The sequence below is a fragment of the Podarcis vaucheri genome, assembly GCF_965113315.1.
Source record: "Podarcis vaucheri genome assembly, chromosome: 16".
NCBI lineage: Eukaryota > Metazoa > Chordata > Lepidosauria > Squamata > Lacertidae > Podarcis > Podarcis vaucheri.
In genome coordinates, this window is record NC_138754.1 from 4,426,529 (window position 1) to 4,647,337 (window position 220,809).

The 220,809-nt window shown below is 49.5% G+C and overlaps 6 protein-coding genes, 1 long non-coding RNA gene and 1 pseudogene across 21 annotated transcripts in view; 4 read left to right on the forward strand and 4 right to left on the reverse strand.

Moving 5' to 3' along the window:
• Positions 1-34,664, forward strand: part of PIP5K1A (phosphatidylinositol-4-phosphate 5-kinase type 1 alpha) — a 47,327-nt gene extending 12,663 nt beyond the window's left edge. For 2 of the 9 annotated variants that reach the window (XM_082202201.1, XM_082202196.1), the window contains exons 2-18: positions 4,429-4,466; positions 6,302-6,388; positions 14,581-14,711; positions 16,759-16,876; positions 17,326-17,478; positions 17,740-18,039; positions 18,841-19,046; positions 20,382-20,465; positions 22,041-22,089; positions 22,772-22,856; positions 24,191-24,328; positions 25,111-25,240; positions 27,092-27,120; positions 27,755-27,821; positions 28,953-29,004; positions 30,746-30,830; positions 31,833-34,664. In XM_082202201.1, coding sequence (XP_082058327.1) covers positions 4,429-4,466; positions 6,302-6,388; positions 14,581-14,711; positions 16,759-16,876; positions 17,326-17,478; positions 17,740-18,039; positions 18,841-19,046; positions 20,382-20,465; positions 22,041-22,089; positions 22,772-22,856; positions 24,191-24,328; positions 25,111-25,240; positions 27,092-27,120; positions 27,755-27,821; positions 28,953-29,004; positions 30,746-30,784 — 1,706 coding nt within the window. In that variant the 3' untranslated portion in view covers positions 30,785-30,830; positions 31,833-34,664. Of the gene's footprint in view, positions 1-4,428; positions 4,467-6,301; positions 6,389-6,500; positions 7,000-14,580; positions 14,712-16,758; positions 16,877-17,325; positions 17,479-17,739; positions 18,040-18,840; positions 19,047-20,381; positions 20,466-22,040; positions 22,090-22,771; positions 22,857-24,190; positions 24,329-25,110; positions 25,241-27,091; positions 27,161-27,754; positions 27,822-28,952; positions 29,005-30,745; positions 30,831-31,832 lie in introns of those variants that run through there. The other 7 variants (XR_014214253.1, XR_014214254.1, XM_082202197.1 and 4 more) reach the window with 7 other exon arrangements.
• LOC309520784 lies at positions 14,581-16,749 on the reverse strand. The gene is made up of 2 exons (XR_014214417.1): positions 15,270-16,749; positions 14,581-14,813 (listed from the first exon to the last, which is right to left on the reverse strand). It is a non-coding gene; the product is annotated as an uncharacterized lncRNA (long non-coding RNA).
• A 4,015-nt stretch (positions 34,665-38,679) lies between the features above and the next one.
• Positions 38,680-47,209, forward strand: PSMD4 (proteasome 26S subunit ubiquitin receptor, non-ATPase 4). Its single transcript, XM_082202416.1, has 10 exons — positions 38,680-38,847; positions 40,470-40,610; positions 41,632-41,746; positions 42,639-42,725; positions 42,865-42,933; positions 43,029-43,244; positions 44,016-44,124; positions 44,820-44,951; positions 45,947-46,014; positions 46,773-47,209. Exons 1-10 carry the CDS (start codon positions 38,822-38,824, stop codon positions 46,938-46,940), a joined length of 1,131 nt encoding a protein of 376 aa, XP_082058542.1. The 5' UTR covers positions 38,680-38,821; the 3' UTR covers positions 46,941-47,209.
• Positions 47,210-47,339: 130 nt separating this feature from the next.
• LOC309520595 (uncharacterized protein) lies at positions 47,340-57,262 on the reverse strand. 2 transcript variants are annotated; one of them, XM_082202564.1, is made up of 7 exons: positions 56,932-57,262; positions 56,651-56,838; positions 56,064-56,213; positions 54,814-54,936; positions 53,981-54,091; positions 51,516-51,633; positions 47,340-49,979 (listed from the first exon to the last, which is right to left on the reverse strand). In XM_082202564.1, exons 2-7 carry the CDS (start codon positions 56,714-56,716, stop codon positions 49,945-49,947), a joined length of 603 nt encoding a protein of 200 aa, XP_082058690.1. In that variant the 5' UTR covers positions 56,717-56,838; positions 56,932-57,262; the 3' UTR covers positions 47,340-49,944. The 2 variants fall into 2 exon arrangements, with proteins under 2 accessions (XP_082058690.1, XP_082058689.1); XM_082202563.1 differs by having other exon boundaries at positions 56,651-57,262.
• Positions 57,263-61,554: 4,292 nt separating this feature from the next.
• On the forward strand, positions 61,555-104,365 carry ZNF687 (zinc finger protein 687). Of its 2 annotated transcripts, none has more exons than XM_082202054.1 (9): positions 61,555-62,202; positions 87,499-89,699; positions 90,777-90,955; positions 92,855-93,031; positions 95,365-95,527; positions 97,970-98,287; positions 99,100-99,212; positions 100,009-100,150; positions 101,747-104,365. In XM_082202054.1, exons 1-9 carry the CDS (start codon positions 61,974-61,976, stop codon positions 102,212-102,214), a joined length of 3,990 nt encoding a protein of 1,329 aa, XP_082058180.1. In that variant the 5' UTR covers positions 61,555-61,973; the 3' UTR covers positions 102,215-104,365. The 2 variants fall into 2 exon arrangements, with proteins under 2 accessions (XP_082058180.1, XP_082058181.1); XM_082202055.1 differs by lacking the exon at positions 61,555-62,202 and adding an exon at positions 71,955-72,615.
• A 4,485-nt stretch (positions 104,366-108,850) lies between these two features.
• On the reverse strand, positions 108,851-162,017 carry LOC309520391 (unconventional myosin-Ie-like). 2 transcript variants are annotated; one of them, XM_082202089.1, is made up of 28 exons: positions 161,706-162,017; positions 146,554-146,691; positions 144,522-144,611; positions 142,166-142,260; positions 141,468-141,555; positions 140,064-140,153; positions 138,505-138,636; positions 137,314-137,448; positions 133,539-133,671; positions 132,536-132,732; positions 130,362-130,442; positions 129,044-129,130; positions 127,796-127,882; positions 126,748-126,915; positions 125,840-125,925; positions 125,415-125,496; positions 124,975-125,081; positions 122,735-122,833; positions 122,295-122,439; positions 121,053-121,167; positions 120,130-120,299; positions 119,019-119,164; positions 116,572-116,718; positions 114,075-114,232; positions 113,017-113,097; positions 111,634-111,826; positions 110,322-110,503; positions 108,851-109,443 (listed from the first exon to the last, which is right to left on the reverse strand). In XM_082202089.1, the coding sequence occupies exons 1-28, from the start codon at positions 161,706-161,708 to the stop codon at positions 109,367-109,369; spliced, it is 3,312 nt and encodes a 1,103-aa protein (XP_082058215.1). In that variant the 5' UTR covers positions 161,709-162,017; the 3' UTR covers positions 108,851-109,366. The 2 variants fall into 2 exon arrangements, with proteins under 2 accessions (XP_082058215.1, XP_082058216.1); XM_082202090.1 differs by lacking the exon at positions 161,706-162,017 and adding an exon at positions 150,848-150,997.
• Positions 162,018-165,330: 3,313 nt separating this feature from the next.
• Positions 165,331-216,942, reverse strand: PI4KB (phosphatidylinositol 4-kinase beta). Of its 3 annotated transcripts, XM_082202132.1 has the most exons (14): positions 216,709-216,942; positions 214,156-214,278; positions 201,107-202,089; positions 188,530-188,574; positions 181,054-181,281; positions 180,037-180,264; positions 178,459-178,568; positions 178,179-178,283; positions 177,830-177,953; positions 175,969-176,234; positions 173,996-174,128; positions 171,994-172,114; positions 170,802-170,876; positions 165,331-169,263 (listed from the first exon to the last, which is right to left on the reverse strand). In XM_082202132.1, exons 3-14 carry the CDS (start codon positions 202,058-202,060, stop codon positions 169,082-169,084), a joined length of 2,571 nt encoding a protein of 856 aa, XP_082058258.1. In that variant the 5' UTR covers positions 202,061-202,089; positions 214,156-214,278; positions 216,709-216,942; the 3' UTR covers positions 165,331-169,081. The 3 variants fall into 3 exon arrangements, with proteins under 3 accessions (XP_082058258.1, XP_082058256.1, XP_082058257.1); XM_082202130.1 differs by lacking the exon at positions 170,802-170,876 and having other exon boundaries at positions 216,709-216,932; XM_082202131.1 differs by lacking the exons at positions 170,802-170,876; positions 188,530-188,574 and having other exon boundaries at positions 216,709-216,930.
• Positions 196,203-196,734, forward strand: LOC309520641 (small ribosomal subunit protein uS19 pseudogene; annotated as a pseudogene). The gene has a single exon. The product of its transcript is annotated as a small ribosomal subunit protein uS19 pseudogene (transcript).
• Positions 216,943-220,809: the final 3,867 nt, after the last annotated feature.

Sequence of the window (220,809 nt, forward strand, 5' to 3'; positions counted from 1 at the left end):
ACCCGCATCCCTTTATCATAGTAGGTTAGCTTCTACTTAAACTATTTCAGTTAATATTTGTGTGCTTCAGGCCTTGCCTACATATGGTGGGTGAGGCCAGAAGCCTGTTCTCCTCCTCCCCCCCCCCCAGCCCCCAGTAAAAATGACATTTTTCAAACCTTGGGCAGAAGGCTCCATAAAGACCCTTCTCCGAACCCCAACAATCCTTCGTTACTGCAAGAGTGCCATAGGTAAAAGTGTTGGTTGATTGGGCTGCCCTTCCATTCTGCTTTGTGAATACTAGTCACGCAAGTGAGATGTGCTGACTGTTGCTTGCCCAAATAGAAAATAATTGGGGTTTTTTAAAAAGCCTTTTTCACCCCACTCCCTTTTGTATACATTCCTGGGCCTCTTATTGTTATTTTCCATGGTTTATGTTCTCCTGAAATGAACTGAGTAGCCTCCTGCAGAGTAGCTGGGTTTTTAAGAAACATTTGGGCAACCAAGTCTTTTTCTTAGGCTGCCTCCTTCATGAGTAATCACTCTCTCCTCATAAATCCTTCTTTACTGGACCTGTTTATTGTATGATTCTTGTTAAGTAAAGAGGATATTACTGCACTGTATGAGAATGGAGTAGTCCAAGTTGACAACATGACTAATAGTTTGTGATGTAAATAAATTTTAGTCCTTCCTACTCTTATGTTTCTGTGAGTCTAAGGCTTTGTAAAAATTGCTGTTGCCATTTCCCTTGTCCACTAGGGGGTGCTTTTTTATTTTTTGCTTGAAAGTTCCTTAATATTTTTTCAACTCCCTGTACACCCTAAACTAATGTCATCCAGCAGTTTCGGATTACGACTCCCACTAGCCCATCTGTGTTCACAGGCCACTGAAAGACCAGGAGCCTGGGGGAGGTGAAAGGGGAGCTTTTGCCCTCTGTGCCCTTCTTGAGGTCTTTTTTGAAGCCTTATGACATGGGATACAGGACTAGATGGGTCTTCAGTCTCATCCAGCAGAGCTCTCCTTATGCTCTCCATGTCTCCTAGAGCCGAAAGAACTGTGCATATTCCAGAAGCAGGCAGCTATTTGGAGTTTGATTCTCAGGGATGAACAGCGAGCTCCGAGAGGTCACCTGGGGAAGTTTCCCCTGCGCATCCTTGAAGCCAAGAGAACCCACTTGGCTCATTCAAGCTGCCGGGCTGCTTCCAGGCAGCAGGGAGCAAGCTGGACTCTTAGGAGCGCCCTTCTCCTGAACCCTCGACAGATTGTCTCCTTGCTGTTCATGCCAGCCTCCCGCTTGCCGAAATCCCGTCACACATCTCTGCATGACGGAGCATGCTTGGCAACCCAGCAGGCTGATGATTCACCCTTTTTCTTGGGAGCACAGGATGTGCGGGGAGGGAAGAGTGTTCAAGAGTGTGATTGAACCTCTGAGCGCATATACCGGAACCTGTCTCAGGCCGCCTTCCAAGGAGAGAGTGCTGGCAGCAAGCTGAATGCAGCTGCGTTCATTGACTGCCCATGACCACGGTGGGCGGGCCCAACCAGTATAATTGGCGGCTACTGAGTGGTAGGGTAAAAGTTATGCAGGTCTTATGGGTGGTGGCTGTGAGAATGCAGGGCAAGGCCTGGCAAAGTCACGTTGAGTTGAGTTAGGAGCTGTGAGGCAGGTGTGTGAGAAGTGCAGCGTATTTTCCACCCTAAAACCCATTGGCTGTCTGCACAGAGAAAAGCTATGTTCTGTGACTTGTATAATTTATGCAAACTAAGGTTGCGCATGAGAGATATACATATATTTATCTCCTACGTTGCAGCATTCAAAAAGAAAAAAATAATAATTCTAAACATGGGCTATAGAAAGCCTAGTCAGCCACCTATATTGCTGATTTTCAGCCGGGCAGTGTTCCTGCATGTGTTGAAGCATATCTTTGTAACTATGAGGTCTAGGAACGTGCTTTAAAAAGCCCAACAGTTTCTTAGGAACTGAAGTCTGTGCTTATATGCCACAGGCTTTCTGCATTCGTGTGGGATTTCAGTGCATGCTACACAGCTGCCTCATTCCACATGTGTATTGTGAAAACACTGGGAAAGGTGGGCGGAAACTATGATTTCGAGCCTGACCCCTGAGAAAGCCCTTTCTCCACTTTCCTACCCCCAAAATCCATCTTGAGGAAGAAAGGGGTCCTACTCCTAGGGAAGTCAACATCTTACAGCATTGGGTACCCTGGCATTTTATATTATTTATTTGCATGTGTTGGAAAGCTATTAACCTACTCCTGTGGGCAACAAATGATCATTTTAGTCATCAAAGGACCTACGATGCAAATCAGAGAATATAATAAATACAGTATCAAGTCAGGTAGAAATTCGGGCTGATCTGCCTGAGACTGCCTGTTTAATATTTGATGGTACCTGCGCTCTCTCTCCCCCCCGCCCCCGCCCCCGGCCACCGCTGGTGTGTTCCACCCAGGACTACCTTAGGCCAGGGGTGGCTAACTGGCAGCCATGATACCTGTCCTCTGGTAGGGCTGCCATCAATGTTGTTTTCATGTTGCAAAAAACAGAGACTCTGGAATGCTGCATTCTCTTCTGGATAGTGTCATACATCTTTCTGTGCCTGAGGACGTGCGCTCCACAATTGCAAAGCCCTTATGAAGCAGACTGCTCTCTCCTCCTCCTCACCTCACCCATTCCCTAAAGCAGGGGTGGCTAACCAGCTGTCCTCCAGATTTCGTTGTAGTACAGCTCCCAGCACCGTCCCTCCCTGTTGGTCGGCTGAGAAAGATCTGAAATATTTCCTTGAAGCGTGAATTTGTTTTATTCTGAATTGATTTTTTCATGTGTTGTTTGTTTGTTAAATTTATATACCGCCCTTCCTCAAAAGATGTCAGGGCAGTTCACGGAATACAAGATCAAACCCAAGTAGATAATTAAACCAAAACACCAAAACCATAATCCCACCCCCTTCCCAAAGTCACATTTAAAAGGCTGTAGAATCTGAATCACCCCAAGCCCCTGGCTGAAGAGGGACGTTTTTGCCGGGGGCCTAAAAATAAATAAACAAGGTGCTAGGCGAACCTCCCTGGGGAGGGCAGTCCTCAGACAGGGAGCCACTACGAAAAAGGCCCGTTCTCGTTTTGCCGCTCTCCAGTCCTCACGAAGAGGCACACGAAGAATGGCCTCGGGTGAGCAGCGCAGGGTCTGGGATGGTTTATATGTGAAGCACTTCGAGATTTGTTCTTTAAAATATAAATTAATATAGAAATCACCATCATCATAATAGTAATATAAATAAAATAATTTATTATTATTATTTCCGGGATGGGAATGGTGCCTAGACAGTCCATTGTGGCGACCGCAACCCATGTTTAAGGTGCCATTAGGTGATTAGCTTATATATCTGAGTTTCTGTCACTGAGCTTGCCGAGCCTGGGCCAGATGGATTCGCAGTGAGCTGGGTTGTGTGTTCTGTGTGTGGAAAAGCACTTAAGCTGTTGGCATCTGGCTGAGTCATATCTCTGTTGTGCGTGTCCCTCAGTTTACACAAGATTTGAGGAATTTGAAGAATCCGGTTGAGCCTGAGTCCGGTATTGATGCTCCTTGATGCTTCGGGCAACAGAGTTAGACCGGGGTGACATTGTGATAAGCCAGTTGTTGACCTCACAACTACGTATTGGCTAAATATATTCTTTAGCTGTGATTCCTGCATTGCAGGGAGTTGAACTAGATGGCCCTTTGGGGTCCCTTCCAATGCTACAGTTCTGTACGTTTATAGTTACAGTGCTGTTCTCCCTGGGCATTTCTATTTCCATATTTCATTCCTATCCTGCCTGCTCTCCATAGAGGCCAGGGTGCCATTTTCTTTCTCATCCCCCCCAAAAAGACCCCATTGTTGCAATATCCCTGTGATGGAAGAGGGAAATAACTGAGGGAGCCAGTGTGGTGTAATTGTTAGTGTCGGACTAGGACCAGGGACACCAGGGATTGAATCCCCAGCTCACTCATTCTCGGGTCTAATCTACATCACAGGGTTGTTGTGGAGACGGATGAGGAGGGGGAGAAGCAGGTAAACCACCAAAGATGCATGGAGAAAAAGTTGAGATATACACGGAATAAGCAAGCTAGCTGACAGATTTGTGGCGCGTTAGGCCATCAATGGCTACTAGCTGTGATGGATGTATGCTATCTCTGGGATCCTCAGCAGCGTGCCCCTGAGTTCCAGTTTCTGGAAATGGCCAGCAGGGAGAGGTGCTGCTGAGCTTAGATCCTGTTTGTGGGCTTCTCATAGAGCAGAACAGGGTGCTGGGCTAGATGCCCCCCCCCCCCGGTGGCCTGATCCAGTTGCAGTGCTCTCCACCTGGCAAGGTTTATGGCTTGGCAAGGTTTTCCTTGAGCAGCTAGGAAAATTGTTTCATAGCAGAGCTCCTCACGTCTTCCTTTTCTTTCTTCCAGGGACACCCGGGACAGCAACACTTAAAAAAACGCTCGAGGTAAGTTGCGATTTGGGGGTGGGGTGGGGGAGGACAACGCAAGAAGCAAAACAACTGCATTCAAAGGATTGCAGGTGTGGGTTCGGAAAGCTCCGCGTTCTTAGAATCAGTTTGCTAACCATCAGTTTTCTATATGGGTGCCGTGTGCAGGAGAGGAATGTTCAGTGCACAGAATATCTTGCCCCAAATAAGCAGGCATTTTAGGCCAAGGATTCCGAATATTAACTTGATTTGATGTATTCGTGTATCACTATATAAATACAGAGTGGGAGCCCAGTCTTTGCCCTTAGGGATATATTTGCGTGCATTTTCCTGGGGAAAGACACAGTTGTCCGAGTTCCAGGTGGGTAGCTGTCTTGGTCTGCCGTAGTCGAAACAAAATAAAAAAATTCCTTCCAGTAGCACCTTAGAGACCAACTAAGTTTTTTATTGGTATGAGCTTTCGTGTGCATGCAACCCATCCGTGCTCTCTTCCTGACAGGTTGGGGCTCCCTCCTGCTTTATAACAGCTCTCCAGAGCAGAAAAACATCAGATGCTGAGTGCACACCTTTCACATCAGACTTGTCTCCCCTCTGTGTCTCCTTGCTCTTGCAGCTAAACACAGCCCTGCCTATGACCTCCACTCTTTCAGCTCCACCCCCCACAGCTGTCCAAAGGCCCCCTGCTCCCTCAGTTTATTCATCATGCTGCCCCATTACCCCTAGAAATGCCTCCCAGAACACTTGGGTGCTGCTGTGTATTCCCCCCCCTTAAACCTCACATTTTCTTGAAATTCTTGCACAGTCCCTAGTCTCCATGTCCTCCTGCAACTCAAGTACTAAATAGGTATAATTGTGTTTTTGCTATCTCACTCCATTTATCCCTCCCCCATGTGGAATTTTTAGATTCTACCTGCTCCTGTTCTGAAAAGAAAAGAAAAAGCACATTCCTCTCTTGTTTACCCCACCTTAATTTTCCTCCCTTTCCCCTTCTGTATCTGTTGTTGCTGTTGTTATTACAGTCCTGCACTCCCTCCCAAAGTAGAGAGTGGTGAACACATCAGTAATATAGTTTAAAATATCATAAAGTTTTTTTTAAAAAAAAATTTATAAAAACAGTGATCTCAGGGTTGTCGGCAACAATATCTCTTCAAGCATCAAATGTTAAAAACATTAACATGAATGATTTTCAATTCCTCCTAAAAGTCAGTAATGAGGGAGACAGGGACACTTCATCAGGGCAGGCATTCGAAAGCGGAGAACCACCGCTGAGAAGCCCAGTCATGGGTCAGTGCCAGCCAGGCAGTCCCCAGTGGCTGTACCACCATTAATAAATTGGAAGGGGAATAAGAGGGAAAAGGACTCCTGCCAGGGTACAATCAGTGTCTGGATTGTAAGCCAGCTGGGGCAGGGATCTGTCCTCTCTTTCTGTTCTAAAGCCCCATTGCTTTATAAAGTGTATGGATGCCTCTAGAACAGATGCTAGAACTGGCCCCTCCCCAAATCATGGAATTGTAGAGTTGGAAGGGACCACAAGGGTCATCTAGTCCAACCCCCTGCAAGGCAGGACTCTCTTGCCCAATGTGGGACTCGTACCCACAACCCTGAGATTAAGAGTCCCATGCTCCTCCAACTGAGCTATCCCACGTGTGCCAAGTCCCTTCTCTCTTTCCCTCTGCTTATGCCATGGGTTGGCAACTAGCAACCCTATGGGCCAAATCAAGCCCCCTGAAGCTTTATCATCCGTTGTCAGCCAGGGGTGGTGAGTCTTGAAACATACAGGATGGTACTTAAAATCTCACTGAAGCCTGTATTTCCCCTCCCCCTTCTCTTTTCTTCTTTGCTTCCGATTCCAGTTGCCAGGCGCCTCTGGGCACTCCTCACAGACAATCAAGAAAGGCCACAGGGGTGTGGACTCCACCGGCGAAACCACGTACAAGAAGGTAAGTGCTCTTTTCCACCTCTCTGTGTCTCCGTCTCCCTCTCTCTTCCCTGGAGTGTCTGTTTGTGTGTGCATGTCCCTCCCTCCCCCTCCGCCCCTCCTCCCTCAGCAGATTCCGCCCAGCAGCCTCCAGCACCTGAGTCACCCGGCTGAGCATAAAAGGCTGGAGCAAGCCAGGTAAACGTCAAAACTTTGCAAGCAGCGCTTGGTGGTCACATGTCGGGAGATCCCAGGGGCTCAAAGGCCGAACCGTCCCACTGCGGCGTCACTGTCCCAGCACAGAGATTTCTCTTAAGCCTTTGCAAAGAAGGTCCCTGACTTTCCCTCCCAGCCCCCCCCCCCCCCATTTCAGGAGTTTCTCAATTCCCCCTTGCTGTCGGGAGACAGCACTGGCCAGCCAGCCTGGGATTTCTCGCTCCTTTTTGAACCAAACTATGGTGGACGCGTATCTCTCTTGCCGGCATGCGGGCTGAACGTGGGACTCTTCGGGACCCAACGTAGTTTGACGTTGAACAGCTATGCTCCAGCTCGCTCTGACCCAGAGCCAATTCCCTGCGCCTGGATGAAATGGAGGTTGACACGATCAGTCCGTTCCGACGCCTGTCTTTTTCTGTAAGTTGCGGCCTTCTGGGTGGGGATTGCCAATCTCTTCTGGAATTCAAAACATGTGCAAAAGACTCTGGCGACAGGGAAGGGAGGAACTCGCGAATTGTAGTAGAGAGGAGATACTCCTGGCATTTGGGAAGAGTCATCGCTAGTGCTCCCAACATGGATGAGCTGGAGAGGCCGTTCTTAATTCCCTCATAATTTCAGAGTACTTCCTCCTGACATTTACTCGGAGGCTCTTGACTTCTGGCACTGAAGATCAGGCTGCAAATATTTATGTTCCTTTTTTCATTTGTGTGCTCTGGAATCTCACCAGGGCAGCTGTGCTCAAGAGAGAGATCCACTTCCTGTTTCCTTTTGATCTGTTGTTTTGCGCGTTTACCGGCACCCTCCTTCCCCCAAGGCGGTGGGGGTTGGCTTCTTCTTGTGTGGCGTTTGCTCTTCTAGCTCTCCAGTGGCACGCAAATATTGCAACCCCACACGCCTGTTTGTAAATCAAGGTAGGCGCTGAAACTTGTAGCCAAGAGCGGACGGCCTTTGGTGTGGATTTTCCCCCCTTCCGTCCTGCCACGTATGACCCATCTCCCTAGCTCAGCCTCCTAGTATCAGTCTGTTTATTGGACAGGCATGGGCAATCAGAGTTCTGTGACACAGGCTGTGCCTGCTGCTCAGTTCTGCTTTGCAAAGTGCTTGATAGTACAGGGCGGTTTTATGCTCAGAGTCTTCCAGCACCTCACAACCTCGCTAGTTCTGTTTCTTAGCCCAAAGGTACCTAGCGTGGTGCTGTCTGGATGCTGTGGTTTCAGACCGCAGCTGCCATCATCCCTGACCATTGATCACGCTGGCTCAGGGTAGCTGGGAGTCCCAACCACATTTGGAGGGCCCCATGCTGGCTACCCACGTCCAAGCCTTTACATATATTGGCTCAGGGAGCCTTGATGACAACCCTCTAGAGTGGGTCCCGTTTGCTTTCCCTGTGTTTCAGATTTAGAGAGGCTGAAGTGGAGAGAGTAGGGTTTAACTGAGGGTGTCCATGGCTGTGGAAAGGGCTGTAGCTCAGTGGGTGGAGCAAAGCAGATGCATGCAGAAGGTCCTAGCTTGGCATCTCCAGGCAGGGCTGGGAAAGACCCCCTGCCTGAAACCAGAGTTGCTGCTAGTCAGGGCTGACATTACTGAGCAAGATGGACAAGGGACTTGATATAAGGCAGATTCCTACTACAGTGGTACCTCGGGTTAAGTACTTAATTCGTTCCGGAGGTCCGCTCTTAACCTGAAACTGTTCTTGACCTGAAGCACCACTTTAGCTAATGGGGCCTCCTGCTGCCGCCGTGCCGCTGCTGTGCGATTTCTGTTCTCATCCTGAAGCAAAGTTCTTAACCCGAGGTACTATTTCTGGGTTAGCAGAGTCTGTAACCTGAAACGTATGTAACCCAAGGTACCGCTGTAAAACTACTGTAGTCCTTTGTTCAGAACCATGAGGACTAGGATCTTCTTTTTAGGTGGAGCATCTGCAGAAGGTCCCAGGGTCAGTCCCCGGTGGCATTTGCAGGCAGGGCTGGGGAAGACTCCATTTCCTGCAACCCTGGAGAGCTGCTTCCTATCAGCAGAGACAGTACTGAGCTAAATGGACCAAGGGCCCTACCCGGTATAAGGCAGCTTCTTATGTTCCTATTTAACCTCTTTATTTTTATGTATATCTCACCATCTACGTGCATGGAACTTTTCCACACTGTACAGATAAACAGTCCATAATCCAGTGGTATGTCATTATTCCAGCTGCATGTGCTTGCATTTGGCTAAAGTGGATTGTGGGGGTTAAGAGGTTGCAGCAGAGGCTTTGCAGAAATGGTGGGCTTTGAGGAGGGGACTGAAGGTAGCGTCGCACAGGTACTTCTAAAGGCAGTTTCATACACTTTTGAACTAGCTGGGAGAGGACTTCTGACTCTGCACAGTTAGGCACAATCTCAGCTTGACACCCTTCCTCTGATCCATAAGAAACGCAAGCAGTTCCCTCTCTGGCGTTAGAGTTAGAAACTGGGTGGTGGTGGCTGTTTTAAAAAGCCTTCAGGTTCTCGAGACTTGGGTTTCTGCAGCACACAGTGCTAGATTCTATTCTGGTGTGGTTCAGTAGCAAAGGCTACTGAGCTTCTTGTTATCTTTTCTCCTCTCCCACCGTGCCCGCCTCCCCCCCAAAAAATCCTCCAGCAAGGAACAGGACTGGTAAGCAGTCCTAACCTTACAATTATCCCTGTGTTGATGAGTCTCCAAGGTGGAGCTGCCTCCACCTTGGATCTTTATCTCAGCAGATTAAAGAGTGAAGCTGAAGCTTTTTTGTCTGACATTGGAGACGAACGATGGCTGTCGAAGGCAGGTCACGGGGTTTCCTTTCATCCTGGGGTTGGGACAGGCGGAAAAACCCCAGCACCAATTTGGCTGCGATCTTCGAAATCTGATCTTGGCTCTTAGGGAGTTTGCATGGGGATGGGAAGGCGGAAAGGAACAAGGAGCAGGGGATTTCCCCCCGAGCAGCTTGTACTGTTGCTAGGAGCCCTGCAAGGAAACTCACACTCTCAAGAACCGTTTGGCACCAGCCTTGCCAATGGGCCCACTTTCCTGGTCTCCTGTGGCAAGCAGGAATCTCCCCTAAGCACCCAGCCTGGAAAACCTCCCCCTCGTTTTCATTTTCTTTTAAGGTGACAAATGTCTAACCTGGGTAAAGTAGGCGTTTGAAAAGGTCTCCAGCCAAGGCAAGAAGTTTTGCCTCCTTCCAACCCCACCTAAACCAGCACCACTTTTTCCTTGAGTGTTGTCTTGTAGCGCTGCCTGATGATATCATGGGCCAGTACTTTGTTTGGGGGGCAAATTGAGCTGCCCTGATGGGCCCCACTCTCTGCGTAGCTGCTCTGTCTGGGGAAGTGAAACCCCCACCAGAGCAGGATGAACCTATTTTCCCAGACCCAGGAACCACCCCCAGTTTCTCTGTCTTGTCAAGATTCAGTTTTGGTTTTTCAGCCTTCCTTCAGCTGCTGCAGAGTCCAAAAATGCATGTCTGCAGGCACAATCAGATATTATGTTCTGCCTCCACTGTCAGGTTGCAGGAGGCCTCTAAATGGCAGCTGCTGGGAATTGCAAGTGGGGGGAACACAAGTTTTTTTTTGCTGCTCTGGGGGAATCTGCTTGGCCCCTGTGAGATCAGGAGGCTGAGCTAGACAAGCCTTCACCCTGATCCACTAGGGCTCTTCTGAGCCCTACGCAAGGCATAGCGAAACGGGGATTCACTCCCACATGTATGGCTGCCAAGTTGGATGGCTTCAGAAGGTGTTTAGAAGGTTCTGAGTGGCTACGAGCTGCCATGGCTATGTTCTGCTTCTGCTCAGAGGCAGCAATGTGCCTCTGAATGCCTGTTGCTGGGAACCACAAGAGGAGAGAGTTGCTGTTGCGCTCGGGAACAGCTTACTGACTTTCCATCGGGGCATCTGGTTGGCCACTTCAAGAACCGGCTGCTGCACCGGGTGGGCTCGCTTTGGCCCGATTCAACTTCTTGGGTTCTTACGCATTCGTGAAGGATAGCAAACTCTTGCCATCACCCCCAATAGCTAAGTGGAACCTCCGTGTACAAAGGAAGTTTACCAAGACTGGATGCTAAGGGCAAAAGGAAGGTGATTTTTCTCCTTTGCGGCTGGGCTGCTTGTGCGTTTCCCAGAGGCGCACAGCCTGGCTGGTGTTAGAAATTGCCGAACGAGACAGAACTTGAATCCAGTGAGGCCGTTGTCGGGGTGCGTCCTTCCATCACATTCTCAGACAGGCCCGATAGAAAACAATGAATAATATTGGGCACCGCGCAGTAGGCTTGCCTGGGCGCACCCATTCCCCCAGACAAGCATGCGTTTTGAATAGAGCTGGTGCTTCGTTTTTCTCCTCGGTCCTGCAACATACACAGATTTATCTTGTTTCTCCCTTTTGAGAATTCCTCAGCATTCAAAACTGGCTGTTGATTTGTGGTGTTCCACCATTTGCCTCTCCTGTCCCCATCAGCGTTCTGCATGCCTCTAACTTAAGTCAGGCATGGGGAGGAACCTTTGGCTCCCGGATGTTGCTGAACTACAACTCCCATCGTGATCCCCCACCACTGACCCTACTCACTGGGACTGATGGGAGCTGCAGTTAAGCAACACACTGACTTAAGGGTTGTTCTTGGTTACAGTCCATAGTCAGTGAGGGGCAAGTTTATCTATGAGCCTTGATTCAGACAAACTTCACCCCAAGGAAGATAATCTGAAGTCTGCTTAGTCTCTCCCATATTCTGTCTTAAATCTCTCATCAACGACAAGCTTTGGGACTTTCGTATCTGAAGAAGTGTGCATGCACACGAAAGCTCATACCAAGAAGTAACTTAGTTGGTCTTTAAGGTGCTACTGGAAGGAATTTTTTTATTTTGACTATGGCAGACCAACACGGCTACCCATCTGTAAGCTTTGGGACTGTTCAGCATTTTCTTTCTATCCCGTCTCCTGCCTTTTGCTTAACGTTATGCCTGAAGAAGAATTTTGACAGCTCGAAAGCTTGCTCACAATTGTTAGTCTGTCCAAATAAAGAGGTGTCACCTTATTGTTCCTTTGGCAGCTGCCTATATCTTTCGTAGCAAATTGGTAGCCCTGGCCAAGAGCTGTCGATTACCTTCTCAAGGGCCTTTTCTTCCACTCCCTGCCCCCTCTTCATCTTGCCTCCTTGTTGATATGTTTTTATGTGTGTAAGCCTAATGCCAGGACACCACCACCTTCTCCTTCTCTTGTTAAATATTTGCGAGCCACAGCTGGAGGCGATAATTGTCCAAAAAGCCAGATAAAAGTATAGTACGTAAGCACTTCTTGCAGACGGAGACGCTTGGAGCCATTTGGAAGATAAGCGGTGATCTGATCTGGGCCTGGCAGTAGCAGATATATATTTACCTGGATTTTGTCTTAAATGCAGCAGCTTTTATGTTTTTTGTGGGGGGGACGGGACGGGGACGGTTTGCGTCATGAGGTTCCAGCAGAGTTCCCAAGGCAGATTTATTTTATTTTATATCTAAAGGATGTGTATATTGCTTTTTCTTTTAAGGAAAGCCAAAACGCAGCCATAAAATCTCAATTAAAATACCAGAATGAGCACCTTGAACTTGGCTTAGTAGCTAACTGGCAGCCAGCGCAGTTCTTTTCAGCGTCAGTGTTCTGCATGCATTCTAAGAAGCTCCGCCGAGCAAAAGCCCGTTGCCATGTTCTGCACCGGCTGGGCTTTTTTCATTATTTTGCAGACTAAACTGCCTATTTTAAAATGCAACAGAAAGTCTTGTGGAACCTTTCTCGAAAGGCTGATGGATTTATCGCAGCGGAAGCTTCTGCAGGCTGTCGTTGAACTATGAAATTCACTCCCCCAGGAGGAAGTGATCGCTTACAGCAGATGCTTCAAAAGAGGATTAGACAAATTCATGGAGGAGGAGAGGGTTATTGAGGGCTGCTAGCTGGGATGGCTATGCTCTTGAAAGAGCTACATTGGCTCCCAGTACATTTCCAAGCACAATTCAAAGTGTTGGTGCTGACCTTTAAAGCCCTAAACGGCCTCGGCCCAGTATACCTGAAGGAGCGTCTCCACCCCCATCGTTCTGCCCGGACACTGAGTTCCATCTCTGAGGGCCTTCTGGCGGTTCCCTCCCTGCAAGAAGCCAAGTTACAGGGAACCAGGCAGAGGGCCTTCTTGGTGGTGGCACCTGTCCTGTGGAACGTCCTCCCATCAGATGTCAAAGAGAAAAACAACTACCAGACTTTTAGAAGACATCTGAAGGCAGCCCTCTTTAGGGAAGCTTTTAATGTTTGACAGACTATAGTATTATAATATTTTGTTGGAAGTTGCCCGGAGTGGCTGGGGAAGCCCAGCCAGACAGGCGGGGTATAAATAAATTATTATTATTATTATTATTATTATTATTATTATTATTATTATTATTATTATTATTTATTATTATTAATTATTCACAGTTGGAGGCAGCAATGCTTCTGAATACTACTTTCTGGAAAACACAGCAGGGGAGAGGGCTTTTGTGCTCAAATGCTCCTCATGGGTTTCCCACAGGTCTGGTTGACCAGCCATTGGCCTGATCCAGCAGGCTTTTATGTTTGTACCTTATCAGCCATAGGTGTTTTCTTCAGTTGGTAGGTAGCTTAAACATCAGTGTAGATGGGGAAGGAGAGATGGCCAATTGGTGGGTCACTTGGCCCTGAAATGTAAGCAGCACAGCTTGTGATGATTCACTAAGTGCACCTTCACAATACTTGGTAAGGGCAGGATAGCTCCAACGCAGCCTTTCCCAAGCTAGAGCCCTCCAGATGTTTTGGACTGTAGCTGGCGCAGCCACATCTTGTGGTCAACTCTAGTTCAGCAGTGTTGTGTGAAGTTCTCATAGGAATAAGACCGCTGAATCAGGCCAGCATCCTGTTCTCGCGGTGGCCAATCCGATTCCTTTAGGAAACCTTCAAGCAAGACCTGATCCCAAGAGCAACTCTCTCTCCTGCAGTTTCCAGCAGTGGATATTCAGAAGCATTAGTGCCTCTGACCATGGAGGCCGAGCAGAGCTATCCTGGCTAGTAGCCCTGGGTAGTCATGTCCTCCCTAAATTTGTCCATTCTTCTTTTAAAAGCATCCCAAGTTGGTGGCCATCCCTGCTTCCTGTGGGAGCGACTTCCACAGTTGAACTATCGTTTTTCAAAATCGTTTTTATTTGATTTTACAAGTACTGTACTTAACCTGAGGTACCACTGTACCAAATACATTTCCATATAAAGAGATTTCTCTGAATCTCGAGACTTCCTCCCCATCCCCTCCATGGGTCCTGTTGTCAACATTTTCAACTGCATGTTATTTCATAATCTATATTTTATATCTACCCATATTGTCCATAGTGTTTGTTACATTACTAGTGAGATTAAAATCCGACTGATGTTTTCATCTGCGTGCAGTGCTCTCCTAAATAAATTATAAACTTTTCCCATTCTTGAAGTTTTTGTCCTCTTGGTCCCTGAGCTTTTTCAGTCAGTTTTGCCATTTCTGCGTAGTCTTAACAGCTTGGCTTGCCATTTCTCTGTGGTAGGGACTCTTTCTTCTTTCCATCTCTGGGCTAGTGGTATCTCTGCTGCTGTTGTCACATACATAAAGAGTATTTTCTGTTCCTTTCGGATATCGGTACCTATAATTCCTAATAAAAAGGCTTCTAGGTTTTTGACAAAAGTTATTTTAAACATTTATTTTCACTTCATTATATATCATTTCCCAGAAATCCTTTATTGCCTTACATGACCACAACATATGATAAAAGGTACCTTCTTTTTAACTATCAGCAGCCACAATTATCCCTTTCCCATTCTCCTACAGAGGAGTTTTCAACCTTAAAAAAAAAAATGCTTTAATCAGCAGGGTTAGGGTAAAATTCGGAGTTTCCAAAAGCGTGGTGGAATGCTGACGTTCTTCGCTTGTGTCCAAAAGAACGTGCTTGGGGATGTCCTGCGGAATCCTACATAGGAGACACTAATGCCAGTTCTCTGTTTCCCCCTCCAGACAACTTCGTCGGCCCTCAAAGGTGCCATCCAGCTTGGGATCACCCACACGGTGGGGAGCCTGAGCACCAAGCCAGAGCGAGATGTCCTCATGCAGGACTTCTACGTAGTGGAGAGCATCTTCTTCCCGGGGTAAGTGTTTTTACATTTTCCAGTTGTCCCCATCTTGAGTGCAGGCAGCAGGCGGGGCATGGCAGAAGGGAGTCCAGCGACACTTTTTAAAAATGGCAAAACCTGCAGGATATGAAGATAATATGGCATTAGTAACCTAGCGGAAAGGAGTTTTGAAAGCAACTGAATTATTTGAACTAAGATGAAATTTGAATAATATTATGTCAAGCTAAAATATCTAAATATTTGATAATAAAGGGTAAAAGTGGAGACATAATAGCTGAAATGTATAAACTTAAACAAGTTTTGAGAGAAAGTGAAGCATTGCGGAACATGATTTTGTAACCAGGAACACAGGAAAGGGAGATGTGAGGGAGTCATGAAAGAGGGATATGGAAATAATATTTAAGAAATGGAATTATTTTCTTTTTTATGTCTTTTTATGTCTTTTTTGCTTGCTTTATTGTATGATTTGTATGTTTCTTTCTTTTTTTGTCTCTCTTTGGTTTGTTTGTTGTATTGTTAAATTGCTTAAAATCCTTAATAAATATTTTAAAAAATAAAATAAAATGGCAAAACCAATAGAAATAAAACAGGCACCAAGCTGTGAGCCCTGGAAGAGTCTGTGCTTCACACGCAGAAACTCTCAGCTTCAACCTCTGGCGTTTCCATCTCGGGGAGCAGGTTCCAGGACACATGTTGCTTGGCTCGAGACCCAGGAAACAGAGGATGCTACCTAACACCGAGTCAGACCACTGGCCGGACTAGCTTAGTATTGTCCACACTGACTGGTAGCAGCTCTCCTGAGTAGCTGGCAGGTGACATCCCCAGCCGTACCTGGAGATGCCGGGGACTGAACTTGGGGAGCCACCGGTGATCTTACCACTGACTTTCCTCTAAAAATAAAGTAAGATTCTATTCCTCATGGTTTGGGATAAAGGAATGTTTTAAACAGGAAGCTGGTTGAGTCAGGCCATTGATCCATCTAACTCAGTGTAGTCTACACCGACTGGCAGCCCACACTCCAGGGTTTCCCAAGGGGGTTCCCCCCCCCACTCTACCTGCAGATGCCAAGGGGATTGAACCTGGGACCTTGTGCATCCAAAGCAGGTACTCTACCGCTCAGCCACAGCCCTTTCCATAAAATTCCCCTTCCCTGAAAGTTGCTGTTAGTCAGAGTAGGCAGCATTGGACATGGTGGGCCAGTGGTCTGTCCCAGTATAAGATCCCAGCTGACAAAGTAGTTCAGAATTTCAGAGGCTGTGGACAAAACATTAAGGCACAGGGGCCTTGAGCCTCCAAGGGAACTTGCAGCTATCCAGATGTTTTGGGCTTCCACCTCTCATTCGTTTATTTACAGCGTTTGAATCTCACCCCATTTCATAGCATTTTCTGGGCTGCTTACAATAAATGCCTTTTAACAAATCCATTGGAACGCAATATAAGAAACAAACCATTTTAAAAGGGGGGATTCAAAAACACAACAGAATAGAGCTACTTTCACTCCCAATGTTATAAACAGAGTTAAAGAAAAGGGGTCCCAGGCCCAGTGTGACCTATAGTCAAAGATGATGGGCATTGGAGTCCAGGAGTGTCGGGGGGGTGCAAGTTTCCCACCCCACTGGAAGAAGAAGAGCCCCATTTTTGGGGGGGTCACCACTGTTTATACTTTGTGGCACATAGACACAGAGGCTAAGGGACACCGTTTCTCCAGAGCTCAGCAGTCTTCAGCAAAACTCTTGCAAGGAACCCTGATGGCCTCCCTGGAAAGCTTACTAGCGGTCCCACATGAATGACATTCCCTGAGGCACATTCTTGGGGGCATCTTTAGCTCACACAGGGGTGAAGGCATGGCTCAGCGGGCCAGTGTGGGCCAACGATGCTCCTTAGGGCCTTCCCAGAACCCTCTGCGCTGTGTACCAGTTTCATAGCAGAGCCACAGATACAGACGCACTGATATGGAAAGTAACCATGCAGGTAGAAGGTTTGAGAACTAGCCGCTTTTAGCAGATGGCGATGACTCAGAAAGAGCGCGGTGCTCATTTGCCTCTGTCCTCTCAATCTCCAGTGAAGGCAGCAACCTCACCCCGGCCCATCACTACAACGATTTCCGCTTCAAAACCTATGCTCCTGTCGCCTTCCGCTATTTCCGTGAACTGTTTGGGATCCGGCCGGATGACTACCTGGTGAGTGGAGGCAGGTGCCTGACAGTTTTTTAAAAAAGAATTCCCCATCTTCTCTCTGGACAGAGATGAGTTGTGATGGGGTGGAGTGGGTAGATTTCAGTCTGACTGCTGTACTTAAAATGGGAAGAACAGAGGTTCCTCTGGTGGAGTGATCCAGATCAGTCTCTGTACACTTTGAGTGGCATTGAGCAGGAACAAGCAACTCCCTGAGCATTGGGAGCTGGCTTGGAGAAAGAGCGCCGCTGGGATGTCTTTCGGTTGCTTTTCGTTATTGTGGGGCTGTAACTCAGCCTTGCATGTAAAAACTCTCAGGTTTTAACCCCTACCATCTCCAGGTGGAGCTGGGGGTGCCCTTTGTCCGAAACTCTGGCATTGTGTCCAGAGAGGCAGGGCTAGAAGCCTGTGAGAATGTCCTCCTCCATTTCTTCTGTTGCCTCCTCTCCCCGCAGTGCTCCCTTTGCAGTGAGCCCCTCATCGAGCTCTCCAACTCTGGAGCCAGCGGCTCCATCTTCTACGTCTCCAGCGACGACGAGTTCATCATCAAAACAGTTCAGCACAAAGAGGCAGAGTTCTTGCAGAAGCTGCTGCCGGGTTACTACATGGTGAGTCAGCCAAGAGGGAGAGCCGGTCAGCTTGGGGTGCGACAGAACAATCCGATGTTGTCTCCCTGGTTTTTTGTTTTTAAAGCCGCATACGGTGAATGAGAGGTTTTATTAAATATAATGGTGCTTAAGCTACTCTTCATTCTGGGAGGGGTGACTTTTTGGCCCTACCCAGCTCCGAACTTGTTATTATCTTTATTTCCCTTTGACTTTGCAATGAGAACTTTGGTTTTTTCCCCCTCCCTGACCCCACCATTGCAGAACCTGAACCAGAACCCCCGGACCCTCCTCCCCAAGTTCTACGGCCTCTACTGTGTGCAGGCTGGCGGCAAGAACATCCGGATTGTGGTGATGAACAACCTGCTGCCCCGCTCGGTGCGCATGCACCAGAAGTACGACCTGAAAGGCTCCACCTACAAGCGCCGGGCTTCCCAGAAGGAGCGGGAGAAGGTCTTCCCCACCTACAAGGACCTGGATTTCATGCAGGACATTGCCGACGGCCTCTTCCTGGACGCTGACATGTACAGCGCCTTGTGCAAGACCCTGCAGAGAGACTGCTTGGTATGTGGGAAGAGGAAAGTTGATTCCACCCAAGGCTCAGGGGTCACCAGGCAGCTTCTGCTCACACTGAGTTGCGGCAGCTGGGGCCTCTGAGCAGGTGTGGAGCTTGCAAATGTAAATACAGTGGTACCTCAGGTTAAGTACTTAATTCGTTCCGGAGGTCCGTACTTAACCTGAAACTGTTCTTAACCTGAAGCACCACTTTAGCTAATGGGGCCTCCTGCTGCCGCTGCGCCGCCGGAGCACGATTTCTGTTCTCATCCTGAAGCAAAGTTCTTAACCTGAAGCACTATTTCTGGGTTAGCGGAGTCTGTAACCTGAAGCGTATGTAACCTTGAGGTACCACTGTAGAGTACAGTGGAACCTCAGTTTTCAAGTGTCTTGGGAGCCGAATGATTCAGAACCTGAATGCCGGAAACCCGGAAGTAATTGCTTCCGTTTTTGAACATGCCTTGGAAGTCGAACGGCTTCTGCTGCATGTTTTCCCATTTTTTTCAATGGGTCTTGCTGACCGCCCATTGATCCTCGGTTTTCAAATGTTTCAGAAGTCAAACGGTCTTCTGAAACAGATTATGTTCAAAAACTGAGGTTCCACTGTACTAAAAAAATGGCTAGGAACAAACAAAATATCACAGACTCCCCTTTGCTAGCTCAGGGGAAGGAAATTTGATGCTTGCTAAATCAAGCTGGATTCTAGCTCCCATGGGGTGGGCCACAAGTTCCGCATACCTCAATCTAGTTAGATCCTGGTTTTTAGAACATACCGGCGGCACTGTTACCTGTGTGCTTTTGATACTTCAGGTTTTGCAGAGCTTCAAAATCATGGACTACAGCTTGCTCGTGGCAGTCCACAACCTTGACCTGGCTCAGCGGGAGCGCGCCCTGGCGGATGGGGCGGCCGTGGCGGACACGCGGCGGCCAGCCCCCCAGAAGGCCCTGTACTCCACAGCGATGGAGGCCATCCAGGGGGAAGCCCGGCGAGGCGGCACCATTGAAACAGATGACCAGTAAGTCTCTGGCCGCTTTGGAACGGGGTTGCCCAGCCAGCCAGGCGAGAAGCAAGACCTGAGTCCCTTTGAGAAGAGGCTGGTTTTGTTGCCGGCACTGAATTATGCAGATGAAGGACACCTGCGTATTTATCTCTGTGCAACATTTCATGCTGATGGGGAAAAGTGGGCTGTAGCTGTCCTAGAGAGCAGGTTGGAGCTCTAAATTTCATGGGGGCTTGTGGGGTCCAGCTCCGAGGGCCTTCTGGCAGTTCCCTCACTACGAGAAGCCAAGTTACAGGGAAGCAGGCAGAGGGCCTTCTCGGTAGTGGCGCCTTCCCTGTGGAACACCCTCCCACCAGATCTCAAAGAGAACAACAACTACCAGGCTTTTAGAAGACATCTGAAGGCAGCCCTGTTTAGGGAAGCTTTGAATGTTTAATAGGTTATTGTATTTTAATATTCTTTTGGAAGCCGCCCAGAGTGGCTGGGGAAGCCCAGCCAGATGGGCGGGGTATAAATAATAAATTATTATTATTATTATTATTATTATTATTATTATTATTATTATTATTATTATTATTATTATGGGGGTTGGCAGCACCTCAACAACTATCCTTTGAAATGGGGGCCCCAGAGTTCACCTGCCAGAGTCTTCACTTTTCCTCCTGCATCTGTTATCTCCAAGGAAGCTGCCCTATGCCAGATCAGTTACGTTTCAGAAGTAGGTCTCTGAAGCGAAATTGCTCTGCATTCATAAGAGGTGCATGCAATCCTCATAAGATTTAGATGCTTGGACTGATAATTCTAACCTATAGGAGCCATGGCCGGGGGGGGGGGGGGGACAGGCAGATGCTCAGGGGAGAGGTGCTAACCTCTGTCCTCTGTGTTGTCTTGTGAAGTCCAGGCCCTGGATCCCGTGAGCTGCTCCTTCCCCTCGGAGGCTCCTTAGATCAGCCGTTAAACCAGCCCAACTCAGTGCATTTCCAGCTGCTTTGGGGGTTTCCGGGAGTCGTTCATCTCAAATGACTGGAGGGAGCAGCAGGTTTGGGGAAGACCGTGTGACAGCTGAGCAGCGGTTACCTCGGCCTCAACCCTCACAAAGCCTTTTGTTCAAGAGCTTTCCAAATGCCTCTCCCCAAAACTGTTGACCTGGCTGTTCTCACGCTGCGAGCCAGTCCTTTCCCCGCTTTGTGTGTGGGCATTTGGCCAATGGGCTAAGCCAGGCCTGACTGTTGCCAATGGGCTCTACGTGGGGCTGAACCACAGGGGTGGGAGCAGTGGGTGGAAATGCCTTTTGGCTGGGCGGGGGCACCTTCTGACACTGGACTCTTTTTTTCTTTTTCTCTTGCCCAGAATGGGAGGGATCCCGGCCCGGAACGCCAAGGGAGAGAGGCTGCTTCTCTACGTGGGGATCATCGACGTGCTGCAATCTTACAGGTGAGGAGTCTCCAACTTTGTATCGTGATGGCTTCCACAGTTGCAGGCTTCTGAATACCAGTTGCTGGAAACCCCAGGAAGTGATTGTTGTGCTGGAATACTCCTTGCGGGTTTCCCACAGGCATCTGGTCAGCCAGTGTGAGAACAGGATGCTGGACTTAGATGGGCCATTGGCCTGATCCAGCAGGTCTCTTCTTATGTTCCTACCGCTTCGTCCAGCCATTGCCAACCTGGGACCCTCCAAAGGTTGCTGGACTACAATTCCCATCATCCCTGACAAGCACAGATGGCAAAAGCTAGAGGCCAGATGCAGCCCTCTGGACTTCTCTGCCCAGCCCTTAGGACTCGCCCAGCAAAGGAACTCTTCCCCTTGAGAACTGTGGTCGTGCCTCTGGCTTGGCTGGATGGGGAGAGGTGCCTTTGTGTGTGTGTAAAGGTTTCTGGCATCTGCATAGCTGGAATGTACAAAGACCGGCCCATTGCCCCTCCTGCTGTGACCTCTGGCCCCGTCCACCACCTGGCGTGTGTGCCCTCACTCCCAAACTCTTGCCACGCAAAAGAAAACAGCCCTTGGGTTGACAAATAGTTCCCCACCTCTGATGTGGCTAACCTCTGGCTCTCCAGCTGTGGCTAGACTCCCAATTCCCATCTAGAAGTTAGAGGACCCCTCTGAAAGGGACAGGACTTGGCCTTCCCTAAGGCCTGGGCTTTTCTGCTTTGGGATTTTATCTCAAGTCCAAGGAAAACTGCTGCCTTGCATTCCCCTAGATACAAAACTTACTGTGGCTGTGAGGAGATGCAGAGGCAATCAGTTCAGCAGGCCAAAGCATAACAGTTAAAGCCGCCAGAGGGGAACCCAAAGAGGTGCGGGGCTGCCTTCGCCGCCTAGGAAATGGCGACGGGCAAGCGATGAATCTCCTGCTCGCTGGAAGTAATTAAGACTGACGAAGCAGGCTGAGCGGGCAAGCCCTCGCAAATTAGGCTGCAGATCGGGTTGAGTTGTTGTGCCGAGGGAAGTGTACAGGAAGTGATAACATGGGCTGGGAGTCAGGCGAGAGGAAAGGGAGCAGGCGGTGGCTTGCTCTGGCCAGGAATTTACTCATTGTATTGCACAGTTAGCAAAGTGTTTCTGTGGCGTCAAGGCAACAAACCACTCGGTGGTGAGTTGCAGCCAGTTAAACTTCAGAGTTGAGGGATGTGTGCATGTGTTTGCAGGAAAAAAACCACAAAAGTAGAAATCTGCCTGCTCTGTGTTTGAGATTCGAGGCTAACCAGACATGTTTAGAATCAGCCATTTTATTTATTAAGAATTGGGGGAATAGCAAAACCAGGGGATCCAGGAGCAGACAAGATAATCCTCCTGGCGAGGCCTAGAGCGTCCCTCTGGAAGGAAGTTGAATTTGGGAGGCTTGGATTACAGGCAAGATGGATGGCAGGCCAGTGGACAAAACATGGGGTTAGGAAGAGTGGAAGGTTGCTTTGTCTCCTCCTCTTCTCCCCTCCCTCCAAGAAATGCACTGATTTTAAAATCTGCGAGGCTAACTTGTCCCCACCTTTCAAATTCTTCCTTACTAGGTTCATTAAGAAGTTGGAGCACTCGTGGAAAGCCCTTGTTCATGATGGGGTGAGCAGCCAAAACCCACTGCTTCTTCTTGTTGTTCTGTCTTGTCTGGGAAGTGCTGGGTGGTGACGATTGTTGGCTTTTCCTCTGAAGAGGGAGGAAAGGGAGGGTGTAAAGGAGAGAGAGAGAACCCTATTCCCTTCCCCCCGCTTTTGTATGTCATTTTGGGCTCTCATTTCTTTGGGGGGGAATGGGGGGAGACCAGAGCCTGCAGATGCAAGGATCCAGTCATTTTGTGGCGTTTTTTATTTGTTAGCTGCCTTGAGGTTCTTCCTAGAGCTTAGATGGTGTAATAGTTTGTTGTTGTTTTCAGTAAATAGAATGAAGCTTTTGGGGTGAACGCTCCTTAATGCTTTTGGAGTGGTTTCTCTAGAGTAGCCCACCTGACACCAAACATCTTTTTGGGCACCAGTTTTTGATTTCTTTTCTGGCGTACAATGGGCCATTTTGATAAGAATTATCAGTTTCTGGTCAATTTTTTTCTGGCCATGTATTGCATAGATGTCAGCTTTTGAGGTGGCTTTCTTGTAGTACGTGGGCAAATTGTTGCTGGTTTTATTCCGATTTAAATTTTGTTGCCTTGGTTGTTGTTTTTTTGTTTTCTTTAAAGTCCCTCACACCTGCTTTCATCCTTGTTTACTTGATGTGACTCTTTGCCGTTTGGCTCTTAATTGCTGTTTTGCAGGACACAGTTTCAGTTCACCGGCCCAGTTTTTACGCGGAAAGGTTCCAGCGGTTCATGTGTAATGTTGTCTTCAAGAAAATCCCTTGTAAGTTACTTAGGTTCACTGGTCATAAACGTACCCTGTTCTGGGTGGGTAGAGCTCTAGCAGGCTTTTCTGGGGCCCCTCTGAAAATAATATGACAATTCTGCTGCAATCCTTGGAAGGATTCCCAGCAGACCCAAAATAAACCCTGCCATACATGATGGTACATGATCTAAGCAGTTCTTAGCCCAGGCCATGGGACTTTTGCCTCTCCAGATGTTTGCAGGACTCCTATCATCATTCCTATCATTATTATTATTATTATTATTATTATTATTATTATTATTATTATATTTACTTTCTGCCCTTCCTCCCAAAGGAGCCCAGGGAGACAAACATCCAAAAGTTAGAGCAGTACAAATTAAAAAGAATTGCAGAGTTAAGACAATAAGAAACCCTTGGAGCTTCTAAAAAACCTTGACAAGCAATAGCCATTCTGCCTGATGGGAGTCCAACAGCACCCAGAAGGCCGCAGGTGGTTGAGAAGCCATTGAAACCTCTCGGTTTGGCTTTTTGGTTGGGATGTTTAGGGAGAGGGGCTGAAGCTCAGTCACAGTGCCAGGCTTTGCCTGTCGATGGCCCCTGGGTTGACTGTCCAGCCTATCTGGTTAAAGCTGCCGGGCTTGAGGAGACCTCCAGAAGCTGCTGCCTGTTTGAGCGTGTGACCCTGGTGACGATGAACCAGTGGCCTGACTTTGGAACAAGGCAGCTCCCGCAGCCCCGGCTTCAGAGCCAGTGAGCTGATGGATCAGGCCCCCCGTGTCTTGAAGTGAAGGTTCAGGCCCCAACACCTTATCTGTTTCATTTATTTGTTGCATTCTATGCCACCTTTTTTTCTCCGAAGGAGCTCAAAGTGGCACTCGTGGTTCTCCCCTTCCTCGCTTAGTCTCCACAACAGCCCTTTGAGAGGATTGAGAGGCAGTGACTGGCTCCAAGGTCACATGCAGGCAGCTTCCCGGCCTGAGTGGGGATTTGTACCGGGGTCTCCCCCGTATCCTAGTTCAGCACTCTGCCCACTACAAAAACAGGTCTTGCTCAGCAAACCCCCAAAGAAAGCATCCCTGCAAGACCTTGGGAAACCGCTAAACCACAGTATGTTGGGCATTTCAGTTCCATTTCCGCCCCCCCACCCCCCGGTGGTCCTAACTTGGTTATTGTTGAGTCGCAGCTACTTCAAAAGCTTTCTATTTCAAGTGATTTGAGTCTCCTTCCACCCCCACCCCCCCATATATTTTGTGTGTGTTAGGCCTTGCGCCTTGCTTTAATAGGCAAGACAAAGGCTGCCAATAAGGCTGCATCTGGTATACACGTCTGTGGTTTCTCTTTCCCTTTCCAAGTTAAATCTTCCCCTTCGAAAAAGAGCCGGTCTGGTGCAGGACCTCCCCGGCGGCCAGGCCAGGGTGGCGCCCCTTCCCAGGTGCAAGGGCTGTGCGAGGCAAAAGCGCAGTTCACGATGGAGGCGGAAGTCGAGCAAGGTTGGTGGCTCCCCAGAGGTTGGGGGGGGAATGGGGAGGAGGAGGAGGCATGTCAAGACCAAGGCCTTCCTGCCTGTCCCAGCCTGACAAGCCGTGGCGACACCCAGAGTTGTCTTCATCAGTTGCTCGGCTGCAGCATTCCATGCTTCAAGCGGGGAGGTTTCATGCTCCCTGCATAAAAACCCTCCGCAGAGACAGGGGAAAGACTTCTTGGGGGACTAGACTCTTCTGTTCAAATGCTTTCATGCCCCTTCCGTGCGTAATGGTTCGGCCCATTGGTGGGTTTAGCCAGGGGTGGGGCCTCTGTTTGTCTTTCTGAGCATGATGCTGTTCAAACTAGTCTGGGATGGAGTGGGGTAGGGCAGAGACCCAGAGGAAGTGGGGAGAGCGTTTTGTTCCAGGTTCAGTCCCCAATGGCGTCTCCAGGCCGGGCTGAGAGAGAGAGAGAGCCAATGAGCTCTGGAGAGCAGCTGCTGCCAATCAGTGCAGACACCACTGAGCAAGCAGGCCCAAAGCTCTGACTTGGTACAAAGCAGCGTCCTATGGTACTAGCTGAAGCGAAGCAGGGATCTGTTGAGGAAGCCTCTCCCATCTACAGCACGGAACAATGCCAAGGGTTCCCCCGGCTGGGAGTGGGTGAGCAGGCAAGGGGAGAAATCCTGGCAGGTTCCAGGCTAAGACATGAAAGGAAGGACGGGGAGGATGAAGATGCCAAATTACAAATTAAAATTACTCAAATTACAGCTTTAGAGCTTGACCACCCCTTTCCCCCTCTTCCTCAGGTTCCCAGCTGGGCCGCCCTGACCTTCTCCCCCACACTCCCCTTGCAGAGGAAATAAACAGCGACTCAGCTGCCACAACCTTATCCACCTCCTCCTTGGGGAGCAGGAGCCACGATTCACCAGCCAACAGGTAAGGCCGGGCCCGGCTGTTGGCCTCTTGTTGACTCGCAGGTTTTCCATGCGTGTTTATGTGTAGAAGCCAGTCTGCCATAAGACTGTTCATAGTGAGGCTGGGCTTATTTTATTACAAAATTAACTGTCACATCCTGCGATCTAGGGCTGAGGATCTGCAGGCAGTGGTCATGGCAGCCCAGATTTGCAGCTGGCTTTCCCTGAGGGGAAGTGGGTGCCTTGGGGAAGTGACTGAGGTGTGCTGCACCGATCCTTTGGTCCCTCCCCTCTCCTGTAATAGAGCAAATGTATTTGGCTATGGTTTGCATTCTTCTCCCCCCTTCTTTTTGCCTTCGAAGCTGGCAGCTGGTGGGCCAGCTAGCATCCCTCAAGGAGTGGGCTTGGGGTCTGCCTGCTCTCGCTGACCTTTAGTCTACTATAAGTCGAAGTTCAACAGGGAGATGAGGGAGACAGACACCAGGCTGCAGCCGAGGTTCAGAGGCAGGAAGCTATGGAATTTCAGGGGTGTGTAGGGGGCTCTAATAACTGGCTGAGTTCCCCAGTTTCCCCACTCTGGGTGGCTCCCAATTGAGTGTTAAAAACATCCTGTTTGTGAGCTTTTCAGGGAAGGCATCTGCTTGGGACAGGAAACCAGAGCAGACAGACTTTTGCTCTCATTCAGTTGGTCTGTTCTTAGAGCTCCCCAAGGGCTTTTCGGGGGGTGTTACTAGAAGCTGTAGGATCAGGACTTCACTTCTGCCTCGCAACCTCTGCTTGCTTAGGAAGAAAAATCCAAGCAGGCTGCAAGCCACATTAGATGCCCCAGTCTCCAGGCAGAACACCAATGTAGATTGGCTGTTTTGTCACAAAGATCTTTGGCAATATCTTCATTATCCCAAGATTTGCCTTTGCGGGGCAAGAGGGTTTTGGCATGTGACTTCAAAACTGCTCCTGTGTTTAGCCCAGCCCACCCTGCTAAGCTTGGTCTTCAGCTGCACGACCTGCGGTATTGCCATTTACGACTAGCTTTTAAAACAACCCTGTTTTAATTGCAACAGGCTCTTTGCCAAAAGCAGTTTTGCTCGGGGGCCTTGTGACCTGAGTCAGCCCCTGCATTTGGGAATCTCCCCTTTTAAAATATAAATTTGCATGGCATGAAGAGACAGAGATGAGGGAAATCACAGCTTCAGGTGGGGAGCTGTCAGGTTTTGTGAGGGCGCTTAATTGAAGTCACTCATCAGTTGTGGTTAAAAAGTCTGTCTTGTCTTGCTTCTCCCCGCTTTTGCACCTTACTGGATGAAATGCAATTGCGCTTTCTTGACACAAATATACCACATTAGCTTGATTTCTCTCTCTTTTCATGTAATGTTCCTTCCCTTCCCTGTTGCTTTATCACCAATCCCCAACCCAGCCTCACCCCCATTTCCACCCCCTCTTTAAATTCCCTCTCCTGTATGTAATAAGATGAGAAGAGGAGATTTAAGGAAATAAAAAAGGGGTGGTTCTGGGTTGGGGGTTAGTTAGCAGCTCCACCTGCTGGTGGTTTTTTTTTTAAGGGTGGGGGGGGGAATCCCTCCTGGACTAATGATTAAAATTTTATTTGCATCTCTTGCTGAATCAGCAGCTTGGAAATTGGATTGTGAATTGCAGGGGTGGGATTCTTCTCCAGGATAAAGGAGAAAAAAAGAGGAAGAATATATATGAACTTTTGTTTTCTTGGTTCAGCCGTGCCAGCTGTTTTTTGTTTTTGTTCCTTTTCAAAAAAGTACTGTGCAGAGCAGCTCAGATTCTTAGATCCACTGAGTTCATTGCCACTGAGAGTCAGGCATTCTCTCCATCTCTTTCTCTCTCTTTTTATGTCTCTGTTTAGGTCTATAGGAGTGGAAGTTCACAAATCAGGTACCTCAAAGGATCCGACTCCGGAGACCTCCTTCCCTAGGTGAGGGGTGGGGGGCCAAGACCTGAACCCTGGTTTAGCAGCTGTCTCTTTTTGACCTTTGAACTTGAGGAGGGGCTTTTCTGCTGTCCTGATTGGATGGTGTTTGGATTATTCTTAACATTGTGCTGAAATGCCTCTTTGCTGTGACTGTACATGGCAGGGGCAGAGCAGGAATCCATGCCTTGTCTGCTCCCTGCCCTCCCCATCACCCGTAACCATCCTGCAAAGGTTCCTGTTGATTGCAGCCCAGCCTACCCACACCTGGGATGGAGAACACCCCACAACGTGGACCGAAAAGATTCCCAGAGGCATCTGGCTAACTATTATGGGAAAGAAGGATACTGGATTTGAGATCGGCCATTGGCCTGATCCAGCGAAGCTGCTATTCCCGCCTCCCTGCCCACTCAGTCAGCCATACAGACTTCTAGCCCTCCTTTAGCTGCCCCAGAAAGCAGACTCTAAAGGCCGGGACTGGCTGTTGTTCAGATGGTTTCCCTGGGTTTCTCACAGCTTGGTGTTCAGCTGTGTTTTCAGTCTCGCCCACGTAGAATGATGCACTTTATCTTCCCCCTTCCCCTTTTAATCTTTGCCTAGGTTACAGGCAGAGCTATGCAGACATGTGTTCTAGCAAGACCAGGTTCAGCCTCAGCAGTAGCCGTAGGTGAGATGAGACAGAACGCAGACCAGCCGGTGGGGCATTTGTGTTCTATTTATTCACAAGTTCGGAAACTGTTCCAAAAGGAAAAGAAAATTGCTTATAGATAAAGGGAGGTGGAGACTGCCTTGCTTTGTCTGTCTTTACGCAAACCAGGAAGCCCTTAGGGAGGTGCATCTGAATCCGGTTTCTGGCACCCCCTTCTCTGTAGGGCTCGGAACAGATTGTGGGATTAAAGAAATAAATAAGACGTGATAAGCTCCTGTCAGCCAACTTCTTTTATTTTGGTGGATTTCCGCCCTGCCCTTCAAATAGACCCCCAGGACACCTTAAGAAAACAACAGCCACAATCAAAACATACAAATGACACGTTTTGAGAGAGGCGTGTGAAGACTGCACAGAAATGAAAAGGCAGGATCAAAAACAAGGCAGCTTATCCTGTCCTCAAAACAGCATCAAGGGGAGCCTCCCTGGGGATTGTGTTCGGGAGTTTGGGTGCCGCAGCTTCAAAGGCAGGGAAACCGCGTTGGCTGTGAGCAGTTCGCCTGGCCGCCTCCCTGCCTCGCACTGGCCCCTCAGGGTTCTTCCAGAACACATTCTTCCTTCGCCTCTTTCTCACCCACTTTTAGACGACCCCCATTATTGCCCCATTTTTGAGGAGCTTCTCCCAGCCCCTGTGAAGATTGGGTGTGGGGAGAGAGAGCAATTGGAGCTAGGGATTTGTGCCACCTTGTGAAAAGGCCAGTTCGTGTTTTGCAAATGCGTGGGTTGAAAGACCCGGGAGTAGGCTTAAAAAGCCGGCAAAACAATTGTGTTTTAAAGCAGTCGTCTTCCTTAAGAAGCCTTCATTTCACTTTGTCCCTTTCTACACAAATACCCCCCCTATTCTGCCATCTGCCTTTTCGGCTGTCGCAGCACATAGCGTGTTTTCTCAGCTGAAACAGGCTATAGAAATGCAGCACATTTTAGAGAGGCTGCCATCACTTGCCATTTTATTTTTATTTTTAAAAGAGAGGTTTCCTTCACCCGGAATATCTTGGGGGAAGGGAAGGAGTTGGGGGGGGTCACTGGTGTGTGTTTAATAGAGTACAGGCGTCTCAGGAATGATGAAAGGTCTGTCTCTTGATCTCCACATAGGTCACAGGAAAACAGCTTATCTTCAGAGGTAGCTAGTTCAACGTTCTCCCAAGTAGGTGAAAAACTCACCCTGTCAGACAAGGAAGCCATCAATGTGTGGTGTCCCAATAATACCCAGGAATGGGAAGAACTTCTGGCCCTCCAGATGTTTCCAGACTACAACTCCCATCATCATCATCATCATCCCTGAATGTTGGCCGTGCTGGTTGATGGGAGTTGGGAGTTCCAGCAATCTCTGCAGGGCCACAGATGATGGTCATCCCCAACCCTTAAGGCACACCCCCCCCCCAGCGTGGAATTGCATGTTGGGCTTATTGCAAGTTGGAAACTGCCATGGGTTTGGTTTCCCCCCCCCCTCTTCCGCGGGGTGTTGAGCTACATTAAGCAAGGTCTAATTCCCACTCAGCCAGTAATTCTGCACTCAAGACTTTTGCACAGTTTTAATTCTCCTGCATGTAGAAAGCTAGTTCATCAGGGAGAAGGGGAGGCTTCCTGCTTGCAGCCATTCTTATTTTTTTATAGAAGAGCCACAGATTCCATCAAACTGCCACCTGCAGCTGGAAGCGACTGCAGCCAAGACACAGACTTTCTCCCTCTAGTGAGATCAGCTTCTGTCTGCAGCTGAACTCTCTCTTGGTTCAGGTTGGGGCAAAGAGTTGGTCTGGAGAAGCTAACTGGATTCAAAAGAAGCGAGATCAGAGAAAGAGCAACAGGAACCTGGGAAGGGCTAAGCAAGCAGCTATACAGAAATAAGACCCCACCTTTCATCCCCGTGTGCTTCAAGAGTTACTCTTGTTGCCAGCAATAACATTTTTGACCTCTCAAACGCCCCCTCCCCACCACCCTCCATGGAAATCATGAATGGGAAGGTCAAACTTTCTCAAGCTTTGGTTTTTACCAGTTGGTTTGGCTGAGATTTTTTTCCTGCGTGTTGTGGATTAAACTACCGTATTTTTCGCCCTATAGGACTCACTTTTTCCCCTCCAAAAATGAAGGGGAAATGTGTGTGCGTCCTATGGGGCAAATGCAGGCTTTTGCTGAAGCCTGGAGAGTGAAAGGGGTCGGTGCGCACCAACCCCTCTTGCTCTCCAGGCTTCAGGAAGCTACCCGCAAGCCTGGGGAGCCCGCGGGAGTTCCCGCCGGGCTCCCCAGCCTTGCGGATAGCAGCCTGCATCCCAATGCCTGGGGCGTGCTGAGCAGCCTGTTCTGGGGTCGGGGGGAGCTCGGGCTTCCCCTGCCCCAGCCCCGCGCCTGGGGGGGGGGGAAATAATTTTTTTCCCTTTATTCCCCCCCAAAAAAAAACCACTAGGTGCGCCCTATGGGCCAGTGCGCCCTATAGAGCGAAAAATATGGTAATCAGCAAGGAGCTGATATTTCCCCTTCCTGCAGTGAAGACAAAGGAAAGACTCATCAGCCCTGAGACCCCTCTGGGAACCAACGGGAAGCTCCTTGCATCTTGATGGTCTCCTCCTCTGTGACTCTCACATGCTGCTAAAGAGCTTCCCTTGGGGGCAATTCTGTGAGAACAGGAAGCTGGACAAGATGAACCCCCCTTTGGCCTGATACAGCTGTGGGGTTCTTTGGGGGGAGAGGCCCTTACTACCGACCAGCTGGCCACTTATGGGGAGGAAAGGGGTTCCTTTGTAGCAAACACCTGCCCACGAAAGCTGGCACCATAAACGAACACCAGTCCTGTTTTTGAGCAGCCTTTGCAGTGTAACCTGGGGAGGCCACACGTCATAATCGAAGCGCCCCCTTTTAAAGCCTCTTATTTCCCCCCTCTCTCCCCTCAGCATTTCTCCAGGACCCTCCGCACCAGGACGTCCCTCTGAGCTGACGGAGCAATTTGAAGACTTGCCAGAGACGGAGATCAGCTTTGTAAGTTGTCTTTTTTGTACAGGAAGGACGGGTCGCCAGCTTGGTGGCCTCATGGCAACTGCATTGGACTCTTGGAACTCGCTGTTAGACCTAGCAAAGCACTGGCAAACCTCAGGCGGCCGCTTGTCGACTTCGCCTATGCTTATTTGTTTAATAAATTTTACACACCACTTCATTGTAAAAAGAAGAATCCCAAAGCAGTTTGCAAAGAGAATAAAACAATAGAATTGCAGTCGTACCTCAGCTCCCGAACACCTTGGGAGATGAACGTTCCGGCTCCCGAACAAGCGAAAACCGGAAGTGAGTATTCTGGTTTTTGAACGTTCTTTTGGAAGCCGAACATCTGACGAGGCTTCTGCGGCTTCTGATTGGCTACAGGAGCTTCCTGCAGCCAATCAGAAGCCGCGCTTTGGAAGCCAAACGTTTCGGAATTTGAATGGACTTCCGGAACGGATTCTGTCCGACTTCAGAGGTACGACCATATCCATAAAAACAACTATTAAAATGTTCAAAAGATAAACATCAGCTAAAAAAACATTAAAACACACATCCGCATTCTGCATCTATGTCTAGGAAGGCTTGTCTAAACAAAAATGTAGTCTAAACCAAAAGGAGTACAGAGAAGTTGCTGGTGTCAATAGGCAGGAAGTTCCAGAGTTACGCTGCTGCTTGCAACTGACCTGTTAAGGCAGCTCCCACTTCCAGGGTAACAGGAGAGAAGTTCCTGTTTTAGCCACAGTAGTTAAATAAAACCCCACAAGATCAGAACCGAACTGGATTCAGGGTTTGCACTCTCTGATCCCGCTCATCCAGAACTGGTGCTACTTTCCACTTTTAAAAAAATCCTCATTTCTTCCCAAGGATATTTCAGTTTGCCTCCTTCCAAAAATGGCATATCCTTTTCTCCTGCAGTGCATCACTCCACCACAGAAATCTCCTCCTAAGCTGCAGGCACGACCTTCCTGAAACCTGCCTAACTCCCTTTTCTTTCTTTTTTTGCAGTGAAATATCATGGGGTGGATTCCTTCTTTAGACGTGAGCGGAAGACTTTTCCTCCATGCTCTCTGCGTTGTCTGTGGAGCACTGAACCTCCAGCCCTTCCCAGGCCTGCTGATACCTAGAACTTTTAACTGATCTGTACAGACAAAACGGGGCGCTCAGCCCCTCACACACACACCTGCGGCAAAGTAGTGTTATCCGCCAACTTTCCTGAAGCCTGCCGGGTCTCTCATGGGGGACCCCGAGTTTCCTCTGGCGCAGGCGGAAGAGCGTTCCCTGAGCCACAGGCATTTTCCAGGCTGTGTCTCAAGAAGGGACAGGTACCCTTCTAGGTGGTCCCAAATGCCTGGGCAGAGAACGTCTCGATGCTGCGAGGGGCTTCTCTCTGTGCTCCCGATCCTCCCCGGGAGCAGAAGGTCGGGGGGAATCAGGGTGTCTGTTGGTCTTGGAACGCTTTGCAAAAGGATGAACGTTAACGTTTTATTTTTAACTTGTATTTAAAACTCCCCCCCCACCCTTTCAAACTGCCGTATTGGGGTGTTGGTTCTTTAGGTTGTTGTTTTTTTAACGTATGTCGTTTTTAGGTCAAGAAACTTCTGACACACCAAGAACAGCCTTTTCTCCAAGGGAGAAACTATCCTCTTGGTGGGGGCGAAGGGGGTGTGTGTCACATATCCAAGAACATCTTGCTCATTTTTAAATCTTGATTTTTATTTTAGCGCAAGCGACAGCACCTCGCCCCCCTTTAAACTATACTGTAAGCACGTCTGCTCAGAAGCAAGGACGGTTTTTAAGCCTTCAGCATTTTACTAGCGGACCAAACTTAATCCCCCCTGGCCTTTGTGAGGGAGGAAGACACCTCCCTTTCTCAGTATTAAGTCCTTTAAGGGACTCCAGACTTATAAACCTCCTTTTTAAAAAAAAAGAAAAAGAAAAATTTGAAATGCCCTGGTTTCTGGTTTGTTTCTTTTAAATTATACATATATATATATATACACACATATATATCTGTGCTCAGATCTTAGCACCGAGGCTTTCCAGCTCATTTTGCTTTATAAAAACAGCCAACTTCCTCTTTTGTACGTAGTGAAAGTTTCCTACAACGTTCCTAGTTGCGATGCCCTTTGACTCTGAAGAAAGCAACTAGGTCTTTAAACTAGGGAGGGAGCGAGAGCGGGGAAGAAGGTAGCATAAAACCTTAGTGAAATAATCACTAAACTCTCCAAACAGGAGCCCGTTCGGCAGTTTGGAACTTGCGTCATGCCAATAACTTTTGGGTTGGTTTTTTTTATATATATAAAAAAGTAATATTCTACATTTACGGTCAAGGTGAAATCATGACAGCCCTTTCCTCCCTAGAGAATTCCACCAAGAGAATTTATATTTCTCCTAAATGTATTTTTTTATATCCCCCTTGCTGTCAGTAATCACAGTAAGAAGCTTAGAGGCTTATGAAGACAGGCCGGTTTTATTCTGTTTAAAATGTTAATATATAGTGGAAGTTCCCTCAGTTCCACTGGAACCTAAACTTGAAGCAAAACGCTTTCTTTTTTCTGTAAGGAACAGGGAGCGCCCCACAGGTTCACATACCCCCCCCCCTTTTCAGTGCCTGCTGTGGGTGTGGCCAAATTTTGACTACCCATGGTTCGCTTTTCACAGGTGGGCTGCACCTTAGGGACAACCAGGGTTAGCCATTATACTCTGCCCAGGCTTGACAAGTGTACCTTGTTTAACCCTGAATAGGGGAGGAAGGACGAACGGAGCGCTCCTGATCTCTTAAATACGGAGAAGAGATCAGGAAATATGACGACATGTCGGGAATAATTGGTTGATTCTATTTTTTAAACAAAAAAAAGTAGGGGGGACAGGGACAAATCCTATTTTGCATTCATAATGCAGAAAAGTAGTTAAATTCCTGCAGTTTTTCTAGCCATACAGAACTCCAGGTGACAACACAGCTCTGTGTTTGGAGGAATTACTTCCTTGCCTTACCCTGCCCTCTCCACAATTCTCTTTAAGAGTTCTATTTTAAGTAAATGTCTATATTAGACACCCTTTGACTCTTCGGAAACATCCCCAGAATCGTCTATTTTTGTCCCGCGAGGAGGAAAAGAACACAAGCTTTTTTTGTTGTTTGGTTTTTTTTCCATGATGTTAATATTTATGAAGTTGTATTTAAGTGTATTCTTCCACCCCCACCAAACACCCCCCCCCCAATTTCCATGGGGGGAAAATCAGCTCTTTGAGCTGAAGGCGAGAGGAGTGGGGTTCTTTCTATAGTGTTACGATTTAATGACTTTGCTTTGACTGGGTTTTAAGGAAGCAGCAAGCACAAGTTCTGGCGTTTTCTAAAAAATTGGGGGGCGGGAAGAGACAACCCTCGCCTTGGACCCGTTTTAAAAAGCTCCAAGTCAACCTCAAGAAGTGAGTGGGACTGTTTTCTCATTCAGCGCCGGGACTGACTGCCATTACCTCCCGTCACCGGAGGCGGGACAACTGAGGACTAGCCGCTCAGCGCAGCCACATCCATGACTTGTTTCTGGCTCAGAGAGAGAGAGAGAGAATGAATGAACACACGGTTGGGTTCTGGACGTGCCCAAACATCCTTGTAGCCGCTCATCTCGATGTGCCGTGCCGTGGATTTTTGTCACTTCGCCCCTCGTGACTCTGAGGCATATCATTGCCTGTTCAAATGGATGTTGAAACCCCCTTCCCTTCTCTCTCAAAAAACAACACCACCCCACGCCTGTTTTATCAGCTTCATCTGTCGGACACGATGGGGCGTAACATGCCGTGTGCTACTCGGTCCAATAAAGCCGTCTTTATTTCTTTTAAGAGCTTCCGCCTGTGCAACCGCATTTGTGCATTGCTGTGATTTGGATTTCTTTTACATTACGCTTGCCTGCTCCCTGAGGTCGTCTCCTTACTCACGCGTAGGGTGTCCCCGCTGCTGAAAGGCACTGATGGAGCTCTTATCCCACCCGGGATTGGATCTCTTCCCTTGCTCCAGGGGGCAGAGACCCAGGAGGTTTTCTTGCAGGATAAACCTGGTCTCAGCAGAAACACAGGTGGCCTTGGAGCCTGAAAGCCAACCTACCTTGCAAAGGTTCTTGTAAAGTGTAAAAGGAGGGGAGGATTGGAGACCTGTGCCTGCTGCTCTGAACTCCATGGAGGGAGAAGGAAGAGTGGAATAGGAATTTAGTCCTTTACATTCCCTCCATGTCACTATCCGAATTTTTCCCAAGCCACACCGTTCTTGGGTCCTGCTTTGAACCCCTAAGTAGCCTGCATGCTTCGTGAACTCTGTTTATGTCTCTTGCTTGTGGGTAGAGGATAGATTGGGGCGTGGTTCAAAACTAGGTAAAGGTAAAGGGACCCCTGACCATTAGGTCCAGTCGTGGCCGACTCTGGGGTTGCGGTGCTCATCTTGCTTTATTGGCCAAGGGAGCCGGCGTACAGCTTCCGGGTCATGTGGCCAGCAGGACTAAGCCGCTTCTGGTGAACCAGAGCAGCGCACGGAAACACCGTTTACCTTCCCTATTTATCTACTTGCACTTTGACGTGCTTTCGAACTGCTAGGTTGGCAGGAGCAGGGACCGAGCAACAGGAGCTCACCCCGTCATGGGGATTCGAACCACCAACCTTCTGATCGGCAACTCCTAGGCTCTGTGGTTTAACCCACAGTGCCACCCATGTCCCTCCACAAATAATAATAATAATTTATTTATACCCCGCCCATCTGGCTGGGCTTCCCCAGCCACTCTGGGCGGCTTCCAACAAAATATTAAAATACAATAGTCCGTCAAAACATTAAAAGCTTCCCTAAACAGGGCTGCTTTCAGATGTCTTCTAAAAGTCTGGTTGTTGTTTTCCCCTTTGACATCCGGTGGGAGGGCGTTCTACAGGGCGGGTGCCACCACCGAGAAGGCCCTCTGCCCAGTTCCCTCTAACTTGGCTTCTCGCAGGGAGGGAACTCCCAGAAGGCCCTCAGAGCTGGACCTCAATGTCCGGGCAGAACAGAGACCCTCTTCCACCCCCAATTCCCCTCAATTCAAATGCACCCCACCCCTTCCTAAACAGTCCCCCCCCGATTCCCCCCCTCATAAATTTCTCCCCCAAGCCACTAAGGGGATACCTTCCCGCCGGAGCGGTATCTATTTATCTACTTGCACTTTGACGTGCTTTCGAAGTCCTAGGTGGGCAGGAGCAGGGACCGAGCAACAGGAGCTCACCCCATCGCGGGGATTCGAACCGCCGACCTTCTGATCAGCAAGTCCTAGGTTCTGTGGTTTAGACCACAGCACCACCCGCGTCCCGGTTCAAAACTAGCCTATAAAATTTGCATTAGTGGCTCTGCCCACTTTTGCCTCTGGCCCTCAGGAGGTTAGTTAGAAGGCAATGCGGCCCTCGAGCTGAAAGCATCCCCCACCCCTGCTCTAAGACTACATCAGACGGTTGCTGGGTCCCAATGCCCCCTGAGGCAGTTTTCTCCAACTCAAGTCCATCAGCTGATGTCCCTCATGATGTCATTTGATGGGCAGGAGGGCGCCGTTAAATCCCGCCTTGACTCTGGGATGTACCCATACTTCCACTTTGGCTAAGTCATGGTGATGTCAGGTGATTGACAGGTCGGTGGCCCTGCCGCCCCAGCCACCAGATCTGGCCCATAAGGAAGATGGATCTGAACCATAGAGCCAAAAAGATGTTCCAACCTTGGCCATAAGGGTAGCAGAGGCATTTTTTCTCAACCAAAAAATTGTACTGTTGAAATGAAGGCAGCAAGGCTGTGGGATCGTTTTGGTTTCAACACTGGCAGCTACATAAGACAAGATTCCAGGAACTGGACCTGGGATTTTCTGCTGCTCAACCCCTGATCATTGATACCTACCGTACATTTGCACAGAACAGATACACAAACACATAAATAAATGTTTACATACCCAGGGATTTATACAAGCACAATACACAAATATGCATATATGTACCCACCATGGGGTCACGAAGAGTCGGACACGACTAAACGACTAAACAACAACAACAACCCACCCCAATGTTACAAAATTTGGGAATATTTTTTCAGAGCCTGCGCATAGAAGGAAAAAATGATATTTTGTGTTTTGATGCTGTAAATCTCCCTGTGATCGGTGGAAGGGCAGTGTACAAATTATTTTCTTGCGTTTATGTATCCCACCTTTTTTATCCAAGTTGCTCAGAATGGCCCACACAGTTCCTTCCCCTCCTCATTTAATCCTTGCAACAACCCTGCGAATTAGGTTAGCCTGGGAGGCGGTGGACACTGCCCCCCCCCCGGTCACCCCGAGTGAGCGCTTAAGAGTGGGAGGATTTGAACCCGGGTCTCCCCGGGGTCCTAGCCTGATGCTCTAACCTAGGGATGGATCTATTATGAAACGAATTGAACTTTGGGGGCCCTAATCTCACAGGGGCTCCAGAAGTAAGTTTAGTCCACGTTGCTTACAATTTTTGAGGCTGGTAGACCCAGTTTCAGTCGCATGATGCATAACTAATTTTTTGTGGTATATGTTTCAATCCCAAAGACTAAGTCAGTAGCACAGATGTTGTAACGGTGGAGTGCTGTAGTAAATTGGCTGCTCTGCTGTGGCTAATGGATTTACCCCCCCCCCCTTTTTTTTAACAGAGGTTAAGACCCTTGATGATGATATTATTATTATTATTATTATTATTATTATTATTATTATTATTATTATTATTATTATTTTATTTTATTTATACTGCTCCCATCTGACTGGGTTTCCCCAGCCACCAGAGGAATTAAAAATAAGTACTTAAGTGTTCAGCCTGTGGGAAGTGAAGTTACAGGGAACCAGGCAGAACAGGGCCTTCTTGGTTGTGGCACCCGCCCTGTGGAACACCCTTCAGATGTCACGGAAATAAATAACATTTTAGAAGACAGCTCTGAAGGCAGCCCTGTATAGGGAAGCTTTTAATGCTTCATGTTTTTATTATGTTTATAGATCATGATGATGATGATGATAAAATTATATCTACCCCGCCATCCCCAGCCAAGACCGGGCTCAGGGCGGCTAACACCAGGTATAAAAACGATTGAAATACAACTTAAAAAGAAGATTAAAATGCAGTCTCATTTCAGTAGAAACTCAGTAGATTCAGTAGATATGTTCAAAATAAAAAAATTCCTTCCAGTAGCACCTTAAAGACCAACTAAGTTAGTTCTTGGTATAAGCTTTCGTATGCATGCACACTTCTTCAGATACACTGTGCATGCACACGAAAGCTTATACCAAGAACTAACTTAGTTGGTCTTTAAGGTGCTACTGGAAGGAATTTTTTAAAAATTTTTAATTTTTTTATTTTGACTATGGCAGACCAACACGGCTACCTATCTGTCAGTAGATATGTTGTTGTTTGCCCAGAGTGACTGGGGCAATCCAGCCAAATGGGAGGGGTATTATTATTAACAACAATTTGGATACCAAAAATGTAAACAACAATTTGGATACCAAAAATGTAAACTCGTGAGCAACCCCATTGATGAAGGTAACACTGGTTACCCAGACCTCCTTGCTGGTTGCAAAGAGGCCTCCATGACAGATCAAGCTCCAGCCCACCCCCTGCAAACGTAGATCCACCACTGCTCTAAGCACTAGGCCGCCCTGTTTTATTTTCATTCATTTAAACAGGCAGGCAGAGGTGCAACTGCGCGTGCGCCTCTTCCTCCTCCCGAGGACCAAGCGGGGCGGGGGCGGAGCCACGGGCCGCCTGCCTCGCTCTCCCCCCCCCGGCAGGACTACATTTCCCGTCGGCCTCCGCGCGAGGACCTGCCAAGGAGGGCGCCTCTGATTGGCCCTCCCCACGGGCCGCCAATAGGAAGCGAGGTGAGAGAGGCCGACAGAGTGAGGCAGAGAAAGAGGGGAAGGGAGAGGCCTCCGAGGCTGCCGCTTGTCTTTCTCCTTCTCCTTCTCTTACTGGGCCCGGACTGGGAAGGGGCCGCGATGGTGCTGGAAAGCACGATGGTCTGGTGAGGAAGAGGAGGGCGCGGGGGGGGCAGGGGGGCTGGCGGGGGGGGAGGGGCAGAGGCCGGTTTCCCTGAGTCACGGTGGGGCCTGAGGTAAATTTTTGTGGGGGGGGAGGGGGAGAGAGAGGCAGTTGGGGGTGACGTGAGGCGGGGGGGACACCCTATGTGGGGCGAGAATTATAGGGGGGATTTTGGGGGGGGAGGGAAGGGGGGCATGAAATGGGAGGGAGAATCGAGGGGGGGTCTCCTTGAGGGGCTTTGGGGGAGGGGGTCTGGTAAGGGGGGGAGGGGTGCGTTTGAGGTCGGGGGGGGAGGCCAAAGGGGAGAATGGGTGTGTTTTTTTGGGGGGGTAGCATCTCCTTCATGGCTTGGGGGGAGTTCTGGGATTCCATGGGGAGAAGAGAATGGAAAGGGGGGGACTCAGGAGGGGGGTGGGAGGTGCATTTGAAGGGGGAGGATTGGGGTGAGTTGGAGGGTGGAAAATGAGGGGTGTCTCCTGGGAAGGGGGGTGCATTTGACATGGAGGGCAGCATCCCCTTAGTGGCTTGGGGGAGAAATTTATGAGGGTGGGGAATCGGGGGGGGGCTGTTTAGGAAGGGGTGGGGGTGCATTTGAATTGAGGGGAATTGGGGGTGGAAGAGGGTCTCTGTTCTGCCTGGACACTGAGGTCCAGCTCTGAGGGCCTTCTGGCAGTTCCCTCCCTGCGAGAAGCCAAGTTACAGGGAACCGGGCAGAGGGCCTTCTCGGTGGTGGCACCCGCCCTGTAGAACGCCCTCCCACCAGATGTCAAAGGGGAAAACAACGACCAGACTTTTAGAAGACATCTGAAGGCAGCCCTGTTTAGGGAAGCTTTTAATGTTTTGACAGACTATTGTATTTTAATATTTTGTTGGAAGCCGCCCAGAGTGGCTGGGGAAGCCCAGCCAGATGGGGGGGGTATAAATAATAAATTGTTTTTATTATTATTAATTATCTGTGGAGGGACACAGGTGGTGCTGTAGGTTAAACCACAGAGCCTAGGACTTGCCGATCAGAAGGTTGGTGGTTCAAATCCCCGCGACAGGGTGAGCTCCCGTTGCTCGGTCCCTGCTCCTGCCAACCTAGCAGTTCGAAAGCACGTCAGAGTGCGAGTAGATAAATAGGTACCCCTCCGGCGGGAAGGTGAACGGCGTTTCCGTGCGTTGCTCTGATTCTCCAGAAGCGGCTTAGTCCTGCTGGCCACATGACCCGGAAACTGTACGCTGGCTCCCTCGGCCAGTAAAGCGAGATGAGTGCCACAACCCCAGAGTCGGTTACGACTGGACCTAATGGTCAGGGGGTCCCTTTACCTTATTATCTGTGGGGGGAGAGTTGAATGGAAGGCACTAAGTTGGGGAAACATCCCCTTGATGGGAGTCTCTGGGAGTGAAGTAGGATTGAGTGGAGCCTGAAGAAGAGTGTTGAACAAGGGGACAGTCTATGTGAGTCATGCCCCTTAATTTCATGCCCAATACAACTCTTTCTGCTTTTGTTTCGTGTTTGTTGTCCTAACGTTTCGTGCAATTTTTGATAGAAAAGATCTAGTGATACTTTATTTTAAAATTTTCAATTTGTTGCTCATTCTGATCTCCCCTTGCCCGGTGCAGCGTCGACAACAGCGAGTACATGAGGAACGGGGACTTCTTACCGACCCGTCTCCAAGCCCAGCAAGATGCAGTCAACATCGTCTGCCATTCAAAGACCCGCAGTAACCCCGAGAACAACGTGGGCCTCATCACCTTAGCCAAGTAGGTTTCGCTTAATTTACCCCGTTGAACATCGGAAGAGAGGAGGAGATCAGCGGCTTCCCATTGGGTCATCTGGTTGACCAATGGGAGAACAGGATGCTGAAGTATTTATTTATCTAATATGCCCCCTCCCTTCCTTCTGAAGGAGCCTAGGGCACCAAACGTAGTCACAATGAAACTTTTTCTTTTTTTAAGCTTTCTAAATTCAGTTACGGTTGAAAATATTCTCGTATCCTGTGATGTCAGAGTTGCTAGGGACAATGCCTTTCAGCCACCAAATGCCTGGGTGAACAGGAATGTTTTCAGATTCCTCTTGAAAGTCAGTGATGAGGGGCATTTCACACTATGGTCACCATGGCATTTCACAAATGGCAACCCACCACCAAATAGGCCCTGTCACCATAGGTCAGTGCCAACCAGGCAGCCCCCAATGGCAACAGCACCAAGGAGGCCTCCCCTTCTGCCTTTAGGGTCTTAGTTGGTTAACAGTGAATCATTGGCCTAAACAGCTTATGTTGTTTAGTCGTGTGCGCCTCTTCGTGACCCCCTGGACCAGAGCACGCCAGGCACTCCTGTCTTCCACTGCCTCCCACAGTTTGGTCAAGCTCATGCTGGTCGCTTCGAGAACACTGTCCCACCATCTCGTCCTCTGTCATCCCCTTCTCCTTGTGCCCTCCATCTTTCCCAACATCAGGGTCTTTTCCAGGGAGTCTTCTCTTCTCGTGAGGTGGCCAAAGTCTTGGAGCCTCAGCTTCAGGATCTGTCCTTCCAGTGAGCACTCAGGGCTGATTTCCTGAAGAATGGAGAGGTTGGATCTTCTTACAGTCCATGGGACTCTCCAGAGTCTCCTCCAGCACCAGAATTCAAAAAACAGCTATAGAGCTCTTCTAATGTTCTTTTGTTTAGCATGTTAGGCCAGATCATGATCTGTTATAGGTCATTGTACCCCCACTTTTATGCCTCTCTCCTTTTCTGACACCCTAATCCTCAACCTGCCCATGTGTGTATTTCTCTGTTTCAGTAACTGTGAGGTGTTGACCACCCTGACCCCCGACACAGGCCGCATCCTGTCTAAGCTGCACTCGGTCCAGCCCAAAGGGAAGATCACCTTCTGTACAGGGATCCGAGTTGCTCATGTAAGTTGCAACTTCTCTCCTTTTTCCCTTATGGCAGCCGTCAATTGAGATATTAAACTAAAGATGAACATCCTTTCAGGGGCAGTGGAGAGGCAAGGAATCTGAAACAGCCCCGTGCTAAGTTGGGCAAGTGAGGAGGGGTCTGTCCTGATAGCGGGGTCAGTGCTTGCAGGAGAACAGAGGGCAAGGAGCCCTCAGGCTGCTCCATTTGGCCTGTGGAGCTGTGTTGACCAAGCCTCACTCGCCTGCCTTACACCTGAAGTCATACACAACAGGGAAAGACACATTGACAGCGAAGTTGCCTTACATTGAGTCAGACCATTGATCCATTAGATAGATAGATAGATAGATAGATAGATAGATAGATAGATAGATAATTTATTATGGTCGGAGACCAGCTTATAAAACACACTTGGGGGTACAATCCCAGAAAGAAAACAAACAGTTAAAACAATGTACAACAATAAATTTGAAATTTATAAATGTGATAAGCATATAGACACTTAAAACTTTAAGATATGCTCAGTATCGACTACACCGATTGGCAGTGACTCTCCGAGGTTTCAGGCAGGGAATCCTTCCTGGAGATCCCTCGGATTAAACCTGGGGATTTCTGTATGCAAAGCTCTGATCAAGGAGCTGCAGCCCTTCCCTTAAAAACAAAGCAAGATTCCAGTCCTCATGGTTCTGAACATACGGATGATTTAAATCGGAAGTTGCCTTCTAATGAGTCAGATCATAGGCCTATGCAGATAGATATTGTCTATCCGCTGACTGGCAATGGTCTGGGAGAAGGGAAATAATGGGTTCGTTCAAACCCAGGGATGGGGGGAGACAGGCTGGGCAGAGGGGCCTCCCCTCTCTCCATGTAACACGGCTGCTTCTGTTCCAGCTGGCTTTGAAACATCGCCAGGGCAAGAACCACAAGATGCGGATCATTGCCTTTGTGGGGAGCCCTGTAGAGGATAATGAGAAAGACGTGAGTGTGTACCTGGAACTGTGGGGGGTGGGGGGAGGAACTCTCCCATTTTCAAAGCACCTGGTTTTCCGGGAAGCCTCTCCCGTTCCTGGTGCTCCCACCTTGCTCTGCGCCTCTAACGGATCTCCTCTCCTCGCAGCTCGTGAAACTGGCCAAGCGGCTGAAGAAGGAGAAAGTGAACGTGGACATCATCAACTTTGGAGAAGAGGTGAGAGGCGCTCTCTGAGCCCGTGGCTCGTTGTTGTTGCATCAAGTTGCCTGCGACTCCCGGGTCGGTTCCTGACCTCTCCTTCCTGCCCGCAGGAAGCCAACACCGACAAGCTGACGGCCTTCATCAACACCTTGAACGGCAAAGACGGGACGGGCTCTCACCTGGTGACGGTGCCCCCCGGCCCAAGCCTGGCTGATGCTCTCATCAGCTCCCCGATCCTCGCTGGAGAGGGAGGAGCAATGCTGGGCCTGGGGGCAAGTGACTTTGAGTTTGGCGTGGACCCCAGCGCCGACCCAGAACTGGCTCTGGTAAGTGCCACAAATAATAATAATAACTTATTATTTATACCCCACCCATCTGGCTGGGTTTCCCCAGCCATTCTGGGGGGCTTCCAACAAAATATTAAAATAGAGTAGTCTATTAAACATTAAAAGCTTCCCTAGACAGGGCTGCCTTCAGATGTCTTCTGAAAGTCTGGTAGTAGTTTTTCTCTTTGACATCTGGTGGGAGGGCGTTCCACAGGGCGGGCACCACCACCGAGAAGGCCCTCTGCCCGGTTCCCTGTAACTTGGCTTCTCACAGCGAGGGAACTGCCAGAAGGCCCTCGGAGCTGGACCTCAGTGTCCAGGCGGAATGATGGGAACATGTCTCTATTACTTATTTCCATAAAATTTATACGTCACCTGATTGTAAAGTACTTTGGGATGGTTTTTCTTCAATGAAATTATCAGGAAAAACAGGGTTGGGTTAACCAACTCTTTAAAACATTCAGAAAATACCTAACAGCAATAAGCAAGAAACAGATTAAAACACACACCAACATTATACCTGTCTGTACATCAGCTTGTCTAAACACATTTCTCCACCCACCTACCCCATAAGAAGTTTGGGAACTGTAGCTTGCCCCTTGCAGAGCTGCAGTTCCCAGCACCCTTTAGAAACTGCGGTTCTCAGGATGCTTTTTGGGGGCGTGCTTTGATGTGGGTGTTAGCTGTTCTGTGCTATGTTTGGGATACACTCCTTGATTTAGCAGCCCCTGTGTCTCATTTGACCACCTGGGTTTTTGTTTTCCCTCCCAGGCGCTCCGGGTGTCCATGGAGGAGCAACGGCAGAGGCAGGAAGAGGAAGCTCGCAGGGCTGCGGCAGCATCTGCCGCAGAAGCCGGGATCCCAACCTCCGGTGCGGATGGTAAGAAAAGGGGTTTGAGCCAGGGGAATCGGGAGGCGAAGTGACCTGACTCTCCTTTCCTCCCAGTCAAGTCAAATAACTCTGAACCACCTCGGAGGCCGTGTGCAGAAAGACAGGCTGTAAATGGCCAGCTTTGGGGAACCCCTGGCCCATATTCAGGCTACGGTCCCTTATGGGGCTGATGTTTAGATATGTGGAGTGGCTAGGCTGAGTTTCTACATTGTTAAGAAGGGGGAAGCCAGAGTGTGGATTTTTCAGTCAGCTTAGAATCAAGTCCCTTCCAGGTTCATCCGTGTGCTAGAGGGTTGGAAAAGAATCCGGGTTTTTCATTTAGGCAAGATGGAGGCTGTGCAGACCAGGGCAACCAAGCATAGCTGTCAACTTTCCCCTTTTTTTAAGGGAAATTCCCTTATTCCAAATAGGATTCGTTGCAAGAAAAGGGAAAAGCTATGCAACCACGATGATCAGGAGTCTGGGTAGCAAGCCTGATGAGGAATGGTTGAGGGAGTTGGGCATGTGTAGCCTGGAAAAGAGGAAACAGAGGAGATGGGGTAGTCAATATTTGAAGGGCTGTCACATTGAAGAGGGAGCAAGCTTGTTTTCTCCTGCTCCAGAGGGTAAGATCTCTTGCAATACGATCTGGCACCGAATCGCCTTACCTCAAACGTGGGTCCTTGTGTTTCCTTGTGCTCTAGATTCAGACGACGCCCTGCTCAAGATGACCATAGGCCAACAGGAATTTGGCCGAGCTGGCCTGCCCGACCTCAGCACCATGACCGAAGAAGAACAGATTGCCTACGCCATGCAGATGTCTCTCCAAGGAGCCGGTGAGTTGCAAGCGAGAAGACCCAACGTAGCCCCCGCCTTCGGATCAGGAACACCACCTTTGCTAGTGAGGCAGGGCAACTGCTGAGAAGGCCTCTGGGAGCGGCTTGAGCACTTGCCCTTTGTATAGTCAGGATTATTCTCTCCCACCTCCGAAACACTAGAACAGTATCTCTCAGTTGTGCCCAGAAGAGAAGTATCGGCCGCAGAGGACCGTGCCCGTTCCAACTCGGCATGAATTAAGTCTTCCAGCCTCATCTCCTTTTACGGTTGTGCTCAAACAGTAGCTCATGCAGGAACATGGGAGGCAGGTAGCAGCAGCATCCCAGGAGGAGGGGAACAATTTCTCTTGCAGACAGTAAAAAATAAAGGTAAAAATTCAGGTAAAAATAATAATAATTTATTATTTATACCCCGCCCATCTGGCTGGGCTTCCCCAGCCACTCTGGGCGGCTTCCAGCAAAATATTAAAATACAGTAATCCATCAAATATTAAAAGCTTCCCTAAAAATGTGGCTTGGTTACAAAGTTTGGGGGAACAGCTTGAAGTGTTGAGAGGGGAATGGAGTGTGGCCAGTGTTCAGACACGATAGGATCATTAGGACGGCCAGAAGTTCCCCACCCTGAAATAATAGAGATAAAAATTGTGTGTTTTTGGGGTGGACTGCAAGGAGACTGTATCTCTTGCCTCCTTTTAAGCCAGGCGTGTCCAAAGTCCAGCCCCCGTGGCAGTTTATTTCCTGGGGTAAAATCCAAAAAAAAGTTCAACAGCTTCAATCTTAAAAAAAGCTCAACAAGTTCAATCCGAAAAAAGGTCAAAAACATGTTCAGTTCATCAAATCTGGCCCTCTTTGAAAAAAGTTTGGACACCCCTGCTTTAGGCGGAAGCTCTGTGATTGGCTCTTCTTTAATCTGGTTGGCGTTTGAAACCCACCTGTGGGCTTTGGTTGTAGCAGAGAAGAGGTAGCTAAGCTGTGCGTGTTTTCTCTCCTCTTAGAGTTTGGACAAGGTGAGTCGGCCGAGGTGGATATCAGCACTGATATGGACACGTCAGAACCGACAAAGGTCAGTGGCTGCAGATCCTCCCTCTGCCCCCTCTATCCACTTGCTCAGAGCAGCCTCTCCCAAACCTGCGCCCTCTAGATCTGAACTACAACTCCCACCCCCCACCCCAGCCAGCACTGAGTTGTCGTCTAGAAGGGCCCCCTCGTTGGTGGAGGTTGGGGCTCTGCTGCCAACAGAGTTGTTCACCATCTTTTATGCTATAAGCTATATCCAAAGTACCACTAAATCTCTTGCAAGGGCCATTGCAACCCACCTTGAGACCTACCGGTGGAGGGCAGGTCAGAAAGGTGGCAGTGCCTCTAATGCTTATTTTTATCTGTTTCTCCCCCCCCCAATTCTTTTATTAATTTTTCCACAATTATAACAAAATACAACAGAGAGAAAAGGAAAAAACCACACAAGAGAAAACACATTACTAAAAAACAAAAACAAAAAAGAAATCTTAAACACCTATCCCTTGAAAACCCAATCTCTCTTACATTGCTAATTGACTTCCTGAGATCCCTCCCTTCTGAATTTCATTGTATCTGCATGTAACAGCATGTATCATTCTTAATCTAAAATTATTTCCAGCAATTAACTATCTTATTCTCTTTTCTTACTGCTCTGAATCCAACTTGCAATTAAATCCTGTTTTAATCCTAGGCCTCTTTGGTGCTTTCAAGTGGCTTCTAATTATTTATATTACAATATTCATGCAAATAATCCTTAAATTCCTTCCAATCTGATTTTTATCTGTTTCACATGGACGTTTCCAGGAAGAGGACGACTACGATGTGATGCAAGACCCCGAGTTCCTGCAGAGCGTCCTGGAGAACCTGCCGGGAGTCGACCCTAACAACGAGGCCATTCGCAACGCCATGGGCTCCCTGGCCTCGCAGGCCTCCAAGGAGAACAAAGACAAGAAAGAGGAGGAGAAGAAATGATGTGGGGAGGGGGGGGCAGGCCACGGGCCCTCAGTGGCGCCCCAACTCTCCTCGGCCCCGTTACGCAGTCAAGAGCATCGCCGGCTCTGCATGCTCCAGCTCACCTAGCCTTCTAGCCATCAGTGTCCGTAATCTTCCCTCCGGGCTAGTTGGGGAGAGGCGGGGAGAGTCACCAGGTTATTATGGGTCAGGGTGGGTGGCGGTGGGTGGGTAGAACTTCTCTTCTTTTTTGGGTTGCGGTTTAGGGGGTAATAAAAACCTTAAATTTTCTTTGCGGCGTTGTGTTTTTCCACCGCCCGCTTCCATTAAGCTGTGGTTTGTGCATGTCAGAACGCAAGCGGCCGATCTCCTAACCTCCCTTTCCTTTCCGACAAAACGGCGCCGTCCCCCTCCCTGCGTGCAGGCACCTTCGTTTCCCTGCCGCGAAATCAACGCGAAGAAGTTGAGAGACGCATTTGCGATCACACTACGGCCACCAGAAAACTTCCAGCTGCCAGCAGGACAGAGAACGCAAGGTTCTGGTTTCAACAGACGCAAGGCTTTAGTGCCCATGACGAAAAGGGGAAACTAGGAAACAGGTGGGCTTATTATGGGTTGGAACACCCTTTACCCAAAGCTGCGGCCCTCCAGGTGTTCGAAGGACTTCCTTTTGCGCATCCTGAATCGTCTGCCTTTTGACTCAGTTTGACAGCTAGCACTGTGAGAGAGAAAAGCTTCTCTTCACTTTTGCCACACTTTGAACCTCTGTTGCTGCCCTTTCTTTAAAAGGCCGCAAACTTTCCTAATGGGGTGGGTCACTCCACTCCCCTAGATCATTCCAGTGGCCCCTTTCTGGACCTTTAAGATCTCTACAGTATCGTTTTTGAGGCGAGGTGATTCGAACCACACGCAGTAACCCAAGTGTATTCTGTGTGATAGATTTATCTAAAGATGTGATCGAGTTGCGGAGTTTTTCCAGGGGCTTGCAGTTTTTGTGTGCATTTATTTGCACCCCTCTCTTCAGCCAAAGAGACTTCCAGACTGTCTTACGTACATGGAGAATAAGTCAGTCCCTACCTGAAGGCTCACAATTCTAAACCATTCAACTACGAACCTCGTTACAAAAAAACGGCCATCAGTTTGTATGGATTTGGATTACATGACTTGATGGGAGCTGAGGCCTCTTAGTCCTTATGGCTGAATGTCTACCATAGCCATGAATGGATTCATAAATTCCTTCCCAACAAATACTTCCCAGCAGCCAGTATCAAAATTATATCATGCGGTCTGAAAAATTGAATTTTGCCGTCTGGTGCTGAGTCACACTCCAAGGAAAATCCCTCTCCCCCCCTTTTTTAAAAATCGTGTTGAGCCCCAAATGTTAGCTGCTTTCATTCCTATTTAACTGGAATCTTATTTTAAGGGGTTGGGCAGCTTCCTTTGACCCCACAGGTACCAGCCGCCAATGCAAGGATGCCACAATCTAGCTGAGCAGGGGCAAAGCCAAGGGTTCAAGGTCCTGCGAAGCCAGAAGGCAAGCTGAACCTACTATCAGCTTCCCTCTCATAGAAAGCTGACTTATTCTGTTGCACAGGGCTCTGGCAGGAATCGTGGTTCGCAGCTGAGTGGTTAGTTAAACAAGCCAGCCTCATAACCCATGTCTGAAGTTGCCTTGTTTTGAAACTGAGCAGAGCGTAAGTCCACATTCCTGGTTTGTGCAGTGAGAGAAACTTTTAGCAGAGTGCAAAAAATTCGGTCGAAACTTCCTAGAGCACTCCAAAAACTAACCAGGATAAGTCAGTGCTCCAGGAAACTTAAGTACCCCAGAAACTTAGCCTCAGGAGACATTTGCATAAACTTTTTAGATATACATGTCCTGGGATCTTTACTGTAAGCCAGGAACCCTGGTTTGTGAGAGAGGGAAATGTACATTTAATGCTCAGATCCAGAGGGAAGGAGTGAAGGCAATTGATTCAAATGACAAGAAGTGAGATTCTGGCTAAACGTCGGGGAGAAATTTCTAACAGCAAGAGCTGCTGGCAACAGTGGAACCGACTCATAAGCTGATGGATGCTCCTCCCTTCATTGCTGAACGATGGACCAAATGACCTCCAACTCTTCAATTCTCTATTTCTATGAAATCAGAGCTTTGAGACTAGTTGTGATGAAGCGGTATATAAATAGCCTAAATGGATTTTAAAAAGTAAGCTTGTTTTAATTTTGCTGGAGGCTAGGGAAGTTTTCTGCAGCTGGGCAAGTGCAGAAAACTACTTCAGCATTTTCCTAGCCGATGGGTACTGCTGTTCCTGCAAACCCTCCTTAGCTGATGAGCCCAGATGTTCTGGTGAGGCAGCTGGAAGGACCGAAAGCAGCCAACTTGGGGATCCTCGGCTGTCAAGCGGCAAATTAGCAGCGATGCAGAGTACAAGAGGTTTATGCAAATATGCAAATTTCCGGGCAGAGGGCCACAAATTGGCAAGTGCAGGAAGATATTTAATATTTGCAATAAAGCTATCCAGCAAAGGGGCCGCCTGGCTGGGCGATGGGAACAAAAGGGTAGATTTCTGTGTGATGCAATGACCCTTTCTCCCACCAGAGGGCACATGCCACACTCAATAAGGGAGGCTGAGCTATCTTGTGTTGCATTTTGCTCAGATTCTCAGGAAATTTAATATCGCGGTCTGTGCCAGTGCAGAATTGTGTCTGCGTTGTCCCAACGCTGCTCCCAGAGTTCGCCTTTTCAAAACACTCTAGCACGAAACGGACACACAAACACCCTTTCAGGTTTTTTATCATTCTTGTTATTGCTAATGATTTGGTTATGACAAGGAGTTGCAGGGAGGGGGGAAATCACATACAAACTTGAGCTGCAGTGAAACAGGGTCTCGGCCCCCTCCCCACATACTTTCCTATATGGGGGAAATCAATAGTGACAGGTTCAGCCGAGGTCCTTTGTCTTGGGGTTTTGCAGGGAGGAGGCAAGAGGAGATGTTGATTGCTGGTCTGCACAACTTCCCGGCTTGTTTTAAGCAAGTCTGCTCATGGTGTGCCTTGGAGACGCTGCAAAGAAATGGGGTAAATAAAATATTTTTAAAGAAGAGGTGGGCTCAACAAGTCCTGTCTATCAGGAAATGCATCCCCTGTTGTGTTTGTGTGCGATGCGAGCTGGACCATAAAGAAGGCTGATCGCCGAAGAATGGGTGCTTTTGAATTCTGGTGCTGGAGGAGACTCTTGAGAGTCCCATGAAGAAGATCCAACCTCTCCATTCTGAAGGAAATCAGCCCTGAGTGCTCACTGGAAGGACAGATCCTGAAGCTGCGACTCCAAGACTTTGGCCACCTCATGAGAAGAGAAGACTCCCTGGAAAAGACCCTGATGTTGGGGGAAATGGAGGGCACAAGGAGAAGGGGACGACAGAGGACGAGATGGTGGGACAGTGTTCTCGAAGCTACCAGCATGAGTTTGACCAAACTGCAGGAGGCAGTGGAAGACAGGAGTGCCTGGTGTGCTCTGGTCCAGGGGGTCACGAAGAGGCGGACATGACTAAACGACTAAACAACAACAACAATTCCCTGTTCTGCCAAAGGGTTCTTGCGATGTAAGCTCTCCCTTTTCCAACCAAAGGGCGCCTTTAATGCCAAAAGGCTTCTTTGTGTGCAATCCTGCGTCTACTTTAATCATTTTTTAATAAAAAAAATATTGATCCAAATTCTTTTGGGTTTGTATGTGCAAACCGGCACCCCAAAGCAGGGATTAGCCCTTCTTGGACTAGAGGAATTTTTGGCAGCGTCCAAAATTTGGCATTTTACAAACTCTACATCGGTTGGATTTGTACTGAGAGAGAGATCTGGGTGTATCTACCAGCTTTTCTCAACCTGTGGGTCCCCAGATGATGTTGAACTACAACTCCCATCACCCCTTGCTAGCAAGGCCAGAGCTCAGGGATGATGGGAGTTGTAGTCCAACAACATCTGGGGACCCACAGGTGGAGAACCGCTGTGTGGGGGAACCTTCGTCCTTCCAGCTGTTGCCGAACTACAACTCCCATCAGCCTTAGCAAGCATTGGCCCCATGGCCAGGGTTGCTGCTGCTGCTGGAACTTATAGTTCAAATCTTGTTTCCCCCTCCTGAATCAGATATCCAAACCTCTCTCTGTCTTCCCCCCACCCCTCTGACAGAGGTACGGTCTGTACAGTCCACTCCAGCGGCAGTTTCCACCCTAGGTAAAGGTAAAGGGACCCCTGACCATTAGGTCCAGTCGTGACCAACTCTGGGGTTGCGGCGCTCATCTCACTTATTGGCCGAGGGAGCCGGCGTACAGCTTCCGGGTCATGTGGCCAGCAGGACTAAGCCGCTTCTGGCGAACTAGAGCAGCGCACAGAAACGCCGTTTACCTTCCCGCCGGAGTGGTACCTATTGATCTACTTGCACTTTGGCATGCTTTCAAACTGCTAGGTTGGCAGGAGCAGGGACCGAGCAATGGAAGCTCACCCAATCACAGGGATTCGAACCGCCGACCTTCAGATCGGCAAGTCCTAGGCTCTGTGGTTTAACCCACAGCGCCACCCGCGTCCCACCCTTTCCACCCTACTTACGTGCAAAACTGTTGACCAGGTAGGTGGGTTTGTTGCTACACAGCAGGGTGGTGAGGCTGCCCAGCGATGCGGTCCCCACGATCTGCACCTCCGAGGTGATCCCCAGCGTGGCATTTTTCTGCAACAGGGCAAGAAACAGCCGGCAAAAGCAGGTTTGACAACTGCTACATAATGTGTTTTCGCTTCATGCTCTCAATATAACTCAAGTTACATACAATTGCATTTTAGGGTTCCATCTTGTCGAATTTCTAATGTGTTTCCTAATACATTCTGCTGTTTTCTTACACTTCAATCCCAGCTGTGGTCTTCACATACGGGAAGTACGGTAACTTTTTATAAAAACTTGAAATGGTTTTCAGTCTTTAAAAAGGTAAAGGGACCCCTGACCATTAGGTCCAGTGGCGAACGACTCTGGGGTTGCGGTGTTCATCTCGCTTTATTGGCCGAGGGAGCCGGCGTACAGCTTCCGGGTCATGTGGCCAGCAGGACTAAGCCGCTTCTGCCGAACCAGAGCAGCGCATGGAAACGCCGTTTACCTTCCCGCCGGAGCGGTACCTATTTATCTACTTGCACTTTGACGTGCTTTCGAACTGCTAGGTTGGCAGGAGCAGGGACTGAGCAGCGGGAGCTCACCCCGTCATTGTGGGGATTCGAACTGCCGACCTTCTGATCGGCAAGTCCTAGGCTCTGTGGTTTAACCCACAGCGCCACCTGCGTCCCATCAGTCTTCTTTAAAACATTCTACATTTGTATCTTTTATCAGTGCCGTCAATTTTGCCATCTCTGCGTATTCCAAGATTTTCACCAACCATTCTTCCTCTGGGTGTGTGTTCTCTCCTCCTTCCATTTCTGTACACACAGAATCCTTGCTGCTGCTGTATTCACACACACTCTCAGTCCTTTAGCACCAATCTCTGGTACTCCTTGCTTATTGACTTTAGTGTTTTTTGACCGTTTTGGTTTAGCTGCTCCAACCTAGCTACGTAACTTGGTTAGGTATACAGTGGTGCCTCGCAAGACGAAAAGAATCCATTCTGTGATTCTCTTCGTCTAGCGGTTTTTTCGTCTTGCGAAGCAAGCCCATTGAAGGATTAGCGCTATTAGCGGCTTTTAGCGGCTTATCTGCTGATCGGATCAGCTGATAAGCTGCTTAGCGGCTTAGAAAGGGGGGGGAGGGGAAAAACCAGCAGGAACTCGCAAGACATTGTCGTCTTGCAAAGCAAGCCCATAGGAGATTCGTTTTGTGAAGCACCTCCAAAACGGAAAACTCTTTCGTCTAACGAGTTTTCCGTCTTGCGAGGCATTCGTCTTGCGGGGCACCACTGTACTTGTCCTTAAACTTGCTGCAAACTTCCTTCTGACTTCACAGCCACAACCAGCCCTCTGAGCGCCTGTGGGTGTTATATTTGCAACTCAAGATGATACTTCACGCATCTGAAGAAGGAGACCCCAGTCCACAAGTCTTGAAGCTGGAAGCAAGACTCTTCGGACCCCCAACCCCAACCCAAAATACACCTTGAATGATGAGTTGCCCCCTTTTTCTGACTCTCTTAGTTGGCAGCTATATTAGTTAAACTGCAGCCTGTTGTCGGATGAAACGGCTCTAAGCCTGCAACCCCAGCGAGGCCTATTTACCTGAGAGTAAAAACCTTTGAATAAGTGGGGCTTACTTCAGAGCAAACATGCAGAGGGTTTGTGCTGTTAAATCGCTTTTAACCATATGAATTTCAGTCGGCTGGTATCATTTGTTGGTTTATATACAATACCAGTTGTATACTGGTATTCGTTCAAGGGGGGGGGGGGGAAATCAGAGCAGTTTCCAGCAGTAACACATAAAACCGTACAGTTAAAACCGTATACATAAAACCAGAGATCAGCTATTACTGAATTATTATTAAACAAGTTTGGATATGGATAAAAATGTATAAAGTAAAAAATGCATTTATGTATAAAATAATAAACCACTACTGATCATGTTTGCATTAATTATGTCTAAAAGAACAGTTCAAAGGCAGGGGGGCAACCCATGATTGTTTTGTTTTGAGATGCTGCATTTAATTATATGTCAGCGTTTCTTTCAGAACCATGAGGACCGGAATCTTAGAATTACTTTTAAGGAAAGGGCCGCAGCTCAGCGGCAGAGCCGATGCCTCGAAAACAGACGGTCCCGGGTTCAGTTTCCCAAGATGGACCTTTGCTATAAGGCAGCCAGTGGCGTAGCATGGGGGGTGCAGGGGGGGCCGGCCGCACCATCTGGGGGTTAGGGGGCGCAAATTACTTGCCTTGCCCCGGGTGCTGACAACCCACGCTACGCCACTGAAGGCAGTTCCCTCTGTTCCTGTTCAAATCAGCCCTGTCCTCAAAACATTGAGGACTAGGATCTTGCTTTGCTTTCAAGGCAAGGGCCGTAACTCCAAGCCACACTCCCCATGTGCCTAAAACCCCCCACACCTGCCGATCCTCACCAAGACAGCTTGGAAGTACGCCTCCAGTTCCTGGCAGGAGGGTAGCGGTTCGGACACCTCCATCTTTCGGGCCACACACCCTTCTGGCTGGCCGTGGTACACCATCAAGTGCTGTGGGGGGGAGAGAGGGAGCATCTTGTAGAGGAGGCCCCCAAACCCCGAATCCCACACTCCCTCCTGTCCCCAGGTCTGATTTTACGGCACTCAGGTAGTTCAGCTGGCTATCTCCGATCCATTTTGCAAAGGTTATTCGTATTCTCCGCTCTCTCTTTTTAATTGTGTTACATTAACGTAGGCTATATATTTCAAATAAATAAAAGAGACACTCCCATGCTCTTAAGAGAACCTCAGTGTGGTTTAATTAACTCTAATGCACTTTGGATAACTTTAAACTAGAGAGACCTTGTAAAGTCGCTTGCCCAGACAATACTTTCTCTCTCTCTCTCTCTCTCTCTCTCTCTCTCTCTCTCTCTCTCTCACACACACACACACACACACACACACACACTTAGGGGAATGGCAGTAGCTCAGTGAAAGAGCTGGCATCTCTGCTTGCCATGCAAAAGCTTCCCGGTCCAATCGCCAGTATCTCCAGGAAAACCTCCCGACCTGAAGCCCCGGACAGCTGCTGTCAGTCGCTGTAGATAGATCCACCACTGGTCTGAATCAAAGCAGCTTCCTATGTTCTTAAATCCACCTTAGTGCGGTTCAGTGACCACTAAGGCACTACTGGACAACTTAAGGAGACCCCATTGGGAGGGAAAAACAGCAACACTGTCCCCATCGCCTCTTGTGACACGAATTCTGGCCCTACTGCCGATTCTGTGACTCACGTTTCTCAAGTCGCAGGTGATCCCTGGAGCCACGCCTTGTTCGCCCAGTTCGCTGAGTGCCAGCAAGAGAGACGCTTCGTTTTGGACGTTGACTTGGGGAGGGAGGAAGCTGAAGGCGTCTCTCTGCCGAGAAAGGAAGCGGGGGGAAAGATTGAAATGCGGCAGCTGGATCTGGCCGCCCAAGACTTCTGCAGTGGCGGAAAGCAGAACGTGCTGGATTCAAAGCACCAGGACTTCCACCAGGCAGAAGGCAGGTGCTGTCTCCATCATCGCCTGTCCTCCGTAATAATCTCTCAAAGGACCTGTTGATGGCATTCTACCACTGCACTGTTGAGAGTGTATTAACTTATGGTCTGTGTGTGTGGTTTGGGAGCTGCACGGTCAGGGAAAAAACAATGCTGTCCAGGGTTGTAAAGACTGCGGTGAGAATAATTGGGTGCACTCTTCCCACCTTGGATCAAATCTATGCTTCCAGGTACCATAAGAAAGCTGCAGAGATAGTGCAGGATAGTGCGCACCCCAGAAATGATCTCTTTCAGCTTCTGCCTTCTGGAAGAAGGTACAGGGTTATAAAGACTAGGACTAGCCGCCTGAGAAACAGTTTTTATCCAAAGGCAATTTTGGTTTTAAATGCAGTGTAAGGTAGTCTACAGTGGTACCTCTGGTTACGAACTTAATTACTGTATTTTTTGCTCTATAAGACTCACTCCCCCCCCCCTAAAAAGTAAGAGGAAATGTGTGTGCGTCTTATGGAGCGAATGCAGGCTGCACAGCTATCCCAGAAGCCAGAACAGCAAGAGGGATTGCTGCTTTCACTGCGCAGCGATCCCTCTTGCTGTTCTGGCTTCTGAGATTCAGGATATGTTTTCCTCCTCCAAAAACTAGGTGTGTCTTGTGGTCTGGTGCGCCTTATAGAGTGAAAAATACGGTAGTTCTGGAGGTCTGTTCTTAACCTGAAACTGTTCTTAACCTGAAGCACCACTTTAGCTAATGGGGTCTCCTGCTGCCGCCGTGCTGCCGCTGTGCAATTTCTGTTCTTAACCCAAGGTACTATTTCTGGGTGAGCGGAGTCTGTAACCTGAAGCGTCTGTAACCTGAGGTACCACTGTATTGTATTTAATTGTGGGGTATTTTTAGGGGGTTAACCAGGCTGGGACAGCAGGCTTCTTGGTTTTTGAATGTCTGATGTACATTTTTTCAATTTGGTTGTTCTGTATGGGACAATGACAATAAAGATCATCGTATTGTACCTGGACGCAGTCCGCCCGCCCGAGGTAGGTGGCCAGCAGGACCCCCACGATGCTGATGCTGAGGGCTGAGACAGCGCCCACCATCAGAATCACCAGTTTGCGGTTCGAGGCGACGGGAGGCTCTGCCAACTCAAGGCTGGAGTGGAGAGTCTGAACAAAAATTGGGGAAGGGGGTGAGGAGAGAGAGAGAGAGAGAGGGGGGGGGTGATTGCATCTAGCAGCACCTGAAATCCCTTTTCTAAAATCTCAGCCTGTTTCCGCATTTGCACTCTGCACATGCTTAAGGGTGCTCTCATCGCGCTGGAGAACCGAGCCCCAAAGATAACAAAAAATTGGCAGGTCGATAACCGTAGGCATTCCCACACTGGGCGTATCAACCCCCACCCCCTAGCAGGGCAGCAGGCAGAAATCCCACCGGCGCAGCTTCTCTCCCCGCCACTGCGCACGGCAACCACACAAGGCTGGAAAGAGCTTTCCTTGATGGGTTCCTGCCTGTTGAGCAGCGGTTAAAGGAACGGGAGACCCAATGGGGGTTTAAAAAATGAGGTGGCCTTCCCCCCCCCCCACTTCTAAAGTGAACTACTTACGTAGGGTGGACTCTTGAGGTGCAGCCCCGCCGGCCACGATTCGGGGTTCTTGTCCTCGCTCACCATTTTCTCTTCCCCGACGGCAGGGCTGAACGGATCCAGACTTTGGCTTCTTCGTAGGCGTGTGAGATGCCAGCGGGAAGCTCTTATAAAGTCTCGGCTGCCTGGCACACAAACAATAGCCCCTTCTGTGCACATCCCAGCTCCAAGCTCTCGTGGGGGCACTGAATAATTTTTTGCCGCCTCTCCCCGCCTTCTGCCCCCAAATACCTGCTGCCCACCAAGGTGCAAAGGCCTTTTCCATAGGGCTAGTTCTGTTTCTGCTTGTAGGCTGAGAGCGGGAGGAGAACCCCTGAAATCAATGGATCTAAGTTAGTCACAGAATTCTAGAGCTAGAGGGGAACCCCGAGAGACATCTAGACCAACCCCTGCAACTTCCCTTAATTTCAATGGGTGCGTTCTGAGTAGGACAAGCATTTGACATGAACCTTCATCGTATTTTACGTCCGGGATACCCAATCCCCTAGTGAGAAAGTGGGTGCACTCTGCTCATGCCCTGATAGACACGCTTCTTTTTTCATTCCTTGCTTGGACTCTAGTGTAAAGAGTCCCCTGACCATTAGGTCCAGTCGTGACCGACTCTGGGGTTGCGGCGCTCATCTCTCTTTATTGGCCGAGGGAGCCGGCGTACAGCTTCCGGGTCATGTGGCCAGCATGACTAAGCAGCTTCTGCCGAACCACAGCAGCGCATGGAAACGCCGTTTACCTTCCTGCTGGAGCAGTACCTATTTATCTACTTGCTTTCGAACTGCTAGGTTGGCAGGAGCAGGGACCAAGCAACGGGAGCTCACCCCGTCATGGGGATTCGAGCCACCGACCTTCTGATCGGCAAGCCCTAGGGTCTGTGGTTTAACCCACAGCGCCACCCGCATCCCTACAAGTGTAGAGTGCAATACTGCAAACAGACCTTTAACCGTGAGGACGAGAATCTTAAGCCTATTTTGAAGGGGACGGCTGTATACCTCTGCGGCAGATCACTTGCTTTGCATGCAGAACATCCCTGGTTTGATCTCTGACGTCTCAAGTTGGGGCTTGGACAACCCCCTTGCCCCAAACCCTGGAAAGCTGCTGCCAGCCAGTGAGGACAATACTGAACTAGATGGACCCCAATGGTCCGACTCAGCGTAAGGCAGTCTGTCTATATGTTTCCTCTGTTTGAGTACACACATACACACACCCCTCCATCCCTCATCCAGGCAAGCAAGAGGCATTGCAGGGGGTTGGGCTGGGTGACCTCTTGGGGGCCCCTTCCAACGCTACAATTCTTTGCTTCTTACTTCAAGAGCACAGATTGTTGTGCTGTTTTTTAAAAAGAAATTATCTTCAATAAAGTGGCAGGTGGAATTGCAGCTACTGCAGCTTCCTCCCCAGCGTGGCTGCAGTGTAACAGGCCGATATTCATCTGGTGAAGCCTCTCCCCCCCCCCAATCCTTACATTCAGCAGGATCTGACCTCCTGCTAAATTTCCCTTTGTCTCTCCCCCCCTGCTGTCGGTCAAAAGCACGCAATAAAAGATGGCAACCTTGTGTTTTGCGGATATTCTGATCTACACTTTAAAGGATAGTCAACCCTTTATTCCAGGAGCCCTCTGAGGGGCGGCAGAAGTGGGGGTGACCGAGGAAAGGAGACTTCGTTCCTCCAGCCAAAAGCTTTCTGGCTTGCGGCCGACTCTCTCAGGTTCCACCACCTGACATGCCGGGAAGAAAAGGCCCTTTTGAAAGAGAGGCCGAGGCTCCCCCCGATAACCTCGCTGTTGAAAACGGAGCGGACCGAGGCACAGACGAGGCCCTGTTTTCGGGAGAAACCGCCGCATCACTCGATCGGCTCGGAAAACATCCAAGCGAAAGGCCTTGGCTCTCGGGGAGGGCGGCGGGGTGGAAAGAGACTGATTTCGGAGGCACATAAAAGCAAGATTGTTTACAAGCTGGTGCACCCCAGTCGCAGGGACAGGGCAGCGATGGAGAAGTGGACGGCGGGAGATGAAAATCACTTGGCTCCCCTTGGCAAGGTGGGAGGACAAAGGACAATGACTCCCAGGCTCGGAGGAAAGGCGATGGGGAGGCCTTGAGGACGCTGCATGCTTTAACTTGTTGGTCGCTGTCTTGAGCCGAATCGAGGTACACGGACCACTAGTGGTCTGATTCAGAAGCTTCCTATATCAGAACTGAAATAAAAAAATTAAGGTCTTTTATATATAATAAATGTTCACAAATGTACCAACCAAGCACATACACAGATATGTGGACCACAAGTCTGGAGCAGCACAGGAAGACCGCCCTGAAACCATTTTGACTCCCAAACTGACCAAATGTTTTCTCTGCAAGGAGGGAGGGGGTGAGGGAACCTTCCCATTGTCTCAGGAAGTGGGAAATCGCCATCTCAAAGAAATGGCCAGACTACCAAGAAAGGCAATCAGATAAGGCATGATCAGATAACCTGACAGGAAAAACAACATTCAAATTTCTGTTGTAGACCACCTTTTCTGTGATGTATGTATGATGTTTGGGGTGTGTGTCTTGGGTTACACCCCTTCGGTGATGTATGTATGATGTATGGAGGGGTGGTCTTGAGCTCCAGGGCAGGGAATTTAAAATGTCTATATAAGGGCAGGCACACCTTCGTTCTGGGTCCTTTCTCCTGCGTCTGAGGCGAGCACCCTGTTGCAACAGATCAATAAAGATCAGGCTTACTAGCTGCTTTGCTTCTCAATATTCTCTGGTTGGCCTCTGTTATTTTCTCCTAGCGATGGAGAACCTACAAAGGACTCTATTAGGGTTCTTAGTGTCCCCCATAAGGGAATAAGGGCAGATTTTGTTTACCACAGAACCATGAGGACTAGAATTTTGCTGAGTATTGTAGCTCTGTCAACTACCATTTCCAGGGTTTTTTGGGGGGGTGCTTTAAATGTACAGAGCATACCCAGTCAGAGGCTCTGTCATATTCCTCTTTGGAAAGTTCCCTAGGCAAGGACCCTGTAGTTGTTGCTGTTTAGTTGTTTAGTCGTGTCCGCCTCTTCGTGACCCCCTGGACCAGAGCACGCCAGGCACTCCTGTCTTCCACTGCCTCCCGCAGTTTGGTCAAACTCATGCTGGTAGCTTCGAGAACACTGTCCCACCATCTCGTCCTCTGTCGTCCCCTTCTCCTTGCGCCCTCCATCTTTCCCAACATCAGGGTCTTTTCCAGGGAGTCTTCTCTTCTCATGAGGTGGCCAAAGTCTTGGGGCCTCAGCTTCAGGATCTGTCCTTCAAGTGAGCACTCAGGGCTGATTTCCTTCAGAATGGAGAGGTTTCATCTTCTTGCAGTCCATGGGACTCTCCAGAGTCTCCTCCAGCACCAGAATTCAAAAGCATCCATTCTTCGGCAATCAGCCTTCTTTATGGTCCAGCTCTCACTTCCATACATTACTACTGTATAGCTTTCACTATACAGACCTTTGTTGGCAAGGTGATGTCTCTGCTTTTTTTCATGGATCACTGCCTTGCCGTGGCGAAGGGGCTTGAATAACTCAGAGAAGCTATGAGCTATGCCGTGCAGGGCCACCTATGATGGACAGGTCATAGTGGAGTTTTGACCAAACGTGATCCACCTGTAGCAGGAACCGGCAAGCCACTCCAGTATCCCTGCCAAGAAAACTCCATGGACAAAGACAACAGGCAAGGACCTTAGGCGCTTCCATTGTTGCTGCGCTACAACTCCCACCGGGGGCTGGCAATGCTGACCCCTGGGAGTTATAACTCAGCAACACATTCCAGGCTGCAGGTGTCCCTACCAAACTTGTTAAAGGTAAAGGTAAAGGGACCCCTGACCATTAGGTCCAGTCATGGCCAACTCAGGGGTTGCGGCGCTCATCTCGCTTTATTGGCCGAGGGAGCTGGCATACAGCTTCTGGGTCATATGGCCAGCAGGACTAAGCCGCTTCTGGCGAACCAGAGCAGCGCACGGAAACGGCGTTTACCTTCCCGCCGGAGCGGTACCTATTTATCTACTTGCACTTTGACGTGCTTTCGAACTGCTAGGTTGGCAGGAGCTGGGACCGAGCAACAGGAGCTCATTCCATCGCGGGGATTCGAACCGCCGACCATCTGATCGGCAAGTCCTAGGCTCTGTGGTTTAACCCACAGCGCCACCCGAAACATTATTAAAAACAATTAAAAAATTAAGTTGTAATACCATCAATTAATATTAATGTCCTCAATGGAGCTTGCAGTTGTGAAGCTGCAAGACCAAAGCTGGAAGGTTTGATCCAGATGTTAAAAAAATCAAAAAAAATTTGTTAGGTCCTGTGTTCAAATTGTCCATTATTACCCAGAATCCCTTGCGCCACTCCCCCAGAATGCTTTGCTCACAGACCTTTGGGCCACTTTCCCCTCCCCCCTCCCAGACTCCTTTGCGCGACTCCATTTAAAGGCCACTATCCCAGAATCCCTTGCGGCACGGTTGCTTTCCCTTCGTTCTCCCGCCCGCGAGGAGTGTTTGGACGGACGTTTGCTTTGGCCAATCGCCACTCAGATCTTCGGCGTTCCTTCACGCGTGCGGCTCTTAGAGGGCTCAGTTATTATTTTGAATGGCAAGAATACGGCCCGCCTTCCATGAAGTAGCCTACCAATCGGAAAATGAGGTGAGAGGCCTCAGGCGGGGGCAACTCATTTGAAAGCCTAAGCGCTGGTGGTTGGTTAGTTCGTTTTAAGAGGCACGAAGAACAGCCAATTAGAATGGTGGAGCGTGAGGCGCTAGTTCCCTCCCCCTGCAAGCCCCGCCCATCTCCCCTGCTGAATACTAATAGGAGGTTCTTGTCTGAGACGCGCCGCCTCAGCAAATGGGCACCTGCTGCCGTTTCTGTATTCCCCCAGGTGTCCAGCGAATGAAATTAAAGCCCAGCCTTCCTGAGGGCTCGCAGCCAATAGAAAGGCTTGTTTGGCGCCCAGCTGAGTGGCAAGCTGCCCTAGCCAATAGTTAGTTGGATATCTCAGAGAATGATAGATGCCTTAGCCAATAGACGCTCGCCGGCGGGAGGCTCCCCCAGCTGGCTACATCTCTGCTCCTGGCTCGGCTTGGCAAAGCCCCAAGTAGAGAGCGGATGAGGAGGGCGCGAGCCACTTGAGCGGCAGGCCGCGCAGCCAGTAGGGCTGCCCAGCGAGCGGAACGCCTCCGACGAGGAACGAGTTCGGCGAAGGCGGAACGTCGCCTTTGACTGATAGCCTCCTTCACCCAATGGCGGGCGGGGAGACCGGGAGCCTTCCTTGAGCGACGTCCCGTTCGCCCAATGGAGCGCCAGGCAGCCGGGAGGTCATCCTCAGAGCGGCAAGCGGCCTCGCCAATGAGGGGACCCGGGGCCGGGCCGGAGCGGAGAAGCAGGAAGCGGCCGAGGAGGCGGAGGCCGCCCCGCAGTCGGGAGAGGGGCCTGGCGGGGAGCCTGAGGAGCCGCTGGGCGAGCTGCCCCTCTCCGAGGCGGACGCGACGCCGGGCCGCTCCAGGGAGCCGGAGCCGAGCAGGTAGGCCCGAAAGGCCTTCCCCTTTAAGGGGGTGGGGCCTCGACAGGCTCCGCCCACCAGGCCTCGATTAAAGGGGTGGGGCGCGGAGGGAGGTTTATGGGGGGGCACCTCAAAATGGGGGGGGCTCCTGCATTGATGGGGTCGTGGGGGAGGAGGGGGGTATCTCAGCATAAATGCATGGGGGGTCCTCAAAATCTGGGACTGGGGGGCAAGGGGTCCCCCCCCACCAAGGTTGCTTCTCTGGGGGTTGCAAGTGGGGGGGGGGAGATACAGGACAGTCTGGTGGTTTTCATCCTTCAGTGGATAGTACCTTAAATAAACTGGGGAGGTTCTGGTATTTTTTGGGGGGGCATTACAGTCCTGCTTTGAGGGGGTAGGAAATTGGGTGTGTGGAGGGGGGTTCCTCCCTCCTCCAAAATATAGAGGAAAAGAGCAACACCCCCCAATATGGGATGGAATTTTTTTGGGGGGGGCTGAAGACTTAAAATGTGGGAAGGTGTGACCCCCCCCCCGACAAAGCCCTTTGGGAAGGACAGAAGGCAGAATAACATGGTGGTTCGCCTCCTTCAGTGCATCTCGACGTAAATAGATCCTGGGGGGGGGATAGGAGACCTCAAAATGGAGTGGGGCTGGTCCACTTCAGTCCTGTTTTGGAAGAGGAGGAAGTGGGGAGGAGGGTGGTGTTTTCTTCTGTTTGCTACTCACGGAAACAAACTTGGGGTGGAAAGGTGCTCACGATGGGTGGAAGGGTCCATTTCAGTTTTGCTTTGAGAGGTCAAGCGGATTTTGGGGAGGGGAGGAGGAAGATGGGTGCTATTCCCCCACCCCAATTCCAAAAATCCATGTATTTCAACAGAAACCTGGAACTGCAAGGAGTGGGGAGGGTCTCAGATTGGAGAAGATGGGGTCATCTGAGTTCTGCTTTGAGAGGAAAGGAAGATGGGGTGCTCTCTCCTGAAAAACCTGGGGGGTGGGAGAGATCTCTAAATGGGATGGTGGGGCTGTGAATGAAAATATTATTGAGAGCAGCGTGGGGAGATTGGTGCTCCCCTTCATCAGGGGGAGAAGGGAGTCCATCTCAATCCTCCTTTAAGAAGGCAGGGACAATATGAGGTTTTGGAGAGGGATGCTGCTTCTCCCCCCCCCTTTAAAAATGCATATAGAGCAGGCATGTCCAAAGTTCATTTTGGGGGCCTAATCTGGCCCACCAGTCAGTTTAATCTGGCCCCTGTGACAGTTTATTTCCTGGGGTAAAATCTCAACAACTTCAACACTAAAAAAAGCTCAACAACTTTGGTCGGCCCTCACAGCCCTTCACTTCATCAAATCTGGCCCTCTTTGAAAAAAGTTTGGACACCACTGATATAGAGTATCTCAACATAAAATTAAAATGGGGTTTGCGGGGGGCAAAATAGGGAGAAGGATGCAGCTCAGTCCTGATCTGAAGGTGTAGTAAAGGAATATGGAGGGGGGACCTGGAATTTCTCTCCCCCTGTATATATTAAAGAAATTGAGGGGGGGCGCATAGGTTAGTGATAGACCACACGCTTTGCATGCAGAATAAATAAAACAGTTTAGGGGAGCAGAGTAGACTTGAGAGAGCAGTGCCAGATTTTAACTCCTTTAAATAAGTTAAACTGTTTTATTCCTTTTCTTCAACCCTGTCCCCCACAGCAAAAGTAGAAAAAAACAACCCTGGGAGAGTAAAAGGGGGTGGAGAGCAACTTCCAGATCCCTTTTCTTCTCTGCCACCCCCCCCCAAAAAAAAAATCCGAGGAAAATTTTAATATATATATAAAGCATATAGTTTATTGAGAGGAGTGAACAACTTCATTCTCTCAAGATTGGGGGTTGGGTGAAAGTCAAACATTTCCTCCCAAGATACACAACAGTTGTGATGGGGTGTTTTTTGTTTTTTTGAGGGGGTGAGAGTTCCTTCTCCCAGGATTTCGTGGAGGAAGAAGAGAAGAAATCTCAAGAGGTTTGCCATCACCCCTTATTTAATTGTGTATCTCACCACCAGCCAATTGATACCTAAAACCTGAAAAATAAATCAGTTCGTCGTGTAAATAAATATCGGTTGTTGTTGTTTGCCTGTTTGCAGACAGTTTGTGTTTACAGGCTGTTGAGTAGGCAGAACCCTCCCCCTCCCTCCAAACTGAAAATAAATCCGGGAGGAAATACAGGAAAATCTTCCCTAAATTGTGGTTTTGCGCTATGTCAGGGTCTGGGGGACCCGTGGCGCTCCAGGTGTTGTCAGTTTCCTCCAAATCCCAACAGCTAGTAGTCTGGCTATTTCAGCAACATCTGGTGGACTGGATATCTTCTCAAACTTCCCACTAGGTCTCTGAAATTGATGCCAATTTGGCCATCCATGTTTTTTGAGTTGCGTTGGACACCATTAATTCTGTGTCCCAAATTCCCAGCGGGTTCGCGTATGCTTTAAATGGGTGCCGGTAATTTCTGCGAACCGGCATTCCTGATCGGAGCATGGGTGCTGACATTCAGGAATTGAAATGCAAACGCAAGAGCAATGGAAATGGCAGGGTGGAGGGGGCTGGGAACCAAGAACCCAAAAGACAGCATGTCAGGAAGAAAGCAAGGCTCCTCCTTGAGATGCTAACTTTCTGCTTTCAGGGAATTTTTGCTATGTGACTTTCCATCAGCATCTTGAAATTGTACAGTCAAGGACAGGCGTTGTCAGGTGGTTCTCCTTGTTTCGAATCCTGGCCTTGTTTGTTTTGTTGGCCCTGAGAGCAGATGCTATCCAGATAACGTGGATTTTTAAGGCTTCACAGGTTCCCTTGTCTGTCTGCCCACTATGCTAATGTTGAGACCCTTGAAACGCAACACCAAGCCTGCCAATTTTTTATTTTATTTTCTGTATTCTCTCTTTAAAAATGCTCTTTTCCTGGCCTTCCTTTCCTTCCCCACTTGGGTGTCTCCGTGGAAGTTAGCAGATGGTCGAGGCTTAAGTCTCTTAAAGACAACTGGAATTTAATCGCGTGCCAGACTTCAGCTGAAGGCCACAGCAGACGGGTTTTTAATCTGAAATATTAAAACGGTTCAGGTTGGGGGTGCAGGGGCAAAGGAGGGAATGGAAAAGGTGGGTTCTAGATTGAACCACCAGGATACAGATTTTGAGCCCTGGGCAGCAGAGTGCAAGACTGGGTTGTGTTGATTTGGGAGCTGTCTGATCTCAGCTGCCTCTTCCATCTCCCTTTGAGGTGTGGGGTTTGGTGGTTGGAAATAGGGGGTGGGGGTCTGCTTGCCCCAACAGCATCATATTAGGACCTCCTGATCCCTTTGATCAATCTCTGAGGGGAGTCACTGTTTGTGGTCCCTGTTACTTGGGTGCCTCCGAGGAGCTGTGCATTCGGAGCAGTGATTTTGTGGAGCTCCCTTTAGACAGGCCCTCCTCTACCTGGTGAACCTCTGGCACTAACATAAGACTTTTAAAAATGGTGGCTTTTTAACCGAACTCTGGTTCTTATAGTTTTAACTTGTTTTGGCTTCATTGCCTCCTGGAGACGACTGTATTCAAGCGGGATATAAATTGTCGAAATGAATAATAAACAGTTGTCTAAATCAGGGTCCGTCTACCTTGTCTGACTACAACTCCCATCATGTCTTTGCCGCATAGTCAGGGATGATGGGAATGGTAGTCCCAACAACATCTGGGGACCACGGTTGAAGATCACTGATGGTAATCTCCAAGTGTGCCCTTCTGCACACCTTGGCTGCCTTCTGTACCGGGGGGGGGGGACTGCTTTTGTGCCCCTCCACTGGATGTTGTTGGGACTCCCAAATCCCATTAGCCCCATCAACCAGTATCTCCAGGGTGAAGGAAGTCCTGCCTGGAGATGCCACTGGGATTGAACTCATATTCTACATGCAAGGTGGTTGCTCTCCCACAAGGCTTCTCCTGAAGATGAAGTAAGATTCTAGTCCTCAGGGTTGTGAATGAATGGCTGGCTTTCAATTGTACTGTAGGAAGTTGCCTTACTGCAGAAGCAGACCTTTAGTCCTTCTAGCTCATGCTGCCTACACTGGCTGGCAGTGCCTCTCTAGGGTTTCTGGTATGGATCTTGCCCAACAATGCCAGGGCTTGAACGTGGGACATTTTACCTGAGCTGAGGCCTTCATCTCAGGAGCTCGGCCTCAAATGCCCAGGAGCAGTAATGGGCACCCCAGGTTGTCTCCTGTGTTGCAGTGATCTTTAAAACAGCCTCCTCCCCTCCGAATACTCCTCTCCACTCCCAAAATGCCAAGGGAGAGACTAAGAAGACAGGATGAACTCCTAACAGGTTTTGTAGCTCTTTCCAGCCGATCCCCGTGCGCTGCAAAGCTCTTGCAGAATGGCTTTCCCCGCCTCTGACTCTGCCCCTTTTTGCAGCCAGGGCTGAAGTTGGCACAGCGGCCTCCGTCCCAGGCCTTGTTTGTTGTTTTTTGTCCATTCCCCAAGCCTCGCCTGGCGTGTTGCGTCTTGCTTCGCGAGCTGAGGAGATGAAAAAAGCTGGGCTTGTCCGTCCATCGCTGCCTCCCAGGCCGGGCGATCGGTGTTGGTTGTGTGTTTAAATCCTTTTACAAAAGAGAGAGAGAAATCTATTTCCATCGTTGGCATGTTTACCCTTCCCTCTGGAGTAAGCTTGGTGGTAGTGTACCTGCTTGGGTTTCAGAAGGACTCAGGCTCAATCCCCAAAGGGCTGGAAGTGACTCCCTGTTTGAAATCCTGGGGACCCACTGCCAGTCCGTGTAGACTATACTGGGCTAGGTCTGACTCAGTAAAAGACACCTTCATGTGTCCCTGTTTAAACCAGTCCTTTGTTCAGAATCACGAGGGCTGGAAGCTTGCAGTAGCACAGGGATGGAGCATTAACCTTTGCTTGCAGAAGTTTCAGTCCCTGAAGGCATTTCCAAGGAGCGCTGGGGAGAGACTTCCTGCCTGAAACCCTCAGGAGCTGCTGCCGGTCAGTGTAGACACCACTGAGCTAGGTGGGCCAACAGTCTGACGTGGTCTAAGGCCTGTGTGGTTTTATTGCACACATGTAACCTGAGTTAAACCACAGAGCCTAGGACTTGCTGATCAGAAGGTCGGCGGTTCGAATCACCGCGACGGGGTGAGCTCCTGTTGCTCGGTCCCTGCTCCTGCCAACCTAGCAGTTTGAAAGCACCTCAAAGTGCAAGTAGATAAATAGGTACTGCTCCGGCGGGAAGGTAAACGGCGTTTCCGTTCGCCGCTCTGGTTCACCAGAAGCGGCTTAGTCCTGCTGGCCACATGACCCGGAAGCTGTACGCCGGCTCCCTTGGCCAATAAAGCGAGATGAGTGCCGCAACCCCAGAGTCGGCCACGACTGGACCTAATGGTCAGGGGTCCCTTTACCTTTACCTAACCTGAGTGCCAACAACTGCAGCAACAGTAACGACAAAAGGGCATTAGGTCCCTGCCCATAAGGAGCTTACAGTCAGAATGAGCAAGGTGGGGATGGATTTTTATCGGCCTCATATAGAGGGTGAAGGAGGGAGGAAATTGGAGTCTCTGGGGTACCACGGGGTCTGCCTTTCTCCTGGGCCTTGGGCCAGCTGCTACATACCCTCCATGCTCAGCGCCAGAGCCCCACTGCGCACATGCGCCCCACGGGAGTTGGGGCCCATGCTGTGCAGCTGTTCCTAGCAGGTGGGGTGGGAAGCAACAGGCAGTGGAGGGCAGGCCACACAAAGCCTTCTCTTTCCCCAACAAACTCAAAAGGCCGAAAGGAAGCCTTGTTAGAAGTTGCCTTCTGGATATAAATTGCATTCTCTGCATTAGAGTAAGCCAACCCCCCTTTCATTCAGGAGAAGAATGGAAGCTAATTTGCGATGACAATGCTTCCTTTTGGGTGGGTAGTTGTCCCGCATTTAACCCAACAATGCCTTGCATTTAAACCTAAAATCTTTAAGAGGAGGTCCGGCTATCGGAGGCTATGGCTTGGAAGAATACCCCTTTCCTTTCACAGCCCCTGATTTTTTAGATGCTGATTTTCCTTGATAGGTCTTTAGACACCCTGCTGGAATCTCAAATGCCTGTTCCTAGTGGGTTCTTTTCTGCATTAACCCCCCCCCCCAGGTAGCTTCTGAAAAGGGAGGTGGCTAGGTTTGTTTCTCTGAGTGATTTCCCTCTCTCTCTCTCTCTCTCACACACACACACACACACACACACACACACACACACACACAACAACCACATGTGTGCACACACTCTTAACATTACTTTGATTTCCTTGGTTTATTGTTGTTGGAACAGTAACCTGTGTCAGTTGCTTGCTATTACAGTAGTACCTCGGGTTAAGTACTTAATTCGTTCCGGAGGTCCGTTCTTAACCTGAAACTGTTCTTAACCTGAAGCACCACTTTAGCTAATGGGGCTACAGCCAGAACACGATTTCTGTTCTCATCCTGAAGCAAAGTTCTTAACCCGAGGTACTATTTTTGGGTTAGAGGAGCCTGTAACCTGAAGCGTCTGTAACCTGAAGCGTATGTAACCCGAGGTACCACTGTAATCTGAACTTGTTCTGATTTTGCAGTGTGCTCAGAACATCCAAAAAGTGCATGTATTTGTGTGTGCATGGAAAGGTCACTGTGAATGAATGCAGCCTTTCCTCAACCTGTTAGCCCCCAGATGTTGTTGGAACTACAACTCCCATCACCCCTAGCTAGCAAGACCAGGGCTCAGGGATGATGGGAGTTGTAGTCCAACAACATCGGGGACTCACAGGTTGAGAACCGCTGGATTACAGAATTGCTCAGCCTTCCAAGGCAACTGGAAGAATTAGCTAGCCCTGGCGCCGTCCAGATGTCTTGGAGTACAACTCCCACCAGCCTCCTGCTGTCTGGGGCTGATGGGAGTTTTCGCCCCTAACATGGAGGCCCAGTGTGTGGCGTAGTGGTTAGAGACTAGGGAACAGGGAGAGAACCGGGTTCGAATCCCCACTCAGCCACAAACGCACTGTGAGTAGCCGTGGACCAGTCATTAACTCTCAGCCCAACCTACTTCACAGGGTAGTTGTGGCGATCACTTGTGAGCGAGTCAGATTGTCTTCCATGAACACAGTTTTAGCAGTGTGTCCATAAGTGACTGTGGAAGCTAATTCTGGATCCACACATGCTTCCACAGTGAGGACATAGGTTTCCGGGCGGGAGTTGATCACAGTGTGGATTTGCCAAATGTGCCTTTTTTCTCAGCTCGTTTCACCCTTATGTCCTGAGTTTGTGTTTCTTCAAAGTCCATGACACCCAGAATCGATCACAGCTGTGTGATCTTGTACTAATTGCAGGATAAACATATTTTTTAAAAATAGATTAAGTTCTGCAGTGGGAATCAGCCCCCCTCCGGCTGTTTAATGATGAGTTAGCCTAGCTTTTTAATTTGCTGAATGATAACAGTGAGGTTTGAAGAGACATTAGTCTACCAGTGCCTGGACTAGAGGTGCCTTCTGGAGATATTGAAGGAACTATAAAGGGGTTTTGAAACTGGGATAAAAGCCACCAGCCCTTGTTAAAAGAGAAGATGTCTGCTTTCATTCCCTTTTGCAGTAATGCACCAGATAGTTTGGAACAGGTGCTCTGAGCTCAGGCTTCCAAGGTAGGTTAAAAATAATGAGAATAAAAGGTTTCTTTGGCTATGTTAGAAGCAAGAGGAACAAGCAAGCGGTAGGTCCTCTGCATGGAAAAGACAGAAAAATGCTACTGGGTTGCAGAGAGAAGGCAGAACTGCCCAATGCCTTCTTTGCCTCTGTCTTCACCTGAAAAGAAAGCAATGCCCAATCTGGTTAAAATAAAATAAACAATGCAAAGAAGAAGCAGCAGCAGCCCAAACTCATTTCTTTGTTTTTTTGATAGTTTCAAGCTTGGTGGATCAGGGGGATGCTGTGGACGTAGTATATCTTTATTTCAGTAAGGCTTTTTATGAAGTCTGCCATAATATAGCTAGAAAAATGTGGGCTGGATGAGGTAACTGTTAGGTGGATTTCTGGCTGGCTGAACAAACCCAAAGAGTGCTCACAAATGGTTCCCCATCATCCTGGAAAAAAATGATGAGTGGGGTGCCACAGTGTTCTGTCCTGGGCCTGTTGGTGTTCAATGATGTCTTTATAAATGACTTGGGCAAAGGAATTGAGTGGATGTTCATCTAGTTTGCAGGTGACTCCAAACTGGGACGGGTAGCTTATGTTGCAGAAGACAGAATCTGGATTCAAAATTACTTTCATAGATTGGAGAAGTAGGCTAAAACTAGCAAAATGAATTTCAATACAGTGGACGCTTGGGTTGCGAACGTGATCCGTGCGGGAGGCACGTTTGCAACCCGCAGCACCGCATCTGCGCAAGCACGGGTTGCGATTTGGCGCTTCTGCACATGCACAACTGCCGAAACCCAGAAGTTACCCGTTCCGATACTTCCGGGTTTCAGCGCGTCTGTAACCCGAAGAAACGCAACCTGAAGCGTCTGTAACCCGAGGTATGACTGTAGTGACAAATGTTAGGTCCTGCACTTAGACAGAAATAACAGCTGCACAAATATAAGATGGGGGACAACTAGCTTGCCAGTAGTACAAATACAAAAGTTACCTTTGTGTGTGCACAGACTCGCATGCCACCATCCAGGAATTGTCAGAATCTAAAGATCCGGTCCAGCTATGAATATTATTTTCACAACAACCCTGTAGATAGGTTAAGCTGAAGGAGAGTGGCCTGAATTTATTGGCCGTTGCCTGAGGCAGATTACTAATTTACTCTTTAAGGTTTTTTTTGGGGGGGGGGTCTTGTAGTCAGACTTTGTGTACAAGTGTCCTAGTTTTGTACAACTGTGTTCAAAACTATTAATATTACACCAGCCTTGAAAGGCAGGGCAGCCCTGATTCTTTTTTCCCACCCCCCATTCCTCACAAGGGGGCTCACTGAATTATTTTGGGGGGGTGAGGTGATGTAATCTTTATATATATATATATACATTTTTATTGGTTTTTTAACATATCAGTTCCAACAGTCAAATAACATAACTTTCATCTTATACAATGTTTTAGACTTCCGTCAACACCTCCGATGATTTTCCGTTCTTTATCACTTATTTTGCATATCTTAATTTCTCTATTACTCTTAATTATCGTTAACTAATAGTTCTTCTCATAGTCTTTCTTGCAATATTTAGAATACAGAACTTCTTACAAACCTACTAGCATAATCTGTTGATCGCAATTACTTTTCAAATAATTCATATATTTACTCCAGTCTTCTAAGAATCTCTGGTCCTGCAGGTTTCGAATCCGATGTAATCTATGTCTATGCGAATGCTAGGCTGGAATGCGCGTATTTCACCTTTCCCAAAGGAAGTTTTCACCGGGCTGCCTCATTTTCCTCCGCTGTGTTTGGCCAACCTTTCCTAAACCTGCCTTTATTTTGGTTCAGAGGGTCTGCAGCTGACTGCCACTGGCTCAGCTCCCCCAAACACACCTCTCCTGACTGTTGCTGCTGTGTGCCCCTCCACACAGCCCCAGAGGCAAAACCGGGTGTGGCAGTGGCCCCTGGCCTAAAACTCTTCGTTTTCTTGGAGGCCCAGTCCTGGTGGGCAAAACCACCAAATGCAGCTGAATAACTCTTGCTGCAAATCACAAGAGAGGAGCTTTGCACTCCGGTCCTTGCAGGCTCCCTTCTGCAGCAGATGCCGGCCTAGATGGGCGCCCTCTGGCCCGATCCAACAAGGCTATTTGTGTAGAACCTCCAGGTCCAAGGGCAGTCTATCTTAGGTTCCTCGGGTCATTTGGCCGCTGTGAAAACAGGGCGCTGTGCTAGAAAGGGCCCCCTTTGGCCGGACCCTGCAGCCAGGCTCTTCTGTTAACGCTAGTTGCTGACCAGGGTCTTGAGGGCGGCGGCTGTGATTGCTGCCCCCCGCTTCCTCAGTGAATTGTGCAGACCTGCAAGGCTTTTTCCTCCCTCCCTCTGCAAAGGTAGCTAAATCTATGCCAAATTTCTCGGCTTCCGGCCTGGCCTCATGGCGCAAGCCCTACCTGCTAAGTTGCAGAGCGCGGCTGGCAGAGGAGGAGGAGAATGTGCCGCGGCAAAGGTAGGCCTGGCGCCTGCTCCCTCGCTCAGCTCCCATGGGAATTTGGTGCTTGTTTTGCTCGATCTCGCCCCCCCCCGCCGGCATCCCTCCCATCGCAGCTGTCCCTGTCGAGCCCTGACCTCATGAGCTCACGCTGGGAAGCCGAACCCAGCGGCCTGCCCCCTTGCGCTGAGAAGCAGCCGCAGGCTCCCTTGCCCGTCGGTCGCCAGAAACCGGAGACCCACGTCCGCCCCCTTTCCCCCCCCCTCTCCGTTCCTGCTTGATTCCTTTTCTCCCTCGGCTCCTCCGCCCCACTGCTCCAGGAAAACCTCCGTAAGGTTAGTGCCGCCTTTTTAACAGGTTCCTCCTGCTCTGCCACTTGACCAGAGAGGAACCACCAAACACGCCCTTTCCCTCTTCCCCCTCCCCACCGCCAATTCCCAGGTGCTCCTTGGGAGCTTCGCAGGGTGGGGAACGCCAAGCAGATCTTCCCATTACTCTCCCCCACCAGCCTCCTGTGGGGCGGAGGAGTATCTGCCCCACATACTCCTTAGGGCCCTTCTTGCTTCCCCCCCTATTGCAGCGAGAAGTTTTCCGTGCTTAACGTTGCCTGGCCCGGTGTTGTGTCCGTGTGCTTCTGAAACCTGTGTGCATTGGAAACTAGACCTAAATAGAGACCTGCTTGCAGCCGGCATCCTGTTTGAAACAGCGACTGCAGTGCATTCAAAGCACACAGAAATCACATTCCCCGCCCTCCACCCCACTCTGCCCACCCCCCAGTTCCGGGAGCAGAAGTTAATCCCTTGCAGATCTACAGTTCCCGGCACCCTTCGCAAACTACAGTTCCCAGGCTTCTTTGGGCGAAGCCATGTGCTTCAAGTGACCTGCAAATGTGTGGTGGATGCACAGCCAGGGCCCACTCCCCTACACTTTAAAAGCCCATAGGTGTGGCTTCAGGCAGGCAGGCCGTCCTCTGCTTCTTTCTAGAATCTGGTTTTTTGAGGTACAGTCATTCCTTGGGTTACAGACGCTTCAGGTTGTGTGATTTCAGGTTGCGCAGCATGCTGAACCCAGAAGTACTGAAATGGATTACTTCCAGGTTTTGGCGCATGCGCAGAAGCGCCAACCTGCGCATGTGCAGACGGGGTGCTGTGGGCTGCGAACTTGTTTCCCGCACTGATCGCAACCCGAGCGTCCACTGTACACTGTTACTAAACATGGGGGCTATACTGCCTGCTGATAGGCCTGCTCACGCCCCCAAATTCAGAGTTAATTCTTCTTTTTTTAAAAGGTGCCATTTTGAAAAGGAGCACTGTCCGGCGCTTAAGGTGTGTTCAGTGCTTTTGGGAAGGTAAGACTTGATAACCCACAAGCTAGATGCCTAGAGATGGATATTTAGGGGGCAATGATAAGGTCCAGGCCTCTCCCCAGGACTATAACATCGGAGAACTAGGGTGGCAGAGAACAAATGTTCGCCCAAGTTTAAATTTCTCTTTTTAGACCCACACCTTGTACTGACATGCTCACTTTTCACAATGGGTTTGCGAAGAACCATTGGCTCTTTACCTGGCGTCCTCAACGTGGCATAGTCTAGGGACTTGTACCATGTTACTTTATTTAATTTATTAATTCATTTTCTATACCGCCCTTCATCCTAGGATCACAGGGCGGTTTACAGTAGAAAAACACAAAAATACAGAACACAGTAACAAACAAAACAATACACCCCCTCCCTAGTTAAAAAGGCCATAGATTTTTTAAAAATTAAATTTCTATAACATACTGTCAGAGCTGCCACCAGGTCCCAGCTCACACAGGACCACGCTAGCCAACGTTCACTTTATAAGAGTCTTTATTGAGTTACAAGTTTCATGTCCGAACTGCAGCGTGCAGCTCTACACCTTCCATTCTAGGTCGCCGAAGTCTCGTCTGACTCTCCGCCCCCTGTGCACCAGCTTAATACCCTAGCCTTGCTCCACCTCCTACGCCTCTCCCTGCGTCTCTGGGTCCCACTGCTCCTCCTAGTCTCCTCCCTCCTAGACTCCTCCGACGCTGAAGACCCCCCACTTCCTTCCTCCTCCTTTCGGCGGGCTTTGGGACCCGGCTCCCTCTCCGGGCTGCTTGCTGCGCCAGCTTCCTCTGCATTTGAACTTGGCGCGCGCGCCCAACTCCCTGCCTTCCTCTTAACCGTTGCCTCGCTCTCTGAGGAGGGCGTGACCACCCCTGACTCGTGCCCTCCCTCCTGCTGACAGCCTCCGGAACCCGATGCCTGGCTACCTTCCTCCCTGCTGCTCTCAGTCTTGAGCGTGGGTCCCGACTTCCAGCTGCTGCTGCTCTCAGTTATGAGCGTGGGTCCCGACTTCCAGCTGCTGCTCTCTGAATCTCCTCTGTTCCCTTCCTCCTGGGGTGTCCCCCCGGATCCCCCCCTTGCTCTGCTCACTGGGGCTCCCTTTTGGGAGTCCTCTGACTCACTGCTTAGGCTTGGAGATCTCGGGTCGTCATCATCACTCATTCTCCCTTCGGATTCCTCCCCCTCGCTCTCTGTTTCCTTCCTTCTCTGCGTCTCTGCTCCTGAACCCCTGACATCCATCCCCCCCTCGAAGCCCCCCCTTCCCCCCTCCCCGCTTTCAGGTGTGGGTGCTGGGTGCTCCATCATCATGGGAGGGAATGCCGGATACAGTTCGCTCCCCGTGGTTGGCCGCCAACTGAAGACCTCCGATTCTTCCTCCTCGCGGTCGTCGACGTTGACCTGTTCCGCTTCCATCTCTGTACCGCCGTGCTCGAACCCAAGGTCCTCCCCGAACACGTCCGTGTCAGTCTCTGCGTCGGTCGCTCGACCTGGCATCTCCAGCCACTTCCGGCGCCATTGCTCCTCTGGTCGATCGTCCCACCAATACGAGGTGTCTGACGCCGAACCCGCCGGTGATCCTTCTGGGGAACGGGTGCTCAGTGCGGGTTCCCCGTCCGAGTCGAATCCATGGAACGTGCTGGAAGAAAGTGTGGGCGTGAACAGCCAGTCGTCGAAGAAGCTCGCTGGCATGGGTCTGTGTGGGAAAAGGGCATGAAACTCGTCCTTGAGCAGGGGTTCCTCCAAAGCGTAGTCTGGCACCCAGCTATTGGCGCTGGCCCGGGTGCCCTCTCTGGCTAGGAGGTATTCGACTCCCTCTTCCCCCCATCTGGAGTCCAAAATCTCCGTGACCTCGTTGATGGGGTCCTGCTGCGCCACCCCCCGCGTCTCCGTCCGCTCCCGGAACGGACTCGGTGCCGTCCCGGGCTCCTGGAATCTGTGAGGTGCCTTGTAGGGAGTGAGCACCGACCTGTGGAACACCGGATGCATTCTGGAACCCTCCGGCAGCGCCAGCCGGAAAGCTACCGGGTTGATCTGTGCTTCGACTTGGTACGGACCAATTTGCTTGTGCCCCAACTTCTTCTTGGCTAGTGACCTGGTCGGCACTGCGTGGGCTGCCAACCAGACCCAGTCTCCTACGTGGATCTCTTCGCCAACCCGCCTGTGCTTGTCAGCTTGCACCTTGTAGGCGTGCTTAGCTAGCTCCAGCTGCCGTCTGAGTTGATCGTGGACCGCCTGCAACTCTGACGCGAACGCGTCCGCCGTCTGTGGTTCTCCTTCCCCCACTCTCTCCAGTCCCGGGAAGGTTCTGGGATTCCTCCCATTGTTGGCGAAGAACGGCGTCACCCCTGTGGACACGTGCTTCGTGTTGTTGTAAGCGAACTCGGCGAGCGGCAGGTAATCCACCCACGTCGCAGGCTGTTGATTGGCATAGCATCTCAGGTACTGCTGCATGATGGCATTGACCCTCTCTGCTTGCCCGTTGGTCTGCGGGTGTCTTGCCGATGCCAGATTGACCTTGACATGTAGAAAACCCATCAGCTTCTGCCAGAAATTCGAGATGAACTGGCGTCCGCGGTCGGACAGTATAGACCGCGGCAGACCATGCACTTTGAACACGTGATCTATGAACAGTTTGGCGGTTTGTTCCGCCGTGGCCACCTTCGCACACGGAATGAAATGTGCCATCTTGGTGAACAAGTCCACCACCACTAGTACAGCTGTCTTGCCCCTCGAGCTGGGTAAATCCGTGACAAAGTCTAGGGCCACCCTCTCCCACGGTTCAAACGGCGTTTGCAGCGGTTCTAACAGTCCCGCCGGCGGTCTGTGTACCGGCTTGGCCCTCTGGCAGGTGTCGCACCTCGCGACGTAGTCCGCGACCTCCCCTCTCAGCCTGGGCCACCAGAAGTCTCTCGCGACTAATTCCACCGTTTTTTCTGTGCCAAAGTGACCGGCCGTGGGTGCGTCGTGCAACTGTTGCAGTACCTTGGCTCGAAGTTCGTCTCCAGGCACATAGACGGCCCCTTTATGTAGGAGCAAGCCGTCCCGCACCTGGAACTCGTCTGTGTTAGCCGTGCCTCTGTGCACTTCTGCCATCTTCTCTTGCGCGAATGAGTCGTCCCGCAACGCACGCCGCACCGCATCCAGGTCTACCGTAGCTGAGGCACACGCCCACGCCGTCGGTGCGAAGATGTGCATGGCCGCCGCTGGCGTCACCTCTTCTAGGTATTGCGGTTTCCGGGACAGTGCATCCGCCATGATGTTGGTGTCTCCTGGGACGTACTCTATTCGGAAATCGAAGTCCGCAAAGAACTCTGCCCAACGTATCTGCCTCTGGTTCAGGAACTGCGCCGTGCGCCAGTGCTCCAGATTTTTGTGGTCCGTGCAAACCTGCACTGTATGCTTGGCGCCGATCAGGAAATGCCTCCACGCCTTGAACGCTGCATGAATGGCCAGCAACTCCCTGTCCCAGATGGTGTAGTTCTGCTCCGACTTGCTGAGCTTCCTGGAGTAGAACGCTCCCGGTCTCCAGACCCCCTGCGGGTCTCGCTGCAGCAGGACGGCTCCCACGGCTCTGTCTGACGCATCTGTCTCTACCCTCAACGGTTTACTGGGGTCGATATGCAGCAGTTGCTTTTCCGACGCGAAGAGACGCTTGAGCGCTTGAAAGGACTGCTCCGCCTGCTCCGTCCAGATGAATTTCTTTTTCTTGGAGCTGAGCGTGTCCGTAATGGCCGCCGTCTGCATCGCGAACCCCTTGATAAATTTGCGATAGAAGTTGGCAAAGCCGACAAACCGCTGTACCTCCTTCCGGTTTCGCGGGCTCTTCCAATCCAACACCGCGCGAACCTTGGTGCTGTCCATGGCTAGTCCCTTGTCCGACAACTTGTATCCCAGGAAATCCACCTCCATCGTGTCGAACTGGCACTTCTCTAGCTTGGCGTACAGTCTATGTTGTTGCAACCTCCTCAGCACCTCCCTCACGTCTTGGTCGTGAGCTTGCTGCGATTCAGAGAATATCAGGATGTCATCCAGGAAGCAGACGCACTTCTTGTAGAGGAGCCCCGCCAATACGTGATGCATGAAAGCTTGAAAACAGTGAGAGCCATTTTGTAATCCAAAGGGCATAACTCTGTACTCGTAGGTGCCCAGGGGCGTGAACATGGCCGTTTTCCACTCATCGCCCTCCCGTATGCGGATGAGATTGTACGCCCCTCGTAGGTCCAACTTGGTGAACACGCGTCCCTTGCGCACCGTCGCGAGGAGGTCGTCAATCCTGGGCATGGGGTAATCAGACGGCTTGGTCATCTGGTTCAAGAGGCGGTAGTCCACAACGAGTCTTTTTTGGGGCGTGTCTTTCTTTTTCACGAAGAAAACGGGACTGCCCCCCACTGCCTTGGACTCTCTGATGAAGCCACGCTCCAGATTATGATCAATGAACTGTTTGAGTTCCTGCATTTCGTCCTCAGACATGGAGTATAGCCTCCCCTTAGGCAGCGTCGCCCCTGGCAGGAGGTCAATCTTGCAGTCATATGGCCGGTGAGGGGGTAGCTTGTCCGCCTCCTTCTCGCAGAAGACCTCCAAAAAGTCCGCGTATTTGTGGGGAACTGTGTGCAGCGTCCCCAACTGTAGTTGCGATTCTTCCTCTTCCCCCTCCCTTCTGGGTATAATGCAGTGTTCAGCGCAATAAGAAGAACCGAAGATCAGCTGTCTCTGGTACCACGCCAGTGTCGGACTGTGCCTGTCCAGCCAGCTCATGCCCAAGACGATGGGAGTGTCCGACAACTGAGTGACATTAAAGCTGATGACTTCTCTGTGGTTACCTAATCGCATCACCATTGGCGGCGTTTGCTGCACCACTTGCCCCCCTAGTAACTCTCTCCCATCCACCGTGACGACTTGCAGGGGCAGAGTGGCAGGCAGTAGCTGTATAGCGTGTCGCTTCACAAAATCCTGCGCCATAAAATCTGCATTACTCCCAGAGTCCACAGTGATCGGGACGTCTATTGTGAGTCCATTGGGCAGCTGGAGCGATGCGGTCAGTTGCACGACCGGTTTGGGCGGGAGGGGGTCTGTGGGTTGCAAGATCTCTGGGGACTGCTTCACTGATACGTCTGGCTGGGCCCCAGTACTTCCGTCTCCAGCCAGACATCGTCGTTTCCCTGCAGAGGTTCTTTGTGCTGTGTAGCTGTCTCCACTTTAGCAGCGGCTGCAGTGTGCTTCAGGCTCCTCTGGGGACACTCTTTCGCCAAGTGTTGCGGACTTTCGCAGATGTAGCACTTCCGGGTCCCTCTAGGAGTCTTAGATTTGCCTGCTCCTGGTGCTAGGGCTCTGGTTGCTGACTGAGCCCTGGCACCTCCCACCTCCATAGGTTCTGCTCCCCCTCCTGGCGGAGGCGTGGATTGCGCACGCTCTGCTTCTCTGGGAACGAAGGAAAAACTTCTCGCTGCTTCGCGCCCACTACGCCCCTCCTCCCTGGCCCATGGGCGTTCTTCTAGCCGCACTCCCGCAGATAGCGCCCTCTGGACCACCTCCTGCGTGCTCTTGGGTCTCTCCCCTCTCGCAATTTCGTCCTTAACTGGGTTGCTGAGACCCTCCCAGAAGAGATCTCTTACTGGAGGCGAATCTCGGTCCCATTCTAAAGCGCTGACGAGTGCGAAAAAGCGTGCGTGGTACTGTCGTACCGTGGCCCTGCCTTGTTTAAGTCCATGTATCTCCCGTCGCGCAAGATCCACATCTATGCTAGAATAAAAGCATGCATCCATCGCTTTGATGAAGGCATCCGCACTTTGAAGCGCTGGATCCTTATCCCTCCACAAATTGCGCAGCCAAGCTTTAGCATCTCCATGCAAATGGGATAGGATAAACCCCACCTTCTCTTCCTCATCTCTAAAGTCCTTTGCCAGCAGTTGCAGTGCACACAGTACATCTGCTCGAAAATTGGGGTACTGTTGCAGGTTCCCATCAAAATGCTGCACAAGACCGCCTGATCTCCTTGCCAACCCAACTCCCTCCGGCTTGGGTCCCGTTTGTACCTGCTTGGCAAACGCTTCAAACCTGGCTTGGAGATCTCTGTAGGCGAGCGCTGCTTCCTCCTCCCTCTTTCGGGATGCTAATATCTCTGTGTTTAATTGTGTCACTGCCTCTTGCAGATTTGCGATTTGCTGTTCAGCCGTCATGCCTGCCGATTTTGTGAGCTTGAGTCCAGGCACCCCTCTTCACCCCTCGCTGCGCCTTCTCCCGCTGCGGTGTTTCAGGCGCCTGGAACTTCTTTGTAGGGGAGACGAGACTTACTGTCAGAGCTGCCACCAGGTCCCAGCTCACACAGGACCACGCTAGCCAACGTTCACTTTATAAGAGTCTTTATTGAGTTACAAGTTTCATGTCCGAACTGCAGCGTGCAGCTCTACACCTTCCATTCTAGGTCGCCGAAGTCTCGTCTGACTCTCCGCCCCCTGTGCACCAGCTTAATACCCTAGCCTTGCTCCACCTCCTACGCCTCTCCCTGCGTCTCTGGGTCCCACTGCTCCTCCTAGTCTCCTCCCTCCTAGACTCCTCCGACGCTGAAGACCCCCCACTTCCTTCCTCCTCCTTTCGGCGGGCTTTGGGACCCGGCTCCCTCTCCGGGCTGCTTGCTGCGCCAGCTTCCTCTGCATTTGAACTTGGCGCGCGCGCCCAACTCCCTGCCTTCCTCTTAACCGTTGCCTCGCTCTCTGAGGAGGGCGTGACCACCCCTGACTCGTGCCCTCCCTCCTGCTGACAGCCTCCGGAACCCGATGCCTGGCTACCTTCCTCCCTGCTGCTCTCAGTCTTGAGCGTGGGTCCCGACTTCCAGCTGCTGCTGCTCTCAGTTATGAGCGTGGGTCCCGACTTCCAGCTGCTGCTCTCTGAATCTCCTCTGTTCCCTTCCTCCTGGGGTGTCCCCCCGGATCCCCCCCTTGCTCTGCTCACTGGGGCTCCCTTTTGGGAGTCCTCTGACTCACTGCTTAGGCTTGGAGATCTCGGGTCGTCATCATCACTCATTCTCCCTTCGGATTCCTCCCCCTCGCTCTCTGTTTCCTTCCTTCTCTGCGTCTCTGCTCCTGAACCCCTGACACATACTTTTCTGACGTTGCAGGATGCATCGCCTTTAGCTGTACTGAGTTGTGTGTTGTTGGTGGGGACACAATTTTATGTTTTCTTTTGCGAGTGCTGGCTGGCAGTTCCAGGTTGGGGTATGTCAGAAAGGGATCTTGGAGGGGGAGATTTGTGATGTGCTGCTCTTTATAACTCATCTCCCTCTCACTTCTCTCAAGGACCCCACCAAATCATATCTGTGACGCTGGATATTCAAAGGCTGCCTTTAGCCCTGCATCATAGAATTGTTGGGTTGGGAGGGAATCCCAGGGGTCATCTATTCCAACCCCCTGCGACACAGAGGGCGTCGTTATCATCAAGCAGTCTTCGTGTTTGTGTGAATCTTGAACCTTTTTGCATTTTATTTTATTTTATGACAGCATCAGGGCCAGCTAGGGTTGCCTCCTTTTATTCCCCCCTTCCTGGCAGAATTCCTGAGCCTTTCAAACAGCTATGAAAAAGAAATTCACCATGAGCGGCTTTTCCCAATGCAGAAGAGTTGCAAAGAGGGGTGAGCTTCACCTGTTGGATTGTCTCCCTGGCGATGTTCACATTCAGTGAGTGTGCCTGCGTACCAAGGAGTTGACCGGCACACTTGTACAGTTATTTCCGTGTAATGCTCTGTGAGTCAAAATAATTTTTTTTAAAAAATTGTCCAGTAGGACCGTAGAGACCAACTAAGTTTATTCTGGGTACAGTCATATCTCCTGTTACTTCATGATACGTTTTTTCAGGTTGTGTCCTGTGGCGACCCAGAAGTACCAGAAAGGGTTACCGTATTTTTTGTCCCATGGGACGCTCCGTCCCATAGGACGCACCTAGTTTTTTGGGGGGGAAATAAAGGAATTTTTTCCCCCTTTATTTCCCCCCCCCCCAAAGCAGGTCGGGGAAACCGAAACAGGTCGAGGAACAGCGGGATGGCGGCGCTGCGCCTCCCTGCTGTCCCCCGAGCTTGTGGGGCTGGCCGATGTCTGTCCAGTGCGAGGGGTGCCCTGCTTCAGGGCGCCCCGCGCGCCGGGCGGCAGGCTGCTATCCGCAGCGTGGGGAGACCTGCCGGGACCTCCCGCAGGGCTGCCTAGGCTGTGGATGTGTTCCCGAAGCGCCGGGAGCTCTGCTTTCAGCGCGCCCGGTGCTCCGGGAAGCAGGCTACTATCCGCAGCCTAGACAGCCCTGTGGGACCTCCCGCAGGGCTGCCTAGGCTGCGGATGTCTTCCTGAAGCCTGGAGAGTGAGAGGGGTCGGTGCGCACCGACCCCTCTCGCTCTCCAAGCTTCAGCAAAAGCCTGCATTCACCCCATAGGACGCACCTAGATTTCCCCTTCATTTTTGGAGGGGGAAAAGTGCGTCCTATAGGGCGAAAAATACGGTACTTCCGGGTTTTGCCACATGAGCAGATGTGCAAAATGATGTCACATGCATGCGCAGAAGTGACAAATTGTGACCCGCACGTGCGCAGACACGGATTGCGTTCCTTTCAGGTTGCGAACGGGGCTCCGGAACGGATCCCATTCGCAACCAGACGTACCACTGCATAAGCTTTCGTGCGCATGTGTAGCTGTGCACGCAGTAAGCGCATGCAAAGACTTGCGCCTGTGTTCTGTGTCATGTGTGAAGAAACCCGTGTCACGGTGTGGGAAGGGAGACTACCCTCATGCTCAATAAAACAGGTTGCCTGGAAGCGCCCCCAAATCACCCCAGGCCTGTTCCTCAGGCAGCAAAACATTTTGTTTAAAAGGGCTTGCTTTAAAACAGTTTAGTCAGGCTGAAATAGCGGAGGGTGGCCGGGGAGCGGGAGGGCGGCCATCTTTTTTCCCTTCAGCCTTCTTCCCCTTGACACTTTTAGCAGCAGCCTGACTTGCTGCAACGTCACCAGGCGAAGAAGCCTTTCCTCCTCCATTTCTGCCCAGGGGAAGCTCCCCCTGCAAGCCAACACGAGGGGAGAGGCTTCCTACTCCGGGGCCTGGTCTGGGCCTTGTCCTAGGCCTCCCGTTCCCTTTCATCGTGAGCCACGCTCCCCTGGCCTGGGACAACAGGAGACGCGGCCGCCCGCCTCTTGTGAAAGCCTTTCCCTCCCCTTCCTTCTCCCCCTCAGAAGCTGATCCCTTCGTGTCACGTAGTTATTGGCAAAGCAGCCGTTTCAGTTGGCCTCCATGACAGACGGGTCTGGGGGGCCCGGGAGGCCATTTCCCCAGTTCATGCCCAGGGAAAGCTTCGTCTGACAGAAAAATTGAGCCTATATCTTCTCTCCCTTCAGAAGTAAAATATACGTGCAGGAAAATCTCTCTTGTCAGTCAGGAAAAGAAAAGGAAAAGCTGTCTCCCCACCGCCACCTTTTCTCTCTCTTCAAAATATCTGTTTCTTGAAATGACCCCTCAAATTGGAGAAAACCAGAAACTAACTAAAATATTTTTTTTAAAAGGGCTTCAGCAAAAATGCCACATCTCTGGCCTCCTGGCTTGAGAAAGATTTCCTCAGTGTCTCGGCCGCTGAAGCACAGAACAGAAGAGTTTTTTTAAAAAAATAAAAAATATATTTATTGGCTTGTTTATTCGCCGAAGCAATATTTCGGTCCCCACCAAAGCGTGAAGCAAAATAGGCTTTTGTGATGCATTCCTTGGTTGGCTTGCTTTTTGTTGCCGAGGTTGCTATCAGGTTGAGCGAGCCCGTCTCCATCTTGAATTCCTGGCTTTTTTCTCTGAGGTTTCTGTCTATGGTTTCTGTCAGCAACCGTATCTTGCTTCAATAGCACATCTTCCGGCGTGGGGGTGCCAAGGACTTGGGAGACGGGGATTCAAATCCCCATTTGGCCATGGCCAAGTTGCCATCTCTACCTAGAATCATAGAATCCTAGAGTTGGAAGAGACCCCAAGGGCCATTGAGTCCAACCCCCTGCCAAGCAGGAAACACCATCAGAGCACTCCTGACATATGGTTGTCAAGCCTCTGCTTAAAGACCTCCAAAGGAGGAGACTCCACCACACTCCTGGGCAGCAAATTCCACTGTCAAACAGCTCTTACTGTCAGGAAGTTCTTCCTAATGTTTAGGTGGAATCTTCTTTCTTGTAGTTTGGATCCATTGCTCCGTGTCCGCTTCTCCGGAGCAGCAGAAAACAACCTTTCTCCCTCCTCTATGTGACATCCTTTTATATATTGGAACATGGCTGTCATATCACCCCTTAACCTCCTCTTCTCCAGGCTAAACATGCCCAGCTCCCTTAGCCGTTCCTCATAAGGCATCGTTTCCAGGCCTTTGACCATTTTGGTTGCCCTCCTCTGGACACGTTCCAGTTTGTCAGTGTCCTTCTTGAACTGTGGTGCCCAGAACTGGACACAGTACTCCAGGTGAGGTCTGACCAGAGCAGAATACAGGGGCACTATTACTTCCCTTGATCTAGATGCTATACTCCTATTGATGCATCCCAGAATTGCATTGGCTTTTTTAGCTGTCGCGTCACACTGTTGGCTCATGTCAAGTTTGTGGTCAACCAAGACTCCTAGATCCTTTTCACATGTACTGCTCTCAACCTCCCAAGAAGTGAGCAGCTGTGTGCACCACCTTTGGAGGAAAGGTGGGATAGAAATGTACAGTGGTACCTCGGGTTACATACGCTTCAGGTTACGTATGCTTCAGGTTACACACTCCGCTAACCTAGAAATAGTGCTTTAGGTTAAGAACTTTGCTTCAGGATAAGAACAGAAATCGGGCTCCGGCGGCGTGGCAGCAGCAGGAAGCCCCATTAGCTGGTGCTTCAGGTTAAGAACAGTTTCAGGTTAAGTACCAGCCCCTCAGGGCCTGCCCCATTCATTCCCTTTGAAAGCAAAATACTCTCCCTCTTGAAAGCCGAACAATTGTCACTTCACCAGAGTTAATGGTTTACCGTGGGCGCTGAGATCACTGCCTATTCTTCGCTCTTCTCTAGCCGGTGGGATCAGCAGCAAGTTTTAACCGGCCATCATGCCATGTTTTGCCCCAAATAAGCCACATTTGGTAAGCCATAATAAGCAAACCGTCGCTTCGCACCGCAGTTTCGCATGAAGCAAACCATGACACACATTACGCGTGAGTTCTGCCTCTGAAACTTGCCCGCTTGCCATTTTTAAAAATGTGTGCGTCTTTCCACACGCCGAAAGGGTCATGTCCAAGCCCGCAGCTTTTTCCTTTTAATTAGCTTTAGTTTCTTCAATGCCACGCTCAAGGATGTCCCTGCAGAAGGGTGACTTTTGCCAAACTGATAACAGCCACACGAGACAGGACAGGCGTCACTGTGATTTGGCTCAACGGAACATGCGCAGATAATAAGAAAGCTTATTTCGTGTTTCTTTGCATAGGAAGTTTGAAAGCTGGGCGTACCTGAAGCTCAGTGCTTTTTGCTCATCTGCCTATTGTACTTTTTGTAATTAATATATCCTGCATAGTTCTTGAAAGAGGCAGCTCAGAGCCATTTATGTGGTTCTTCCGGCAGTGTCCCATCCAGGCCTAGACGGATGCATACTCAGCTATTTCTTATTATATCTACTACTATCACTATTTATTAAATTTATCAGTTGTTTTATGCAAAGAAAAATTATCAAAATGACTTGACCAAGACAAAATGCAACCCATAAAAGAATTTGAAAACCAGAAAATTTAAAATCAATGGGCAAAATACATAAAATGCTCAAACAGTGGCATATTATTGACAAGTTCTACCCAACTACAAGTTCTACTATAGGAGACAATTTAATTACAGCTTAGAGAAGGAGGTGAATTTTGGAGTAACTAGAACATTCACTGGGTTGTCTCAAAACTTCTTAATTGGTTTTTAAAAAACAGCTCCTCAACCAAAAAAGCTTACTATAGTAGTTTACAAATCACTAAAAAACAACAACCCCAAAACCCCACAGAACAATGTGAGGACGGTCCCTCCCTCAGGCTCACATTCTGAAAAAAGTCACAGCACAAAAGGAAAAGTGGATTGGGAGGGAGGAGGAAATAAGCTCAGGCGCAAGTTTAGTTTAGTTACAAGTCGTTATAGTGACCCAACTGGAATGGAAAAAGTTCAAGGGGAAGCGGTGCCAAATGTTGCTGTGCCAATGAAGTGACTCAGTGTCCCCATCTAGCTAGCATTGTGTGTTCCCCAGGACCATACTTGCCTGGGAACTGGCACTTCACATGTTTGGGAGAGTTACAAGGTGGTGAGGAATGCTTAAATTGTCCCATTTTGTGTGTGGGGAGCCTTGTCATAGGTAGAGACATAAAGACCTTGCCGGCAGGGTGGGGTACATATTTGAATGGAGGATTTCCCCCCAAGCCTTTTTCCTTTTGGAGAAATGGAAATTCTTTCGGCTTATGGAATATTTTATTTTAGAACTGTGTTTTCCAAACATGGGTCTCCAGCTGTTTTTGGACTACAGCTCCCATCATCCTTAGCTAGCAGGACCAGTGGTCAGGGATTATAGGAATTGTAGGCCATAATATTGAAATGGCTGCATAGGTGAAGTTGTGGGATGTAGACCTAAAGTTTGCAGCGTATTATACGCTGAAAGAAAACTACATGAAAATGATGTACGGATGGTATTTAACTCCTAGTAGATTGGCAAAAACGGATAAATCAAAATCAAACACATGCGGAAATGTAAAGAAAAAGAATTTACTTCCTACCATATGTGGTGTTCCTGTAAGAAAGGAAAAGCTTTATGGGGAATTATTTATAAGGAGTTGGAGAAAATGTTTTAAGATTTAACAAACCAACCAACCGGAAGCTTTTCTTCTAGGGGTTCTAGATACTGAGATCCCAAAAGACAAAAAAAAATTGTTTATGTATGCTACTACAGCTAGAATGGTTTTTGCCCAGAGATAGAAAGAAGATATAATAGCAACCAAGGAAGAATGGCTAATTAAATTAATGGATTATGCTGAAATGGCAAGATCAATAGGTGTAATTAGAAACCAAGAAGAAGATGATTTTAAAGATTGGAGGAAATTTATGGAATATTTGAAGAACACATGCATGCAAAGAAGCTCATACACAGGGTTAATGTAAAACAAGCAGTTAAATATTTTATTAAGAGGAACTAAATATTAACTTAAAGATGGAGTGATGTGGAAAATGCAGTATGAAAATTTAAAGTAAAAAGAAACCACAAAAGGGGGGGGGAGTCAATTATATGTGTATTAGAAATATATGTGATTTGTGTTTTTGTAATTTGTATGTCTGTAAATCTTTGAAAAACCAAAAAATAATTTTATTTTATTTTTAAGGAATTGTAGTTCAAAAACAGCTGGAGACCCAAGTTTGGGAAATAGTGTTTTAGACAATACTACTGAGCTAGATAGGGGATGCGGGTGGCGCTGTGGGTTAAACCACAGAGCTAGGACTTGCCGATCAGAAGGTCGGCGGTTTGAATCCCTGTGACGGGGTGAGCTCCCGTTGCTTGGTCCCTGCTCCTACCAACCTAGCAGTTTGAAAGCACGTCAAAGTACAAGTAGATAAATAGGTACCACTCTGGCGGGAAGGTAAACGGCGTTTCCATGTGCTGCTCTGGTTCGCCAGAAGCGGCTTAGTCATGCTGGCCACATGACCCGAAAGCTGTACGCCGGCTCCCTTGGCCAGTAAAGCGAGATGAGCGCCGCAACCCCAGAGTCATCCATGACTGGACCTAATGGTCAGGGGTCCCTTTACCTTTTACTGAGCTAGGTGGACCCAAGTCTCTGAACATGAGAGCTACCTGTCTTTCTACGAAAGAGCAACTGTTTTCCTTTCCCTCCTTGCTTTCCAGAGCTTTCTGAATCCTTCGCCATGGGGGACATGAAAACCCCAGATTTTGACGACCTCCTGGCGGCTTTTGACATTCCCGACATTGACACCAACGAGGCCATCCACGAGGAGGCGGAGGCACACATCAAGCCCATCCCGGTGGAGGCGGTGGTCCCCGAACACGTCCTCCCTCACGCCGACATCACCACGGTCAGCGTCATAGTGAAGAACACCGTCTGCCCCGAGCAGCTGGAGGCCGTGGACGGACGCGTCAAAGACAGCCACGTCGTCGGGCCGCGCCTGCTGCAGAACGGCTTCTCTGCCCCCGAGGCGCTCCATTCCTCCCCCACGGGCCCCACAGAAGGGGTGGCCACCGCCAACGGAGAGTGTTGGACCCCCAAAGAAAAGGGGGCCAAAAGCCTGGACCTCTTTTCCCATTTCAGCCCCGACCCTCCTGAGGACAGTGAGGCTAACCTCATTGACCAGCCGCGAGAATGCAAGCCCAAGGAGAAGGGGCCCCTCTCCCCGCCCCACGTGCTTCCTTCGGTCCCCCCACTGGCCTGCCACGAGCTGTCGGCAGGGGAGGCCGCAGGGCCCCTCCCTCCAACATTCCCACAGTCCTTTGAAGGATGCCCAGCCGGCGGGGGTGTGGGCCTCCCTCCGACCCCTGCTGCTCCCCCGGTGCCCCCAGCCATCAAGCAGGAATCCGATTGCGAGACGCCCTGCCAGGGGGCCAGTCCACTGGGCCGCCCAAAGCCCGGTTCTGTTTGCTACCCTACAGACGGTTCCCCCATAGCACCCTCGCCGCGCTCAGACGCAAACCTCTGCGTCGGCTCCCACGGCACCCCAGAGGTCAAGCGCTCTCCCTCCAGCCCCGGGGACTCACTCTTCAAAAGCTCTCCTCCGGAGACAGAAGCAAGCCCCGGGCCCTCCACCTCCCCAAAACATTCCAGCGTCGGGACCCTGAAAGAGGAGCCCATCGAGAAGCCTGTGCAGTGCCCGCCAGATGCGTCCAGCGAGGACGAGGACGAGAGTGCTGGCTCCCCCTCGTCCAATTCTTCGCGGCCCCTGAAAGTGAGGATCAAGACCATCAAGACTCCGACCGGAAGCATCACCAGGACGGTCACCAGGGTCTCCTCCGACACGGAGCCGGGAACCGCCAAGCCGCCTTCGGACCACGACTCGCAAGAGGCCGCTCCCGCCGAGGACCCCGCGCCCCCCGCCTCTGCGGAAAAGGAAGAAGGGGCCGCAGGGCCTCCCAGCCCCAAAGCGGTGGCCGCCAGCCCCGCGAAGGTTGTGGAGGGGCCCAAAGTGGTCAGCGTGCAGCTGGGGGACGGGACCAAGATCAAAGGGACGGTGCTGCCCGTCTCCACCATCCAGAACGCCAGCAGCGCCATGCTGATGGCTGCCAGCGTGGCCCAGCAGAAGGCAGTGGTGCTGCCCAGCAAGGCCATGGCCAAAAACATTGTCAGCTTGGTGCCGCAAGCCCTCCCCAAGGCTGGCGTCGTGGCGGCGGCGGCGGCCCAGGCGGGCGGACCCAGCCAGAAGGTCAACGGCACCACGGTGGTGGTGATGCAGCAGTCGCAGAAGTCCTCGCCCACCGTGGCCGGCACGGTCATCTCCCGCAGCCAGTCCAGCCTGGTGGAGGCCTTCAACAAGATCCTGAACAGCAAGAACCTTCTGCCCATGTACAAGCCCAACCTGGCGCCCCCGGCGGACTCCAGCCTGACCCTCCCGCCCCTCGGGTACCGGTGCCTGGAGTGCGGAGACGCCTTCGCCCTGGAGAAGAGCCTGGCGCGGCACTATGACCGGCGCAGCATGCGCATCGAGGTGACCTGCAACCACTGCACCAAGCGGCTGGTCTTCTTCAACAAGTGCAGCCTGCTCCTCCACGCCCGCGAGCACAAAGACAAGGGCCTGGTCATGCAGTGCTCCCACCTGGTCATGCGGCCCATCGCGCTGGACCAGATGATCGGGCAGCCCGACATCACCCCGCTGGTCTCTCTGGCCTCCCTGAACGCCAGCAAGGCCGCCGCGGCCGCCGTCGCCCAGGAAGGCGCAGCCAGCGGGGCGGCCACGCACGACCCCCCCGTCCTCCCCTTGAACGGCAGCGCCGAGCAGGCCACCACCAACTCCTGCCAGTGCCTGGAGTGCAAGGAGCCATGCAAGGACAAAGCCGGCCTCGCAGCCCACTTCCAGCAAGCCACAGCCTCCGCCTCCACGGTGAGGGCGCTCGGAACGCCGTCAGGGTGGTATTCTGTTACTATTATTGGCATTTCATAGAATGATAGAGTTGGGGCGACCCGTCTAGTCCAGCCCCTTGCAATGTAGGAATCTCAGCTAAAGCATCCATGACGATGGCCACCCACCCTCAGCTTAAAAACCTGAAAGGAGAAGGAGACTTTCAAGGGAGACCTTTTCACTGTCCAACAGCTGTCACTGTCAGAAAGTTCTTCCTAATTTTGAGTCAGAATCTCCTTGCTTGCAACTTGAAGCCATTGGTTTGAGTCCTGCCCCCTAGAGCAGGAGAAAACAAGCTTGCTCCCTCTTTCGTGTAATAGCCCTTGTAGTAGTAGTAGTAGTAGTAATAATAATAATAATAATAACAATAATTTATTATTTGTACCCTGCCCATCTGGCTGGGTTTCCCCAGCCACTCTGGGTGGTTTCCAACAGAATATTAAAATACAATAACCTATTAAACATTAAAAGCTTCCCTAAATAGGGCTGCCTTCAGATGTCTTCTAAAAGTTTGGTAGTTGTTTTTCTCTTTGACATCTGGTGGGAGGGCGTTCTACAGGGTGGGCGCCACCACCGAGAAGGCCCTCTGCCTGGTTCCCTGTAACTTGGCTTCTCGCAGGGAGGGAACCACCAGGAGGCCCTCGGAGCTGGACCTCAGTGTCCGGGCAGAACGATGGGGGTGGATCCACTTTTTCCTCCAAGGAGCTCAAGATGGCATATGTGGGTTCTCTCCCCCCCCCATCTTGTCCTCACAGCAACTCTGGGAGGTAGGTCAGGTTGAGAGTCTTCCTCCCCACTTCAGCTGAGTATTGTCTTCACTTACTGGAAGCGGCTCTGCAGGGTTTTGGGCAGAGGGCAATCCTAGACCTACCTGGAGGCAACAAGGATTGAACAGGTGATTTGGCACCGGGCGGCCATTCTTTCATTAGCAAAGCCCTGATTCCAGGGCACAGTTTCTGCAGTTCCTTGGCAGTGGCAGAGTTAGCACTCGTTACACCTTCCCTCCCTCCCCCTTGCCTGCCAATGTAAATTAATCGTTCTTTTTGCTCCTTCCCAAAGGTGTGCAACGCCTGCCCCATGATCATGCCCAACCGGTGCAGCTTCGGCGCCCACCAGCGCATGCACAAGAACCGCCCGCCTCACGTCTGCCCCGAGTGCGGGGGGAACTTCCTCCTGGCCAACTTCGAGGCCCACCTGAAGGAAGCCTGTCTCCATTTCTCCCGGAGGATAGGCTACAGGTAGGGGTGTCTTGAGTGTGAGTGGAAACCCGAAAGGCAGACCTCCCTCCCCTTTTTTTTAGCTCTGTCGCCCAACATGGATAAAGTTAATTCCTGTTTTAATGATTTGGCCGCTGAAGCAGGAATCTGAACTCAGGACCCCTTTTCCCACTCACCCCTGATTTCAGAGCAGGGCATCCATGGAGTGGAGGTCAAAACGGTGATGTGAGAATTAAGCAAGCTTTGCTGTAGCTCCCGCTTCTTATTTTTGATCATTGTATGTTCCATGTCTGGGTGGCGTTGGAGCCTAAGATGCTGGCTCGATATTTTGGCTTTTTCCTCCACCCCCTTACTTATTTATCCATGCCTTTCTTCCATCATGGAACCTGGTGGCATTGTACATATGGTTCCCAAGAGGCCACCAGTTGTTATTATTATTACAGTGGTACCTTAGTTTATAAACAGTCCTGTTTAAGAACTATTTGGTTTATGAACTCCGCAAAACCGGAAGTAGTGTTCTGGTTTGTTTGGATTTGGATTTGATATCCCGCTTTATCACTACCCGAAGGAGTCTCAAAGCGGCTAACATTCTCCTTTCCCTTCCTCCCCCACAACAAACACTCTGTGGGGTGAGTGGGGCTGAGAGACTTCAGAGAAGTGTGACTGGCCCAAGGTCACCCAGCAGCTGCAGGTGGACGAGCGGAGACGCGAACCCGGTTCCCCAGATTACGAATCTACCGCTCTTAACCACTACACCACACTGGCTCTCTCACACTGGTTTGTGAACTTTGCCTCAGTTTATGAACAGAATCTGAACGGTGGAAGGGCACCGGCAGTGGGAGGCCTCATTAGGGAAAGCCCACCTCAGTTTAAGAACGGATTCGGTTTAAGAACTGACTTCTGGATTCTGTTTAAGAACGGACTTCCGGAACGGATTAAGTTCGTAAACCGAGGTACCACTGTATTATCATTCATTTCCATTCACTTACCAGGCCTAGGCCTCCTCTGCCTTCAGATCATCTCCACTCAGTGCCGCCTGGCCCTTCTGTCTTTTTGTCATGGGGGAAGCAGGAAGGCTGGGCCATCTATTTTGCTCAGGACCTGGCCTTTCTCCAACATCCAGGTAGAACTCAGGAAGTGGGGCTCAGCTGCCATCACACCATATTTTCCAGTTTATGGCCTTGGAAGTGGTTGTTTTCTTAAGAACTTTTTCCTGCCGCAGGAGAAGGTTGCGAGAACCTTTGATACTGTTTGGAGGGCTTTTCCAGCCAGTCCTTAACTTGGGATGCCAACTTTTACTGTCCAGTGGAATGGCCCTGCTTTCCCCCTCCAAAGCTTCCTCTGGTCATTTCCACCAAGTAAGGAAGGCAAGTAGCTCCCAAGGAGAGGTCCTTTTCAGTCAGCCTCCCCAGAGAGGCTCACGTGCCACCTTCTGTGTGGTCTCATCAGCAAAAGTGAATACTTTTTCCTTCACTCTCTCTCTGTGTGTGTCTGTGTCTTGAAACCAGGCTGCCCCCTCTTATTGCTAGGAAGATTTTCCTTTGGGGTCTTTCCAATGCAGAGCAGACCCATTGTTGTTAATGAAGGTTGTTATTGCTATTTTATTTATAGACTACAAATTTGGTACCCAAAGCTGTTCAAAACATAGTAACAGCCCAAAAGTAGTAATACGTTAACCGTAATGTTTAATCAAAATGGATATAATTTGGCATGCATAAATAACAATGTCTTAGATTTATTAATTTCAGTGGGTCTTCTCAGAGCATCGGCTGCAACCTTTTATGCCTTTATTGTTGATTTTAATGATCACGTTTTGCAGTTTTAATCATTGTTTTGTTTCGGCAAGCTGCCCAGGGAATGTTTTTAGTGATGGGCAGCTAGGTGTATTGATCAGTAAGACTTCCCGGTTCTCGTCCTCAGGTGCCCGAGCTGCTCGGTCGTCTTTGGCGGAGTGAACTCCATCAAGTCCCACATCCAGACGTCTCACTGCGAGGTTTTCCACAAGTGCCCCATCTGCCCCATGGCGTTCAAGTCAGCCCCCAGCGCTCATGCCCATATTTACACCCAGCACCCAGGCTTCAGCAACCAGCAGTCCAAGTGAGATGGCGTGTGTGTGTGTGTGTGTGTGTGTGTGTGTGTTTGTCTGGGTTGTGTCCACTGCTAGCGCTACTCAGAGGAGACCCACTGAAATTAATGGGCACGACTCTACTGTGAGTGGGACATAGTTGGCCACAACCCTCTGTGTCTGTCAGAAAAATGACTAGAGCAGAAGGAGGGCTTGATCATGGGGAGGGAGCCTTTGGGCCTCCAGATAATGGACTTTTAACCCCCATCATCTTCACAAGAAGATGTAAGAAGACCACTGCTGGATCAGGCCATAAAGGGGACCATCTAGTCCCGCACCCTGTTCTCAGCATCACCAACCAGATGCCCTAATAGGAAGCCCAGAAGCAGGACCCAAGCACAGCAGCAGTTGGCGTTCAGAAGCATTAATTTAATTTAATTTAATTTATTAAATTTGTTAGTCGTGTTATCTTGCCCAAGGCAACCCAAAGTGACTTACAGTGGTGCCCCGCAAGACGAGTGCCTCGCAAGACGGAAAACCCGCTAGACGAAAGAGTTTTCCGTTTTGGAGGTGCTTCGCAAAACAAATTTCCTATGGGCTTGCTTCGCAAGAGGACAATGTCTTGCGAGTTCCTGCTGGTTTTTTCCCCTTTCCCCCCTTTTTCTAAGCCGCTTATCAGCTGATCCGATCAGCAGATAAGCCGCTAATAGCGCTAATCCGCTAATCCGTCAATGGGCTTGCTTCGCAAGACGAAAAAACCGCTAGACGAAGAGAATCACAGAACGGATTCTTTTCGTCTTGCGAGGCACCACTGTATAACCAAACAACCATGGAGGCAGGGCAGAGCCATCACGTCTATTTCATTATTATTATTATTATTATTATTATTATTATGGTTGTTTTTAATTAAATTTATACACCTCCTTTCATCTGAAGATCTCAGGGCAGTTCTCAACGTAAAAATGCAGGATGAAAGCACAAAGTAAATAGTTTAAACCAAAAACGAAACTCTCCCAGAGGGGAAGCAGGGCTTCTTCTTGGCCTTCTGAGCCGCAGGAACAAGCGTTCCCCAGCCCCTCTGACCTGTTTGGGACCAGGAGCCAGACCCTTCTTCATCCGGTGACACAGGCAAAGACTCTTAACCTGCAGGAGGGGTACACAGACCCAGAGATAGTGCAGCCAGATGTGTTGGTGGGGACAGTGGCGCCCTGGGCCAAACATGTGGCCTTGCCATTTTGTGTGCAAGCCCTGAGCCTCCTTCCCTCCTAGAGACGCCCAGGCCCCTTTTGAGCAAAAGAGCATATTGAAGCACAGGTGGTCCTAACAATTTGGCTGCGCCGGATGCTACTCCTATAAAAAGGCTTGTCGGTTTCAGTTTCTCCATTGCTGGAAGGACTTCAGAGCTCTGGGTTTCCTCAGAGCAAAGCCTGAACCCGGCCTTGCATCTAGCCAGAACCTCACCTTGTCCTACACCCCAATTCAGGACGGAGAAAAGGAAGCGCTGCTTCATTTCAGCGCATAATTAAAACGACGGAACTCCCTCCCACAGAATTAGACAAATTCACTGAGAAGAGGCTACCCGTTTGCCTCCCCAGTTTGGGGCAGCGATGCTTCTGAATCCTGGTTGCTGGAAGCTGCCGGAGGAAAGAGGGCTCTGCTGCTTGAATCCTGCCTGGGGGTTTCCCAAAAGAGGCGTCTGCTCAGCCGCTGTGAGCCCAGGATGCAGGACTAGGTGATGGGTCATTGGCCTGACCCAGCAGGTGCCTCCTGCGTCCTTATTTTGTCTTGCACCCCGGCTGATTCCTGCTGTGCCGCAGAGCAGCAATAAGTATCCAAACAAGCCCCTGTGTTGCAAAGAGAAAGTCAACAACGTCTTGGCAACACGACGACCATATACATACGTAATAGACAATCTTTGTAGAATTCCTTCAAATCATAAAAAGTTCAGAATGAAATCTTTAGTCTCAAAGTCTCTGAAAATCTTTAAATGAAGCGAGGTACCAGACTTTGTACAGTGGAAGACAAGCTGCGAAGCTTTGTGTATTCAACAGTGATGTCCAGCACTGAACAGAAATTCTGGATATTGACTACTGTTTCGAAGAATTCTTCATCAGCGTTCTGGGTGGATATAGAATGCTTCATAAAAGTTTGGTACCTCGCTTTAAAGTTTGGTACCTCGCTTCATTTAAAGTTTTTCAGAGACTTTGAGACTAAAGATTTCAGTTTGAACTTTTTATGATCTGAAGGAATTCTACAAAGATTTTCTATTACGTATGTATATGGTCGTCGTGTTGCCTAGACATTGGTGCCGCAGAGCAGGTCAGTTCCTTCCTGAGAGCCCTCCTGTCCCTTTCATCCTCTCCAGGATGATCTTCAAGTGTGCCATGTGCGACACGGTCTTTACCCACAAGCCCTTGCTCTCCTCCCACTTCGACCAGCACCTGCTCAACCAGAGGGTCAGCGTCTTCAAGTGCCCCGACTGCCCTCTTCTTTTCGCCCAGAAGCGTACGATGCTGGAGCACCTGAAGGTGAGTGGCCTTGTGGGGCAGAAGGGGGAAGAGTTGGCGGGGGGGGGGAGGACACAGGGGAAATCGGTAATTTCTCACTTCCTTTCCCCCCGCACCTAGTCTAGTTCCACCTTTGATGTTTTCAGTTGAGGGAGCTGTTGCCTCTTTCACTTACTTTGGGAATGGGTAGCATGAGCCATCAATCCAACAGGGAGAAGGAAATGATTCCATCCCTCTAGGACAGGGGTCGGCAAACTAAGGTCCACGGGCTGGATCAGGCCCAATTGCCTTCAGGATCTGGCCCACAGACTGTCAGTGGATCGGCGTGGGGACTCTGGTCGTTCGGGCTGCCCCTTCCCCCCCCCCCGTGCCATTCCATCCCCCCCCACACACACACACACCGCGGCAGCGCCTTTTCCCTCCCTCCTCCTGGCTTCTCTCTGTCCTGCCTAGAGGAGGAAGGGGGCTGGGCTGAGCTGGCTGAGTGCCATTTTAAGCAGCCCCTCTCTGGAGCCAGCCCTTCCGCACTGCTCATCGTCCCTCTGCCACTGCCGCCCTGGTGTTCCTGTGGGCCAGAGAGCGGAGCGGATGAGTTCGCTCTGCCTACTCACGAGAAGCAGCAGTGGTGGTGGCAGCCCTAGGAAAGGTAAGCACAGCGGCTGGAGGTGGAGAGGAGGAGAACTTGCCCCCCTCACCTCTTCTTCCAGCCCCCCCCCCTCCGCACCACAAGGTCTGAGCAACAGTGGACCAGCCCAATTTTTTTTTTGCCGACCTCTGCTCTGGGGAATAGCACTCTAGGCAGGAACTGCATGTGTGTTGCAGTATACCACAGCAACAGCACAGAAAAGGAGTATGATACTGTTTTCAGGTTCCTGAGAAACATAGCTTTCATTCCTTCTAATCCTCACGGCCGCTGGCTGCAAGATCCTGGCTCCCAAGCACTGCAGCTTTCATTAAAAAGAGAGAGAGGGAAATTGCTGGTCCTCTTGTTTACAAAGATAAGGTTGGAAGAGTGAGCAAGAGCTGCTCAGATCTCAGAAGAGAGACTTAACTTTGGGGAAGGGGTGCAGCTGGCAGGGCGTCTGCCTTGCATGCAAAGAGCCCCTGCCCTCGCCTGCTGCCCAGCCATGAAGTGAAGCTGGGAAATGGTGCTGACCAGCCCAGCCACCTTCTCTTAAGACCGTAAGAAGAACCTGCTAAATCAGGCCAGTGGCTTGTCTAGTCCAGCAACCCGTCCTCACAGTAGCCAACTAGATGCCTGCGGGGAGCACACAAACAGGATTCAAGAGCGCCCTCCCCTCTCCTGTAGTTTACAGCAAGTGGGATTTCCATCTCTAACCATGGGGGCAGAGAACAGTCAGCATGATTAGTAACCATTGATACCCTTCTCCTCCATGAATTTGCCTAATCCTCTTTCAAAGCCATCCATGTTGTATAGACTGCCGAGAGAATAATTGGGTGCACTCTTTCCACCTTGGATCAAATCTGTGCTTCCAGGTGCCATAAGAAAGCTGCAGAGATAGCGCAGGATAGTACGCAACCCGGAAATGATCTATTTCAGCTTCTGCCTTCTGGTACAGGGTTATAAAGACTAGGACTAGCCGCCTGAGAAACACTTTCTATCCAAATGCGATTTTGGTTTTAAATGCATTGTAAGGAGTCTGCATGGGAGTATATTGTATTTAAAAATGGAGTATCAGAGTTTTAGTGGCTAACCAGGTTGGGATAGCAGGCTTGTTGGGTTTCGAATGTCTTATGTAGATTTTTCAATTTCGTTGTTCTGTATGGGACAAGGACAATAAAGAGTATTGTATCGTATCGTTAGTGGCCATCACGGCCTGCTGACTTTAACTACAGTGGTGCCTCGCAAGACGAAAAGAATCCGTTCTGTGATTCTCTTCGTCTAGCGGTTTTTTCGTCTTGCGAAGCAAGCCCATTGACGGATTAGCGCTATTAGCGACTTTTAGCGGCTTATCGGATCAGCTGATAAGCGGCTTAGCGGCTTAGAAAAAGGGGGGGAAGGAAAAAAACACCCGCAGGAACTCACAAGACATTTTCGTCTTGCGAAGCAAGCCCATAGGAGATTCGTTTTGCGAAGCACCTCCAAAACGGAAAACCCTTTCGTCTAGCGAGTTTTCCGTCTTGCGAGGCATTCGTCTTGCGGGGCACCACTGTATGTGCTCTGTGAAGAATTATTTTATTTTGACTATCCTGAATCTTCCAACATTCAGCTTCACTGGACGTTCCTGAGGTCTAGTATTAGGAGAGAGGGAGGAAAGACTTTCTCTATGCCGTACATCATTTTATAAATCTTTTTCCTTTCGCCCCTTAACTCGCCTTGACTCCAAACTGAAAAGTCCTCAGAAGCCGCCACCGTTCTTCATAGGGGATCCGCTCCATCCCCTCGGTGGTTTTTGTTGGCCTTATCTGAACCTTTTGCCTCTCCTTCCCTCCCGGCGCCAGAGCACCCACCAGCCCCAGAAACCCAAAGAGGACCCCGCCAAGAAGCCAGTCGCTGCCCCGCTCACCCCCAAGCAGGAGCCGGCCGAAGAGGAGCCCCCGCCGCCCGTCTCCAAGCTCTCGGAGTCGTCGTCGTCCTCTTCAGAAGACGAGGAGCCGCCCAGCTCCCCGGAGCTGCGGAAGAGCAAGCGGGGCCGCTTCCAGCGCAAGTCGGAGGGCGGAGGGCGCTCTCGGAGCAACGGCTGCACCTGCGGGATCTGCCACTCCTGGTTCCCGGAGAGGGACGAGTATGTCCTGCACATGAAGAAGATTCATGGGAAGGTGAGGAGGAGCGGCAGGCGGCAGTGGGATGATAGCAAGGGTAGGGAGATCGTCACCAGCATCTCTGGTTTTAAAAGGCACAGGGAGAAGGACCTTGAGTGGCACCTTCGAGGCAGAAGGGACAGAATTGCATGGCCGAGGAAACACATTCGTTCCTATAATGTCATGCCCCTCTGTGTGCCCTGCTAAGAACAGAGGAACAGGTCTCTGCCCCGAGGAGGCTTACAATCTAAAACTCAAAAGACACAGGAGGAAAATGAAGGGGCTTGGGGATAGAAATTTATTATTACGGTCACAAACCAGTTCCAACTCACTCACAATATCAGGAAAATCGTAAAACACAACAGGAATACATTGAATTGCAGTTGGATATAACAGAGACAATTCAGATATAGCGGCAGTTAAAAATATATATTAAATCTTGATCACTAAAATATAACCTAAAATTGTCATTTAAAACCTTAATCATTTTGGTAGTACAGCCTGTTCCCTAAGTTTTATGGCAGTCGCACAGAATTTGGCCAGGGGCTGGGGGATACCTCAAAAGGATCACAACTCTCCTCTTTCCCTTTACATTGTACTGAATCAGGTACGAGGCAGGTCTCTGCCCCTCCAAGAGCTTACAGGGAGTGGGATGGAAGCAGAGGGGAGAATTGCAGCAAAAAAGATTGCCCTTGCGGATGCTGGGTTTAGAGAACTTGAGGGGTTGGGCTTTGGGGCAGAGGTGCTGGTGGTGACGTTTGCACTTATTTTGACCTGAGTTTCTTTCTGTGGCTTCTCTTCCCTGTGGTCCCCTGCCTCCCACCCCACAGTGCGTAAAGAAGTTCCCCTGCCACCTGTGCGAGAGATCCTTCTGCTCCTACCCCAGCCTCCGGAGACACGTCCGTGTGAACCACGAGGGCATCAAACGTGTCTACCCCTGCCGGTATGGAAGGAGCCCATTCTCCTGGCCTCTGGGCTGGTTGGCGAGTCAGGCAGCAAATAGTGTGTGTGTGTGTGTGTGTGTGTGTGTGTGTGTGTGTGTGTCCATGCACTCCATCTTTCCTGTGGGTGTGTTGCGCCCTCTGCTGTAAAATCAGGCAGCATGTGTTTATGTTTGCTTCTGTGGATTTGATTCAGCTGCCCTGGTGGTAAGGTTTTAGGTGATTTCAAGGTAATTTTTGTCAAGGGTTGACAGAACAGGGAAGGGATAGAGTGGAGACTGCTGGAGATATCCCCACCACGTCCTGAAGACAATAAACTTGTTTTGGAAGCAATTCAAGGCTTCTCAGCACCCCAAGGTGAATCCCATAACTTGTGCAGAATTGTGAAATGCCCTCAGCTATGTTTGTCACAGAAGTCATGACGAAAAGTATAGAACACACAGTGGGCAGCAGTGGGGTGAGAGATGATGCTGAGAGTGCCAGGCCCTGCCCCAATGAACTTACAGATCTAGATCTTGTAAGGGGAACAGAAGCTCCTCATCTGCACTCTGAGCTTTGCACTTCTCTTCCCAGCCTACTTCTGAAGCGCTTTGTAATGCAGCCACCGCTGTCCAGAACAGCCTTCTGTCTGTTATTTTTATTTTTATTTATTGAATTTATATAGCACCCTATGCCCGAGGGGCTCAGGGTGCTTCACAGAATAAAATCAAGATATAAACCCACCTCCCTTCCCTTTCCAGGCTGGGACACCGCCTCTACTGGCTTCTCACTGCTCCCCCTTTCCTCCTCCTACCCCAGGTACTGCACGGAAGGCAAGCGGACCTTCAGCAGCCGCCTCATCCTTGAGAAACACATTGAGGTGCGTCATGGCATCAAGGTGACCGATGAGACCCGCAGCCAGGAGGTGCTGATCACCCGCATGGGTGCCAGGAACTCGCAGGTACAGGGGGTGGCAAATGTCAGACTCGATGCAAAACCACTTCCCATGTTGCTATTTCCCTGCATGAGGACTAGAATCTTGCTTTTCTTTTGAGGGAGGGTGGATTCTTCCGTGACTGAGCCCTTGCCTGGCATGCAGGGGACACTCCCTGTCTGAAAATCTGGAGAGCCACTGCCGCTCACTGCAGGCAGTGCTGAGCTACACGGACCATGGGCTGCCATTCTGACAACAGAGTTAACTCTTAATTTACAAACTCTATGATCCCTGCTGTTGCACCTGGTCAGGATTGTACTGCCCAGTAGGGTTCAGTTCCTCTCTGCGTCCAGAATCTTTGTCACACACCTCCCCAGGTCTACCCCACCACCCCTTTGCTCAGCCCTGAGGGCTAGAACCATGCCACTGCCTCTTGGTTTTTATCCGCTGAGAAGCAAAGAGGATCATGATTGCTTGCATGGCTAGCAGGATCAGCCCTACAGCATGCTAGACACCAAGCCTTTACACACACACATACACACCGTATTTTTCGCTCCATAAGATACACCTGACCATAAGACGCACCTAGTTTTTAGAGGAGGAAAACAAGAAGAAGAAAAATTCTGAACGAAACAGTGGATGTATGATTTTTGTGGTTCATGCTGTGGCCACAGACATGTGATCTGATGGTGAATTTGGGATGACCCAATGCAAAAATCCTGAGGATCCATGTGGATCCGTGCTTTGTAACCACATTTTTGCACCATTGCAACCCCAGGAAACAGTGGGTGTGTGATTTTTTTTTTGGTGCAGGCTGTAGCCATGGACATGCTATGTGATCTGATGGTGAATTTGGGGTGACCCAATGTAAAAATCCTGAGGATCCATGGGGTTTTACCTCCCCCCTCCTAGGCAGCCTCCGCTAGTGTCCCTTATCTCTCTTCCAATCCCACCGATCAGCTGCTTCCTTTCAACATCCCCTTCCCTCTTGTTTGCATTAGTGTCTTTTCCTTAGCTGGAGCAGTTTTTTGCTCCTCCTTTTCTTCTAATTTCTTTCCTCATTGCTTTAGTCTTCCTGTTTCCTCCCTTTGCAAGTTTGCTGTCTTTACCTCCCCCTCCCAGGCAGCCTCCTTTACCTCTAGCGTCCCTTATCTCCCCCCCCCCATCGGCAAACGATCAGGGGCTTTGTTTCAACACTCACTTCCCACTTTAAAAAAAAAAAAAAAAGCTTTTTGACCCTGGGCAATTCGGCTCCAGGGACCACACATTCACTCCATAAGACGCAGAGACATTTCCCCTTACTTTTTAGGAAGAAAAAAGTGTGTCTTATGGAGCGGTATACAGTAATACCTCGGGTTAAGTACTTAATTCGTCCCGGAGGTCTGTTCTTAACCTGAAACTGTTCTTAACCTGAAGCACCACTTTAGCTAATGGGGCCTCCTGCTGCTGCTGCGCCGTCAGAGCCCGATTTCTGTTCTTATCCTGAAGCAAAGTTCTTAACCTGAAGCACTATTTCTGGGTTAGCGGATTCTGTAACCTGAAGCGTATGTAACCTGAAGCATATGTAACCCGAGGTACCACTGTATATATAAAAATAAAGACTTCCACTCCCCTCCCCCACAGGCGTCTGGCCGGAAGCGGAAGCTCTCCGACGAAGGGGACTCGTGCAGCGAGGAGCCGGACAGCACCACCCCGCCTTCGAAGACCCCCAGGGGTGACCGGAAGTTCCACTGCCGCAAGTGCGGCTACGTGGCGTGTTCGGCGGCCGACTTCCAGGAGCACATCCCCCAGCACAGGACAGGGGAGAGCGCCCACCAGTGTCGCGAGTGCGGGCTCTGCTTCACCTCTCAGGTCTCCCTCAACCGCCACCGCTTCATCACCCACAAGAAGAAGCGGGGGTCGGGCGATGCGGGGGGCTCCAGCCCCCGGGGGGGCGACGCCGAGGAAGGCTCCCCGCCAGCCGAAGAGGGGAAGCTCTCCTGCACCGTCTGCGGCAAGGGCTTCGACACCCAGCTCAACCTCAAGACTCACTTCCGCACCCACGGAATGGCCTTCATCAAAGCCCGGCAGAACGTGGGGCCAGAGAACTAGTTTGGGGGGGGGAGCAGGAGCGTCTGCACGGGAGGCTCTGCCTTGCCCCTCTGCCACCCAGGGAGAGCGGTCGGAGGTTGATCAGCGCCCCGAGGTCTGAGTGGGAGCAGTGGTGCACCCCCCCCAATGCCTCACTTCTTAATAAGCTGTGATTGTGAAGGAGGGGGCGGCAAGGAGCCTTATTTATAAGCAGCTGTCACTGCTGTTGGCTTGGAACCTCGTTGTGGGGTGTCTTGTTACTGTTTTTTTAAACTCCTTCAGTTTGGGGTTATACCATGGGGCAGAAGGCAAGGAAGAAGCATTACACCTGGTGGCGCTGAGGAATAGGACCCTGAGCCCCAGTGGATTAAAGCTGCTGTAAGCAGGGGTGCCCGCCTTGCCCTTCCTGGCAAGAACTTCCTGTCAGCTTTGCTTGCTGATCACTGGAAAAGGCAGGCGAAGCCTCGCGATGCTCCTCTTCTTCCTTTCCTCTTCCTCCTCCCTGCACAGGGGCACTAACCCATCCCAGTACATGACCCCTTTGCGTTGCCCCCTCAGTTCTGCCACCGCCACCCTCCCTCCCCTCTGATTTTGCCCCCTCCCACTCTTTCCACCACCCTCTTTTTCTCCCCTCCAGGATTTCCAAAAGCTTCCTGGGTTTTAGTTCTTCTCTTCCCGAAAAGAGGGATTCGTTTCAGCTTCACCTTTCCTGTTTTGTCGTCATTTCTTTTTTTAAAATCATGTTCGCCGCTGCAGGACGGGAAGTCGCAATTAGCTACAGGTTAGTGCCTCTGTCCTCCCCCTTGCCTTTCTCAGTCGGAATCATGGGTCAATTCTTCCGCCTCTCTGAAGCACGGTGTTCCCCTCCGCCCTCCTTCACTGCTGATCGTAATACTGACTCCTTTTTTTGTATTCTAGCGCTACCCTTTCCAAGCCATTCCAAGGGGCAGTTTTAGAAAGCAAACCAAACACACATAACCCCCAGCGTTATTGGTGTTTGGCTCACAGTGTGTGTTGTGTGGATGAGAATCCAGACCAGGAATGGGGGTTATCTGGGGTTCCAGTCTCGCAATCCTGAGCACTGGGCATGTTGGCTGCTGGGAGTTGGGAGGCCAGCAGGGTTTGGGGAGAGCAGAGGTCTCTCCATCGCTGTTACAATGGGCACTCAGTCAGCAGCCATTGCCCCTTGGATCCCAAACCTGCCTGCCAAACTATGTGCCACCTCTTCCAGCTTTTCCCAAGGGGTTGAATGGAGAATGAAAACGGGGGTTAGGAGGCAGATGAGGCTCTGTGTCTTTGTGTGTCAGCTGAAGGGTGGTGGTGGTGGTGGGGACCTCCAGAAGGTTCAAAACAGGTGTGTGTGTGTATCCACTGCAATAACTTCCTAATATTTGGTCGCCAGGAAAATCCATTGCTGGGGAGGTGTTGACTGGAGGCAGAGGGGGATGGCTAATATTCCACCCTTAACAGAAAACGAAAAGGCAGCTGTAGTGACCAGATACATGTCTGATTGGCAACCCAGGTGGAAGGATACGGACACGGCTGTAACTTGTTCAGCTACAGCTGGGGGATTCAAATGCTTGCACACTTCTCCCCCCGCCCCTCGCATAAAATCCTGGTGCCCCATTTCTGCCCTTACTTGCAAAAGGGTTAGGAAGGCTTCGCTTGACCCCGTCCTCAATCCTGTGCTCTTCCACCGCTCACGTCCAATTTCAGTGGGGCTCTCCCAGGAGAGAATTTTACGATGGACAGTCCAGTCAACCTCTTGATTAAGGTCAATGACCCGTGTTTAAAACAAACAAATCAAACCTTTCTGCAAATGTATAGCACACCTCCCCATCCTCTCTGTCGACACTTAATGGCATGCCAGCCTCCTCTGGCGGTTGGATCGGCTGCGTTAATCATGTATTGACAAACTTCACTGCCAAAGGGGGTGTTTGTCTATATCATGCTGATTTAGCAATTAATCATGATCTTGAGTCTCTGCCCTCACCCTCCACCTCAAAAACCCCACTGCCTCCAGAACGAACTTGAAGTCCCTTCTGTAGATGATCATTCCGAGGTTTTGTGACCAAGAAAACAACATACAATGCCGCCTCTTTATTCTAACGAACGTCGAGCCTCCAGCTTCATATTTCAATAAAGGTTTGAAAAGCGGCAGTTCTGTGCTTTTTTAAAAAAAACCTCCCATAATCAGTTCATGTGTAAAGGTTTGTGGGGGGTACTTTTGTGCTTTGTCTAAAAGGAAACCATGGAAGGGAGTCTCGTAGATCTCTTTTTAAAAAAAAAAATAATGTGCACAAGTGATTATTTTAGTAACTTGGATTTTCTTTATTTGTCTTTGACTCGTCACTAATTCTTATTAACCCAGCGTGTGTCCTTTAAACAAATCTGTTAACATACACTTTTTTTTTAACTAAAAAGAAAAACAAAAAAGGTAATGAGTGTTGTAATGTCCTGTTTCTGAAAATATTAGTTTGCACATCCGTTAAATTCGTTTTGGAGAAATAGAAAAGATGGAGGCCCTTTTCAGTTGTCAAATGGTTAGAGCAGGGAGAAGTTGACTGTGGCCCGTCCAGGTCACTGTTTCGCAAACTTAAAATAACCGCACTCCCCTCCTGAGAGTTTAGTTTTCCTGGCTTGCCCCTTCTCGGGTGAAGATAATTTGGGTGTAGTTTTAATAATAATGTTTTTAACCTTTGAATTGTTTTTTTTTTTTTGCAGCTTTAAAAAAAAAGCCTGTGCTAAAGTAAAAGAAAAAAAATCCCTGTACCCTTTGAAACCCTTTCACATACCCCTGTTGGGGTGCAGGTACCACACTTGGGGAAATACGGCTATAAAACAACCTTTGCCAACCTTGCACCCTCCAGATGGCTGGGGGCTGATGGGACTTGTAGTTCCCAGCATCTGCCTGCCTTAGGCCTCTGTCGCCTTTTGGCCATAGGGCTATTCAGACAGTAAGCTGCATAGCTAAATACAGTGGTGCCTCGCAAGACGAAATTAATCCGTTCCGCGAGTCTCTTCGTCTAGCGGTTTTTTCGTCTTGCGAGGCAACCCTATTAGCGTCTTAGCGGATTAGCGCTATTAGTGGTTTAGCGGCTATTAAAGGCTTAGCGGATTAGCGGCTAAAAGGCTTAGAAAAAGGGGGGGAGCGGGGAAAAATCGGAACACTTGCAAGACGTTTTCGTCTTGCAAAGCAAGCCCATAGGGAAAATCGTCTTGCGAAGCAGCTCAAAAACGGAAAACCCTTTCGTCTAGCGGGTTTTCCGTCTTGCGAGGCGTTCGTCTTGCGGGGCACCATTGTATCTGGAGGGTCACCGGCTTCCCATCCCTGAGCCAGAGAAGAAGAAGAAGGGTAGGGTGGCTGAAAGTTACGTTTCCGATCTTTAGACTGTTTTAACTTTTTTAATCCCAACTGTAACACATCACAGGCAAGAGCGTAGGCCAGAGAAATGGATGCTTTTTATTACTGTGTTCACACTTGCTTGAGAAGGAACGATGGCTCTTCATAGAACTGGGCTCCATCTGGTTCTTCCCATATCCTCCTCCTCCTCCTTTGGCAGTGGAGTTGTAGATTCTGTGGGCAGGATGAGCAGAGCACTCTGCTGCTGTGACCTACGGATCTGAGTTCGAATGCTCCCCTCGCCCTCTCTGCCACCACCTGCTTTTAATGCCTTTTTCTCCCTTAGCACTAGAACTGGTTTTGGCAACCTTCCGCAATGGGTCTCAACCCCCCTCCTGAATCTGCATGTAAGTCAGTCCTCCTGCACCCATATGGGATCCTACTTCCTTGTAAACATGCCAAGCAAGAGGGGCTGAGTGGTTAGCGAAGTGAGTAAGAGGGTGGGGGTTGTCTCTGGGGCAGCAGCTGCACGCTCAAAGCCCCAGATGTTCAGTGGTACTTTGCACAATCCTGCTGGGTGCAGATTTGAGAGGTGGGATTTCCACCCTAGAAGGGACATGGGATTCTGTTCTGTCTTATTGGTCTCCTCCTCAAGTCCAGCTTGGGAAATGCAGTGAAGATCCAACATAAGACAATAAATTCACATTTTCCCCCCTACAGAACTTCTGTAACATCAGCTATGTGATTGCAGTCCTCATAATGTCTTTTAAAAAATAATCATATCCACTCTGCCATTATGTGGGGATGTTTTTTGGAAACGAGCTGTTTCACCAGAGCAGAATTGAGGGGGGTGATGATGATGAGGAAGATCAGTACTGTTTAGCTCCTTCCCATGAATCTTGTATGACGAACTCATCTTCCTAACTATTCACCAGAAGCCCCTGATGGTTCTCCCTGTCCCACTCCTCCTCCTCCTAAGTAAAACGTGTTCATTTATTTTAGGCAACTTCTTGTCTCTGTTAAACACCTACTTAACTCATCTTGCCCCCCCTTTTTAATTTAAAGAAAAAAGATTTTTTTTAAAAAAATAGCTGAAAGTGTAAATGATGTTTCATAGAACTTTCTTACCGTTTTAGGGGCTACGGAAGAGAATCGATTGCTTTGTAATTATTGAAGATTGACTTCCAAACCTAACCCCCCCCCCTTTCTTTTCTTACCTTGCACGCACTTCAGTGCCTTTAGGTATATCTTGTGGGCTTTTTAAAAAACAAAAAACAAAAAAGACTCTGAATTCTGTATATTTGTTTTCTAGCAGGTGAAAAACTATGGAGGGTCATGGGAGGTTCGGGGGGGTCACGACTGTGAACTGAATATTATGCTACATTAAAAAAAAAATTTGGTCACTGAAAAAGTCTCTCAGGTTAACTCCTTTCACTGTACTGATAATGCAATTAAAAACTTCTAGTGGTTTAACCCCTCTCCAGGCCTGGACTTAATTGAAATTAATCCCTGGTGCTTTGATTTTACCTTTGCTCCTTTCCTTCCACAGAGGGAGTGGGGGCAAGAAAGAAATACCCTGTCATTGCTTTCCATGAGGCTGTGGTGCCAGCTACAGTTTTGCAAAAGAGCTTTCGTTAAAGTCCCCGCGTCTCAGCAAAAATTTGCAAGCAATAAAATTTGCAAATCTGGAAGTGGCGGTTCAGAGGCAATACACTCCTTTGCCATCCCAGGGCGGCTGCAAACGGGCCAGGACTGAAAAACGATACCTCCTCACCACCTGCTTCCCTCTGTGAACCAACTCAGCTCATCTTTTGTGGCTTCGGCTGAGTAATAAACCCCGTCCTGACGTCGAAGGAAGTCTCAAAAAGGAAACGTGTAATTTGGAGCTAAACCTGGCTCACAGAGAACGTCCGTGTGGCAGCCAAGCGGGCTTTGCGGAGGGCTTTCAACATGCGGCACCATTAGTGGGCCTGTCGCCTCTGAGTGTGTCCTCCTGTCTGGGGTAGGAAGTGTTTTATTATTTAAGGCTCACTCAAACTAATGGCTTTATTTTCCAACAAGGGAAAAACAGAGCCAAGAGACGTCTTAGTGGGCAACTTATCTCAAGAGGGACCCCCTTACTCCCTCCAATCCATGATTTTGTCCTGTCTGCGATTACTGTATATTTTGCTCTATAAGTTGCACCTGACCATAAGACACCTAGTTTTCAGAGGAGGGAAACACGAAAAGAAATATTCTGAACGAAACAGTGGATGTATGATTTTTGTGGTTCATGCTGTGACCACAGACATGTGGTTTGACGGTGAGTTTGGGGTAGCCCAATGCAAAAATCCTGAGAATTCATGTGGATCCGTGCTTTGTAACCACGTTTTTGCGCCATTGCAGCCCCACGCAACAGTGGATGCGTGATTTTTTTTTGGTGCAGGCTGCAGCCATGGACATGGTATGTGATCTGATGGTGAATTTGGGGTGACCCAGTGATGGTCCCAGTGAAGGTATTTGCTCCCAGTATGCACCCCCTCTCTTTTTCCACTTAAGGAGTCCTTCTGGATCACATCAAACCTCCATCAAGTGCACTTCCCTGTTTGCTACAGTGGCTAGAGAAACCCCCGTCATGTGCCCATCAGGAGGGCAACTGCAGACACACATACACACACTCCAGGATCCTCCACACACAGCCTCTGAAAACAGAAGTCCCAGGTAGATCCCCTCATGCATTAGCTGCCTAGCTTTTATGGATCATACGTAAGCTGCCCCGGGAGCCATTTTGGCCAAAGAGAGCAAACATTAATGTAGATAAACGAATAAATGTAACTCATAGACTTCCTTTCTCTACAACTTTGAGCACTGCAATTTGCAACCACAAAGCCATTCCAGACCTTGCAACTCCCAATTCTAAGATCCTTCGAAGGTAGCCAGATGGGAACAAAAACATGACGGCATTCCTGCACTTTTAGAACAGGTAATTCGAGCCTGTGCAGTCCCTGCTTCACGCCACACCTGATGAAAATGCCTTCCTCGGCTGTTAAAAGGTGCAGGAGCCCTTTGGCAACGTGTCTTTCCAAGAAGCTTTCGCAATTTATCCTCCAAAGCTTCTTGGAATTTGTAATCCCAGATTACCTGCTCTGGTTCCCAAAGTAGAAGCAATGAAATGCCCCCCCCCCCCATTCCACACACTCCCCCCCCCCCCGGCCCCGTTTGGGAAATGTGTGGGGACTGCACTGCAGGGGGGCAGGGCAGGGCCTTTGCTGAGAAATTAGGCAGGGTTCAGCGACCCACATTTTCATCAAATAAAACCCATTTACAGAAAAGGGTTCCTGATGCACATAATTTATTTCGCACGCAGGTTCTGTGGTCCCGCTCCTGCTTAAATGCCAGTGCTTGCTTGGCCTCAGCAGGATTCTGCAGGGAGCTCCTGTGACTCCCGTACAGTCATGGTGCATATGCAGAATGCAAACCGCTCACCCTGCGACAACAGGCTTTCTTGCTTGGAAGCTTAAAAACAAAAACCTGCCCGTTTTCACGGACAAAACGCCTTCCACTGGAGGGGTAAAAAAGGAGGCCTGTGCTTTCCCATCCTGTTCTTGATTTCAAAGTTCAGCCATGCTGGCACTGTCATGGCTTTCAAAGGCAGCCATTTATATATATATATATAAAATAAACACCCCCCCCCTTGTCCTTGTGCAATGGAACAGAGAAAGGCAGGCGTCTCCCAAGCCACGAAGCAGCTCTTTTTGCTGGCCAAAGTTCCTTCTCTAGCCTGCAAAGTCCACAGCAGCTGGTGGAGGGGGGCAGTCTAGGAAGAGAACGCTGAGAGTCGTCTGCCCGCCTCAGATTTTCTCCACGTAGTTCCCCGGGAACAAACCTTCTTTGCCACGGATGCGGCCCTGCCACCAGCCGGAATGGTCTGCAAACAGGCGGAATAAGAGTCAGGAGCTCAGATATCGGGAGAGCTCTGCTGGATCACACCAGAAGTCAGTCCCATACAGCTCCCGAATTTCCCAGAAGGAGCCAGCAGATCAGAGGACACCAGAAACAGAACATTCGCACTCCCACCTGTCACTTGCTGCACCTGGTGCTCAGCTAGACTGCCCCTGCACATCGAGGCTCCACCTGCCTCCGAGAGCTTACGACGGAGATTACGAACATGGGGAGCTCCAGGTGTTTTGGGGCCATAGCTCCCATCACCTCCACTTAACACAGGGGCAGGGATGATAAAAACTGTAGTCAGTCATTATCTACAATTGATAGATCCACCCAGGCACCAGGTATTCATTACTGCGGAAACCACATTTTGTGGACCTTCTATTTGAGATTAAACCACCCCCGCTGTCTTGAAAAGCCGTCTTTTAAAAATTTTCAGCAGGCATTTAAAACCATTTCTGATTTTCTCTGTTTATTGTACAACACCTGTAATTCCTTAGAAATGTAGAGCTGGAAGGGACGCAAAGGTTCATCTATTCCAACTCCCGGCAATTAAGTGGCATGCAAATTGTTGAAATAAACGAATAAGCCAGGGCTGGCTAATGTGGTGCCCTGCAGATGTCTAAGAAAAATGGGTAGACCTTATTTAAAAATTACAGGAGTGGTTTCGCTAGAGCAGGCCATAATGGGTCCGTCTCATCTGCCATCTCATTTCTGGATGTGACTCTGAGCTAGACTGCCCCTGAACCTGGAGGCACCAGTAGCTATCATGGACAACAGCCACTGAACTCAAGGTTGGGCCGGGAAACGGGGTCCATTCAACACACGCACCTCGCCAAGAAAAGACCCCCAAAAGCTCACCTTCCTTGATTATTTCAATGAACTCGTTGGCGTTGAAGCTGAGCTCATCTGTGTCTTGGGCGTCGTAGGCGTACAGGGCCCTGCACCGCGGGAGGCAAGGCTGAGGTTTCGGTTTGGGCTTGGGCTTGGCCCGGCCTCCTCCTGGGATGGGCTTGGCTTCCTTGGACAGGCGCCTCTGGAGGCTGGAGAAAAGAGAGGTCAGCATTGGGACTGGAGCAAACGTCAGCTCTCCTCCTTTCCCACCTAATTCTGCTGGAATGATCCACCACATCCCAACGTCGGCCAGAAAGGAAGGCCCTCTCCAAAGCTCTTGGGGTGTGGCGAGAGCCTTTGGCCCTCCAGACGGGTCTGCATGACAACTCCTGAGAAATTAAGAGCCTTCCAGATCAGGCCACCATCTTGTCCTCACAGTGGCCAAATGCCCTTTGGAACTTAGGAATCTCGATAGACTGCCTTTGGACCTGGAAGTTCCAGAAGGACCTAAGAGCAGCCTGGCAATCTGGATCAGGCCCCATCTAGTCCAACCCCCTTCAGATCCATCAGCAAGCATGGCCAACGGTGAGTGACCATTATGGGACAGCTGCAGGTTTCCTGGCCTAAACGAGAGTCCTTAAAACAACGAAATGTGCAAGTTAAAAGTTAAAGGGACCCCTGACCATCAGGTCCAGTCGTGGCCGACTCTCGAGTTGTGGCGCTCATCTCACTTTACTGGCTGAGGGAGCCAGCGTACAGCTTCCGGGTCATGGGGCCAGCAGGACTAAGCCGCTTCTGGTGAACCAGAGCAGCGCACGGAAACGCTGTTTACCTTCCCGCCAGAGCAGTACCTTGCACTTTGACGTGCTTTCAAACTGCTAGGTGGGCAGGAGCAGGGACCGAGTAACGGGCGCTCACCCCGTCGTGGGGATTCAAACCACCGACCTTCTGATCAGCAAGTCCTAGGCTCTGTGGTTTAACCCACAGCGCCACCCGTGTCCCCACAAGCTGGCTCCTTTCCTGGGCCAGAGAGTAAGGAAACACACAGAAAAGACCTGAGATACACGCCAAAGTGGCAAACTGCTGATCTTGCCAAAGACCTGAGTTGTAAGGCAATATGTTTTTCTGGTTTTGGGGTGGTGGTGTTTTTTTGCAGCCTACTGGTCACCTTAAAACTGTCAATCAAATGGTTTGGGCAAAGCTCAAAGGAGTCGGAGGCAATGAGCATGAAAATCAGAGAAGGAAGGCAAGATTTAGTGCGAGAGAAAGAGAGAAGCAAAGTCTCAGTCTAGCATCAGGAAAGTGCGATGTCCAACGACCGTCTCCTCAGCTCGCTCACCCTGCCACGCCTTGGTCCGGGACGTTCATGAAGTCCAGGTTCAGTTGAGTCGGCAGGGCTTTCGCTCTGGGGCTGGCCCCCTGGCGGGGCAAACTGGGCTGCTCCATGCTGACCTGCCTGGTCATCGAAAGGCGCTGCTGGAAGGGGGGCCTGGTTCCCACATTGCCACCCCCGCGGTTGCCCCACTTTGACCCTGCCGGGGGGGGGGATAAATAACAGAGAGTCAACGCCCGACCCTTTGCGAGGGGAACGTGGGTCGCCGTTTGGCTGGTTGGTTATTTCATAAAATCCCCGCACCGCTTGATTGTAAACAAGCATCAAAGTGGTTCGCAAAACAATAAAATCAATAATGATGTACAACGATGCTTTAAAACATGCAGAAAGTTACAGCTACTGAAAACAGATCAAAGTTCTCAGCGGCTTGGGTAGATTCTTCATCACAGTTCCTGAGCACATTAATTATTATTATTACAGTGGTACCTCGAGTTAAGTACTTAATTCGTTCCGGAGTTCCGTTCTTAACCTGAAACTGTTCTTAACCTGAAGCACCACTTTAGCTAATGGGGCCTCCTGCTGCTGCTGCACCGCCGGAACACGATTTCTGTTCTCATCCTGAAGCAAAGTTCTTAACCCGAGGTACTATTTCTGGGTTAGCGGAGTCTGTAACCTGAAGTGTTTGTAATCTGAAGTCTATGTAACCCGAGGTACCACTGTATTGTATTATCTAGCTGGGTTGCTCCTTTTTAACCACCCCCCCACCCCAAATATTTTGGGTGTTAGAAGTTGAGTTTGTTCCCCGTCTTCCCGAATTCTTGAGTATCTGCTGTGGAATATCCTCAGAGCAAACAGCCAAACCATCCCCTGTAACACAGCCTTCCCCAAACAGGACCAATGGTCAGAGACGAGGATGCAAGCCGTCGTTTAATCCAATCTGGAGGGAGCGGCAGGTTGACCCGGGCTGTCCTAACTTGACCTGCAATAAAGGTGTCTTCTCCTGAGGTTGTCAGGAAGAGACAAACCCTTCTGGGATCCAGGCAGCTCTCCGAACCTGGGCTTTTTAAAATCTGGAGATGTCTGAATTCGAACCCAGGACACCCAGCACGCCAAGGCTGGGAAGACGCCACAAGTGGGACTCTGGGAGAATCCCCCTCCCCACCTGGCCTGATCCCTGGAAGAGGAGACAATACAGGGCAGGATGAACCTTGTACAAGGATAGAGAATGGGATCTTAAAAGGACATCCAGCCTGACCCCCTATCGCCGGTAGCTTCGCATGTTCTTGGATGCCCAAGGGGGGCAGAATGGGATTCCTCCAATCCTGCCTCTACGCCCCCCCATCTTAGACAAGACACACACACCCCCCCCGCAAGAAAAACATTTTTTACCTGTTGTGTTCGTTGCATTCCAGCCAGGTGAGGTTCCCCTGCCCAGGCTCCGACTTTTCCTGGTGTCTTTCCGGGTAGGTCCTGAAATCAGGGGGGTCCCACCGTCAGCTCTCTGAGGGGAGGTGGCCCCGATCCCCTGGGAACCCACCCAGCACGGGGCAGCAGCCCTTAAAGGTGCCCTCAGCGCCGTCCGACTCAAAAGCTCGCCGGAGGTCAGGTTTGATGAGTCCCTAAGCTACTGAAGGTAATGGGGCCCTTTATATGTCCTTTGTCAACAACCAATTGTCATTGTTTTCTGTGTTGAATTTATGCTATATGGTAATTTATGGACCTAAAAGGTCCATGCAGAACACAAAACACTGTTGCTGTATGTAGGTTTTATTTATCTTATTTTTATTTATCTTATATTGGAAATGTATACCCAGTTTTCCCTTTAATTTTTTGGGTGGGCCCCCAAGAGGTTGGGGCCTTAAGCTATAGCTTGTTTAGCTTACACGTAAATCTGGCACTGTAGGAAGGCAATCCGCACCCCCAAAGACCTTGAGCCAGCAGTCATTACATCCCGATATCATCAATGCAAAATGGGAGATACAGGGTTGAAATAACAAATTTGAAATACCAGTTCCAAAGGTTTCTGGTGGGTCACTTGATAAGAGTGTCTTTTGCAAAGGCACGCTGCTATAAATTGTGTGTGGGGAGGGGTGGACGGGAATGCAGGCTTCCAGAATGTATTTTGGGGTTCTCGGGGGAAATTTAAGGACACAAATAAAATAATCAAAGAACTGTCTTGTTGACTTGGATCCGTTAAGTAATATCTTGATCAGGGTCTATGGATATCCTCCCCTCCACAGGTCCTCTACTCTAGGGCAGTGTTCCCCAACCTTGGGCCTCCAGCTGTTTTTGGACTACAACCCCCATCATCCCTCGCTAGCAAGACCAGTGGTCAGGGATGATGGGAACTGTAGTCCAAAAACAGCTGGAGGCCCCAGGTTGGGGAACACTGCCCTAGGGAACAATAACCGTCACCCCCCCCCTCTGCAAAATGTCCCCAGACTCACGGGCGTTGCGGGGCAAGCCAGGCCCGATGCTGACCACCAGCACTTTGCCGTTGTTGCGCAGGAGAGTCAAGTCCCCCTGGCAGATCTGGAACTGGATCTGGCGGGATCCGGCGGCCCCCCAGGGGCCCCACCCGTCTTTCTTTACCTTGAACTCCAGCCTGGAGCAGCGGAGAGAAAAATAGAGAGAGGGAAATGAGAAAACGATATATATTAAAAGATAGCAGTCACGGGGTGACCTCCGAGCACCCACTATATTTCTTCCTAACCTATCTCACAGGGTTGCCGTGAGGATAACTTGGGGGTGGTTTTGCATGAACTGCACGCGTCACCCTGAATTCCTTCGGAAAAGGGTGGGATTAAAAATGTAAAATAAATAAAACCTGAGTTTGCTTCTTTATTACAATATATCATATTTTTCCATGTACCTCGGGTTAAGTACTTAATTCGTTCCGGAGGTCCGTTCTTAACCTGAGACTGTTCTTAACCTGAGGCACCACTTTAGCTAATGGGGCCTCCTGCTGCTGCCACGCCACCAGAGCACGATTTCTGTTCTCATCCTGAAGCAAAGTTCTTAACCCGAGGTAATTGTGGGTTAGCGGAGTTTGTAACCTGAAGCATCTGTAACCTGAGGTACCACTGTATAAGACACTCCCATGTATAAGACACCCCCTATTTTGGGGGACTCCAAATTAAGAAGACACCCCTCAGCGCTACCCGTGTATAAGACGAGCCCCAATTTTAAACCTATTTTTTTGGTAAAAAAACCCCTAGTCTTAAACATGGAAAATATAGTGTGTGTGTGTATACATATACATATACATATACATATACACATACACATATTGCATTTATTTTTAAAAAAAACCAAAATCCTTGAAGCGGTTTACAATATACCATCAAATGCTACAATTTCAATAATACAAATACAGTGGTACCTCAGGTTACAGACGCTTCAGGTTATAGACTCCGCTAACCCAGAAATATTACCTCGGGTTAAGAACTTTGCTTCAGGATGAGAACAGAAATCATGCAGCGGCAGTGCAATGGCAGCAGGAGGTCCCATTAGCTAAAGTGGTGCTTCAGGTTAAGAACAGTTTCCGGTTAAGAACAGACTTCCAGAACAAATTAAGTACTTAACCCGAGGTACCACTGTATTGAATAAAACTTTAACGGAACTGACTTACAGTCTGTTGTTCCTTAATCATTTTATATGAAAGTCTGACTGCAATGGAATTTACTTCTCAGGGTAAAGTTGTGATCAGGATCACCATAGACCACAGGCTAAGAATACAACCAGTCATGGTTGCAACAATAGCCCAGATTCCATTTGCAGGGCTTATTTCACACAATCCCTCTCCTGGATCAAGTGGAATATTTGTATTTTAATCCAACCCTCCTTCCTTCCAAAGAGTTAAAGGTAACCCCCCCCTTTCCGCATCACCCAGAAAAGCAGTTGCGGGTGTTCAGTGGTGGGTTGTCATATTTCCACAGAAGCCTCCACATCCAGGCGCAGTCTATCTTAGAGCCCCATAAGCTAAAACCCACAGGAGAGGGCTCTCTCTCACCTCCGTGCCTTCATTCCCGGAGGCTCCCCACTGGAAGCAGGGACTCGGGCGATGTGGCCCCACCTTGTACGAACCCACAGGGTTTGGGTGTAATCTTTGACACCTCCCTTTCCATGGAGGCGCAGATTGCAGCTATAACAAAGGCGCCATTTTTCCATCTCCGCCAAGCTAAGTAGTTGGCTCCTTACCTCTCTCGCCCTGATCTGGCCACTGTGATCCACACGCTGGTCACCTCCAGACTGGATTATTGTAACTCGCTCTACGTGGGGCTGCCCTTGAGACTGACCCAGAAACTCCAGCGGGTGCAGAATGCTGCAGCGAGACTCCTTACGGGGTCCCTGCCATGGGATCACATTCACCCGGTGCTATACCAGCTGCACTGGCTCCCGGTGAAGTACAGGATCAGGTTTAAGGTGCTGATTTAACCTTCAAAGCCCTATACGGCCTAGGACCCTCGTACCTACGGGACCGCCTCTTCTGGTTATGTCCCACGGAGGACCTTATGGTCTCCAAACAAAAACATCTTGGAGGTCCCGGGCCACAGGGAGCTTAGGCTGGCCTCAACCAGAGCCAGGGCTTTTTCGGCTGTGGCCCCGACTTGGTGGAACGCTCTGTCCCAAGAGACTAGGGCCCTGCGGGACTTGACATCTTTCCGCAGGGCCTGCAAGATGGAGCTGTTCCACCAGGCCTTGGGCCATGGCACAGTCTGTAATCCTCACAGAACTCTAGCCCAATGGTTGCCATTAATTTGATTTTGAATGATTTTAGAATGAATTGATTTTAGAATGCTATGTTACTTTTATTTATTGTTAGCCGCTCTGAGCCCGGCTTCGGCTGCGGAGGGCAGCATATAAAATTATTATTATTATTATTATTATTATTATTATTATTATTATTATTAATACTCTCAAGGGAGCAGCGCGGCTACTCACTGGTTGCTGAACTTGACTGGCAGCTGCTTCTGGGTCCTCTCCTCGTAGCGTTTGTAGAGGAGGCTCAACAGTTCCGTCTTGAAGACCGACTCCAGGACGCTGTCGTATTGGGGCTCGTGGATGATGATGAAGTCGTCCTGCAAGGTGCTTGGGTGAGAGAAGATGGGAGACAGAAAGAGAGTAAGGACTTTGAAAAGCCAAAGGAGAGCCTTGCCTGCTGCCGCTGGGTCAGCTCCAGACACCCATTTAGTGCAGCATCCTGTTCTGACAGTGTCCCAAACACCTCTCTGAACCTAGGAATCGAGGTAGACTGCCACTGGACTGGAGGTTCCATCATAACATCAGAAGAGCAATTCTGCCCTCCCAGGGGTCAAACTCAGCAGCGCTCTCCCTACTTGCGATTCCCACCAACTGATGGGAAATTGCCTCCAATCCTGGAACTGTATTCTTCTTCTTTCAGTTTCTTACCCGCCTTTCACCATAATGTCCCACGGCGGGTGACACAAATTTTTAAATACTAACATTAAGAAACGGTGGGAAGCAAAATTTACAAATTGCTCCTTGTTGAAAGAAAATGATATGAAAGTGATATATAGATGGTATATAACACCTGTACAACTAGGAAGAATGTACAAAACCAGTTCAAATATGTCTTGGAAACGTAAAGAAAAAGAAGGGACCTTTTATCATATGTGGTGGGACTGTAGTAAAATTAAATTTTCTTGGGAAATGATATATAATGAGTTGAAGAAAATGTTCCAATTAACATTTGTCAAAAAACCTGAAGCATTTTTGTTAGGGATTGTAGGAAAAGACCTGCCAAGGAAATTGAAAAACCTATTTATGTACGCGACAACGGCGGTAAGAGTCTTAATAGCACAAGGATGGAAGAACAAGGAAATCCCAGCCAAAGAACTGTGGCAAGAGAAACTGATGGACTACGCAGAATTGGCAAAACTGACACACAAACTACCATATTTTTTGCACCATAACACTCACTTTTTTCCTCCTAGAACGTAAGGGGAAATGTCTGTGCGTGCTATGGAGGAAATGCCTACGGGTGGCATGCCTACGGATTTCCCTCCTCTAAAAACTATGTGCGTGTTATGGTCGGGTTCGTGTTATAGAGTGAAAAATACGGTACATGACAAGGATAACTGTGATTTTAAAGATTAATGGGAACCCTTTACAAAGTATTTAAAGAAACAACAAAATGAACTGGACTCCTTCGCAGGTTTTGAATATACATTCACAAACTACTTGTTGATAGCATCTAGATAGATAAATTAAGGATCTGTACAGTTTTGTAACATGCAGATAACATATGTTGATAAACCAGAGACAGGAGCTGAGGGAAGTCAAGGGGGGGAGGGGAGGGGAGGGGGCTATATTTTGGGGAGGAAGGAGGGGAAAAATAGGGGGGCGGGAATTTAAGGATATGTTTTTTGATAAGACATTATGTTGAAATTACTAATAAAAATATTTTTTAAAAAAATAAACGGTGGGAAACAAATTAGCTTCAAGAATATTATAAACGTCAAGGGCGCATTCAGGCCAGAATCACCACGTTTCAAGCACGACGGAGCCACTATAAACCGTCATGGCTTCTCGCCAAAGGATTCTGGGAGCTGTCATTTGTCAAGGGCGCCTCATGGAGCTACAATTCCCGGAGTCCCCCAGGAAGAGGGATTGGTTGTTGAACCACTCTGGGAATTGTAGCTCTGTGAGGAGAATAGTCTCCTAACAACTCTCTCTTTTTTAATATACATTTTTATTATTTTTTTAACATATCATTTCCAACAGTCATTTAACATAACTTCTTATCTTAACAATACTTTAGACTTCTGTCAACAACCTCTGAAAATTTTCCATTCTTTATCGCTTGTTCTGCATTTCTTAATTTCTCTATTACTTTAAATTATCATTAACTAATAATTCTCCCTATAGTCTCTCCTAAGAATTCTCATCACCTTTAAACTGCATCTTTAAACTACAGGAGCCTTTGGGGGAAGCCACAGCTGTTGGCGGGGGCATCACAGCTCTTTAGATATGTGGTGTGAATGTGGCCAGAAACATAATCAACGTGCCCACGTGTCCATTCATTCCAGTGGGTCTACTCTGAGTAAGGCTAGCATCAGCTGGAACCCTTGGGGCGCAAAACAAGTGACCTGGGAGGATTTTGAGGGCCCGGCAGAAAGCTTGGAGGGCCATCCCTGTTCAGTATGGAAGGTGGAGCTCCCATACTCAGTGGCGTAGCGTGGGGGGTGCAGGGGGGGGCCGGCCGCACCGGGCGCAACACCTGGGGGTTAGGGTTAGGGGGCGCAAATCCACGGGTTAGGGGGAGCAAATTACTTGCCTTGCCCCGGGTGCTGACAACCCACGCTACGCCACTGCCCATACTCCAGCCTCCCCAAAACTCCCTCCAGCCCGTTGTCATTGTCACTCACCTCAGGGACACCGACTGGACCCGCTCTACCTCGATCTGCCTCTTCAAGACCTCCCTGATGGTTCCTTTATCTGGGCCCTGCTTCACCTTCTCGCGGCCGATCAGGTAGAGGAACTTGGGGGTCAGGATCAGGTCCCGCTTCACTGTCTGCAGGGAAATTACGAAAAGGGGGTCGTAAGAACATCCAGCCCGGTTCTCACATCAGCCGAACGTCCCAAAGAGTTTTGGAACTCAGATAGACTGCCACTGGGCCTGGAGGTTCTGTAAGAAATTAAGAAGGGCTGGCTGGATCCGACCAGTGGCCCACCTCGTCCACCCCTCCTGTTCTCGCAAGCTTCCTGCATTCCTTTGTGTAAGAACCTCTTGCGGATGTAAGGATAAAGGGTAAACACATATTCATAAACAGATGCAAACATCATAACTCTAGCAGAAGATCCCAAACTTCTTTGTAGGGTGTGAATGAGTGCTGGTCCTGTATACCTGAAGGAGCGTCTCCACCCCCATCGTTCTGCCCGGACACTGAGGTCCAGCTCCGAGGGCCTTCTGGCGGTTCCCTCATTGCGAGAAGTGAGATTACAGTGAACCAGACAGAGGGCCTTCTCGGTAGTGGCACCCGCCCTGTGGAACGCCCTCCCATCAGATGTCAAAGAGATAAATAATTACCTGACATTCAGAAGACATCTGAAGGCAGCCCTGTTCAGGGAAGTTTTTAATATGTAACGCTGTACTGTTTTTAACACTGATTGGGAGCCGCCCAGAGTGGCTGGGGAAACTCAGCCAGATGGGCGGGGTATAAATAATAAATTATTATTATTATTATTATTATTATTATTATTATTATTATGTGGGTTCAGGCACATGCTTGCAACAATATTCAACAGCATTTACTGCCTCCGATGGGGAGGCAGAGCCCAGGCAACAGGGCAAGACTCAGAGAGAAAGACGAGGCTATAATAATAATAATAATAATAATAATAATAATAATTTTTTATTTATATCCCACCCTCCCCAGCTGAAGCCGGGCTCAGAGTGGCTAACAAGAGTAAAATGTTGCAGAAAATGTATGCAGAAAGATGGCCACACAGAAGGACTCTCGCAGTGTCCCGGCTCACCTTGAAGCGCCGGTCATACTTGACAACCGTGTCAGCAAAATCCACGCGCTCTCGCCGGCCCACGAAGCGGCGCAGCTCAGGGTGGGTCTCCAAGCCGATGTAGTCGCCCACGAAATTGCGGTTGATGCTGTTCCGGCGACGCTCTTTCTTGTTCAGAACGATGTTGGACGCTTTGCAAGACAGAAGCGAGAAAGAAGCTAGGCCCAGCTGCGGCCAGGCACTCTGTGCGGGCTCAGAGACTGTTTTCCAGCAGTCACACAACCCAGCGGCTAAGCCCTGCTGTTATGTACTAAGCTTGGATCCTAGAACAATAGGCAAGTAGGATCCTAGAATGCAACAACTGATTGGCCTGCAGGAAAAGACCAATCAGGCTCCAGGAGGGAAGCAGAATCAGCCAATCAGACAGGACTCGTTGTGCAAATAATGTATATAAAAGCCCGAGGTTTGGGGGGCAATTAAATCACTGTTTCACAAGCTGCAATAAAGAGCATGAAATCGGTACAAGACTCTGAGTACCAGCGTTCAAACTGCGGAGAGAAATTGCTACGAACCCTTGTGCCACCCCACCTGATTTTGGACAAATATGTGCCCCCCTAGAATCATGGAACTGTAGAGTGGGAAGGGACCACTTGAGTCATCTAGTCCAACCCCCTGGAATGCAGGAGTCTTTTGCCCAACACGGGGCTTGAACCCAGGACCCTTAGATCAACGAATCTCATGCTCTACTAACGGAGCTAAAATAATGGTTAAGGGTGCTGTCACAAAAGCCTTCTCTGCCCCCTCCTCCGTAATTCAAGTGCTGGTGCCACTGGCCATACGGCTCCTCCTTTGGGATGTTTGTGGAGCAATGAGGGGTTTCCCACCCCCCAAAATGCTCCACAAACTCAGCAGGGTCAACCTGGGGGAAGGAGAAAACAGCTCACCTTCCTCCCTCATCTGAATGTACTTCCGGACGGCCACGTGTTTCCGCCACGCCTGTTGGATGACGCGGGCGTAGCCGTCGTAACGGCGCTCGCGCATCTCCTCCAGGAGGAAAAGCTGGAGAAAGAGAGAGGGCAGGAGAAGGAGGGAAGGAAGGAAGGAAGGAGAGAGGGAGATCAATCGGGGCGGCATTGCCAGGGACAGGAAGGAGTCAGCAGACTCCAGAAGGAGCTGCCATTTTCTTGCCTCCCGTAGGGATCCTTCACAGAATTGCAGAGTTGGAAAAATGAAAATGTAAATGAAATAAGCTCCAATCTGGAACAGGCAGGGACCAATTTAACTTTTTAGACTTAAGGGCGTGAGAATGTTTGGAAGCTGGAACTTATGACCCATCTCAGCTTCCCACTGGGGTGTTTGGTCTGCCACTGGGAGAACAGGGGGCTGGAGCAGGTGGCCTTTGGCCTTATCAAGCGACAAGGCTGCTCTTATATTAAGGCTGAAAGATGAGGGAGGGAGGGAGGGAGGGAGGAAGGAAGGAAGGAAAGGGAGGGAGGGAGAAAGGAAAGGGAGGGAGGGAGAAAGGAAAGAGAGGAAAGAGGGAAGGAAGGAAGGGAGGGAGGGGAGGGAGGGAGGGAGGGAGGGAGGAAAGAAGGAAGGAAGGAAGGAAGGAAGGGGAGGGAGGGAGAAAGGAAAGAGAGGAAAGAGGGAAGGAAGGAAGGGAGGGAGGGGAGGGAGGGAGGGAGGGAGGGAGGAAAGAAGGAAGGAAGGAAGGAAGGGGAGGGAGGGAGAAAGGAAAGAGAGGAAAGAGGGAAGGGAGGGAGGGAGGGAGGAAGTCAGGAAGGAAGGAAATAGGGAAGTAAGGGAGGGAGGAAAGAGGGAAGGAAGGAAGTCAGGAAGGAAGGGAGGGAAGGAAGGAAGGAAGGAAGGAAAGGGAGGGATGAAGAAAAGGGAGAGAGGGAGGAAAGAAGGAAGGAAGGAAGGAAGGAAGGAAGGAAGGAAGGAAGGAAGGAAGGAAGGAAAGGGAAGGAAGGAGGGAGGAAAGAAGGAAGGAAGGAAGGAAGGAAGGAAGGAAGGAAGGAAGGAAGGAAGGAAGGAAAGGGAGGGAGGGAGAAAGGAAAGGGAGGAAAGAGGGAAGGAAGGAAGGAAGGAAGAAAGGAAGGGAGGGAGGGAGGGAGGAACTTGAGCACAGCCACTTCCGCCCTGACTTCCCCCTGGGAGCCTCTGCTCCTCCCTCCTGCCCTCACCGACTCTGGAGCTTTGATGAAGACCTTCGTCCGCCCCAGCTGAAACTGGTCCAGGTCCATGTTGACAGATTTCATCAGGTGCACCACGCCCTGTTTCTCGTCCCCTCGCCACAGTGGCCATGTCTCTGGGGTCAGGATGGCGTACCTGGGAGAGAGAGAGAGACAGAATGTGCCTACAGGGGTTTGTACATGTGAAAGTGGGGAGGATGGAAACAGGTTTTGGGAATGATCCGGCCCTTTCTGACCGGCGCCTCCTTCCCCTCGGCTGCTTCTGCATAGTCCAAGGCTTCGTCCCCATCAATAGAGGAAGCTTTCCCTGATCCGATGGTCCATAAAGACCGAGCTTCCGTCGAAAGGCACAGGAGCAGAGTAGGGTGGGGCTTTTCCTCTGGTCAGTTGGCAACCCCAGAAAGGACACAGAAGAGCACACAAAGCCTCACCTATGGAGGAACTTGTGAAAGACCCTTCGGTAGGCGTAGCCAGCTCGGCGCACCCGGATATTTTCCCGCAGACCCAAATATTCCACCTGGTGCTTCACCCTGGAGGAGGAGCAGAAATTGAGGGCCACAAGAACAACAGAAGCAGCCTCTTATTGCCCTTCCCATAGAGAAGACCATAACTTTGGATTTGCTATAGTTAAATGTTAATTGTTCGGCATTACAACAAACAGTGAGAGATCCTAGAAGTTTTCTGAGGCCTACATAGGAGAAGGAAATTAGAACTACCGTATTTTTCGCTCTTTAACACGCACCCGACCATAACACGCACGTAGTTTTTAGAGGAGGAAAATCCGTAGGCATGCCACCCGTAGGCATTTCCTCCATAACACGCACAGACATTTCCCCTTACTTTCTAGGAGGAAAAAAGTGAGTGTTATGGTGCAAAAAATACGGTACTTAATCCGCATATAAGAGAACGGGGAGGGGTGTACCAGCCAATTTAGGGGGGGTGGGCATTTTCTTTCCCCATATTTCCTACTAAGGAATTAATATAGAGGTTGAATAAAGTAGGTGCAAGGACGCAGCCTTGTTTAACACTATGGTAGGTTTGGATTTCCTTGGCTAAGTGACCCTGTCGGTCACACCTAACCCGGACCCAAGTGTTTTCGTATAAACTGCGGATGAGGCAGAGTAGACGTCTATGTTGAGGCTCTTAGTTTTTTGGATCAAATGGGACGTTGGGGGAATGGGGGGGGGGAGAGACTGCCTGACCTTCTGGCAACAGCTGTTCAAAGATAGACTGCGCCTGGGCACAGAAGTTCCCTGGAGCCGTTCGTTACAACTGATTGGGCTATGTCACAAGGAAGAAAGGGGGGGTTCCCCTCCCAATTTATGGGAGAAATATCAGAAGAGGCAAAAAGCCCCTTGGCTGGATCCGAGTGAAGGTGTGTCTCGTCCAGGACCTTGTTTCATGGGCAACAGGAAATTAAGAAGCTCTCCTTCGTCACTACTGTCTTTGACATTCAGGGGTATAGTGCTCTTGGACATGGAGGTTCTTTTAAAAAGCTATTATATTGAATAAGCTTCTCATCCTCCTCAAACTGAGCCCAGAGGGGTATTTGAGCAAGTGGTGTGGGCACCCACCCACCCAATTGCTTCTCTGCCCCCCGACTTAGCCCCCACCCACAGAGACACCACACTCCTGTCCTTCGCTGTTCCAAAAGATCTGGGTCAAAGAATTCGCCTCGGAAAGACCATAGAGGGGAGAGAGAAAGTGGGATAGAGTGCCCCTTCCCCCCACTTCCTCCTTCCATTCCGTGAAATTTTCGCAAGACGAATCTGGCCTCATCCCCTCTCAACCAAGGGAGCAATGAGTGTGTGTTGTGAAGGGAACAAAGGGAGCTTTGTGGCTCCCAGGAAACACCCACTGGCACCACGTTGGTGACTCCTGCCATGTTGAAATGGGTTCATTCAACTCATTTTAACCCCAGTTAGAAGTTTGTAGGGGATTTGAAACAGAATACCAGGGCACCTTCTCAATATGCCTGAAGGAGCGTCTCCATCCCTATTGTTCTGCCCAGACATTGAGGTCCAGCGCTGAGGGCCTTCTAGCAGTTCCCTCGCTGCGAGAAGCGAAGTTACAGGGAACCAGGCAGAGGGCCTTCTTGGTGGTGGCACCTGCCCTGTGGAACACCCTCCCAGCACATGTCAAGGAAATAAATAACTATCTGACTTTTAGAAGACATCTGAAGGCAGCCCTGTTTAGGGAAATTTTTAATGTTTGATGTTTTATCACTTTATTATTATTATTATTATTATTATTATTATTATTATTATTATTAATAAATAATAAGTAGCCAAGAGTGGCTGGGGAAACCCAGCCAGATGGGCGGGGTAGAAATAATAAATTATTATTACTTATTAGTGTAGGGGGGATTAAGTATCCCTTTTATCACACCACTGTCCTTATTATTATGGCAGTTTAAGCAGAGAACTGGGAACTGGAGCAGCTCTCCAGATGTTGGTGAACGGCAAGTCCCATCATCACCCCTGAACTGCCTGGAATCCAAGACTCCTCAAATTTAATTAAATCCCCTTTAAAAACCATCCTTGCCTGCAGCTACACTGGTTATTCTTCATGTGTTATTTTGGAGGGGTCGTACAGTCTCCCCTCATTCCCCCCTTCATCTCTAGAACTAATTTGAAGACCATAGGCCCCATGTGCCCCACAGCTGCCGCACCTGCTCTCCTCCCAGTCGCGGGGCCTCTTGGTCTCGTTCGGCTTGATGCATCTGATGTACTGTGGCGTGCATTTCATCAACGTGCCGACCAGGTCGTTGGCTTGTCTCTTTAATTTTTCCCAGGAGGAGAGGAGGTGAAAAGAAAAGAAAATGTTTTGCTCTGTTTAAATTTTTTTTGGAGTCACAGCACAAAAGGAAAAGGGATGGGGAGGAGGGAGGAAAAAATAAGCAAGCTTGCAAATGATTTTCTAAGGGACAGGTCCAGAGGACAGGGGAAATTGAGCCAATGCTTGCTTCCTTTCTGTTCCCTTTTCTGCTGCAGTTTGATGTAGCAGCTGCTGCACAACTGCATTTCTTAAAGCAGAGAATCCTAGCCCTTATGGATATACAAACATGCACACACTTTCCTTGTCTCCACATGCGCTGCCAAGCCACACTACCTTGATCTTGCTGCCAGCTGTGGTGGGACGCCCTTTCTTCTCTGCGTTGAGGTTTTCAGGAAAGAGATCTCGGATGAATGGGCTTTGGACAACAAGAAAAAAAGCATTAAGGACCATCATTTTCCTTGTAGGAAACGGCTCACACGGCCCCAAAGAAAGGTCTTCGTTTTTGTACCACTTTCAAACACCATCTCCTGACATCACTTAAATCTTCCCATTTTACAGACGGGGAAGACTGAGGATCGCCCAGGAGACATTTAACTCAGCTGGGATTCAAACCTGCAGCTTCCAGGTGTGAAACACCATCCAAAAGGGACATGCTAGCAGGGCGGAGATGAGTTCCAGGAAGGAATTTTTATTTTATTTTGTTTTATTTTATTTATTGCTTTCGAGAGGCACCTTTCTCCCCACCCTGCCCCACTCACATCTCACTGCTCTGCATCAGCTCAATGAGGTCCGTAAAGAGCACATCGCGGTTCCGTTCGCAGAAGCCGTTCACGTCATACGATACCTGCGGCACCCGGGAAGAAAGCGGCTCAGGTTGCTGGACTTTGCAGTTACAGGCAGAATTACTGGTGGGGGGGGGTCCCCTCCTCCCCGCCCTCCATAATGATGAACTGGACGGACCAAGGATCTAACTCAGGAGGCGGCAGCTTCCCATCCTCCTGATTTATTCAGAACCATGAGGACCAGGATCTTGCTTTACTTTTAGCAGAAGGGCAGACAAAACTCAGTGGTTAGTGACGCTCCTTCAAGTATACTGGGCCGAGGCCGTTTAGGGCTTTCAAGGTCAGCACCAACACTTTGAATTGTGCTCAGAAACGTACTGGGAGCCAATGTAGGTCTTTCAAGACTGGTGTTATGTGGTCCCGGCAGCCGCTCCCAGTCCCCAGTCTACCTGCCACAATGTGGATTAGTTGTAGTTTCCGGGTCACCTTCAAAGGTAGCCCCACATAGAGTGCATTGCAGTAGTCCAAGCGGGAGATAACCAGAGCATGCACCACTCTGGCCAGACAGTCCGCGGGCAGGTAGGGTTTCATCCTGCATACCAGATGGAGCTGGTAAACAGCTGCCCTGGACACAGAATTAACCTGCACTTCCATGGACAGCTGTGAGTCCAGAATGACTCCCAGGCTGCACACCTGGTCCTTCAGGGGCACAGTTACCCCATTCAGGGCCAGGGAGTCCTCCACACCTGCCCACTTCCTGTCCCCGCAAAACAGTACTTCTGTCTTGTCAGGATTCAACCTCACTTCAAAAAAGATGCACAGCTCCGTGGATGAGGGAGGAGGGGAGACCCAGCCATTGATTCCCCTCCTTGGGGGGCACTGACCTTCCCGGCATAATGGTGGATGATGAAGCCCTGGTTCCAACTGTTGAAGTGAGGGTGGGTTCCCAGGGCCGTCTGGAGTTTCTGCAAGAGGGTGTGATCAGCCCCCTCGCCCTTGGCGTGCATCGTGGCACAGACGTCGTCCAGGATGCTCATCAGCCCTGGAGGATTCTGGGAGCGGGCGCAGCAATGGGGGGGGTGGAAAGAGGAGGGAAAGAGAAAATAAATAAATAAGAGTAGGCTAGGAGCTGAATTAATTGGGGAATTCAGAATTAAATTAATGGCAACCATTGGGATAGAGTTCTATGAGGATTACCAAAGGAGTGGGTCAGGCTGTGCCTTGGCCAAAGGCCTGGTGGAACAGCTCTGTCTTGCAGGCCCTGCGAAAAGATGTCAAGTTCCGCAGGGTCCTAGTCTCTTGGGACAGAGCGTTCCACCAGATCGGGGCCACAGCCGAAAAGGCCCTGGCTCTGGTTGAGGCCAGCCTAACCTCCCTGTGGCCTGGGACCTCCCAGACGTTTTTGTTTGAAGACCATAAGGTCCTCCGTGGGACATACCAGGAGAGGCGGTCCTGTAGGTGCGAGGGCCTTAGGCCGTATAGGGCTTTAAAGGTTAAATCAGCACCTTAAACCTGACCCTGTACTCCGCCGGGAGCCAGTGCAGCTGGTAGAGCACCGGGTGAATGTGATCCCATGGCAAGGACCCTGTAAGGCGTCTTGCTGCGGCATTCTGCACCCGCTGGAGTTTCTGGGTCAGTCTCAAGGGCAGCCCCACGTAGAGCAAGTTACAATAATCCAGTCTGGAGGTGACCGTAGCGTGGATCACAGTGGCTAGGTCAGGGCGAGAGAGGTAAGGAGCCAACTGCTTAGTTTGGCAGAGATGAAAAAATGCCGCCTTTGTTATAGCTGCAATCTGTGCCTCCATGGAAAGAGAGGTGTCGAAGATTACACCCAAACTCTTAACGGATGGTGCTGGCACTAATTGTGTCCCCGCAAGAGATGGGAGTTGCCCCTCCCAATCCCAATATCGTCCCAATATTTTCCCCACTCACCACTTTGTTCTCGATTAGGTCGCACACGACCTTGTTGTTGAAGTAGTCGATGGCGTTCCAGCGGATGCCCTCCTGGACGTATTCCTCCTGCGGGTCGGAAGAGAGGGATAGTGGGAGGGGAGAAAAGGGAAAGGGATAGAACAAATGAGCAGCTGGACAACGGGCTAAACTTGCACAACAGACACAGACACACACTCTCTCTCTTTCCATCAGCACTAAACTGCTCCTGGGACCATGTGCGAATGACATCACGGACACTGGCCAATAGGCACTATCTACAGGAGGAATGGCCCTCCAGATGCTGCCGAACTACAACTCCCATCATCCCCACACTGGCTGGGACTGATGGGAGGTGGAGGCCGACAACATTTGTCAATGATCGCCGTAATGTGGACATTCCTTGTAGGGCATATAACAGTCATCTGGAAATGAGCCGCTAGGCAACATCATCATCATCATCATCATCATCACAATTTATTATTTATACCCCGCCCATCTGGCTGGGTTTCCCCAGCCACTCTGGGCGGCTTCCAACAAAACACTAAAATACAAGAACCTATTAAACATTAAAAGCTTCCCTAAACAGGGCTGCCTTCAGATGTCTTCTAAAAGTTTGGTAGTTATTTTTCTCTTTGACATCTGGTGGGAGGGCGTTCCACAAGGCGGGTGCCACTACCGAGAAGGCCCTCTGCCTGGTTCCCCGTAAACTCACTTTTCACAGTGAGGGAACCGCCAGAAGGCCCTTGGAGCTGGACCTCAGTGTCTGGGCAAAATGATGGGGGTGGAGACGCTCCTTCAGGTATACTGGACCGAGGCTGTTTAGGGCTTTAAAGGTCAGCACCAACACTTTGAATTGTGCTCGGAAACGTACTGGGAGCCAGTGTAGGTCTTTCAAGACCGGTGTTATGTGGTCTCGGCGGCCGCCCCCAGTCACCAGTCTAGCTGCCGCATTCTGGATTAGTTGTAGTTTCCGGGTCACCTTCAAAGGTAGCCCCACGTAGAGCGAATTGCAGTAGTCCAAGTGGGAGATAACCAGAGCATGCGTCACTCTGGCGAGACAGTCTGTGGGCAGGGAGGGTCTCATCCTGCGTACCATTGAAAAACGAGCCACAGGACCCACTCAAAAGAACCCACAATCTATTTAAGGGGGTGTGATCCAATCAATTAAGGAGATCTCTTGTCCGTTTCACTTCCTACACCAAATGATAACCAAGTGGCTCGGAAAACACAACCGCCGCTCTCTCTCACCTGTTCGGCCTTCAGTGTCAGCTCAATGAAAATCTGCTGCAGCTTCTCATTCACAAAGTTGATGCAAAACTGTTCAAATCCGTTTTTCTGCAGCGAGGAAGAAAGAAGGGGCTGTCAGGAAGAACTCAAGAGTCGCAGGATAGGGAAGTCGGAGATTTGGGTTGCGGCGGGGGGACAGACATGTTGGGCATTGCTGCCCTGACCTCAGCTTCTCAACCCTCCACCAACGAGACTCAGTTGGAACAATCCCTGGGTCTCTGCGCCTGCCTCCAGCTTGTAGAAAAAATGTGCATCGATATGCATATATATTATTTAGTTATTTTATTTGCTGGTTCCTTTCCTGGGGGGAAATAGGCAGCCAGGAAGGCAGAGCAGTTTCTCAAGCAGAAACCACTGAAATTAATGGTGGGTGCACAGCATTCTAATGTATTTTTCATCTTTGTTGGGAGCCGCCCAGAGTGGCTGGGGAAACCCAGCCAGATGGGCGGGGTACAAAAAATAAATTATTATTATAAATAATTGCTCATAAATACAAGAAAGACAAAGGAGCTTGTGGTGGACTTCAGGAGACAGAAGAGCAACGTCCAGCCACTTTTGATTGATGGGGTCTGTGTGGAGAGGGTAACAACGTTCAGATCTTTGGGCATTGAATTACAAGAGGATCTGTCCTGGAGTGTCAACACAAGGGGGCTTGTGAAGACGGCGCAGCAGAGACTGTACTTTTTGAGAATACTAAGGAAAAACCATCTTCCGCAGAAACTGCTGCTTGCCTTCTATCACTGTGCCATTGAGAGCGTGCTCACTTATGGCTTATGTGTGTGGTACGGAAGCTGCACTACCCGGGACAGGATGGGGTTGTGCAGGGTTGTTAAGGCAGCAGAGAGCACTGTTGGCTGCCCACTCTCCACCTTAGAGCAGATTTATGCCACAAGGTGCCATAGGAAGGCACTGGACATAGTAAAAGATCCATCGCATCCTGGTCACTGTCTCTTCGAGCTCCTGCCGTCGGGACGGAGATACAGGTCGATGAAGACAAGAACGAGCCGTCTTAAGAACAGCTTCTTCTCCAGAGAGATCTCGGCCCTGAATGGGAAGCCCGGACTTTGAAAGTCATCTAATCTCCCTTGCTGTATTATACTGTATTGTTTAATTGGTGTTTTTATGGAGCAGTCAAGTAATTTCGTTGTCCCCGAAGGGGGCAATGACAATAAAGATATTATTATTATTATTATTATTATTATTATTATTATTATTATTACTACTACTACTACTACTACTGGGGGAGGAGGGAATCTGCTACTTCCTTTTTTTATATTACCTGGAAGATCTCAAAGCCGTAGATATCGAGAACCCCAATGCTGTACTCCTGGCGGTCTTTCTGTATGGCCTTGTTGACAGCCTGAGAGCAAATAAGAGCAGGGGACAGAAGGGAAGAGGGAGGAGGAGGGCAGATCTCATGAAATAAGCCAAGTTTTCACAATCAAATCTAAATAACCCGGACTTATAATGCAGGGGTCCTCTGCTTGCAGCAACAGCGACCTGCAGAGAGCTGTGTTTTGCACAAACATGGTTTTGTTTTCAGGCATCACCTACGATCCAACCATTCAGGAGTTGGAAAATTGGGATCTTCTCTTTTTAATAAAAATAATAATATTGCAAGTGGCTGGATATTGCAGCCAGAGGTGAAGTTTGATGGTGCTGATGGTGTGTTTGTGTAAAAGGCTACATCACAGTCAGTGTGGTGCAGTGGTTAAGAGTGCCAGGGTCTGGGAGACCACGACGACATTTCGCACCCGGCACCAAGCTGTACTGGTCTGAACTTTTAGCCAAATGAGGCAGCACAGTTTGTGGCAACACCTCACCTGGCAGGTAAGAGGCGTCCATTTTTTTGAATGAATAATAATAATAATTTTAAAACTCCCTGCATGTAGAAATCTCACGCATCAGGATGAATCCTTCTAATACCTTGCCATGTTTGTTTTCTACTTGCAGGGAGGACTTGAAAAAGGAAGCGTTCAAAAACAGAAGCAGTAGGCTAAGAACATAAGACGAGCCGGCTGGATCAGGCCCAAAGCAAGCCCATCCAGCCCTGCGTTTTGCTCTCGCAGTGGCTAGCCAGATGCCTCCAAAGGGAAAATCGTAAGCAGGACCAGAGAGCCAAAGCAGATTCTCAGCAACTGGTATTATTGGGAGGAATCCTGCCTCTGTCAACGGAGCAAAACACAGCCTTTGCTGCTAGTGGTCCCCGGCAGCCTTAGCCGCCGTGAATCGTGTCCAATCTTCTTTTAAAGCCACACAAGATGGTTTCAAAAGATGCAGACACTCAGGTTTTATCACGTGTTGGTTGTTTTTTTAATTTGCATTTTAATTATTTGTTAACATTCTTATATTACACCGGTAAACGTTGTCATATTACATTACAGGGCTTACTATAATATAATTTCCAACATGTATACAAATATTATATACAATTTTTATATACCGAGAAAGAAAATGAAACAAAAAGAAGAGAAAAAACAAAAACAACCCCCCCAAATCATATATATACCAACACACTAGACTTCCTGTCTTTCCCGTTGTATATCCCTTTTTTTACAAATGAATGTACTCTTATTATTATATATTCCTTTACATATTATCTAATACATTCCTATATCAATACAGTCATACCTCAGGTTGAAGTAGCTTCGGGATAAGTATTTCCGGATTGTGCGCTGCGGCAACCCGGAAGTAACGGAGCGCATTACTTCCAGGATTCGCCGCTCGCGCATGCGCAGACGGTCAAAATGATGTCATGCGCATGCGCGGAAGCCGCGAATCGCGACCTGTGCATGCGCGGACGCGGGTTGCGTTCGCTTCTGGATGCGAACGGGGCTCTGGAACAGATCCCGTTCACATCCAGAGGTACCACTATATGTGCTCTTAGTCTTATTTCTCAACTCGGTCTCACTCCAACGTCAATCAAACGCTAGCATAGATAGCGAACCTTTCCTGTATTTTTTGAACATACGTTTTACCGCGTGTTTGGACAGAAGTCAAATGCCACAGGCTGGAGGCCCAGGTGGCAAATACAGTGGTGCCTCGCAAGACAAAAAGAATCCGTTCTGTGATTCTCTTCGTCTAGCGGTTTTTCCATCTTGCGAAGCAAGCCCATTGACGGATTAGCGGATTAGCGCTATTAGTGGCTTTTAACGGCTTATCTGCTGATCGGATCAGCTGATAAGCGGCTTAGCGGCTTAGAAAAAGGGGGGGGAACCAGCAGGAACTCGCAAGACATTGTCGTCTTGTGAAGCAAGCCCATAGGAAATTCGTTTTGCGAAGCATCTCCAAAACGGAAAACCCTTTCGTCTAGCGGGTTTTCCGTCTTGCGAGGCATTCGTCTTGCGGGGCACCACTGTATGGTCACCCAATTGGGTCTTTGGAACAGGACCTTCTCAAAATGTCCACCCACCCACCCCACTGCCCTGTTGGGTGCCCAGCCCCGAAACTCACGTCCACCAGGAAGTCGAAGAGGCGGGCGTAGAGGGCCTTGGAGAGGGCGTCCCGGGTGAAGCTGGCCTGCTCCACGTTCAGCGTCACATCAATCACCTCCTGCTGCCCACCCCACTTGCTGTCCATCTTCCGGCTGGTCAGCTTCTCCTTGAGGCGTTGCTGGTCGATGGCCAAGAGGTACGATGGGAAAGCCAGGACTGCGGGAGAGAGGGGACTTGGCTGCCACGGTTGTTTCCATTTCATTTTTGAAAAAATGCTTTTTATTAAGTTTTCATTTCAAATATACCAACACCTTTATTGATAATAATCAGCTAAATAGTTTGAGGATCTATACAACTGTGTAACATGCAGAAAACAGCATTCTTGGAGAAACCAAAGACTGGAACTGAGGGAAGTCGGGGTGGGGGTGGGGGTTGTGTGGGAGGGGCGGAGGGAGGAAAAATGGGGGGGGGGAACAAGGATGATATGTTTTTGGATAATATGTCTTGTTATAATTTTGAATTAAAAAAAAAAAGGATCCCACAGCTAATTCTCCCCTGGTCTCCTCACTGGCCCAAACAGGACTCATTTAGCCAGCTAGCCCTAGGAATCATCTAATGCTTATTGGATGGATTTCCCCCCTAAATTGATTTTTGAATTCTGAATTTATTGTTATTCACATTTTATACGGTATTTTACGCTGTTTTTGTAGCATCAATTAAGTGTTTTAAATTTGTTGAGCCCGGTTTTCTGAACCGGGAAGGGCGGGGTATAAATAAAAAGTTGTTGTTGTTGTTGTTATTATTATTATTATTATTATTATTATTATTAACTCTGCTGTGTAAAAAGTTGTTAGGACTGTGAGAAAGGCGTCTGCCGGGACTTTCTAGGCATCGAATTAGGTGCCACCACAAATCTCTGGCTCTGGCGCCCCCTACTGTTGGACTCCCTGTCTTCCACCCTACCAGTCCCAAGGGGAACCAGCCGCCGCTGAAACCCCTCAGCCGCCAGCCCCACAACTCACAGTCCTCGCTCTCCACCATGGCGTAATTGCCCGACTCCCGGAAAGTGATGTTGCCCAGGTGCAGGATCCCGGCCACGATCTGGAGCACCAAGGCTTGTTCTTCCCCCGAGAGGCCCACCACATCCATGGCTGTCTGGAGACAGGAGGGAGAGAAAGGGATGTCATTGCAGTGGGGTTGGGCTAGATGGCATTTGGGTTCCCCTTCCGACTCTGCAATTCTGTGAAAAGGAGTCCGTACCAAAGGGGAACCTCTAAAGAAGAAAAACGGGGACCAGGCGACTTGTCAAAATTCTGGGCTATGGGTCTCTGGTCATGAGCCAATTCCCTTTCCTTCACGGGATACACATGCAACTTTTTCACATGCAAAATATTCTCTTGGTTGTATTTTCATTAATTTTACTGGCTTGTGCTTTGAAAAATTGCGCTCTGCATTTCCTTCAAGGAGCTCAGTGGAAGCAGTGCCAGATTTATGTATGAGCTAAACAAGCTATAGGTTAATGCCCTGCTCTCTTGGGGGGCCGCCAAAAATTTAAAGGGGCAAAAACCCCTGGATGTACATTTCCAAAATGAAAGATAAAAAACAAATAAAATAAAACCTACACACAGCAACAGTGTTTTGTGTTGTGTAGGCTCCTGTGATGTAAGTCATGGGCCCTGCTTGCTCCCTAAAATATCACTGGTTTGCTCCTTTCTATATATAGACGAAGAGTCAGATATGACTAAACAACTAAACAACAACAACAATATCTAGGGTGCCTACATTCTGCATGGACTGGTTGCAGGGCAACACATGCAAATGGCTTGAGATACCTATGAGGTCCATAAATTACCATATAGCATATATTCAACACAAAAAAGCCACAATTTGTTGCTGACAAAGAACAGCTGGACATATAAAGGGCCCCATTGCCTTCAGTAGCTGAGGGCCTCATCAAACCTCAATCCGGCCCTGACTACATGCAGTTCTTCTCCCATTTTATCTTCACAACAATCGCACAAGGTTGGTTAGGCTGGAAGAGTGCAACTGACTCAGTGAATGGAAGAGGTCCTGAATTTCTCAACGTTCCGGTAACTCCACCAGGTAACTCCTTTGGGCTCAGTTATTAAGAGAGAGTGAGGAAGACGTCTTTCAACCCAGAAAGTGGGTAACCCCCGGAAGACATGCTGGTTGGGGGGGTGGTCTAGACAGTGGCGTAGCAAGTTCAGGTGGTACCCTGTACAGAAAATTTCTTGTCACCCCCCCCCCACATTGAAATCTAGTTGGACTCCCAAGAGACTGCGATCTTTGTTCTTGTTGTTGTTTAGTCGTGTCCGACTCTTCGTGACCCCCTGGACCAGAGCACGCCAGGCACTCCTGTCTTCCACTGCCTCCCGCAGTTTGGTCAAACTCATGCTGGTAGCTTCAAGAACACTGTCCCACCATCTTGTCCTCTGTCGTCCCCTTCTCCTTGTGCCCTCCATCTTTCCCAACATCAGGGTCTTTTCCAGGGAGTCTTCTCTTCTCATGAGGTGGCCAAAGTCTTGGAGCCTCAGCTTCAGGATCTGTCCTTCCAGTGAGCACTCAGGGCTGATTTCCTGAAGAATGGAGAGGTTGGATCTTCTTGCAGTCCATGGGACTCTCCAGAGTCTCCTCCAGCACCAGAATTCAAAAGCATCAATTCTTTGGTGATCAGCCTTCTTTATGGTCCAGCTCTCACTTCCATACATCACTACTGGGAAAACCAGAGCTTGAACTATACCAGGAGTCTGCAACCCGCGGCTCCGGAGCCGCATGTGGCTCTTTTACACCTTTGCCGCGGCTCCAGGGCGGATACTAGCGAGGGGAGGAGGCGCATTGTGCGCCCCGACACTCCCCACTGTGGCGGGCGCTGTACTGGCTGTGACGTCGCATGGGGGCGGTGCGTGCATTAGTCACGCACCGTCCCGACGTCACCTTCCCGGTTTTGCGGCTCCCAGTTTTTTTTCCCTTCGGAAACGGGTCCAAGTGGCTCTTTTTGTCTTAAAGGTTGCAGACCCCTGAACTATACGATCGACTCACAGTATAAAAAGACTGGCTGTGATCTACGCATTGTCATTGCCAGGAGGAAGGATGGACCGAAGTTGTTGAGCTGCCTTACTTCTCCAAACAATTTAACGCCTGTGTTGCAAATTCTGAATTGGATCTCAGTTGTTCCATTTGATTCTTTATATTCTGTCCGTTACTGCACTGTACCTTTAAACTCAATCTCCCTGCTATGAGCTGCACCTGGGCTCAGCTTTTTATCTCTTTGCTCACATATGATCAGAAGCCGTGACTACATAACTTTTTGACCACTGCTCCATAGCAATTGTTATTTATAGTTTTCCATTCACCATAAAGATGGGGTATGTACCTTTGGATTTATTTCACGTTATTTTGATATTATAGTTTATGCTTATAGTTCATAATATTTTGAGTTTATTGTACCTACCATACACATGCAGGTCATTGTTTTAATACTCCTTTATAGTTTATGAAGCATTTCTGTATCCTTCTGCTGTGCTGAAGAAGAATTCCACGAAATAGTGGGTATATCCGGAATCACTGTTCACAACGTCTGTTTGCGAACTACTTCGGCAGTGTTGGACGCCATAAAATAAGGTTTACAGCCTGTTTTCACAAGATAAGATTCTGACCCTTTGCTTCTTTCAGAGACTTGCATAGTCTTCAAAGACTTCCAGAGTCTTATAAGACTTATGTTTATTTGGTTTTATGTTTCCAAGAGAATCCATTAAGAGTGCATATTTTGTGATCTTCAGACATTCCTACGTTTTCTGTTTATGTGATTTCATATCTTTCATATTATATATAAAGAGTGTATATTGATATCGTATCATTGTATTTGGTCATCGTGTTGCCTTGGATATTACAGTGGTACCTTGGGTTACATATGCTTCAGGTTACAGACTCCGCTAACCCAGAAATATTACCTTGGGTAAGAAGAACTTTGCTTCAGGATGAGAACAGAAATTGTGCTCTGGCGGCGCAGCAGCAGCAGGAGGCCCCATTAGCTAAAGTGGTGCTTCAGGTTAAGAACAGTTTCAGGTTAAGAACGGACCTCCGGAACAAATTAAGTACTTAACCCGAGGTACCACTGTACTGCATTACTTCTTCAGCAGCCCAGGATCGCGCAGCTGTCAAAACGAAGTGGCAAAAAGTGGCAAAACTAACCCCCCCTCCACCGACGGCTCGCAGTAGGCAGGAGTCGTGGGCGGGCAGCACGCTGAATGTCACCCCCCTCAGAGAGGACACCTGGGGCGGTCCGCCCCCACCCTGCTCCGCCCCTGGGTCTAGGTCCCCTGAAATTCTTGTCCTCTAAGTAGACTGACCACAGTTTCTTGAGCGCTCAGCGCCTGGATTCTAGCTGAGTGACCTCAGAAAACACACAGGTCATCAAACACAGCAAGTATAGAACTGGTGCCATGATACTCATTCCATGTTGCAAGAAATTGATTGTTTAGTGTGCCAGCATCCACACTATGGAACTCCTTGCCTCTTGAAATCAGGCCTTCAGTGAACTCTTTTCGGCACCAGCTAGAAACAATTTTGTTCAGGCAACTCTCTCCAGACCCATGTTGACATGTCTCTTAATCTGGTTTGGAACAGCTTTAAATAATCTTTCGAATGTTTTAAATAGTTGTTTTTAACGGATAATATTTTCTGCTTTGAAGGGCTCCCCCCCACCCCACTTTACGAACAAGAGGTCTATAAATTTTATGAAATGAGGATGATGATTTAAAAGCCTTGCTTTCATACCAACGTCTCCTGAAACTCCTGGTGGTCGTTGATGTCTTCCACTTTGTAAGCTGCCGACTGGTTGAGGTAGTAGTAATAATCTGGAGTGGTGATACCCAAATTTTCCCGCTGCTCTGTGCTGGCTCCTTCCAGCAGCTGCAGTGAGAGGGGAAGGGAAAGGGAAGAGGTAATTAATAAACAAAATGAGACTGTTTCTATGCAAAACGTGTTAAGTGCTCAAGAAACCTCTCAACTCTGCAAACCAGTTATAACGACCTTCCAACGTAGAACAGCACAAATGTCTTAAGAGTTCAAAAAATGATACATAATGAAATGAAAAGGATGCTTAAAATAACGTTCGCTAAAAAAAACCACAAAAGCTTTTCTCTTGGGAATTATAGGGACAGAACCACTGTCTAGAAGCTTATTCATGTATGCTACTACAGTGACAAAAATGTTACTTGCCCAAAAATGGAAAGAGGAAGAAGTCCTGGCAAACGAAGAATGGATACAAAAACTTATGGAATATGCAGAAATGGTGAAACTTACCAGAAGAATAAGAGATCAAGATAACAAACTTTTCACAAAAGAATGGGGATGGTTTATTGAATATTTACAGATAAATTGTAAACCGATAACAACACTGGCAGGATTCTTGTAATAACCTGCGGTTTCATAAGAGTATATATTTAAAGTAGATGAATAAATGAACAAATTAAGTTAATTTGGATATGCAGAAGACATTGAAAATAAACTTAAGGAACTGCAGAAAGAGGGGGAAGGAAGTCAAGTTTCGAAATGTCAAAACAACGGCAAAACCAGTGAGACGTATAAATCTGAAAAGTATAAATAAAAATAAAATTGAAAAAGAGTTCAAAAAACTCTGCAAACCTCCAGTGACATTGTAATGTGGAACCGTGGCATTGTCCCCCCTTTCCAGCATAACTTTTCCATTTTCTTGCGTAGAATCCTATTCAGAATATGGGAATTTCCCTTAAAAAAGGGAAACGTTGACAGCTATGTTTTCCAGGATAAACCGCTTGAGGCCACGAAGCAGAGCGGGCAAGGGGGGTGGCTCGGGGATGACATTGAGGCCACCAAGTGCCACCCCTGATGTTTGGGGATACCAGTTTTAGCTCCAAAGGACACCGAAACACACACATGTACCCCTCTGGCCTCTTCCCGTAAGATAATTCGGGCCTGATCCATCACCTGATAGTAGATATGGAAGCTCCTTTCTCCTGGGTTCTGGCTGACGACACGAGACTTCTCCAGCAGGAAGTTGGAGATCTTTCCTCCATCGGGCTCCCCGCCCCGGCTGAACTGGATCTCAAAATACTTGCCCTGGGGGGCAAACAGGAAGGGGACGCCGTTAGTATTATGCTTCCTGACTGCCCCCGACCCCCAATCATTGTTGCACTGGCAAACAAAATAAATCCTGCCGAGGGGTCACCAACCATTTTTTAGACCTCTGGCTGGATCTGAGTGAAGGTCTGTCTCACCCACGATCTTGTTTCATGGGCAACAGGGAATTAAGAAGCTCTCCTTCATCACTACTGTCTGTGACATTCAGGGGTATAGTGCTCTTGGACATGGAGGTTCTTTTAAAAAGCTATTATATTGAATAAGCTTCTCATCATCCTCAAACTGAGCCCAGATGGGTATTTCAGCGTGTGCTGTGGGCACCCACCCACCCAATTGCTTCTCTTCCACCCGCCCCCCGACTTAGCACCCACCCACCCACAGAGGGATGGCACACTCCTGTCCTTTGCTACTCCAAAAGATCTGGGTCAAAGAATTCGCCTTGGAAAGACCATAGAGGGGAGAGAGAAAGCGGGACAGAGTGCCCCTTCCCCCCCACTTCCTCCTTCCATTCCGTGAAATTTTCGCAAGACGAATCTGGCCTCATCCCCTCTCAACCAAGGGAGCAATGAGTGTGTGTTGTGTGGGGAGCAAAGGGAGCTTTGTGGCTCCCAGGAAACAGCCACTGGCACCACGTTTGTGACTCCTGCCATGTTGAAATGGGTTCATTCGACTCATTTTAACCCCAGTTAGAAGTTTGCAGGGGATTTGAAACAGAATACCAGGGCACCTTCTCAATCTACTTGAAGGTGTGTCTCCATCCCATCGTTCAGCCCAGACACTGAGGTCCAGCTCCGAGGGCCTTCTGGCGGTTCCCTCATTCCAAGAAGCCAAGTTACAGGGAACCAGGCAGAGGGCCTTCTTGGTGGTGGCACCTGCCCTGTGGAACACCCTCCCAGCAGATAAAACGGTTCATTTATCCAGTCTGTATAACGTTTATTGCACATGTAACTTGTTAAGATACAGTTGTACATTTATCCACTCCATGTTAACAGTATCTCCAGGCTTTGTTTTGCACATGGCACATTAGTATGTTTGTTGCTTGAATGGTTACAAGTCTATTCTAGTTATTATTCTAGAAATTTGGTTTTATACTTATAAGCCAGTTTGTGGTGGTGGTGTTTTGTTGCATTACTATTACTGTCACCACATTTGATACTTCGTGTTTATATGTCACAGAAATGAGACAGCACTGTGTGTAAGCCACAATTCCTTCTCATCTTACTGGGGCCCTAAAAATTCAGCTTCCACAGAATGCCCATTTGTGTTTTGCGTTTCCGCTTTTGAAATGACACTGCTAAGTTTCTAGGCTTCATGGAGTCGGTGTCAGAGGCCAGGAAAGCCAAACCTCCCAGTGAGAGCCCACATGTCGCAAACAGATCTCCCGCCTCGGCTTCGCAGACACTTACAAATCGGCTCGAGTTGTTGTTCCGAACCGTCTTGGCGTTGCCGAATGCCTCCAGGAGAGGGTTGGATTTCAGGATGATTTCCTTCACGTGCTGAGGTGGAAATGGGGTTGGGGGGGTGACGTTAAATCTGGTACAGCTCCTCTGCTTACAATTGCCTGAGGCACGCAAGAGCCCCTCTCAATTAACATCACAGAACCATAGACTTGGAAGGGACCCTAAGAGGCATCTAGTCCAACCCCCTGAAATGCAGGAATCTCAACTAAAACATCGATGTCAGGAGTGCATGCAGGAGCCGGGCCCTGTGACCAGTAGGGCTTCGCAGGACTGGGGCCTTCCTAAGTTTGTTCTGGAGAGGCAAGGTGTGGCCGCACAGGTGAGGCTGATTGGTAACTCACAGCACCTGGGGGCAAGAGCCGGGAAGGGATATAAGGTCAACATTTCCCTTTGGCTCTTGGCCACAGCAACTCATTTCCTGCCTTGCTGAGTTTGGCTTCTTGCTTCCTGATCCTTGGACCTCGGCTTCTTGACTCCCTGCTTCTCGACCCTTGGACCCTGGACTTCGTGACTCCTTGCTCCTTGACCCTTGGCTTCTTGACTCCCTGCTTCTCGACCCTCGGACCCTGGACTTCGGGACTCCCTGCTTCTTGACCCTCGGACCCTGGACTTCGTGCCTCCCTGCTTCCTGACCCTCGGACCCCTGGCTTCTGGACTCTCGTTCCTGCTCCCACCCCATCATCTTGCCCCCAATCCTGACGTCCTCAGCCAGGACTTCAATCGCCTGTAGACCAGACCGTGACAATCCATGACAGATGGCCACCCAACCTTTGCTTAAAGATCTCCAATATAGGAGAGTCCACCACCTTCCGAGGGAATCTGTCCCCTTACCCTCTGAAAGTCCTTCCCAAGGTTTAATCTGATTCTTTTTCTGTTGTCACTTAAATCCAGTGGTTTGGGCCCTACGCTCTGCAGGAACAGCAGCAGGAAACTCGCTTGCTCAATCTTCCACGTGACACGGCCCTTCAGATATTTGAAGACGGCTATCACATCTCCTCTCAGTCTCCTTTACCCCCAGGACAAACATACCCAGCTCCCTCAACCATTTCTCATAAGGCTTGGTTCCCAGATCCTTAACCGTCTTGGTTGCCCTTCTCTGCACATGTTCCAGCTTGTCAACATCCTTCTTAAATTGTGGCGCCCAGAACTGGACACAGGATTCCAGGTGTGCTCTGACCAAGGCAGAATAGAGCGGGACTATGACTTCCCTTGATCTGGACACTAGACTTCTGTTGATACAGTCCAGAATAGCATTAGCTTTTTTTGCTGCTGCATCATACAACTTGGCTCATGTTAAGCACCACTGTTTGGAAACAAGGGTGGGGAAATTTAGCCAATGTGGTTTAATACCTGCACTTTGGGGCCTCCACCAGACACCTTGGAGATGTAGCCCATGATGTATTTGGCTGCTACAGTCTTGCCGGCGCCACTCTCCCCACTGCAACACAAAGAGAGGAAGATATCAAAGAACAAAGAAGGGTTTAGCTGCAAAGAGAGGTACTAAAATCACACACCAGACACTTGGTACCAATCACACTGGAATATAGCTATTGTGGAGAAATAAAGATTTTGACAAGGACTAGAACCTGCAGGCACGTTTTATATGATTTGGCATTCCTTTCTTACATATGCAAGAGAACTATCATTTTCAAACCATCATCAGATAGTCAGATAATGCTAATATTCTTCATCTGTAGACAACATTTAGTCTCGCTTTTTGCTTTCGTGACTTGGATTTTGTCATTTTAACCTCTCTGCAACAGCAAAGATTATATGTGCCTATTTTGTTTTTGTTTTTTTAATCTTTCAATTTCTGCCAGTCTGTCATCTCTTTGTTTTTATATATTTAATTTCTAAAATGAAATAAAAAATCTTTACCAACCCGTCCCCCCAAATTTCCCTACCCAGTTCTCTATACTGTGCAGGATTTTACAGATATCATGTATCTCCCCCACTGCTTATGTCGCCTTTTTTCCTAATCTAAAAGCCCCCAAACAACGCAACCTTTCTCCGTATCAACGCCGCCCTTTCTGTCCCTGTAACATTACCTAATAATGACGCACTGATTCTCCCCATCGATCAACATGTTCCGGTACATGTTATCAGCCAGAGCATAAATATGGGGAGGGTTTTCATACTGCGCCTGTGAGGAAGAAATGATCCACATAAGACCTTTGATTATCCTATTTTCCAGAAAACCTTTACTTTCCAAGGTATTTTAAGATCTAGGTCACAAAGGGCCTTGGGTGAGTGGGTGGGAATCCCCCATCATGGCAATGGCACAGGCATGAAAATGACTACCTGGAGAATTTATTTATTTATTGCTTTTATATCTCAAGGTGGCTCCCCCCCTCCTCATTTAATCCCACACAGCAAGAGACCCACATCTTGCAAATGTACATACCCATTCAGAGCAGGCATAGGCAAACTCGGCCCTCCAGATGTTTTGAGACTACAATTCCCATCATCCCTGACCACTGGTCCTGTGAGCTATGGATGATGGGAGTTGTAGTCCCAAAACATCTGGAGGGCCGAGTTTGCCTATGCCTGATTTAGAGGAATTTCAACATCACCAATCATTCATTCATTTATACATGCTTTTTTGGAGAGCGCAAAAATCAACAGAACAAACTTAGGTCCCTGCATTTCATTGCGTCTTCTCTAGCAGAACTTGGCCGGATCCCACCAAATAATAATAAGTTATTTGCACAGCTCTGCCGATTAGTGGCGGTCCGTTTAAAATATTTGTTAATTGCTCTGCCGCCAAAGCGTTTTTGGGTGCGTATGCAAATGTGCAAATTAAAAAAACTAATTCATGCATGAAATATGAATACAACTTGAGCCTGACAAATAGTTATAGCGGAACAGAGTAAGGCAGAAAAACAGCAAGAGCAAATTAAAACCTGACCTGAAAAAGAAAAGAAAAGCAAAACAAAACAAAACAGAGCTTTTTGAAAAGCAGCCACATGGCTCCTTAGGTAAGGATTGCTATCCTAAGGGGTCCCTTCCTACAATTCCATGATTCTGTGAAACATTTTTAATATCTATCCATCCATCCATGCGGGTGGCGCTGTGGATTAAACCACAGAGCCTAGGACTTGCTGATCAGAAGGTTGGCGGTTCAAATCCCTGCGACGGGGTGAGCTCCCGTTGCTCGGTCCCTGCTCCTGCCAACCTAGCAGTTCGAAAGCACATCAAAGTGCAAGTAGATAGATAGGTACCGCTCCGGCAGGAAGGTAAACGGCGTTTCCGTGCGCTGCTCTGGTTCTCCAGAAGCGGCTTAGTCATGCTGGCCACATGACCCAGAAGCTGTACGCCGGCTCCCTCGGCCAGTAAAGCGAGATGAGCACAGCAACCCCAGAATCGGTCACGACTGGACCTAATTGTCAGGGGTCCCTTTACCTTTACTACCCATCCATCAATCTCCCTCCCTACAGCTGGCTGTTAAAGGGGATGGTCTGCCCACTGGCCACTAGATGGCAGTGCCAGAGCAAAGCAGACCTCCATGTGGGTCAGATGGGCAAGGCAAATCAATGGCACTTCTGACTGGGCGCCGAGGTTCCAGTTGCACAACTCTGTGAGTGTGGCCACGCTCCCTCCTTTGACTCACCGCTTTCGCAGCGTCACTGGAGAAGAGGAAGCCATTCCCAGGCTCCAGCAGAGTTTCAGGCCAGCTCCCACCTTCCTCGCCTTCCCGTTCTGGAAGGTAGGAGCAGCACAGCAGGCAGGAATACAACAGGTGAAGCTGACCACCTGGCTGCCTGGCGCGGGACACAGAATATCTTTTTGTTGCTTTGGTATTCAAAAGAGCTTTCCTGGGTTAGCCAAGACTCTGAGATGGGTCGTGGCGGTTTCCAACAAAGATTAAAAATACATTAAAATGTCACACATTAAAAATTTCCCTGAACATGGCTGCCTTCAGATGTCTTCTAAAAGCTTGGTAGTTGTTGTTCTCTTTGACGTCTGGTGGGAGGGCATTCCACAGGGCGGGTGCCACCACCGAGAAGGCCCTCTGCCTGGTTCCCTGTAACTTGGCTTCTCGCAGGGAGGGAATCGCCAGAAGGCCCTCGGCGCTGGACCTCAGTGTCTGGGCTGAACCATGGGGGTGGAGACGCTCCTTCAGGTCTACTGGACTGAGGCTGTTTAGGGCTTTTAAGGTCAGCACCAACACTTTGAATTGTGCTCAAAAATGTACTGGGAGCCAATGTATGCTTCCCATTTAATTGTCAGCGCAAGGCTCAGAAAAAATGGAATTCCTACAAATGACAGATCTCAATAGTTGCTTTGAGGGAAGCTGGGGAAGCCAGTGTCACTAGAAGGGAGAGCGGGACTCTGCACATGCCCAGGGGCACTCTCCACCACGGCAGCTACATAAACAAAAGGAAGGCAAACCTAGTCACTTACCGCCCCCTGGTACATGTCGATCTCGCGGTCGGTGAAGTAGGGCAGTTGTTTGAAGGGGTTCACGGAAATCAGGACAGGACCAATGTAGGTCTTTTTATGTTTTGAAAGTCAAGGGTCAAGGAACAAGACAAGGATGGACAAGCAATTCAGTGAGCAGTCAAATCCAGCAGGATCCCTCCTAGCTGAAACAGCCAGAGCCTTGACGCTGGATCAGGCCAAAGGACAATCCGGACCTTCTCCATTATTTGACTCGCTGTGGTGAAATGACATAATCTACAGAACTAATTATGCTGCCATTGCATTATTCTACTCGTTCATTGCAATGCAAATGGCGGGAGGGCCGGAAACCAGACCGATGAAATATCATTTGCAGATGGAATAATATACCTCCGGGTATAGGGCAGTATTTAATGCCATAAATAATAACAACAACAATAATAATTATATTATATATATGCCGCCCATCTGACTGGGTTTCCCCAGCCAATCTGGGCGGCTTCCAACAAAATATTAAAACCTCAAGCATTAAAAACCTCCCTGTACAGGGCTGCCTTCAGATGCCATTTAAAAGTCAGATGTTTATTTCCTTGACATCTGACAGGAGGGCGTTCCACAGGGCGGGCGCCACTACTGAGAAGCCCCTGTGCCTGGTTCCCTGTAACTTGGCTTCTCGCAATGAGGGAACCGCCAGAAGGCCCTCAGAGCTGGACCTCAGTGTCCGGGCAGAACGACGGGAGTGAAGATGCTCTTTCAGGTATACAGGGCCGAGGCCGTTTAGGGCTTTCAAGGTCAGCACCAACACTTTGAATTGTGCTCGGAAATGTGCTGGGAGCCATGTAGGTCTTTCAGGACCGGTGTTATGTGGTCCCGGCAGCCACTTCCAGTCACCAAATCTGGCAGCCGCATTCTGGATTAGTTATTTCCGAGTCACCTTCAAAGGTAGCCCCACGTAGAGCACATTGCAGTAGTCCAAGAGCGGGAGATAACCAGAGCATGTGTCTCTCTGGAAAGACATTCTGCGGGCAGGGAGGGTCGCATCCTGCGTACCAGATGGAGCTGGTAGACAGCTGCCCTGGATGCAGACTTGACCTGCACCTCCATGGACAGCTGTGAGTCCAAAACGACTCCCAGGCTGTGCACCTGGTCCTTCAGGGGCACAGTTACCCCACTCAGGACCAGGGAGTCCTCCACACCTGCCCGCCCCGTCTCCCAAAAACAGTACTTCTGTCTTGTCAGGATTCAACCACAATCTGTTAACTGCAGCAAACGCCCATCGCATTCTCTGGATCAATTTCCGTTCTGGACACAAATAAGCAGGTATCGGCAAATTTCTGAAGGCATTTATGCCAGAATCCTGTCATAACTGCCCTGGACTTGCTGATTACCGTATTTTTCGCCCTATAGGACACAATTTTTCCCCTCCAAAAATGAAGGGGAAATGTGTGTGCGTCCTATGGGGCGAATGCAGGCTTTCTCTGAAGCCTGGAGAGCGAGAGGGGTTGGTGCGCACCGACCCCTCTCGGTCTCCGGGCTTCAGGAGAGCCCCAGCGCCAGCCCCTCAAGGTCGGGGGACAGAGGGAGGCGGAACGCCGCCATCCCGCTGTCTCCCGAAGTGGTTTGGAGGCTGACGGCGAGGAGACCCCGCCGCCAGCCCCACAAGCTCCGGGGACAGCGGGGAGACGCAGCGTGTCTCCATGCTGTCCCCGGACCTGATCTCAAGGTGGGCGGCGGGGAGAAGAGCGCTTCTCCCCGCTGCCTGCCCCACAAGCTCCGGGGACAGCAGGGAGACGCAGCAAGTCTCCCCGCTGTCCCTGGACCTGATCTCAAGGTGCCTGGGGGGGGATAATTTTTTTTTCTTTATTTCCCCCCCAAAAAACTTGATGCGTCCTATGGGGCGAAAAATACGGTACATTTAAAAGGAAAAAGAGGGTCCTCACCTCAATTCTTCCCCCCAAAGAAACTGGTAAGAGCCTTTACTCAAGGCTGACTAGAGCCCTCCCCACAAAAAAACCCAACACGTGTAAAGGGATACAAATATATAGTCGTCCATGAACCGCTTCTTGAGGTTCTCAACGATGGCATCCTCATTGATCTTGGACAGCAGGACCATGTCGTCCACTCCAGTCTGCTTGACATTCTGGGTCTGCCAGTGATACCGCTCTTTGCTGACCTGGGGAAGGAGAGTATTATTAACACCTGTGTTTACTGAATTATATCCAGGCATCCTTTCCCCCAAAAGGAGTCCAGGACGGCAAGCGCACTAGCGATCAGGACACCTTAAAAACAATACCAGCAAAGGTGCAAATCAAGAAAGATCTTTAAGAAATCTTGCTGGTGCCAAAAAGAACACAGAGGGAAAGAATTCCAAAGGATGCTGTTGTAATTTAATGTTATCTAAAACATTATTATTAGTAGCAGTGAAAATATTTTTACGCTGTCTTGAAAGGGGACAAATATTCCTGAGGCGGAAAACAAGTAAATACAACATAGTGTGAGAATAATCAAGTTGTTTAACAGCCAGTGAAAATAAACCACAAATGTCCAGCCTCAAAAATTCAGTACATAACAAAAACAGAGGAATCCACCTTAAACCGAGCCAGATTGCTGGTTCATCTAGCTCAGTATTGTAAGTAAGTTTTTAGTCCAGCGGTCAGCAAGGTTTATCTTTCCTGGGCCGGATCGGTTCCGCGGAGATCCTTTCGTGGGCCAGATCGCGGCCCTGCCCGCGATTTTTGGCATCTGTGTATGCGCAGACACGATTTTCAGCGTCAGCGCATGCGCAGATGTGATTTCCAACACTGCGGAAGCAAGTCCCCACACTGCGCTGCGCTATTTTAGCGCAAAGCGCAAGCAGGCAACTCAGTTCAGCGGCAGCTCGTGGGCTGGTCAAACGACCTTTGCAGGCCACTTCCGGCCCATGGGCCTTAGGTTACTGACCCCTGTTCTAGTCCTCATCACTGTAACTAAAGGGCTGAAAGAATAGGAAGACAGGAAGATGAGGAAAAGGAGGGGACAGCTAAAAAAGCCAATGCAATTCTGGGCTGCATCAATAGGAGTATAGCATCTAGATCAAGGGAAGTAATAGTGCCACTGTATTCTGCTCTGGTCAGACCTCACCTGGAGTACTGTGTCCAGTTCTGGGCACCACAGTTCAAGAAGGACACTGACAAACTGGAACGTGTCCAGAGGAGGGCAACCAAAATGGTCCAAGGCCTGGAAACGATGCCTTATGAGGAACGGCTAAGGGAGCTGGGCATGTTTAGCCTGGAGAAGAGGAGGTTAAGGGGTGATATGATAGCCATGTTCAAATATATAAAAGGATGTCACATGGAGGAGGGAGAAAGGTTGTTTTCTGCTGCTCCAGAGAAGCGGACACGGAGCAATGGATCCAAACTACAAGAAAGAAGATTCCACCTAAACATTAGGAAGAACTTCCTGACAGTAAGAGCTGTTCGACAGTGGAATTTGCTGCCAAGGAGTGTGGTGGAGTCTCCTACTTTGGAGGTCTTTAAGCAGAGGCTTGACAACCATATGTCAGGAGTGCTCTGATGGTGTTTCCTGCTTGGCAGGGGGTTGGACTCGATGGCCCTTGTGGTCTCTTCTAACTCTAGGATTCTATGATTCTATGATTCTATGATTCTATGATTCTATGACATTTTATCATATGTGGTGGGATTTTATTGTAATTAAAAAAAATTGGGAAATGATATACAATGAATTGAAGAAAATGTTCCATTTAACATTTGTTAAAAAACCTGAAGCATTTTCGTTAGGGATTGTAGGGAAAGATCTGCCAAAAAAGCTGAAAAACATCTTCATCTATCAGACAACGGCCGCGAGAGTTTTAATAGCACAAGGATGGAAGACTGAAGAAACCCCAACTAAAGAATCATGGCAAGAAAAATTGATGGACTATGCAGAACTGGCAAAACTGACATACAAGCTACAGGACAATGATAACTCTGACTTTAAACATGAATGGGAAGCCTTTACAAAGTATTTGAAGACGCAACAAAGCGAACTGGACTCCTTGGCTGGTTTTGAATAAACATTCACAAACTTTTTATTGATAATAATCAGCTAAATAGTTTGAGGATTTATACAACTGTGTAACATGCAGAAAACAGCATTTTTAGAGAAATCAAAGACTGGACCTGAGGGAAGTCAGGGGGTGGGGGTGGGTGGGTTCTGTAGGGGAGGGAGGGGAAATGGGGGGGGAGAAATAAGGATGATATGTTTCTGGATCATATGTTTTGTTTTAATTTTGAATAAAAGTTATTTAAAAAAAAAAGAAAACAGGAAGATGCTTTTTATCATGTCAGACTACTGATCCATCTAGCTTGGTCCTGACTACATTGACTGACATCAGCTTTTCAGGGTTTTGGAGATGGAGTCCGTCCCAGCCTGGAGATGCTGAACCAGGGAACTTCTGTGTCCAACCAGTGGGCTCTACCACTGAGATGTGGATACTCCCTTAAAAAATAATTGAAAGATTCTAGTCCTCATGGTTCTAAGGGGATCAACTTGTCTGTACAAAAATATTCATTGTTTGGAGAAAAATATATTTTGGGGGGGGGGTCTGGCCAATTGATGCATTTAGGAAGACGAAAAGGTCTATATTTTTCAGTTGGTAAGAGAATTTTTCATTGAAGTGGATTGCAAACATTTCCATGGCTCTGTACTCAAGTCAATGTGCTCCCACATTTATCTGAAGACTTCATAGTCGAAGTGTGTCTGGTTTTGATATGTTTCAGAAGATACTTGTCTCATATGTTTTTTCAACTTGTTGACACTGGAATATCATTACACGCAAATTTCCTGGTTCGTTTGGGTATGAGATAGTTTTTATATAATTGCATTTTAAAATAGAAATTATAGATTTGTAATTTAATCACAGGCTACCAACTTTGCTTTTTAACTTCATTATTATTTTTTGGCCTTTATTGGAACAGATCAGGGAGCACTTTCTCTTGTTTGTTTGTTTTTCTGAATAAAGGGCTAACATAAACATAACAGGAACAGGAGCACAGAAAACCCACTTTTAAAAACCTTTTGCATAAATTAATAAACAGGCAGCAGAGAAATGGACTTTGTTGAGGCCCATCAACTGACCTCTAGGAGAAATAAACGGAACTAAACTTTGAGGTGAAGGGAGCTTGGACATTTCGCCTTCTTCTTACACTCTTCGAAAGGTTTTTGTTTTTGTTTTAAATATACTAGGCAATCAGGTCCTACTAATGTCTTCAAAACTGCATTGGCTAGCCCTTGCCCCCACCAAAAAATAAAATAAAATCAGGGACTACAAATTTCTTTTGCACCACCAAACTTGGGTGGTCTTTTTCTGTGAGTGTGTGTGTGCAAATTTTTGCAAACTTTAGAAAAGGCCCGTTGCTAAGGCTTCTTTCCTCCCAAGCTGGCTGAGACAATGACGGTTGCCAGGCGACGTGCCAGGATCGAGGGGAAGAGAAAAGCAAGGGGCACAGTCGCCATCTCAGAGTGGAGAAAGGATGGGCAGTCTGGAAGCAAGAGGGAGAAAAATACAGCCCCATGCAGGACTCAAAAAGGGGGGCAATTCTCCCACGGCCACACCCCAAAATGAAGTGAGGCAGCTGTAGAAGAAAAAGGGGGTGCAATTATTATCATCAACAACAACCCCCCCCCAAAAGAAGGAGAGATGGAGGGGGAGCAGGCATAATAAACTCCAGAACCGAGTTCGAATTCCACCGCTTGGCCTTAGTCACACAGCGAGTGGAATTTGACCGGAATTTGACCACGAGGGCCGGGCTTCATCATGCAAACTTCTCTCAGGGATGCCCTAAACTTAAACCTAAGAAGTTTAAGTTTCCTCTTTTTTAAAAAAAAAGGGGGGGAAAAGTCCCCATTTAAATTTGCAATGCACCCCCTGCCCCCATTTCCATAACCTGCAACAATGTCTACCACAAGGATATCGCTGGAGCTGCAGAATTAACGGCAAAAAAAAGAAGACCTCCGCAATTTGGCCCTCTCTAGGGATCCTGCCATCGTTCTGCGGATACATTCAACTCCGTACATTTAAAGCGCATGGCTTCCTACAGAGGATCCTGGGAACTATAGTTTTCCCCTCGCAGCGCCACAATTTCCAGTGCTAACGTTCCCAGGGTGCAGGCTGTGTGGATGCACCCTGGCTTCATTCTTCCAGAACCAGCATCCAGCATAAATGGAGAGGGTTCACCCGAGCATGTGCCGAGTGCACCTCTGACTTGCGGCTCTTCGGAGAATGATCTCCCCTCCCTTCCCCCCTCCCTTTTTGCCGTGTTCTCAGGATTGTGCCACATCTGGTTTCAAACCTGTTTTTTCCCTTTTCCCTTTTAATAACCGCTGTGCTCAAAACAGTCTACAGCCGAAGGAAGACGAGGGCTGACATCTCCCGTCATCGCCGCCACTAAAGGGCGCAGGATGGGTGCCTTTTCAATCACAAAACAGGACCGGAGCTGCCGGGTCCAGGCGTGGTTGCCGTGGGCGACGGCGTAGTCCCGGCGGTGCTTGAGAAGGGGACAAAGGCCTTGGCAAGGCTGGCGCTAGCAGGGGCCTCCTTTTCTGTGGCACTTGGGGCAGCCCAGAGACTTGCTTGCCGCGCGGTGGTTGTGGTGCCCACGCTGCCTGGCAGCCGCCATTGCCACAAACCCAAGGCTGCCTTCTGACATGAGCTTTAATTCCATTTGTTTGCCTGGGGATTCTGCCACAGCTTCTGTCCTTTTGCCCCGCAGTATCTGTAGGGTTGGGACGTGGGTGACGTTGTGGGTTAAACCACAGAGCCTAGGACTTGCTGATCAGAAGGTCGGCGGTTCGAATCCCCGCGACGGGGTGAGCTCCCGCTGCTCGGTCCCTGCTCCTGCCCACCTAGCAGTTCAAAAGCACGTCAAAATGCAAGTAGATAAATAGGTACCACTCCAGCGGGAAGGTAAACGGCATTTCCGTGCGCTGCTCTGGTTCGCCAGAAGCGGCTTAGTCCTGCTGGCCACATGACCCGGAAGCTGTACGCCGGTTCCCTCGGCCAATAAAGCGAGATGAGCGCCGCAACCCCAGAGTCGGCCACGACTGGACTTAATGGTCAGGGGTCCCTTTACCTTTATCTGTAGGGTTATGGAACTGTAGGCCTCTCTCGAGCTAAATTTCCTTCGCACCCGCAGGCCTGCCGGATCAGGCCCATCTTGTCCAGCATCCTGTCCTCACATTGACCAAACTAAGGTGCCATGTGCAAAACAAAGCCTGGAGATACATGGAGTGGATAAATGTACAACTCTGTCTTAACAAGGTACATGTGCAATAAACATTATACAGACTGGATAAATGAACCGTTCAACAAGTAGCGCAAGTCCAATCACAGAACGGCAACCCCATGCCGCCACAATGGCAAGGGGAGAATATGGAAATATGGAGAATATGGAAAAGTTTTTCAAAGCTGTTTTTCAAAGCTTGAACTGGATGAGATGTTCTTCAATAGGTCTTGAGTTGGAAACACAAAGCAAGTGGACTACTTGTTGAAAGGTTCATTTATCCACTCTGTATAATAAATAAATTATTATTATTATTATTAATAATAATAATAATAATAATAATAATAATAATAATAATAATAATTTATTTATACCCCGCCCATCTGGCTAGGTCCCCCCAGCCACTCTGGGCGGCTTCCAACAAAACACTAAAATACAAGAACCTATTAAACATTAAAAGCTTCCCTAAACAGGGCTGCCTTCAGATGTCTTCTAAATGTCAGGTAGTTATTTTTCTCTTTGACATCTGGTGGGAGGGCGTTCCACAGGGCAGGCGCCACCACCGAGAAGGCCCTCTGCCTGGTTCCCTGTAACTTGGCTTCTCGCAGCGAGGGAACCGCCAGAAGGCCCTCGGAGCTGGACCTCAGTGTCCGGGCAGAACATTTATAACATTTCTTGCACATGTAACTTGTTAAGACACAGTTGTACATTTATCCACTCCATGTTTACAGTATCTCCACGCTTTGTCTTGCACATGGCACCTTAGTATGTTTGTTGCTTGAATGGTTACAAGTCTATCTCTATTCTAGTTATTATTCTAGTTTGCAGGGGATTTGAAACAGAATACCAGGGCACCTTCTCAATATACTTGAAGGTGTGTCTCCATCCCATCGTTCAGCCCAGACACTGAGGTCCAGCTCCGAGGGCCTTCTGGCGGTTCCCTTATTCCAAGAAGCCAAGTTACAGGGAACCAGGCAGAGGGCCTTCTTGGTGGTGGCACCTGCCCTGTGGAACACCCTCCCAGCAGATAAAACGGTTCATTTATCCAGTCTGTATAACGTTTATTGCACATGTAACTTGTTAAGATACAGTTGTACATTTATCCACTCCATGTTTACAGTATCTCCAGGCTTTGTTTTGCACATGGCACCTTAGTATGTTTGTTGCTTGAATGGTTACAAGTCTATTCTAGTTATTATTCTAGTAAATTTTGGTTTTATACTTATAAGCCAGTTTGTGGTGGTGGTGTTTTGTTGCATTATTATTGCTGTCACCACATTTGATGCTTTGTGTATATACTCACATTGGCCAAACCAGATGCCTCTTTTGGGAAACCCACAATCAGGATTCTAACACAAGAGTGCTCTCCCCTCCTGCGCATTCCAGCCACAGGTTTTCAGAAGCATCGGTGCCTCCAGCTGTCTCCAGACAGAGAAGCAGCCATCATTAGCTGCTCTCGTCTGTGAATTCGCCCAATCGACCTTCAAAACCATCCAAGAGGACGGCCATCGTTGCCTACTGTGGAAGGGAGTTCCACAGTCTAACTATGCCGTCGCTCTCCCACCCTTTCTGCACAGGCCCACTTCTCTTCCGCCGCAATTCGCCCGAAATTTTATCATGTGAACAGCAGGGGGGAACCATGGAAAAAAACTGCAGGAAACATACCACACAAACCCCTGCAATATTCCAGGTTCGCAAAGAGATCTTGTCTGGAAACGATCAACACAGAAATGAGCGCTAGGGCTTTCTGCTAGATTTCCAGTAGGGGATTTTTTTCACGCCACGTGGAAGATCGCATAGAAACACAGCAATTAACAGGTAAGGTTATGTCGGGGAGATGAAATAAAGCGCTGTCTGCATGCATGTCAGCTGTGATAAGTTTGGAACAAACACACAGACACAGACACACACACGCACACACACAAACCCCGACATGACACTACAATTCATTTGCTACATGCGCCATCCTTGCTAAGATCCCACACTCCATCCAGCTACCTCTGGGGCTTTAAGGCAGCATGACTGAGACTCCATAAAGCTGGACCATAAAGAAGGCTGATTGCCGAACAGTGGCGTAGCGTGGGTTGTCAGCACCCGGGGCAAGGCAAGTAATTTGCGCCCCCTAACCTAACCCGTGGATTTGCGCCCCCTAACCCCCAGATGTTGCACCCGGTGCGGCCGTCCCCCCCTCACCCCCCACGCTACGCCACTGTTGCCGAAGAATGGATGCTTTTGAATTCTGGTGCTGGAGGAGACTCTGGAGAGTCCCATGGACTGCAAGAAGATCAAACCTCTCCATTCTGAAGGAAATCAGCCCTGAGTGCTCCCTGGAAGGACAGATCCTGAAGCTGAGGCTCCAAGACTTTGGCCACCTCATGAGAAGAGAAGACTCCCTGGAAAAGACCCTGATGTTGGGAAAGATGGAGGGCACAAGGAGAAGGGGACGACAGAGGATGAGATGGTGGGACAGTGTTCTCCAAGCTACGAACATGAGTCTGACCAAACTGCAGGAGGCAGAGGAAGACAGGAGGGCCTGGCGTGCTCTGGTCCAGGGGGTCACCAAGAGGCGGACACGACTAAACAACTAAACAACAACAGACTGAGACTCCCTTTAGCTCCCAAACTTTTCCATTTGGAAATTCAGGATAAAATCCTATGCAGCACTCGCTTGGGAGTAAGCCTGCCCCATTGAACTCAACAGGACGTATTTCTGAGTAAATGTACAGATTGTTATAGGGATGGTGGTGGGGTTTTGGGAGGGGGGAGTCTGGATGATGCCCTGAGTTCCTCCCAATTCTTGGGGTCCTCTCCACAGTGAGGTTTATCAACAGAGGATTCTATCGCTGAACTAGTCAGACAAGTTTATTTGTAAGGCAATGATCATAGCTCTCCACTGAAGTGTCTCTAGTGAGTGACAGCCGAGCTGGAAGCAGGAGACACAGAGACATGCTTGATCTGTACTGGAGCCTAAGCTGCGACTAATGGAAAAGCTTAATCCATTCCAGAAGTCCGTTCTTGAACCAAAACCGTTCTTTAGCTGAGGCGCACTTTCCCTAATGAGGCCTCCCGCCACCGGTGCCCTTCCACCATTCGGCTTCTGTTCTTAGAGCAAGGTAAAGTTCACAAACTGGGACACCACTTCCGGTTTTGCAGAGTTTGTAAACCAAATACTGTGGACGCTCGGGGTTGCGAACGTGATCCGTGCGGGAAGCACGTTCACAACCCGCAGCGTCCGCAACCCACAGCGCCATGTCTGTGCACACGCGGGTTGCGATTTGGCGCTTCTGCGCATGCGCAAAGTGCAATTTAGCGCTTCTGAACATACACAAGCACCAGAACCCGGAACCCATTCCAGTACTTCTGGGTTCGGCGCAGTGTGCAACCCGAAAGGTCTGTAACCCAAGGTATGACTGTAGTTCGTAAACCGGGCTGTTCTTAAACCGAGGTACCACTGTGAATGTGTAACAATATGATCATCAAGTCTTCTTCCCTTCCCAAAGCACACTGGGCCTCCATAGTTTCTTGCCTTTCGAGCGATCGCCTGCAACCCCTTATTTCCTTCTTGGGCGCGGAACTCTCTGTCTCGGTTGCGAAACCTGCTCCTCCGTCAGCTCTCTCTCTCGCTCATTAACTCAGCTTGGGAGTCTCCAAGATTCCCTTTCCGCCTCAGGGGGAAAACTCCCAGGTGAAAGAGTTTGGCAGCGATACCGATGGGGGAGAAACACCAAACCAAACTCGACCGCCTGCTCTTCTGCCACAAGAGCATTCCGGGACACGAGACCCCGTCTCCAGGTGGAGACTGCAAACTTGTGCCACAAAAACTGTTTCCGAACCACGGCAGAGGAATTCAGAGTCTGAAGTGTCCTTCCCTCCAAATTCCAGGCCTGCGTGGAAGGAATGTAAGGCGTTATTTGCCGTGCAAACACAGCTCCACCCTGACGACATCTGTAGACTGCAATGATTTAACACCCGGTGCCTGCACAACCTACTTCCAGGTTGTGTCATCTGGTATACTGCGGGAGGACATAGAGGTTCTACTCAACAAATGTGGGTAGCAATCACCTTTCTGCCTTTATCGCTGGCATTCTCCCCATCACATTTGCCTGCGAAACTCCAGGACACTGGAAGACTCTCGGCCCCTATGCCCAATATTCCTTGTTGCCCCCTCTGGGCAGGAACCCCCTACTGAAACATCTGCATGTGACCAGCTCTTTTCCTTCCTTGTCAGGCCCAGGGAGGATAGCCCCATGGCCCTCAAGAGGAACATTCGTGGCCCCCCAGATATTGCTGGCGCCCAATTCTCAGCTGCCAGCATGGCAAACAAACTACAGTTCCCAAGATGGTTTGGGGTGCTTTAAATGTGGGAGTTGGGATTCCAGGGTATGGGATGGAGCGTGGGCCCACCCAATTTCTTTCGGGAACCTTTCCCAGAAAAGAAGTGATTTAAAAGGAATACAAAAGTGAACAACTGAACAATTTTTTTGTACAGTGGCACCTCGGGTTAAGAACTTAATTCGTTCTGGAGGTCCGTTCTTAACCTGAAACTGTTCTTAACCTGAAGACCACTTTACTAATGGGGCCTCCCGCTGCAGCCACCATACCGCCGCCGCACAATTTCTGTTCTCATCCTGAAGCAAAGTTCTTAACCTGAAGCACTATTTCTGGGTTAGCGGAGTCTGTAACCTGAAGCGTCTGTAACCTAAAGCGTCTGTAACCCGAGGTACCTCTGTACTTGCATAGGAATATTAAGCCTATTTTAGGAATTAAAATGACCACACATAGGAAAGTGAGATGGGGGGGTACCTTTAGCAAACATTGCCCCCCCCTTTTGCAGTTTCCTTGTTAAAGGAAGCTTACTCAGGAGTAGATTTACCTGTTTAAGCACAGAAGTAAAAAGAAGTAAGGACTCTATACGGGCTTTTGGATACGCCAAAAGGGGAAAAGGGCAGATTTTGTTTACAACAGAATCAAAATGTAGTTTTTCTTTCTTTGCGTTAAAAAAAACCCCAAACAAACGTGGGCACGATCCCTGATCCAAGGAGGCCAAAATGCCTATGGGTCACCCAGAGTATCACCTCTCGGGAAACAGGAAGTGTAGAAGGCAACCTCAAGCAAGCTGACATCACCCACCATATCGAGAAGGCCTCGCCCCGCTGAATCAGACCTGGGCTGGCATCGTGCATGGTCACCTAGTTGTGGGGGAAGGAATAAATGAAGCATGTGGGGGGGGGGGGAGGATGGGAGAGAGGAGGAACCAAAGAGGCTGATTCAATGCCCCCCCGGGGGGGCATTCCAAAGGCTTCTCCATCAAGCCTGGTCCTGCCTAATTTTTCCTGCAAGGGCTCCGCTGGGCAGGGTGGCACGAGGGATTTCCCCACCCACTTCTAAACACACCCACGCAGGGTGCCAGAATCACACCCCCGCAGAAGAAGTTAACCATTAACCCCGCTGGCATGGCTACGAGGGGTTTGCTTCACTCAGGGGGAAAGGGAGCTAAACAGAGTCGCAAGGGCATAGTACAATTCCGCTTCCTCATAGTTGCCTCCCACCCATACGATACGAGAATCTTTACTGTCATTGTCCCAACGAAATTGAAAAGAAAAAAAACAACAACATTCAAAAACCAACAAGCCTGCTATCCCAGCCTGGTTAAGATAAAGGGACCCCTGACCATTAGGTCCAGTCGTGGCCGACTCTGGGGTTGCGGCGCTCATCTCGCTTTATTGGCCAAGGAAGCCGGCATACAGCTTTCAGGTCATGTGGCCAGCAGGACTAAGCCGCTTCTGGCGAACCAGAGCAGCGCACGGAAATGCCGTTTACCTACCCGCCGGAGCGGTACCTATTTATCTACTTGCACTTTGATGTGCTTTCGAACTGCTAGATGGGCAGGAGCAGGGACCGAGCAACGGGAGCTCACCCCTTCGCGGGGATTCGAACCGCCGACCTTCTGATCGGCAAGTCTTAGGCTCTGTGGTTTAACCCACAGTGCCACCCACGTCCTGATACCCCATAATTAAATACAATATACTCCCATAGAGACTCCATTTAAAACCAAAATCGCATTTGGATAGAAACTGTTTCCCAGGCAGCTAGTCCTAGTCTTTATAACCCTGTACTTTCTTCAAGCTGAAAGAGGTCATTTCCGGGGTGCGCACTATCCTGCACTATCTCTGCAGCTTTCTTATGGCACCTGGAAGCATCGATTTGATCCAAGGTGGGAAGAGTGCACCCAATTATTCTCTCCGCAGTCTATACAACCCTGGACAGCATTGTTTTTCCCCTGACCGTGCAGCTCCCAAACCACGCACCATGTGGCCGGAAACTGAGACTTGGTGGGGGCGCACACATGGCTTGCCATCGGTCCCTGTGGCTCCCTCACTTGCTGATGCATCCGCACGCAAGATTGCGTCGCCTCCGGTGCGCGAATCATTGCAGCAAACCCACCGGGATGCCCACAAATTCCCAGGAAGTTGCCTTGTCAGGCCACCAGCCCATCTAGCACAGTATTGTCTGCACTGACTGCCAGCGGCTCTCCGGGGTTTCAGGCCAGGGACATTCCCAGGTGCTCCAGCCAATCCCCTAAAAACTAAGCAAGATTCTAGTCCTCATGGTTCTGAACAGAGGGCTGAATTGTGTACAAATGCAGGAGGCTGCCTTCTACGGAGTCAGACCACTGGGGCCCATCTAGCACAATACTGTTCACACTGACTGGCAGCAGCTCTCCAGCGTTTCAGACAGGGAGTCTTTTTCATGCCCCTCCCTATCTCACCTGGTATAAGGTAAAGGGACCCCTGACCATTAGGTCCAGTCGTGGCTGACTCTGGGGCTGCGGCACTCATCTCGCTTTATTGGCCGAGGGAGCCGGCGTACAGCTTCCGGGTCATGTGGCCAGCATGACTATGCCGCTTCTGGCGAAACCAGAGCAGCGCACGGAAACGCCGTTTACCTTCCCGATGGAGTGGTACCTATTGATCTACTTGCACTTTGACGTGCTTTCGAACTGCTAGGTTGGCAGGAGCAGGGACCGAGCAACGGGAGCTCACCCCGTCGCAGGGATTTGAACTGCCGACCTTCTAATCGGCAAGCTCTAGGCTCTGTGGTTTAACCCACAGCGCCACCCGCGTCCCAGCATCTCACCTGGAGATGTATGCAAAGCAGAGGCTCTTCCACGGAGCTACAGACCTGCCCCTATTGGTGAGGATCTCTGCCCTCCCAGCTTCAGTCCCTACTGGCATCCCCAGGTGGGCAGAGAGAGAGGCCCCTTGTCTCCCCAGGAAACGCTGCCTGTCAGTGTTGACAGTAGTGAGCGACGACAGCAGGAGGGTGTGTTGGATTTTTTAGCTTTCAACTTCCAAAAATGAACGCTGCTAAAAAGCTGTAGCATGACTTGGGAATTCAAGAAATTTTGGTTGAATTGATATAATTTAGTTTTGCTTCAAAAGTAATATGTGTGCAGAATTGCACAGAAATTATTGAAAACGACTGAAGTTCTCCTCCTCTTCTTGTTATTTAGCATTACCTGACATTTTCAAAAGGTAAAATGAAAATTCTTTGGCTTCCCGAAAGCAAATTTTGTGCTTCTTCATCAAATGTAGATTTGCCAAGCTAAATGTTGTCCATTCACAAAAATAATAACTTGAATCCCTCACAACCAAAAACATATTTTTAAGACTCCTCACTGGAAAAAACTGGAAAAACAAAGTTCCACACCCTAATACAGTGGTACCTCAGGATGCAAATGGGATCCATTTCTGAGCCCTGTTCGCATCCTGAAGCGAACACAACCTGCGACTGCGCATCTACGCATGCGCAGGTCGTGATTCACCGCTTCTGTGCATGCGTGTGACGTCATTTTGATTGTCTGCGCATGTGCGAGTGGCAAAACCCTGAAGTAATGCGTTCCGTTACTTCCAGGTCGCCGCGGAGCGCAACCCAAAAGCGCTCAACCTGAAGCATATTCAACCTGAGGTATGACTGTAAAGCAGTTGCCTCTGTTCCTGTTTAAATCAGTCCTTTCTTCAGAACAATGAGGACTAGCCTCTCGCTTTATTTTTAGGGAAATGACTGCAACTCAGTGGTAGCGCAGGTTCAACGACAAGCATTTCCCTAGGAAAGACCCCTGTCAGAAACTCAGGAGATCAGCTGCCAGCCATTGTAAGTAACACTGATTTTGCATGGACCAATCATAGGATTGTAGAGTTGGGAGGGATCCCAAGGGATCTAGTCCAACCCCATGCAATTCAAGAATCAGTGATCTGATTCAGTCCAAGGCAGCACTCTGTGGAATACATACTCTCATATGCTGGGGTTCTGGAAGCTTTGAAACATTATTATTATTTCAGCAACAACTATGTAGATAGGCAGTTATTGGCTTATAGGGGTGTGGGTTAAGTTATTAAGCGGAGGGGTGACGGGTTAAGCATTCACAACTTTGTTCTAAAAAGCCGCCACCAAAAATAAACAGCGATTTACCAGGAACAGGGCTCAGAAAACAGGAACTCTTCCTGGTAAATAGGGGAAACTGGAGGGCAGAAGTATGCCAGCCATGAATTTAATGGGCAGTTCACTAGCCCACAAGAAAAGTCAGTAGGGATAGGGTCCTTTCTGGATTATCACCTCTCTCGGGCTGTTTCTAAAACTGCAAGAGGGAAACTTCCCGCCCCAGTGCCACTGCTTCCAAGAACTGCTCCGATAGGAAACCTAAAGCCTTCTTCAGCTATTTCTAATCTGAAGTTTCTCTAAGCTGCAATTCGGAAGGTGATTCAGCCTCAGTTTAAGGAAGCCCCGGGGAAAGAGGAAGATGATTAGGCCAACTAAAATGTGACAAAAGAGCAATTTTTTATTTTAAGTTTCTGGAGAACTCTTCATTCTGAGCCCGGCTTCGGCTGGGGAGGGCAGGATATAAATAAAAAAATATTATTATTATTATTATTATTATTATTCATTAATGAAAGCACATTTTCCTACTCTTAAAAATCCAAGGAAATGTAGCTCGTAAAGGATGCTGGGAACTATAGAGCAGTAAGGAGTAAAGTATAGTTCCCAGGATTATTTCACACTCTCTCTCTCTCTGTGCTAGCTTTAAATGTATGGTATAAACGCAGCCCAAAAATATCGACTGAAGGATATGCCATGGAGCCTGAATTTGTTGGGAAAATCTAAAGACAGACCTTGAGACAGAAGGCATTCTAATGAAATGTAAGCACCTATCAATTAAAATTATATCAAAAGTGCATCCAGGGGACTTGAAAGCAGTTGCCTCCATACTGCTTGAAAAATTGTCCCCTCTCTTAAATTGCAAAGATTATTTCCATTTCCAAACAATACCTTTTTGAAACGATGGAAACATTTCCCCCCAACAGCTAAGATCTACCGCCAATGATTTGAATAAGAATACACATTCTTATTTAGGAGTAAACTCCATTGAATGTAGTGGGACTTGCTTCTGTGTAGACAGTACATAGGATTGTGCTGTAAAATATAACTGCATTCGTTCCACGCTGGCTGTGATTTTTAAAGAACCCCAATTCTGAAGGTCACCTGTTGCTAAATCGGAGGCTAAATCGAAATCGGCCCATTTCAACATTCTTTCTAGAAGTGTCCCTAAGATCTACTGTCAAGATGCACATTAATTTAATTCAGGAGCGCATTTTAGGACCGGAACGTCCTGCAAACAAGTTGAATCGGGGCCTATTTTTTTTAATAGGGAGGCGGGCAAGAAAATTAAAAGAAGTTCAGGATTTGCTGCGGAAAGAGAGGAAAAAGAAACTTGATCCGACTTTTTCTTGGGGGGGGAGGGGGGGCTGGAGGGAAATTGGCTGGGCGCTCAACTTGACCCAACGAAAGGAGGAGGGAGGAAAACGAGGAAGGGGGGGTGGAAAGGCAGAAGATCCAGAATCTGTTTCTAAGGAAAAGCGAAAACACTCACCATGGTGGAATCTCGTCTGCAAGATCTTCACCCGCGCAGGCAATTCCTGATTCTTACTGGGACTTGCAGGTGGCGCCCATCAGAAACTCACCGCGGCGGCGTTGCAAACTCCTTTTCCCAGGCGCAGGGAAAGTTCTCCTCGGGAGTTGGGGGCACTTTCTCCCCAGCAAAGCGAAAGTGCTCCCAAAGTGGATGGGCTGGAGGAGGGGGAGGGGAAGGAAAGAGAGCGAGCGAGCGAAATCAACTGCTCCCTTCAAAACATTCCTGACCTGATCGCCTCTTCCTCTGCAAGATGGGTTGGGCCAGGAGAAGGAGGAGGAGGAGGAAGGCAGGAAGGCAGGCAGGCAGAGACAGGTAAGCTGTGAAATTGAGGTTTGCTTTTTTTTTTTTTTGCAAAGCTGGCTAAGGGGTGGAGTGGTTGAGGTTTTGCATTGAAATGGCAAGGAAAGGTGGTGGTGGTGAGTTTCGCAGGCGCCCCCTGGTGGAGCAGAAAGGCGAAGGCGCGCAGCTGCGGGCGAGGCGCTTATGCAAGGCTGCCCTCTCCTGGGCGAAGGAGGAATCGCGGCGGCGGGTTAGGAGACTCACCACGGAGGGGCAAAAAACGGTAATTATGTGAACTGTGAAATAATGGAAGGCGGGGAGGGCACGCAGTCCTGTGAACGTTTAACTGCATGGGGCTTTTGTTTTGTTTTCTGATACACCAAAAAAACAGTGATAATCATTTAATTACAAATCAATAAAGCAAAAAATGGCCCTTGGACTATAGACCCGACCTCCCACCTATTCCTTAAAGGTAAAGGTAAAGGGACCCCTGACCATCAGGTCCAGTCGTGACCGACTCTGGGGTTGCGGTGCTCATCTCGCTTTATTGGCCGAGGGAGCCGGCGTACAGCTTCCGGGTCATGTGGCCAGCAGGACTAAGCCGCTTCTGGCGAACCAGAGCAGCGCATGGAAATGCCGTTTACCTTCCCGCCGGAGCGGTACCTATTTACAGTATCTACTTGCACTTTGATGCGCTTTCAAACTGCTAGGTTGGCAGGAGCTGGGACTGAGCAACGGGAGCTCACCCCGTCACGGGGATTTGAACCACCAACCTTCTGATCAGCAAGTCCTAGGCTCTGTGGTTTAACCCACAGCGCCACATACGTCCCTATTCCTTATTTCAATTATATATTATTTGTTGCCAGTACACACTTTTTTCTTAAATTAACTAATTACTGGTTTATCTTAGGTCTCATATCTTTCTTAAAGCTACTACTGAAATTATTCAAATGCTGCGACAGAGTTTAAACTGCTGTAATTGTTTTTCAAATAAACTTTGAAAACTTCCCATTTTGAGACGAATTCCTGTTTTGGTTTGTTCTTTATTCTTTCTGATAAACTGTCAAACTCCGCATAATCTGTTAGCTTTTGGATCCATTCATTAATTTCATCACTCTTCCATTTTGTAGCGATAAGAACTCTTGCTGCCACTGTAGCGTATAAAAGATACCTTTCATTTTTTGCGGGATATCCGAATCTGTAGTCCCCAGAAGATAAGCTTCTGGTTTCCTCTTAAAGGAAATCGTTATCATTTTTTGTAATTCTAAGTGGATACTCGCCCCAAATGCCTGGATTTTCTTACATAGCCACCGCATGTGATAGAAAGTGCCCGATTTGTCTCCACACCTCCAGCAGTTGCTTGGAACACTTTTGTACATCTTCACGACAGTTTCCAAGGTGTTAGATACCATCAATGTTGCATTTTTAGAAAATTCTCTCTTAAGACATCCATGGGATTATTTTGATGCATCAATGTTAGTCCAGGTCACTGGCTCCGCCACAATCCCAGCCGGCAACTTTCTATGTTCCTATTTAAATATTCAGTATATCCCTAGACTCCCCATCAGAATAAGGCAGGGGTCAGCAAACTTTTTCAGCAGGGGGCCAGACTATATTTTGGGGGTAAAAATGAATTCCTGTGCCCCACAAATAACCCAGAAATGCATTTTAAATAAAAGGGCACATTCTACTCATGTAAAAAACCACTGATTCCCAGACTGTCTGTGGGCCAGATTTAGAAAGCGATTGGGGCGGATCCGGCCCCCCTGGCCTTAGTTTGCCTACTCCTGGAATAAGGCAATGACATTGCTGCATGTGTGGATCTTGAGAGAATGTGGAAGAATTGCTGGGAAATTGCGTTTGCCTTCCACAGACCTCACCAGGTTCCAGATACCCTGAAAAGGGGTCCCGTTAAGCCCACACTGTTGGCAGTCAAGGTCAGAACAGCTTTTAGGAGGAACTCTTCCTTCACCGCATGAGACATTTCACCTTTTTGAATAAGTGTTAATTATGTCAGCATGGCTGACTTTGTGTCCCAAGCACTGATGGACTCACAGGAGAATAGCTTTTCCCTGGCAGTGTGTGGGAGATGTTGTGTGGTGTGCTGGAGGGCAAACACATCACAGCACAAGTACTTTTTTCCCCATATGAGCAATGGCATCATTTCCCAGAGCCCCATGGCAAAGGATGGACCCCCTACTTGCTCTAGGAAGGGAATGAGGTGATATTGTGGCTTTCAAGTTTGTCTGGTACTGATTAGCTCAGAGGAAGTCAGGCAAAGAGGGGAACGAACCAAACGCAAAGGCTAGACACATCTTTCCTTTTCTTTGATGGAGTTCCTACTTCATAAGTAGCAGCTTAAATAGATGCACGTCTTTGCAAAGGGGTCAGCATTTCTTGATTGAAATGCCAAAGGCTGTGGTTTAGTTCAATGCAGTTCAATGGAGGACTAACATTTTTGCGGCAGCCATGTTTTTCAGGGCTGCAGTTTTAAGTTACAGTGCGACGGCAAGATTTCAGCTGGATGAACAACTTTGATGTTTGGAAGGGATAGGCCCCTAGATTGGGATGGCTAACCTGTGCTGGGCAGACTGTATCCAGCCCCACAAAAAGTGTTTTTGGCCTCCCCAAGAACCCTACCTATCTATTTATGTTTTTAAAATTAATGACTGCCCTCTCTCCAGTTAAAAAAGTATGGCTTTACCAAATGACAAAATAAAGTCTGCAGATGGAAGGCAAATGGCTGAGCCATTCATTTAAAAGCAGTACAAAACACTAAGCCTTTCTTTCCCTCTCCAATCCGGCCAGGACCTTCTTGGCTCATTCCTCCGACATTTTCGTAAGGCTATGCTTTGAGACTCTGACCACTTGACTGCTACAGACTCTTGCTTTCTGGGGCCCTCCTGCAATCCCCTTTAGATGCCCATGGCAGGACTCTGCCAGCCGCTCGCCCCTTTTAGAAGAGGGTCGGTTCTGCTCTTAAAACCCACGGGAAATCTCCCAGAGCGTGGAGCGATGGAGAACCACCACAGGCACTTCAGAACCAATGACCCTTCTCCCTTTTGGTGACATCAGGGCAGCTCAGCCAATCGCCACCAGAGCCACTATCACTAGCACCGCAGCCACGGAATTACCTCCCCGCAAACACACCCTTTGTTCACACAGATTGTATTCATCCCCCAAAGAAATGAGACAGAGGTCAACAACTTCTCTGCAAATATTCGGCTTGCATTTTTTTCCTTCTTCGTCTTTACATATGTATATATATATTTATAAAAAAGGACATTTTTATTAGAAATGTAAGTTCATTTCATAGATTTTTATTTTGGAGTTTTGGCCCATCCTTACCAACTAGGGAAAGAAAGAATGAAGGAAGGAAAAGAAAAAGAAAAACGCACGCACGCACACACGAAATGGTCATGCACAAACATTTTGGAAGCCATCAGCAACTCTCCTGAAAATGGGGGAGGACTTTTAATGGGGCTGGCGGGGCGCGCATGTGTAAACTGAAACCTGTAATGCATTTTAAGACAGACTGCTTGCTTCCTCGCTTGTTAATGGCTTACCCTCTTCCTACAGCTCTCCCCCACTTTTGTAGGGTTGGTGTTATGAACAGTGATAAGCCTCTTGACCCTTGCTGGCAGAGAAGCCTGACTCATTTGCTGACAGCCCAGTTCAGCTATAATTCAGACCTGTGACTTCCTGCTACCTGCCCTAAAAGACCTCGTTCAGATAATTCAAATCAAGAGGGTGCTGGGAGAAACAGCCACCTATTTGGGATCTCAATAAACTGGTTCGCGCAAGCACCCGTTAGCCACTGGGTGCCCGGAAGTCTCCTGGTGACTGTAGTAGTGATTGCTTTTGACAGCTGCTCCCGACCCACTTGCTATCCGTTTCCCTGCATGCTCGTCGCCTTCTCTGTTGCTGCAGGAAGTCATCCACGAGGCTCCGAAAAAGACGCTGCACGCAGCAGGCACCATCACAGAAAGAGAGCAGGAAGCAAAGCTGCTACAGTCACTCGGAGGCTTCCAGGCACAGAAAAGGCGTGGCGGCTCGTAAGTTCCTCGCGGGAACTGGCAAGGGGAAGAGGGATTTATGTAGCCGTTGTTACGACAAAACACTGCTAAATTTCTCCCTCCTTTAAAACCGTGCTTTTCACAAAGGCATTCATAACGCATCACTTTTCTACCAGATTCAGTCAACGCTGCCCCAAACGTGTACGATTATAAGGTTAGGAGGGTACCAAAAAATAATAATTCCTCCCCATTTCTGCTTTTGCGTGTGGATGCAGGTTTTTTAAAAGGTGCACACTTCCTTGCCCTGTCTCTCCCCCCCCCCGGTGTTCTCCCCCTTCCAGACAGTGGCTGAGGATGACTGTGAAGCCCCCTACCTAAAAAAAGGGGTTATCTAACAAGAAGGAACTGACAGATGCGACAGATGAAAGCAGACAGCACCCACCGTGAAAGAATCTTTTTGAGATTGTGTTTCTTGTTACCTTAGTTCAGATTTTAAAAATGGGGGGGGGGGGCGAGAGACTGACAAGCTGCTCTGCTGCGAAGACCACCAAAAACTTTGTAAACAGAAGGTGTAAATAGAATTTGCCGCTGGGGGGAGGAATTCACACACAAACACACACCTGAGCATGGGCTTATTGGGGTGGGGGAAGAGACTTGTTAAATCACCCGCCCCTTGCAGACCTGATGCTGCAATCTCCCCCCGCCCCGTCCAGATGTTTCTGAGCAGATGCCTGCGATAACGCAGTTTGCTGCATCAAGACTGACACCTCCCCCCCGCCCACCCCCTTTTAATCTTTTTATTTTTTTTAATTAAAAAAAAGGGCTAGGTGAACCTGCACATTTAAAAACAGCGCACATTTTTTATACAGAGAAAAGGAATGTCTGCTACCACCTCTTCGCATTTTATGCAGCAATTTCCAAGCTCCCTTCCACTCAATATAGGGTCTCTTGTAAAAAATAAAAAATATTTCTTTGCTCTTTTTTTTTTTTAAGTACGGCATGATTTTACACACTTGGTATAGCATGGGGAAATCATATGCGGGAAAGGAGATTTGGGGGAAGAGGCCAGCCAAAAGATTGGACAGGGAAGGAAAAGCAAAAAAAACAACACAAAAACCTCACGCAATGAGGTATCGGACACACAAATGCACACACCCCACGTTCACATGGCATTGCCTCCCCCCCCCCCAAAAAAACAGAATTTCATATTTGAATACATGGAAATGGGCTCGCTTTCCTCCCGCAACAGAACCACGTAACTTTTCTTTTTTTAAAGGGGGAAGGGGGCAAAGGACAGCTCCACCCTACACACACACACACACACCTGTTTCTAAAATTCATATTGCAAAAAAAAACCACATTCATGTCTCCAGGGAGCTGTGTCCCAGCGATCATTTGCGACACCTCCCAGGCTCAATGATGGCTGCTTTCGAAGAGGTGCCAGATCCCAGCGTGTTTGCGATCGCGAGAGATGGAGGAGAAGGCACTAAGACCCAGAGGACTGGGCAGGAGGGCAAAACTCGGCTCGGCCAAAGAAGGGAACGTTGACCCTTGGGAACCCTAGAGGCGTGGGGCTACCTGGGAGCAGGCCCTGTCTCGGCTGCACTATGCTGGGAGCTGTAAACTGGGGCAACTTGTTAAAGAGGGGGGAAAGAGGGAGGAGAGAAGAAGATACTTGGGGGAGAGGAATACTCTAAATGGCTATGAGAGAGAAAGAGAGAGAGAGAAAGAGAAAGAGAAAGAGAGAGAGAGAGAGAGAGATTGGCTGCCCAGTGGGAAATAAGTGAACTAAATACACCCAGGAAGAAAAGAAATGTTTTCGTTCTCTAAGGAGGTTGTGTCAGGACGTACAGCGGCAAGAGGTTTTCTGCAGCAGTGCTAAGGAGATTTCAACGCAACACGAACTAAGGGAACAGTTAAAAAAACCTCTGCAACTAGTATTGCCAAATGCTCAGCAGATGCTTCCCATGCCATGGATGGTGTAAGAAAATATATATATATATTGAAAGTAGAAAGAGGTGCAAGACAGAACTCCCACTGTGGGGACAGGGTGGGGGTGGTGGCAAAGGCTGAGTGCTCTCCTGCCCCACCGGCAGCCAGTTCCCACCCCCAAAACTGTGCTCTAGACGAGAAGCGGTGTGGAATCATGAAAACACCGGCCTTTGTGCAACTCGCAAACGGTGGCGCCTTTGCATGAAACTTGTGCAGGAAATAATACAGGGGTTTGGTGATGGCGGGGAGTTTAATTGTCTCGACAGAAACGCACACGCACACCAACGGAAAGAAACATGCATGGGTTGGGAAGTGGGGTGGAAGGGAAGGGGGACATTTGAGAAGTGAGGAAGAAAAGGGGGTCTTGGAAACGGGAGGCTCAGAAATGCATGATTTCCCGAAGCTGTTGCAAAGGTCCATCTCTCTCTCTCTCTCCATTCCCCATTCACCCCCCAAAAAACCCATCCAACCCACTCCTGTTCTTCCCTGGGCCCATAAAACATTTGCGGGATTGTTGCAAGAGAGTGGCAGTTCAGAGGACAAAGACGAGGTATAATACTGAAATAAATGATTTTCGAGTTTCGGGGGCCGGGGAAGAGGAAGGATGGCGACGATGAGGACAAGGGCAAAACATGGTTCTTCTTCGTGTGTGACTTTCTGACGTCCAGAGAACAAAGGCTCCGTCCTTTCGCTCATTGCTTTTCTTGGGGGAAGAAAAGCAAAGATCTCAAGGTTTTCTTTCCTACATGATCCTTCAAAATTTCGCATGGGAAGAGAGTAAAGCGTCTCTAGCTTAGTTCGAGAGGTCCTTCTCCCCCACTCCGAAGCCCCCAACCTACACCCCGACCCCCATCAGTGTCTAAAAGGGGGGAAAAGGGGCGCTGCGTTCGAGAGACGCCTCGGGAGGAAGGCAGCTCCTCGGTTCCTTCCCAACTTCCGCCATCCAGCTCCCTCCGACAAGGACTTTGTGAGGGTCTCTGGCTGTGGTGGGGGTGGATGGGGGGGCTGGGCGGTTTCGCCGGCATGTCTGGGGAGCGCGGCAGGCGGTCACATGATGCCGTTGGTGAGGTACTGGAAGCCGTCGTAGAGCTTGGTGGTGATGGAGCGCATGCTGCCGTCCACCATCTGCTCGATCAAGAGCTGGAGCTGCTCCTCCGTCATGTTCATGTGGAATCGCTCCTTCAGGTTGCGGATGGTGCTGGAGCCGTGGAAACAGGGCAGCTGGGAGCCTGCGGAGAGAGAGAGGGGAGAGTCAGCGCCTTCTGGAGCCCCAAGTTGGCCCAAGGAGCGTAGCGCCACTGCGGAGAGGACACGATCCAGCTCTCCTCTGTCTGCCGGGAAGGCTGGGAAGTGTTTGTCTCATTTAATCTCGCAAGGTTTACGCACTGCCTGAACCCTCCAAGCGCTTTACAAAGAGAACGAAATGATAAAATTGCAGGTGACCCCGCCCCCTTACGCAGGGAATACGTTCCGAGCCCCTCACGCACAGGAATCTCAACAAAAACTCAATGAATGGTCGAGTTGGGAGGGACCCCAAAGGGCATCCAGTCCAACCCCCGGGAGAATAGACAGAGTGGCTCAGGATGGATGGCAGAGAAATAATGATAAAATTGTTATTATTATTATTACTCCATGATGGCGACTGCAACCACGGCTCACCATATTTTTCTCTCTATAAGACGCACCAGACCATAAGACGTGCCTAGTTTTTGGAGGAGGAAAACAAGAAGAAAAAAAATTCTGAATCCCAGAAGCCAGAACAGCAAGAGGGGTCACGATCCCTCTTGTTGTTCTGGCTTCTGGCTTAGCCGCACAGCCTGCATTCGCGCCATAAGACGCACACACATTTCCCCTTACTTTTTAGGAGAGAAAAAGTGTGTCTTATAGAGCGAAAAATGCGGTAAGCTGTCGTTTAGCACCTAGCACAGGCATCCCCAACCTTCGGGCCCTCCAGATGTTTTGGACTGCAATTCCCATCATCCCTGACCACTGGTCCTGTTAGCTAGGGATCATGGGAGTTGTAGGACAACTGGAGGGCCGCAGGTTGGGGCTGCCTGACCTAGCATATATATCTGAGTTTCTATATCTGAGTATTGTTATGATTGGGGAGGGGGGGGCAACATGATTGCCTCCCACTGTGTCCACCCATAAAGGGTGGCGCCACCACTATGAAGGCCCCTCTGTAGCCACCATTCGACTCGATGGCGTGGGTTACTGCCTGGAAAGCGAAGGCTGTGTCGTGGGCTTTAAAACTGGCTCATTCATGGTAAATGCCAAACGATACCCCGCAGAACTATGCAAAACAGGCACTCTCGCGACCCTGCTCTTCTGCCCAATTGCAGCCCAGAGGGGGGCGGGAAGGATGTGCCGGCGGTGCCCTTTTTTGGAAGCCTTGAACTGCCTTGCTCCAACAGGCCACTGAAATCTTCTGGGGAAGGGGTAAGCTTTTAAAAAAGGGGGAGAAACACCCTGCAGGAATTACGCAATTCATGGAGGATAAAAGTACCAACAGCTGCTGTTTGCAGTAGGTAGCTAAAGGGAAGCCTGAAAGCTCAGGAGCAGTCTTCCTCCAAATGCCAGGTGCTGCAGAGGTCGGGTATAATAAAGGGGCTGGCCGTCACCGTCTCTGGGAACTACTTCCAGAGAGGGGTGCCAGCCGCTTGCGGCAAAAAGAACACCAGACCAGGCGGACCTGATCAAGCAAGGCAGTCGTGTTACTTTCTTATGGACTAGCAACTTATCCGAATACGCTGCTCTCGACACTCACTGATGACCTGAGCTACTGCGGGGGCATGACTCTCCTGCGTTTCGCCCAAGCAAGACTGGCAACCTGCGGGACAAACTGATAACAAGCGATCTGGTTACTTTTTTAAGAGAAACAAAAAAAAGCCCTGTCCTTTCTAAAAGGCCTGTGCCTCCTTTAGGCCGCTGATTAAAGCGGCTTGCAAGTTTCCTTGCACTTCTGTCAAGAGGGCGTCTGTGTTACGGGGTTATTTAGGACCACGTGACCGGGTGGCGGGCTCAACAGCTAAGGCGGTTCTTTGAAATCAGACGACAACCTGAATTTGTGTGTGCGCTGGGAGAAAACTACCCAGGTGGGTTTGGAGACCGGTGTTCCCAGAACCCTTTGCAGCGTCCCAGCAATCCTGAGCCTGGCAGCGCAGGTGCCCCTTTGTGGATGGGTGGACCGGGAGCCTCCCATATGTGGTGGAAGAGACATTCTACTGGCTTGGGGTGGGACTGTTTGTGACCTGGCGGCCTGGCCTGAAACCCCAGAAATGACTGGCAGAATCCGAGATCAGGGAGAAGAGGTGGTGGAAGAAGACTGGAAGAAATTTAAAGACTACTTGCAGAAATACTGTAAAATTAATGAATGTTAAAGGGATGTTGGATTGAAAATAAGCGGTTTTGGTAAAAAGATTAACAAGAATATGTGAATACGGATTGACAATGGTTTAAAATATATAGTTTTAATAGGTTAAGATATTGAGTAAAGATAAATGATAGAGGGTAAGGATTTGCTGAATTAACTATGTGAACTGGAATACAAAAAAGGGTGGTGTGAGGAGGTCAGGAAACAAGTAAATGAAATATAAGACATGAAAATATTGATTTCTTTTTTAATTTTTTCTTAGTTTTAATAGGTTAAGATATTGAGTAAAGATAAATGATAGAGGGTAAGGATTTGCTGAATTAACTATGTGAACTGGAATACAAAAAAGGGTGGTGTGAGGAGGTCAGGAAACAAGTAAATGAAATATAAGACATGAAAATATTGATTTCTTTTTTAATTTTTTCTTACTTATTATGTGTTTTGTTTTTGTATTTTTGTATCTCTTTTTCTTTTATTATTATTTTTTATTTTTAACCTTTTATTGTCTGTAAAATTCCAATAAATATCATTTAAAAAAAATGAAACCCCAAAGCTGCCCAGGTACCCCCAAACCCACAAAAGCTACCTTGTTGCATTATCTCCACAATCTGGACGACTTTATCCATGTGCTTCCGAGCGGCGATGAGGCCTTGCAGCATCAGCATCTTGTAATAGTTGAACATGTCGCCATCCAAGCCTCCCATGACCTGAAAGGGGGCAAGGGGGAAGGAGGAAAGTTCAAGATGGGCGTCCAAAGAAGGGCTGGAGGAACAGGGAGGAGATTGCAGAGACCTCCCTAAGGACTGGGAGGCTTCAAGCTTTCATGCATGCAAAAAAAACTCTGGCAAACCCTAGAAATATTCTGTTGGGAGCCGCCCAGAGTGGCTGGGGAAACCCAGCCAGATGAGTGGGGTATAAATACTAAATTATTATTATTATTATTAATAATAATAGCTGTCAGGGAACTGCCATCGGTCAGAGACAAGAGATGGAGGGGCAGTTGTGTTACAGGGAGCCTCCGAAAATCTTGCAAAGCAGTTCCTCTTCCGGGGAGGAGGAAAGCCCCACCTCCAGTGGAGAAGAGGTGCAAAGACCAGAGGATGCTAGGGAGAGCCTTAACATCGCACCTGAGCAAGCCGGAGAAGGGGGGGGGCACGCCCTTGCCGTCGCCCATTCTGCGCAGTAGTCTTCGGCGCAGGGAGGGGTGGAAAAGGCTGGGGGTGACATGACTTTTATGCTGGGGGAGGTACAAAAACCGACCACTCCTGGATTCTGCTAGTGATTGAGCCAGACATGAACTTATGACGCTCTTCACTGTAAATAGGTAAAGGTAAAGGGATCCCTGACCATTAGGTCCAGTCGTGGCCGACTCTGGGGTTGCGGCACTCATCTCGCTTTATTGGCCGAGGGAGGCGGCGTACAGCTTCCGGGTCATGTGGCCAGCAGGACTAAGCCGCTTCTGGTGAACCAGAGCAGCGCATGGAAACGCCGTTTACCTTCCCGCCGGAGCGGTACCTATTTATCTACTTGCACTTTGATGTGCTTTCGAACTGCTAGGTTGGCAGGAGCAGGGACCGAGCAACGGGAGCTCACCCCGTCACGGGGATCGACAAGTCCTAGGCTCTGTGGTTTAACCCACAGCGCCACCCGCGTCCCTTCACTGTAAATAGTTTGCATCAAAATAAAGCCTGTAAAAGACAGGTCGGAGTCCTGCCTGCTTGCTCTCGAGCAACCGCCATAGGACCCCACAAATAGCACTAGAGGAGCCTGCTGGATCAGGCCAATGGCCCACTAGTCCAGCAGCCTATCCTCACAGTGGCCGACCAGATGCCCGTGCGAATCCTGCAAGCAGAACATGAGCACAGGGGCAACTCTCCCTTCCTGCCGTTTCTAGCAAATGGGGTTCAGAAGCATCAGACATAGAATCATAGAATGATAGAGTTGGAAGAGACCACAAGGGCCATCGAGTCCAACCCCCTGCCAAGCAGGAAACACCATCAGAGCACTCCTGACATATGGTTGTCAAGCCTCTGCTTAAAGACCTCCAAAGCAGGAGACTCCACCACACTCCTTGGCAGCAAATTCCACTGTCAAACAGCTCTTACTGTCAGGAAGTTCTTCCTAATGTTTAGGTGGAATCTTCTTTCTTGTAGTTTGGATCCATTGCTCCGTGTCCGCTTCTCTGGAGCAGCAGAAAACAACCTTTCTCCCTCCTCTATGTGACATCCTTTTATATATTTGAACATGGCTATCATTATCACCCCTTAACCTCCTCTTCTCCAGGCTAGCAGCCATAGATAGCCCTCTCCTCCATGAGGAGATTCATTTCTTTCAATGGGATTGCTTCAGCAAAAGGCTGCCTGCGCCTGAGACAGCGTGTGGGTTGACCAACCTCCTCGGCTTCAAAGAAGCATAAATAAGAAATAGACCTTAACTAGACCTCTTGGCCACAGGCTGCTTCTTCCTGTCCTCCCTGCCCCTTCTTTAGAATATTCAAAAACTGCTTGATCCAAGAAACTTCTCGCAAAGAACTGCAGACAAAAAACAAGGCAGGAGTTCTCTCTCCCTTCCACCCACCGCCAACTTACATCGACAAACTCAGAGGTGAGTTTGAAGGCTGATGTCTCAAAGCCGAGATTCCGGGGTGAGCTGGAGAGGATGAACCCGAAATCTATGTGGATTATGTGTCCGTCTGCATCCAGCAAGATATTGCCATTGTGCCTTTTGGGGGGGGGGGTGTTGCAGGGTGGGAGGAGAAGGGACAGGAAAAAAACATTATTTATTGCATTCATATCTTGCCATTTTCTACAAGCAGCTCAAGGAGGAGTATGTGGTTTTCCTCCTCCTTGTTTGGAAAAGGTCAACTATCTACCGCATGGCTTTTTGTAAATTTCCCAAACACTTTCCCCTTCTCACAGATTACGTGGCAGCAAAGCAGGACCCAGGCAACTGCCCGGAGCGGACGTGATTCAGGGAGCACCAGATTTATTGTGACCATCCTTTCCATGAAGGTAGGGACACCCACGTTGTTCTACGGGACCGCCTCTCCTGGTCTGCCCCACGAAGGACCTTAAGGTCCACAAATAACAACACTTTGGAGGTCCCTAGCCCCAAGGAGGTTAGATTGGTCTCAACTAGGGCCAGGGCCTTTTCAGTACTGGCCCCGACTTGGTGAAACGCTCTGTCACAAGAGACTAGGGCCCTGCGGAACTTGACATCTTTCCGCAGGGCCTGCAAGACAGAGCTGTTCCGCCTGGCCTTTGGTTTGGACTCAGTCTGACCCTTATGTTTCCGATTTATGCGCTACTATTAAAATGAGGCTGCATTTTAAATTGTATTTTAACAAACTGGTTTTTTGTTTGTTTGTTTGTTTGTCTCCCCCCCCCCCCAAATTATGTTTTATTGTAATTTTATTGGTGTTAGCCACCCTGAGCCTGGCTCTGGCTGGGGAGGGCGAGGTATAAATAAAAAATTATTATTATTATTATTATTATTATTATTATTATTATTATGCCTGAACCCACTTCTGGCACCCAGGTAGAAGGCAGCTTTACTGAGCGGGTTTGTGGGCTTTTACGTCTGTTGTGAGTTGGCCCACCCTAGTTGAGGTCCAGGGTACAGGGGGGTATTTAACTTACCCCAGTGGTGCCACCTACTGGGGCCTGATGGGATTCCCTGGGGGGTCACTAAGAGGCAAGGGGCTGGCGCTGGAGCTGTCAATGATCCTCAGACTTCGAAAAGCCGAGATCGCTGGATGGAGTTCATCCACTATGCTGAATTCACTAAGCTAAATAATTTCAACTGGGCTTTGAATGAATGTGCAATTAATCATTGCCATTTTGACTTTTATTGTGCTGTTACCTTCCTTAGTGGGTTGTGCAAACCACTATTCCAACCCATGTTTCTTATAGGGCAGGGTAGGCTGCCCTGGGGGATGCGGGTGGCGCTGTGGGTTAAACCATAGAGCCTAAGACTTGCCGATCGTCAGGTCGGCGGTTCGAATCCCTGCGGCGGGGTGCGCTCCCGTTGCTCGGTCCCAGCGCCTGCCAACCGAGCAGTTCGAAAGCACCCTCGGGTGCAAGTAGATAAATAGGGACCGCTTACTAGCGGGAAGGTAAACGGCGTTTCCGTGTGTTGCGCTGGCTCACCAGATGCAGCTTGTCACGCTGGCCACGTGACCCGGAAGTGTCTTCAGACAGCGCTGCATGAGATGGGCGCGCAACCCCAGAGTCGGACACGACTGGCCCATACGGGCAGGGGTACCTTTACCTAGGGTGCACTGGGGGTGAATTTCTGGAACTGAAAGGTTGGCGCTGCCTGAAAAAGTTTGGGAACCATTGGCGTTTAACTTGAGGGATTGTGGAGACTAATTAGGCTCTAGGCTTAATTGTCAGAAAGTGGCTTTCCCCTTTCTTTCCATCTCCATCCCCTGTCACTGATGCGCTATGGGGCTGCTCCCTCTTGCTCTGAAACTGGCAGCAGCGAGGCTTCTCTCTGCAATGTGCTGAGAGCTCCTTCTCTGCCCACTGCCTCCCCCCAGCTTCCCCCAGCGCCCCCTCACCTGTCTTTGACTTGCAGCAGGTAGCAGACCAGGCAGTAGCCAGCACAGCTCTGCACGAAGTTGCGCTGGGCGGTCAGGAAGGCCTCGGTGGTGTAGTTCCCATGCTCCTGCAGGAAGTAGTCCAGCAGGGAGAGCTGGGACTGCTTCTTGACCTGGTGGATGGAGACGGCGTTGACCACCGGCTCGATCATGCCACTGTCGGCAGAGATGACGAGGATTTTGTATGGCTTGATCCACAGGGGGACGCGCTCCTGCTCCCAGATGGACTGGAAGAGGAAAGAAAACAAAATAAAGGCATTTTGCAGCAGGAAACCCTTGTGTTTTTCGGAGGTGGGGTGGGGGAGAAGTCCAGCACGCAAAATGTCCCTTGCAGAATTTTAACGGGCATCTACAGAGTACAGGGATGTCCCAAACAGGAGGAGATGCTTGAAAACCGGGGTTCCACTGTATTATGATTTTTATTCAACTTTATATCCCACCTTTTTCCTCCAGGGAGCTCAACGTGGCGCACCTAATTCTCTTCCACCCCATTTTATCCTCACAACAACCCTGCAAGGGAGGTTAGGCCCCCAAGAGCTGAGCAGGAATTTGAACCCAAGCAGAGACATCACCTTGCCAACAAAGGTCCGTATAATTAAAGCCATGGTTTTCCCAGTAGTGATGTATGGAAGTGAGAGCTGGACCATAAAGAAGGCTGATCGCCAAAGAATGGATGCTTTTGAATTCTGGTGCTGGAGGAGACTCTGGAGAGTCCCATGGACTGCAAGAAGATCCAACCTCTCCATTCTGAAGGAAATCAGCCCTGAGTGCTCACTGGAAGGACAGATCCTGAAGCTGAGGCTCCAAGACTTTGGCCACCTCAGGAGAAGACAAGACTCCCTGGAAAAGACCCCAATGTTGGGAAAGATGGAGGGCACAAGGAGAAGGGGACGACAGAGGACGAGATGGTGGGACAGTGTTCTCGAAGCGACCAGCATGAGTTTGACCAAACTGCGTGAGGCAGTGGAAGACAGGAGTGCCTGGCATGCTCTGGTCCAGGGGGCCACGAAGAGGCGGACACGACTAAACAACTAAACAACAACAACTCTCCCAGGTGCTAGTCTGACACTCTAAACACTACACCAGCAAGGAAAAATCATCTTCCGCAGAAACTGCTGCTTGCCTTCTATCACTGTGCCATTGAGAGCGTGCTCACTTATGGCTTATGTGTGTGGTATGGAAGCTGTACTACCCGGGACAGGTTGGGGTTGTGCAGAGTTGTTAAGGCAGCAGAGAGCATTGTTGGCTGCCCACTCTCCACCTTAGAGCAGATTTATGCCACAAGGTGCCATAGGAAGGCACTGGACATAGTAAAAGATCCATCACATCCTGGTCACTGTCTCTTCGAGCTCCTGCCGTCGGGACGGAGATACAGGACGGTGAAGACAAGAACGAGCCGTCTTAAGAACAGCTTCTTCCCCAGAGCGATCTCGGCCCTGAATGGGAAGTCTGGACTTTGAAAGTCATCTAATCTTCCTTGCTGTTTTATACTGTATTGTTTTAATTAGTGTTTTTATAGTTGTTTTGATTTTGTGTGGAGTGCCCTACCTGGGTGGATGGAGCAGCCAAGTAATTTCGTTGTCCCCGAGAGGGGGCAATGACAATAAAGATATTATTATTATTATTATTATTATTATTATTATTATTATTATTATTATTATTATTATTATCCAACTTGAGCAAACTCAGAAGCCCTTGAGGGAGGAAAGAGAATGGAGAAAGAGAGAAAGAGAAAGAGAAAGAGAAAGAGAAGAAGGAGAAAGAGAAAGAGAAAGAGAAGGAGAAAGAGCGCCTTGAGCCACTGCTGTGTGGTATTCCCTACCTGAAGCTGTTTGAGCACCTGGAAGGCCAGCAGCTCTTGCCGGAGATCATCGCCACATTTCACGATCACAGAGAGGAGGCGCCAGTTTGGGAGGTGGCCGTACGGAGAGCCCTCCCGGATCCGCCTGGAAAAAAAGAAGCAGGAAGCAGTTGGTTCCGCCCTGGCCTGGCGCGAGAGACTCAGGCCACCCTTGCCGAGCCCCGAGGAACCCGAACAGCCCCGTTGCCCCACGCAAGAGATGGGGAGAGCCTCGCCACCTGAAGCCAATGCCTGGCCTCTTAGCACGTCAGGCCGTGGAGACACAACCGGGGCCCCGCCACCCTCTGCTCTGACCCCGCAGTGCCCTCACCTGACTTTCTCCTGCCACGGCTCCTTCAGGGCGACGGCAGAAGGGTCTTCGGGGTCCCTCTTGAAGGACGTTGGAGTGTGGGCAAGCTGTTCCGAGAGGCGTCTCCTGCAAGAGGGAAGAGAAATGTTAATTTTTGGGGGGTGGGATTTTGCTACACACGGAAGCGGAACTGGATTATACTATTTTCAGGTTTTTGGGGGTTTTTATTAGGGATGTTATATTCCTAGACCTGAACCCCTCATTGCCAAGCAGCGGACATTTCTTCTAGACTCCCACTCACCTGATATCTCCAGCAGCTATGAAGACGGGCTCTTTGCTCTCCTGGCTGGTGATGCTGTCCACAGAGAACTGGGAGATGTTGTCACAGCTATTGGTGTGAATCTCTGGAAGCTGGAGAACAAAGGAAGGAAGGAAGGAAGGAAGGAAGAGCTCAGTGGAAGCAGAGAGGTTTCATCCGTTTCTGTGGCACATCGTTGAAGGAAAAGCCCTGCTTTCAGCATCGCTTTAGCTGTACCTTCAAGACCATAAAAAAAAAGATGCAGCCCATTTCACCCTTTTGACAAAAGTAATCGAATTCCTGATCCAGGGATTTTTCTTGGGCCTTTTTGGCTTTATTGTGACCAATTATAAGCCTCTTATCTTCATCGGTGATCACGTCAGCACACATAAAAGTGGTGACAGCAGCAGCGGTACGTACTTGGTGTAATTAATGCCAATTCATAACTTCCATCATTTTTATCTTAAAGATAAAGGGACCCCTGACCATTAGGTCCAGTTGTGACCGACTCTGGGGTTGCGGCGCTCATCTCGCTTTACTGGCTGAGGGAGCTGGCGTACAGCTTCCGGGTCATGTGGCCAGCATGACTAAGCCGCTTCTGGCGAACCAAAGCAGCGCACGGAAACGCCATTTACCTTCCCGCCAGAGTGGTACCTATTCATCTACTTGCACTTTGAGGTGCTTTCGAACTGCTAGGTTGGCAGGAGCAGGGACCGAGCAACTGGAGCTCACCCCATTGCGGGGATTCGAACCGCCGACCTTCTGATCGGCAAGTCCTAGGCTCTGCTGTTTAACACACAGCACCACCCGCGTCCCAATTTTCATCTTAGGCACCAGCTATTTGTCCTTCGTTTTCATCAGCAGAGAAAATAATTTCACTGGACGGCACTGAAGCCCCTTGCTGACTTCTCTGCTTATATTTATCAACCCTTCTTCTCTTGTCTTCTTGCTCCTCCTCCTTTTTTACATGCCTGTTATGCATAAAGGAGATTTGGCAAGCTAATCTGATGTGCTCCGATAATTCTTAATGATTTTTATGCATTTAAAGCCCTAAACGGCCTCGGTCCAGTATACCTGAAGGAGTGTCTCCACCTCCATCGTTCTACCCGGACACTGAGGTCCAGCACCGAGGGCCTTCTGGCAGTTCCCTCACTGCGAGAAGCCAGGTTACAGGGAACCAGGCAGAGGGCCTTCTTGGTGGTGGCACCCGCCCTGTGGAACGCCCTCCCACCAGATGTCAGAGAGAACAACAACTACCAGACTTTTAGAAGACATCTGAAGGCAGCCCTGTTTAGGGAAGCTTTTAATGTTTGATGTATCATAGTATTTTAATATTCTTTTGGAAGCCGCCCAGAGTGGCTGGGGAAACCCAGCCAGATGGGCGGGGTATAAATAATAAATTATTAATTATTAATTATTATTATTATTATTATTATTATTATTATTTTCCCCCTTTTTTCGCACAGAAGGTTTTAATAAGACAAGTTTAAAGTGACTGGAACTATTCCACCAAAATGTTAAAAAGTCAACCTTTTCATATTTGCGAAGCAAAGCTAAATGTTAATAATTTCATCGAACTACCTCCACCTGCAGCTCCCCGATGTCGTCCACAGACCAAGCCTCGTCATCGTTGTCGTAGTTGGGGACAGTGGTGAAGCTGCTGGCCCGCTGCTCATGCGTGATCCCGCACTCTGGGAGGTTTTCCACGGACCGCGTGCTACGGATACGGTTCTCTGGGATCCGGGCCGGGACGTTAGTGGTGTCGAAGTTTTCACATTCAAGTACTTCCACATAGATTAGGTAAGGAGCCTGGAGACGGGGAGGAGGGAGGGAGAAAGAGAAAGAAGGACTCTGACTGGACAAGTTTACAACGTCTGACAAAACAGGACGGGAGATTTGTGGTGATGTTTTGGGGACAGGCAGCTTATTTCTACTCTGGGCGAAGGAAGGCTCAGTGCACTGGTCTTCCTAGCACTTGGCTCCTACTGCTAATTGCAAAGTGTGCCTCTGCCTCCATCATTATTAACTTTCGGAGGGGAATCTGGAAATGTCCTTGGGAAAAGCTCCCTTCAAACTGTTTCAGCATGGATCCAGAAAAATGCATTCAAAGTTACGCATCGATGGTATACATATCTACCATTACTGAGCGAAACGACTAAAAACTGACCAGCCATGTGTTTGAGAAATGCAGTGCTTTTCTTGTCTGTTTGACTCATGTGCGGGTTGTTGGTTTGTCCGTTAATACTAAGTCCCAGATTTTTGAGTTTCAGATTTCAAGCAGGTCTGTGTTTAGTCCTCTAATGCCCTGCAGTAGCAAGGTGTGCTGCAGTCATCAGGTGATAAATGAGATCCTTATGGGAAAGATGTCAAGCAGTTTTCCAGCAGTAGGACAGAAGTGCCGTTCCCCGTTTCTGCCCAAAACAAAAAGACTTTGGACACTGCCACCACACGCGGATCCATGAGCCGGTGACCTTACAATTTCTCCCGCACACAGCTGATGTGTTTTCAGCCTTGGGATCTACTTCTGAGTAGAATTTAGTTGGGCGCAACCCGATTCCACTGGAGCTCTTGCCCCCGTTCCTTTCTCAGCCCCCTTACCTTGTCCTTGGAGTTCAGCACGACGGCCTGGGTGTGTGGGACCCGCACCACGTGGTGGTCAAACCCAGCGGTGGGGAGCCAGACACGGGCCGGCAGCTTGTGGTTGAGCAGGGAGAGCTCGGAGATGAGGCGCTGCGTCTTCTGCTCTTTGGTCGGCAGCGTCGTCAGGCGCTTCCCGATGGCCATCAGAGACTTGATGAACTCTCGCTCCGGGGCCAGGCGGACGGGCTGCGCAGGGTTGTGGGGCTCCCCCGCCCCCAATTTTAGAGGGAGGGAGAGAAGGAGACAGAAGTTGGAACCGGTTTTTTGCACAGAGGGTGCCTGCCTTCAGGACCCTCAGAGTTACAGGAGGATGCCAATTTTTGCCTGACAAATGAGAGAAAGGTTCCTGTTCTGATTAAAGCCGTCTCAATGACCAGGATTAGGTCGGGCTGAGAGGATGCCTAGTCCAGTCTTCCGGGGGTGGGATCCAGCTCACGTCTAACCCAGGCCACATTCGCACCATACATTTAAAGCACTATGATACAGCCTTAAACAATCATGGCTCCCCCTCCAAAGAAATCTGGGAACTGTAGTTTAAGGGCACTGGGGGTTGTTCGGAGATCCCCTATTCCACGCACAGAGCTATAGTTCCCAAAGTGGTTTAAAAGGGAGCTCTGGGACTGTAGCTCTCTCCCCCTCCTATGCTGCCTCCCAACAACACTCCACACCCTGAACAAACTACAGTTCCCAAGATTCTTTTTGGTAGGTGGGAAGCCATGACACTTTAAAGCAGTATGAAGTTGCTTTAAATAGAAAGCGCAGGTGGGGCAATATGATTATCACTTTAAACAGTCATGGAATCCCCAAAGAATTCTGGGAACTGTAAGGGCACTGGGAGTGGCTAGAAGACACCCTACTGCCTTCTCTGCACAGAGCCACAATTCTTTGAGTTCACTTTGAAAGATTATCTTTTTTCCCCTTTTTACACAGGTTAGTAACGGCAATGAGGGTTCAATGTGACACGGGCTGCCTAAACAACATAGGCTCCCTGCCCACTATTGGGTCACATCCACACTAAACATTTGAGAAGCAGGAACTGTAGTTTATCCCCATGGAACTATAATTCCCAGCACCCTAAACACGCTACACTACTTAAGAGTTCTTTGGTGGCAAGCCATGTGCTTTAAAACGATGGTGGGGATGTGATTAAGACTGCAAAAAGGCAACAAATCCACATTTGAGTCTTCTTTAACCACCACCGCCCCTTGCAGCATTCTCATTTTCTTGCAGATGTCTTGAAACCTGAAGCCACCCGCCTCAAACCCCAGCAAAACATTTAACCTTTTACTCTTGATTGACACCAGCTTTCCCTCTCCAAAAAAAGTACAGAGAGGCTGCTCTTTCTCAAATAGCCAGCAGAGGGTGCGAAAAGCTAGGAATCCTTTGAAAGAACACCAAGCAGTGCTGCACAGAAGCTGCTGCCCTCGCTGCTAAAAAGTCCAAATTGTTGACAAGCGTTTGTGAGCAACGGCAGCTTTATATATACAGTTGTACCTTGGAATTTGAACGAAATCCGTTCCGAGAGTCCATTCGACTTCCCAAACGTTCGGAAACCAAGGCGCAGCTTCTGATTGGCTGCAGGAAGCTCCTGCAGCCAATCGGACCCAGCGTTCGGGTTCCAAAGAACGTTCGCAAACCAGAACACTCACTTTCGGGTTTGCGGCGTTCGGGAGCCAAAACGTTTGACTCGCAAGGCTTCCGAGGTATGACTGTACAGTATTTATATATGAAACCGACCTAGCAAGGAAGAGAAAAGACTGTGTATTTTCCTGTTTGCTTTTTAAGCAAGGAATTTATATGATTTATAATTGTTAAGAGATTAAATGCTTAGGAATGTCAAGAAGACACCCACAGGAACCGTCACCTGTGAAAAGAGGATGAGGGACACTTGCGGAGTCCCACAGCTGTGCCTCCAACTCCCACCCGTCCCAGCGGCCAGCATGGCCAATGGTTAGGGAAGGGTGTTGCGTGGTCCAAGAAACATCTGGACGGACACAGATGCCTCCATCACCCTTGGGGTTAAAACCACAGAACGCTGAACCCAAAAGGGCACCAGAAGTCAGCGCACCTCTTGGGTGCACTCCAGAAAGTCATTCGGACCCCATCACCCTCGCAATAAAGCCACATTGGACTATCTTTCAGGGCCATCGGGATGCTGAGACGCTGGACCGATTTAGGCACTGGAAACTATATGCAGCTAATTATTTCCACTGATGATGGTGATTATTAACACTGCAGTGGGGAGAAAAATCCATTTCCTAAATAGCTGCTCCCTACCCCCCTCCCTTCTTCAAAAATAACCAGCTTCACTTCAGCAGTTTACTCTCCCATCAGAGAGAAGGATTATTATTTTTTTTAAAAAAGGATAATTTGAAATTAATAAGCCATTCCTGCCACCACCAAAACCAAGCGCTGGTCAAAGAGACATGCAATAAAGGGGGGGGGGAGCAAGAGAAGGGTGTTAACTGTATGAAGCTGGTGATGAAGTAGAGAGCACGCAAAAAAGAGGGGGGGAAAGGGGTTTTTTGGGGGGGGGAGAGAGAATGTTAAAAGGGGGAATGAAGGCACTGAGCACAGAGGAGAGAGATTGCCCTGGTTGGAGGGAGGAAGGGATTCCCTGACAGCTTTGGGGTGTGTGGGAAAAAAGGGGGGGCTTTGGGGCTGCTGTGTTGCCAACACAAAGTTTCCCATCTCTCCCACACTGGGGGAATCAGGTCACACCTGATGCAACTGGAACTTTTGCCACGTTAAGACGCCTTAAGGAGCCACCAGGATTCCCTGTTGGGGTCTCCCCACACCCCCACCAGAACAGGTAATACCTCACCTCGGGTTGCTACAGAGCCCCACAAAGCAGCAAATTAGGGTATCTGGGATTCAGTTCTCAGCAGCGCTGTTTACCAAGAAGCCCTGGCCCCACTGAGACTTGCCCCTGGCCTAATCGGAATTATAGGACCGCAGCCAAGAACAACATAGGAAATCTCTTAACGTTTCTGTAAAAAGATTTTGGAACAAAGAACTCTGGGTTTTCCAGATTCCAGAGTTTTTCCAGCAAAGGGAAGGGGAAAAGGCAAGGGTCCGAAGCAGAGTTGTATGCCAGTCCGTAGAGAGGATCTGTATGGTTTGTGGGAGCTGGAAAAGATCAACCGCCTGAGATCCTGGAAAAAAACTAAGGCCTGAAAGTGTCTGATCAGGGTGGGCTGGCTTCAGCCGCCTTCTGCAGTCAGGCTCCTGCCCTCCATGAAATAAACCACGGTTTAGTGTTACATGCAGGCCAGGCCAAATGTATAGCTATGGTTTGCTCACAATCATCCCTTCTCGTCTCCTTTCTAAATTCAGACTGTAGGCTCCTTGGGGCTGGCACTTAACTTTGTTAAGGAGGCATAGGCAAACTCGGCCCTCCAGATGTTTTGGGACTACAACTCCCATCATCCCTGACCGCCGGTCCTGTTAGCTAGGGATGACAGGAGTTGTAGTCCCAAAACATCTGGAGGGCAGAGTCTGCCTATGCCTGTTGTTAAGTGCTAGTGCTTAGATAGCACCATAAGCCACAACACAAAGAGGAAGCAGGTGAAGATCCGTTCTTCTTCCCCCACCCCTTAAAAAAAACAACACTGTAGGAACCTACAGCTCCTCTGGATGTCGTTGGACTTCAGCTCCCATCATCCCTGGCTCTTAGCCATGCTGGCAGGGGCTGATGGGAGTCGGAGTCCCTCACCCTCACACCCACATTATAGCAAAGCCTTACAGCTATTCCTACAGCTATTCCTGAGCTGGGGAGGGCCAACCAAGGAAGGGGGGGGGGAGGCGCTGCTTACATTTGGAAGTGGCCAAACAGATTGACAAGCAAGCAAGATGGTGTCCAATGAAGCAAGGCAAATGTTTCCGTTCCACTTTCTTTCAATTTCTCAACCTCTTTCCCACCTGAAATTCTGCCTGCCACATTTCCGCGCGTCTTTGAATGATGATAGTTTTAAAGCACTCACAAACTCGGCGGTGTTTTACTGCGCGTCATTCCTAATACACTGATTTTCTGATGCGATCTCCCCCCAAACATACACATTTCCTGCATGCTTGTTTTCTAAATGAATTGTTTTCATAAACTCTTTCCCCTAATATGCACATGCATTACTTTTTATTTTATTTTACAAAAATAAATAAATTCAACTTTGGAGAATTGCACTGCAAAACCCAGAGAACTGTGGGGTGTCTGTGTACTGGGTTTTGGGAAGCATTAAACATGAACCAAAATTGATATCCCCTCCCCTCCCCTTGTCCCATATTGAAGCAAGAGGGAGGTGGGGTGGATTTGAGAGAAGAGAAAGGCTGGGTTGATTGACACAAGACAGAATGGATTTAAAGACAGGGAGGAGTTTTCGATTGGAGGAACTGAAGGATCTTCCCCAAAGTCCAAGCCTATGTTCTCATCACGAGCTCATACGTTGATTCCACCCATTATCAAGAAGAGGGTCGGGTATTCTTAGGGGAGAAGAAGAATCAGGTATAATTGCTAAAAGCAAAAATTTCAACAAAAAGAGGGGAGAAATTATTTGTAGACAGATGAGGGAAGAAAGAAGACAAGCAAATGAAAATTTCTACTCAACACAAGGCGCGCCAAATTAAAAATATATGTAATAATTGAAGGGCAGCAGAGAGAACAGCATTTCCTCTTTTAATTGCTCATCTGAGCAAAGAGAAACAAAATATGAATACGGAAGGCCTGCGACGAACAATTCAATGGTGCTTCCAAATGTTTTCCTTATTCAGGCCGTATCTTCAAAGCAGGCAGGTCACTTGCCGCAAGACTTCCACCACCACCAGCCTTGTGCAGCCCGAGGTAGTGCTGTGGATACGCTGAACGTGACTTTGAAAAATGAAACACAAAAATCCCTTTGCTCCCAAAATAAGAAGAGAGTGCGTAATTCAGAATGAAATATTCCGCAGTGTAATCCAATTTGAAAAGCCGACTCCATCTCCGTGAGCTCAAGGGAGGAGTCAATTCTTGTTTCATAAAAAAATTAGCATCTGAAATTGCTCAGCTTCCTCTCCCCTCCCCATTCATTTTCCTTTGGTGCTGTGTATATTAGAATGCAAGCCAACAGGAAGTAAAGATTATCTTGTTTTTTAAATGTTTGTGTGTTTGGGTTCAGATGCTTCATATATATATTATAAAATGGTAAGTCACTGCAAATGCAATGCTAAGGACTAAACAAAGCTCTTGGAATGCTGAACTCTTCATGAGTGATATGAATTAACAATGGGCTGTCCTATTTATAAGCCCTTTGGGCTTATAAAATGCCACGTGTAAGACCACGAAGAAAGGCCACGAGATTAACTACTGTACTTGCTTTGTAGGAGGCCTAGAACTCTAGCTGTAAGAGGATAAAATGTAATAGTGCAGCAGCAGCTAGGCTTCCTTCCACTTATAAACATTTCAGGAAAATCAAACTGTGTGCACTTCTAGAAACGGGTTTGCTTCTCACAATTTACAGAGCCTGAAATACCTGCTTGAGGGTTATGAGGTGTGTGTGTTGCTAGACCTGGGAGAATGGCACAGGGCAAGGGCTGGAATCATATAAGAAGGGACTACTGGGATACACTATGGTTGTGAAACATCACTGCCTGTTTGGGAGTACAGTGGTACCTCGAGTTACCTTTGGGTAACGTAATTTTGAGTTACGAACGCGGCAAACCCAGAAGTGTATACTTCCAGATTTCGCTTCACGCATGCGCAGGAGTGCTCTATCGCACTGCGCGAGTGTACAGAAGCGGCGCTTCCGGATACAGACTTTTTGGGGTAAGTACGGACCCCCAGCACGAATTACGTTCGTATCCAGAGGGTCCACTGTATAGATCTCTGTGGGGCCATCAAAACTCCGAAATATCTCTTCCCCATTCCACTGTCTGTCTGGATCACTGCCCCCCACCCATGTGAGCACTAAACCACGGTTTACCAAACCAGGGTTTTTCAAACCATGGTTTATTGCTATGCGTGAATGCTGCCCAGCAGCTCAACTATGGTTAGAGGCTGCTCGTTAAGGGAAATGATTTATTAAACTTACTGTTAAGCATAGGTGAGCATTACGTGTGAACAGCGACCACCTCAACTGTGGTTAGGAGCTGTTGCTGCCCCAAAGCTTTACGAGTGAAGAGTAGCTAAAAGTCCAAATTACTTCAAGGTTCAGCAGCTATTGGCTGGTGTTTTTTGTTCGATGAGTTAACAGAAGGCTCATTTAGTTTGTACCTTAAGGGTTAAATCTGTCAAGCGTTCAAGTTAACTGGCCCAAAGGGGGATGGGGTGGAGGTTTTGCATAGCAACGAAACAGAATGGCATGGCATTCACTAAGGCAGCACACGCCCTGATTGGCTGTGTCATTGTGATCGAGTTTTCCCCCTCTGTATATGGGGTCCACCATCTCGCTGCTCCGTACAAGGGCTTAAACCAAGGAAGAAAAAGCCTTTGTGTTCCTAGCTCCTCAAATTATACAGTGGTTTTGTTCAGCTTTGCTATGTGAAGTGTTATCAGAGCTTTCCTGCCTGGAATCTGCCTGTATTATTTAACAGTTTTTAACTACAGTGGTACCTTGGTTTAAGAACAGCTTAGTTTATGAACAACTTGGATTAAGAACGCTGCAAACCTGGAAGTAGGCGTTTTGGTTTGTGAACTTTGCTTGGATTAAGAACATGTTCTGCTTCCTGTTGATTGTAAATTGAGTTCCCCGCTGCTATGGGAAAGCACGCCTTGGTTCAAGAACGCCTTCATTTAAGAAAGGACTTCCAGAGCGGATTAAGTTCGTAAACCAAGGTACCACTGTATTCGGTGACACAGTAAACCAAGGCTTTTTAAAACAATGGCGTGGCTCCAACTGTGCCTCTATTAACTATGGTTAAGCGTTATGTGCCATAGAGACCGCTGGCTGCTAATCTGCACTTGACACGACTTTAGTATAAACAAGACAAACCTGCTGGGGAGCCTCATACCATGCAGAGCTCCACAACCCCCTTCCCAAGCTCAACATGCACGCGGGTGGCGCATGAGTGATGGGAGAGAGAGAGAGAGAGAGAGAGAGAGAGAGAGAGAGAGAGAGAGAGAGAGGCATGACAGCCAAGGAAGTCGGTTAGCCAAAGAGGCTCAGTCAAAAATGGCTAACAGCAGTGTGGTATTGGGCTCGCTGGGGTGATTTTATTTCATTTTTCCCCAAAGTGGTGGAAGAGAAGAGAGGAATGGATTTTGCCTTTGATGCTCTGCAAGATGCATTTGCCAAGGGTGATTGGCGGGCTTAGCAAAGTGGCTTAAGATGACAACAGAGAGGAAATGCTGCTGCGAGAGAAATTATTTGTTGTTGATTTTTGGTAAATCACGGGAAGGGAAGCAGGCAGCCCAGTTGGAAGAGGTGGGGGAGAAAAACAAAAAAAGCTAAAACGCAGGCCACTTACGGAGCAAAATGATCTATCAAGGCTCTCCGTACTCGATGACAATTCCTGAGAAATGAATGAGAGGGAGGGGGAAAGGGGTGGGGGGGTTTGTTTTCATTTTTTAAAAAATGTAAAAAAGGAAGGGAGAGGGAGGGAGAAAGTCGAGGAGAGAAAAGGCAAGTTTTTTGTTTTTTTAAAAAAACCAGTTCTGCACATTCCCTCCCCACCTGCCCCATCTCAACACAGAGAACAAACTGCAGGCGCTATGCACGGCACAACAACCCCCCCACCCACCCCCAGGCGAAACAACTCAGTGGCGGAATATTCTGTCCTCCTGCTCAGTCAGGAGAGGAAGGGGTTCAGAGAAACAGCGCTTTGCTTCCGACGCAGAAGAGCCAGAGGAAGCCAACTCCTCTTCCTGCTGCTTGTTCCAGCACCTGGTATTCAGAGGTACATTCTAGAAGCCAGTGCAACTGCGTGGTCTTCTGGATGCTGCAGAGCTGTGTCTCTCTCCGACTAACAACATCTGGGAAAGGCCACAAGCTCCCCATCCCTGATTTAAGCCATCCAGGCTACAAGCAGTTGGCAAACCTGTCCTATGATCTTATTTGAAGATTATCAACGGCCTCGGTCCAGTATACCTGAAGGAGTGTCTCCATCCCCATTGTTCTGCCCGGACGCTGAGGTCCAGCTCCGAGGGCCTTCTGGCAGTTCCCTCATTGCGAGAAGCAAAGCTACAGGGAACCAGGCAGAGGGCCTTCTCGGTAGTGGCGCCCTGTGGAACGCCCTCCCATCAGATGTCAAAGCAATAAACAACTACCTGACATTCAGAAGACATCTGAAGGCAGCCCTGTTCAGGGAAGTTTTTAATGTGTGACATTTTAGTGTATTTTCCGTTTCTGTGGAAGCCGCCCAGAGTGGCTGGGGAAACCCAGCCAGATGGGCGGGCTACAATTATTATTATTATTATTATTATTATTATTATTATTATTATTATTATTATTATTATTATCTGAGCTAGAAGCGCTCCCTGGAGCCCACAAATTCTTTAAGTTAATGCGGAATAATTAAGACACTTGGATGCCATGGAAGGCAGCAGGCAGAGGTCTGGCTTAATGCCTACAGGTTGAACTTGTCTTTTTTTTCCTCTCCAGAGGTTGCCTGCTTTCCAAAACGCCTCTGGAAACTGGAGGCTTGGCAAAGGCGCTGAGGATTTTAGAGACTAGATACCCAGATCCACTCTGGAACATCAGCTCCCAGGATCTCTTTTGGGACAGATCCTTCAGCTTAATACAAGGCCCACTGGGTGTCCTTGGGACAGTCGCTTGTGAGAACAGAATGGTGGGTTTCGGGGAGGAAAACACAAGCAACACCCTGGATGGACAGCAAGGTAATAAACTATAAAATAACCCGTTTGCAACAGGTGGAACAGGTCGGTGCTGAACAGGGAGCAATTCTGTTAGCAGGAGGATGGGGGGGGGGAGTTCTACAAAAGTTAGAATCAGAAAAAGAGAGGTGGGAGATTCTCAGGCTGTGTTATATCCTCCCCATCGTAAATCTCACACCCCCTCCCATTTTGCAAAAAAGGGAGTTTTAAAAGCCTTTTAGGGCAAGTCACTTTTTTTTTTACGAAAAGAGGCCAAGGTTTCATCCGAGCCAAAGCTTACTAAAATGTAAAACCAGTAATAACCATAAAAACAAGAGGAGGAGAGAGAGAACTCACCTTAAGAAAACCAAAGTGAAACCAAAAGTGGGCAGAGTGGTTGTTTCGACAACTTTCCCTTAATCACATCATTTCTTTTTTCCCCAGTAGGATGAACCACCCTGGAAAGGACTCTGTCTCTCTGCCAGCCTACAGCAGAAGTGTGGAAACTGCTGCTGGACTGCAGCTCCCATCCCCAACCACTGGTCATGCTGGCTGCCAGGGCTGATCGGAATTGGGAGCTGAGCAACATCTGGAGGGCCAGAGACGTTCCCCACCTCTGGACCCAGAGTCATTCGGCTGAAACCAACACCAAGGGCTATCTAGCACAGGCTTCAAACAGTCAGGCCGCCTGGTCACCTGGGGCGACTCTCAAAGGCCTCCAGGCAATCCAACACAGAAGGGCTTTGCACGCTTTCCTCGCTAGGCATAATTTTGTACACCTCTGTTGTGTTCTCCAATTTTCCAGTCGCTTCCTCCCTTCCCAACCTGAGCATGCAGGGGAGAAACTTTGACCTTTCCTCACTGGGGAGGCATTCCACATACATGCGCATGTTTTTCTGCATCCCTTTAAGCTCGCCATTACCTTTTTATTTGAGACGGCTGGGGGAAACTATGCCACGTCTCAGCACAGCTATTTCCAAATGCGGGAAATGGTGAGGAGAGTAAGAAGCAAGTCAGCATTGGGAAAATGGAGAGGAAAAGACAGTGTTGATGCCAAGAGGAAAGGTGTGTTTATATATATAGAATTGTAGAGTTGGAAGGGACCCCCAAAGGTCCTCTAGTCCAGGCATAGGCAAACTCTGGCCCGCCAGATGTTTGGGACTACAATTCCCATCATCCCTGATCACTGGTCCTGTTAGCTAGGGATGATGGGAATTGTAGTCCCAAACATCTGGAGGGCCAGAGTTTGCCTATGCCTGCTCTAGTCCAATGCAGGAATCACAGAAGACAGGATTTCTCTCCATCCACAGCTAATAATTTCATAGAATCACTGAACAGTTGGAAGGGACCCATTCTGCGGATGGGACAGTCCATCCTGTTCATATGGACCGGCCACAATATCCATCGTTCTCTCATCCAAAGAGCCTATGTCAGGCTTCCTCAACCTCAGCCCTCCAGATGTTTTGAGACTACAATTCCCATCATCCCTGACCACTGGTCCTGCTAGCTAGGGATGATGGGAGTTGTAGGCCAAAAAACATCCAGAGGGCTGAGTTTGAGGAAGCCTGGCCTATGTATTAAGATTATCTCCTGCAGAACTGACGCAGCAATGGCTGGATGGACTTCGGCCCACATTTACGGCCCTCTATTAATGATGGTTTTCCGCTTGCAGTCCTCGCGGGGGCAAGTCGAGAGGAGATGAATGGCCGACTGCTCCCCCCATCCTGGCTCTGGGTTCGCTGACGATGCTTTTCTCCCCAACACAGGGATAGGCTTTGTTATGTGTGCGCAAGGAAGATGGTGTTATTTCCAAGAGTACCAAAAACTGGGCCAAATCACGCGATGAGGACCGCTCCCCCCCCCAGTTTATGGAAAACAGAAGCAGGCATAGAAGCCAGACGGAGGAAGTCTGGCCAAGTCACCGAGGGGACAGAAATGGTTGGAATTCTTCTTTTATGTTCAAAGGGCCAATTTTTTTAAATTCTTTTTTTAAATTGAACGAGGCCAGGAGAAAGGGGAAGCTGTTGGGCCCATTAGAAAAATGTAAAATGATCAGACTTTAAAAAGGGGGGGGGGGAGGAGGGAACACTGCGCTTCCTTCACAGACACACACAAAGCCCACACAGTGTATGACACCCCACAGAGGACTTTGAGACCTCTCATAGATAGCAGCTTTATGTCACGGAATCAGAGTTGGAAGGGGACCCTGAGGATCATCTAGTCCAACCCCTTAAAATAATAATAAATCCCACCGTTCCTCCTGAAAGGAACCCAGGAGGCAAATGCATCTGTAACGGCAAACCACTGCGAGGGTTTTTGTTTTTACAATCAAGCAGTGTATAAATGTCCTGAAATAAAATAAACAAATAAATAAACACACCAGTATGGTTAAAAAGAAAAAAGCTTTTTATCTTGAACTAGTGTAATAAAGGACAGGAAAATGCAAACCCACACACTTGATTAGGCATAGCATAATGCCTTCTTGTATAATGATATGGAGGTTTTATGTATATCAGGAAAGCAATATGTACTATCAAGTTTCCATTATTAAACCATTTTTTATCACTTCCATTTCTTCCCTTGGATTAATGCTGTTGCATGTGAAAGAATGAATGAATGAGTAAGAAAATGTGTGTTAAAGAATGCTCATCGGGAATCTACAATTCTATGATTCTCTGACTGAACAGACTGCAGATGTATATTCCTCCCTGTTGAGCTGATTGGCTGCAGGCCTGCCCATCTTGACATTAAAAAGCCCTCTTCCCAAGGGATCAGAGACGGCAGAAGCCCTTGTCCGATTTCACCTGGTTTCCAAACCCAAACAGGAAACCTCTGCAGTGATGTCGATACCCCCCTCCCCCCGGTCTCCACTTGTCAGTGTCTGAATCATCCTGAGTCACTCTCACCCAGTTGCCACAGAGACCTCAGAGCAAGGGGAGCGTTCCTTGCACAAAGGTTGCCCAGCTCTGCCAAACACACACACACACACACACACACACACACACACACACACACAAAACGCCTGCCTGCTGTGTCACCACAAAGCAGGTTCCGAAGCGCTCTCATGTTACACAGCAAGGATTTCCGGGCAGGACACAACTGGCTCCTCCTCCAGCACCCCCTGCAATATTACCTGCCCAGGTGCAAATGCCACAGCAAGACTGACAGAGACAGAGAGAGAGAGAGAAAGAGAAGCTCAAGTTTCTGTTCTTAAGGCTTTTTTTAAAAAGTGAAGAAAAATAGACCGTCCTCATTTGGTAACTCTGCAATACAGTGGTACCTTGGGTTAAGTACTTAATTCGTTTCGGAGGTCCGTTCTTAAGCTGAAACTGTTCTTAACCTGAAGCACCACTTTAGCTAATGGGGCCTCCTGCTGCTGCCGCGCCGCTGGAGCACGGTTTCTGTTCTCATCCTGAAGCAAAGTTCTTAACCTGAAGCACTATTTCTGGGTTAGTGGAGTCTGTAACCTGAAGCGTATGTAACCTGAAGCGTATGTAACCTGAGGTACTGCTGTACTTTAAAGTGGGCAGTCATCAGGATTGCAGGATCTGTTGCTACCGAGAAGCAGATTTCAAAACAGTGGCTCAGATGGGCACATGCACGGCTGGCGCTGAGGGGCAGAGAATGCCTTTTGAGCCCAGAGCCTGGCATGCAAAGCCCTTCCGTGGAAGGAAAAACCCACACCTGGTATTCGCTCACAACTGAAGCAGGAGCTTTTCAGCTGCCAACTGCCCAGAGATCTCCTGGTAGACTCTTCATCTGCCTTTTGCTGCTGGTTGAGAGGGACTGAAGAAGCCTTTTCAGTCACGAGGGACGCATTTCCTTCTTGGCAAGCTTCGGGAGGCCGTGTGCCAGCGGTGGGTGGGGGCCAGAGGAGAAAGGAGGCAGGGTGACAGAGGCAGCTCTTACTTCTGCACAGTAGGCCTACACCCCAGCTGTGCAAAAAGTTAAGAGGCTTTCCTACTTCCCCTGCATGCAGACGCACCTCTCCACCCAAATATCGTAGTTCAAGGACATGTTCCAGCTAAGTGAAGGCACTCAAGGGCGACCCACAGCACTGCCAGCGAGAAGAGTGGGGGCCCCGGGGAGAGGTCCAAGGGCTGGAGAGAGGGGAATGACGCACCCAGAGGTCCGGCCACTGAATTAAATCACGGCAAGCCTACTGCTTTCTGGCTAAGGGTTTCACTAGCTCGGTGGGAAGTTGTCAGAGGAGGGGAAGGGTGCATTCGTAGGGGCAAGACAGACACACATATACGTAACAGAATACCCAGTACAGTGGGCAGGGATTCCCTCCCTGTCACAAACCGAAGCAAGTAATATAATAATAATAATAATAATTTATTATTTATACCCCGCCCATCTGGCTGGGCCTCCCCAGCCACTCTGGGCGGCTTCCATAGAAACCAAAAATACAGTAAAATATCACACGTTAAAAACTTCCCTGAACAGGGCTGCCTTAAGATGTCTTCTGAATGTCAGGTAGTTGTTTATCGCTTTGACATCCCACCCACAGGGTGGGCGCCACCACCGAGAAGGCCCTCTGCCTGGTTCCCTGTAGCCTCACTTCTCGCAATGAGGGAACCGCCAGAAGGCCCTCGGCGCTGGACTTCAGCGTCCGGGCAGGATGATGGGGGTGGAGACGCTCCTTCAGGTATACTGGACTGAGGCCGTTTATGAGGATCCCTTGCCACAGTGGTAGATTATTAGGAAAAAGGAATCACAGGAAGCCTCCAGATCCACCAGGTCCAGCTCAAGCGAGAGGCAGACTCTTGCCAAAGTAGTCAATGCTAATGGAGTTAGCAATTTGCGTGCTAAAATGTGCATTTTAAGAGGTGATGAGACTAAGGGGTAATATTAAGAGGCGCTCAGACCAGCCAAAGCATAAGAACGTAAGAAGAGGCGGCTGGATCAGGCTGATGTCCCATCTGTGGGTTGTAATCCACTGGGAGCAGTCAAGTGCAACATTACCTGTTTTGCTAGAGTGGTCATGCTAGAGTTGGTCCAGCCAGTCAAAACTTCCTGTTCCTCCTGGCCTGGAGCATCCTTCGTTGCGTGTGACTAGTACTGTAGGTGGGCGTGACCTTTCAGACCTTGTAAAAGGCCAAGTCACACAGCCACCTCCCTCTCTTTGATCTTCTTTTTCGTCCTGCGAACTTCCTAACTCACCTGGCCGCCAGCAGTCCCCCAGGTTATCTCCCATATGGGGTAAACCTGTTTGTACATGTTTGTAACTTTAAGCCTAAAGCTTTGCTTCAGGGATCACACTGTGCTCTGCCTGATCACGAGTAAAACTCCTTTTTTTGTTACTTATAAATAAGACTGTTGTGTCTTTATTCTTTTAGGTAAACGTAAAGGGACCCCTGACAAGTCCAGTCGCGAACGACTCTGGGGTTGCGGCGCTCTTCTTGCTTTACAGGCCGAGGGAGCCAGCGTTTGTCCGCTTCCACAGACAGTTTCTCCGGGTCATGTGGCCAGCACGACTAAGCCGCTTCTGGCAAAACCAGAGCAGCACACGGAAATGCCGTTTACCTTCCTGCTGGAGCGGTACCTATTTATCTACTTGCGCTGCGTCTTTTGAACTGCTAGGTTGGCAGGAGCTGGGACCGAGCAACGAGAGCTCACCCCGTCGTGGGGATTCAAACCGCCGACCTTTCGACCGGCAAGCCCAAGTGGCATAGTGGTTTAACCCACAGTGCCACCCACATCCCATTTTATTCTTTTAGGAGGGATCAAAGGGGTCTTACCAGGAATAACAGAACATATCTCAATCTGGGAAAGCCAGATTGAATTGTTTGTTGTCTTAAGAGACTCACACAAGTTTGCAACCAGCTTTCTGCTGCGTAAGAAGGGGAACGCACTCTGCTATATAAAGTAACTTGCCAGTGTGAATTAGGACGGATATTAATAATCAATATATCCTCTCCTGCCACCCTCAACATTCCCACACCATCTAGCACAGCATCCTGTTCCCATAGTGACCAAACAGATGCCTCAATAGACAACTCAGAAGCAGGATCCAATCGCAAGAGCCCTCTCCTCTCCTTCGGCCTCCAGTCACTGGTATGGAGAAGCACTGCTTCCTCCGACTGGAGGCAGCGCACAGCCATCATGGCTGGTAGCCATCAATAGCCCTCTCCTCCTCCACAAATTTGTCTAATGCTCTTTTAAAGCCATCTAGGTTGGTGGCCATCACTCCCTCCTGTGGCAGGGAGTTCCACCGTTTAACTCTGTGCTGCGTGAAGAAGTCCTTTAATTTAAGTATCTTGACTCTTCCAGCATTCAGGGTGTCACCGAGTTCTAGTGCCATGGGAGAGGTAAAATATTTCTCTCTCAAACTTTTTTTTCCTGGAGGAGACTGCGGCCAAGATGGCGGAAGTGAAGCAGAAGAAGAAGCGTACTTTCTGGAAGTTCATCTATCGGGGTCTTGACCTGGACCAGCTTCTCGACATGTCCTATGAGCAGCTGATGCAGCTGTACAGAGCCCGCCACCGCCGGCGGCTCAACCGCGGCCTGCGCCACAAGCAGCACTCCCTCCTCAAGCGGCTGCGCAAGGCCAAGAGAGAGGCCCTGCCCATGGAGAAGCCTGAGGTGGTCAAAACCCACCTGCGAGACATGATTATCCTTCCGGAAATGGTGGGCAGCATGGTAGGCGTGTACAATGGGAAGACCTTCAACCAGGTGGAAATCAAGCCTGAAATGATTGGCCACAATTTGGGAGAGTTCTCCATCACTTACAAGCCCGTTAAGCACGGCTGACCTGGAATCGGGGCCACCCACTCCTCTCAGTTCATTCCTCTGAAGTAAGGGGACTTGGGAAGGCTTGTGTCTCGCGTGTAAATAAAAGGGTTTCCCAACAAAACAAAACAAAAAACAAATTTCTCTCTCTCTCCACGCTATGCATAGTTTTATAAACTTCTATCATGTTGCCCCTTACTCGCCTTTTCTCTAAACTCAGAAGTCCCCAAACTGCAACCTCTCTCTATAGGGGAGTTGCTCCCTCCCCTCCCTCTTCCAACTCTACAATATCCCTTTTGAGGTGAGGCAACCAGAACTGCAATTTTAAGAAGTGCTCAGCTTCAGCCAAAGCATTTCCCACATTTTCCTCGGAACATCCCTTGCGGCACTTCGGGCCCAGAAGACTCTCCGCACGTCGCCAGGAGAAATCCAGCCCTGCGTGAATTAATAAGCATTCTGGGCTCCGGTTTCCAGTTGGCGAGTGGCTGGGATCATCCTGGGCAACCGTTGGCCTCCGAGCTCCCAGCTTTCTATCAGCCCATTGTTCCCCTGCGAACAATGAAGCGGCAGGGAGTGGGAAGGGCTCTGCGAGCCGCCTTTGGAACCATCTGGAAGACAAGCCTGGGAATCGAGAGCGTAATAGGGTGGTCACTTGTTCTGGCTTGGCCGGGACGGTCTGGGGAAGATCGCCTTTGCGCCCCAAGTCAGCATGCAGCACCTGGCAGAGTGCCAGCTTCCGAAGGCGAAGCCAATCAGCTGCGCATCTCGCATACCAGCCTACCTCGCAAGGTTGTTGTGTGGGCAGGATCAGCTATGCCTCTCCCATGCATGCAACTGAGATTTCATGGGTGGAAACATGATTTTACAAAATGAGAGAAGAGCCTATGCATTCGAGAAGAGGGGAGGAAAGAAGCCCGGTTTCTCCACATGCATAGGCTCAGAAGAATTCCATGCAGCTCAACGCCTGAAAAAGAAATTTCTGGAATTTCTTTTATTCACTGCACACGCTAAAAAACTTGAGGCCGGCTCCTGCTAACTCGGCATTTCAAGCATGTTCCCCATCTTTAAAAGCAGATTAGACAAATTCATGGAGAATAAGGCTATCAAAGGCTGATCACGATGGCTGTGTACGCCCCACTCCGGGATGAGGATTAACAAAAAGTAACTGGGATTCGCAGGCGGGGAGAGTTGCTGCTGCTGCACCTTTGGGGCATCTGCTTAGCCACTGTGAGAGAAGGAGGCTGGACAGGATAGGCCCCCTTTGGCCTGATCCAGCAGCCAGGCCCTTCTGATGTTCTTATGGAACCACGAGGTCCTAAGTATATACCGCACAGTTTCCCAGTTCTATCACAAAATCCCAGCGAACCTATCCCCTTACTTCCCCCTAGGCTTTATCACGGGACCCCCACATCTCTCAAATGCCCCATGCCCAAAGAACAGCTGCGCCAAGAGCACTCGGCAACCGCGCCTGACGCAAACCCGAGTCTACGGAGAGACAGGGAAAGTTCTGGCGCATTAAGTATTTATTTGCTGCTCCGGCGATACTGAAATTCCACCCCAGAGTTTCTGCTCGGATGATCTCCAACAACGTGCGCCAAGGGGGTAGGAGAGAGAGAAAGAAAGGGAGAGTGAAAGTAGACCTCTTGGCTCGCCTCTGGCGGCTGAGTTCACGGACCAATGTTTTGCCAGATTGAGGGCTGGAAAGAGAGAGAGATTGCGGTCTGGCAGGGACAACCGCAGCAGCACATCTGGACGCCAGAGCAGGCACATCCAGCAGCACCGTACAGGCCTGATGCATTGCAGCTCCCACTTGTCAATCACATGACGCCAAAATGATGTCACGTATTTGACACCAAATTTGGCCCCTGGAGGCTGATCCTGATAAGGATCTGGTCCGCGGAGCCAAAAAAGGGTTCCCCACCCATGATTTAAAGCTCTCCAACTTTTGTTCCCCCGCCGCACAAGCATGGGAATCCCCAGGGTCTTTCACTATGTCCACACCCACTGAGATTCAGCAGCTGGTGTAGCATCGGGTATCCACCCCCACCACAATCTCTTTCCACCACTTTTTAATTCTTTCACCAGTTTTTCTTCTTTAATAAAGGCAGACGGCGGAAAGGATCTTGCTCTGGGTCGGGCTGGGAGCCCGTTTTATTAATTATAGTAAATGAGGGTGAGGAATGATGGGAGTTGTAGCCGAACAAAATCTGAAAGGCACTACATCGGCTGCTCGATAGCGTTGGACCAGCAAGACGTGGGTTTATACCCCTGCCTGGCCAGTAAGCTCCTTCACAGGGTTGTTGTGAGGATCCACATGAAAGGATAGGGAGGAGCCACATACCCCCCCCCCGAGCTCCTTGGAAGCAGCTTGGGATTAAAAACCACAACATGCAAAACTAGATCATAATTCCATGAATACCCCTGGATACATTTGTTCCCCTCTACTGCAAGACTGGGGAACCTTCAGGTGTGGCTGGGACCCCCAATTCCCTTCAGGCCCAGCTGCCAGCATAGCCAACCATGAGGGACGATGGGAGTGGCAGTCCAGGAACACCTGGAAGGCCACAGATGCCCGCCATCCCTGTCTCCGTAAAAACCCAAGAGGATTTGTGGTGGGATTTCCCCATGGAACACACAGGACCTTATGTTCCCTCTCTCTATCTCAGTCAAGATCTATCACCACTTTTGGCAAGGAAATCCAAGCAAATTAATACTCTGGGCTTCAAAGTTTCTTTTCTGCACATTTTTTTGTTTGTTTCCCGAAGGAGAGAAATCACACCGCCAACACCACTGGGTGGAAGAGAGAATTCATGGAGAGAACAAAATACTGGCGCCAAGACGGCTTTATCGACTGTAGAGGCGGAGCTAAAACTAGGTCCCGCCCACTGTCCCATGGCACTGTCAATCAGTGGCTAGCCAGGGGCTAGAAGACTCTCCGGATGGTGAGCGCGGCTGCCCCCTGGGATTGCCATCTTCCCCATCACCCACCCCCAGGTCCACTTACCCCATTCCTCAGAGCCTAGAACCTCACCCACATATTCCCAATATGTCATATTAATGACGCCGACTTCTGTAAGCATCTCCTTATCTAGCACGGCCTTCCCTAGATGTTTCAGGCTCACAGCTCCCATCAACCCAGCCGGCACCACTGGCCTGGAGCAAACAATACGGCTGGGAGCCTGAAACATCTGGAAGGTGTCATGGTGGGGAAGGAACACAAGAAGCTGCCTTAGAAGGAGTTATACCCAGAGTCCTGCCAGCATGCTGAACGGCAGCAGCTCTCCAGGGTTTTCAAGCAGGGGACGTCCCCAGCCCTACCTCGAGATGCCAGGGATGGAAACTGGGACACTCTGCATGCCCATCAGGTGTTACCATATTTTTCGCCCCATAAGACGCACTTTTTCCCCTCCAAAAATGAAGGGGAAATCGGGGTGCGTCTTATGGGGCGAATGCCTGCAAGCCTCGCGCGCCCGGCAGGAGGTCCCACCGGGTGCGCGAGGCTTGGGGCGGCAGCGGACTGCTTGCGCGCACCTAGAAGCTTGGGGCGCGCTGAGCTCAGCACGCCCCAAGCTCCTGGTGTAGCGCAGCGATCCGCTAGCCCTCGAAGAGCCCCGCGGCTCTCCCAAGGCTAGCGGACTGCTTGCCGGCACGCAGAAGCTTGGGGCGCGCTGACCTCAGCTCGCCCCAAGCTTCTGGATTAGCGCAGGGGTCCGCTAGCCCTGGGAGAGGCGCCCGGCTCTCCCACGCTAGCGGAGACCTTGCCGGCACGCAGAAGCTTGGGGCGCGCTGAGCTCCGCACGCCCCAAGCTCCTGGTGTAGCGCAGCGCACCTGGGGGGGAAATAATTTTTTTCCCCTTTATTTCCCCCCAAAAAATCTAGGTGCGTCTTATGGGCCGGTGCGTCTTATGGGGCGAAAAATACGGTACACCCCAGGCCCACAGCCCTTCTCAAGGCTGCCCCAATACATGTGGATTTTCGACCGTAAGACCCTTGAGGAACAGGGTACATATATAAAAATTGTAAACACGGGATTGGAGGCCATGGTGGGCAATCAGGGCAACACACATGTGCCCCCTGGCCTTTCTCTTTTCCTCTGCCGCTATTGGGGGGACTGGTTGGCAACGCCCGATTACATCGTCCCAAGAGATGCTAGAGATCAAGCGGTCCCTTGATAAGCAGCAGAAAGGGAACCGCCCTGTCCCACGTTGGATCCGCATGAAAGCTGGCAGCAAAATCAGGCCGGACTCCAAAAGGAGGAGGACAAAGCTGAGCCAGGAAAGCAGCCACAACCTGGTTGGCACATGTCTTACCTTATGCCCAGCTCTCTGGCATGAGAATGGCCTCTGCCTACCAACTTGCCACAGAGCTGGAAGCCCACCCTAGGCAGAATTTCCCCTCTCCTGATGCGTATGTTTTCACAAGGATTAAAAGCTGAATACCCCAGTAACCTATCCCCCTGCCCCGTGAATCCAGGGACCCCCCCTCGCCCCACGTTACCTCGTCGTCGTTCTCCACTTTGGGGTTGCTGGCGGTCCTCTTCAGGTTGCTGCTGAGGTGGATGCCGACGGTGGCGTCCGACTTGGACCTCTGGTGAGTCCTTTTGGAGGGGGAGAGCCCCGCCTCGGGGGCCGGGCCGAGGGCCGGCAGCTCCCTCTTCCGGTGGGCCGGCTTGAGCTCGTCGGAGAGGATGAGCTTCCGCAGCTTGGTCCCGCGGGAGTGGCGCTGGGTGGAGATGTGCATGTCCGAGGAGTAGGCGCCCAGCAGGAGGGCGCACTGCAGGGAGAAGTTGATGCTCTGCCGGCAGCGGTGGACGATGTAGGGCTTGATGGCGTCGCCCACGTCCTCGTCCATGTGGATGTACATGTTCAGCAGCTGCGGCAGGTAGAAGTCCACGTCCTCGTTGCGGAAGCAGAAGAGCCGGTTGCCGATGTACGCCTGCACGCCGGGCTCCTTCGAGTTGTACAGGTACGAGATCGCCATGGAGATGTCGAAGAGCTTCGACTCAAACAGGCGCAGCAGCCACGACTGCTTGGCCGAGTTGTTCTTCTGGCGCCGCCGGGCGCTCTTGACCGAGTTGGCCGCGTGCTGCTGCTCCTCCTCCTGGATCTTGTCCGGAGGGTCGTCCAGGCACTTGATCTCGCAGCACTCGCCGGGGCTGCCGTTCAGCAGGGCCAGGCCGGGCCGGCGAGCCGCGCCTGCGCTGCCGTCCTTCAGCTGGATGGACCCGTCGGGAGAGATGCAGTGCATCAGCTTGACCTTCTCCAGCACCTCCTCACAGGCCTTCTTGGCCACCTCAGGGTCAATGACTGCCAGCTCGCCCACGCCTTCCGTGATGACCCCCAGGGCCGCCACCCCGCCATTTCCTGGGGGCGGCAGCACCGCTGCAGCCAGCGCCGCCTCCTCCTCTTCCTCCTCCCCTGGCGGCGGCACGTCTGCGTCTGAGTCACTCATATCCAAGGCGGGTCTGTGCTCTTTCAAAGCTGGAAAGCAAACCGGGAGAGGGAATTAAAAGAGAAGGTGCGCTCATCAGGCAGCCTGGGAGCACAGAGTGCTGGCCTTACGCAGCAACGCAGGTGTTCTCTCGAGGAACTTGCGTCCTTCCCCAAAAGGCAAACTAAGACTCTAGTCCTCATGGTTGCAAATAACAGTCTGGTTTAATAGGTACATCTGGCTCAGTATTGACTACACTGACTGGCAGGGAACACTTCCAGCCTTGCCTGGAAACGCTGCAAGGGATTGAACCCGGGACCTTGTGCACACAAAGCAGATTATCGCTGAGCTGTGGCCCTGCTAAATACAGCCTGTATTTCAGTGCTTAAAAACAAACAAACGGACGATCCCGTTTCACATTCCACCACCAAGACTTTGGTTATTCATAGAAAGAGGATTCTTTTGCAGCAAATACAGGCCGGGAAAAGGCCACAAGATTGCTAGGGCATAGAGCTATGCCAGTCATCTGTAGACTAAAAAGGGGGGTGGGATGAGTGCCAATGTTCCTCCTCCTTGGTCACCAGAAACAATTTCTGACTCACCACAGGTGACCAGCGTTTTGACAAGGCTGCCTAAAGCAGATTTGCTTTCCCACTTGACAAGAGAGATTGTGGCCCAATGTACAGAGCGCGGCTAGGATTCAAATCCCACTTTTGACACCCATTCTTAAGGTAGAAACCAACCCTACTCCCATGCAGTATCAACGCTATTGATACTATTGGTTTCCGGAGTTTTCACTGCGGCTCCCTCGTTTGGCCAGAGGTGGTCACCTTGGGCTGAACCCGGCCCAAGATCCCCGGAGTCACCAGTTCCAAGGCCTGCTTGTGACTTCCAGTCCCGACGCCACAGCAGAAGACGGCAGAAGCTTCTTAAAAAATTAACCGTAGAGCATAAAGAGGCTGCCCTCCTTTTTTTACCGCTGGCCACATATGTGCGCTAAAAGCTTCTCTAACCTCTGGGAAACTGCCGGAGACTCCTGGAGTGTGGAAGGCAGGGAGAGAGTGGGAATACTTCTCTCACGATGTGGGCAGAGGCTGCTACCTCTTCATAACATACAGTGGTCCCTCTGGTTACGAATGCTTCAGGTTACGAGCTCTGCTCACCTGGAAGTAGCTGCTCCTGGTTGTGAACTTTGACCCAGGATGCAAATGGAAATTGCACACCAGAGGCATGCACGCAACGGGAGGCCCCATTAGTGAAAGCGCGCCCCAGGATAAGAACGGTTTCAGCTTAGGAATGAACCTCCGGAACAAATTAAGTTCGTAACCAGAGGTACCACTGTATCCTTCTTTCCATCCTGCCACCATCAGAAGCACATTTGGTGGGAGAAGGCAGGCCTTTTTGGTGGTGGCTCCCTGACTCTGAAACTCCTTCCCTAGAGAAGCCAGACAGACACCCTCTTTGCTGTCCTTCAGCCAACAGGTGAATACTGTTTTATTCCAACAGGTCTTCGGGAACTGACTGGATTTTAAATAGTGCTGTGATGAATTTACTATCTATATTTTAACATATCTGTTTTGATGTTGTGTTAATTCTATTGTGCTTTAATTTATTTTTACTATTATTTTTTATGTTTTCAGTGTATTTTATCTGAATTGTTTTAATTTGTGTAAGCTGCCTGCAGTCTCAGTATGGGGAAATGGTGGGATGTAAAAAAAATAACGTACTAATATTGGTCCCAGAGCAGCCTTACGAAAGCAGCTGTGCTGTTTTGGAATCTGGTGACTCAACTTGTGGTTGTCCCAGAACTAAGAATGTTGACTGTGCAGCAAGAAGGCGCTGTTAAAATACTAAAATCTCCACCGCTCCGTAGATCCAGCACAGGTCCACGGCACAGGTCGTACCGGACCGAGAAGTCGTTAACAGGATTAGTTTAATGGTACTAGAACGGGAACAGCATGTAGGTTGACAGGCAGCAGTCTCTGTTCGCTGCAAGTGTCTAAGGGATCTGTAGTCTAACGGCCTGCCATTTTGATTTCCTGGTGGGAGCTGCGTGCCCTTTACTGACTGGACCCAGCCAAAACCCCAGCCCCGTCAGCAAGAGCCTCTGGTGGCAGCATAGTGGTTGGTGTCAGACCAGGACCTGGGAGACAGCAAGGTTCAAACCCCCCCCCCCCCGCCTCATGAAGCTCACTGGGTGTGTCATTGGGGGCAGGATGCTGCCTCCCTCAGCCTAACCTGCCTCATAGGGCTGTGGCAGGGATTAAATGAGATGGGCAGGGGAGAATCACAAACACCACCTCAAGCTCCTTGGATTTAAAAAAAAAGGTGAGATATGAATGCAATGAATAAATAAATAAATATTATAATTAATAATAATTTGATTTATTGCCCGCCCTTCAAGCTAAGGTTCCAGGGCAGGTTGCAACACTTTGAAACGCAGCATTTAAAAAGTTCTAAACAAATTACAGCAACAGGTTAGGTCTGGGGTCAGCACACTTTTTCAGCAGGGGGCCAGTCCACTGTCCCCTCAGACCTTGTGGGGGGCCGGATTATATTTTGAAGGGGGGAAATGAACTTGGGCAACACGTGGAGAAGTGTCAAGAGCGCCAAAGGACAGGTGCAGATGTAGAGCCAGGTGAACTGAACGCAGGTGAAGAAAGTGGGAAGATCTGGGCAGGTTGGCAGTAAGCCCAGAGGAGAGGACGGAGAGGCCCCACCTGACAGCCACAAATCTATCAGGAAAATGAAAGGGTCTGTGGCGAGCAGAAGTCAACAGCTGGCTACTGACTGAAGCCAGAACCTGCGAGTCCCTGGGATGCAGAAAGCTCCCAGCACCAACTCAGACCCTAGAGTCCAACTAAGCTCAGCGCTGGCTGCTGACACTCAGCGGCAGAGTCTCTCCAGGGGCTTAAAGAGGGAGTCTTTCCGAGGTGTCACAGGGCTTTGAATCCAGGGCCTTCTGCATTCGGTGCAGGTGCTGACTGCTGTCCTTCCCCAAAAGATAATTCAAGGCTGTAGTCCTCATGGTTGTGCATAAAGGGCTGATTTAACAGGAAAACACAGGAAGATGCTTCTCACAGTGTCAGCCCCTTGGTCGCACTGGCTGAGTATTGTCTACACGGACTGGCAGTGGTTCTCCAGGGCTTCAGGTAAGGAGCCTGTCCTGGAGATGGCGGGGGCTGAACTTTCTGCATGCTGAGCAGATGCTCTGGCCCCGAGCGTCATCCCTTCCCTTGTGATCTTCAAACGTTAAGAGTCACTGCAGCAGAGCTATGCTTCCTCACGCACCCAGAGATTAACGCGCACACACAGCGCTGAAGAATTAATCCCTTCTTTCCAAAAAGGGAAGCTTTCACTTAGAGGAGTTTCCTGCCAATAACACTCCCAAATTCAAAGCGCCACACAAGAGAGGATTTGCAGCCTGCGAAGAACACGCTAGCAGGTCACAGGGTCCGAAATTAAATGACTCCCTACTAATTAAAGGATGGAATGAATACCCAGTTTTATCTGCTTAGCGTGTGATGTAACCACTGGAAGGTGGGGCCCTGGGCACGGCCGGCTTCTCTCATCAAAAGCCCCAGAGGAATTTTGCCTTCTATGATCTTTTGTCCCTCTCCCCCTCCAATGCTTAAAATAAATGTGGAAGAGCTGCTGCTTTCAGCAGACTCAGGTTAATCCAGGGACTAGCACCAGGGGATTTGTAGTCCAGGATCCACGACTGCAGCAGCTTTCCAAAGTAAACAAGCCCAAAGAGAACCAGAGAACCCTTCCCACAGCAACTTCTACCATAGAACCCCGCAGAGCAGCCTTACCCAGCCCCCCTGCTATATAATATTTATATATCCGTTTCCTCAAGGGCTCTCTTGCAAATCTTTACAACAGCCTTACAAGGCTGGCCAGGATCATCCCCACGTTTTGGGGGGATTTGGCGAGGAAGAGAAGCAGTTTGCCCATGGTCGCTCCCCAAATTCGCAGCTCCTGTTTGGTAGGAAGCAGGAGAGGACGGGGAGGGGAATTCCAGAAGGGAACTCAGCCTGAGGCCAAGAGCCAGTTAGCTCTCCACTGCCAGAGGATGAGGCCGCTCAAGATCTCTCAGGGGATTCCCACACAGGCCCTCCTGTCACATTTAACCACATTTTTCTTCACCTTGCTCATCGGAGTATCCAAAGCAGATTGTGCTTTAAATATATACAGTGGACGCTCGGGTTGTGAACGTGATCCGTGCGGGATACATGTTCACAACCCGCGTCTGTGCACGCACGGGTTGCGATTCAGCGCTTCTGCGCATGCGCAACCACAGAAACCCAGAAGTAACCTGTTCCGGTACTTCCGGGTTTCGGCGGTCCGTAACCTGAAAAAAACACAACCTGAAGCGGCTGTAACCCGAGGTATGACTGTACAGTGGTACCTCGGGTTAAGTACTTAATTCGTTCTGGAGGTCCGTTCTTAAGCTGAAACTGTTCTTAACCTGAGGCACCACTTTAGCTAATGGGGCCTTCTGCTGCTGCGCCGCCGCTGGAGCACGGTTTCTGTTCTCATCCTGAAGCAAAGTTCTTAACCCGAGGTACTATTTCTGGGTCAGCGGAGTCTGTAACCTGAAGCGTATGTAACCCGTGGTACCATTGTATATATATGAAGGGGGGGTGACAGCATAGTCAATGGGCTGTACCCAGCTAAATTTTACTCCAAGTAGACACACTGAAATTAATCATCCTAGCTTAGTCACACACCTTCATTTTGACGGGTCTTTGCATCGGAGGCAACCTGATGCAAAACACAAAGTTAAGGATGTGAAACCATCCAAAAGGAGTTAGGAACATCGGAAGAGCTGCCTTCTGGGTCAGGCCAGGATCCTGCTCTCACAGTGGCCAACCGGATGCCCCAATAGGAAGCCCACAAGTGAGATCGGACTGCCCCGGTATTCTCCAATTGTCATTCCACAATATCTGGTATTCAGAGGTAGATTATCCTTGGGCATGGAGGTTCTGCTGCCACAAGAGACCTCCGCAAGGATAGCCCTGCTGGCCAACTGCCCATCCCAGCGGTGGCCACCCAGGGGCCTGTGGGAAACTCACAAGCAGGACCCGGGTGCAAGAACCCTTTCTCCTCCCGTGGCTCCCAGCAACTGGTATTCAGAAGCGTTACTGCATCCGACCGTGGAGGCAGCGCACAGCCACTGTGACTCGTGGCCTTCTCCTGTATTCGTCCAAAGCTCTTTTACAGCCATCCAGGAGAGCTAAACTGAAAAATAAATATTATTATATTGCTTTAAAGAGCTGTCCTAGGCAATGGCTGCACCCCGTGGCAGAGGATTAGCGATCTCTCCCAAGTTAATTACGCTTTGCATGAAAGCTGGAAGCTGGGATTGTGGAACCAGCCCAGATAGCGCCAGGATAAGCTCCAGACATCTGGTGGCTATTAAACGGTGTTACTTTCCTCCCCAAGGCTGAGCGTTTTGCAGAATTTGCTGCCCACCCACCTCCCAAGGACAGAACACGTGGCTCTCGTTGAAGTTTCGCTTACGAGGCCTACGTTAAGCGCCGCAACCTCGCCTCAGCCCCCATCCCTTCTCCGACTCCATGTCAAGAAATCGCTTCAAAGGTCAAGGAAAGCAGGCCTAGCCTGAAGTCGACAACAAGAAAAGCAGGGACTTTGGGGTGGGAGGGCAGGTGAAGAACAGGATTACACCTGTCTATGAAGCCAGCACCAATCCAGACCTAAATTAAACAGGGCAGTGGGGAAAACCCCCACCATCTTTCAAGCATGGGACTCTTCTTGGCGTAGAGGAAAGACTCGCTGGACGGGAATTAGGCTTTTTCCACAGAGGCCGAGCCAAGGAAGGCTAAAAAATAAATAAATTAAAAGTCTCCTGTTCGGTCAGCCCAAAGCACTTTGGACGCGTCAGAAACTTGCACACTCTGACAGATTCTGGTAGCTGCAGGAAGGGTCTCTCAGTCCTCTGAATCAACCCCAGGCCCCTTGTGCTGATGCTTTGCATAAATATAAAGATTCTAGTCCTCATTGTTCAAAGTCCTCGCCTGTAATCTCCTCCCCTCCCTTCCCAAGACACCTCCATGCTCCCTCCAGTCTTCAATAAGTCAATAATTTCTTACATCTCTCTCCTTGGCTGCTGTCCCCTCTTCCTTCGGCCAGGAATTCTACAAGGGTGCTGCTGGTGGGGGGGGGTCACTGCAGAGAAGGCTCTGCTCTTGGAAGCTGCCACCAAGGGCAGAGAGCAGGGTATCTGCAGAGGGCCTTAAAGGACACAAAAGGACATGATTGGAGGTGGTGCGTCTCTGGTGTGACCTCTGGGCTGTTTCGGGGCTTTAATACAGGGGTGGAGATCCTGTGGCGCGTCAGGTGTTGCCGCATTCCAGCTATCATAATCATCATCATCCCCCCTGACCACACTGGCTCTTAGGGCTGATGGGAGCTGAGAGCCCAACCACAGGATGTGGAGAGCCACAGGTCCTGCTTTAAAAAGCTCAAAGCCCAGACCTTGAACTAGGCTGGGAAAATAATTTGGAAGCCTGTAATCCTGGAGAGGCTAATAGTCACGATGCTACATGCAACCTCCACTTGCAGAGGCAGTCTACCTTTGAAATGCCAGAGGCTGGAGGCACATACCGGGAGAGGGCTTTTGAAATAGGTAGGGCCCCATATGCACTATAATTCCACATTAAACAGCCGTGGCTTTCCCCAAAACACACTGCGAACTGCAGTTTGTTCAGGGTGCTGAAAATTATTAGCAGGAGACCCTTGTTCCCTCTTACAGAGCGGCAATTAATAGAGCGGTTTAACAATCCATCTCTCTCTCTGGGTATTGGAAAATATAGCTGCAGCAAGGAATCCTGGAACCTGTAGTTTCCTGAGGGAACCAGGGCTCTTGCTGTCAGTCACTCCTAGCTCCTCCAAAGAACTAACATTCCCAGGATGCCTTGGGGGCCGCAGCAGCAGGGAAATGGGCTTTTGCAAACCACCTCCAAACGGGTTTGCGCAAACAAGTTTTAAACCAGGTTTTGCAAACTGAAAAAATGATGCAAACGATAAGACAGAAGGGGTGGGGGGACCCTTCCATGTCTTGCTAATGAGGAGTGGTTAAACTACTCTGTCAGCTGTAAGGGGAACTGAGGCCTGCTCCTAACAGCTTTAAGCACCCTGAACATACTACAGCTCCCATGATTCTTTGGACAGAACAAAGTGGTATGATAGTGATTGAAATGAATACGGCTGAAAAGGAGGCCCTAGATTTCTACCCAAGAAGGCAGTGATCCCAGGGAATTTTGCAGCATCAACAGGGGGCGGGGAGGAGCAGACAGCTGAACTTGTGCAAGGGCAATTTAGCAGGATGAGTATCCTTTTTTTTTTAAATGTACACACACAAAGAGGCAAGTCTGAACCAAGCCACTGAGTCACACGGAGATGGCGGCAACTGCCGGGGGTTTGCTTCTGAAGAGTCATTGCTCCCAGAGTTCTTGCAGGCTGGACTATCACAGCCATGTGCTCACATACACACAGAGGGCCACGAGCGCTGGAAAACCACTTCGCCATCCCACACCATTCTGTCGCAGTTGACTCACCCGCTTCACAACCATCTGCCTGCGCTGGGCGATGAATGAGGCTGGTCTACCTTACAGGAAGGGCGGGGCATATCGGAAGTCTTTCGCTAGACTCCAATTCCCAGCAGCCAGCATGCCCAAAGGTCAGGGAGGATGGCGGGAGATGTAGTCCAGCAAGAGCTGGAGGGCGACAGTCTCCTCACCCGTGCCTGACAGAATCACTGTGAGCAATGAAAGGGGGTTGGACTAGATGACCCCTGGGGTCCCTTCCAACTCTACAGTTCTATGTGTCTATGACTTGCCTAACTGATCTAACCTGGGGAAAGGTGGTAGCTCAGCGGTAGAGCACCTGCTTTGCATGCAGAAGGTCCTGGGTTCAATCCCTGCCATCTTCAGGCAGGACTGGGAGGGACTCTATCTGAAACCCAGAGAGATGCTGTCTGGCAGCATAGACAATACAGAGCTACCTAAACTAAGGGTCTGAGTATAAAGTCAAATCTTGGATCATGACCATGAGGACTAGAATCTTAGTATTAATTTTAAAGCTAGTGACATAGGGCACCCGCTTTACGCGCAGAAGGTCCCAGGCATTTGGAGGTAGGGCTGAGAGAGGAGAGCTGCTGCCAGTCAGTGTAGACAATATGGAGCTAAACAGACCAAGGGTCTGACTTGGTAATATATGTTATTATTAATAATAATAATACCTCTCCTCCCATTACATATCTTTAGCCGCCAGGCAAAAACATTCCTCATAACTCTTTAGCCAATTAAGCAACATATAGGCCAAAGACTTAAGAGGGATGTTTTTAACTAGCGGATGAAGATATGTAACGAAGCTGGCAGTCAAACCTTTCTGGGGAGAGCATTCCATAAACAGGGAGCCATCGCAGAAAAGGCTCGTTTCCATGCGCAGATGGCACACAAAGAAGGCCCTCAAATGACAGCCGCATGATCTAAATGTTGGTTCATATAGGGATAGGCAGTCCTTGGGCTCTTATGGTCCTGGGCTGTTCAAGACTTCTTAAGTCAAACCCAGCACTTTGAATTGGGCCCCAAAGCTAACTGGCAGTCAGTGCAGTTGGACCAGGATCAGTGTAATATGCTCAAACCGTCTTGCCTCACCGAGCAACCTGGCCACTGAAATCTGCACCAGCTGAGGTTTCCGAACCGCCTTCAGAGGCAGCCCCATGTAGAATGCGTTGCAGTAATCTAAGCTAGAGGTTACCAGAGTACAGATGACAGAAATTAGGCTAGCCCTGTCCAGATAGGGGCGCAGCTGGGCAACCAGCCAAAGCTGATGGAAGGCATTCCATGCCACTGAGGCCACCTGAGCACCCCCAGGCTGCGTACCTGCTCCTTCAGGGGGAGTGTAACCCCCTAACAGAGCCTCAGTCTTATCTGGACTGAGTTTCAATTTGTTGGCTCTCATCCAGTGCATAATGTATTTTTAATCTTTGTTGGAATCCGCCCAGAGTGGCTGGGGAAGCCCAGCCAGATGGGCGGGGTACAAATAATAAATTATTATTATTATTACTACTACTACTACTACTACTACTGAGGCAAGACAACAGCTCAGCTCATCCACTGCCACACCTGCAGATGTAAAGGAGAAGAATCCTAAGAAACCAGAGGCTTTTCTCTTGGGCATAGTCGGCCAATTGGTGTCAAAGAAAGATAGAACATTCTTTCTGTATGCTACAACAGCAGCAAGAATACTCATCGCAAAGTATTGGAAGAATCAAGATCTACCAACGCTGGAAGAATGGCACATGAAGGTGATAGACTATATGGGACTGGCTGAAATGACGGGCAGAATCCGAGACCAGGGAAAAGAGACGGCAGAAGAAGATTGGAAGAAATTTAAAATCTATCTTAAGAAATATTGTAAAATTAATGAGTGCTAAAATGTTGTGGTTAAAGAAGGCAAGGGATTACAGCTGTAAAAGATTAAGTAAAAGAAAAGAAAAGGGAAAAATTAGATAAAATTAAGGGGGAGGATTTGCTGAAATAAATTTGGGAATTGGAATGCAGAAAGGGGAGGTATGGGGAAGTCGGTGAAGTAAGTTTTAAGAAAAAAGGTTTTGAAATTATACGTGTTTATTTGTTTTTGTGTGTGTATGTTTGTATTGTGTATTGTGTGTTTTTATAATTTGTGAAACTCCAATAAATATTTTTTTTAGAAAAAAAGATGTAAAGGAGAAGAAGAGCTATGTGGCATCAGCATATTGCTGACAACGTACTCCAAAATTTGGGATGACCCTACTCAGCGGTTTCATGTAGATGTTAAAACACCATGGGGGATAAAACTGAACCCGGAGGAACTCCACACTGAAGGCTCCGTGGCGCCAAAGAGCCCTCCCCAAGCATCACCCTCTGGAAACAACCACCCAAGTAGGAACGTAACCACTGCAAAGCAGTGCAACCCACCCCTAACTTGATAGCTTCCTGTGTTCCTCCTTTTGGGGAATATAGTATAGTAATCCAACAATATCTGGAGGGAATCAGGGTGGGGAAGGCTCACATGCACAGAGTCCTCTGGGTGTTTAAAACTGAATGCCTAACACAAACCACTGCTGCTCCAATTTAAAAACAAGAGCAAAGTATTTTGGCAACTTTAAAAGATGAATGGTTTTTGTGTGTGACATAAACTCTTGCAAAGTACGGCAGGCAATACAAAGTGTTATATTGAGCTATACAGCAGACACTCAGGCTGCGAACGTGATCCATGCGGGAGGCATGTTCGCAACCCGCAGCGCTGCGTCTGCAGACGCGCAATTTGGTGCTTCTGCGCATGTGCCGAAACCTGGAAGTAACCCATTCCGGTACTTTCGGGTTCGGTGCAGTGCGCAACCCGAAAATGCACAACCTGAAGCGTCTGTAACCCGAGGTATGACTGTATGCAGTTTCAGGAGTGGGGGAGAATTGTAAGCGGCAAGGTCAGAGGCAAATGAAATGCAGAGGACCGATGGTGGTAACATGGACCTAAGAACGGAAGATGGGCGCTGCAGGAGCCCATCTCATCCTGTATCCTTTTCTCACAGCAGCCAGCCATATGCCTGTGGGAAACCCATAAGCAGGATCCAAGCACGAGAGCCCTCTCTGCTCCTGCCACAAGAAGTTTGTTAGCCCTTTAAGGTGCCGCAAGGCTCTGTCCTTCTTAACGCAAGAGATAGCTGCACCCTCTGGAAAGGATGACGAAAGTAACTAAACAGTGAGAAGGGAACAGCAGTACCAGCACAGGACACAACAGGCACCCAGGCAGGGTGTTTCATGGGAACCTCAGGGGAGCCCTTCAGCTCTGCTGGAAGACCAGCTCCATCGTGCCTCCTCTCCCCCTCAACACCCACCTGAAAGGAGCCTCAGCCAGCCAGGTTAGAAAGCAGCGCTCGTTCTGTCGCCTCCGCAGAAAGACCAGCTCCATCAGGAGCCTCCTAGCCCTGAACTATTCCCATTCAATAGAACTGCTATTTAAACATTTTAAGAATCTGTGTCTGAGTTTCCCTCCCTGCCCCTCTTTCCTTTTGTGCCAGGCCATTTAGATTGCAAGCCTGTGAGCAGAGACTGCCTTGTTTTAACCAGCCATTCTGGAAGCCTTTTCGTGTGTTACCGGTGCTGTAAATAAACAGGCTGCTGAGGGGCCCCCGTTTCTTACTGGCAAAACAGCCTCATTGAATCATTGGCTGAAAGAGGTAGGAGTGTGTGTCTGCTTCGGATTGGAGCACCGGATAAAAAGGGAAGGAAACAGCCCAGACTTGAGAGGTAAGAAAGAAGGAAATTGGATGCGGGGCAATCTCTGGCCTTCCAGATGTTGCTGCATTACAACCCCCATTAGCCCCAGCAAGAATGGGCAATGGTCAGGGATCATAGGATTGTAGAGTTGGAAGAGATCCTGAGCATCATCTAGTCCAACTCCCAGCAATGCAGGAATACGAAGTTATCCCATACAGGGATTGAACTTGCAACTGTGGCATTATCAGCACCATGCTCTAACCAACTGAGCAATGAGGGTAGCGGTAGTGCAGCAACAACTGGAGGGCCAGAGGTTCCCCACACTTGCAGTTAATCATGATTCCCTCCTCCTCTTCTTGAAAATCCAAGAATTGGGAAGTACTAGCCCAATATTGAATTCTGGTGCTGGAGGAGACTCTGGAGAGTCCCATGGACTGCAAGAAGATCAAACCTCTCCATGCTGAAGGAAATCAGCCCTGAGTGCTCACTGGAAGGACAGATCCTGAAGCTGAGACTCCAAGACTCTGGCCACCTCATGAGAAGAGAAGACTCCCTGGAAAAGACCCTGATGTTGGGAAAGATGGCGGGCACAAGGAGAAGGGGACGACAGAGGACGAGATGGTTGGACAGTGTTCTCGAAGCTACCAGCATGAGTTTGACTAAACTGCGGGAGGCAGTGGAAGACAGGAGTGCCTGGCGTGCCCTGGTCCAGGGGGTCACGAAGAGTTGGACGCGACTAAACGACTAAACAACAACAACAGCCCAATACACCACAAAGGAGGCCCATCACGCATGCCCAGAGAAGGAGCCCCATCCATCACTCACCTCTCTCGTGCCCATCCAACCAGGCAGCTTGCCCCTGCTGAGACGCTCGCCCACAATGCCAGCCGAGTCAGCCATCTTTGGAGATGGGGACTCAAAGGGATTCTCTGCGATGATCCTTCACAGCTGTAGGAAGAAAAGCGAGGTGTGTTGCGAGGGGAAATGGAGGAAGCGTCTCGCTCAACCTTTCAGTTGCAGGGGTTTTTGGTCTGCTTTTTAAACACAGCCTCTCTCTCAAACACTGAAATACCAGGAAGGTGTTTGCAGAAATCTGGAGGGATGCCACGCATCACTTCATGTTCAAAAGCATATTCCATTTTTGAAGGGGTGAAGTGTAGCGTTCATCCTCGAAGACTGAAATGTCAGAACGGAAGCTGGTATACACATTCGGGACACTATGGTTCAAGTGCAAAGCCTGGCTCAAACCCTGTAATTTGTTTTCAGAAAGGGGGAAAGGTGGGCAGGGATATAGGGATGTCAAAACCATCATAAAGTTGGTGGGTAGGTTTATAATACAATCTGAAGTGGAAATGCTCGGAAGAGGAGAGGTGGAAGAGGCAGAGAAACTGCAAAGTAAGAATGTAATGGAATCGGATGTCTCTGAATCTTAGAAAAGCCCACTCAGCACGGAGAGCTGCAAAACCAGCAAGGACTCAGAAATGCTCTGAGGACCGCTGGCAAACTTGCTCTGACTCTCCTTTCCCCACACCACAGGCAAAGCTGCATCTTCCCATCCCTACAAAGAAGCAAGTGTATAATTAAAAGAGCTTTTAAAAGAGAAACTTGCTCCTTGGCAACTCAGCGAAGAGGAGGGTGAAAAGGATTCTGAAAAATCCCGGAGGAAGTGGGGTGGGGAAGAGGGAAAAGGTGAGGTATTAAAACCCCAGCATTCCTTAACATTAAGAACAAAAAAATGGCAGTCTTGAGGAGTTGTGGGATACAACCGGTGTGGAAATAGGCCTGCAAAAAGTTACTAGCCTCCCAAATATGTTTTGTTTTAGAAGAAGTCGTCTGGTTTAAACCCTAGAAGCCGCTGCATGACATTAACGTTACAGATAAATGGGTCAGAGGTAATAGAGGAGCAATGGTGAGGAAGGTGTCTCATATCCAAGGACGGGAGAAAGGAAAACGGGGGTCAGGGAATGGAGTGGAAAGAGTCGAAGTGAGGGGGTAGCAGAAAAGGGGCCAGTATTAATTTGCAGAAAGGGGGGTGGGATGGCCAGAGGCCACTAAATCCCAGGAATCAGTGGGGCAAAGAGCGGGGGACAAGAAAGTGGAGGCTGGGGTGTGGGGAGAGATGCAAAACAAGGGGGTATAAGGGAAATAATATTTTGGAGGGAGGTGTTGGGAAGCCAAAGGCTCCCAGAAACCAATGGGGCGAGAGGGTAGGTAGAAGTGGGGCGGGGGGGGGGAGGAAATTAAGGCTGGTGGGATCCACTTGAGGACACTGAGAAGGGGGCGAAAGGGGGCCGAGGAAAGAAACCCCAGGAGCCAGTGGGGCAGTTTTGGGGGAGAACAGGGAGACCTGAACGATGGGAGCTCTTACGTGTCAGAAGAAACGGGGGCAGAGGAGGAGGAACTGGGGCGGGGGCAAGGAGGGCCGGATCCAGAGGCGGCCTGGCAGTGGGGTGGGCAGACCCAAGGAGTCAGTGGGGCAGGGGTTGGAAGGGGGGGGGAGACAGGGCCCTTGAGCCCCCCTGGGGCAAATGACAGGGGGGCAGTTCCTGGCCTTGTGCGGGGGGGGGGGCGTGAAGGGGAGGGGGTGCGAAATCTCCCATGGGCCCCTGGGGCAGGAGAGGGGAGGGGGCGGGCAGACCCAAGGAGTCAGTGGGGCAGGGGTTGGAAGGGGGGGGAGAAGGGCCCTTGAGCCCCCCTGGGGCAAATGACAGGGGGGCAATTCCTGGCCTTGTGCGGGGGGGGGCGTGAAGGGGAGGGGGCGCGAAATCTCCCATGGGCCCCTGGGGCAGGAGAGGGGAGACCCAAGGAGTCAGTGGGGCAGGGGTTGGAAGGGGAGGAGAAGGGCCCTTGAGCCCCCCTGGGGCAAATGACAGGGGGGCAATTCCTGGCCTTGTGCGGGGGGGGGCGTGAAGGGGAGGGGGCGCGAAATCTCCCATGGGCCCCTGGGGCAGGAGAGGGGAGACCCAAGGAGTCAGTGGGGCAGGGGTTGGAAGGGGAGGAGAAGGGCCCTTGAGCCCCCCTGGGGCAAATGACAGGGGGGCAATTCCTGGCCTTGTGCGGGGGGGGGCGTGAAGGGGAGGGGGCGCGAAATTTCCCATGGGCCCCTGGGGCAGGAGAGGGGAGACCCAAGGAGTCAGTGGGGCAGGGGTTGGAAGGGGAGGAGAAGGGCCCTTGAGCCCCCCTGGGGCAAAAGACGGGGGGGCAGTTCCTGGATGTGTCCGGGGGGGCGTGAAGGGGAGGGGGCGCGAAATCTCCCATGGGCCCCCGGGGCAGGAGGGGGGGCAGGGGCCCTGGAGGGAGGGGGCGTTGAGGGGGGAGGGGACGGAGGACCCCCCAGGGGTGCCCTCGGAGGTGCCTGCCTGCCTTCCCCGCACTCACCTCACGCCGTGTCCATGGGAGAGAGGCGGCGGCGGGAGAGAGGGAGGGAGGCAGGAGCCGGCGCCCCGCCGCGGCCTCTCTCTCTCTCAGTCTTTCAGTCTCTCTCCCTGCGGCCGCCTCAGCCTCTTCCAGCCGCCGCCGTCGCCGGGCCCAGCTCCGGGGCTGCCCCCGCCGCCGCCTGAGGGGGCCTCTTTCTTCTCCCTACCCGCCCCGCCGTGAGGTAAATAAATACATTTTTTTTTAAAACTCCCGCCCCCACCTCAGATTAACTTTCTCCCTCACACGCGAATGGGGAGGGGTTCGTTTTATTTTTTATTCATTTAACCGACCCCCCCCCTCTCTCCCCGGAGAAGGCGAAGGACCCCAAGTCAGGGCCCGTTGGCGGCAATGGAGAGAAGGGCCGTAGGTGGCTATGCCAGCGCCTGATTGGGAAGGAGGAGGAGGAGGGAAAAGAAGGCGGGGCCGGCGCTCCGGGGACGCACGCATGCGCAGCGGGTTTCCCCGCTGTGAGTCGCGTGCGGTGCAGTCAGTGGCTGCGTGGAGGTGTCAGGGATCGGGGCCGCCCTTGCAAGCCCGATCGTCATTGCGGGCCATTCCCGAGCAAAGCTGCCCTTCCACTTCTTTCCTTTAAAAACAGTATTAAGTGGCTTGCAATTGGTTTTATACAATTTATTATTTTTAAATAGCATTATGTATTAGTATGAATTCTGAATTTATTGTTATTCACGTTTTATACTGCACTTTACGCTGTTTTTTGCTGCATCAGTTAAGTGTGGTTAGCCGCCCTGAGCCCTGTTTTCTGAACCGGGAAGGGCGGGGTATAAATAAAGAATTATTATTATTAACTGGGGGTGTTATTGGGTTGTTTTTAATTTTGTATTATGCATTGAATGTTTTTATATTGGGATTTGGGGTTTTAACTGCCCTGAGATCTGTGGGTAGAGGGCGGTATGCAAATTTAATAAATAATAATATTTATAGCCCACATTTCCCAATCTCCAAAATCGAATCTGTTTGCAGCTGTTCAGAGGAGACCCATTGACCTTAAGCTGCCTTGCATGGAGGCAGACCACAGCTCTCTACAGGTCAGCAGTATTTGGCAGGGGCTCTTCAGAATTTCAGAGGAGTACCTGGAGACGCCAGTCAGTGGGGATGCAACCTGAGACTTAATGCAAAGCATACAGTTTTTGGGTCAGCTGTTTAGCGCGGAAGAGACAGGGAGAGGTGACGTCCTCTTCTTGTTCTTTTTAAATAAATTTATTCGTTTGGTTTTTCAAATTAATGTTTTGCAATCAGATATCCAACATACAACATAAAAGCAAGATTCCAAAGAATCTCCTAGACTTCCCTTCTTCAGGTCCTGTTGTTAATCATTTCCTCCTGCATCTTTTATAATAATCCAACTCTTTTTTACATCGCCACTACTGTATATCCAAAATTCACCATTGCAAAATTCGCTACAAGTGCTATTCCAATCCTACTAATGATTTTAAGTGTTTGCAATGGTTTTTAAGATAAATTATAATTCCCCCGCCCCATTCCTTATTAAAATCCTCTTCAAATATCTGAAGGGACGTCCGGTGGAAGATGGAGCGAGCTGGTTTTCTGCTGCTCCAGACGGCAGGAGACGAGTCGGTGGATTCAGATGACAAGGAGCTTCAGATTAAGAGCTGTGCAGTAATGAAATGGGCTCCCTCAGAAGGTGATGGACTCTCTTTTAAACAGAAGTTGGATGGACATTTGTCAGGGATCCTTTACACTGCGATTCCTGCATTTCTGGGGGTGGACTAGATAATCCTTGAGGTTCATTTCCAACCCTACCATTCTATGACTACCGTATTTTTTGCTCTGTAAGACTCACTTTTTCCCTCCTAAAAAGTAAGGGGAAATGTGTGTGCGTCTTATGGAGTGAATGCAGGCTGCACAGCTATCCCAGAAGCCGGAACAGCAAGAGGGATCGCTGCTTTCGCTGCGTAACGATCCCTCTTGCTGTTCTGTCTTCTGGGATTCAGAATATTTTTTTTCTCGTTTTCCTCCTCCAAAAACTAGGTACGTCTTATGGTCTGGTGCGTCTTATAGAGCGAAAAATACGGTATTCCTTGCAGTGCTGGCCAGCTGCAGAACTGAACTTTGCTTGTCCCCTCCCCATGCGGCTGTTTTGGTTCTGGGTGCAGTTTATGGAGGAGAAAGAGGGCAGCTGGCAGATTTGGGGCAATTATAGGCAGGTAGGATGTCCTGGCAGGGAAGAGAGAGTTAGGAAGAAGGAAACCTCAGCGTCCCTCTGCCAACGCCTTTGCCCCAGGCAGTTGCTGTCTTGCAGCTGAGTCAGGTGCTGAGAAAAAGCGCAGGATTACACCCAGCCACACCCACCAGGTTGCAATCACTATGCAGATGGTACAGTGGTACCTCGCAAGACGAACGCCTCGCAAGACGGAAAACCCACTAGAAGAAAGGGTTTTCCGTTTTGGAGGCGCTTCGCAAGACGAATTTCCCTATGGGCTTGCTTCGCAAGACGACAGCCCATAGGGAAATATCCGGGACAGCGGGGAAGCGCAGCGCGTCTTCCCCACTGTCCTCGGACCTCCTCCGAAGCCGGGCAGGGGGCAGGAACACCTTCTGAAGGCGGGCAGGGGGCGAAAGTCTTTGTCCCCCCTGCCTGCCTTCCCAGGGGCTTTTAAATCGCCCCGGACAGCGGAGAAGTCCTCCGCTGTCCCGGGGCGATTTTAAAATGCCGCCCACCAGCATTTTAAGATCGCCCAGACAGCGGAGAAGTCCTCCGCTGTCCCGGGGTTTTTTAAAATGCTGGGGGTGGGAAGAAAAGCCCTTGTCCCCCCCCCCCAGCCTTCAGAAGAGGTCCGGGGACAGACTGTCCCCGGACCTGGTCTGAAGGCGGTTTCCCTAGGAACGCATTAATTGATTTTCAATGCATTCCTATGGGAAACCGTGCATCGCAAGACGAAAAACTCGCAAGACGAAGAGACTTGCGGAACGAATTAATTTCGTCTTGCGAGGCACCACTGTATTGCAGTCGAAAATGGTACAGTGGTACCTCGGGTTACAGATGCTTCAGGTTACAGACATCCACTAACCCAGAAATAGTACCTCGGGTTAAGAACTTCACTTCAGGATGAGAACAGAAATCGCGGCGTGGCGACAGTGGGAGGCCCCATTAGCCAAAGTGGTGCTTCAGGTTAAGAACAGTTTCAGGTTAAGAATGGACCTCCAGAACGAATTAAGTTCTTAACCCGAGGTACTACTGTATTGCAAATGTCAAAAATGTCCTCTTCTGCATCACCTAATGGCTGGAGGGACTGCGATAAGCTCGGTGCATTATCAGTTATGGTGGCAACGCACAAGATTTTTGGAATTAATTTTGATGGAAACAATAAACACATAAATAAATCTCCTCCCAGCTTTCCATACGCAGAAAGCCTTAAGGAAAATAAAATCCCAGAACAAAATACCAGCCCTTCAAAGCCTTTTTCATTTAATTCTGGGTGGTGTTTTGTGTTTTTTTAATGCTGTTTGAGGAATTGTCCTAATTGTGACCTTAGGAAATGCTGAACCAGGGCATCGCTGCCCTCTGCTGGAGGGTGGATAATATTAGAATATAAGCAAATTGGGAGCCCAGGCAAAAATTCTCATCTCACTTCCTAAAGCAGCGACTGTGTGGTGTCTTGGTTGACTCTCTTGCAGCAGAGGAAACACAGCAGATCCTCTGGGATTTCTCTTAGTAGCAGGTTTTGGGTTTTTTTCCATGAAGCAACGCCAAACTGATCTCAGCAGCCCAGACAGAAAACCCCAACTGCACTTTACAGATTGCTCCACGCAAGTTACGAGTCCTCTTGGGCTCCAATTTTTTGTGCAATTTAAGGGGGAATCTTCCCATACCTGGAATGAATTTGCACTCCGCTGCAAAGGCGTCTGGTACATGCCTCACCCAAATACATCAGTAAAACGCCGTTTTGATGTAGGCAAATGGGTCATGTGCTTTCCTTTATTTACAAGCAAAAGTGGGGTGGGGAGTGGGAATTGAAACTTTGGCCCCTCCATGCATTGGTGACCCCACAGATAGACTACTGTAATATACTGGATTCGTGG

Excerpts from the sequence above, each read along its gene's own strand:
- LOC309520595 (XM_082202563.1), bottom strand. The coding sequence starts at position 56,848 with ATGTGCACAGAAGGGGCTATTGTTTGTGTGCCAGGCAGCCGAGACTTT. Across the intron at positions 54,092-54,813 it reads TCACCTGCGACTTGAGAAAC|CACTTGATGGTGTACCACGG; the intron begins GTGAGTCACAGA and ends TCCCCCCCACAG. Across the intron at positions 49,980-51,515 it reads CCTGGTCAACAGTTTTGCAC|CGTCTCCAAGGCACACCATG; the intron begins GTAAGTAGGGTG and ends ATTTCTTTGCAG.
- ZNF687 (XM_082202054.1), top strand. The coding sequence starts at position 61,974 with ATGGAGCGCCAGGCAGCCGGGAGGTCATCCTCAGAGCGGCAAGCGGCC. Across the intron at positions 93,032-95,364 it reads TTCAGCAACCAGCAGTCCAA|GATGATCTTCAAGTGTGCCA; the intron begins GTGAGATGGCGT and ends CATCCTCTCCAG. Across the intron at positions 100,151-101,746 it reads TGGGTGCCAGGAACTCGCAG|GCGTCTGGCCGGAAGCGGAA; the intron begins GTACAGGGGGTG and ends CCTCCCCCACAG.
- LOC309520391 (XM_082202089.1), bottom strand. Across the intron at positions 121,168-122,294 it reads TCATCAAAGCTCCAGAGTCG|CTTTTCCTCCTGGAGGAGAT; the intron begins GTGAGGGCAGGA and ends CTCTTTCTCCAG. Across the intron at positions 110,504-111,633 it reads CCGGACCAAGGCGTGGCAGG|CCTCCAGAGGCGCCTGTCCA; the intron begins GTGAGCGAGCTG and ends TCTTTTCTCCAG.
- PSMD4 (XM_082202416.1), top strand. The coding sequence starts at position 38,822 with ATGGTGCTGGAAAGCACGATGGTCTG. Across the intron at positions 42,726-42,864 it reads TAGAGGATAATGAGAAAGAC|CTCGTGAAACTGGCCAAGCG; the intron begins GTGAGTGTGTAC and ends CTCTCCTCGCAG. Across the intron at positions 44,952-45,946 it reads GATGTCTCTCCAAGGAGCCG|AGTTTGGACAAGGTGAGTCG; the intron begins GTGAGTTGCAAG and ends CTCTCCTCTTAG.
- PI4KB (XM_082202132.1), bottom strand. The coding sequence starts at position 202,060 with ATGAGTGACTCAGACGCAGACGTGCCGCCGCCAGGGGAGGAGGAAGAG. Across the intron at positions 172,115-173,995 it reads TCACCTCTGAGTTTGTCGAT|GTCATGGGAGGCTTGGATGG; the intron begins GTAAGTTGGCGG and ends GCCCCCTTTCAG. Across the intron at positions 170,877-171,993 it reads TGTGGAGATAATGCAACAAG|TTTGTCCCGCAGGTTGCCAG; the intron begins GTAGCTTTTGTG and ends GCTTGTTATCAG.